Source organism: Ictidomys tridecemlineatus, chromosome 6 (assembly GCF_052094955.1).
Source record: "Ictidomys tridecemlineatus isolate mIctTri1 chromosome 6, mIctTri1.hap1, whole genome shotgun sequence".
In the NCBI taxonomy this organism is placed as follows: domain Eukaryota; kingdom Metazoa; phylum Chordata; class Mammalia; order Rodentia; family Sciuridae; genus Ictidomys; species Ictidomys tridecemlineatus.
This window is the reverse complement of record NC_135482.1, coordinates 57,250,910-57,525,108: the sequence shown is the minus strand read 5'-3', so window position 1 is coordinate 57,525,108 and position 274,199 is coordinate 57,250,910. Positions and strand designations below refer to the sequence as shown.

General features: G+C 43.0%; 17 protein-coding genes, 1 long non-coding RNA gene, 3 other non-coding genes and 1 pseudogene across 66 annotated transcripts; 13 read left to right on the top strand and 9 right to left on the bottom strand.

Annotated features, from left to right (window-relative positions):
• The first annotated feature begins 4,211 nt into the window (after positions 1-4,211).
• Positions 4,212-8,674, top strand: Bloc1s1 (biogenesis of lysosomal organelles complex 1 subunit 1). Its single transcript, XM_005335592.5, has 4 exons — positions 4,212-4,384; positions 5,120-5,192; positions 7,146-7,278; positions 8,474-8,674. Exons 1-4 carry the CDS (start codon positions 4,324-4,326, stop codon positions 8,582-8,584), a joined length of 378 nt encoding a protein of 125 aa, XP_005335649.1. The 5' UTR covers positions 4,212-4,323; the 3' UTR covers positions 8,585-8,674.
• Positions 8,675-9,262: 588 nt separating this feature from the next.
• Rdh5 (retinol dehydrogenase 5) lies at positions 9,263-17,487 on the top strand. 3 transcript variants are annotated; one of them, XR_013440572.1, is made up of 6 exons: positions 9,263-9,421; positions 9,953-10,298; positions 10,506-10,764; positions 12,174-12,373; positions 12,646-13,507; positions 16,149-17,487. XR_013440572.1 is itself a non-coding variant. In XM_005335593.4 (5 exons), the coding sequence occupies exons 2-5, from the start codon at positions 9,989-9,991 to the stop codon at positions 12,867-12,869; spliced, it is 957 nt and encodes a 318-aa protein (XP_005335650.2). In that variant the 5' UTR covers positions 9,263-9,421; positions 9,953-9,988; the 3' UTR covers positions 12,870-17,487. The 3 variants fall into 3 exon arrangements, 2 of the variants coding, with proteins under 2 accessions (XP_005335650.2, XP_021589144.2); XM_005335593.4 differs by having other exon boundaries at positions 12,210-12,373; positions 12,646-17,487; XM_021733469.3 differs by having other exon boundaries at positions 12,646-17,487.
• Positions 13,808-16,934, bottom strand: Cd63 (CD63 molecule). The gene is made up of 8 exons (XM_005335594.4): positions 16,872-16,934; positions 16,221-16,297; positions 15,129-15,317; positions 14,870-14,944; positions 14,680-14,775; positions 14,430-14,570; positions 14,136-14,219; positions 13,808-13,962 (listed from the first exon to the last, which is right to left on the bottom strand). Exons 2-8 carry the CDS (start codon positions 16,284-16,286, stop codon positions 13,897-13,899), a joined length of 717 nt encoding a protein of 238 aa, XP_005335651.2. The 5' UTR covers positions 16,287-16,297; positions 16,872-16,934; the 3' UTR covers positions 13,808-13,896.
• Positions 17,488-32,235: 14,748 nt separating the features above from the next.
• LOC120888720 (U6 spliceosomal RNA) lies at positions 32,236-32,337 on the top strand. The gene has a single exon (XR_005732415.2). It is a non-coding gene; the product is annotated as a U6 spliceosomal RNA (small nuclear RNA).
• Positions 32,338-35,344: 3,007 nt separating this feature from the next.
• Positions 35,345-49,953, top strand: Gdf11 (growth differentiation factor 11). Of its 4 annotated transcripts, XR_013440571.1 has the most exons (5): positions 35,345-35,804; positions 40,866-41,263; positions 41,770-42,151; positions 47,550-47,672; positions 48,629-49,953. XR_013440571.1 is itself a non-coding variant. In XM_078053354.1 (4 exons), the coding sequence occupies exons 1-3, from the start codon at positions 35,360-35,362 to the stop codon at positions 42,148-42,150; spliced, it is 1,224 nt and encodes a 407-aa protein (XP_077909480.1). In that variant the 5' UTR covers positions 35,345-35,359; the 3' UTR covers position 42,151; positions 48,629-49,953. The 4 variants fall into 4 exon arrangements, 3 of the variants coding, with proteins under 3 accessions (XP_077909480.1, XP_013218489.2, XP_077909481.1); XM_078053354.1 differs by lacking the exon at positions 47,550-47,672; XM_013363035.4 differs by having other exon boundaries at positions 47,550-49,953.
• Sarnp (SAP domain containing ribonucleoprotein) lies at positions 43,457-98,366 on the bottom strand. Of its 2 annotated transcripts, XR_257943.5 has the most exons (12): positions 98,284-98,366; positions 86,853-86,952; positions 84,011-84,057; positions 83,717-83,784; positions 80,255-80,306; positions 79,234-79,307; positions 78,758-78,786; positions 75,561-75,586; positions 74,241-74,309; positions 52,401-52,490; positions 50,060-50,227; positions 43,457-45,083 (listed from the first exon to the last, which is right to left on the bottom strand). XR_257943.5 is itself a non-coding variant. In XM_005335596.4 (11 exons), the coding sequence occupies exons 1-11, from the start codon at positions 98,317-98,319 to the stop codon at positions 50,186-50,188; spliced, it is 633 nt and encodes a 210-aa protein (XP_005335653.1). In that variant the 5' UTR covers positions 98,320-98,366; the 3' UTR covers positions 49,946-50,185. The 2 variants fall into 2 exon arrangements, 1 of the variants encoding a protein (XP_005335653.1); XM_005335596.4 differs by lacking the exon at positions 43,457-45,083 and having other exon boundaries at positions 49,946-50,227.
• A 220-nt stretch (positions 98,367-98,586) lies between these two features.
• On the top strand, positions 98,587-101,297 carry Ormdl2 (ORMDL sphingolipid biosynthesis regulator 2). 2 transcript variants are annotated; one of them, XM_005335598.5, is made up of 4 exons: positions 98,587-98,729; positions 99,735-99,909; positions 100,066-100,217; positions 100,809-101,297. In XM_005335598.5, the coding sequence occupies exons 2-4, from the start codon at positions 99,736-99,738 to the stop codon at positions 100,942-100,944; spliced, it is 462 nt and encodes a 153-aa protein (XP_005335655.3). In that variant the 5' UTR covers positions 98,587-98,729; position 99,735; the 3' UTR covers positions 100,945-101,297. The 2 variants fall into 2 exon arrangements, with proteins under 2 accessions (XP_005335655.3, XP_005335654.1); XM_005335597.5 differs by having other exon boundaries at positions 98,634-98,729; positions 99,654-99,909.
• A 215-nt stretch (positions 101,298-101,512) lies between these two features.
• On the bottom strand, positions 101,513-110,153 carry Dnajc14 (DnaJ heat shock protein family (Hsp40) member C14). Of its 3 annotated transcripts, none has more exons than XM_040280504.2 (8): positions 110,017-110,153; positions 109,177-109,324; positions 107,249-108,693; positions 103,679-103,785; positions 103,358-103,477; positions 102,866-103,026; positions 102,673-102,775; positions 101,513-102,491 (listed from the first exon to the last, which is right to left on the bottom strand). In XM_040280504.2, the coding sequence occupies exons 3-8, from the start codon at positions 108,635-108,637 to the stop codon at positions 102,281-102,283; spliced, it is 2,091 nt and encodes a 696-aa protein (XP_040136438.2). In that variant the 5' UTR covers positions 108,638-108,693; positions 109,177-109,324; positions 110,017-110,153; the 3' UTR covers positions 101,513-102,280. The 3 variants fall into 3 exon arrangements, with proteins under 3 accessions (XP_040136438.2, XP_040136440.2, XP_005335656.2); XM_040280506.2 differs by lacking the exon at positions 110,017-110,153 and having other exon boundaries at positions 107,249-108,177; positions 108,310-108,693; positions 109,177-109,954; XM_005335599.5 differs by lacking the exon at positions 110,017-110,153 and having other exon boundaries at positions 109,177-109,954.
• A 40-nt stretch (positions 110,154-110,193) lies between these two features.
• LOC101976087 (transmembrane protein 198) lies at positions 110,194-115,185 on the top strand. 3 transcript variants are annotated; one of them, XM_005335600.5, is made up of 5 exons: positions 110,194-110,718; positions 111,724-111,982; positions 112,552-113,133; positions 113,557-113,717; positions 113,844-115,185. In XM_005335600.5, exons 2-5 carry the CDS (start codon positions 111,787-111,789, stop codon positions 113,979-113,981), a joined length of 1,077 nt encoding a protein of 358 aa, XP_005335657.1. In that variant the 5' UTR covers positions 110,194-110,718; positions 111,724-111,786; the 3' UTR covers positions 113,982-115,185. The 3 variants fall into 3 exon arrangements, with proteins under 3 accessions (XP_005335657.1, XP_021589146.1, XP_077909483.1); XM_021733471.3 differs by having other exon boundaries at positions 113,554-113,717; XM_078053357.1 differs by lacking the exon at positions 110,194-110,718 and having other exon boundaries at positions 110,725-111,982; positions 113,554-113,717.
• A 1,483-nt stretch (positions 115,186-116,668) lies between these two features.
• Positions 116,669-122,642, bottom strand: Mmp19 (matrix metallopeptidase 19). 2 transcript variants are annotated; one of them, XM_013363043.4, is made up of 9 exons: positions 122,387-122,642; positions 122,003-122,088; positions 120,606-120,736; positions 120,155-120,370; positions 119,436-119,681; positions 118,881-119,000; positions 117,761-117,925; positions 117,478-117,605; positions 116,669-117,316 (listed from the first exon to the last, which is right to left on the bottom strand). In XM_013363043.4, the coding sequence occupies exons 1-9, from the start codon at positions 122,471-122,473 to the stop codon at positions 116,876-116,878; spliced, it is 1,620 nt and encodes a 539-aa protein (XP_013218497.2). In that variant the 5' UTR covers positions 122,474-122,642; the 3' UTR covers positions 116,669-116,875. The 2 variants fall into 2 exon arrangements, with proteins under 2 accessions (XP_013218497.2, XP_040136442.2); XM_040280508.2 differs by having other exon boundaries at positions 122,569-122,638.
• Positions 122,643-136,382: 13,740 nt separating this feature from the next.
• On the bottom strand, positions 136,383-157,721 carry Pym1 (PYM1 exon junction complex associated factor). 5 transcript variants are annotated; one of them, XM_005335601.5, is made up of 4 exons: positions 157,703-157,721; positions 156,954-157,084; positions 137,762-137,855; positions 136,383-137,354 (listed from the first exon to the last, which is right to left on the bottom strand). In XM_005335601.5, the coding sequence occupies exons 2-4, from the start codon at positions 156,985-156,987 to the stop codon at positions 136,871-136,873; spliced, it is 612 nt and encodes a 203-aa protein (XP_005335658.2). In that variant the 5' UTR covers positions 156,988-157,084; positions 157,703-157,721; the 3' UTR covers positions 136,383-136,870. The 5 variants fall into 5 exon arrangements, with proteins under 5 accessions (XP_005335658.2, XP_077909478.1, XP_077909477.1 ...); XM_078053352.1 differs by lacking the exon at positions 157,703-157,721 and adding an exon at positions 157,587-157,702; XM_078053351.1 differs by lacking the exon at positions 157,703-157,721 and adding an exon at positions 157,471-157,582.
• Positions 147,397-147,470, bottom strand: Trnav-cac (transfer RNA valine (anticodon CAC)). The gene has a single exon. It is a non-coding gene; the product is annotated as a tRNA-Val (tRNA).
• On the top strand, positions 148,723-148,786 carry LOC120888756 (U7 small nuclear RNA). Its single transcript, XR_005732444.1, has one exon. It is a non-coding gene; the product is annotated as a U7 small nuclear RNA (small nuclear RNA).
• Positions 157,722-161,794: 4,073 nt separating the features above from the next.
• On the top strand, positions 161,795-184,119 carry Dgka (diacylglycerol kinase alpha). Of its 11 annotated transcripts, none has more exons than XM_078053334.1 (24): positions 161,795-161,946; positions 167,442-167,586; positions 168,010-168,023; positions 168,394-168,526; positions 168,764-168,841; positions 169,306-169,355; positions 169,808-169,882; positions 170,069-170,188; positions 170,283-170,397; positions 171,628-171,716; positions 171,852-171,971; positions 172,165-172,263; positions 172,389-172,472; positions 172,728-172,801; positions 173,078-173,152; positions 174,384-174,469; positions 174,561-174,650; positions 181,577-181,737; positions 182,027-182,091; positions 182,336-182,426; positions 182,873-183,071; positions 183,181-183,301; positions 183,474-183,534; positions 183,810-184,119. In XM_078053334.1, the coding sequence occupies exons 2-24, from the start codon at positions 167,523-167,525 to the stop codon at positions 183,900-183,902; spliced, it is 2,157 nt and encodes a 718-aa protein (XP_077909460.1). In that variant the 5' UTR covers positions 161,795-161,946; positions 167,442-167,522; the 3' UTR covers positions 183,903-184,119. The 11 variants fall into 11 exon arrangements, with proteins under 11 accessions (XP_077909460.1, XP_077909459.1, XP_077909461.1 ...); XM_078053333.1 differs by having other exon boundaries at positions 168,010-168,083; XM_078053335.1 differs by lacking the exon at positions 171,852-171,971 and having other exon boundaries at positions 168,010-168,083.
• An 86-nt stretch (positions 184,120-184,205) lies between these two features.
• Pmel (premelanosome protein) lies at positions 184,206-195,225 on the bottom strand. The gene is made up of 11 exons (XM_005335604.4): positions 195,079-195,225; positions 190,929-191,039; positions 190,628-190,774; positions 189,198-189,332; positions 188,562-188,723; positions 187,596-188,306; positions 185,828-185,944; positions 185,517-185,601; positions 185,208-185,413; positions 185,020-185,107; positions 184,206-184,456 (listed from the first exon to the last, which is right to left on the bottom strand). The coding sequence occupies exons 1-11, from the start codon at positions 195,152-195,154 to the stop codon at positions 184,315-184,317; spliced, it is 1,980 nt and encodes a 659-aa protein (XP_005335661.1). The 5' UTR covers positions 195,155-195,225; the 3' UTR covers positions 184,206-184,314.
• Positions 193,531-195,055, bottom strand: LOC101977212 (large ribosomal subunit protein eL21 pseudogene; annotated as a pseudogene).
• A 717-nt stretch (positions 195,226-195,942) lies between the features above and the next one.
• On the top strand, positions 195,943-201,882 carry Cdk2 (cyclin dependent kinase 2). 2 transcript variants are annotated; one of them, XM_005335606.5, is made up of 8 exons: positions 195,943-196,288; positions 197,034-197,111; positions 197,221-197,341; positions 198,176-198,346; positions 198,810-198,911; positions 199,726-199,869; positions 200,169-200,372; positions 200,636-201,882. In XM_005335606.5, exons 1-8 carry the CDS (start codon positions 196,173-196,175, stop codon positions 200,738-200,740), a joined length of 1,041 nt encoding a protein of 346 aa, XP_005335663.2. In that variant the 5' UTR covers positions 195,943-196,172; the 3' UTR covers positions 200,741-201,882. The 2 variants fall into 2 exon arrangements, with proteins under 2 accessions (XP_005335663.2, XP_005335664.2); XM_005335607.5 differs by lacking the exon at positions 199,726-199,869 and having other exon boundaries at positions 195,944-196,288.
• A 1,074-nt stretch (positions 201,883-202,956) lies between these two features.
• On the top strand, positions 202,957-224,292 carry Rab5b (RAB5B, member RAS oncogene family). 5 transcript variants are annotated; one of them, XM_013363075.4, is made up of 7 exons: positions 203,175-203,277; positions 204,357-204,442; positions 216,954-217,216; positions 219,769-219,920; positions 220,191-220,313; positions 221,194-221,287; positions 221,723-224,292. In XM_013363075.4, the coding sequence occupies exons 3-7, from the start codon at positions 217,054-217,056 to the stop codon at positions 221,836-221,838; spliced, it is 648 nt and encodes a 215-aa protein (XP_013218529.1). In that variant the 5' UTR covers positions 203,175-203,277; positions 204,357-204,442; positions 216,954-217,053; the 3' UTR covers positions 221,839-224,292. The 5 variants fall into 5 exon arrangements, with proteins under 5 accessions (XP_005335667.1, XP_005335668.1, XP_013218529.1 ...); XM_005335610.5 differs by lacking the exons at positions 203,175-203,277; positions 204,357-204,442 and adding an exon at positions 202,957-203,137; XM_005335611.5 differs by lacking the exon at positions 204,357-204,442 and having other exon boundaries at positions 203,146-203,277.
• LOC120888294 (uncharacterized) lies at positions 209,012-249,576 on the bottom strand. Of its 3 annotated transcripts, none has more exons than XR_013440570.1 (5): positions 249,465-249,576; positions 227,081-227,974; positions 225,637-225,684; positions 215,930-215,996; positions 209,012-210,469 (listed from the first exon to the last, which is right to left on the bottom strand). It is a non-coding gene; the product is annotated as an uncharacterized LOC120888294 (long non-coding RNA). The 3 variants fall into 3 exon arrangements; XR_013440569.1 differs by lacking the exon at positions 209,012-210,469 and adding an exon at positions 214,838-215,094; XR_005731806.2 differs by lacking the exon at positions 209,012-210,469 and having other exon boundaries at positions 214,838-215,996.
• Positions 227,513-231,722, top strand: Suox (sulfite oxidase). Of its 3 annotated transcripts, none has more exons than XM_013363100.4 (4): positions 227,513-227,623; positions 229,002-229,123; positions 229,372-229,564; positions 229,801-231,722. In XM_013363100.4, the coding sequence occupies exons 2-4, from the start codon at positions 229,074-229,076 to the stop codon at positions 231,208-231,210; spliced, it is 1,653 nt and encodes a 550-aa protein (XP_013218554.2). In that variant the 5' UTR covers positions 227,513-227,623; positions 229,002-229,073; the 3' UTR covers positions 231,211-231,722. The 3 variants fall into 3 exon arrangements, with proteins under 3 accessions (XP_013218554.2, XP_005335670.2, XP_077909474.1); XM_005335613.5 differs by having other exon boundaries at positions 227,517-227,623; positions 229,387-229,564; XM_078053348.1 differs by having other exon boundaries at positions 227,549-227,623; positions 229,064-229,123; positions 229,387-229,564.
• Ikzf4 (IKAROS family zinc finger 4) lies at positions 232,451-264,133 on the top strand. 11 transcript variants are annotated; one of them, XM_040280499.2, is made up of 10 exons: positions 232,451-232,683; positions 233,537-233,654; positions 236,451-236,529; positions 245,825-245,875; positions 253,002-253,106; positions 254,526-254,786; positions 255,629-255,796; positions 258,841-258,990; positions 259,456-259,587; positions 260,322-264,133. In XM_040280499.2, exons 4-10 carry the CDS (start codon positions 245,833-245,835, stop codon positions 261,080-261,082), a joined length of 1,620 nt encoding a protein of 539 aa, XP_040136433.1. In that variant the 5' UTR covers positions 232,451-232,683; positions 233,537-233,654; positions 236,451-236,529; positions 245,825-245,832; the 3' UTR covers positions 261,083-264,133. The 11 variants fall into 11 exon arrangements, with proteins under 11 accessions (XP_040136433.1, XP_077909471.1, XP_077909469.1 ...); XM_040280496.2 differs by having other exon boundaries at positions 232,452-232,683; positions 253,006-253,106; XM_078053344.1 differs by adding an exon at positions 247,109-247,161 and having other exon boundaries at positions 232,452-232,683; positions 233,537-236,529.
• Positions 264,134-267,417: 3,284 nt separating this feature from the next.
• On the top strand, positions 267,418-269,827 carry Rps26 (ribosomal protein S26). Its single transcript, XM_005335618.4, has 4 exons — positions 267,418-267,570; positions 267,815-267,992; positions 269,014-269,144; positions 269,723-269,827. The coding sequence occupies exons 1-4, from the start codon at positions 267,493-267,495 to the stop codon at positions 269,756-269,758; spliced, it is 423 nt and encodes a 140-aa protein (XP_005335675.1). The 5' UTR covers positions 267,418-267,492; the 3' UTR covers positions 269,759-269,827.
• The last annotated feature ends 4,372 nt before the right edge of the window (positions 269,828-274,199 follow it).

Genomic DNA, 274,199 nt, shown 5'->3' with positions numbered 1-274,199 from the left:
TGTCCGCCGAGAACTAAAAAATAAATATTAAAAAAAAAATCTCTCTCTCTCTCTCTCTCTCTCTCTCTCTCTCTCTCTCTCTCTCTCTCTCTCTCCTCTCACTCTCTCTTAAAAAAAAGAAAACTGCATAGTGCCACATACACACAAATAAATGCATGTGTGAATGGTGAAAATTGAATAAGGCTGTGGGCTACTTAACAATTCTGTACCAATGTCAAATTCCTGGTTTTAATATTGCACTACCAGTTATATATGATGTCACCATTGGGGGAAACTGAATAAAGGGACCTCATGCACTATTTTTTGCAACTTCCTCTGAGTTTAAAATTATTTCAAAATAATTTCAAAATTCTTTAAAAATTGAGAAATGTCCAGACCCAGCAAAGACTTTGGCCTTTGTCTGAGTGAGGAAAATAAAGCTTTCTCCATTCCCTCCCCCCTTCCTTGTTCCCCTCCATCTGGGATCCCTATATTTCAGCTCCCCAGACCACAATTTTCCAGTTTGTCTCTAGCTTACAAACAAACCAGAACACACACTAACACACACTCCAGAGTTAACTTCTCCCTCCTTCTCATTTGGCAACAAAGACTTGAAGCATAGGTCCCAGGGTCAGGCTTTCCCTCCTCAAAATACACAGCATGAAGACTTTCTCACCCCACCCACCTCTCCAGCACTGGAATCTTCCTGCCTGCCTCTAAATGCTGGCTGTAGCCAAAGCTTGAACTCTGGGAGTGGCTGTGAAAGAAAGAACATAAATGTGATTGAGGGGAGTCTATGGGGAAATGGCTTGACCGTTCTGGTCTTTGAGGGTCTAAGAAATACTCTTGCATCTTGGGTAGAGGACTGGAAGGTCACTTCCCACAGGGAGCCATTTAGACTATCTTGAGGGCCCCTTTTCTTTGAGCCCTGGCTTCAAGCCAACATTTGGAACTTGGCCACACCACCAACAGCCCCCTCACTTGAAGCCCAGCCAAATTTCCCAGTATGCAAAGCCTTCTCCACTTCCTCCAGGGCCTCTCTCAGTCCTCACCTAACCCCTAACAACTCAGCAACTTCCAGCCCTAGTGCTTTCCCAGTCAATCAGTTTGGAGCTTGCTAATTAAAACTAATTCTAAGCCGGATGCAGTGGAAAACACCTGTAATTCCAGCAGCACCAGAGACTGAGGCAGGAGGCTCGAAAGTTCAAAGCCAGCCTCTGCAACTTAGTGAGGCCCTAAGCAACTCAGTGAGACCCTATGTCTAAATAAATTACAAAAAGGGGTGGCAATGTGGCTCAGTGGTTGAGTGCTCCTGAGTTTAATTCTTGGTACAAAAAAAAACAAAAAACAAAAAACAAAAAAAAACCTAATTCTAAGAGTTATCTCCAAGGAATAGGGAAATTAGTGGAAACATGACCATGGAGTTGCATTCATTCCATCTAAGGGAAAAGAATCTGGGTACGAGATTGTAGGGAGAGGTAGGCAGAAAGGAGACTTCAAGTTTCAAGACTCAGTCTCTGGATATACATGCAACTTGTTTTCATCTCTACCACAGGAAGATGGATTAGAGCTTCACCCACAACAGAAACTGATGTTAGACAGTGAACAACAAGGACCTGGGAAAAGAAAAGATGGAGGATTACCCTGGAGAGATCAGACGGGGTCCAACTCTAGGGCAAAGGAACAGCCAGTGTACCATAGGAGAGGTAGCCAGGGCTAATGACTGCAGAATCTATGCTGTCTCTACCCTAATTGTGAAAATGTTGGGAGGTATGCCAAGAGGGGTGAGGGTAAGAGAAGATGAGCCTGACACTCTCCCTGAGTCAGCCTAATCTTTTCACAGACTTATCCCTGAAACCCCCAACACTAACCCACTTCACCCTGTGTTTCCCTTGTAGCACGTCACCATCTCTGGTACCCCTGCCAACCCATGTCCTTCCCTCCCAAGTCCCCCAACTTGGAATGAAACACCAGGCACCTTCCAACCTGCCTCTATTTTGCTTGCTCACTGCAGTTGGAAGCAGGAGCCAGAGAGGGGGGAGGAGTGGGCCATGCTGCCCTGTGATGCTCTCACTCTTCCCGCTTCTATTGATCAGCCCTTCTCTGGAGAAGAGCCTCTTCCCAAAAGCTCCACCCTTGCCAGGATTCCCTCCAGCTCATGCCCAGCAAGCTAAAGGGGCATGATGACCAGACGGGGAGCTTCCTTGAGAAGTGCATCTGGGCCTCTCCTCCTGGGATCTCTCCCATTAATATGCTGTATACAGCAGTCACACTCAGGCTGTGGAGTCAGAGCCTGAAGGGTATCCTAGCCCTATACTGATGAGTTTCATTACTTAGACACTCCATACCTCAGATTTTCCCTTCACAAACTACAGATGATAATGATACTTCACAGGTTTGTTCCAAGGATTAAATAAATTAAAACATGTAAAGTGTTTAATCTCTTGTATATACTCAGGAAATGTTGGGGAAATGTTCCTAGTATATAGATGAGCACACAGACACTTACATACAAAGTATCCAACACTTTTACTTAGATCTTTTTTGACTGGGGTGGGCAGTAGTGCTGGAGATGGAACCCAGGGCCTCCCACATTCCAGGCAAACTCTACCATTGAGCTACACCCCAACTGCTATGTAAAATTTGTATTTTGGCACTTAATGTTCTGCGTTATGTGGCCACTTAACCATTTCATATGCTTCTCCTCACTTATAATTTGATGGTTGCACATCTTTCAGGATTTAAGGTATTATTCTGGATATAGCTGAATTGACCAAACAATCAGTAATTTTTAACTCTTATTCAGAAAATTCATGTTTTATTCTAACTCAACCAGTATCATTTATCCTCCCCTGATAGCAGATATAATGAAATAAGTTTAATTATGCCACTGAATCATAAAATGTGTTCATGCCAAAGTTGGAAAGTCTAAGATGTGGTTTAGCCCAGTGATTCTAAACACTGAGTGCACATTAGAATCACACATCCTTATATAAAATACTAATGTCTGGGCTTCACCTCTTGAGAATCTATTTAATAAACTTGAGATCAAAGAATTTTTTAAAGCTCCTACATGGACCTCCATAGTAGTACACATCTATAACCCCATTTACTCTTGAAGGCTGGGACAGAAGAATCACCAAGTTTGAGGCGAGCCTTAGCAATTTAGCGAGACCCTTTTTTTTTCTTTTCTTTCTTTCTTTCTTTTTCTTTTCTTTTCTTTTTTTTTTTTTTTCTTAAGAAGCTGGGATGTGGTGGAGAGTCCCTGGGTTCAATACCCAGTATCCAAAAATAAATAATTGAAACCTCTCCCATGTGATTCTAGTATTTAGTCAGGGTTGAGAATCACTGATTTAATACAATCCCCCTATTTTACTAAAAAGAAAACTAAAATTCAGAGTGGGTAAGCAAACTGCCCAAAGTCACTCAGCATGTTAAGATGCACCAAGAGCTGGATGCCAGTACTTAGGAGACTGAGGCAGTAGAATGGCGAATTCGAGACTAGCCTGGGCAACAAAGCGAGACCCCCTCATCTCTAAACAAAGTTTCTTTTTTTATTAAAGAAAGGGAAAAAAAGAAGAAGATATATCAATAGTCATTGTAGCAACAGCAATATACTGATGATGTTTATAATTTTTCTTGTTGGCGTTAATCCTGGAAACATTCTTCTACAGTTCAGAGAAGCGTTGTATAATTTACCTTTTACTTTGGCCACAGCACTTCGCATTCCCTGACCACAAAAGGACAGAGATGGAATTGCACATTCACCACACAGAGTCCGCCAAGTTAGCAAACCTCCTTAGAAGGCCTCTTGAAGGGCATAAAATGCTTCTCTATAATATAGACAATTGAGGGACCTCGGCAGCGTGGTGAGAAGAGAAAGGGCTGGAAGAGACGAAAGTGTTCTCTTCTAGAGTTGGGAATCAACTCTGTTCAGTACTGCCAGGAGGTAGGGCGAGGGAACGAAAAGAATTTCAATGAGCCCAGGGAGCCTCGGCCACCCCAACAACCGAACCGTGATGGACAGCCTGGCAACGCCTGAGGGCCAAGGGAGATGTTAAAAACTGGCTCTGCAATAAGGGCACTAAAGAAAACTCCTTCCAACGCTCACCAGAGTGAGCGCCCAATAAAGAAAAGGGCTCACCGGCCGTGCCAATCCTCTAGGGTTGGAATCGTTAAGGTCCTCTTTCCTAACCAACCATCCCACATCTCTAAAAGAGGGCGGTTCCCGACCTCACGTGACGTTGCGGTCACGTGACCCCCGCCCCGCGGGAACCGAGGTGCATTCCAGCTCCGGCAGCAGGAGGGGGGCCGGCGTGCCCAACCCCCAGCCCCGTCAAGACCATGCTGTCCCGCCTGCTCAAAGAACACCAGGCCAAGCAGAATGAGCGCAAGGAGCTGCAGGGTGAGCCGAATCTCCTGTCGGCCTTTTCCTCCCCGGCCGCGGCCTAGCTTCTACCGGAGGCCTAGACCTCAAGTAACAGCCCAGATCCAGGGAAGGGCTAGGGCTGACGGGCAGCGGGAGTGGAGGAGAGAGAATAGGGGGCGGGTTTTTTGGAATTTCGTTCCGGGACCCACAGTCTCCGGTCCTTTTGGCAACTCTCCAGTGCCCTCGGCAACGCCCCCAATCCCGCCTTGGCGTCATCCTAACCCCGCCCCTTGCTCAGGAGCGCCTTGCCATTGGTCCGGGGGGAGGGGGGGCCTCTCATACTGGAAGTGGGAAGGGACAGTCCTGGAGAAAGGAGTGTGTCGGGGACTTTCCAGAGACTGGATTCTAGGAGGCCCGAAACCACCCAGAAGGAGATGAGGCACTGCTTTTCCTGAATCTAGGCTGAGAATCCCGGAGTTACAGATCCTTTAGCCAAGTCAATGGAGAAAGAAAGCCTGGGAGTCAGGAGTCCTGGGCGCTGGAACTGACTGGTTGGCATCCCTGAGCGCTTCCGTTCCCCTCTCAGGGTATCATTTTCTCATCTCTAAAATTAAATGAGATTGCTTTATGTTTTGCAAGATCCTTTTCGGCTAGGGCATTCCCAGATTAGTTGGATGTTTGGGGAACTAGCAGAATAGTAATGGGTGGGTGAGGAACTCTTGGCACCACCCTCAAAAACCATGTCTCCAATCCCTTTTCCCCCACACCCAGAGAAGAGGAGGCGCGAGGCTATCACTGCAGCGACCTGCCTGACAGAAGCTTTGGTGGATCACCTCAATGTGGGGTATGAACCTCTTCCTATGAACACCGGCTCCCTCCCCCACCCTCCCCCAAGTCAGACACTAACAAAGTGTCTGAACCTTAGGCTGTTTTAAAGGGTTGGGATGTCCTATTTGTTCCCCTATCCTACCCTGACCTTCCAGTTCAACTTTGTGGAGAGAGGTTGGAGTCAGCTCTGACCACTAACACAGTGTAAGGGAGGAACAGCTGCCGTGGTTGGAGAAGCAGCCAGATTTCCCTCTCCTCACATTAACTTGCCTGGCACTTAACAACGTGATGCCATCTGCCCACATCCCTTTGCCCTTCCAAGTCCAGCTGTCACTTCTGTGGGAGAGAGAACACCCTCCTTCACCACAGCTTACCACCCTCTCCTTCTTCACCTCCCACCCTCTGGCAAGCCTGAGCAACAGCTGGCAGGAAAGGGATGGCACAGCTGGTGGGGGTGAAGGTGGAACCTATGCCAGGAGCTAGGGCAGAGCCTGGCTGTCTTAGCCTCCTTCTGAGTCTCCAGAGATGACCCCTACCCCAGCCTTAAATGAGAATGCCAATAATCGCCAAAGACTTGGGAAGGAACAAAGAACATTGTCTCCTGACCCTGAGTGACCCAGAAGAGTTCAGAGGTTTTGATTTGATCCTCTGTTGGAAGAAAGGAGGCAGTGTGGTGCCTTCCACCCTAGGGCAAGTGAAAGAACTTGGTTGTGAATCCAGAGACTGAGTCATCCTAGGGAGTCATGCAGGGGCTGGGGTCATCCTCATTACTCATCTGGGGGGAGATGAGGGAAAAGGAAGCCTGTGGCTGTGGTTGGGATCTCTAATTTCCCTTCCCTCCAGGCAGCTCTCTTCACTCAGTGCTGTTTCTCAAAGAGGAGGGGCAGGTTTTTGTCTCTTCTCCCTCCCACATTGGCGCCTCCTGGGCTATACTGTGCCACCATTTGTGCAGTTGGCCCAGGCTTTTCTCTTTTCTAGAAGCTACCCCACTTTCAGCTTGGAGGGCAGCTAAGCCAAAGCCAGATTAGAAAGGGTTTTGTGTTGCTGCCCACGGCTCCTCTTATTCCCCAGAAAGAAAAACAAAGACTCAGTCTATCTCAGCCCTTGTCAGGTGTCCTGCCCACTCTCGTGACCACCCCCCAAACCTTGTCTCCTTCAGCCCCCACACATTCCTGTGGGTGGGGGCACCGGATGTGGATTCTCCTGGCTGACCTAGAGCTTTGGGGTAGGGGGGTGAAAGATTAATTGGCCAATAAGGAAGGGCGAATAATCATTGCAGGGGAAGGGGAAGCAAAAAACATTGTTAGAGGATTGGGGACACCAACCCAGTAATAGCAATGGTAACTGCTGCCAGTTAACCTTGGTTGAGGAGAAGAGAAAATGATTGCCTGGAGAAGAAGAGAGGCAGTATGTGTGTTTTCTTTCATCTGTGTGGGCGAAAGAAGAGTTAGAGGAGAGATCCAAGAAGAAACCCCTTGATATTCTCTCCTGACCCAGGGTTTCTGGGGAGAGGGGGTTGCTCTCCCACCCTCCCCCAGATTCAGAGAGGGGCCTAATTCTCTTCCCAACTTCTTGCACAGATCCCTGGACTTCCAGTCATTGCCAGATGTGTCCCTGCTGCAAGATTTTCCCAGCATCACCATAGCCTCGTTTCCCTCAGGGATGTCCCTCCAGGTTAACCCTCTCTTTCCCCCGACCCAGCTGCAGGAAATCCTTTGGGGAATAGGAGATGGTATGTTTCTAGTCAGCTCTCAACTTGACTCTCCTGGGAATCCTGGGAGTGGAGTAAAGAGCTGGCTTCATTTGCATGTACTGGTAGTCATTTATATCACATATATGAAGAGCCAAAATCTTAAGATTTTCCCAGCCCTAACTCCTAACTGGCCTCCCAATTACAGTGGAATATTAGTTCTGGAGACCACCCCCCACAAGTTGGATGAACTAATCTCCTCCCTCCTCCAACCCTTAGTGTGGCCCAGGCCTATATGAACCAAAGAAAGCTGGACCATGAGGTGAAGACCCTTCAGGTCCAGGCTGCCCAATTTGCCAAGCAGACAGGCCAGTGGATCGGGATGGTGGAGAACTTCAACCAAGCACTAAAGGTGGGCCACACTCCCCATGTCACAACCCTATCAGAACCCACAATAGCTGCCTCCAGTCTGATTACCTCAGACCTTGGATTAAGGATGAAGTGGGTATTGTCCCAGGTACTTTGTCTATGGTTACAGTGTCAGAGAAGCTAGAGAAAAATAAAAGCAGGGACTGGGTGGTAGAAGTAGCTCATTAGTAGAGGGCCAATCCCTAAACTAACAAAAAAAAAGAAAGAAAGAAAGAAAGAAAAAGTGCTCAGCGGGGCACAGTGGCACATGCCTATAATCCCAGCAGCTCTGAGGCAGGAGGATGGAGAGTTCAAAGACAATTTCAGCAACTTAGTGAGGCCCTAAGCAACTCAGCAAGACCTTGTCTCTAACTAATATATAAAAATGGGGTTCAAACCTTGGTACCAAAAAGAAAAAGTACTCAGAACATCCCCAGTTCTGTGAAGTACACCTATAGTCCCAGCTACTCAAAGGGTTGAGGCAGGAAGACCTTTTGGGTTATCAGAGGGTGGGAAAGCCAATCTGGACAAAAAAGAAAGAAAAGAGGGGCTAGGGATGTGGCTCAAGCGGTAGCACACTCACCTGGCATGCATGTGGCCCAGGTTTGATCCTCAGCACCACATACAAACAAAGATGTTGTGTCTGCCGAAAACTAAAAAATAAATATTATTTAAAAAAAAAGAAAAAAAGAAAGAAAAGAGCTAGGTGCAGTGACAGACTCCTGTAATCCCAGCAACATGGGAGGCTGAGGCAAAAGGATCATAAGTTCTAGGCTAGCCTCAACAACTTAAGTGAGACCCTGTCTCAAGAATTAAAGTTCTTTTAAAAGGGCTGGGGGGGCTGGGGATGTGGCTCAAGCGGTGCTCGCCTGGCATGTGTGCAGCCCGGATTCGATCCTTAGCACCACATACAAACAAAGATGTTGTGTCCACCGAATACTAAAAAATAAATATTAAAAAATATTTAAAATAAATAAATAATAAAAATAAAAGGGCTGGGGATATAGCTCAGTGGTAGAGAGTCCCTGGGTTCAATCTACTACCAAAAAAAGAAAAAAGAAATACAATCCATTAGTCCATTAGTAGATCCCAGTAAAGACCTTTCCAGATGAATGAAAAATGTTCCCACACTGGGAAACACTCTACCCACCCTACTCATCCTGATTCCTGGATTCCATCCTTCCTGTCATCCTTCCCAGGAAATAGGGGATGTGGAGAACTGGGCTCGGAGCATCGAACTGGATATGCGCACAATTGCCACTGCACTGGAATATGTCTACAAAGGACAGCTACAGTCTGCCCCCTCCTAGCCCCTCTATCCGACCCCTCATGCCTCCCCCACAGAGGCAGGAGGGAGACTGACAGGTAACCGATGAATAAAACTGAAGTGTCCATTTCTATGTGGTGTGTGTCAAGAAACTTCTATCAGAGGTTTCCCTGAGGGAGAGGGGCCTTTCTGATAGAGGGTGGAACTAGCTTCATCTTTACAATCCCATACAAGTACCTTTTGGGTTAGCAGAGGGTGGGAAGTTTTCCACACCTCTGGAGAGAAGGTCCTGGTGATTCCTGCCCTATGCTTCCTAGTTCCAAACTTCAGTTTCCTGCAGAGGAGAAATAAGACAAGGAGCAGGCCTATTTCCCAGCTCTGGCTTTCTGCCTTTCCACGTGCTCGTGGCCTCTCCCAGGCTGGCACTAAGCAGTATCATGAGTCTAGACCAGGTGAGAGATTAATTCTTGGGGGCACTTCAGGACAGAGAAGGGAGAGGAATGACAGTTTCAGGGCCACCAACAGAGAGGAGAAGCTGCCATCCTTGACAGCTTCCTTTTCCTGGGAGACCATGGCATAAATGATCAGGAACCCAGGCTGAGAAAGACAGCCCAGGAGGTGGCTTGGGCAAATCTGGCTTCTGCCAAACCCTAGCTTCAGTCAGATAGGCTCCAGCCTCCCTAGCTCCTCCTCCTCAGCCCTCCCCTTTCTCATCACATTTACACTTAACACTCCTGACGCCCAAGTCCACCCACTCTGGACTTTGGGCTTAGCTGCTGCTAGTGTGGGAGACTGGGAAGACGGAAAGCAAAGTCTCTTAAACAGAAACAAAGGGAGCAGCTTCATACGTTGTAATATCTACCAGCTTTCCCCAGAGTAGGTAAGTGAGACAGTGGGAGTTGTGGGTGCTACAGGAAGACTGGATATGCTTCTTCATACATTATCTCTGATCCTCCACAATTCTGAATGGGCCTGGTGGGTGGTAACCCAGCTTGCTAGATGAGAAAATAGGTTCAGAGATGCAGAAAGATACCTACCATTACACAGCAAGTTTGGGGCCATCATGACTGAAATGCAGGGCTCTTAGCCCTATATGTGGTTCTATAAATAAGGCTCAGGTTACACTTAGAGGTTTCCAGTGCCCCTGGTTTAGTAGGAGAAAAGGTGTGAGAACAAACAAGATACCTCTGTTCCCATGGGGTAGGTCTGCACACAGAACCTAGCTCATCTTTTTAGTTAGCCACAAATATAGGGTCTGCCCACATCTTTGTTTTGCACAATAAGCCATACTTGGCCAATTATCTGCCAATCAGATAATTTCTCAATCTGTTCAGACCAGACACTTTAGCTAAGGAGGATGTTAGAGGCCCAGGCTTTGGGGCCAAAATAAAGAACAAGCCTTCCTGCCCAGCTTGGGCTGCCACCTGCAGGTCATTTGGGTCCAGCCATGTGGCTACTTCTGTTGCTGGGTGCCTTGTTCTGGGCAGTGCTGTGGTTTCTGAGGGACCGGCAAAGCATGCCTGCCAGCGATGCCTTCATCTTCATCACCGGCTGTGACTCAGGCTTCGGGCGCCTTCTGGCACTACGACTGGACCAGAGGGGCTTCCGAGTCTTGGCCAGCTGCCTGACCCCCTCTGGGGCAGAGAACCTACAGCAGATGGCCTCCTCCCGCCTCCACACCACCCTGCTGGATGTCACTGATCCCCAAAGTGTCCAGCGCGTAGCCAAATGGGTGGAGACACATGTTAGGGAAGCAGGTGAGTATGGTAGAGCCACCAGGAACATGGTATGGGGTGTTCCTGGTTCCCACAATAACCCCCAGAGTCCCTTGCAAGAGCTGTGGGAAGCTAGAGGGACCAGTGGGGAGGAGCAGTGTTCAGATCCTCCCATGAAGGAGAGGACATGGAAGTGTCTTATTCCCCCCCCCAACACACACACAAAAAACCCATCTCGTTTCCCCACAGGGCTTTTTGGTCTGGTGAATAATGCTGGTGTGGCTGGTATCATCGGACCCACACCATGGCTGCCATGGGATGATTTCCATCGGGTGCTGAATGTGAACACTCTGGGTCCTATCGGGGTCACCCTTGCCCTATTGCCGCTGCTACAGCGGGCCCGAGGCCGGGTGGTCAACATCACCAGCGTCCTGGGTCGCCTGGCAGCCAACGGTGGGGGCTACTGTGTCTCCAAGTTTGGCCTGGAGGCCTTCTCTGACAGCCTGAGGTGAGGGGTGCAGAGCTCTGGGCTCCAAGCCAAGGGGCAGCCCACTCAACATTCATGTTAGTGCCTGTTTGGCATTGATCCACAGAGATGATTAGGACAACACCATGGAAGGTTGACAAGGAGACAGGTTAGGGCTGGACTTCATAGGTTCATAACCCAGCTTGTTTGTAAGCTTTATGACCTTAGGTAGGTTACTATCTTTATCCAGTCTTTCCTCACCTGTTAAATCAGGGTAAGACCTGCCTCATGGATATTGGGAATGAAATGAGGTACATGGAAGAACCCAACATAGTAAATGTTCAAAAAAATAAACCTGCTATCATCAGGAGTAAAGAAGGAAAACTACTAACAGCTATTTGAGTGAGCAAGTAGCTTTACATTACATTTTCTCATTTAATCCTCCCAACAAGCCTATAAAGGTAGATATTAATACAAAGCTCATTAGTGGAAGTTCTGGGATCTCCATCCCCAGGTCTGCTTGCCTCTGGAACTTGGTCATTATATTCTTCAGCCCTTCAACTTTAAACAATAATGTTCAAAAGCTCCATGGAAGCACAAAGGAGTCTTGATAAGGATAGCAGGGCCTGAATTTAAAGCAGAAGCCCAAGTTGTACAAGCTGAGCCCACCTTTTAAGAAAGCTTGCCCTTACCACCATCACTCAGCAGATCATTTTTGTCCTTGTCCCTTAGTCTTTAATTTTTAAAAAAAAAAATAATTTTTAGTTATACATGGACACAATATCTTTATTTTGTTTATTTATTTTTATGTGGTGCTGAGGATCAAACCCAGTACTTCACATATGCAAGGCAAGCGCTCTTGGTCTTTAATTTTGTAATTGGCATCATGTAACACATACTTTTTACTTAGATCTGTACATCTGGGCAAGGGCAGTGGGATATATCACCACGCTCCCCATTAGATTACATGTCCATGTAATCCCATATTTTGGGAGCTAGGGAATGGGGTTTCTTTAGATCAAGATTGGCAAGCAGCCTTTCTCAGGCCAAATCTTGCCAATAATGGTTTTTGCATTTTTAAAGAGTTACTTTGTAAATGGTTACATAACTACCTAGTAATATCTTTAACTTTGTTTCTTGGCCTGCAGCACCCAAAATATTTGCTATCAGGCCTTTTAATAAAGTTTTCTGGCCCTTGCTCTAAATTATAGATAGGAAAAAATACCTCCCTCTGGGTAGAGGCATAACTCGGTGATAACACACTGGACTAGCACACACAATCTCCTGGGTTTGACTTCCATCGTACACAATACCTCCCTTCCATTACCCCACTTGCCCCTTGTCCCAGAACAGCAGGGTTCTCTCTTTTTACCAGGACTCATATCCCTAGCCTGTGATAACTGTCCATCTTAGATTCCCCACCTATGTTCCTGAAAATACCCTCCCTATAGAGCAAGAACCCAGAAACCTCTCTACCCACACTCCAGGAGGGATGTGGCTTCCTTTGGGGTCCGAGTCTCCATCGTGGAGCCTGGCTTCTTCCGAACCCCTGTGACCAGCCTGGAGAATTTGGAGAACACCCTGCAGGCCTGCTGGGCGCGACTGCCTCCAGCCACACAGGCTCACTATGGGGAGGCCTTCCTTACCAAGTGTGAGTAGCTGGGCACATACAGTGGTACATGAAGAGAAATGAGAGGGCCAGTAAGGCCAGACCCTCATCAGCTGGGAGGAGGTGGGCAAGCTTATAAATGGAAGGCCCCAGGAAAGTGTCCAGGCCAGTTAGAACCTGCCCACTCCCCAAAATGGAGAAGGAACTTAAGAGTCATCTCTACTGGGCAACAAGCCCAAGGATCTAGAAAATGGGACCTAAGATGGGATGGAGTCAGGAAAGGATGCTAACTGCAACCATTCATGGGGCTGCAGACCTGAAAGTGCAGCGGCGCATCATGAACCTGATCTGTGACCCGGACCTAACCAAGGTGAGCAGATGTGTGGAGCATGCCCTGACTGCTTGTCACCCCCGAACCCGCTACAGCCCAGGCTGGGACGCCAAGCTGCTCTGGCTGCCTGCTTCCTACCTGCCAGCCAGCCTGGTGGATGCTGTGCTTGCTTGGGTCCTTCCCAAGCCCTCCCAGTCAGTCTATTGAATCTACCCTTCCAGGAACAGATTGTTTTTCAAGGGCAAGGACTTGTATTTCGGTCCTCCCCCCCTACCCCCCCTCCCCCGGCACTTTCTGGTGCCTGGTACAAAATAGACAATAAATGTATATTGTTTAAAAAATTTAAAAAAAAAAACAGTAGATGGGCAAAATGAATGTGTCCAGTGGGAGACTGACCCCATTTAAGGGCTAATTATCCTAAGCTGTTTTACTGCCCAAAGTCTCTAGCCTGTTCAGTGCCTGCAAAACAGCTAGCACCCACTGGGGGAAATAAGGGAATTGCCTTGCAACTGTAAGTGATATTTGAAACTGCAGGGGGAAGGGTGACCACTAGAAGGCGTTTTTCTATATAAGAGTATTATCTATTTTTCCTCAGGGGAAGAGAAGGTGATGAAGAGGGTTCAGGGCCAGCTTGGGTGTTTTTCATGTAAGGCAGTACTCACTTAAATTCACCTACTGAGTGAAGAATGAGGGACACTGGCCATACAGGTCTCAAGCATCTTATCACCACTCTGAAAGGGGCAAACTCCCCTTGAGGACTAGAGGGGGAAGGAGTTTGCTGGCTCTCAGAGGTGTACAGAAGACCAGAAAGATGTACATAGTGGATCTGGACTGGGCTCTACCAGGTAGGACCTTTGTGGAAAATCCCTTTGGCTTATACAAGAGATAGCTTCATGTATGTTCCAGTGCTAAGCCTGGGAGCACAAAAAAGGAAAGGCACTTGGCCACAACCTCCTCTAGATCCTCACTTCTCTCACCCCCAGTCCTACCCACACCTTTAGCAAAATTCTCCTTTCCCAAACACCCGCCAAATCAGGCCTGCCTTTTCCAGAGCTGCACACAGAGAAAGTTTCCAGAGGACAGGGAATATGGAAAATGAGAGAAAATGGATCAAGGATCACTCTACGACAAACTGAAACCATCTCTTTTTGGTCTGAAAAAATAATCCGTTTAATTGGAAAACCTGAAAGATTCTATTCCACTCCCCTAGAGGGGCTAAAGAAACCAGACCCGCCTACATTACTTCATATCCACTTCGGATACTCTTCACAAGGCAACAGGCAAAGACAATTCCTAGGACCTAGAAAGAAAGATGGAGAAGAGGGTAGAGAAGATTCAGAATGTCAAGCTATCCAGGACACACCCACAGGATCCCAAACACAACCAAAGTTCCCTACCTCTTGTTTAGCACCCTCCTCCCTATTTCCCCTGTCCCCACCCAAGAGGTCCCAGCCCCTGCCCAGGACACCTCACCTCTACAAAAGCAATCCCCAGAGCTACTGCAGCCACCAGCAGCACATTCTTCCTCAGCCACATGCCAATCTTCTCCACACAGCCCTGCAGGGAGGCAGGCACACAAGGCAAAAGACCATCAGAAACTTCATACACATTTTCATCAGCCCCTCTTGTCTCTTCTCGACCCCTCTGTCCTTTTCCCCACCCTTTGCATTCTCACAGCCCTCCCCATCCCTGACTATGTAAACTGTCCTACCTCCTAAATATTTCCCAGATTTCCCAAGTCCCATACTATCTCAATCTTCCCCCAACCTGGGTATTGATTGCATGCAGGTCAAAATCAGTTCCACAGTGTGCAGTGACATTGATGCAGCAGGAGTCAGGGACTCGGTCCTTCCCCATACCGGGTATGTTCTCCCAATCTGTGTAGTTAGTAGCCCCACAGCAGTTAAACTGGAAGTGGAGAAATATGGGAGGAAATATGCTAAGTGAATCACCATCTTCGGTACAGAGACAAGAATCCCCTTCCCACATTACTTCTGTTCCCAGCAGCCCCACTCACCTCTTTCTGCATCTTGTCCAGCAATGAAGCTGTACCATTGTTTTTCGGGTAATTCTGCATCTGCTGCTGGAAGTTCTTATTAAACTCTGTTTTGACCTTAGAATAGGAAATAGAGTTGTTGAGAGCAGAATTCAGGCCACTGAGTCCCAGAGCAGCACAAAGCAGGGGTCTCCCCTTATGGCCTGCTTACCTCGTCTTTAAACACGTAGCCAGCAATGGCCACGACCACCTCCACTAGCATGATAAGAGTGAGGAAGATGGCAAACTGCAAGAGCAAAGGAAGGGAGTCAAGTATGGAGTCTTGATGAGAAAGACCTGCTCTGGTCCAGCCAGTCCCTGGAAAACTTACAGAGGTCCCCAACTTACCCACCCTAGTTAGTCCTAACCATAGAAATTTTTTTGCCTTCTGGCACTCCCAGGCACCCATGCTGGTCCCACATCCCACTCACCGTCATCATAAGACAGTAGTTCTCCTTGCAGGCCCCACAGCAGCCCACAAAGGCCACCAGGAAGAGGAAGGCACCCACTACAATGATGACCACAGGCAACAGAGTACCAGGAGTAGCCCCGTGGGTTATGGTTTGATTCAGGACAAGCTGGACTGTTACACCCACAACGATCAATCCCACTGCACAGGCCTGAAGGGGAAGGCAAATGAGGGTTAGGCCAGAACCACAATACAGCAGCACAGGGACACAGACCAATCCAGGAGAGAGATTCTCACACCACCAGGGAACTTTGGATTGGGAACAGGGAGATACCCCACTCTTGACCCTGGGGATCTGTTCAAAGCACTCGGAGAAGGGGGAAGCCAGGCCTTCCTTTAGACAGCTCTTCAGCCAGGGGGTGACCAGAAGCAAAAAAGAGAAGTACATAGAAAGCCTTGACCCCAGGGCACACACATTCCTGACCTAAAAGTAGCACATTTTATGGGCCCCCAGGGCTCCTGGCCAGATTCTCTCTCAGATCTGCACCCTCACTACCCTCCAATAACTAAGGTCTTCAAGACAGGGAGGAGAAAGCAGGAAAAGGGGGCAAGGGTGGTGTGCCCCTCCCTGAACAAACAGTAGCCTCTCAGGCCAGGATCCCAGGGAGGAGTCCGGGGCAAGAACCAATTAGGGTGGGCAGAGCTCTTCCTCATCCCCAACCAACTGATAGGGGAAAAGTGGGAAAAGGGAATGGAGAAGGATGAGCAGGGTGGGGAGTGGAGGAAAGCCTCGTGGAGATAGCATCAGGCCGTTGGCGGTTGCCCCACTGCCCCATATCACAAGTGGTTGGGTCACCAGACAGGAAGGGCCAGGAGAAGTGGGGGTGGGGGTGCTGCACATCCAGTTTGGCCATTCTCGGTCCAAACTAGCCTCAGGAGTCCCTGAAAGCTGGAGGAGGGAGTATCCGCTCCTCCTTCGGCCCTTTCCCAGGGCTTTCTTTCCACATCTGGTCTCCAGCTGCTTTCATTCTTGGTCCCTCAGCCCTCACCACTCCTGTGCCTGGGCTCCCTGCACCCCGCCAGCGCGCCCCCATCGCTCCCCTTCCCGACTCACGCAAAAGACCAGCAGAAGAACGTAGAGCAAGAACTTGACACATTTCATTCCTCCTTCCATCGCCATGGCTGCTGGGCCTGGGGCCGAGGGAGGGCGGGTGGAGAGGAATTAGAACAGGCCGAGGGGGGCCAGGGCTTCCGGGCTCCCCGCCTGCCCTCAAGGCCTTCCCAGCCCGACCTCCATTCCCCGCCCCTCCCTCCCGGAAACCCGCGGTCAGATCCACGTCTCCCAGACCCCTCTGCTCAGGGGCCAGAGAGGTGTGAGGGCGACAGCCCGGACCTCCCCCGCCGCCACCGGAGCCCGGGACAGACGCGAGGGCACCCACAGAGGCTCGAGCCTGACGCCGACCCTCTGCCCGCAGGAGTCAAACACCCACTGCCCGTCCAAACAGCTCCGCAGGACAGTCCTCGGCCCAACCCCGGCCCCAACCTCTTTCCGCCAGGTGCGGTCCTCCCCGCGAAAAAGTGCGGTCGGTGTCCCCACCCCACCCTGCCCAGGCTTCTCGAACTTTGAAGCAAAGTTATTCGAGGGCCTCGGGAGAGTCGTGGAGCTTGGGGCGGGTATTCGGAGGCTGAGGCCAGCCCCTGGAAGGGGACTGGGTTGGGTCTCCCCAACCCAGGCCCACGTCCGCCGTGGGTCCCGTGGCCTCACCTGGGCTCCGAGAGGTTGTGCGCTCCTCTCCCGCCGCGACTCAGGGGCTCTCTAACTGCGCCCCCCAGCTCTGCCCCGCCTGCCGCGCGGCCCCGCCCCGGCTCCAGCCACAGCCCCCTCCCCCGCCGCCTCCCCGCCCGGTGGCCGCCAGCCTCCTCATGTGACGCGGGAACAGCTGCGGCCTGAGTCACCACGGTCAGCCAGGGGAGGGCCGAGCCCCCTGCCCGGCCAGGGCCACGTGGCCACTAACCCAGAAGACAGTACCCACCCCCGCAAGGGGAAGGCACTCAGGGCAGCACTTGACCGCGCCCGGGGCCCTGGTGGAAGCAGGACGGAGCGCCGCCGGGTTCTCTTTGATTCTTGGAAGCAGAGGAGGCGGGTAAGAGCCAAAGGAAGGATGGTCGACCCAGAGTTGCCCTCTAAGCGCCCAGACGCCAGAGCTGAGGCAAAGTGAAAAGGTGGTCTGCGAGAGGCGTCCTCATCCTTCATCGCCCAGAGCCCACCCGGATCCTCCTCGCGCTTTCTGTTTTAAGCTCCCGCCCCCATTCTCGGGTCTGCAGAAAGCTACGGGCTGCCTGGGATCGGGTGGGGCCAGAATAAACACTTCCAGAAAGTCCCTGGCCTCTGGTCCTGGGAGTCTCCCAACATTTCTAGCCTACGTGGAGGAGCGGCGGGGAGGTTCATGTCCCCTTCTGTGAGCACAGTTTCTTCGTTTTCCAGGGCTCTTGAACTAAGAAATGGGGAGGAGGCCTTTATCCAGGACCATCCTACTCAATTAATATATGTCAAATATCGGGTCCCTCCCTGGGGGGGGGGGGAGATTGAGAACCTGTACTCCCCTGCTCCGGATCATACCGTTATATGAGGATGTGGGGGAAGATACTAGACAAGGGAGGTTTGTATCTTCTGAATTTCCCCATCTCATTCTAGCAGACAGCCCTTCTCATCCCAGAAGGCAAAGCTAGGTGTGACTGTAAGGCGGGGGTGGGTTCCAGCTGCCTCCCTGCCTGTGTGCCACTAGTGGTCCCTAGAAAGCGCTGATATGAACAGGCTAAAGGATATAAAGGACCAGACAGACTTCACACTCCCAGTCTGGGCCCCACACACACACACTTAGGTTCTTAAGGTTCTGCCTCAAGAGCCACTTCCCTTAGTTTGGGGGGATGGGGTGCACAAAGAAGGAAACCATAAGAGCAAAGGGAAGGCATCCACCCTTGGCTGAGTACTAGTTACCAGGATCACACCCTTCCAGCAGATTATACCAATCCCATTGTGGACCTTGCTTCCCTTATCATGGCAGGCAGGCTGTGGAGGAGGAGTCAAGATGCCAAAGAAAGGAGTATTTATCAGGTTTTTTGTTTGAGGATTTTTTGTTTGGTTGATTGGTTTGGTTTGGTTTGTTTGTTTTTTGACCTGCCACTAGATGCCAGGCATGTGCTAGGCATGGGGCAAAAAGGAGAGAAAGACAGCAGACCTGCCCTGTGCTTGGAGGCAGAATCAAGTTCTGTCCATCATGAAGAAAGGTAGAAGCCCCTGGTGCAGCTGGATGAGCTCAGAGGGACAGACAGGGAGTAGGAGAGGGAATTTCACAGAGATGGATGAAATAAAGAATAAATGGCAAGCTTTGAGTTCCAGAGACAAGGAGAGGGTCAACTGTAAAAAATATTTTTTTGTGTGGGGGCGGGGTGAACCCAGGGGTGCTTACTTTATCATTGAGCTATATCCCCAGTGCTTTTCTTTTTATTTTGAGGCAGGTTCTCTCTAAGTTGCCCAGGGTGACCTGGAAGTTTAGATCCTCCTGCCTCAGCTTCCCAAGTCTCTAGAATTAAAGGTGTGTGCCACCACAGATGGAGAAAGGGATAAATTTTAAAAGTATATGGCAGGGGATGAATAAATAAATGAGTTGCAATCTTTAAAAAAGTTATATGACAGGTTGGGTTGGAGTTGGCTGGCTCCAAGGGCTCACAAAGGATGCGGGAAAGATGGATGGGAAGATGGTCTGAAAATCAAGGTTGACTGACCTGAGGTACATGGTACATAATAAGCAAGTACAGTGCTTGGTCCTTTATTGAATCTTTTTTTTTTTTAACATATTTTTTAGTTCTAGATGAACACAATATCTTTATTTATTTATTTTTATGTGGTGCTGAGGATTGAACCCAGTACCTCACACATACAAGGCAAGTGCTCTACCACTGAGCCACAACCCCAGCCCCCTTTATTGAATCTTTGTCCAAACAATCAGCTGCAAAACACACTTTAGAACAGTTCAGGGAACATGAATATGGTATGAGAATTAAACATGACAAAATTATTTTGTTAGGCTAGGGGTGTAGCCCACTTGTAAAGAACTTGCCTATTGTGCACAAGGTCATAGGTTCAATCCCCAGCACTGAAAAAATGTTTTTTTGTTTTGTTTTGTTTTGTTTTTAATTTTGTTAGCTCTGATAGTGATAGTTAGGGAAATTATTCTTTCTTTAAAGATGCACACTAAAGGGGCTGGGGTTGTGGCTCAATTGTAGTGTGTTCACCTAGCATGTATGTATGTATGTATACATATAGCATGTAAGTATGTATATATATATATATATATATATATATATATATATATAAAGATGCACACTAAAATATAAATGGTGAAATGTCTCATCTGTAATTTGCTTTGGAATACTTCACAAAACAATAGATAAAGCAGAAAGATGGTGTTCTAGGTAATTTGGACTACTGGGGTATTGAAGGCTATGTTGGGTATGTTCTTTGAACATTTTTTTTTTAAACTATGGTACTGGGGACTGAACCCATGGCATTAAATTATGTTGGGTATGTTCTAAAGGCAATGGGCAAGGTAAAAGCTTTTGAGAAGGTGGCACCATCCTGGCATTGATCCCAATGTGGGACCAGGCCCACATTGAAATGAGAAGAAATGAATGTCATATGGCCTGAAAAACAACTGAGACATGACAGCACAGTCCACAGGAGAGAGGATGAGACCCATTACAAGAAAGGAAGAGGTAGCCACCCAAGGCAGGAAGCACACAAAGGGCATCCAAGTAGAGACATCCTGCCAGGACTCGGGGATGTGAAAATCAGGAGAGGGGTCAGAATTAATATTAAAGTTAGATATTAACCAGGCAGGGTGGCACAAGATTGTAATCCCAGTGGCTCAGGAGGCTAAGGCAGGAGGATCACAAGTTCAAGGCCAGCCTCAACAGTTTACCTAAATCAACTTAGTGAGACCCTGCCTCAAAAAAACAAACAAACAAACATTAAGACTAGGGATGTAACTCAGTGGTAAAGTACCTCTGGGTTCAATCACTTGCATAAAAGAAAAAGGGCTAAGGAGGTAGCTCAGTAGTAAAGTGCCCATGGGTACTAAAAAAAAAAAAAAAAAAAGTGATATCTAAAGCCATGGATGGAAGCCAGGTGCAGTGACACACATGTAGTCCCAGCTACCTGAAAGGTTGAGGTAGGATTGCTTAAATTCAGACATTCAGGGACAGCCTGGACAACATAGCAAAACCCTATTAATTAATTATGTTAATTAATTATGGGCAGGGGTTATAGCAGTGGTAGAGCGCTTGCCTCACATGTGAGGTACAGGGTTTGATCCTCAGCACCACAAAAAAATAAATAAATAAAGATATTGTATCCATCTACAACTTAAAAAAAATGTTAATTAGTTAACTAACCCATGATGATGAGGCCCAAAGCAAGGGAAAAAAAAGAAAAAACCTCAGGGAGCCTTTATGTTTAAGAAAGGGGGGAGGGGGCTGGGGTTGTGGCTCAGCGGTAAAGCGCTCACCTAGCACGTGCGAGGCCCTGGGCTCAATCCTCAACACCAAATAAAAATAAATAAATAAAATAAAGGTATTGTGCCTAGTGTGGTGGCACACTCCTGAAATCCCAGCAGCTCAGGAGGCAGAGACAGGAGGATCTCGAGTTCACAAAGCCAGTCTCAGCAAAAGCAAGGCGCAAAGCAACTCAGTGAGATACAAAATAGGGCTGGGGTTGTGGCTCAGTGGCCAAGTACCCCTGGATTCAATCCCTGGTACCATCCCCCCAAAAATAAAATAAAGATATTGTGTCCAACTACAACTATATATATTATACTTTTTTTTTTTAAAGAAAGAAACAGGTGTGGTGGCCTATACCTGTAATTCCAGTACCTAGGGAGGCTGAGGAAGGAGAATTGCAAGTCAAAGGCCAGCCTGAGCAATTTAGTGAGACTGTGTCTCAAAATAAAAAATTTAAAGGGCTGGGAATGGAGCTAAGTAATAGAGCACCCCTGGTTCAATCCTCAGTACCAAAAAGAAAAGAAAAAGTTACATGAGGATGGGGTAAAGGGATTGAAAGGGAAAGAGCCTTGTAGAGCTGGACCTCTGAACTATGCCAGACACTGTGCTGAACTCCAACATCTGTTCACCCAGGGTTTAATCCTCACAACAACCCTGGAAGAACAGTATTATTTTTCCTAGGTTGTTTTGGTTTGTTTTGGTACCAGAGATTGAATTCAGGGGCATTTAACCACAGCCCTTCTATTTTTTATTTTGAGGCAAGTTCTCACTGAGTTACTTAGGGCCTTGCTAAGTTGCTAAGGCTGGCTTTGAACTTGAGATCCTCCTGCCTCAGCCTCCCAAATTGCTGGGATTAACAGGTATACACCACCACACCCAGCTGTTTTTTTTTGTTTGTTTGTTTGTTTTTAGAAATAAAGAAACTGAGGCTTGGAAACATGGTATAACATACCCATAATCCAAGGTAGTGAAAGTCAGTTTTAGGATTTCAACCCAGATCTCTGCAGTTCCCAAAGCCTATACTTTTTTCTCTTTCTCCAGGAGGCCAAGAGAAAAGAAAACAAGACAGGAAGTGGAAAACAGGGCCTGAAGTACTGAATAGTGTAGGGAGGTCAACTTGGGTGATAAGCAAGAGAAGGTCATTTAGTGGGATGGTCTCCAGAGCAATGTCAAGAGCACGTGCTGGGGCCAGGAGTAAAAGGAGGAAGTGGAGACATCCAGGTGAGTAAGGGAAGAGTAAGGTGAAGGTCAAGAGCCCTCCTAGACAACACCTGGGGAGGGATAGAGGCAAACTATGGCAAATGCACAGTGGTGGCAGCAACTTGGTAAAGCAGTGACAGGCCAGGGAGACCCCCAGAGAACAAGCCTATGTGGGATTAGAAGGGGAAGGTAAGAATAGCCCATTCTAGGCTAGGGGTGTATCTCAGGGTAGAGCGCTGGCCTAGCACGTGTGAGCCTTGCCTAGTCCAGGGTTCAATCCTCAGCACCACTGAGGTATATATATATTTAAAAAAAAAATATATATATATATATATATATATATATATATTTAAAAATAGCCCATTCTGAGACAGAGAGTAGAATGGTGGTAGCCATGTGCAGGGGTGAGGGGCATGGAGAGTTAGTGTTTAATAGGTTCAGAGTTTCAGTTAGGGAAGGTGAAAAGGTTCTGAAGATGCATAGTGGTGATGACTGTACAACAGTATGAATGTACTCTAAAAAATAGTTAAAATGATAATTTTCATGTTATATGTATTTTACCATGATAATAATAATAATAAAAGAACAATCCACTCCTACATCCTGGAAAGTCAACATAGAGCCCTGTGTATCTGCTGGGCTGCAGGGCAGAGAGGCCTCTGAGTGGAAAAGGGGCTGACCTCAAACCTGGCCCTTCACATATCCTTCAGAGCCTCCCGTACCTACTCCAGGTGTGCGTCCAGATACACCACCAAATCACTCTGGTTGACCTGGACTGCTGCCCCTTGGGTGCCTGGCACTGGCTGGTGGTAGGTAAGTTGGGGCAGGAACCTTCATCCCTCCCCACCAAGCAAATCCAATCTACCCTACAACTTCACCAATGCCTCTACCCAGGGCTAGTTGGAAATAGTCAAGAGTTTGGGTCTGAATTAGGGGCCTGAGATTTAAGGCAAGAGGTCCGAGCTTTGGATAAGGAGGGAGGCATTGGTGCGAAATGACAATTTCCAGATTCCAAGCTTAGATCAAAACAAGGTACAGATCTGCAGGTCCTACTAGTAGAAAGACCCAGAGTCTGACAGATACCGTTGCAGCCTGGAGGGGAAGATACCCTGGGATGGCTCTCCAGTGACATCACCACCAAGGTACTGGTTGCTAGAGTCTGGGGAATAGCGGGGAGTCTCTAATCACTGTGGGTGGTCAGTTCTGACTGTTCCCCTACTGTCTAGGGAGGCCATATGCTTCATGATGGCAGGACTAGATTACTATCCTACCCAGGAAAACACACTGCCAAAGTCCCTTTATGTTCTCACTGCAAGGAAAGTGAGGCTCTGAGAGAAACCACTCCTCAGCAGCAACTTGCAGATAAGGACCAGGATCTTGACATACCTTCTCCAATACTAGGTCCATTACACCTACACAGAACACTCCTGAGGTAGAAACATTGGTATGAGACCTGATTCTGCCAACTCATGGAGGGGGGTGGTGACCTTGGGTAAACTCTTGCATTCTTCCCCCCCACACCCCCATTGAATAGGAAGAAAACAGTCCTTCCCCATCTCATAAGGTAGTTCTGAGGATCACAGAAAAAAAAAATGAATATTGATTTTATTACCTGAAAAAATGATAAAGCAAGCCAGTGCGGTAGCACATACCTGTAATACCAGCTACTCAGGAGGCTAAGGCAGGAGAATTGCAAGCGTGAGGTCAGCCTAAGCAACACAGTGTGACCCTGTCTCAACTCAAAAATAAAACAGGACTGGGCACAATGGTGCATGCCTGTAATCCCAGCTACTTGGGAGACTCAGGCAGGAGGATCACAAGTTCAGGGTCAGCCTGGACAATTTAGTAAGACCCTAATCAAAAATAAAAGGGGCTGTGGAGATGGCTAAGCGGTAGAGCCCCCAAGTTCAATCCCCAGTACCACAAAACAAATTTTAAAAAATAACAAAATAGTCTGGGGGTGTAGCTCAGTGGTAGAGCACTTGCCCTGCATATGCAAGGACCTAGGTTTGATTCCAGCACTGGGGGGAAAAAAAGGCAAAGGTTGGAGATACAGCCCAGTGGCAGAACACTTGCCTAGCATTTGTGAAGCCCTAGGTTCTTCTATCCCCAACACCAAGAAAAAATAAAGAATGACCCAGGAGTAGTGGTGCATACCTGTAATCCCAATGACTCAGGGGGCTGAGGCAGGAGGATGGCAAATTCAAAGCCACCTTCAGCAAGTTAGCAATACTGTGAGCAACTTAATGAGACCCTGTCTCAAAATAAAAACAGGCTGGGGATACGACTCAGTTGTTAAGCACTCCTGGATTCAATTTGGTACCCCAAAATAAAGAAATAAGGAATGAAAAGAGTAGCTCTGGGGAAATAGCTCAATGATTAGAGCGATTACCTTACATACATGAGGTACTAGATTAGATCCACAGTACCAAGCTTAGATCAAAACAAGGTACAGATCTGCAGGTCCTACTGGTAGAAAGACCCAGAGTCTGACAGATACCGTTGCAGCCTGGAGGGGAAGATACCCTGGGATGGCTCTCCAGTGACATCACCACCAAGGTACTGGTTGCTAGAGTCTGGGGAAAAAAAGTGATCAGGGTTCATCATACCCTGTTGTATGCATTACTGGGGACTGAATTCAAGGGCACTTTACCACTGAGCTACATCCCCATGCCTTTTCACTTTTTTAAAAAATATTTTTTTAGTTATAGATGGACATATACCTTTATTTTGTTTAGTTTTTTTTATGTAGTGGGGGGAACGGAACCCAGTGCCTCATGTGTACTAGGCAAGCACTCTACCGCTGACCCAAAGTACCAGCCCTCACTTTTTATTTTGAGATAGGGTCTGGCTAAATTGTCCAGACTGGCCTTGAATTTGCAATCCTCCTGCCTCAATCTCCTGAGACACTGAGATTACAGGTGTATGCCACCATGACCAGTCTCATAGCCTGTTTTAATTTTTATATTTTTTAATTTATTTTTTAGGTGGACACAATATATTTATTTTATTTTTATATGGTGCTGAGGATCAAACCTAGGGCCTCATGCATGCTAGGCAAACACTGTACCACTAAACCACAACCCCAGCCCATCATAGCCTGTTTTTAGACTCATGGAAATTAAAATAATTTTGTTTTGAGAAGTATCTTGACACCCCACCTCAATTGAGGTAATAATATAGAGGTTGGAAGAAAAACACAGCCTCCTTCTGCCCCTCCTAAGCACTCTGGCCTTTGTCCAGTTTTTCAATACAAGCCCCAAGGCCTAACTCCTATTCCAAATCCACCCCACCCCCACCCTATCCAACCCTTTGCAAGACTGTCCTCAGGGACTTGCCTTTATTCCTTTCCCTACTTCCTGGACCTTCAGACTCTGACCTCTGCCTGGTTCTCCCCATCTTCCCTGGCTCCTGTTCCAGCTTCCTCCCGGACAATGTCACCTTTAGTGATGGGTTAGCCAGGTATGATGGCACATACCCGTAATCCCAGCTACTCCAGAGGACAAGGCAGGAAGATTGCAAGTTTGAGAACAGCCTGGACAATTTAATGAGACTTTGTCTCAAAAAATAAGCCAGGTATGGTGGTGCACTCCTGTAATCCCAGTAAGGCTGAGGAAGGGGGCTGGGGATGTGGCTCAAGTGGTAGCGCGCTCACCTGGCATGCATGCGGCCCGGGTTCGATCCTCAGCATCACATACAAACAAAGAAGTGTCCACCGAAAGCTAAAATAATAAATATTAAAATTCTCTCTCTCTCTCTCTCTCTCTCTCTCTCTCTCTCTCTTAAAAAAAAAGAAAAAAAAAAGCCTGAGGCAGGAGGATTGTGAGTTCAAGCAAGCCTCAAACCTGTAAAACCCTATACAAAGCCCTAAGCAACTTGGCGAGATCCTTTCTTAAAATAAAAAATAAAAAGGACTGGGGATGTGGTTAAGTGCCTTGGGTTAGATCCCTTTCTCAAAATAAAAAATAAAAAGAGCCAAGGATGTAGCTCAATGGTAGGGTACCTGTGGTTTCAATTACCAGTTCAAGGGGAGGGGCGGGGCAGTGGGATTTGACCCAGATGCTCAGCTGGAGACTAGACAGAGTCCAGAGACTTCAGCACAGGAGCCTTGTTCAACTTCATGGCTTCCCTGTGCACTCTCTCAGCCATTTGCCTATGGTTCTGGTCCAGGATGTGGTGCAAAAGCACAGCAGTATCCACCTGAGAACCACAGCCTCACAACTAACATTTCTCCTGAAATGAACATGGGAAAAATAGGAAATAGGCAATGCTGGGGGCTGGGTGCCTACCTCAGACCTGTTCCTTGGGCTTGAAAGGTCAAAATGTCTAGGCAAGGCCTGAAGGCCTTGGGGGAAAACCACTCACCCAGGCTATTCTCAAACCAGTTGTATTCCTCCACAAGAATGTGGTCTTACAGCTCAGAAAACTAGAAGTGAGAAGAGGAAGGGTTGGAATGGGGTGTGGGTGTACTGGCATCCCTAGGTAGAGCCCAGAGCCATTTGTCCTGCCTTTACATCTCTTTACATTTCTGGTTCCCCCTCTTAGCCACACCCTCTGATTGTCCTCATACCCTCACCAATGCTATTTCTCTCTCTCTCTCTCCTCTGTGTGTGTGTGTGTGTGTGTGTGTGTGTCTCACACATATGCAAGTGCACATACATGAACATGAAGATGCATAAACATACCACCTCTCATCTGGGAACAACTTTGATCTGCATTGCCCTATTTTCTCTCCTTACTTTTCCACTAGAGAATGGATTTCTTCCTAACACTTCAGTCTTCAGTTGCCCTCTGCTTCTCTCCAGCTTCCCCCACCTGGCAATCCAGGTCATGCTTTGTAACCTCCTGGATGAGCCCAGCTGCTGGCGTTTTGATATCGCTGGAGAAGCAGAAATTGCTCTGAGATCCCACCTTTTCTTTGACCAGGAGCTGGAATGTGGCACCTCCTGCTGGCGAGGCTAGGCAATGCAGCCTGCTTTTGCCACCTTCTCCACCAGGGCCTTTAGTAAAGACTTCACCATTGACCTGAAGAGGGAGCAAGTGAGAAAAACAGGGAAGAGGTGGGGAGACACGGGAATAGCAAGACTTAAGATCTAGAGGTGGGCTGGGGATGTGGCTCAAGCGGTAGCGCGCTCGCCTGGCATGCGTGCCGCTCAGCACCACATACCAACAAAGATGTTGTGTCCGCTGAGAACAAAAAAATAAATAAATAAATTCTCTCTCTCTCTCTCTCCCTCCCTCCTCTCTCACTTTAAAAAAAAAAAAAAGATCTAGAGGTAGGCTGAGGCAGGAGGATTGCAAGGTCAGAGCCAGCCTCAGCAATTTAGCAAGGCCCTGAGCAACTTAGCTAGACCCTGTCTTAAAATTAAAAAAAAAAATTAAAAAGGACTGGAGATGTAGCTCAGTGGTTAAGCACCCCTGGGTTCAATCCCCAGTAGAAAGGGAGGGCGGAGAGAGTGAAGAGAGGAAGGGGTTTGCCTCCAGTTGAGTTAGGAAGGCTGGCCCATTCCTTAAGACTGAAATCATGACCCTCAATGATTCTTTGGAGTTCTCCAGTTGTATCAAATCTACACTACCATCACCACAGCCTCAAATGCAAACTCTTTGGAGCAAAAGAGGTTAACAGCACTGCCAAGCAGCTCAGGCAAGATAATTATAGGGTTTAGAGCCCAGTGTGGGAGAGAATGAGAGGACACTAATTACATAGAGGTCTGGGAAGGGTCCAACAACTCTATACAACCCCTAGCCCAGAAGAACCTCCCCATATCCCCAGAGGCACAAGCTGTGGTGTTGAGGGGGAAATAAGCCTTTAGGAAGGCCTCTCCACCAGAGCTACAGCTCAACCACCCAACGCCTCCCCTCTTGAGAAAGTCCCTACACCAAGGAATGAGCACACTAAACCCAAAAATAGGACCTTTAGGAACATAAAAAGGGACAGGCAATTTAGACTGGGAATCCTCCCTGAGGAGGAAAGGAAATTTTCTACTCCTACCTGATACAGTGGCACATGAAATGGAATTCCAGTGACTTGGGAGGCTGAGGCAGGAGATCACAAGTTCGGGGCCAGCCTTAGCAACTTAGTGAGACCTGTCTCAAAATAAATTTTAAAAGGGGTTGGGGGTGTAGCTCAGTGGTAGAGTGTCCCTAGGTTCAGTCCCCAGTACCAAGGGGAAAAAAAGAAAGAGAAGTCTAGTGCCCAGCTCAGTCCATCAGACAAGGTGGACGTGGCCTGCACCATAGGGATGCAGGATAACAGAAGTCTCTCCTCCTTAAATCAGTTCCCCTATTATGGCAACAGCACCTGTAGTGGCTCAGGCATCTCTGACCTTGAACTCTGGCAACTGGCTCTCAGGAGCTTCATCAATTTTTCCTAAGAATGTTAATGGATCCTCTAACAGGAGGAGGACACACCAGCACCAGCACATTTTTCCCTCTGCTAAGTCCTGAAACTTCATTCGCTCCTCCAGCCATACCATCTCCTCTGGTGACAACTCACAACCTTCAAATCTAAATGCCTCCCCTAGGCCCCATCCCACATTTGCTGTGAACCAGTCAGGACCTTAAAGGAGGCGGGCCTGAAGGTTATCTGAGTAATGCAGGGAGTTACATCCTTAGCAAGCTGACAGTTGCCTGGGAGACCAGGACAGTGGGCAGGACTCCAAGTCATGGTTACCACATACCGGGATAAGCAAAAATGTTAAAGTGTACTGTCTTCCAACTCTTTTTTTGTAAAATCACCAAGGGCCCTTCTTCAGGACTGGGTCTGGGACAGCTGGAGTTCTGAAGCTCCTAAAAGAAACCTCCTAGGGATTAACTAACTCCTTCAACTCAGAGGTACCCAACAGGACCAAACCTGATGGAACTCAAAAGGCAAGATCTATGAGGGTTTATAGAAAAGACAAGATGTAGCTCAGTTCAATAGAGAGAGTGCCTAACATGTGTGAGACTCTGGGCTCGATTCCCAGGGACAGGAGAGACATTTCTCCAACTAGAAATCTAAAATGAAAATCCTCCAAGTACTAGTAAGAAAAAACAGGATGATTTTAGTTCCACCTCCAAGGAACTGGCATCCTAAATTCTACCACCAGATGGCAGTCTTGTCAATTTATTGGATTACCTGTAGTCAGTGAGCAGAAAGCCAGGAGATGGAAATCCTTTCTGTCTCACAAACTGTTTCTGACTGTAAGTCCCCGATATTTGGCAGACAACAGAAACCCCTCATGGATACAAATATACAGTTTTCTCTCCTCATCCAACTCTGACCACTTCCACTTACCAAAATTCATTCATTGTTGTATTCAAAGCATCTGAGAAAAACTTTGGTGAAAAAGTTAATGCTCTCAAGTTCCAGTGTAATGGTTATAAATTGGGGGAAGAGTATTTATCCTATTAGAATGGTGTTTTACCAGATATTTAATCCTAATAATTCTATGAAATAGGTATAATATTTGTATCTTCATCTTACAAATAAGATGTATCTCATCAAATAAGATGTATCTCATCTTCTTTAAAGACTTTTAAGAACTTTCAAAGCTGGGCACACCACACACATGCCTGTTCATTCCAACTACTTGGGAAGCCGAAGCAGGAGGATCACAAGTTCAAGGCCAGCCTGGGCAAATTAGTGCAACCCTGTCTCAATAATAAACACATAAAAAGGGCTGGGGATGTAGCTCCGGTAGAGTGCCCCTTAGTGGTAGAATAGTAAAAATCACACAGCCACAAAAGGGAGGCTACTGGAACTGGAGCCCAGGCAGCCTTGTTGCAGTCAAGAAGCTAGAGTCAGCATAGGACTTTTGGATGTCATGCCTAAATCTCATCTATACTGAGAGCTAAGGAAAGAGATTGTGGGAGGCAGGGGGAATTGGGTGCTGGGTATCTAACCCTGGGACTCAAACATACTAAGCATATACTGTATCAACCCCCAGCCAAGGAGTTGTTCTGTGAAGAAGAAAAACTTATGCAGATTCAAGAGTATAAGAAGAATGGAATAATACTTCCAGGTATCTAGCTTAGGTGGTTGCCATTCACTAAATGAAAAACTGCAAGTGGGGGATGAGGTTGTGGCTCAATGGTAGAGCACTCGCCTGGCATATGTGGGGCACTAGGTTCCATCCTCAGAACTACATAAAAATAAATAAATAAATACAGTATTAAGAAAGAAAGAAAGAAACCCTGCAGGTGAGCCAGGTGCAGTGATGTAATGCCAATGGCTCAGAAGGCTGAGGCAGAAGGATCACAAGTTCAAAACCAGCCTCAGCAACGTAAGGAGACCCTATCTCAAAATAAAAAATAAAAATGGCTAGGGCTGTAGTTCACTGGTTAAGCTCTCCTGACTTCCATGTTTGGTACCAAAAAAAAAAAAAAAAACTTAGGTGGGTCATATTTTAGGGAAAAGAAGGAATTCTCTACTTGAGCTGTGATGTTTGAGTGCCTCGGGTTATCCAGATGGACATGTTCAGGAGGCATCTCTCTGTCCTGGAGTTTGGGCTAATACTGTTTATTTATTGTCTTGTTTGGACTATCCATTCCCTGAGTCTTATCTTTGCATATCATTTCTCTGTACCTGCCATTATATTCATGTTTGGTGAGAAAGTAAAGATTGGGCTGCCTTCATATTCATTTATTCATTTTTAAAGTACTGATACTTAAATTTCAGGGCTCACACATGCTGGGCAAGCACTCTACCACCGAGCTACACCCTTATCCCATGTGCTGCCTTCTTTACAGGAGCAGAAGGAGATGACACCACCTCTTCTCTCAAGGTGTTTACAAATTTGTTGAGGAAGTGACATTACAGAAACATTTTAGATGATGGGACAAACCACAATAATGTGGTAAAGCCTCTGGGAGATCAAAAAGGAAAAAAAAATCATTAAGAAGAAGAAAAAGGGGCTGGGACTGGGGCTCAGCGGTAGAGCGTTCTCCTAGCACATTCGAGGCCCCGGGTTCAAACCTTAATAAATAAATAAAATTTATTGTGTCCAGCTACAACTTAAAAATAAATATATATATTTTTTAAAAGATGGAGAAAAAGTATGCTGGGGATATAGCTTAGTTGGTAGAGTGCTTGCCTCCCTTGCACAAAACTCTGGGTTCAATCCCTAGCACCACAAAAAAAAAAAAAAAAAAGGAGGGAAAAAAAATCAGGTACAATGGCACCCACCTATAATCCCAGCTACTCTACTCAAGAGGCAGAAGCAGGAGGATTACAAGTTTGAGGCCAGTCTGGGTAACACAGCAAGACCCTGTCTCAAAATATAAATATTTTAGACACCTTGGTGGCACATGCCTGTAATCCAAGTGACTCAGGAGGCTTAGGCAGAAATATCAGAAGTTCAAGGCCAACCTCAGCAATTTAGCAAGACCCTCAGCAATTCAGTGAGACCTCATCTAAAAATAAAAAGGACTGGGGATGTATCTCAGTAGTAAAGCATCCCTGGGTACAATCACCAGTTTATTTATATATATATATATATATATAAACACACACACACATATACATACATATACATGTATATATGTATATATATATACATATATATGTGTATATATATATATATACACATACAAACAGAAATATAATTTTGTAAATGAATAAGGATATAGCTCCATGGTACAGCATTTGCCTAGTGTGTGGGAGGCCATGGATTCAATGTTCCATACTACACACACACACACACACACACACACACAGAAAAGTTTACGAACACCTCTATCGAGTGATCACTAGGTAATTCTCACAACCAGTTGAGGGTAGGCATTGTGATCTCCATGTTATAGATAAAAAGAATTTAAAAAATAAAAAAAAATAAACTTGATGAAATTCTGAGATACCCATATCTTGGTCCAAGGCAAAGGAAGGAACGAGCTAAGTTTTTTGTTCATTCCATTGTTATCTCAGTTCCTGTTCGCCATGGAAACGGATCATCTATTAAAAGCTCCATGGGTTGTTTTTCCTAGCCCCTCTCCTCACACCTGAACCCTCAGTTTCTTCCTTATTCCACTCCAGTTCTCCAACCCAACTTTGCTCTTATGTTTATGTCAAGTCAACTTTATGATATTTTATTGGGCCCAAATTCCAAAGAGTAAACCCCTGGGCTTGGTCTGAGCAGCTCAATAATGAAATTCATCCATTTATTTAACAAACATTTAAAGTGCCCAGGTGGTGGTACATGCCTATAATCCCAGCATCTCAGGAGGCTCAGGCAAGAGGATTTCAAGTTCAAAAGCCAGCCTCAGCAATTTAGCGAGGCACTAAGCAATTTAGCAAGACCCTATCTCAAAATGAAAAATAAAAAAGGATGTGGCTTAGTAATTAAGCACCCCTGGGTTCAGTTCCTTGGGGGGGGGGATTGAAAGTTCCAGGAGTGCTGATTTTGGCAGCATATATACTAAATTTGGACTAATACAGAGAAGATTAGCATGGCCCCTAGAATGATACACAAATTCCCGAAGCATTCCATAAGTTTGTTTTCTCTAATAAGTGGATGCTGATCCATAGTTGTGGGGCGGGAAGGAAAAAAAATGAAGAAACTTTGGATTGTGCAGAGGGGAGAGAGTGGAGAGGTGGCACGGTAGGGATGGGAAGGATAGTAGAATGAGATAGACATTATTACCCTATATTCATGTATGATTACACTACTGGTGTGACTCAGCACCATGTACAGCCAGAGGAATGAGAAGTTATTCTCCATTTGTGTACAATGTGTCAAAATGCATTCTACTGGACAGGCACCTTGACCCATGCCTGTAATCCCTACGGCTTGGGAGCTGAGGCAGGAGGATCTCAAGTTCAAAGCCAGCCTCAGTAACTGTAAGGTACTAAGAAACTCAGTGAGACCCTGTCTCTAAATAAAATACAAAATAGGGCTGGGGATGTGACTCAAGGGTTGAATGCCCCTGAGTTCAATCCCAGATACCAAAAAAAAAAAAAAAAATGCATTCTACTGTCATGTATAACTAATTAGAATCAAAAAAGAAAATGTCAGGAAATGAGTAAAACATGATCCCTCAAACATCTTCAATTTTCCTAGTGATCTTCTGGAACTTGGGATTAAGAAATAAACCTGGGCCAGGGATGGTAGCCCATGCCTGTAATGCTGGTGGCTTGGGAGGCTAAGGCAAGAGGATCACAAGTTAGAGGCCAGCCTCAGCAATTTAGTGAGGCTGTGAACAACTTAGTAAGACCCTGTATCAAAATAAAAAATCAAAAGGATTGGGGATATAGCTCAAAGGTAAAGTATCCTTAAGTTCAGGTCCTAGTATCAAAAAAAGAAGAAAGAAAAGAAATAAGGCTGGAGCTGGATGTTGTGGTGACACATGCCTGTAACCCCAGATACTCAAGAGGCAGTGGCAGAAAGATGACAACTTAGAAGCCAGCCTGGTAAAGCTTGGAGAAACTGATGTCTGGGAAGAGGTATCCAGCATCAGATGTTAAGCACCTTCAAATAATTTTGTCACTTAGCACTCTTTCACTCACTCTGCCTTCTGGCTTTGTCCACGGTCATACTTGAAGATGACCACCTCTGGATTTCTCCTCTTGTAACTTGCTGCCTTCAACTAAGACATCTGAAAACAGACCTCTCCCCATCCTCACCCATGCAACTTTGAGCCCCTTCTCAGGCATCTAAGATCCTGCAGGTCCAAAGGCATAGGTAGATATTCATAGCTCCAGATTCCTCTCTAAAACATAGTGGCCTCCATGGTTTTTGTTGTTGTTTTGGGTGGAATGAGGGATACTGGAAATACTGGGTATTGAACCCAGGGCCTACATGGTAGGCATATCCTCTACCAAAGAGCTACACCCCCATTCTCTTAAAAAACAAACAGGAGCTGGGGTTGTGGCTCAGCAGTAGAGCACTTGCCTAGCACGTGTGAGGCCCTGGGTTCAATCCTCAGCACCACATAAAAATAAATAAATAAAATAAAGGTATTGTGTCCAACTACAACTAAAAATAATAAATATTTTAAAATTTAAAAAAACAAACAAACCTTATTTTGAGGGCTGGGATTATGGCTCAGTGATAGAGCACTTGCCCAGCACATGTGAGGCACTGGGTTCGACCCTCAGCACTGCATAAAAATAAATCAACAAAATAAAAGCATTGTGTCCATCTACAACAACAACAAAAAAAAATTAATAAAATTTAAAAAAAAATAAACACTTTATTTTGAGATAGGATCTTGTTAAATTGTCCAGGTTTCTCAAATTTGCATCTTTCTGCTTTAACCTTGGGATGACACCAGGATGAAAGGTGTGCCACCCTGCCTGCTACTGTGCTGGGGCTCCCTCATTATTTTGTTCTTCATTTTATGTTAATTAATTTATTGGTTTATTAATTATTTTGGGAGGTACTGGGGATCGAACCCAGAGCACTCTACCACTGAGCTACATCCCTAGCCCATTAAATTTTTTGTTTTGAGACAGCGTCTTGCTAAATTGCCAGGCTGGCCTCAAACTTGCAATTCTCCTCTCTCAGCGTCATTAGTGGCCAGGATTGCAGGTGTGTACCACTAAGTCTGGATCCTCATGTCTTCTTCTTTAGCTACCTCTGGCAGATGGGGCTCTTTTGGACTCAGGTTCTTCATCTTCTCCCTTTTGGGCTCTCTGTGCTCCCACCAAGGTTGACTCTTGTGGCTGTCACCCCTTCCCTCAGGAGTCTGCTTTTGCCCTGATCCTTTGGTCTGCCTTCTCAGGGGCTCCCTTGGCATCTCACAGTCTGTGGCCCTCTCCCTTTGTCTTTCCAGGGTACTGGTCTCTGTCCTATCGGTTCCTCTGCCCCTGTTCCCATCTCTATGTCCCCTCGTCTTTCTGGTCTGCTCTGTAGACCTCAGTCTTCCCTTGTTTAGCCGCACCTCTCTGGACATTCCTTATCTCTGTCTCCGATTCTCTCCACCCTAACTCTACCCATTCTCTTATTCTAACTAAGTCTCTCACCTCTGTCTAGTCCCATCCGACTCTTCTTTTCCCTCCTTTGTCTGTCTCTCTGTCTCTCTTACCTCTCTTCCTGTCTCTCTGGATTTGTCTCTTCTTCCCTTATCCCTCCAGTCTCTCCTAGGTCTCTCTGACTCTGACTTTCCCTCTATACCTACCCCCTCCCCCTCTCCTGTCTCTTCACCTTTCTCTGGGCCCTTGCTCCCTCGCTCCCTCCCTCTCTCTTTTCCTCCGCTCTCTCCGGCTCCCTCTCTCGCCTCGGATGACAGCGCTACCTCTTTTGTTGGCTCCGCAGCCAATCGCGGCCGCTGACGACACGGGGGCCGGGGCTATAAAGGGCCTGGCCCGGGCTCGGGCCCCCCCAGCCGCCCGCCCCGGCCGCTCGCCCGCCCCGCCCGCGCGCCCGCCGCCCCCGGCCCCCCCGGCCCCCCCTCGGCCGGGCAGCCCCCAATCCCGCGCCGCCCGGACCCCCTCCTCCTCCCTCCCTCTTCCCTCCGCCCCCTCCCTGCGGGACTCCGGCGTCCCCGCCCCCCAGTCCTCCTCCCCTCCCCTCCAGCATGGTGCTCGCGGCCCCGCTGCTGCTGGGCTTCCTGCTCCTCGCCCTGGAGCTGCGGCCCCGGGGGGAGGCGGCCGAGGGCCCCGCGGCGGCGGCGGCGGCGGCGGCGGCGGCGGCGGCGGCCGGGGCCGGGGGGGAGCGTTCCAGTCGGCCGGCCCCGTCCGTGGCGCCCGAGCCGGACGGCTGCCCCGTGTGCGTGTGGCGGCAGCATAGCCGCGAGCTGCGCCTGGAGAGCATCAAGTCGCAGATCCTAAGCAAACTGCGGCTCAAGGAGGCGCCCAACATCAGCCGAGAGGTGGTGAAGCAGCTGCTGCCCAAGGCGCCGCCGCTGCAGCAAATCCTGGACCTGCATGACTTCCAGGGCGACGCGCTGCAGCCCGAGGACTTCCTGGAGGAAGACGAGTACCACGCCACCACCGAGACCGTCATTAGCATGGCCCAGGAGAGTAAGTGGGCTTCGGGGCTCAAGCGGTGCGTTGCTGGCTCGGCTCTGGGAAGGGCGCCTCTGGCTTCCAAGCCGGGCGCTCCCGGCTGCTTCGGCCCGGAAGCGTTTTCTGCGAAAACTTGATGGATTAGGGACCTGGGGCTATTCCACAGAACTTTTTTCCAGCGGTGAAGCTGGGCAACGGAGTTGTATGCAGGCCCTGTTCCTGGAGGTGGGAGGGGGCAAACGCGACGGGTTGCAAGATACTGCCTCCCAACCCCGGTGTGCGAGAAAGACCCCCGTTAAAGGAGTCGGGGGCGGGGGGGAAGCTGAGGCCCGCAGCTTTGGGGACTAGGCAGACACTCTGTCCTGAAGGGCCACGGGTGGGGATGACTAGAGAACAGAATTGGGAGGCTCCCAGCTGGGCCGCAGTACTCTTGTGTCTTCCCATCGTCCTGGCACCAACTCCCCGCCCGATGCTCCGCAACGCGCCCACCCGGCTCCAAAGAACCGAGTGCCCCTCTCTGTCCCAGGAATAGGATCCCAGAACCCAGTGTTCCTCCTGGCAGCCCAGCTGGCACCCTTTTCTTCCTGAGCCGTGTCTCACACTGGGTATCCCAAGGGGCCAGGAAAACTGTCTTCTTGGTACCGACCGATCTCAAGATAACTCCATTGCGCTGGGGGCTTAAGGATAATCATTTGGTTACTTAAACCTCAGTGTTCCGTCCCTTATTCACCGGGCCCGATGGCAACTGGACTTGAGAGAGAGGAAGACCAAAGGGAGAATGAGAAAGAACTGGACAGGTTTTGGGGGAGACCCAGGCATCCGAGTCCCTGGCTTAAGGAAGCTGAATACTGAACACGTTAATAGACATGAGCTGCTTTGAAATTTTATGGCCTGGAAAATCCAGGCCAATACCACTACCCCCAACTCTATCTCTCCCTAAGGTCAGGTGACTCCCTCTTCCCCTCCCCCACTGAGTCTCCCCTGACTCTTCAACTCCAGGGAATCAAGCCCTCTCTTATTCCCTGGTGGTTTGGCAAGGTCCCCCACCCCCCAGTTTGGTTTATGGCTCTGAACAGAAGAGGGGGGAAACTGGTTTATTGGCAGATGGGTAATAAAAAGCTGGGGGCTGAGGGTCCTAGTGGCCCACATCCATAGGAGAGTCACAGGAACCCAGGTGTGCATCTGGGAGGTTTAGTACCTGGTAATGCCAAATGTGTTTCTGTAGAACTCAACAGTACTTAATCAGGACTGTAAAGAAAACTAACCAGGAAAACTAACTGGATTTGTGTGTGTATGTGTTTGTATGTGTATTTGTGTGCACGCTCACACAGGCGAGCTATGCACCCCGCACCAAGGGCTGGAGATCTAATCCTCGTTTCCTCAGTCTCCCTTCTGCTCCTTTTAAGACTTCTGCTTGTGGAAGCTGGGGTCAGTCTGAGATTGACCTAGGGCAGGGGTGGGGGTGGGGATTCTAGGAAACAGTAGTAGAAGAATTCTGATCAAGAGTTTGCTGGAAGAAGATGAAGGATACAGAGGGAAAAGATGCTCTGGTCTGTGTGGTATAGTGTGTGAGAATTCCCAGGATGGGTGACAGGGCCTTGGACTTCCCCTTGCTCCTCACTATGCCTAGCATTCCTTAGCTATAGGTCTGAGCTCAGAATTAGCTCTATAGTGGGGATGTGGGAAGTGAAGGGATCCTGCATGCATGGATGGGGCAATGAAGGTTAAGACTGAAGGAGGCACCAGCAGTTGGGGTCTCACCCCAACTTCCACTCTTGTGCCACCAACGCAGCACTTGGGTAACTAGGGAACTGGGTCTCCAGCCAGGTATTGTACGTCCCCTTTAAGAGCCTAGCTGAGCTCTTAAGAGAGGGAGGGGGAGTGGAGGGAGGGGGGAGGGAGAGAGGGGAAAAGGAAAAAGAGACTTTTATAGTCTAATCCCCAGGGACCCGCTTTAATAAGAGACTTGTGCTCTGCTAATCGGGGGAGGTGTTTGTCAGCAGAGATGGCCTCTGCTCCCCTCCCCCTGTCTCCCCTCCCCCAGCCTTCAACCCTAGACCCCAGCCCCCACCTCGCCTAGACTGCTTTGCTTGTCCTAGTTCCCTCTACCCTCTCAGGCTCTCCCACCCCAGCCTTCATCCTGGGAACCCAGCCCCCTGCCCTTCTGGGAGCCGAGCCCAGCCCCTCAGTTTCTCTCTCCTCCCCATACTGAGAGGCCCCTGCCCTCTCAGCCCAACCTCCTGCCCCTAGGCCTTCTAGCCTGGATTGGAAAAGGGTGTGTAGTTGGGGGTGGAAAGGGGAGGCCCTAAGTAAGGAGGGGGTTGGGCTTTTGCTGAAAATAGTGCAATGACCTCTCTCCCCTAGCAGCACCGCCTACTAAACCTGACCTGCTGCCTGCCACCAACCAGATCAATCCAACACATATGTGGCCCCCCTCCCTTTCCCATCAGAGCTGTTAAGGATTCTCTCAAGCCCCTTTCCCTCTATAGCTCTACCTGCTTATTCTTTGTTTCTCTCTCTCTACCTTTTGTGTCCTCTTATCTTTACCCCATCAGGTTTAGCTCCCTCCCACCTCTAACTTTTTAACTCCCACCCACTCCTTTCTACTCAACCCTGGTGTTCTCCAACTCCCAAACTTATTTCTTCTCACACCACAATCTTTCTACAACCTCCGTTTCTCTGCCTGTCTCTACTAACCTGATTTCATTCCTGGATCTTCTTGATTCTTACTTCCCTCACCTTCTCCAGTCTTTCCTGACTCTTCACCTTTCTCTTTACTTTCTCCCTATGTCCTGTCCCCTAGTAGTACTGACTAGTCTCCCATCCAGTGTAGAAGTGTATGAGGATTCCCTGGGATGGGCAATCCTTTATCTGAAGGAACCAAAGGATCAAGTGCCCAATCCCTCACCTTCAAATCTTAGGTCAGCTAAAGGTAGTAGGGTATGTTTAGAGTTTAGAAAACCAAACATTTATTGAGAAACTACTACTATTTTCACATTCTTTAATGCTTAGCACCTAAATCAAGAATCATTACTATCATACCAAGAAGTCTATGGGAAAGGTCAGATGAGGAGTCAAACAGTGGTTAAACCCACTTTAATGTAGCCAAGGACAGTTTAGGAAGAACTCTCAAGCACTTGCCTGTGTAACTGAAAATTGGGAGTTCATTCAGCATGTATTTATTGAATACTTCTTGGTATTATGGGAAGCACTAAAGCTACAGTGGTGAGTAAAATATATAGTGTCCACCCTCAAAATGAGTATCTTAATAGCAAGAAATAGACATTTCCTATGCCTAAATTTGGCATAATATGCTATTTGCATTGTTGCTTGTCATTCCAGAGCTCACCAGTAGCTTCCTTGCTCCAGCTACTCTCCTAATCTCTGAATTTCCATTCCCCAAGCCCCACTCTATTACATCATTACTGAAGCTCCAGCCAGTAGGATAAATGGGAGGACTAACAGAACATTGCACCTCAGAGAAACAAGGAAGACGATGATGCAGAGGACTTTGTGTATTATGACCTAAAATATGAAGATTACAAAGAACTTTCTTCCTATCCTATTCAGAAGGTCCTCCTCTCCTGGAGTGAAGTGGGAGAGTGTTCATGGATGTTAAGTCCTCCATGACTACACAGAATGTTACGTGGGTATAATACCTAAGGGCCTACCTGGACTTCTGCATCATAACTATAAGGGACTGGAAAAGCTCATTCCAGATTCTTCTTATCTAGAATGAGAATGGTCATTCTTGAGAAACATGATTCAGGGCATTCCCAAACTATCAAAGAGATTAGGAAATGGAACTGGAAGAAGCTGGGAGCACAGGGATATATTGAGCATCATCTTTAATCCCCAAGGTTTAATTTATGGTCCAGAACAAGGGGAAAAAGGTCAAGATGTGAAGTTGGGATACTGAACCTCTGTAGACTTGCTGGTGGTCCTGGACCAAAAAAAACACAAAAGGAATATCAGGGGAGAAAAAGCTACTGAATTTTGTTTGTCGTGCAAGGGATTGAACCCAGGACTTCATACATGCCAGGCACTTCCTCCACCACTGAGCTACATACATCCCAATCCCTTTTTTCCCCTAAGTTTTGAGACAGGGTCTTGCTAAGTTGCTAAGGCTGATCTTAGACTTGCCATCCTCCTGCCTTAGCCTTCTTGAGTAGCTGGTATTACAAGTGTGCACCAACTGTACCCTGCTGATTATAGATGATATGGTATGTTGAATTGTTTTGTTTTTGTGGTGTTGGGGATTGAACCCAGGGCCTTGTGAATGAAGGTAAGCATTCTACCAACTGAGCTATATCCCCAGCCCGAATTATTATTTCTGATGCTTTGGGAAAGTAGGAAGAAACACAATTTTTCCCTCCCTCAAAATCTGAAGCACTAATGGTGGTGATGATGAGAAAGCAGCTAAGGAAACTTCTTTTTAGGAGAAAAGGAATGAGGAGTCAGATGCATAGGATATGCTTGGGTGGTTTCATTCTGGTGCTACTGGGATGACACAAGCCTAGTTTTCAATTCTGGTTTAGTTTATAAGATAAATTTAGCCTACATTCCTTCTGGACCCTGAGTTATATTCTCTGAGGCCACCTTTTTTTTTTTTTTTGCCGGGGGGATGCCAGGTTCCACCTGCCCATCAGACAAATCAGCAGAAATGGGGCAAGGTAACAGCAGGTGTGGTAAGAGGTATGGCTTCTATGAAGAGCTTAAAGATTCAGAAAAAGTTGGAGCCTTACATTCTGGGAATAGTTGGGGAAAGGGAAGGGAGAATTCCCTGATAATTACCTTTACAGGTTAAAATGTAGAGGGGAACCTGTGTATTAGAATAAGTAAATGGACTAGGGAATTGGTACAGATTAGTAAAGACTGATAGAGCCCTCATCCAAAGTGAGGAGGCAGTTTTCAGTACCTGAAACCCCATAGGGATAATCCATAAGATAGTCACAGGAGAAGGGCAAAAGCTGAAACACTCAGGCTGAGGAGTCCAAACTGCCAATGCCATCCAGGGCTGCTGATCCTTTCTACAAATACCCTTTGCTGATGTTGTGCTCCCTTCTCTCTTATCAGCGGATCCTGCAGTGCAGACAGATGGCAGTCCTCTCTGTTGCCATTTCCACTTCAGCCCCAAGGTGATGTTCACAAAGGTACTGAAGGCACAGCTGTGGGTGTACCTTCGGCCTGTGCCCCGCCCAGCCACAGTCTACCTGCAGATCTTGCGACTGAAACCCCTAACTGGGGAAGGGACCGCAGGGGGAGGGGGTGGAGGCCGCCGTCACATCCGTATCCGTTCACTCAAGATTGAGCTGCACTCGCGCTCCGGCCACTGGCAGAGCATCGACTTCAAGCAAGTGCTACACAGCTGGTTCCGCCAGCCACAGAGCAACTGGGGCATCGAGATCAACGCCTTTGATCCCAGTGGCACAGACCTGGCTGTCACATCCCTGGGGCCAGGAGCTGAGGGGCTGGTGAGCAGGGGGCCTGAAGTGGTGGTGGATATGTGTATCCTGGCCCTGAGGAGGTGGGGATGTTAGAAAAAGTAGACCAGGAACATAAAGGGAGGTGGGGACCAGTATTACTTCTCAGGCCAGGAGCTGATTCTAGATGAGTTTGAGGATGGGGTGGCAACTGTCACTTTTCAGGGAACCAAGCCAGGCAGCAGCTGAAAACTGGATTTGGGGTAAAGGTGTCAGATAATGGAACCCAAAAACTGGACATTGATGAGGCCCTGAGCCAAGGGGCTGATGAAGGTCAGGTTGCCAGGACAAAGAACTAGGGAAGGCTGAGTTGAGAGATGTAGATGGCAAGAAAAGTGAGTTGAAGATAAGGTGGGGTGGGTGGGGCAATGGAAAAGCCAAGAAGTCAATGGTTTCTGTTCTGAAGCCACTATTGAGAGGCAGATTGGGGGGGTGGGGGACAGGGAAGAACTTTTCAGGGCTATGTCACATCTCTTTCCCCTCTCCCTGACCTTCAGCATCCTTTCATGGAGCTTCGAGTCCTAGAGAACACAAAACGGTCCCGGCGGAACCTAGGCCTGGATTGTGATGAGCATTCAAGCGAGTCCCGCTGCTGCCGATATCCCCTCACAGTGGACTTTGAGGCTTTTGGTTGGGACTGGATCATCGCACCTAAGCGCTACAAGGCCAACTACTGCTCCGGCCAATGCGAGTACATGTTCATGCAAAAGTATCCGCATACCCACTTGGTGCAACAGGCCAATCCGAGAGGCTCTGCTGGGCCCTGCTGCACCCCTACCAAGATGTCCCCAATCAACATGCTCTACTTCAATGACAAGCAGCAGATTATCTACGGCAAGATCCCTGGCATGGTGGTGGATCGTTGTGGCTGCTCCTAAGGTGGGGGACAGTGGATGCCTTCCCCACAGACCCTACCCTGAGACCCCAGCCCTGGCCCCCATCTCCCCAAGCCCTAGAGCTCCCTCCACCTCTTCCCACGAACATCACACCTTGTTCCCTGACCAAGCAGTGTGCAATACAACAGAGGGAGGCAGGTGGGGGTTGAGGGACAAGGGGTTGGGGAAACAGGAAAGGAGGGACAGACATAGTTAGGGTGGAGTGTTTGATGTTTGCAGGTAAGAAGGTTTGGCAAGAAGACAGAGAGATGTAGAGACAGAAGTACAGAGGGATAGAGACAGGAACAAACAGCAACATTGAGAAGGCAAAGGAATAGAGAAGAGACAAGAGACTAGGCAGAGACAAACAATGAGAAAGAGACAGAAATGGAGTAATAAATGAAAGCCCCACACCAAGCCTCCTTTCTTCCACTGGCAAGGTGAGGGGCTTGGTATAGTTTGGGGAGATCCCCTGACTATCCAGTAGGAGAGGAAATAAAAAATCCATTCTTAGCATCTTCCCTCTCCCCCTACAACAATAACCAGGGGAAGGGAAGCAAGGGCAGGGGCAAAAGTAAGGATTTGGGAATTTTATTTATTTATTTATTGTGACTTTTCTTTGTTTTTTCTTTTTATTTTTGGGTACTTGGCTTTACTGGAATAGGAGGGCCCCTGCCCACTATGCCCCATTTGTCCCTTATGCCCCAAACCCTGCTCTTCCCCAATACCCACCCACTTAAGCACTTGTATAAAGCCTCCAGGGTTGGGAATGGGAGTAAAGGGCAAGAGGGCTGATATATGTGTTTCTAACCCATAAGCAACCTAACTAACCAAATGGGTTGAACTAAGTGGCCATGGAAATAGTACAAGATTGGCGTTTAAGAGCTGAGGGAGGGGAAGTCCTCAACATCCAGGATCTATGAGAGCGCCACTAAACTAACCCTCAGACCCACCTTCTCCAAGGTATTGATTTAGCCAGAGGGTATAGCCTGTTTATGCCCAAATTACCCTCAGCCGAGAGAGACCAAAGAGCCTGTGGAATGCCCCTGTTCCCAGCCTCTATCTTCAGGTCAATAAAAGAGTAGAGACCCCAAAGTTCCCCAGGTCTGGGTAAGATTATAAAGGGTCAAGAAAGGAATAATAAGGAGGCTGAAGGTTACAGGGCATTTGAATCCAAATCACTGCTCTGGGCTAGGGAATAGAATCTGTAGACCAAGGTGGAAGGGATTCTGGAAGGGGGACATTTTAGTCCCCCACCCCCCAAAGCTCAGGGTGGAAGGAGGGAGAAAAAGGGAGCAGAGTGTCTATATAATTTTTAATCTTTTATTTTTGGAGTATAGAAGTACCTGGAAGCAGGGAGGGGATAGTACAGTGGGGAAAGGCATCTGACAAGGCCAGTTGACAGCAAAGAATGGGAAGGAAGGAGATTCCCTGGTTTGAAAGGCTAGGAAGCAGGCAGAAAGTAGTTGCCACTTCATCTCACTAGCTGGGCCAATTCATTCCTCCCATAATCCTGACTCACTCTCCTCTGGACTCACTGTGCCTCAGTTTCTTCCCCTCGATGGAATGAGAAATAGCAGCACCCGCCACAGCCAAGAGATGAATTCTGAGCACTTACCACGGGCACTTTATGGACATAAAATACCTCTCGCTGTGGGACAAGATAACCAGGGCACCAGAGTAGTGGTGAAGATATGTGAGGCTTAGAGGAGTCACAGGCTTCAGAGAGTACAAGTTCCCCTGCCTCCCAGATGGACAGTGCCTGAAGCCAAGGAGTTGAGAATCTCCACACCCTATCCATACCTCACCAGCAGATCTCTTGGCTCCAGGCAAGAGCCTAAGGATGTCAGGAAAGCAGGGGGTGGGCTGGGGGGGGATGTGGAGACCTACAGCAAAATGGTACTCTTAAGTAGAGCCAGCAGTTATGGTCTGGTAGAAACAGTACTGAACTGAAGTAAAGCCTGAGGTGGAGAGCAGACCTGGAAGGCTTATTCTTCCTGAGCACATGTCTCTCCTGCTTGGACCAGACCACTGAAGGGGCAAATGTATGGTGACCATGCTTGGGAAGGTGATGCTGGTGAAATTTAGTATCTTACTTCTATTCTCATAGTGAGAAAATGAGATAAGGTATTTCAGTAGAGGAATGAACAGGGACTGTCAAGCTTTTCAACTCACCTTCCATATTGCAGCTATTTTAACCCCAAGTCTTTCCTCTCTGGCCCTATTCTTCACCCTTCTGCCCCAGTCTTGGAGAACAAGACACACCTGACCATTCACATTTCTTTGGTGGAAGGAGAGGAGCAGAAAAGTGAAGAATAGCACATGCTTCCCTGCAAGGTCAAATACCTCTTGATCTTGGACAGGGTGGGGACTGGGCAATAAACATTAGGTAACTTCCCTCTACAAAATCTAAACAGCTAGGGCATTAAACTTGGGGGACACTTAAAAAATTGCCCTTTAATACCACCAAATAAAGACCTTTGCAGAGTCAGGAAAGCAGTCATTTCTCCTAGGAATATAAATCTGAGTTGAAATTGCAGTCCCCTGTTCCTCCCTATCCCCAAAGAGGCATGGGATAGAAAAGCTTGGAGACAACCCAGCAACCCAGTGGGGGCTGGCACCCTTCCCCCACCTTATGTGTGTGGACCTGGCCAGTGCCCCTCGGAACATATCATTACTGGTGTAATTATTTACTTTGTGTATTTGTTACATCGTGTGTGATTGCCTTTGTTTGTTAAGGGTGTCTGAGGAGTATGGGGCTGACTGGGGCACTGGAATGCCAGGAAAGGACTTCTTCACTGAGATCAAGGCTTCCTTGAGGGAACCACTGCAAAAAGGCCATCAGGTAGTTTTCAAGTTATGTGACAGAGGGCAAAGATGGCCATAGGGTGCTCTGAGTTTTGGGATGGTCACATGACACAATCCAGCACTTGAACCTGAAAAAAGAAAAATAAAAGCAGTCAAAGAGTTTAGAAATCAGTGCCAAGCTCTTCTCCCTAATCAAGCGCGACATTTATACTTGGGAGACCAGGAATTGAAGAGGATCTAAGAGAGGAAACCTTTTGCTCTAGGACTAAGAAGATGGGGTCCTTGGAGCAAGAGGAAAACCACTACGGATCTGGGTGTGTGGTGTACACTTGTAACCCCAGCAACTCAAGAGGCAGAGGCTGAAAGATCGCAAGTTTGCAGCCAGCCTCATCAATTTAACAAGACCCTGCTTCAAAATTTAAAAAAAAAAAAAAAAAGGACTGGGGATGTATGTGGCTCAGTGGTAGAACACCCCTGGGTTCAATCCATGGTAATGCAAACAACAATAAAACACAAAAGTGCTTGTGGGATGAGGGTTGGGATATGTAGTCCAAGACAGATGGACAGAGGATGAGAAAGGAAGGGGAGTTCCTTTCTCTGGAGAGCTTGATTCAAAACAGTCCCCCAGATTATAAAACTCTCCCAGCCTTCATAGAATAGGAAATCTGAAGTTTTCTTAAGATAATCCAGCTAATGTCTGCTATTTACAGTCCCTACTCCTAGGTTTCCTCAACAGTTTCACCAAAATTCATGAAACAAACTGACAGTTGTTTGCTTTGTCTGCAAAAAAAGTGATTAAGCATTTCAAACAATCTTTGAGCCCACTATACCTAGAGGGCAATTTCCAGGATGTTACAAGTTGGGGGTGGCAAAACAACCTTGCCTGACAAATAATAACATAAGGAAAGCTCCTGTGACACCAGCAAGATCCAGAACAGGCAGCAAAGATACTAAGGGTTCAGTGTGCCATCATGCTTTCCCTGCCTTGTTCATTCTACTACCAGACTAACCCCAACCTATACCAACTACAAAACAAGTTGAGACTGGGCAAGTAACTACAGTGTTGTACACTGTATCATCCCTTAGGGAACTGCTTTATCTACAGTTCTATCCCTAGCTTTTGGCCGGAGTCAAAATGGTTTTCCCCTCACTACTCAAAGGAATACAGAAGAAATTGTAAGATGAGTTTTAAGTCTTTTCTCCTTTTCCCCAAACACCCTCCAAGAAGTGCATCAGGAGCTATCCTATCATTAGTCTTTGCCAAGTTTTCGTATGTGAGGGGCATGCCCCAAGCTAATAAACAGCAAGCAGTGTAACATTTAGTCTCTGGTGGATAGTGGGGCAGAAGTAGGAAAGTCAATGCTCCAGGTGACAATGTTAACTTTCCTACCCATAAGCTGAGGATTAAGAGAAGAACTGGAACTCTTCCCCCATCTTTCTAGTCTCCAAACTCCCAAATACAATTGCATAAGCATACACAGGCCCAAACTCACCCCCCATTCTTTATCTAGAATCTGTTCAAGTGGGGAAAAAAAGTGTTCTTATCCTACTTTTATTTTACCCTTATAAAATTAAGAGCTAATATTTTTTCAATGATTATTAAGCATAAACTATGCTAAGCAAATTATGCCAAGTTCATAATATGAAAGTATTAATTTTCACAGCAACCTTCATAATACTGATAGAGTCTGGAGAGAGTCACAGAATTAAGTAATTTGCCCAGGGTCATAGAGCTAGTGTGACAGAATAAGAGATTAAACCTAAATAGTTACACATACATTATACTCTATTAATAGTGATATAAGAGAAAACAAAATACAGGGACAATAGAGAGGAAAGAGATGACAAAGGGTCTGCAAAGGAATGCAACCTTTTATTTTCAGTCCTCTTGGAGGAAAAAACAAGAAGAATCTGGAAACAGCAAGAGAAAGGGAGATCAGAATGTGTGTATGTGTGGGGGGACTTTAATAATCAGAAGTGGCAATGCCTGTCAGAGGCCTCATGTAAGAGAACAGGGAAGCAAAGTACAATGATACACACCTGTAATCCCAGCTACTCAGGAAACTTGAGTCTGAAGGATCCAAATTCGAGGCCTGGGCAACTTAGTGAGACCCTATCTCAAAATTTAAAAAGGCTAGGGATGTAGCTTGGTGGTAAAGTGCCCTTGGGTTCAATCCTCAATACTGGAGGGGGGCGGGGAGCAGAGAAAGGTATTCTCTCCTAAGTTCCTCGCTACCCCATCTGTTTCTCTTGTTAGACACAGCAAGAGGACTCAGCTCTACACTAAGAAGAGGTCTGGCACAGTGGGGTATATTCATAGTCCCAGCTACTCAGTAGGCTACAGCAGGAGAGTCTGAGGCCAGCATGGGCAACACAGGCAACATAGAGTAATACTGTCTCAAAATACAAAAACAACAAAACACCAAGAAGATCTGCCCTTATTCACCCCTTCCTTCCTATAGCCTTTGCCCACACTGAAAGTTTTAGTCTTCTGGGGGGAAGGGCAGCTTAGGGTGATGGTGGTGAAGACAATGATCCTAGAGAACCATAAAAAGGTACAGATTTACAGCTAAGGAAGCTTGTTCTCTCTACAGCTTTTATAGACTCCCTCATTAAGAGCCTCCAGGTATGCGGAGAATGCCACAGCTTTACAGCAAGGAAAAGACTGGAGTCAGCTAACTACAGGAGTGAGACTCAGGGATAAGAAGGAAGGAAAGGTATTTGGATCCCAGATAAGAATTATAAGCCTAGGTGTCTATTCTGTTAGGCAAACAAAAAAGACTTTTTTTTTTTTTGGTGCTGGGAATTGAACCCAGGGCCTCAGCATTCTACCGACTGTGCTATATCCCCAGCCTTGGACTTACTGTTTTAAATTCGGGGGGGGGGGGGGATCCTAATTTTGAGCATTCTATACTATTCATGCTCAAAAAGTTATGTGTGAAATGACTGCACTGAGACAGAAAGAGAACATGGTGGTCAGCCTTGGAGGTTATAGTCTTTTGACTGACATAGGAAAACATGGCATCAAAGATCTGAGGAAGTTGGGCATGGTGGTACATGCCAGTAATCACAGCAACTCAGGAAGAAGGATCACAAATTCAAGGCCAGTCTTGGCAATTTAGAGAATCCCATCTCAAAAACTAAAAAGGGTTGGGGATGCAGTTCCGTGGCAGAATGCTCTTGGGTTCAAACCCCAGTACCACTAAATAATAAATAAGTGGGGAGTGAAGAATTGAGCTAAGTAAAGAGAATGATGAAGTGTAAAGAGTAAAGAATCTAGCGAATAAGGCTGAATACATTTCTTTCTGTAAGGTTGTAAAGACTAAACAGAAAAAGTGAAGAAAATTTCTGAGGGACCCAATGCTCTGTTCCATTATTAGCATCTACCCTATTCCTCCTTTTTAAAAAACCATCCTAGAGTAAGAAATCCTTATTGAATCTATAATCTTATATTACAAAACTGAATAATTCTCTTGGTTGTTTTCAGATGAAGGCATAGGAGAGACAGAGAAAAAAAAAAAGCTAGTTCTGAGATTAGAGCCTGAAGTCAAGAAAGGGAGGCAAACAGAACAGACTAACAGGAAGGGAGGGAAAGTCACTCCATGTATAAGGTTTATTTGGTTGAGGATATGACAAAAATTTAACCAACTTTCCTTCTTGTTCATTTCTCCAGAATCTCAAATGGGGCAAAATTCACAAAAAAATGGGCAACCTTTGGATCTGTCCTCCAAGGTACAGTTTTCTTAAAATATCCAACTTTGGTCCCTTGTCACTAACTATAGACTTGACAGAAATAAAAGAGATTCTTAATGTTACAAAGTTTTGAAAAAATTATAACCTTTCTACTGATCACAAAAACAAGCAGGTTTTCACAGAATTAAAAAAGACAAAGATTACAAAACAACAGCAATGTAAGAGTTAATAATGGGAGAAAATCTTTAAGTAAGATACCAGGCTTGTAAATTTTATAATCCTACCTCACCAAAAAAACAAACAAACAAACAAAAACTTCTATAGATGTCCAAATATAATGCTTAAGAGGAGACACCCTACATCAACACATCTGAAAAGACTACCAAGTCTCAGATTTATAGGAAGCTTCAAATGCAAACAAGCAACCTGCTTGGGGAGAGTCAAACCTTTTCTAAGTAGGAAGCTCAGCAAGGAAAATGAATTTTAGTAATATCCAAGAAACATTACCACCAAAACTGCAATAGCATCCTTCTGCAACAGAAGAAGATAAACTAGCACAGGGCTTAACAAAAATCTAAGTAGAGTTGGGATATAGCTCAGTGGTATTGTGCTGGCCTTCCAGGTGCAAGATCCTAGGTTTAATCCCTGTCACTGAGCGGGGGGGAAAAAAGGTAGCATCCCATCCCATTGCTTATGTTCTCAATTATCTAATAATGTTTAATGTTTAACATTTTTTATATTCTTTCATACTTTGAATCCCTACATTTTCTTCTATCTCTGAGGAGCATCCAGCCCATCAATCTTCCTGAACTGCAAAACTAACAAGGTCCTACGCAGTGATTTGTTCTGGAACCAATTATCATGCCAGGCCACATGGAAAATAGGGTCCATCTTACTGTAAGAACTCTGGGCTCCATTTTATCCAACAACAGGACTTTGTTACTAGCTTATAGTAGGGAATTATAAATCATTAGTCCTTGTATTTATATTGTTTCTATCTCCTAAAACCTTCTATGCTCCCTCTATTTTATCTCTATGGGTCACTCCAACCTGCTAAAGCAAAGATTCAGGGAGTAACTTGACCTCTTTACAGAAGTTAATGAAGTAAAAGGATGCCTGTGAGTACAAGCAAAGGTAATAAATGGGCTTAAAGGGTAGACTCATACTCAACCTTGTCTTCTTTTCTAAGGGATAAAGACATTATGGCTAATTCCCCATAATATTTGCTCCCAAAACTCCCCTTATCTTACCTAATCTGGCTCCAAGAACTCATATGAGGAGCACCTAATAAAACACATTGTTCTCTTTTCTGTTTTTTTATTAACAAGCAAAATAATTAAAAACAAAACCACAACAACCTTAAAGTTGGAACAACAGTAAGTTAAACTGCTGCTGGAGTTCACTGATGTACCTGAGGTACATGCTCCCTCACTGCGAGGCAGGACGTAGGCACATGACTGTGCATTTAGGTATACATGTGACCAAGAAGAATCAGAAATGGAAACCACGGGAGAATGGAAAGCATCAAGAACTTTCATCACGCAATCCCAAAACGCTCTGCTCTTTTCCTCTTCTTTGCCTGTAAGGAAAAAGCAAGAAGAAAAAAATAGTAAGACAACAGTAGCTTAGGTTCCTGGCTGCTTTAATCCAAACTCACATGAACTGTCACAAGGTCCAAGAAGAAGGGATGACCCTGACTTTAAGCTTTGTAGCCAGAGAGTTCATTCCTGAATCTCTTCAGTTATTTAGCTGTGGAGGTTTAGTGAGAATGAAAAGAAAAGATTACAGGAGGTGGAAGGGGAGGCGAGCAAAGGAGAATAGTAGTAGAAAATGGAGAGGTTTTCTAGGGAGACAGGGCCTTCAGCCTAAAACAAGAGAGCCTACAAATAATGGGTCCTGAATAGGTTGGGGAAAGTATCGGGGAGGGTATTGGGAAGGGAGATGAAAATTTCAGGGAACAAAGGATGGTGAGGATGCCCCTTTGAGCAGTCAGGCCCAATAGTAGCTATTCCTTAGGCCTCTAATCCACAGAAAAGAATATAAATCTTCAATGCCAAAAGAATAAATTTAAAAAGAGGAGGGTGTTTACAGATGACTCCTAAGAGAGGCAACACTGGAGAGGGGCCACAAAACAGCCTAAATCCTTCATTCTCACAACCACTGCTCCAGCAAAGGAACCCTTTTCAGCCCATTCATGCCAAAGGTCTAACCTATATTATTTAAAAAACAAAAAAAATACGCACTAGCCCACTGCATCTCACCTGGACTACTAAGACAGTTCTCTGAACTCAAAAATCTTCTTGTGAACTTCATTAGCCACAGAAGTTATGACTCCTCTACATATCTGATTCTTCCAATAAAAACCACTGCTCCCGGCCACCCAATCCACAACCTCCTTACCTTGCAAGAGGCCAAGTGTACCTACTTAGCAAGCATGCCTGGTTTAACAATAATTTCTTTGGCAAGAAGGAAACAATTTCAACAGGAATTAAAACAAACCTAAGTTTACTTCAAGCTCATTCTGGTAAATCAGACAGTAAATGAATAGATATAAGAGGTGACATTTTATTCTCAGAAGCACAAAGAATACAAACTTCTTTAGTTTGTTCCAAGTAGAAAGTGCAAACTGATCTGACTATAATTTTTATGCTTACTTACAAGATCATCTCTGATATTTATTCATAAAGAAGCTTAACAAGAGTTTGAGTGTATAAGGAAACAAAATTTAGAGGCTGTCTCCAGAAGCAGACGAAGGGAAGAAATCCTGGATTAAATGGAAGTTTTAAAGAACATTCCAAATTCTTTGCTCTTCAAGAAACTTCCTGTAACACTACAAATACTCATTACTTCAATTGCACTTTATGTACACCCCAGGTGACAGATATCTGGTCTCAATTACAGATATTCTCAAATCAGCAAAGCAACATTGTCTGTCAATGCTGAATCTCAATGAATATGAGTTACTCCAGTGGAAACTGAGGCATGGATGAATATGAACCTTAAAAAAAAAAAAGATACTCTTTCCTTTTGTAAATAAAGTGATAACAATAAGGGGATGGGGCTAGGACTAAGACTCAGTCCTTAGAGTCCTTGCCTAGCATGCATGAGGCCAAAAACTCTCATTTGTGATTTGTGTCCACTGTCCTATTCCAGAGAAAGTTGGGCACAATTACACTTGTATCTAGGTTGGAGGTAGCTTTATTAAATAATCAAAGGAAAAATGCCCAGTAACAAAAACACTATTATTTATTCAATACTTAAAATACAACAGGCATTAACCTGAGTGTCTTACATATAGCATCAATTCAGTCTTAAAGTACTATTCTGAGGTGAGTATATTATACTCTCCTGACAATGAAACAAAAGCTCAGGAAAAGTGGTGGAGCCAATTTTCAAATCCAAACCTACAAGATTTCATCACAAGATGACACCCCTCCCGCCCCCCCAAGCAAAAGACAAATGACTTGTCCTGTGGGAACTGAAGAAGTAGGCTCTCGGGGCTGGGGTTGTGGCTCAGCGGTAGAGCACTCGTCTAGCATGTGCAAGGCCCTGGGTTCAATCCTCAGCACCACATAAAAATAAATAAATTAATATAAAGGCATTGTGTCCAACTACAACTAAAAAAATTTAAAAAAGAAAAAAAGTAGTAGTAGTAGTAGTAGTTTTGGGGAAACAGAGGTGTTTTGCTCATTCAACGTATTCACCATAATTTCCCCTTAAGAGCTCTATGAAGCATTCAAAGAATATTTTACCTCTGTATCCTCTGTGGTTCCAGTTCCAGCTGAACTTGTGACAATTCCAAATCGCTCCTTCCTCTTTTTCAGCTTTTCATCATCTTCAGACTGTTCAGGACAAGAAAAATGGTTGAATAAAGGTAGTCTCTATTCACAAAGTAAATAAAAAAGAAATCATAATTTATTGATTATAATATGCAAGCCAAACTTGTACTGAGATAAGGATCACACACAAAACCAGAAAAGACAGATAAGAAAATGAATAAGCTAGTAGTATAGTTTGGAGATGTTGTGAGATGGGTGGGATTTTTCTTTCTTTTTTTTTTTTGGCAGTATTAGGGATTGAACCCAGCAGTACTTCATCATTGAGCTACATCCCCAGTCCCTTTTTATTTTCTATTTTGAAGTCAGGGTCTCAATAAGTTGTTAAGGGTGGCCTCGAACTTCTGATCCTCCTGTCACTGTGATCATAGGCTTGTGCCATCACACCTGGCCAAGCCTGACCTTTGAATTATGTTCTGTTTTCCCATCTGGAAATATGATCTTTTCCTCACACATGTACTCCTGCCATGGTATCATTTGGTACATGTGTATGGATCCTCACTGCTATGTGTAGACTTTCAGCCTCCAAAACTGTGAGCTAATTAAGTTATCCAGCCTCCATTTTTTTTTCAGGGCCAAACTTATATTTATTAAGAACAGTAAGCCCTCACTACATTGTCATTGTTGCAGACCACAGAGCACCTTCAGAACTTGATACAAAGAATTCCTGTCCAGGAAGATAGTTACAGAAGAGTTCTCAGTTATTTCTTTATAGCAACAAAAAACGGTAATAGTAGCATATTATACCTAGAATGACTAAAAAACTTATTTTAGGTAGGGCTTCAATACTCTTTAAACTAGAGTAGAGAAACAGCAAGAAATATCCATAAAACAAACTTCTTGCTCAAGAAATTTGGTAGCTCAAATATATGGAAAACTAAGGTTTGATGGAGTAACTCCTGCAGAGAACAGTTTGGTTGAAGGTATCTAAGCTGCCTGTTGAACACACCAACAAGTACCATTTACTTACCAGGGAACAGAAGGGAAAGGGAGCCAGAGTGGTGTTTCTGGAACTTAGAAAGAAAATCAAGTGTTTGAAACACCCAGAAAAGTCACAGAAAGTTCTAAATAGTTTGAAATGATTTCGAGAAAAGGTATCCAAGTGACAGCTGCAGTCATTTAAGAGATATGCTCTAGATATTTTTCAAGCATCAATGACCATTCATGATGCCTGCCTAGTAACTGGGGAGAATATTTCATCTTACTATGAATCAGACCTGGTCACTCCCCCTACTCCACCCGGTGGTACTGGGCTTGAACCCAGGGGTGTCTACCAGTTAGCTACATCTCCATTCCTCAGCTCTTTTTTATTTTTTAAATAGCAAGACAGAGTCTTGCTATTGCCAAGGCTGACCTTGAACTTGCAATTTTCCTGTCATAGCCTCTCAAATTGCTGGGATTACAAGTGTGTGACACTGTGCCCAGCTACTTATAGCTATTTTCAAGACTGAGCTACTGATCTGGGTGCATACATGAGTGGTAAAGCACTTAACTAGCATGCACAAGGTCCTGGGTTCAAGACCCAGCTCCACAAAAAAATAAAAAGAGATAAGAAAAACTGACCTACTGTTTACTTCCAACATTATTCAATATAACAGTCCTGGATATATTCAAATAAGGACCTAAACATTACTGGTTTGTTTTTTTTTTTTTTTTGTGTGTGTGTGTGTGTGTGTGTGTGGTATTGAGGATTGAACCCAGGACCTTACACATGCGAGGCAAGCACTATATCAACTGAGCTACATTCCCAGCCAAACATTACTGTTTTATTTATCTCATTTTAAGTTATTTTTACCTTCATCTTCCCTTCACACCTAGTCACCAGTTATCAAAAGCTCAGCCTTAGGATTTGTAAATACCACGTGGGCTCCCCAAGTGTTCTTCCCCGAGAAAGATTTTCTAAAACTTGGCACATCTATTCAAAGATCCCATCTTCTCATAATCTCAACATCCCCTCTACTCCATATAGACATACCCACCATCACCATAGGGCAAGACAGTTTATTTTAAATGAGCTTTTCTCTATGTGGAAATTACATTACACAAGGAATTTATATTTCTACCATCTACAGGTAGGCTGTGTCTTTGGTGTCCCAAAACCACAGAGTCAAAAAGCAAAAATAATCAAAAGACCTACCAAAAAAAAGGAATTTTTCAATACCTCTGCTCTCAATCCCAACCAAGGAATTGCCTTTGTCCCCATGACCATAGCAGCCATCTCTACAATAAAAGGCAGGGCAGCTATCCAGCATTCTATGCTCAATTTATTTAATTAATCCAGCTCCTTGAACAAAGCATCAAGAATACTATCTCAGTCTTTGATTCTTTCAGTTTATTTTCTCCCTTTTGCTGTACCTTCTTTCTAGTGAATAGGAAGGGAGCCAAAAAGCTGGAGAGCCATGAAGGAGTAAAGAATCCTACACAGGAGTTATTTTTAAAAAGTATATTATTACAATAAACTGTTGCCTACACAGTTTTTCCACCTTTTTTATTGTAACTATCAATCTATGCTGGGTGCCCAATTACTATAATCTAAACTACCTTTTTTTTTTTTTTTTTTGGGTGTGTGTGTGTGTGTGTGTGTGTGTGTGTGTGTGTGGTGCTGGAGATGGAACTCAGGGCTTTGTGCATGTGAGGCAAGCACTTCACTAACTGAGCTATATCCCCAGCCCTAATCTAAACTACTTTAAAACACTAAGCCAGGTTCCAAGAAAAAGAGAGATACTCTTGTCCTTTGTCATATAAAAAAATAATAACAACATTATAGTCACTAACATTTGAGTGCTTCCTATGTGTCAGGTACTGTGTGGAGTTCTTTACATGCAGTAATACATTTAATTTGTTTAACAATCCTATAAAGTAAGCATTATGATTAAATTCATCCTGTAGATATGAAAACTGGAGCTTGGGGTGATTAAATAACTTGCCAAAGTCTCACAAATAATGGCATAGTCAGGATCAGAACCAGAAAATTTTACTCAAGAACCCACTCCTAATTTTACCATCTCTTCTGCTATCACACATAAGTATTTCTTTGGAAGAACTGTAACAAAACAGAAGAGATGCTTAATTCTCAAAGGAAAAGGATAATCAAGACCCTAAGTAGTTAGAAATTGCTTTAACCATTTCCATATCACTCATATAACTGGGTCAACACTAAGATTCCATCACTTTTCTAGTGTATCACTTATCTCCATTTTATAAATTACATCTAGAGAAAAGACTCCACTTAGTAAGTTTCTTTTCACCTCAATTTGTTTCTAATTTTGGCTAACTGGCCCTGCTAAGAAGCATTTCCAGTAAACACAAAGCCCCACCATATTTTCACTATTAAGGAGGAAAGTTTCCTTGATTTTGTCTATTACCTCTAAGATAAAAGCAAGTAAGAGATACAAATGGAAATTTCATAATGAGAACCAGTTTCAGAGGGTTTCAAAGGAGCATCCCTTCTTGGGGAAAGATACAAATAGAACATCATTATGCTGAAGTACCACTTTGAGCTTGCTTTCTTTTTCATTCAATTCAGTGCTAGAAGTACTTCAGCAAGTTCCAGTCAGAGAAGGACACACTACTGATGAAACCTAGCCTTTATTTGGAGTGCTTGCCTCACACGCACAAAGCCCTGGGTTCCATCTCCAGCACCACACACACACAAAAGTAGTTTATAGTAATTGGGCACCCAGCATAGATTGATAGTTACAATAAAAGTACAGACCCTGAGGTCACTCCCTTCACAAATCTCACCACAAAGCTACATCCGCTTGGCAAGTGGGGAGGCAGTCTTTTTCCTTGTTCTTTACTTTGCTATATCCTAAACTGGGTAGTTTGAATTCTAAATTAAATCTCCTGTATTTTCTTTTGAGCTCAAAAGTGAGGAAAGGACAAGCAACAGAAAAAGGAGGTGAGGATACACTTCCCTAGTCACTAAGACTAGTATCAGAGATTTTCCCAGGAGCTTTCCCTTTTTAATCAGATTTTGGGGGCCTCTCCTAGAGATCCAGGCAGAGCATCTGCTCCAAATTCATCAGGGGCTGGGGTAGGGGAGGGCTAACACTGCTTTCCCCACCTACCGCAAACAGCCTGCCTTTCCCTCCCCAACTAAGCACCCCTCTTACAGCCTCTTTCCTCCTTGCCCTGCAGGGAAAGTGCACAAGAGGCCCAGTAAATCAACACAGTTCTAATGATCTTTCTCACTTGACCCTTCTAGCGAGACGGAGTCACATGGAAACAAACGTACAATAAACTTCACTCCATCTTTAGCTCCTTCCTGACAGGTTTTGATTCATGGGATGGTGAGACCCATCTGAGGGAAATTACCTCAATCAAAACGCATCTCTCTCTGCATTCATCAGGCCAATGTTCCCCCAGGCCATGCTCAAGTGCACAAATGGGGTTATACATCTGCAGACAGTACTGACCTCTCTAATTCGGTGTCATATACATTTGCAAACCTTTTCCCTTCATCACTTTCTCAATTCCCTTCTCCAAATCCTCAACTACTAAAAATCTCTTTTTTCTTCCTGTGTATGACCTTGGGCAGGAGGAAAAGTGCTTGAATCCAAAGTGCTTTATTTCCTATCAAGTGCACACTCCTTAAAACATACAACTTGCATCTAAAATCAGAGGAGAAACCTGTTCTCACTGACCAAACACAGGCACTGGATGTTCAGATTAATCTATATACTTCACTCCCTGCTCCACTCTCTCCCTCCTCAAGAGTTAAAACACCAAGGCAACTGACAGATAATAATTTCAGCACACACAAGCCTCATGGCATCCAACAACTGCCTTATTTGCTTTTCCTTTTTAAAATCTCACTTATAAAATGAGGAAGAATTCTGCAAAAAAAAAAAAAGAGGGAGCACCCATAAGAACAGAAGGCATGATCTATATTTAATAAAACCAAATACTCCCATGAAACACTATTACTAAAAAAGAAACAAAAAAGAAACATTATTACTGTATGCATGTATTTATTTATTTATTTGAGTGGTGGGGATTGAACCCAGGGAGGTTCTACCACTGAGCTACATCCCCAGGCCTATTTATATAATCTATCTATCTATCTATCTATTGGTACTATGGATTTAACCCAGGGCACTTTACTACAGAGCAACATCCTCAGCTTCCCCCTCCTCTTTTTTACTTTTTATTTTGAAATAGGGGCTTGCTAAGTTGCTGAGGCTGGCCTCAAAACTTGCAATGCTGCTGCCTCAGTCTCCCAAATAGCTGGGATTATAAATGTGCACCATGTGTCTGGCTCCTTTTTACTTTTTGAGACCCTCACTAAATTGCCAAGGCTGGAGTTGAACTTGTGATTCTCCTGCTTCAGCCTGGGATTATAAGCATGTACCACTGCACCTGGCTACCATCTTCTCTTTCTAGGACTAGGTTGCCAGGCTTTGTTATTTCATCTAAGTATCAATGTCTACAAAAAGAGATATGCTAACATTTTTGAAAAGAGTAGGGATCCAGCCTCTACACAGACCCAATCTCAGGTACTCCAAAGACCTCTAAAGAATTGCTCTTGTTGATCTATGTGACATCAATTATTTATGATCTTTTTTAGGTACTGGGGATTGAACCCAGGGCTCTTTACCATTGAGCTATATCCCAGACCCTTTTGTTTTTTCAGTCAGGATCTTGCTAAATTGCTTAAAGTCTCCCTAAATTGCTGAGGTTAGTCTCCAACATGCAGTTCTCTTTGCTTTGCCTCCTGAGTCACTGGGATTAAAGGCACATTACTACGCCTGTCTGTGGCATCAATTTAAATCAACATTTTCAATAGTGCTACAACCATAAAATCAATTAATCCATTCACTAGTCATTTAAATTAGATTCATCTGAGTGTCTACTTTGGGTCAAGCACTGTTTTGGCCCTGTAATATAGAAATGAAGAAGATAAAGATCCTCAGGCTCATGAGGCTTAGAAATACACCACCAAGTTACTATAAAAATGGGTACACTGGGGCTGGGGTTGTGGCTCAGCAGTAGAGTGCTCGCCTAGCACACTCGAGGTCCTGGGTTTGATTCTCAGCATCACTTAAAAATAAATAAAATAAAGGTATTGTGTTCAATAAAACTAAAAATAAATACTTAAAAATGTATACATTGTTCCTTATATTACTGAATTATGAGGACCCACAGGAATTTTTTCTTTCTGATCCCCAGATCCAAAATACTGCAGCTTTTTATGAGCAACCTGTTAGTTTTTACCTTGTGAATTCTGTGAACCACTATCAATAGTGCACTGTGCTTTCCTCTTTCTGCTGGCTGACTATAAAGTTTGGAGCTAAATGTGTGGTTTGTCTTTGTAGAAGTGATTTGAAAATTTTTCTATTATAAGAGAGGCCAGACAGCTGGGCTCAGTGGTGCACATCTGTAATCCCAGCAATTTATACATTGAGGCAGGAGGATCACAAGTTCAAAACCAGCCTCAGCAACTTAGGGATGATGACCTAAGTAACTTAGTAAAACCCTATCTCAAAATAAAGAATAAAAAAGGGTTGTAACTCAGTGGTTAATGCCCCTGGGTTAAATGCCTAGGAGGGAGGGAGGGAGGGAAGGAAGGAAGGGAGGGAGTGAGTCCTGAAGTACTGACATGAGAGAAAAATAAGATCTAGAAAGAAAAACCCAAATATCAGAACCAGAGGTAGGAGCTTAAAAAGCAAGATGAAGTGCAGTCAGTTACAAGGTTGCTGGTGGTCCCTTTAGAATTTTCCTCCTCATTAAATATAATGGAATTTATTTAAAAATAGTTCAATGACCTGAGAAGGAAAAAGAGAGGAAAAGAAGATACCAGGTGAAAACTAGAAATTTTAAATTAAGGACTCTTGACAATGGTTTCCATGGCACATGTGCTGTAGCCAAGAATTAAGTCCCAAGTGGAAAATCAGCTTCAACAATTGGCAGTTAAATACCAAAGATGGTTTTTTTTTTTTTTTGAGAGAGAGAATTTTAATATTTATTTTTAGTTATCAGCGGACACAACATCTTTGTTTGTATGTGGTGCTGAGGATAGAACCTGGGCCGCACGCATGCCAGGCGAGCATGCTACCTCTTGAGCCATATCCCCAGCCCAAAGATGTTTTCTTTCTTTCCTTTCATCTTCTTTGCCCTCCCTCCCTCCCTCTTTCTCTCTCTTTCTCTCTTTCTAATACTGGGTATAGAACCCAGGGCCTCACAGATGCTAGGCAAGCACTCCACCCAGGAGCTACAGTCCCAGCCCCCACCCCAGAGGTGTTTTCTAAAGTAACTGCCCTTTTTTTCTAACAGAATACCACTATTAATAACTCTACCCAAAGTGGAGTTATAACTTGGTGAGTTTCCCAACACAACTTGTGTCTTTAAGATTCAAATTCAAGAGGACATTTTTCAAAACTTAAGAATTTTATCCTGACTACAATAAAGAATAGTGCTGGCCTGTGTACTAGGGTTATTTGTTCTGCCAAAAGGAGTCCAATTTGATGTAATTAGCACCCCATGGCCATGTGTTCAAAGCATTCACCTTCTTCAACCTTATTACCACTGCCACTCTGGATCATAAAAAGAAAACTAGGAGAAACAAAACCATGACCTAAAGAGTAACCCAGGCATATTTAGGACATTCAAACTCAGTAATTCCCAAGAACACAAAAGAAAGTATTCACTGGACTCAAATTAGACATATCTTCATATTCTCAAGGATACCAAAATAATTTTAACCAAGCCAAACATTGTTCTTGGTTGGTGAACAAACTCACCCTCCATCCTTTTCATACCATGTTTAAGGAACACAAATTCCAATCTAAAGAATTCAGTCAAAGAAAGGGAGAAACTCTGGTACTGCAATGAATATTTCCCTCAGAAGTCTTTTATCTGCAGTCATGGAAGAGAGCCTTATAGTAATCTAAGATGGTCATATTAAAAAAAAAAATCAACTCCCCCCTTTTGAAATGAATTGCACATTAAGATGTTAACAGTTCTCAGGCCAATCTAATTTTCCAAGGGAATGTAAGGTAGTGAGACAAAAAGAGAGCTTTATGGTCACTTTTCTGAATTTCATTGCCACATGACTGATGGCAGGATGAAAAGCAGAGCCTGGGGGCTTGCAGGGGATGATAGATTAATGACAACACGGCCTTGACTTCCCAGATGTAAAGGTTATGAAACACTCCAGGGTGAACTTTCAATTTCATACTCACAGGGTGAATGACAACAACTGATGGTTTTTCTCTCAGAAAACACTTCAATGCTTAAACACGCAGCTGTCACTTCCCTGCCCCTATTTCTGAAATCCATCTGAACTTTTTTTATTCTTGAGCCTCTCTGCCAGCCAGATCACAGAACAGGAGGTGATCCCCCAAAAAACAATATGTAGACTAAAAGACGAAGGACTAAACTAGTAGAGTATGCCACCTCAGCAGGTAACATGGTAAAGAGATACTCCAACATATAATACACACATATGCGTAACACCTCTTCAATATAATCACCTGTTCTCGGCAATCTCCAACTGTAAAATCAAAATCAACTTTGCAGGGCTAGTAGGGGGCTAGGAACTTTAAAGCTATATCAGAATTAGAAGCACTAAAAACAGTCACCTCCTCCTATCTTCAAAGAATCTGAAACCAAAATCACAGTCTGGGGGCTGGGGATGTGGCTCAAGCGGTAGCGCGCTTGCCTGGCGTGTGTGCAGCCAGGGTTCAATCCTCAGCACCACATACCAACAAAGATGTTGTGTCCGCCGAGAACTAAAAAATAAATATTAAAAATTCTCTCTCTCTCTCCCCTCTCTCACTCTCTCTTAAAAAAAAAAAACCAATAAACTGCTCTTTCATCACATTAAAAAAAAAAATAAATAACAGTCTGCTCAGAACCCAAACACTCTTTTAAAGATTCACTAGCTCCTATCACTTTTTCTTTCTCTCATCCAAATCAGGTTCTTTCCCCAACCCCCCTTCTCTTTAGCCCCAGAGGAGGTCGTCTCGGTTTTGCTCTAGCTGATTGTAGGACAAAGCAAAGCAGGTGGAGGAAATGAAGGTTTCACACTTGAGACCCCCGGAAACTGAGTTTCTATTAAAAGTCTCCACCTCCCTCCCTTAAAAGCCAGGAAGCTGCTGCTTTTAAGGATAAGCGATGCAGAGCTTGGCAGAAATGTCAAGAAGTCAGTAGAGGGAAGCTAAAACTTTAGAAGGGAGGTTAATGCTGTCTTAACTAAAACATAAAGAGAATGAAGAGGCAAAAAAAGATAGTTACCTGAGCATTCAGAAATTTAGAATGAGTAATCGGAAAACAGTGGCTTTTTGCCTGGAGTATTTAAAAATGCAGATTCCAAGAGCTGAGATGCAGTGGTAAGGCATTTGCAAACAAAGTCCTGGGTTCGAACCCCATTACAGCAGGCAGATTTCTGGCTTCACCCCAACCATAAATCAGAATCTCAAAAAGAGCAGGCATACAGAGCTGAAAGGGTTCCCCTAGTAATCCTTTTGGGCAGCCATATTTGGGAACAATTGCAAATAGCTTTGACAAAATATACACAAGCCCCACCTCACAAATATATTTATTTGGTAGCAGTGGGATGAACCCATGAGAGCTCTACCACTGATCTACAATCCTCAGTCCATTTTGATTTTGAGACAAGGTCTTGCTAAATTGTCAAACTGGCTTCAAACTTGTGATCCTCGGGCCTCAGCCTCCCCTATGTGATGATAGGTATACACCACCATGCTCAAAAAGTTTAAAATAATTTCTCTTATAGTTTAAATAAGTGGCCATCCAGCTCCAATCTCCCCCCACTAACAGCAGGGGTCTTCCAAAAGTTTATGCTTCCTACAAATAGGATATCTCAGCTGTAGGGATATGAAGGTAAAAAAACTGTGAAAGAATCACACAGGGCTCTGAGTAGTGTCATCTTACTGCCTTCCTAGAATTCAAACAGAGAAGCAAAGAGAATTTTTCACCAGAATAGTTCAATACAAGGAAAACATGCCAAAGGTCACCAAGGAATTGGGAGGCCAGCCTGAACAACACAGCCAGACCTCATTTCTTAGAAAAACATGCCCAAACAAAATGAGAGCACACTTCAGGTGCACAGGAGCAAAAGATAGGCAACAAGGTCCAAGCATGAAAAGGATTTTGTTTTTTCCCTACAGAATTGATACAAAGAAAAAGGAGGAATATCAATAAGTGGGAGAAGACGATTTCTCCTAAGGCTCACATATTCTGTTTATTCATTTAGAGCATAAAGAGGTCCATCCTATATGGCCTCTCAATCGTTGTAAAGCTCTGTTCATTTCCAAATGCTCCTTTTTTTCAATCATCACATACTTAAGCAGAGGCATGGTAGTAAGAATTTTGTAACTGCCTCTGCTTTATACCCTAATAAACTCCACCAATAAATACTTTCTAAAAGTCCAGACCAAGCATTTCAAACATAATCCCCTTCTCAACAGCATATCCATTGCTAGAGATTTAAAGATTCAATATTTGATCTTTAATAAAGCATCAAGTCAGAATAGCAGCTTAATTTGAACTCACAGTACTTATTTCATTTTGAAAATATTTTGGCCTAAGATTTGTATTTTTATTTGATTTTTTTTTTTTTTTTTTTAGTTGGTGCTGGGGATTGAACCCAGGACCTTGTGCATGTGAGGCAGGCACTCTACCACCTGAGCTACATAACCAGCCCTATTTGATATCTTTTGACCTGGGAAGGTGGAGAGAGAGTTTTATATCTATTATATCTAGTTTCTTGAATCTTATTTAACTGTTAAATACAATGTCCCGTTAATGTGTCTAAAGAACTGTGGTTTCTTAAATAAAACTCCTAGTATTGTCTACATACTGCTCATAAGACTTTGAGTTTCTTTAAAGCTTCTACTAGGATGGAGGTTACTTGTGTGCTCCCTTTTATTTGTTTAATGGTGGCCTAACTTTTCAGCAAGACCTTAATGAAGAATGCTTTTTCTTAAGTTTTACATATATGCTTGCATTTAAAAAAAAAAAATTATGCTTTGCCCAGTTTTGGTGAAAATGTTCTGCTAGGATGAAATAATATATAAAACTATTCGTTTTATATAAAGTAGCTTATATTTGCTCATCTTTTTTGTGTGTATGTAAAATCAGAAATTGAGCATAATTTATTTCCTTTGGATGGAAGGCATGGTTAGGTTTAAAGGAGCTTAAACATCATAGCTTACTGTTCCAGATGTATAGGTGCAGAAGTGCTTTGTCAAGCTTCTTGATCCATTTATATCATAAAGGAGGGTTTTTCAGAGTGATAAAGTTCTTTGTATGTCAGTGTTCTTTGTGACAATGCATGGTTGCATTTTTGCTTGTTCTATTTTCTTAAGAAAACTTCTTTCTTTAAATTTCCTTAAAAAAAGACGTTTCAGTTGGTTAATAGAATATCTCTTTTTTTTTTTTTAATGAAGAGCTGAGAGGCTATGGGAATAGGTAAGAGCTAAGCATAATTTTAATTTAAGCTCTGAAAAAGTATATTATTCTAGACATGTTCGGTATGCCAATAGAGGTCTTTAAAAATGGGTTTGTATGTTAATGACTTGTTTTTCTAATGTGCACTGAATATTTTACACCAAGACTGTACTGTTTTACATTAATACTGCATATTTTTCTAAGTGAATTAAATAAAGGATATCATAAGCCACTGGTTAAAAAAAAAAGGAGAAAACAAAGATTCAATATTTAACATTAAATCCAAATGTAATATACTCTGCAAATACATTTCTACTTTTGTCCTAAGAATCTGCTCTGGTAATGAAAAGGTAAGAATTTGGTACTGATTTTTTTAATTATGAGAAAACAGTAAAGAAAAAGGGAAAGGAGGAAAAGAATTAACACCTTCTAGATTTTAACAAGGGATCTTAGATTATATAAAAACAGAGGCCGGGCTGGGGTTGTGGCTTAGCAGTAGAGCGTGCTCACCTAGCAAGTGTAAGGCCCTGGATTCGAGCCTCAGCACCACATAAAAATAAATAAAATATTGTGTCCAACTACAACTAAAAAATAAATATAAACAACAACAACAACACCCTGGCTGGTGCAGTGGCACACACCTGTAATCCCAGCGACTCGTGATGCAGGAGGATCCTGAGTTCAAAGGTAGCCTCAGCAAAGGCAAAGCACTAAGCAACTCAGTGAGGCCCTGTCTTAAAATAAAATATAAAATAGGGCTAGGGATGTGCTAAGTGGTTAAGTGCCCCTGAGTTCAATCCCCAGTACCACAAACACACAAACAAACAAAAACACAAAATCAGAGCCTTCAGGCATGAAGAACAATTTTACTATTTTGGTGATACATAAACCAGAGCCTTTAGTAGTACCATCACCCTCAGGCATGAAGAACAATTTTACTATTTTGGTGATACGTAAGAAAAAGAACTATCTGTAATTATTAAATTTTATTTTAATTGAGCCTGTATGAATAAAATGTGACCCCTCCTTATAAACACTAGCTCAAAGAACAGTATTACTCAGGTTTTCACCTCTTAAGTACTTAAGTACATCCTAAATATTACTAAACTTCTATAGTTCTCACTGAGGTACCTTTTAACATTAAAATATCCTATCATACCCCCCCAAAAAAACTTCTAGTAACACATATACCAAAAAACAAACAACTACTAAATAAAACCCATCCTTTACCCCACCTCCTTTTTTTCCTCCCATACAGATTTTTAAGGATAGTTGTACTTGGATTCAGTTATCTCACATTTCACCACATCTAGGAAACATCTGGGAATGGATAGACATTTCACCTACAAAAGCCAGGTCAGTCACTGATCACCCTAATGTTATACCTGCAACCAGATAAACAACCAGACATAATGTGATTTAAAAATAATTTACCTTATATACTAAGAATAGCATTTTCTTTTTAAACTGTCATTCATGGAATAATCCTATTTTAAGAAGTTGACTGGCAAAAACAACTGAAGGTATTTAAAAATAAAAAAGACAACAGAATCCAGCATTCCCCACTTTTTCCATGCTATGTTTATTGTTGGGGCAAGGGGAACCAAAGAGAGGCATAAAACTTGTTGTCAATGTTGATGATTTTTATCAAGGTAATTAGTCCTGACATGTCAGAAGGATTTCCAACAGTGGCAGCAGTGGATTTTGGGTGTTTTTTTTTTGTTTCTTTGTTTTTCAGGGGATTGAACTCAGGGGATGCTCAGCCACTGAGCCACATCCCTAGCCATTTTCTGTATTTTCTTTTGAAAACAGTTTCACTATCACTAAGGTGTTTGTGGGGGACTCATTAAGTTACCAAGGCTGGTTTTGAACCTGTGATCCTCATACCTCAGCCTCCCAAGCCACTGGGATTACAGGCATGTGCCAGTAGAAGTGAGGTATTAAGCAGAGGAAATTTTCTTACTTTGACTCTTTGGGTTCAAACTCAGTGAATGAAATCAGAATATAATATCAAAAGGAACAACACCTTAGTGGTCTCAACACTAACTGAAATTTACCAGATTTTCCCAAAATATCCAGTATAGTAAACAAATACCAGTGATGTAGGTTGACCTAGCATCAAAATTTTCACCTTACTCCTCTAAATTTTAAAAAACATTCCTCTTAAGAGTGTTCATTTTATATCCCCCACATTTCTTGTCCACTCTACCCCAACGTACTGTGCGCCCATGCCCATGCAGGACTAGGTGAAAAGTGTCCTGTAAAAAGTGTGGGTCTGATGATTCAGATATAAAAGGAAAGGAGAAAGAGAAGCTAAGCAAAGAAAGACTCTAGTTAAAATCAGAATACATTTTTAAGAGCCCTGGGCCGAAGAGACAAAAAATTCCATTTTGTCCCTTTGCTCTTCCAAATTCCTATAGCCAAGTGGTTCAACAGCAGTTGAATAGCACACATAATGACATCATTGATTGCAACGATAATAGAAGAGTGAGTGAAGGGGGGCAGGGGGAAGGGAGGGAGGTGAAGATGTATTTGTGCTACATACAAAAGACAAGTTCTGTTCCTCAGCAGGGACAAATGAAGAATCAGATGACAGGATAAACTGAGGTCAGAGAGTTTCCCCTATTGTTTCTTCTTTAAACTGTTCCTTTCCCACTCCCTCAAGGTTTGTTCCATAAAACAGGTGGAGGGAGAACTGTGCACATTTTTATCTCAAAGGGGAGGAGGAAGAAAAGAAAACGAGAGAGAGGATTATACATTCTGTCAGTGGCCTTGAAAAAGTCAAATACTTATTTTCAAAGTATTATGAATTAGCAAAAAATTTAAAGAAGAGGTTAGATTTTTGTTGAGCTTTAAAATGTCCTAAGAAATGTTACCTATAAAATACTGAAAACCATTTGAGGTCAGGTCTTAGATCTTCCTGAATTCATCTTCTATGATATCAATTACTATTTCGATCCACCATATACAGATGCTCCTCTACTTAAGATAATATCCCAAAAAACCCATTATAAGCTGAAAATATCTTAAGTCAAAAATGCTTTTAAGGGAGCTGGGGTGGTGGCTCAGTGATAGAGTGCTTGCCTAGCATGTGTGAGGCACTGGATTCAAATCTCAGCACTGCATATAAATAAATAAATGTCCAGTGACAATTACACACACACACACACACACACACACACACACACACACTTCTACCTAGCCTACTAAACATCGGAGCTTAGCAATCATAGCACTGCAAATATGGTTGTTTACCCTGGTGATCTCATGGATGACTGGGGAGCTGTAACTTGTGCTGATGGCAAGAGTATCCTACCATATACTGCTAGCTCAGGAAAAGATCAGAAATCAAAATGAGCCATAATTACACCAATTCAGGAGGCTGAGGCAGGATGATCATCAAATTCAGCAACTTAGTGAGACCCAGGCTCAAAATGAAAAACATTTTTAAAAAATGGCTGGGGAGGGCTGGGGATATAGCTCAGTTGGTAGAGTGCTCGCCTTGCATGCACAAAGCCCTGAATTCAACCCCAGCACACAAACAAACAAACAAAAAATGACTGGGCATATAGGTCATGGTAGATAGAGCACACTTGATTCAAACCCCAGGGCATTAAAAAAAAAAAATTGAAATTGAATTTCTACTGAATGTGAGTTTCTTGTAAATGTGTATTGCTTTCACACTATCAGCAAAGTAAAAATCGTTAAGTTGAACTAATGCAGATTGAGAACAACTGTACATGATTTATATCCTCTTACTATTTAATCAAATTAAAATGAAATTTTTCAAAGGGAAGAAAGATGTTTTTAAAACTGATGAAGAAGAGGGGAAAATTCTGTCAAACATCCTATCAATGAGATATGACGACCGGTAGGACTGACACTGTCCCCCCGTACAATTCTAATATTTGCCTTTTTTTTTTTTTTTTTGGTCACATGAGAAAGGAGAATGGAGAATTAATTTTGGGGGGTACTGGGGATTGAACTTATAGGCACTCGAACACTAAGCCACAACCCCAGCCCTATTTTATATTTCTATTTAGAGACAGGGTCTCATTGAGTTGCTTAGTGCCTCGCTTTTGCTGTGGCTAGCTTTGAACTCTTGATCCTCCTGTCTCAGCCTCCTGAGCCAGTGGGATTATAGGCGTTCGCCACCAGGTCTGGTGAGAATTAATTCTGAACTTGGACTAGGCACTGCTGCTTAAATATATCTGGAAAGAACCCAAACCTATTCAGCCAGCTACTTCTCCAATTTATCCTGGGATTTAATTTTTCTACCACGACTCTCTTTTGAAAATATTCCACCTGAGGGCTGGGGCTGAGCTCTTGCCTAGCATGTGTAAGGCACTGGGTTCGATCCTAAGCACCACATACAAATAAATAAATTAATTAAAAATATTGTGTCTATCTACAACTTAAAAAAAAATTTAATTTAAAAATTCCACCAAACTCCTCACCATAGCTTAGGGTTCTACAGGTGCTTAAAAGCTCCATGTTGGCAATGCCCTATGTATGGCCCCATAGTTCTTCCTTTGGAAAAAGGTTTATACATTCATACCTAAACCAATAAATCCTAATTATGGACCCTCTGAGAACTGGTAACTAACTTCTAAATCCATATTATAAACTTCTTCATTTTGTCCACATCCAATGGCTAACTTCTATACGAAAATTTAGCACTAAAGGGGAGGAACAAACACCAAATATTTTTTCATTTATTTTAGATGATGGAAGGGAATCAATATAGAATTAAATAGGCCTTCCTGAAGAGTATGAATTGAACCTAGCCTGCCCTCAGTTAGAAAAAATGAAACTTGTATGCTAGAAGACCCTAGGGCTTTCCTATGGCTTGGAACTAACTATTCTAGTTTCTTCTTAGGTATCTCAACACATTTCAGTAATAAGTTCCTCAAAAAAGGAAAAAAAAAAAAAAAACAAGGAAAAAAAAAGAAAGGCATGTGTAATATCTCTCTCACTTTGAAGCAGTTCATCTCCAAATGATACTAAGTAAAGATACAATACAAAAGGCTCATAAATAATCAATGCAGCTACTTAGGAATATCCCAGCTACTATCCTCAACAAGAAGTTGGCCAGTAAAAGGTATTTGGTTTGCTTTCAACCCTTTTATAGTTTAACATTTCTACATAGACCACAACCATTAGGGAAGAAAACTGGCAAAAATCACAAATCAGATAAAAGTGGTTTTCAGGGCTTATGGGCCTTAAGATAACTTATTAAGACAGTTATCTATATGAAAAGCCACAAGTTCAGGCAAACCCTAATCATACTCTAATAGAGGAAAAAGAAAGATAGTAAGGTCACTAGGGTACAAGATCTCTATACTTTCTACTACTAATCAAGAGACAGCTGGGACTGGTGGCACATGCCTATGATTTGAGCTACTGAGGAAGCTGAAGCAAAAAGATCACAAGTTCAAGGCCAGCTTAGGTAACTCAGTGAGACCCTGTCTCAAAATAAAAAATAAAAAGGACTGGAGATGTAACTCAGAGGTAGAGTGCCTTTGGGTTCAATCACAAGTACCACACACACAAACACACCAAAAGGGAAAAGAGGGAGTTGATCAACCACACACTACTATACAAGCCCAGACTTGTTTTTTTTGGTTTGTTTTGTTTTCTGTATCAGGGATTGAACCCAGGGGCATTTAATCACTGAGCCATATCTCCAGCCCCCTTTTTAATATTTTATTTAAAGAAAGGGTCTCTTGCTTAGGCCTACGTTGCTGAGGCTAGCTTTTGAAGTCATGATCTTCCTGCCTCAGACTCCAAGCTGGTATTATAGGTGTGCGTCACTGCACCCGGCTTCAGACTTATTTTTTTAAATAACACCCACCTAAATGAATTTCCTATAAATTCCTAAACTATTAAGTTTCACCTTCCCAAATATGCCAATATTTTTTTAAAAATGGTAATCCATTCAAATTAGCTACCTCAGTTAACACTACAGCTCTAAGCCTAGGTTAAGTTTTACCAAAACTAATGTCCTTTGACCATGATGTATTAACTGAGCTAACTTACATCCTCATTTTGTCTATACAACTCTCAGTCCTTTCAAAGATGAGTTTCCTATGTGCCAGGAAAAGTCCTATCCTTCACGAATAGGACTGACTCAAACACTAGTTCTCTTGACAGGCATGGAAAATGGGGTGGGGGGACCACAGTCCAGCACTAGACTGAAAATGAAGCTAGTGATCAATCAGAACCAAAAGGCAGATCTTATTTATCTGGGTTTTGCTTTGTTTAAGGGGGTGGGAGGTTTCTTAGCCCATAGTCATCATACGGCTTATATAAAAAGAAAACTTGCCATTCTATCCTCCAATAATCCAAAGAGTTGGAAGGGACAATTTACAGCCTCTTGTGTAAAAAATGTCTATAAATGCCAAATGCCATTCTTTGCCCTGTCACTTTCCATTATCCTAAACCAACAGGATCCTATTCACTGAAAGCTAGGCTAAAAACATGAACGGACAGACTTTTATTGGGCAGGGAGAAAGGGAGATGATGATTTTGGAGGGTGGGTGAGTGTGGGAAGTCAAGATTTCTTAGAGACTCTGTGTAGCGCCTAATGTGTATAGTATATTAGTTGAGAACTCGACTCATGTAAAAGTCAGCCTAGGAAGAATAGCAGAGATTTAGTGTCCTCAAATTTATAATACACTTAAGCTGTAAATCCAAAATATGAAAAAGAAATGATCAGATTATGACTTTTTAAAACAATCAGTCATAAATATTACTTGATCCCTTGCTCATTTGCTCCCATATACTTCCTTCCTTTCTTCATATATACTGCTCTGGAGCCAAGTCTACTGAAGAGAAAGCAAACAAGCAGGGCCTTTAATGGGATCAAGGAAACAGAAACTCTGCAATGGAGAAGACAGGGGAAAGGTTTCTCACTGTCCCACTTGGAATACTAGGACAGAGAAGAGGCACTAGATACTACCTCCACTACTGTCCCTCTGCTAACTAAAGGAAACCTAATGAACTTAAAACTTAAAGTGGCCAAACTACACAGGCTATCCTGGAATCCAAAACCTCAAGAAAGATGGACAGAAGTATGCTAATATAGCTGTTCCATAAACATAAAATGAATATATTCATGTCAAGAATTTTGGCTAACCAAATTAACACAAGGTAGTAACTCCTTTCCAGTGACAGACAAGTTAAGCTCAAGTTTTAGAACCAGGCAATTCTCACTAGAGAATTCAGCCAGTTGCAATTTCAGAAAAATTTACTTGGATCATAGTGCATTCTACTGTCATGTGTAACTAATTAGAACAAATAAAAAATTAAAAAGTTACTTAGAAAAAAAAAACTTTCCTTTTCCTATCTTTTACTTCCTTTCTTCCAACTTTTTTCCTTCTAGATTCACTCTGAAACTGTTTATATTTTCTACAAGTATTTAAAAAATTATGGGGGCTGGGAATGTGGCTCAAGCCTGGCATGCACGGGGCGCTGGGTTCGATCCTCACCACCACATTAAAAAAAAAAAAAAAATTCTCTCTCTCTCTTAAAAAAGAAAAAAAATTCTGAGGGCTGGGGGTTGTAGTTCAGTGGTAGAGCGCTCACCTCACATGTATGAGGCCCTGGGTTTGATCCTCAGCACCACATAAGAATAAATCAACAAAAAATAAAGATATTGTGCCCATCTACAACTAAAAAAATATTTTTAAAAAATTCTGGGCTATAGGGATGGGGGTATAACTCAGTGACAGAACATTTACCTAGTATATGTGTGTGTGTATGTGTGTATACTGCTCTGGAGCCAGTATGTTTGATCTAGCATGGCAAAAAAATTAACTGATTTTTAAAAAGTTTTTTTCTTTTTAGTTGTAGATGGACACAATACCTTTATTTTATTTATTTTTATGTGGTGCTGAAGATCAAACCCAGTGCCTCAAGTATGCTAGGCAAGCACTCTACCACTGAGCCGTAATCCCCGCCACAAACTGATTTTTATTAAATAAATAAAGCCAGTTTACCAACAGAACTAAGAAAAAAAGAGTTGGGGGCAGGAGGATGACAAGTTTGAGGCCACCCTCTGCAACTAAGCAATATCCTGTCTCATAATAAAAAATTAAAAGGGCTGTGGACATAGCTCAGTGATAAAGCACCCCTGGGTTCAATCCTCAGTACCCACCCTCTCAAAAAAAAAAAGGCTAAAAGAAAAAGAAAACTAATATTTATTGAGGGTCAAACTGTTAGTAGGTTACAATTAATAATTAAATACACAATTATTTACTTTCCTCAACTAGGATACTGGAGATTACTCCAAACTTTACCAATGAAAATCAAAAAGTTTAGTCATTTTCTCAAGGTCACAAAAGTAATATATACATATATGTATATATATGTGTATATACACACATATACATATATGTGTATACACACACATATACATATGTGTGTGCAAATATATGTGTATATTCAGCCTCCTATGGACTAAAAATGAATAGGTCAAATATGAAGAAAAGATTCTAGGGAAGGGAAGAAGGAAGAGAAGGGCTAATATCCTTATAATGAAACACATCACATAAGAACAACTCAGGTGGGGACTAGGGTTGTAGCTCAGTGGTAGAGCATTTGCCTAGCATGTGTGAGGCACTGGGTTTGATCCTCAGCACCACATAAAAATAAATAAATAAAAAATAAAGTCATTGTTTCCATCTACAACTAGAGAAAAATATTTAAAAGAAAAAAAAAGAAACCTCAGATAGACAATATAGTACGGTGGGATTTTTCTTAGGAATGTGATCATATGACCCAAGTAGTATGACATATGATGTTCAGTTTTTTAAATTCTGAAGATACAAACACACACAGTTCTCCTAGAAGTTGGGGTGAAATTACTGCTGAGGTTTTTAAACACCTAACCCTCATATTCAAAAGAAGGAGCTAAGCCAAGTGTAGTAGCGCATACCTGTAATCCTAGTGGTCAGGAGGCTGAGGCAGGAGTATTACAAGTTCAAGGCAGCCTAAGCAACTCAGCGAGGCCCTCCTAAGCAACTCAGCAAGACCCTGTCTCAAAGTAAAATATAGAAAGAGCTAGGAAGCCGGACATGGTGGCACATGCCTGTAATCCTCATGGCTCAGGAGGCTGAGGCAAGAGGATCAAGAGTTCAAAGGCAGCCACAGCAAAAGCGAGATGCTAAGCAACTCTGTGAGACCCTGTCTCTAAATAGAAATACAAAATAGGGCTGGGGAAGTGGCCAATGATTGAGTGCCCCCGAGTTCAATCCCCAGTATCACCCAAAAAAGAGTTTAGAAAGTGCTAGCAATGTGGCTCAGTGGGTAAGCACCCCTGGGTTCAATCTCTGGTACCAATAAATAAATAAGGCTGAGGATATAGCTTGTGATACAGTGTCCTGGGATTAATCGTCAGTACCAAAAAACAAAACAAGAAAAGGAGCTACATGAGAATCAGAACCACAGATCCAAGAGATGCCTCTCCTTGGCCATCTACCACAACATAAACAACTTTGGCTTTATATTAAGTCTTCCCAATTAAGCTGCAGGTAGTTTAAGAATCAAATAATCTGCCTGTCTCCCAACTCCTTTTTTTCTTTCTTATTTCACATAACTGGCAAGTATTTTTATTGGAACACCTCAGCATCATACTAGGCCCATGGACCTGATGTTATACGCCTAGTAAAACATTACAAATGTAACCTAGGTTCAGGGATATAGCTCAGTGACAGAGTGCTTGCCTAAAGTATGTGAGACCCTGGGTTCCATCTGCAGCACTGAAAAAAAACCTAAAGGAAAGAAAGATGGAGCACAGCTATGTACAAGGTCCATAGTGACAAGTGATTGCTTTCAGTGCTTAGTTTTTTTGTTTTTTGGTTTTTCTTTCCTCAAAGAGGAAACAGCTTTCTAGAGTTAAATGCTTCTATACTAAAGTCAGAAATAATGAATTGTTTTTTAATGATAATTTTTGGGGATTTGAGACCTTTAAATTTTGTTTCTGGTACCTTCAACCTAAAAGACAAAACTGTTTTCTCCTAATTATTTAATTTCCATTATGCCTATATCAGAAGTTAAAACAGATGTAACAGGTTTTAACATTACTGTATTCAACATCTTGACCAAGAAAAATATAGACCATACTTTAAAAGCATGGGTGAAAGCTATGAAAACAATCTGTAGAACAAAAAATTTAGCTTGTGAAATAGCTCCTGTAATGTACCAAGTCAGTGACGGGCGATATTCAAAGGACTGGATGAAATATAACCAGCTACATTCAATAGTGTCATTTCCAATTTATGTAAGCTTCCCAAGATGTTCTCATATTGCAAAACAGCACTCTTATCCAATCTACATTACCTTTCTAGAGATTGAAGAGACATTCAAACCAAATCTTTGTGCTCTTTCCTTTAGCTTATCCAGGTTAACCTATAAAAACACAGGGATATTTTAAAAAATCAAAATAGAAAATAGAGAAGGTAGAAACTATGGTCCAAAATTAAAAGTTCAAATAATCCTATAACATCAAAGACACCCCATGTGCCAAACATGGAAACTAAGCATCACCCATCCATCCTACTGATTATTAAAAGGCCTCTTCTGGAATGCAGTCAATGATTCAATCCTGCCTTCTTCATTCATCAAAGATGGCAAGAGTCTAAGAAAAGTTTATGGCCAAAGTAGACCAAACACTACTTGAAAAAGCAAACATATATACAAATCTTTACCTCCAAAAAAAGTCCATCATTCACAGTCCAAAATTATTCATTCCTTCATAGTCTCTGCAAATAGTTCTTTATCTTCAAACCAAAAACAAACTGACAACCATCTTCAAAAGACAAGTGTACCTCCACCACCCAACTGAACTCTCTTCCCTCACTTTTCTTGGAAGCCTTGGCATATGAGAGTTGTAATCATAAGGCTGTTTAGGACATTTTTATTAACAACAACAATAATAAAACATTTCAGAATAACTTACAATACTGAACTGTAACCCCAAGGGCAAGATTTCTTAAAGCTGAACATATTTTACCACAGTATGTTTCCACTTTCTAAACATAGACTAGTTATAATGGCCTAAGCCATTCTTATTCTAACATTCTTTACTCTCTTGACTTTATATTTAATAGGTAATATCTAGGAAAAAAATTCTACAAACAGACCTCATAAATTGCTTCCATAGATCCTCTTGTGGTAATTAAGAATCAAACATTATCTAAAGCCACAGGACAAAGCCTAAAATTCCAATACCATAAAACAAAGGGAATGTCTCCAGCTAACAAAATCTATTCATCTTTTCAAAAAGAGGAATACTAGGAAGGAAGATATCTACAGTAACATCACGATGTGTCAACTTTCCATACTTCAAGCAGTGTGTGTGCATGTGTGGGGGTGTGTGTGTGTATTTCCCCCGCCCCTTGAGACAAGAGTCTTGCTAAGCTGCCCAGGCTGGCCTTAAACTTGGAATCCTCCTGCCTGAATAGTCAGGATTCCAAGTATATGCCACCATGCCCAGCAAAGAATTTTCTTTTATTATTCATAACACACAACATCATACTGAAAACAGTTACCAAACTCATGAGTTCCCTGTGATCTGGGGAGAGGAGGGGTCTCTAACTTTAAAACTAACTGTATGGAGTTAAGATCTGGCTCTTCAAGGGATAAAAAAAGATTTCATACCATAGGCTTGGTGTCAGATGACAGACCTAATGAAGCAAATAAAAAAGTTTTATTTAATATTTTTCAAAGTCAGAAAGGAAGATAACAGTCTTCAAATAAAATTAGAATGCATAAAAACAGCACAGAGAACAAATGTCCTTTATCCTATGATGAGAAAGGCGGCAGAAAATGCATCCAGAGACATATCTGCATTCTCTGCTGGTGGTATAACTATTTTTGAAAACAGTTTGGTAATTTTGCAAAAATTTAAGCATATTGTTACCATATCATCTAGCAACTCTACTCCATGATATATGCCTAAGAGAAATGAAAATGTCCACAGAAGCATTATTCATATTAGATAAAATGAGAAAACAACCCAAACATCCATCAACTGACAACTGGGTAAATAAAATGTCACATATCCATACCATGGAATATTATAAGCAATAAAAATGAATGGAACAGTGATACATACTATATATCAACCTCGAAAACATAAGTGAAAGAAACCATTTATAAAAGATCACATAATGTATGACTTCAATGATATGAAGTCAAGTTTATACATAGAGAAATAAAACAGTGGTTGCCTAGGACTGGGGTAGAAGAAGGAATGGGGGGATAGATGCTAACAGGTGTTGGGGTATTGTATTCTAAAATTAGATTGATGACGGCTGCATAATCCTCCGAATAAATTAAAAACACAAAGAATTATATACTTAAACGGATGAGTTGTATGGTATACAGATTATATTTCAGTAAAACTATTTAAAAGAGATTATAGCTGGACAAATTAGCAGAACTACTACCGTGACCTGAAATTATGGCTGCTTAAAGCTAATATTCTGTCTTGAAATTATCACCCAGAAGCAAGCAATAAACTGGCCTGATGATCCAACTCTAACCTAGTTACTAATTATTTATTTCAATCTTTTTGGAATTTTATTTTAATCAATCTCAATCTTGCAAGGAATTCCCTAACTTTCCATTGTGAACATTCAGGAATAGATTCAAGTTTTTCATTTTTGCAGTACTGGGAATTGAACCCAGGGCCTTGCATGTGCTAGGCAAGCACTCTATATCTGATCAAACTTTAATATTCAGATTTAATCTTGCTAAATAGCCCAGGATAATCTCCAACCCGTGGTCCTCGTGCTTCAGCCTCTTGAGTACCTAGTTATAGGCATGCACCATCATGCCCAGTTGAATTCAACTTCAATACAATCCATGGGCTAGGAACTGATACGTATTCTATGTTCTCATAAAAAAAAAAAAAAAAAAAAAAAAAAACCCTTCCTCTTAAATGTTCCCAAATTCTACTCTTTTTAAAAAAGTTATTCTATAGTTCTACATGTCAGGATTATATAAAAACACTGCAAATGTTATGTATACATTATTTTATTGAACAGGTTTCCTTTTTATATGATTTACTTTAGCTTTTATTGTTCTCCAAAAATCGTCTTTAGTTGTTTCTGATGCATCTTTACCAACTCTCTCTCTCAATATAACTAAGAGCCAAAAAATAAGTTGTTTCTAAAATACTTAAGAGGTAGTGGCCAGAATTTGATCTTTTTAATTTTTTTTTAATATTTATTTTTTTTAGTTCTCAGGGGACACAACATCTTTGTTGGTATGTGGTGCTGAGGATCAAACCCGGGCCACACGCATGCCAGGCGAGCACGCTACCGCTTGAGCCACATCCCCAGCCCAATTTGATCTTTTTAAAATCACAGCAAATTACTTCAAAAAGGATGTTTTATCAACCCACTTAAAATTATTAAAAGGTAATCAGGACTAGGGTTCGGAGACTACATTTTCAATTTTTAAAAAAGGGACTATGTTTTTTGTGTTTTTTTTTTTTAATCATTGTATAGATTTTAAAAAGACAAGAGAAGTCAGGCACAGTGGCACATGCATGTAATCCCAGCAGCTTCCTGAGGCAGGAAAATTGCAAGTTTGGGCCAACCTGGGCAATTTAGTAATATCCTGTCTCAAAATAAAAAATAAAAAGGGTTGAGGATGTAACTCTGTGGTAAAGTGCCCCTGGGTTCGACCTCCAGTACTCGGGAGAGGAGTATATATATACTATGGATATATAGCCATATATATGTAAATTAAAAAGTAAAAACACAGATAAGTCATTCAAAATTCCACCAAATGCTAACAATTTAGTATACGTCCTTCTAATACTTTTTTCCTATCCATACAGGCAAGTTTTTATGACTAAAATAAGAACATAATTATAATTTTTAACTTGACTTTTTCACTTAACATTGAACATTTTTTAAAATATCTTTTTGTGTTGGGAGTGACACTGGAGATTAACTAAGGGTTCTCCATCACTGAGCAACATTCCCAGCCCTTTTTATTTTAAGAGAGTCTAACTAAGTTACTGAGGCTAGCCTTAAACTTTTGATCCTCTTGCCTTAGCCTCCCAAATTGCAGGGATTATAGGCCATGCGTCAGCAGCATGCCCAGCTTAATCACCTTTAATATAGTGTATTCTACTATACTGTGGCACACATTTATTTATACAATTCTCTACTGTATATTTAGTTGTTTCCAGTTATTTATCGCTATAATAATTTTGTTGATAGTCCTCATGGCTAAATCTTTATGCACATCCAAGATTATTTCCTTAAATTTCTAGAAGTAGAATGCTTAAGGTAAAAGATATTCCTTTTTACCACTTATACTAACCCACAACACTAATAGATACACAATATAATTTTTTATGCTATAAGGCACTAGAATAAGTAAGCAAAGTAGTAGAAACTTTTTGTTTGTTTGTTTCTTTGGTGCAAGGGAATGAACCCAGGGACACTTAACCACTAAGCCACATCACCAGCCCCCTGCCTTTTTAATATATATTTTATTAGAGATTGGGTCTTGCTAAGTTGCTTAGAGACTTGCTAAATCGCTGAAGCTGGCTTGAACTTGAAATCCTCCTGCCTCAGCCTCCAAAGCCACTGACGATGTCTAAGGAAAGGAAATGAATGTTGGTACCTCCTCCTATTTTCTTCTAATTTCAGAACTTCTCTTAATTGCTCAGGAATTGATTAAGTATAATTTTACCTAAAGCAAAGAAGCAAATGCTATAACCTCATAAGGGTTTCTAGAGCTAACAAGTTTAGCTTAATTTGGAGAAAAAAATGTTATGACAGAAAAGAAACAAAATAAATAAAACTTTCTCAGAATAACCTCTATATCCTTACCTTTTGTTGGAACTGAAGAAATTCCAAACCTGTAGGAAGAAAAACAAACTAAATTTTAGGAAGCTGTTCACACTCCTGGTTGTCTGTCTCCGCACCAATCGTCACATGACTGACACTTCTTGCTTGTGATCTCAAACTTTGCAATCATTAGCTAATTCTAACAACCCCATGAAAGAGGTTCCCTCTCTCACCAAAAGTCCAAAGAGTAAGCTACAAGGAAGCCTTATCAAAACTAGAAGTAGCACATTCCTTTTACCTATTTTTAAAAACTCTATTCACTAATAAAGCATGATCTATAGCCTACTACATCCAAATCAGCAGAGATATTCTGAATAGGGCCAAATTATATACTCCATTTCCTTTCAACAGGGTCACTATTCTACTTAAAATCAATAATTATGTCTAAAACCTAAGGCACATCCCCACATGTTCACCCTGACATTCATTTTCAGGTTCAAAAGGATGGAGACACTCACCTAGCTGCCCGGGCAGCTTTCTTACTCTCCAAGCTCACAGGTACATTGAATCGTTCAGCCCTCTTCTGCATTCTCTAAGTGACAACAGATGAAAGAGAAGAGAAAAAATAAATTTCTAGTTAAAAAAATGTTAGTTAGAGGCAGTGGCTCACACCCAGCTTCTAGAGAGGCTAAGGCTAAGGCACGAAACTTCCAAGTTTGCTTGATCAACTCAACAAAATCTTGTCTCAAAAAATAAAAAGGGCTGGAGATGTAGCTCAGTATTAGAGTGCTTGTTTAGCATGCAGAAGGCCCTTGGGTTCAATCCTTATTACATACACACACACACATTCTAGAGGACTTCAGGTTGTACCCATCCTAGGACTTAATATAAGTTCCAGAAAGGAAATACAAAAAGACCATTATTATATTCATGTCTTTGAAAACAAAAGGGAGGAATAAAATAAAATCCACATTTTGCATGACACCAAGAACACAAAAGCTATATTTGGTTGACCTTTGAAAAAGGATCAAAGGAATAGATTGGTTCCAATACTAGTGGTAATATTTTAGTTAGAAATGCGGCATAGCATTGTCTCATAGCATCCTAAAAGAGTTTAGTAATTCTCTACTTTAAAGGTATAAAACTGAACACAAAATTTCAATGGGAACCTGGTTTCAGAAACCTTGGAAAAAATCCAAAGAAAATTTAATCTCACCTACTGGCAAGTAGCAATTCAAGAGGGATACTTACCATTGTTACCTCTTCAAGGTATAATCCTCCCAAACTAATCCAAGGTTTGTAAACACCTTAGAGACTCACCATTAAGCCAGAGAATTATATGTAACGTAGCTTCAAAGGTGACTACCCACTATGACAATCCAAATATTTTTCTAAGAGTAGTTGGTAGAAAAATCAACATCAAAATCTGTCAATACTGATTTTGTGCCTATGAATATATTTTTTTTAATAATTATATAGACAGAATAAAGGGTAAGAAACAGAAATGTAAATGGTTCTACCATGGAACAAAATATTTACCTCAGTCTGTGGCATTTCAGAAGTAATTTTTACCACCTTCTTCTCTGCTGCCCTGGAAAAGGAAGATTTTTTTAAAAATCAGAAAATTGATATTCTAAACCAAGACCTTCAAAACATAAGAATTCACGTGAGTCATGTCCTCTGCCCATATCTCTCTGCTACCCCTTAATCCAAAGAAATATGAAGTCCATTAAAACTCTGATTCCTTGAACTGTCATCTACTATAAAGAAAAAGTTCAAATAATATTAAGCTACTTTAACTAAGGGATAAGGAAATAATCAAGAAAAAAGTCTGGTTAGATATTATGGGAAACAAAGAACACCAGAAACTATTTCATTTGTTTTTAGGCACTTTAAATTTACTTTTAGACTAATTACTATCCCTCTAACCTTCATTTAAATATCAGGTTTCAATTTTCATCACAACAATAATTAAATGAGTGCTCTACAAACTCCTATTTCCTTCTTTTAGAAATCTTTATTTCTCCCATGGGAAATATAGCTGCAGCTAAAACAACTCAAACTGGAACAAATAAAAATGCCAAAGGGAGCAAGAAGAAAAAAGACTAAGTGAGGTTTGAATTAGGAAAACATGTAAGTTACTGGTCAAAAGGTTTAAGAGAAAACAAAAGAGGGGGACCATAGGGGCGGGAGACAAAGTTCGGAAGTACCTAGGATAAATAGAAGGACATTAACCCTCCACCAAACAACTCCCATAAAACTGTGGGTCATAACCAGTCTCATTAAGGTCCCTCATTTAGAGATATGGGCAGCTTTTGTTCCAATATCCCGGACACTTTTCCCATTTGATGCCCTGAAAGGTAGTAATGGTTTAATGACATTTTCAGAGGAAGTAATTCTGGAACAGGAACTTACTTACTTTCTCCTCCATCCTTTTGTTGGAGGTCTCAAGACTACAGACAAGCAATGGGTGCCCCCTGCTGACCACAACTAAATCCTACAATATTTAACTGCTTTGGCTAAAACAATAAATAAAAATAAATAAAACCACAAACAAAAGTATATTTATGGAGAACCTCAGATCAAAGATGAAGCAAGGGAATTTCCTTTTGAATACCTGAGGAACAATTTAGATCTGAATATCCTTATTTTTTTTTTTTAAGGAAGTTTCGACATAATTCCATCTCCTGACCTCCTTCCCCAGGACTTTCTGATGTTCAGGCAAAAAAGGCCACAGAAGATTAATGTTTTACTTGAAGTCCAATGTCATTAGGGAACACTCCTCTCCATCAATCCCAGGCTAATGACTTCCTCCACTATTCTCATCTTGAAACACAATCTCTGCAGTAGACCTCAAGGCAAAAAGGTTATCCAGGTTTCTGCTCTATTCCAATTCTCTTAAGCACAAAATTAAACTTAAGTAATAAATATATATCACATTCTGGGATTCACAGGAAATTTTCATTTGTCATTGACAAATTTTTCTCCTACCCACAGACACATACAAAGCACTCCAAAAACTACATGGGGGCTGGGGTTGTGGTTCAGTGGCACAGCGCTTGCCTCACACATGTGAGGCACTGGGTTCAATCCTCAGCACCACATAAAAATAAACAAAATAAAGATATTGTGTCCATGTATAACTAAAAAATATTTTTTAAAAAACTACAGGGACCTTAATTCCCCTTTCTGTACATAATTAATCTAACCATAACTATCCTCTAAAAAACCAAAAATTACCACCACCCCACACACACTTTCAATTTCCTTGTTTCAAAATTCATCAATAGAATTAAAGCCCCCGAATACAAGAATTAACACATTTTACATATGTTAAGGATAATGAATTTCTACAAATTTTCCAACCTCGTTATATTTTTAACCCAAGCAAGCCAATTATTGTATTCATTTGGTCTTCCTTCTTGTCCTAGGAGTCCCCAAACATCTATTTTAAAGCTATCCCATTAATTCATTTTCTTAAGTCACTATATTGAATTATAAACCTATGTGTGGCTCATTGGTAGAGTGCAATGCTTAGTATATTTGAGGCTCAGTGTTCAATTTCAGCAATAAAAAAATATTTTAACAAAAACCAACAAGAACAAGAACCTGTGATAAGACAGCTAATGGCTTTATGAAGAAATAGCTGACAAAATCTACCACAATGTTAAATGCACATTCTCTATGATACAGCAAATCTCTTCCTAGAAATTTATCTGATGGACATATATACGTATAAAAAATAGTTGAATAAGGACAGATAGCACTGCCTTTTTTCTGCTTTATGAATAATCTAAATGTCTATCAAACAAGTCACAGGTGAAATAAATTATTATTCCTAAATAGAGTGAAATACTACTGTCTACAAAAAAGAATAAGGTTCTAACATTAATAACCACTATATTTCGGTGATGGGTATATGAGAGTCTACCAAACTATTTTCATAACCTCTGTATACACTTGTAATTTCCCTAATGAACTTAAAAAAAAAAGACTGCCACTTAATAGGACAATTAACCCTACTCAATAAGATGATGTAACGACTGAATGAGAATACATGTAAAACACTTAGAACCATATCTAGTATATAACATTACCATAAATAAATATAAAGATATCCAAATGTGAACAAAAAAAAATGGAAAAACTGTGCATAGCATGTGTATATATTTGTTTATGCATACATATACTTAGGCGCATACACATACATAGGTACATACACACAAACTAAAAACCTTTGGAAAGTGTGATGAGATGGATACAATAAGTATTCGATTTTCCATTTATATAACCCTCTGTGTATTGCTTGAATTTTTACTTGTACATACATTGCCTTGTATAATTAAATGCATTTAACAGAGCTATAAGGAACAAAAATGTTAAGAGGGACTCAACTGTTCTTAATGTGCTGTAGTACAAAATGCCCAGACATTTGTGGAAAGAAACCCAAATAAAAGATGATCAACCTTGTGGGCTAGTTTAAACAAATCGAGATCCACTTTCTCTAGTACTTTGTCCTCCCCTCCTCCACTGTAAATCAAAAAGCAAGAGAGAATACAGCATTACTTGAGAGACATAACCTCTACCCAACACCCTCCTTCCTTATTAAATTCCTTATAAACAGTTTTACATTTTTCTGTAAAAGTGTAAAACTCTGCAAAGTGTAAGAGTTTACAAAATTTTACAACATATAAAGAATCATACAGATTCTAACAGTATAAGCTATTATGGTGATCCTACAAAAGAACAAAGGCTAGGAGAACTAAATTATGTCTGTGCTTGAAGTCATCTGGTTCTAATTACGTATTATACAACTTGAAAACAAACTGCTTCCTTCCCTGGGACCATGGACTTGAAGTAGTCCCTTCTGAAAATGTCTGATCTAATCAGAAGTGAAAAAAGTCAATGACAATCTTTAAAAGGTAAAGAGAGTGAAATTTTACACTCAATAAAAACAGAACTTTCTGCTCTGTATTCAGATTATAAAAAAGAGATAATTACACATCAACAGTTTTTTCAGGGGGTTCTTCCTCTTTGACCGGCAGTTCTATGGGCTTTGGTTCTTCTTCCTAAAACCAAACAACACAACACAGTTAACATAAATCAAGAGTTAATACACATCAAAAGAGGGATATCAGAACGCCAAAATGAGTCAGTTTTCAGAATCTTCATTCCCTCCTTAGGCTCCCCTAATAAATTAGTATCTAAGCACTCTAATGATTGATAATAAGCAATGTGGCCCAGGCAGTGGCATATCACCAGACCAGTGACTAACCTTAACTCTTTCCAACTCACCTCTGTTTCATCTCCCAGTACATCTTCTTCATTCGCCTCCTCTTCAGCTAAAGAATATTAAAATAATCAGGTCAAGCCCTGCTATAAAACCATCTTGATCACTGTGCTGAGGCTAATATCACAAACACTTTGCTTTCCCAAAATAAAAATCAACAATGAAAGTAAAACTCATGCTCAGAAAATCTGCTACATTTGGAGAAAATAAAACCATATCTCTACTTAACATTAGTACAAAGTTGAACTCCATCTTGACTGAAAAATTAAATTAAAATTAATTTTTAATTAATTTATGACCTCACGGAGGTCATAACAGAATTAATTTAAAAATAAGGCAGGATCTCTTTGAAATTTAGTGGTAGGGAAGGATTTGTTTAAAAAAAATAAATGTTTGCCTAGCCCGAGCAAGACCCCCAGTTCGATACCCCACACTACAAAAAGAAACAAACCCAAAGGCAACAGCATGAGGTAAAAAAGGAAGATTTTTCAAAACTAAGGACATCTATTTAGGGAAGAAAACCAAGGAAAATTTTTGGACAAATAACAAAGATATTTGTGCCTAAAGGCAAAAAGGAAACAGTTGCTAGAATATAAAAGAAATGTCTGCAATCAACAACTGAATGATGGGAACGCTAATAGAAAAAGGGCAAAGAAGGAACCCAAAGAATCATGAACAAAGTAAATTTAAGTTGTTGTTTTTTTTTAATAGAACAAAGTAAATTAAACCATCCAACAAATGTAGCAAAAATTAGGGCTGGGGATATAGCTCAGCTGGTAGAGTGACTGCCTCACATGCACAAGGCCCTGGGTTCAATCGCCAGGCACCACAAAAAAAAAGAGGAGCAAAAATTAGGCTATTTGAATAGATAATGCCAAATTTAGTTTTGTGAAGATACAAAGACCCTGATGTACTGGTTATGCAAGTATAGACTAACAGGACAATTCTGGGAAATAATTTGGCAGTGCTCAGTTATTTTCAGTTTGTATATGTTTTTATGAATATATAATAATTAACAATCCCATTATGAGTATACACACCAGAAAGACTCTCACAAGAACATGAGCAAACAAAAGTAGTTCATAATATAATATTATGTATGGTACATATATTATTATATACACTATACATAATACTACTATATATAACAAACTGTAGAATATATTATATACTAGTATAACACATAGTATCCTATGTACTACTATATGTATTACTAATGCATACAGAATTACTGTAAATAGTAGTACTATTTATAGTAGCTGGGGCTTGAAGGCAATAAGTATCTGCTACAGGATGACCTGCAAAATGTGATGGCTATTCATCATAAAAAGATACACATGATTTAGAACGAATAATCTGGATGATCACATAGCCTCAATCAACAAGATACAACTTAAAAAAAAAAAACACTTAGAAATAAAGTAAGGCTTCACAGACTCATTAATAATTACATAAATGATCCTGCCTGAGGCTCCCAAGATGCTAGGAACAGGCATATGCCCCCAAACCTCACTCATTCTTATTTCATTTTTTAAATTTTATTGATTTATTTATTTTTGGTACCAAGGATTGAACTCAGTGGCATTCGACCACTAAGCCACATCCTTAGCCCTATTTTGTATTTCATTTAGAGACAGGGTCTCACTTAGTTGCTTTACAGCCTCGCTTTTTTTTTTTTTTTTAAAGAGAGAGTGAGAGAGAGAGAGGGAGAGAGAGAGAATTTTTAATATTTATTTTTTAGTTCTCGGCAGACACAACATCTTTGTTTGTATGTGGTGCTGAGGATCGAACCCGGGCCGCACGCATGCCAGGCAAGCGCGCTACCGCTTGAGCCACATCCCCAGCCCTACAGCCTCGCTTTTGCTGAGGCTTTGAACTCACTATCCTCCTGCCTCAGCCTCCAGAGGTACTGGGATTACAGGCATGCTCCATCACACCCGGCCTGTTTTTGTTTTAAAAAAACTGCAGAATCGAAAACTTGGTAGGGATCAGAAATTACCTAGTTTACAGATTTCAAGGGTCTAGACATTTGTCTCATGTCACAGATCAGGAATAGACACTAGCCCTGTAAACAATAACTATCCAAAGTTACCTAGTAAATTTTTGGCATAAAACTAAAACACAAGCCTTCTATTGCATGCCTGCAATTCCACTGACTTAAGAGGCTGAGGCAGGAGGATAGAGAGTTCAAAGCCTCAGCTATAGCGATGTACTAAGCAACTCGGTGAGACCCCGTCTCTAAATAAAATATTTTAAAAAGAGCTGGGGATGTGACTCAATGGTTAAGTGTCCCTGGGTTACATTCCCGGTACAAAAAAAAAAAAACAAGCCTTCCATTTCTCAATCTAATGATACTTATATTACCATGCCAACTTTATTTCTTTTTTCAATGATTTTTTAAATTTGTTCTTTTTAGATACGCATGGCAATAGAGTGCACTTTGAAATATTAAACATACAACCATACTAACTTTTAAATAACATGCTCAGATATTAAGAGGCCAACCTGGGCAACATAGCAAGATGCTATCTCTTCAAAAAAAAGGGGGGAGGGTGCTGATATAAAATTATGTCTTTAAAAAAGGGAATAGTTCTTTGCACTATAACCATTGTTTTATATGACCAAGAGTTTTCTTTTTTTTTCCTTTCTTTTTTTGCAGTGTTGGGGATCAAACCCAGGTCCTTATGCACACTACTTCTGAGCTATACACCAGCCCATAAAAGTTTTCTTGATGCAGTTAATTAAGAGCTTACATCACCAATGACGTAAAAAAGGAAGAAATATAAGTGATAGAGCCTAAAAATTATTCCCCTCATTCATATCACCTTGTTTGCATAAAGTACTCACCATGCTCTTCAAGATATGCCTGGAGCCTGTTAATGAGATCTTGTTTTATTCCCTTGGTCTCCAAACCACGAGCAAGACATTCTTGCTTTAGTTCAGCAAGCTGAGAGAAAAAAAAAAAAAATTAAACATTTCCTTAGTTACCAGGATGAATCCCAATGAATGAAAAGAAGTAGTTTTCACAAGGGAAAAAAGAAAGGAAAAAAAGAAAAGAAAAGAAAGTTCAATCCCACACCATTGCCCTTAATCCTACTGAGACTCTGGGTCCATAGAGATTGACTCATCCTCATCTAACTGGGGACAAGGATGTAACTCAGTGGTAGAATACTTGTCTAGCATGTATGAGGTCCTGAGTTTAATCCCCAGTACCAAAAAGAAAAAAAAAATCAGTAATTTGACTAAAATTACAAGGTATACTTATCAATTTTGCAGGAATGAAGAATTGTTGGATTACTGACAGAACATGAAAAAACAAAACTTTAAAAAAAAATAAATAAAAGAACCCTTTTCAGGGAAAACAAAGAAATGAAGACTTCATTTAAAAGGAGGGCTGGGGTTGTAGCTCAGTGGTAGAGCGCTATCTAGCACCTGTGAGGCACTGGGTTCAATCCTCACACCACATTAAAAAAACAAATAAAATAAAGATTGTATCCACCTACAGCTTAAAGAGAGAGAGAGAGAGAGAGAGAGAGAGAGAGAGAGAGAGAGAGAGAGAGAGAAAGGGTCTGAAAGTATAGCTCAAGAGCAGAGTGCTTGCCTAGCCATGCATGAGGCCCTGGGTTTGATCCCTAGCACTGAAGGGGAGAGTGAAAGAATGATGAAATGAATGATTTTATACCTAAGATCCAAACCTTCAATTATACAAAATCTGGATGAGGCAGATCTGACTCACCAATAACTCAAAAGCAGAGGGTTAACAGTATGAATCACTAAAAAAGTAATTCTAGGTTATAGGTGACTGAAATATAGAATCTATAATAAATGGTCTTATGAGACTTACTGTGTATACATGTGTCAATGCTGGGGAATCAAATCCAGGGCCTTGCACATGGTAGGCAAGCACTCTACCACTGAGTTATATTCCCAGTCCTACACACTTTTTTAAAATTTGTTCTTATTATTATATATGATTGTTATATATGATAGTAGAATGTATTTTGACATATTATACATATATGGAATACAACTTCTCATTATTCTGGTTGTACATGATATAGAATTAACATTGGTTGTGTAATCATATATGTACATAGGATAGTAATATCTGATTCATTCTACTAACTTTCCTATTCCCATTCCCCCTCCCTTCCCTTCATCTAAGCCAAAGTACTTCTATTTTCCCGTACCCCCCTTATTATGAGTTAGCATCCTCATATCAAAGAAAACATTCCAGCCCTATATACTCTTATTTTATGAAGTATAAGTCAATCCAAGGAGATAAAGCAGGAAAAGGAAGAACTTCACAAATTATATATGCAGATCATCACAGATACGTTTAGCCTGAAAGATGACCTTTCTGGTTTTGAAGTATAGATCTAAGATGAACCAGTAGAAGTGAGAAAGTATAGTTCCATAGAAAAAAGCATTTCACCACTATGAAGTATGTTCTTCATCTCTACAAAGTTTTCAGCCTGGAGTGCATTTAAAAATGGAGAGTAGAATTTTGTTGTTTTTAATATTACAATGATTGATTAAGGAGGCAAAGTATTTAGTGAGTGAAGCAGGCCGGCAGGCAGGCAGGGAAGAGAACTATACAGAGAACTAATAGTCCTACCCAGTAAGCCATCAGCATTCTATATTGAGAATTATGACAGGTAATGAACCATTAAAAATTATTTTAAAAAGACTTCTGCATATAAAAAATTATTGCAGAGTGACTGCACAGTAGTTTAAGAACATTGCTTCTAAAGTCAGACTACTTAGATTCAAATTGTAACTTTACCACTTATAGCTATATAATCTTAGGGGAGTAACTTAAACTCTCTTTGCCTCAGATTCCTTACCTGTGAAATGGACATAACAACAGTACCTACCCCCACAGGGCCATTATGAAGATTTAAACCAGCAAATATTTGCAAAACATTCAGAATAGTGCCTGATAGCTAGTAACAACTTTATAAGTGTTAGACAATGGGTGAGGGATTAGACAAAACCCTCTGAATTTCACTGATCAATTTTTTAAAATAGGTAGATTGGTGCAGTTGTTTTTCAGAACATTCCACCTAAGTCATGAACCAAACTTTGTAAAAATAAATATTGATTACCAGAAAAACAAACACATACTTGCATGTTTCAGTGATGTTAAACCACTATAAGAGTTTCTAGAAGCTTTCTCTCAATTTTTGTACTTATCTCTTCATTAACTAGTAACAGCTACTTCATAGACCAGTACTGGTTGGTCTATGGATCAGACTCTTAATAATATTAATCTAGAATCTATACTCTAAGTGATCTTTATTTTATTCCTTTCTCTCCAACCCTCCCACTCCCCCGCCCCCGCAATGGAGATAGAACCTAGGAGCACTCTATCACTGAGTTACATCTCCAGCCCTTTTATTTTTATTTATTTATTTATTTATTTATTTTGGCAGAGTGGGTGTAACCAGAGATTGAACTCAGGGACACTCAACCCCAGAACCACATCTCCAGCCCTATTTTTGTATTTTATTTAGAGTCATGGTCTCACTGAGTTGCTTAGCATCTCACTTTTTTTGCTGAGGCTGACTCTGAACTCACAATCCCCCTGCCTCAGCCTCCCAAGCCAATGGGACTACAGGTGTGTGCCACCGCACCTGGCTTAATTTTTTGAGACAGGGTTTCACTCAATTGCTAAGGCTGGCCTGACACTTGCAACCCTCCTGCCTCAGCCTCCCAAGTTGCTAGGATATAGGAATACCTCACTACACCCAGTTCTCTAAGTGATCTTTAAAGTCCTTTACTTAAAATTCTTAATCTTTCTCACATTGGTACTTTATTCCTTTATTTTCTTTCAAATTCTCCAAGAAGGAGTGTTTTTTTTAATATTATTTTAAAGATGGACACAATATCTTTATTTCTTATATTTATTTATTTATTATGTGGTGCTGACAATCGAACTTACAAGTGCGAGGCAATACAGCACTGAGCTATAGCCCAGGCCCAAAAAGGAGTGTTTTGATTTCAGTTACATTTTTAAATTTTTTATTGGTTTATTACAAAGTATTATGAATACTTAGTTGAGAAATGCTAAAAAGCAGAGGAAAATAAAAGCCATCTACAGATCACTTAATATTTTTAATATTATCATTTGTAGGGAGTTAGGGTATAGCTCAGTAGTAGAGTGCCTCAATGTGTGGCTTCAATCTCCAACAACAAAATTAAATATCACCTGTAGTATATGTGTGTAATGACCTTGCCACTGTCTCTCATTGAGACTTCAGTCTCCAGTGATCTCATTCAACAGACCTCTCAACACCACTATGTTCCCTTCTCTGGTCAAATGGGAATGTTACAAGCTTTTTACATAATGTTGTATTATGTCCTTTATTCTATTAAGGGTTTTTCTCATATACACTTGAACTTTTTTAGCAGGGGGAGTACAGGGAATTGAACCATGGGTGCTTTACTACTGACCTACATCCCAGCCCTTTTTATTTTTTATTTTGAGACAGAGTCTCCTTAAGTTGAACATGCTGGCCTCAAACTTGCAATTCTCCAGCCTCAGGCTATCAAGTCGATAGTATTACAGGTATACACCACCAGGCCAGGCTAGATATTTTTTTTTTAATATTTTTTAGTTTTAGGTGGACACAATATCTTTATTTTACATTTATGTGGTGCTGAAGATCGAACCCAGTGCCTCATGCATGCTAGGTGAGCGCTCTACCACTGAGCCACAACCCCAGCCCTAGACATTTTTCATATTTGAAGTGAAATAGATGAGTAAAAACATAAAATAGGGACTGGGATTGTAGCTAAGTGGCACAGTGCTTGCTTCTCATGTACGGGTTCGATCCTCAGCACCACATAAAAACAAATAAATAAATGTGTTCATCTACAACCAAAAAAATATTTAAAAAAACATAAAATAGCTGAAAATAATTTCTTCTTCCACAATATTTTGGCACAATGACATTAGGAGGACTAAAACCTTTAAAATCTTCAAATAAAACTAACATCAATCCAGCAGTTTGGGAGGCTGAGACAAAGAAGATACCGAGTTCAAAATCAGCCTCCAAAATTCAGTGAGGCCCTAAGCAACTTTTCAAGGACAACCCCATCCCACCCCACACTCCCACCCCCACCCCATCTCAAAATAAAAAATAAAAAGGGCTGGGGATATGGCTCTATGGTTAAGTGTCCCTGGGTTCAATCTCTCGTATCAGAAAAAAATAATAATAACAAACAACATCAAATATTACCCCATTTTTACATGTTATAAAAGAATGTATTTTTAAACTAAGGTATATTGAATAAAATATTACCATGTGTGAATTATATCTCAGTAAGGCTGTTTAAGAAAATAATGGGATGCTAACTATATTCAGGATACTCACAATAATGTCAAAAGCACATAAACACATATCACTGTATGATATACATACAAAAGATACCTGGACAAGAAACAGGTAAGCTAACAATAGTTGAACCCAGGAAAAGGAAGCTAGTTGAGGACAGGCACAGGAGGTAAACATTTCACCATATACCCTTTTGTACCTTTAGAAATATGAACTTGTGTATGAAATTACATATTCAAAAATTGTTAAAATCTTATTTTTCAGTATCAATCAAGCATTCTTGTTTTACCTATCCAACCAATAAAGAAAGGACAGATCACTGACTATAATACATTTGACATTAATCATTCATTGCTCTGTGATTTCCTGTTTACTAATCCCCTTCCCCTTACTGGGAGTTAAACCCAAGGCCCAGAACATGCTGGGCAAGTGCTCTACAACTGAGCTACATCCCCAGCCCTTTCATTTAATCATTTATTTTTACTTTGAGACAGAGCAACTAAGTTACTCAGGCTGGTGTCCAGCCTGTCTATTTTCCCATCTTTAGTTTCCTGAGTAACTGGGACTAGGAGCATATGCCACTATGCTTCTTTGTTTTTGGTTCTGAGGATTGAACCCAGGGGCTCAACCGCTAAGCCACATCAACATCCCCCCTTTTTTTTAATATTTTGTTTTAGTTGGATACAATACCTTTATTTATTTATTTTTTTATGTGGTGCTCGCCAGCACTCCACACGCACAGGCGAGCGCTCTTCCACTGAGCCTCAACCCCAGCTCCCCCAGCCCATTTTGGTATTTATTTAGAGACAGGGCCTCCCTAAGTTGCTGAGGCTGGCTTTGAACTCAAGATCCTCCTGCCTCAGTCTCCCAAGGTGCTGGGATTACAGGCATGCAACACCACACCTAGCTGTTACTAATTTTTTTTTTTTTTTTTTTTGGTTACAGAGATTGAACCCAGGGGCACTTCATCACTAAGCCCAAATTCCCAGTCCTTTTTATATTTTATTTAGAGATAGGGTCTTGCCAAGTTGCTTAGGGCCTCAATAAATTGCTGAGGCTGGCTTTGAACTCACAATCTTCCTGCCTCAGCCTCCTGAGCCGCTAGGATTACAGGCATGTGCCACTCCATGCAGTCTCAAATTTTGATTAAAATATTTTATTATAAAGATATTTTTCATGGGGGCTGGGGTTGTGGATCAGCAGTAGAACACTTGCCTCGCACTTGTGAGGCACTGGGTTCAATCCTCAGCAACACATAAAAAATAAACAAAATGAAGGTATTAAAAAAAGATATTTTTCATATATTCTCCCCATATAATTTGTAAACTCATTGATGGCAGATATCTCTCTTCCTCAATCTTCTTACTAGTTATTCCACCCAACCCTATAAATATTCACTAAGATTTCTTCTTTGGCCCTCTTCTTACTCCACTTCTATCAAGACAGATTTCCCTCCCTGAATCCAATCACAGGCAAATCCTGTTAGCTCCACCTTCAAAATATGTCCACAGTCTAATCCCTTTGCACCACTGCAAACACTACTGCTCTGAGTTGCTTAGCATCTCACTTTTTTTGTTTCTCTCATACAGATTACTATATTGCCACATAGTTAGCTCCTGCCTCACTATAGTTCTCAACAAAGTAGACCACTCTTTTGAAATTTAAGAGTACATATCAGATTTAACTTCTACTAAAAAATAATTCATCAGGCATGGTGGTGCACTCCTGTCATCACAGTGGCTTGGGAGGTTGAGGCAGGAGGACTGAGAGTTCAAAGGCAGAATCAGCAGTTTAGCAAGGCCCTAAGCAACTCAGTGAGACCCTGTCTCTAGATAAGATACAAAAAAAGGGCTGGGAATGTGGCTCAGTGTTTAAGTGTCCCTGGGTCAATCCCTGGTACCAAAAGTAAATAAATTAAAAAAAATCATCCACTGGGGACTGGGATGTAACCCAGTGGTAGAGTACCTGCCTAGCATGCCTGATGCCTGGTATTTGATCCCTAGCACCACAAAAAAAAAAAAAAAAAAAAAGAATGAAATAAAAATTAATCCACTGGCTTCCTATCTCATTAAGGTTAAGTAACTGTTTCAAGTATTGTTTACAAGGCCACCCACAATCTGCTCTCCCTCTCCTCTACTATCACCTCTTATTCACTTGAACTTTTTACTTTGATAAAAAACAAACTACCCTCCTGCTATATTCCTCTAAAACTTTGCACACATGGCTAACTGGTTCACTTTCTTCAAGTCTTTTCTTTTAGAGAGAGAGAATTTTAATATTTATTTTTAGTTATTGGCGGATACATCTTTGTTTGTATGTGGTGCTGAGGATCGAACCTGGGCCCCACGCATGCCAGGCCGAGCGTGCTACTGCTTGAGCCACATTCCCAGCCCAAGTCTTTTCTTTTTGTACCAGGGATTGAACCCAGGGGTGCTTAACCAATGAGCCACATCCCCAGACCTTTTTTTTATTTTTTATTTTGAGACAGGGTCTTGCTAAGTTGTTTTAGAGCCTTGCTAAATTGCTGAGGCTTGCCCTAAACTCCTGACCCTCCTGCTTCAGCCTCCCTAACTGCTGGGATTATAGGCATGCACCTCAAACCTAGCTTTAAATCTTTTAAAACATCTCTTTCACAATAAGATCTTCAGTCATTCTATCTAAAACTACAATATTCTTCCCAATATACTCTCTTATACCTCTTATTAGGTTTCTCTATAGACCTTATCATCATCTGACATACTATAAACTTCACTGTTTCTTTTAGTGCTAGGGATTGAAACAAGGGTCTCATATATGCACAGGCTGCATGCTCTACCACTGAGCTATACCTCCACCCTAAATTTTACTTTTTTATTGTGCCTTCTCCTAGTAAAATGTAAACTCCATGAAAGGAAGGATTTCCTGTGCTTTGTTCAACATTGTAACCCCAGAACCCCTGGTAATTATTACATAGCAGGCACTCCATCTTTTGTAAAATAAATCCCAAATCCTCTTTCATTTCCCCCACGTCTGATCTACAAATACTACGATTTTACATCTCAAATTTCTTTCAAATTTGTTCTCATTCTAATAGTTACTCTCTTCTTTCAGGTCTTAATATGTTTATTCACTTGACAAACAGTTACTGAGCACCTACAATGTGTCAAGTTTTATCTTAGATACAGGGAAATAATCATGAACAAAACAGAAAGAGTTCTTACACACACACACACACACACACACACACACACACACACACACACACACCCAGCTTACAATCTAGCAGGGAAACAAAACAACCAGTGATCAAGTAAATACTGTTTAATTTTTTAACAAAAGTATTAAGCCTAGAGAATCATATGAAAAGTTGCCTAAATATATGTGTGAATAGAACCAGGAAGGACTCCTTGTTTGACTGCTATTTGAAGGGTAACTAGTAGTTAGAAGAGTTGGAAAAAACAGTGGCAGGAGCACTGCAGCCAAAAGTAAACTACAAGTAAGGTTCAGGGTTCCAAAGGAAAGGCACTGCATAGAGATTAAGAATATGAATTTTTAAAAAATATTTTTAGTTGTAGATGGTAACAATACATTTTGTTTGTTTATTTTTATGTAGTGCTGAGGATGGAACCCAGTGCCTCACTTGTGCTAGGCAAGCTCTCCACCACTGAGCCACAACCCTAGCCCAAGAATATGAATTTTGAAGACAGTTTGGATATGACACCCCATTTATTAGCTGTGTGACCTAGGTCAGATTACTATCTCTGGGCTTTGATTTTTACTTTTAAATGAAGATATAGAGGTATTTCTTTAATAGGCTTATTATGAGAATCAGATCAGTTAATGTACACAAATGGCTTCAACCAGTACTTGCCACATAGTAAATGATTTGTGTTAGCAATCAATGACACACCCATTTTGAAGAAATGAAATAAAGTAAGATCACTGTAGTAACCATGTGAGAAATTAAGCTGGATAGATCAGTAGCCATATAATTAAAAGATTTTAAGCCAGAGAAAATACTATAATAAACATCTAACTGATGAAATCCTTCCCTCTCCAGATTCCATCTTCCACACTGCCAAAAGAACACAAACTAATCATATTAGGTTCCTCCATTCAGATTTCCAAAGGCTCCCAGCTCTGCTTATGACTATATGACAAGAATCAGAACTCCTTATACAATTTAGAAGGCCCTTGTCAGTATCACTCCAATTTACCTTTTTAATCACAAAATTTATCAACTTTCTAAACTACCTTCAGTCAGCAATGTAAGGCATTTCACATTTCAATCATACAAATGTCTAACAGTTCTCACTCAACACTCTGATACTACTATACTTTTCTTTCTCCTTTACAACAGTTCCTTTCCTCCTGTTGAACTGGAAGTCTGGTATTGTTACAGTTCAAGCATTTTCAACCACAGTTCAGTCTCTCTTTCCAACTGTGTTAGAATGACTGCATTGCTAAAAAATTTTCAGAAGTTTGTAGTTGATGTGGACTTACCTATCAATTCACAAAATATTTTTTCTTCCTACTTCAAAGTTTGTTTCTTTCTTCTAAAGTCCCATACTAAAGCCCCAAATTCTCTTCATAAAATTGAAAAGATATTTTTCGAAAGGCAATAAAACCCTAAAGCAACCCAAAAGTCAGGATTAGTCTATCAAGATCACCAGTGGATGGGCTGGGGATGTGGCTCAAGTGGTAGCGCTTTCGCCTGGCGTGCGTGCGGCCCGGGTTCGATCCTCAGCACCACATACCAACAAAGATGTTGTGTCCGCCGAAAACTAGAAAATAAATATTAAAAATTCTCTCTCTCCTCTCTCTTAAAAAAAAAAAAAAAAAAAGATCACCAGTGGAACCAAGCATTAACTATCCAGAATAAAGATTAAAGGCATGGGTTCTTAACCAGAGGTCCATGGACTCCTCAGGTCAACAAGGTATTTTTATGAAGCCCCTCAAATCACATGCAAAGTATGTGTACATGCCTTTTTCTGGGAAAAGGGTCCATACCTTTCATCAGAGTTTCAAAGATATCTGTGACCTCCAAAAGGTTAAGAAGCACTCTAGAGAAAAAGCAAAGACAAGCAAATATGATTAAAGAATGAGCCCAGTTTAGGCCCTCAGGAGTGCCACATGTTCTCTTAGACTGTTAATACTTAAAACCAAGTCAGAGAACATTATGTAAAAGTGACTTATCCAAGTAAATGCAAATTTAATATGGGGCTGATAAATACTGATTTTTATGGAAAAAGGAACTCCATAAAACTCCATAAAAAGTCATGGGGCAGGGCTGGGGATGTGGCTCAAGTGGTAGCGCGCTCACCTGGCATGTGTGAGGCCTGGGTCCAATCCTCAGCACCACATACAAACAAAGTTGTTGTGTCCGCCAATAACTAAAAAATAAATATTAAAAAAATTCTCTCTCTCTCTCTCTCTCTCCTCTCTCTCTCTTTAAAAAAAAAAGTCATGGGGGCAGCTAATGACTTAATCTAGGATTTCAAGAATGGAACAAATAGAAGAAAATATTTGCTCTTCTATTAATATTAATTCTCATTCATCTAAAATTTATCTTCAGTGTCTTATACAAACAGTACAGAAGTACATAAATTATACAAATTGTGTATATATATACACACACACACACACACACACACACACACACACCACACATATATATACACATATAAATGGAAGTTGTTGCTCAGTTTTTCTTTCTTGTTAAATATCAGGAGACTACTGATATCATTTACACATTCCAGCACCATCAAGCTAACAGTAACTCTAAAAACACTAGTACAATTTAGAATGTAATAGTTAAGAAATATGTAGACTTTCACAGAAAGGCTTATGATTAAGGATAGGACCTTTTCCTACATTTACTCCATATTTTTCTTTTCTTTTTTTTAATTCATCAGGCATTAAAATTTAAAAGATCAGTTTTCAGTTTTCTCTCAATCAGCCTGGTTTGTCCAAGGTTCCCAGAATGACAGGATGGAAACACCTAACGGAAACTACTTGTGAAATCAAAAGTATACACAAATAATCAAGACATTTAACTCTTCCTAAAAGATAGTACTCTCTCCTTCCAGGAGAGTATAAGAAAACTACCAAGAGTTCCAAAAGATACAACTTAAAACTCTGATTCAGAGTGTCACCCAGTGGAGACAGCAAAGAGATGCAGGGTCCATCAAAGATCAAACAGGGCAGAGATAATCTAACCTTGCAACTGTTTTTCAAAAATACTGCGGCTGAGAGTTTCTCTCTGGAGGTTGGGGGTGACCAGAGCGAAGGCTGGCAGTCAGAGGTAAATTGTGAGAAAACTGGAAAAACTTTTAAGCTGAGGAGTTTTATTTTTACAAATTCTTCCGGCTGCCTCATTCCCAGGTCTTTATTATAGGGAGGTCTATATTCTGCGGCCTCACGCAGGTTTCAAAATTTGCCCAGGGGGCGTAAGCCCACCTATAAAAAGGGATTGGAAGCATTTTCTGGATCATGTTTAGTGACATGTTCCAATAGAAACAAGGAAAAAAAGGGTATCATCTGCTAACAGGAGTATCTCAGCTTTAGACAACAGACAGGAAAGTATCAATTCTGGGGAGAAAAACGGGTCCCGGGTCCGGCACAGGGACCGGAGGAGGGACTACTGACGTAATGCGGTTCTGATGAGAAACGAGGAGTTCAGCATAACAGATAGAAGGCATTTGCACGGCCCAGTGGGCAAGGGTGACGGGAAATACAACAATAGGAAGGAAGACGAAATAACAAGTAAAGATACCAATAAAACTGTGAGAAGAAATGGGAAATTAGGGGAGGCCTGGGAAGGGAGACAAAAGAACTACGGCGGGAAATGAAGTGGAAAAGCCTGAAAGAAGAACATTTAGGAAAAGAAGAAGCAGGCCACTCTCCAGAATTCAGTTCCCAGAAGAGCCCACCTAACCCCTTCCCTCACTTCGCGGTACCTTCAACTTATGGAGCTCCACCGTCTCCGCCGCCATCTTGTTACCCCTCCACTTCACCAAACCCCACCCCCCCGCGCCTCCGCCTCCGGGAGCTCCCGCCTAGGCGTGAAGATTGAAGGCCGACCAATCGTTGCCACTCTTACTCAAACCCCGTACTATAGGCTCTTCCCATTAGTCAAAGGCTGGCGTCGCTCTCTTGCCCCTCAGCAACTTTCCCAGCTCTCTGAAAGGTGGGACCCAGAAAAAGGCGGGTTCTGAATTCTCTTAATGACAGAAAGGGCGGCCAATTGTCCGTCTTCATTACAGTCTGCCAACCAATTGGTGGTGACATCGCTGGTTCTGTTCCACCAATACGGACCCCGCAGGTGTGGAGGCTACTTCCTGGAGACCACAGGTATAGGAGCTAGCGCCGTGACCCTATACGGACGTGCTCCTGAAGCTGGCAGGTATGGGCTCCGCTATGGATAGACTGGAAAGGGTTGCGGAGTGAAAATGAAGGGAGGAAGGAAAGGGCGGCGGGAGGCGGCACGTGAAATACCGAGAAAGGAGTGCTGAAGAGAGCCCTAGAAAATCACCAACGAGCGAAGAGGGAAGCTAGGAGTTGTATGGGGTGTGCTCAGTACTAGGATTCAGGGAATTTTAGGGAGGGCAAGAGCTGCTTCGTAACTACCTATCCTCTGTGTTAGACCTAGTACTATTTATTTATGATACTGGGATTGAACCCGGGGGGCACTGTGCCACTGAGCTACATCCCCAGCCTTGTTTTTTTGAGAAGGGGTCTCGCTAAATCACCGAGATTTGCAGTCCTCCTGCCTCAGCCTCCCGAGTGTTAGCACGATTTTAGTAGCCACGTTCAGACTAGAACTGCCCCTAGCAAAACTGGGGCACCACTCTCAAGGCGCTAAGCTCAGGTCCCTTTCTGGCCCAAATTAGAAACTGGGCAAGTTCTTGTAGCCTCCACGCTTGAGGGAAGGAATGAGGTTACTAGCCGCTGACATGCCTAGGACAGGTCGGACAAGCCCCAGCGAAAAAGGTGGGGACTCAGATAGCTTTACTCTAATCCCTTGTATTGGTCCCGATTGATTTCACGACTCTTCTGGAACTTTGGGTATATGTGGCCTCTTCATCATTCCTTATTAAGAAAAGTGAGATACTCCCATTTTCCCCTGCTCCTAGAAGTGGACACCCCAAGCCCAGGCTTACTGCCTTGTTGAAGTGTAAGGATCTGAATAAAAATCACCACGTCTCTACAAGAAGGATGGACTATTCTTGGCCTTTCAAGTTTTCCCCCTAGCCTTCAGTTTTTCCTTTCTGCATGATAGGGAAGTTCTTTGATTCCCAATAGAATTCAGAGAATTTTGGCTCTTTAGGAGATAACTATCGGAAACAAACTCAAACAGGGGTTGAAAGGAAATTGAGTTGGACTCCCACCTGATCCCTCACTGTGGTAGGATGAATGTGGGGGTGGCACACAGTGAAGTAAACCCCAACACCCGAGTCATGAATAGTCGGGGCATCTGGCTGGCCTACATCATCTTGGTAGGACTGCTGCATGTGGTTCTACTCAGCATCCCCTTCTTCAGCATTCCTGTTGTCTGGACCCTGACCAACGTCATCCATAACTTGGTGAGCACTAAAACATGGCCCTTGTACCAACCCCAGGTCTTTCCCAATCAGAAACAAAATTAAATTGGGGACTTTTATCTTCCTTTTGGGGTCTCAGCATAATTCTTGGGTAGGACTACTTTCTATCCCTAATACCATCCTTTTCCCTCTTCCCAGGCAATGTATATCTTCTTACACACAGTAAAAGGAACACCCTTTGAAACCCCTGACCAAGGAAAGGCTCGGCTACTGACGCACTGGGAGCAGATGGACTATGGGCTCCAGTTTACTTCTTCTCGCAAATTCCTTAGCATCTCTCCTATCATACTGTGAGTCTCTGGGGATTAGGGGAGACGCTGGATTAGAAACAGCTCCAAAAACCAGGTGGAATGGCTCATAGAGAAGCTTTTAAAAAGCAGACCACTCATCTAAGACCCTTTGAAGATACTATGATACACTAGTCCTGAGCCTATAGAGAACAGTTAAAAGTAAAATTCAGTAATCAAGCATTCCTCACTGCCTCCTTGGACACAGGGGAATAGAGAAAGAACTGAAGAAATATAAGACACCAACTAATTTTACACTTCTAAAAGCAAATAGATTAAGGCAGAAGTGATATTAATCTTCAAAAACTGGGCAGTAGAAGCAAAAAGGACTCTTAAATAAGAGTCATACAGGCTGAAGCAATTTCAACTATCATTGCCATTTGTCATTAACAACAGACTGACTTGTAATTGCTAGTTAAAGCTACTGTGTGTTTACTCCTTTGTCCCAAAGTAAATACTATTGATATAGCTGGAATATTTTCAGATATCCAAAGATTTCATGCAATAAAACTGGACATTTAAAATAAGTCACTTGAAAAAAGCAAGAACAGGGATGTGGAAGGCCAACCTCACTTCTATTTTTTTTTCTCCCAGCTATCTCCTGGCCAGCTTCTACACCAAATATGATGCTGCTCACTTCCTCATCAACACTACCTCACTGCTCAGTGTACTGCTGCCTAAGTTACCTCAATTCCATGGGGTTCGTCTCTTTGGCATTAACAAATACTGAGGGATGGGGCTAAGAGCAGTTCCACGGGCATGGAGAAGGTGCTGGAACAAAAGGCTGTAACATCTTCCCCTTCTCCATACTATTTTGTGTGTCTTGAAAGTCCGAGAAGTATACAACCTCTCCCCAAACTCTCAGAAAGGGGAGATTGGGAAATGGGGCTCCTGGGCCCAGCCCTGCTATGTGCAAGATTCTTTGAATCAGGAAAAGCAGATGGGGTTAAGAGCCAAATCAACAGGAAGGTTTCCAAGTTTGGGCAGCTTGTTGGTGGTTACATTTTTCCATATCTTCCACCCCCTACCACCTTCTAGCTTCTGCTTTGTCTTTTCCTTATAATAAAGTAACTTTTTCAGTGATGGCTACAATTCAATGAGCAAGAGATGTAAGGAGATGTCTTCATAATGCTGGGGAGGAAAGATGCAATACTAACTCTTTATATAAAACTAAGCAATTTTTTATCCCTTCTCCCTTGGTCCAATAGGAGATCCTCTTCACTCACATAAAAGTAGGGAAAGGATTCTCAAATGAGAAAAAAGGGCTGCAGCTATATAGGCAAAGAAGAAAGGGAAGATACAGGTTGCCAGTTATATATTTATAGAAAGATAATCCCCTGGCTTTAAATAGATATGTACATACAAATATGAACAAACTTAAAAAAATACAAACCCTTGGATCACAAGAGGGCTTCTAGGAACCCCTTATCCTTTTCCCTCACCCAAGGGCACAGGGCATGAGTCTGCTTCTTAAAAATTATTAATTTTGGCCATCCTTGCAGCAATAAGCCTGAAGTGGGATGATTTTCCCACAAGGTAAAGTCAGAGGAAAAGTTCAGTTTACACTCTTTGAACTCTATGCATCTTCAAAATTAGGGCTACATGCTTTCTTGTTCTGTCTTTTAACTAGTATATCAGAGTAAAGGAGGGGGCCTCCCCCTGAAATGGGTCAAGAAATAAGATAGACTCAGTTTTAAAAGCAGGGGTGGGGTAATATCATCTGCTATAAAAGCAAATGATAAGACAAAGGCATACAGGCCCCAGGGAAATACCCAATTCCCATACCTCAAAGGGATACATTGTCCAGCCTAGGTCCAGGCCTTAGGTTCTTTGCTCTAGCCACCCCCTATTTCTTTGGTATTGTCAGAAGACAAGATTCAGTTCCTGGGTGCTGGGGGAGGAAGGCGAGTGGTTCAGGGGCTTCCTACAAGTACTGAGTGAACAATTTAAGCTTAACATTTTCCCTTTTTAAAATATTTAAAAATAATCAAATCAAACTCCATCCTGTGCTGTACACAGCCCTTTTGACTCCCTGACAATGATTTGAGGAAAAAAGAGAAGGGGCGTCAACGTTGGAAGGGCCTCCTGACTTTCTTCCGCCGCTTCGGTTTGGCTTCTCCCTTGGGTACTGTGCTGTTGGGTTTGGAGGCTGCAGTGGCCCCAGGGCCAGGCTGAGGAGCTGCAAAGAAGTTCCCATTGGACATCTGGCCTGGGGGTACTTGAAAGATCCGACTCAAGAAATCCTGAAGGTCAGCAGGAGGGGCATCTGGGGTGGCTCTGAGGAGGAAAAAAAACAATATGACAAGAAATGTTAAGAGTCATGCTTACTTAAGGTACAGATACATTGAGTTAGTTCCCAAACTTCCTAGAGAGGTACCTAGGTGTTCTAAACAGCAGATCATCTGAAACCACATTCAAAACCGGAATGGTGAATAGGTAATTGAGGAATACCACCTACCTCTGGCGACCACTGGTACCTGGGATCCGAGAACCAAATGAGATGTGATAGGGAACTCTGTGGGTATCTGGGGAGATTCCAACGCGCTGGCATCCAGCCCACTCTGCAAACAGAAGAAATAATTAGCCAAAACATCATAGATTAAACCATATGCAATGAAGCAAGCCCATATTTCTAGAGGATAGATGTATACCTGTGATGTCATAGACCTTTCCATCCATCAGTGCAAAGTAGGTAATCTTGAGGCCCAACATGCTTGATTCTGCCCAAAAGTCTCCTTCCTCAGCAGGGTGCAGCCTATTACACTCAGCACAGTATCTGGCACTTTTAGGTTCCCGGTCCATTTCAAACCTCCTGAAATGCAAAACAAAATGATAGTTCCTTGATAGTTACCCAAGCCTACATACAGCAATGCTAGTAATCTCATCATCGTTGTCAAACATAGCTAAAAGATTTAAAATTATCTCCACTAGGTTGTTACATATGCCTGTTTACACTATGCCCTCAATTTTCTATCTTAGCTATTTTTTTTGTCTTACTGCTAATCTGAATCAACCTCTTGATAGTACGGCTAAGGTACAAACCTCACCATCTATATCCTAAAATTATCAAAAATACTCAAGAAGAAAGTCTTTGTTACCAAGTTCCTGAGCTGTGGCTGTCCCATCCCTGTCCTATATCATACCTATGCTTTCCTTGGCATCGGCTACACATCATGGTATTCATTGCTTCCTTCAGGTCATCTTGTAGCTTGGACAGAAACTCGTTCACAGACCGGCTCAACTCATTTTCTGCCATTCGTTTCCTAAAAGAAAGCCTTTGTAAGTCAGAGAATACTGAGGGAGGGACAACAAGAGGGGCATCTATTCACCCCTTGAGCTACCTGGCTCATCAGAGGATGAGCCAGTTCTCTTTGCCTGAGAGCCTCCATCCACAAGTTCAGGGGCCTCTCCCATTGAGGAATTTTCATTTTATCTCACCTAACAATTTCCCATCTCCAACTTACATCTCATATTCCTTCCGCCTTTCAGGGTTGCTGACAATGTCCCAAGCTGCCCGCAAAACCTTGAAAGCCTCTTCAGCCCGGGGATGTTGATTTTTATCTGGATGAACCTACCAAAACAAAGAGATTTAATCACAAATCCATTTCAACCCTCTCCCCATCTTGGGTCTATTCCCATATAACAGAGTTCTCTTTCATCACCCTTTTGAAGACTCAGTATACCTTTTATTTTCTTAAGTTGTAGATGAACATAGTACTATTATTTATTTAATTTTATGTGGTACTGAGGATAGAACCCGGTGCCTCACACATGCTAGGCAAGCATTCTACTACTGAGCTACAACCCCAACCCTTCAATATGATTAATTATGCTGGCTTTGCCCCTGGATCTGGGTTCAAATCCCAGCTGTCATTTATTAGCTCTATGACCTTGAATATATCTATCATGAATTTTTTTAGTTGTAGTTGGACACAATACCTTTATTTTATTTACTTATTTTTATGTGGTGCTGAAGATCGAACCCAGGGCCTCACACATGCAAGGTGAGCATTCTACCGCTGAGCCACAATCCCAGCCCCTATCATGAATTCTTAGGAGGATTAAATAAGAATACATGTGCCAGGCATAGTGGCATATACCTATAATTGTAGCTACTCAAGAGGCTGATGCCTCAATTTTGAGTCCAGCCTCAGTAATCTAGCAACAACCTTTCTCAAAATAAAAAGGGCTGGGGATATATCTCTGTAGTAAAGCACCCTTGTGTTCAATCCCCAATACAACAACAAAAAAGTCTATGGCTAGTGGTAGGGGGAGTTATTGCACTGAATCTGGCACTAGGGAGACTCACCATCCCAGTTTGCCTGAGACTACCCCAATTTAGCACTGAAAGTTCCACATGTCAGGAAACCCCACAACCTCAAATAGGCAAATAGGGATGGTTGGTCCCTTTACCTGGCACACATATACTAAGCCCTTGCACTTCAGTTTTATAATCAGCCATAAAGAGTTCCAAAGATGCCGGGCTTGGTTGCACACACCTGTAATCCCAGCAAGTTGGGAGGCTGAGACAGGAAGACTGCAGTTCAAGGCCAGCCTCAGCAACTTAATGAGGCCCTAAGCAACTTAGCAAGACTTTGCCTCAAAAAATAAAAAGGGCTGGGGATGGGGTTGTGGCTCAGTGTTTAGTAAAGCGCTTGCCTAGCACATGTGAGACACTGGGTTTAACCTTCAACATCACATAAAAATAAAATAAAGGTATTGTGCCCTATTACAACTAAAAATATTTTTTAAAAAAATAGGGGGGTAGGGCTGGGGCTCAGTAGTAGTGCACTTGCATAACGTGTGAGGCCCTGGGTTTGATTCACAGCACTGCATATGAATAAATTTTTTAAAAAAATAAAGGTTTATCAACAGCTGAAAAAATATTTTTAAAAAAGAGTTGGGATAGCTGGGCATGTAGCTCAGTGGTAAAGAGTCCCAAAGATGTTACATGTTCACATTTGTCCTTTCTCTAACTAGAATATTTTCATATCCAAAACTTTTACTATAATCTGCTTTTTTGTCTCCAAAATGAAATAGCATATGAAGATATCAGAGACTAGTGTGTGCCTATAATCCCAGTGGCTAGGGAGACTGACGCAGGAGGAAAGCGAGTTCAAAGCCAACCTCAGAAATTTGGCAAGGCCCTAAGCAACTCAGTGAGACCCTGTCTCTAAATAAAATACAAAAAAAGGGATTGTGGTGTGGCTCTGTGGTTGAATGTCCCCGAGTTCAATCCTTGGTATCAAAAAAAAAAAAAAAAGTCAGAGGCTTATAATAATTCAGTATTTCTTCCATGACAAATAATAACCTCTCTTTCTACAGCTTCCTGATTGTTACTATCCCTGTTCCCAAAAATACAGAGATATAGTGAGTCTCCTCACTGATGCCCACCCCTCCCCCAACAAAGAATGCTATTAAATTCCTACCTTCTCAAACTAATATAACAGCCTTTTAGACACGTTTACACAGGGGCCTAATAAGGTCAGTGATAAACTCTATAAAAAAAAGCTAACAAACTCTTGCCCAAAACAAGAGAGAACTTCAGAGTGGAGGACGCCCACACAAGAACTTTGGGTGTGTAAAGGGAACTTAACCATATTTTCACTCCAAGAGAAGTTGAAAATGAGAATTTTTGTAAGAATTATATCTTCCAGGAGATAACTGCTAAAACACAAAGGTACGAAAAAGAACTCTACTAGTAGTAACAATCTGAGGGTAAGCAGTTGCTTCTACACTAAGAATATCTTAGGCTAATCCACTAAGGGGTATGCATTTTCCAGTTCTTTGGTAAGTTACAGGCCTGGTTGTACCATTAATCATTAAGGGAAACTTTGGTTGCCCATTTCTCTTTGGTGTCATGTAGTCTTTGAAGTAATTTGCATACTATGATGTTTTACCAGTCCAGCTCCATAAAGAATGGAAGTAGGTCTCCATTGCAATTTACACACTTTACTTACATTCATAACAGTTTTAGTTGTAAAGAATATCAATAACAATCATGTATCTAAAAAATAGCAACTTGGGCTGGGGATGTGGCTCAAGCGATAGCAGGCTAGCCTGGCATGCGTGCGGCCCAGGCTCGATCCTCAGCACCACATACAAAGATGTTGTGTCCACAAAAAAAATAAATATTAAAATTCTCTCCCTCTCTCTAAAAATTAAAAAATAAAAAATAGCAACTTAATACCTACTTCTAATAGCAATTTGACTGCATGCTAGCATTAAACCATTTCCTTCAAGCATATGGAATATCACAACTCCTACCTATACACTCCTTTATCACTAAAAGCAACCATACTTTCAGGTACAAATATATATGCATATACTTCTCTGTGATTTATGTTTCATTTTCCTACCCTTTCATATTCTGGGTTGCTGATCTAGAAATACTATGTTTTTTCTACCTGGTCCTGGAATAAACATTCAGGTGCACTCCCTGAATCTTCCCAGACTAGATCCACACTTGCCTGTCTAGGAGAGACAGCAGGATTGCCCCATGTTTAAAAATCCTCCTTTATTCAGGGGAGAGCATCTAAGGTACTCTGTGACTAGTAGGCCTCTTCCCCACCCTAAAGGGATTTCATCTAGCTATTCCAGGATGAGTGAGTTCAACAATGCTTGCTATAACAAGTTCCAAAGGAGGACAGGGGCAAAAATCATGACAAAAAATACTTTAAATGGAAGGAAGGTAGATCCCATAGTACAGAGAATAAGTCTTTATGAGCCTGCCACTGGGGCACACACCTATAATCCCAGCTACTCAGGAGACTAGGCAAGAGGATCATAAGTTTGAGGTCAGCCTGGGCAACTTACTGAGACCCTGTCTCAATATATAAGACGCAAAGGGCTGGGGCTGTAGTTCAGTAGTAAAGCTCCCCTGGGTTCAATCCCCAGTACCAAAAATGTCCTAAGAATTTTATTCGTCAGCTTCAATTGATTTTCTGAGTTTCCTTTATTGTCTCCCTAAAACTGAAACAGAAAATAAAATATGGAAACAAAGAGGAATAGGAAATACAGGGAAGAGTACTCACCATCACTGCCAGCTGCCTATAGGCCTTCTTCAGTTCAATATCTGATGCTGTGGTTTCAACCCCAAGCACATGGAAAGGGTTTAATTCATCCTCAGGAACCCCAACCATGCTTAAGAGTCGAGCCACTTCCTCTTCAGGATGGCAGTAGCGTCCACTAGCTATAGGTGTATTCCCCTGCCTATTAGTCCTCTGCTTGACCCACGGCAACTCCAGCCAACCCCACTGAACTATTCTTACCAGCTGCTGCCATGGCCTGCTATCTCTCAGCACAGTCAAGCAATGCTGCAAGGCTGGAGAATCCAGCCAAGAGAAGAGCCAGGTGGCCTTATCCCTCCATCCTAAACGGTCACCCAGTCCCACCAGAAACCGCCAGCCCAACTGTAGACAGCCCAAAAAGAGGGCCAGTGCCAGGAGCAGCAAAGCACCCAGTAACCTAAAAAAACGGGTGAACAATCCTACCCCATAGTAAAATCCTTGGCAGAGAAACTGGAACATCATCTGGGCCCAGCCCCCCATCCTCCCTGCCCAGATTCCCACCCAAACTCGAAAAAGGTCCAGATCACTGCCTTTTAGCTGCCTGCATGCATAGATGAGATGGCCACAAGTTTCCACATATTCTCCCACCAATACCAGCAGTTCAATCAGCCACCAAAAGCCTGCCTGTCCAAGCTGACATAGTTCCTCTGCTCCCCACAATCCCAGACCTCTGCGCTTATCTGCCTGACTTCGTTTTCTGCCCAACCGATGTCGACCAGGAGATCTGGGATCTCTACGTCCACCCTCCCGAGTATCCTCCTTGGTTGGAAAGCGATGTCGCTGTCTCCGAGATGGGGGTTTCTTTCCGCTGGACACACGTGAAAAATCAGTGGGGAATTTAAGAGGTTCCTCATCATCATATTCCTCTTCCAACTCTTCATCTTCCCCCAAGGCTGGAGAGGTACAATGGTGACAAAAGTTGCTAGAAGAACCATCTCCTCCCTCAGAATATGGCCCTTCAGGGATTCCAGAGGTTCCCTGGCAGTTACAAGCAGATGGAATGGAAAGAAAAGAAGGGTTCCCACCCTCTCTTGAGTGTTCCTGGTCCACTCCCGACTCTTCTGAAGATGCCTCACTCTGATCAGGGTCCTCTCCTTCCCTAGGTGGTCCTGGACCCCTTGGGGGGCCATGGCTTGGATCCGACCAGTGGGATGGGTTTGGGGGCCGTGTGTACTTAGGACCAGAGTGCTCTGTGAGGCAGCGGGTACCATTAGGAGCAGTCCCTGCTGAGTCCCTGAGTCCTGAGAATGAAAGTATTTCAGGGTCCGCGGAGGATCCTAAAGTCCTGAGGGAGGCACCACCACTTTGGTGGGCTCCACACAACCCTCTTTCTCCAGGGGGCTTCTGGGCCATGACCCCAGGGCTTCCTGAGGGTTTTAGGTCACAGCCATCATTATAAGTTCAGATGCCTGGAACAAAGGTATCAAGATGGGGATGGTCAAGGTGGGAACCAAGAGAAGAGTTAAGCAATCTTAAAGTAGGGACATATTCAGTGTAGGCATCCCCCTCATTATCCCAAGTTTTCCTAGGGCATTCATTAGCCCTAACAATAAGCCAGAACCAGATTAACTGCATCCTTGCTTGAACATACACATACATATACACACACACACACACACACACACACACACACACACACACACCACCGATCTCCGATCTCCGTAGTCTTTCTTCATTCCCCAGGAAGCTATAATCTTCAATCAGGAAGAGAGGGAAGGACGGCAAAGGGTGTGGTCCGGGGGGTAACTCTTAAGAAAAAGAAAAGGGGGCGCCGCAGACTGTCAGAAAAGGGTGGGGACTGTGCGGCCCTCAAGGAAAAGCTGGGGGCGGAGCTCAGGGTTGCCCCAGGGAACCCTCCGACCCGCTGGATAGAAGAGGTGAAAGTAACGTACCGAAGAGCGGCGGTAACTCCTCCCCCTTGAGCAGCTGGGCCTGGGGCCAGGGGGAGCTACGAGTGCAGCTCCCCCGGCTCCGCCTCCCGTTCACCCTCTGCTTCCGCCTTCCATCCCCGCCGCGGCCACCGACCTGAGCCTACTTCCACTTCCGGGGTCACCAGGGAAGAGACGGGAAGAAAAAGAAAAAAACGGTTGGCAGAGATGCGAGCCAGTCTAGCTAGCGCCGAATCGAATTGGAGGCGGCCCGGTGGAGCACTGGCCCCACCCCTTAAAGGGCCCTCCGCGTGCTGCAATGGCTGTCCCCGCAGGTTGAGCCTCTGCAAACGAAGCAAGTTCTGCAGCAATGCCTGCGGGCTGGGAACAGACTCTCAGAATTGCTCTGGCTGTATTCCTGGGCTCTGCCCAGATTGGGAGATGGAGAACAGCTACCAGGCCGCGCATAGTCTGTTTCCCTTGCAGACAAAACGGGGAGCCATAAGAAGCCACCGTCTTGATATCTTCCTTGACGGCTGTAGCCAAGACAGAGGCCCCTTTGTATCCTGTAGAGATGGAGCGAAGGAGTGGGTGCCCCGGCCAGCCCCAGCCCTGGCTCTGAAGCGCTGCCCCTCCTTTTCCAGCAGCCCTCAGCCTCCTCCGCTCCTGACCCAGCTGGCGAATTGCCCCTAATAACTACAGCTCCCACGCCCCAGAACCGCCCCCTCTGGACGCGGTTCCCACACCGTGTCACAGAGAGAGGCCAGGGGACTGTGAGCGTAGCTCTGCAGGACTCAGAATCACAACCAAGTGCAGCAGAAAACTGCACTAATCTGCGTGCTATTTTGCATCTCATTTGCATACCGATCCTCTCGGTAGACGTCTACCTTCGCCCCGGTCCCCACGCAGACCCTGCAGAGTCCTCTCAGCGTACATGTCTAGTCTTACAATTCTGTTAGTGCCCCGTCTTGCTCCGCAAGTTTTTCCCCCCCAGGAGTCCCCGCCAGCTCCCCCAGATCAGTAAAAGCCCCTTCGCGGTTCCCCGATCCAGACTACCCGGTTCTCCAAAAGACAATACTCCAATTCTCTGGGAAGTGGAAGAAACCAAGCTAGAGCTAGGGGGGTGCTGGGAGCCCACTTGGGACTTTGAGAGCTTCAAGTTGTGAAATCTTCTCCTAAGTATTCATACTTTGCCCCTACTTCTTGCTATGATCTCCAAGACCCTTTCCTGCTATCTTTGGGAGTCTTGATCCTGGATTAGAATAGTTGGCAACTGGATCCTCCCACACGCAGGGGAAAGGATTGGAGGGGCCCGCCACGTGATGTCACTCCCCCCTCAAACACACACCCGGTCCCCTTCCTCCACCACCACCACCCCCCAGCTAGTTGCGTTTAGCTCACAGGGTTTGGGCTACGACTTGCAAGAGTTTAGGAAGCAAAGAACAGTGGCCCTGGGGGTGCCTACGCCTGACACCCATCCCAACTTCTGAACCTCCGGGCTAGGATGCTGCTGGGGGTATAGGAAAGCATTTCCACCCCGCTCCTTTCCTGAGCCCTGACAGGGTGGTGAGTAGCTAACCTTCCCTCCCCAACCTCTTCTTGTTTAGGGTCCCAGACTTATAAACGGATTGAGGAAAAGGAATTTCCCAAGCCAACTCTCAGCCTGTTAGGACCTTGATGTCCAAAAGACAGCTGAAGGAAAGTGCCTGCATCCATGCCATCCCAAGATACCCCAAATGACAACTCCTCCTTGGTGATCTCCCTTCAGGATCTGTATTCAAATGCCATTGGCAGCCCTGACATCCCTGGGGAAAGGGAAGGGTGTGAAAAATGTCTTCAGTGTTCTTAGGGAGGAGCAAGGGGCTACCAGGATGTGAGATGTCTGTGGGCAAGGTGCCTGCTTATTCTATATAGGGCCATGGGATTTTAACTGTGGCTGCACACACCCTTCCCCCCAACAACTCCACCTCAGCATGAAGCCAAGGCTTTAAAACCCTGACAAACTGAGGGTGACTGTCTCTGCTTAATTCCTTATCCCAAACTCTTTTGGTATCTTTTGTTTGGGGAGATTATTTTTTCCCTCTTTCTTCCCTAGGATTGGAGCAGCTGTCCAGATACCCTACCATGACTCATTCTCTCCTCTTCCTCCTCCTTTCCACCCCCCCCATCCCCCGCCGTTAACCCCACCCTTCCCAATCCAGTGTGGTAGTATTGAGTCCCAGCTGCAGAGGCAAGTTTTCTTTTTAGCTGCTTTAGCCCCCAGTCCCATTAGGGCTTTCAACAGACTCAGGGCTTCCTAATTCTCCTACACTGACCCTGAAAAACTGGGCAGGGAGTGCGGGGCAGGGCAAAAGCTCATTATAAAATTTTCATTTAAGTTTTATTTAGTGTCCTTTTTCCAGAGGGTAGGAAACAAACATCCTGCTCCTCTCAACACAATCCTGTAGATTTCTTCAGTTACCCCAAGAAGGCCATTCTTTCTTCTGATTGGCAATTTTTCAACAGAAAAAAAGAGGTACAGAGTCCTCAAGATACATGGGTGCCTGAGTTCCTACCCCTGTCCCCTTGTAGGTTTCCCAACCCTTTAAGACATGCATGGATAGATGAGAGGAGCCAACACCAACCTTCCATTCTATGACCACGTTCTCTTCAATCATGGAGAAAGCCTTGCTGCCCTTAACTGTGACATCTGACCCCAGGCCCTTTAATCAACAACTCCCAGAGCCTCCAGACCCAAGATGTGTCTTGAAACCCCAGGACAATCCTGAATTAGCACCTGCCCTGGTGTGTGCCCTTTGCTGCTGCTTTGGAATCATCTACTGCTGCTTCGGTGAGGGCAGGGCCAAGGTCGGTGGGGGACAGCTGCCCAAGACTATTACCCTCAAGGATGATGCAAATTTTATTCTTTGCTTCTGGGCCACCTCACCTCCTCTATCAAGGAACACCTACCTTCAAAGAGGCTCATGCTGCCCTTGCCAGCTTGTTATCCTTCCTCCTTGCCCATGTCATTCAGCTCTGATCTCTGGTGTCTATCATTTTCTCTCCTCTTGCTTCCTACCTCAAAATTCCATTCCCAAATTACCTTCCATGCTTCAGACTTTACCAGAAACCTGAACCAGCCTGTGGGCAATTTCTTTTTATATGCCATCCCTGGAAAGACTAGACCTTCCTATTCTTTCCTCAACACATCTATCGTATCTCCTGATCCCCCCCACCACTGTCTCCTCACAGTTCCTGAATGCTTCTCCTCCCCAAATTTATTCCTTCCCCCCCTTTCTTTGAGGTCCCCTTGGTGCTCCTGTCTTCCTCCTCTGGTTAATCATTCCTCTTACAATTCACCACAGGCATCCCTGTAGAACCTCCTTTCTGCTTCTCAGTACTTCCTGCCTCCATTCCCAGGCTACCGCTGTTTTAAGGCAGTGATGTTTCTCTCGGGCCTGCTGTCTGGAGCTCTGGTCATCTTCCTGCTGTGCCACAAGGAACAGGTGCTGGAGACACAGCTAAGCCTGGAGGTGAGCGCAGGCATCGCACTGGGCATCGGACTCCTCTGCGGCCTGGTCACCATGCTAGTTCGCAGTGTTGGGCTCTTCCTGACTGGTCTCCTATTAGGTCTGACCCTGGGTGCTGGGGCTCTGCTGAGCACTGAGCCCATCTACCAGCCCCCATCAGCCTGGGTGCCAGCCGGGGGGCTGGTGGGGCTGGCATTATTGGGAGCCCTGCTCACGCTTCGGTGGCCACGTCCATTCACAGTTCTGGGCACATCCTTGCTGGGTGCTGCAGTGCTGGTGGCCTGTGCTGACTACTTCCTGGAGGGGCTGTCACTGGGCAGTCGGTTGGGCCAACGCCTGCAGGCACTTCCAGCCTTGTCTCCTCTCTGCTGGTATAGCTGGGTCTTACTGGGGACCTGGCCAGCTTTGGGGGCTCTTGGGGCCCTGGCCCAGTGGAAGCTCATGGCTGAGGAACATGGAGGCCACGCCAACGGTGAGTTAGTATTGCGGTATACAAACAGCCAGCCTGTGCTTACTCATGTCCCCAGTTCTCAGACTTGAGAAGGGGAAGGGGAGAAAAACACTTGAGGGACAAGGATCGGGGAGGATATCCAAAGTAAATGGGGCAGAGCATAAAGGAAAGTTAGGGTACAAGTAGCCAAAGAAGCTCAGGGTAAAAATCAGAAGCAAAATTGGCAGGGGATGCAACAAAGAGTTATTTGGGACAGGTATGAGAGGAAAGGAGAGGATCCCAGGGAAGTCCAGGAGGGAAAAATAGGAGAATCCCAACAACTGAAGGGAAGCTGAGCCTTGAGAGAACCCTAAGAAGAAATGGGCTTCTGTAGAGTGACTCTATTTGGGGGTGGGATTCAGGGCCTAAAAAGGATTAGAGTCCTTATTACTCCCTCCCAAGCAGTGGTCTTGAGCCACCAGCGAAGGCGTCTCCAACTTCTTCGGATCCATCATCAGCAAGAGGCCAAGTGGCACCGAACTCCATCTGGGGTAGGACCATGTGAGGGCAGCTATCGGCGCCAGCTGCCTGCCAATACCCGGAGCCCTGCTGACAGTCTGGCTCCAGTGAGTGGGAAGAATGGGACAGCCTGGGGGGCCACTGTGGCAGAGGGCATATGGAGGTGGTCAGGGTGGGAGTAGTGTTCTGATCCAGGTTCCTCCTCTTGCCCTCTCTGCCCTCTACCCCTTCAGAGTTATCTCCAGAGTCTTCAAGAGCGCCAACTGGGACCAAGCATCCAGATGTCAGCCCCCTACACCATCCTGAACCTGGATTCTGACTGTGGTTCCACTCTACCCCTCACCACACCCTCTGCTCCCATCCAAACCTAACCCTCTGCTGATGCCCCTGCCCCTAGTATGGGCCCATAGAACCTACACACAAACTTCCCCACCTCTTGGACTTGGGATGGGATTTGTGCTCCAGACCAGACTTGTAGGGATGTATTTCAGGGACAGACACAGAGGAATCTCATGGGGAGGGGAGACGAATGGAAGTAGAGTACCTACCTCTTGCCACAGTCCGGCTGGGCCAAATAACCGGGAGGTGACAAGCAACTTGAAGGTTGAAGCGGGAACTGCTTTATTGTGGGGAAACTCAGCGGGAACTGAGCAGGAACTCAAGGTAGCGGGAGCCGCTTTATTGAAAACCAGCAGAGGTATATATACCTAACTGATTACACACAGCTTGACTCAATTAGCATCATCTAGATACAGCAGTCAGCCAATAAGGAATCCCCATCATCTTAATGCCTCACAAACCACTCCTCCTAGCAAACTGCCAGGCGCCATCTTGATTTGCGGTCCCCAACAACCTCTGACCAATAATACAGGTACTGTGGTCCCTAGAAATACTGACTCCCCAATTCCCTCCAAACTAAGGAGAGCCATCACCCAAATAACCTTTTAAATACTGATTCAGTGTACCCCACAATGTTAAAATAAGGGGCTTTGTTTTTGTAGGACCTGTAGAAAATCAGGGAGCCTCCTAAGGCATGTGATAGCTTTTTAATGGAGAGCATGACACAAAAGAGCTCCTCCTTAAGGGGTAGTTGGGTTTCTAGTAGGGTTTGCCCCCTGGCTCCCATAGATTGAGCCCCCTTCTCCTACCTCAGTGGGGAGCACCATCCCCCTTTTTCTCAACCTAGGAAGACCACAGCAACTGCCTCAGCACCAGACTCTCCAAAAGCTGGCTTCTTGCTCCAAGAAGAGAGCATTGTCCTCATACGAGAGTCCTGCCCTTTTGCCCAAAAGAGCCTGGTCTTCAGGGCTGCATGGGAGACAAGTGCCTTCCCCGCCTCTCACTGTGGATGATACTCATTTTCTTCTCTTTAACCAGAATTTTGTACCAGCCACTAACCCTTTCTAACTCTCCCTACTCTCACTCTCCTTCCCAAGTTCATGTCATGTTTTCAGTCTCTCAAATCCCTGTTTTCCTAGATAGCATGAAGACACAGCCCTCCCCTAGGCAGCAAGGCTATGATGGGAGGGAGAAAGAACATGGGAACATGTAAATAAAATGGCATTGAAAACTAAACCTATGGTAACTGGCCTTTACTGTTGCTGCTCTTTTCTTACTCTGTACCCCCAAAATAAAGAGATAGCCATATTAAAAATTTTTCTGTTCCCTAAATATCTGACCAGAGGTACCCTTGATGGATAGATCACTGTAGGTGCTACACACCCAGATAGCTAGAGGAAGAACTACCCATCCTGATCCTCCTGCCTCAGCCTTCCAAGTAGCTAGGATTACAGGCATGTGTCACTACACCCAGTATAGTTAGCCTTTATTAAACAGAAATGTGCAAGACACTGGTGCCAAGCACTCTATATGGAATATTGTCATTTAACACAACAACCCTACAGGATTGGGAATCCAAGATTCAATGAGGTTAATTAGCTGCCCAAAGTCACAAACAAATTAATGTGATTCTCAAGAATTCCAAAGTCCTTGTTCATTTTACTGACTATGCTGTTTTCTTGTACTTTATCTAAGGAGAATAGGACCCAGGTATCCAGCTTCCCCAGCTGTTGCCACCTGTCAGGAAAAGAACTTACTGAGGCCTCCTTCCACCATTGTCTTCCTCATAACACAGCTGGAACTGCTATCTAAGAGAAAGATAAAATGGATGGAGCTGGGGCTGAATCAGAGTTAAGGGGAAAGTTCCCAGAAGAGCAGAGAAGAAAGAGCAAAGAAGCAGATGAAACTTTTAGGGACCTGAGGTCCATGGTTCATGCTCCTTCTGTAGTATCTGTATGGTGAAGGTGTTCCACCTCCCACTGTCTTGACAAGGTCAAAGTGAGGAGGGCAAGTATTTGGCAAGGCTGCACTTGTGGGAAACCAAACTCTTTTTTATGTAATTGGGACTTTTTTATACTCAGCCTTACAGAAGGCATGAGTATATTTTAAATTCTAGATGGCCAAGAATATAACAGATGGTTCATGACTTAAAGGCTGTTTTACTATCTCTCAGGACATTGAGAACAAAACAGAAAAATATCAACAGTCATTCTGGGAAATGTTATAGGAACTCTAGGCACCATGATTGATTATATCAACCAAGAATCCAAGTTCATATTTTCAGTCTCTCAAGCCTAAGTAGATAGTTATCATGCCTATTGCACAAAGCCCACCATATATAGCCTACTTAATTAAGGATAGGATATGGTATTCATCCAGGGGAGAAAAGGATAGTAAAAATATATCTTCTTTCTAATAGACCCTCCTTTACTTTACATACGGATTTAAGATAAGCATAGTTAATGTTAGCGGCAGGGGGATTGACATGCAAAGCCTGCCCTTTAGGAAACTCTGAGAAAGCAGCTCAACCAGTTTTATGAGAACAAATGTAGGCATTTTTAGATGCTTTTAGAATATAAGATTGTTATTAAGGGGACTTTTAGATGGGATCTCAAGTACAGGTGTGCTTTAAACGTAAAGGTTAATGACAGGTTAGGAGACATAGAGTCTGGTTACATAGTTTGGCATCTGTTAAATAAGAGAATGTCAAATCTGGAGATTGTAAATTGATGACGCATTTTATTAATGATTCTGTATCCAAAATGATGAGAAAAAAATAAAATAAAAGGAGACAGAAAGCAGCTGAAAGTTCTCTCTCTGGAGATTGTGTCAAAGAAAGGACTCCATCCCTTGCACCAACGCCACTCATCCTTCAGGACCCCCAGGACCCCTCTGAGGCCTGTGTAGTTCCAGTGAGCAGACTTGATTAGATCTTAGGCCTCTGGAAGGGGACATTAGCAGGAAGTGAAAGGGTGGTGGAGTTTATAGCTGAGGTCATAATATCCAAGATTGTGTCTGTGGGTGAGTGGTCAAGGTTCAAGGTGGTCTCCATAGTGGAGGAAGTGGTATTCAAGGTTATGCCTGTGGCTGAAGAAGTGTTGTCCCCAGTTGAGCGGGTAGTGCCTAGAGTCTGGGGATGACAATGCATCCAGTTGTGGGCAGTATTTCTGGGATAGCCTTTCTCTACCAGAAGCTGCTGGTTGAGACGCCAGTATTTTTTCCCCTTGAAGAAATAGACTTGACCATCTCGCCAACTCATAGCTGCCGAGGGCTGGTCTGGCACTCCAGAAAACAATTCCTTGATTGGTTTGGGGTAGCGGCTGAAGTCATTTCGGACCAGCTCGTCCCACTGCCAGTACCCGGAGCCCTGGGTGTCAAGTAGACAGGGAGAAGAGAAGGATGAGGAGAGAGCACCAGAGGTTTATCCTCCACCCACCGCAACAGCAGCAGGTCTCCCTTAAGATCAAGTCTTTTAAGTATAAGCCCACACCTGCTAAGAAAGGATTGCTCTTGCTTCGAACTTTATACCTTAAAGAGGAAAATCTTTTGGTTGAAAGGCCAATAGAAAGCTGCATCCAGGTTAGGTTCTACTCTATTCAGTTTCTTGGGGAAGCCAGGAGACATCTTAAAATTAATGTAGCGCCACACCTTGTCTCCTGAGAGTATATAAGGAAAGAACAAGTTACTTCTGTCGTCAGGTGATAGCTTTTGGTCCCTCTATTCCACCCTTTCAGAAATTCTCAACTCCCCCTCCCTTTATGGCTTCCTTATAATTAGTCGTCAAGTAAGACACTGCAACTAGCCCCCTTACCCTTAAAGAAGTGAATCCATTGTGTTCGAGGAGAGTAGACAGCAGCATCCAGGTTCCCTGGGAGTCCCTCCCAAAGGGCAGACACTTGGAACATGGGCCCCCGTCCTGAATCTGTCACAGTCCACACATAGTTCCCCCTGAAAGCATAAGTCTTCCCACGGGGCCCTGAGAACAAAAGTGTCATCAGCAAGGCAAAAGACACCGTCAAAAAGACAAAGACTTGGACTGGGGTTGTGGTTCAGTGGTAGAGTCCTCGCCTAGCATGTGTGAGGCCCTGGGTTCGATCCTCAGCACCACATACAAAAATAAAATAAAATAAAGATTAAAAAAAAAAAAAGACAAAGACTTGTAGGTGTCTCAGGTAGACTGCTAATCTGCCCTACTGCCCACAGGTAAATTCTTCAAAAATCCATTCAACTTTAATTCAAGTAAAAAAATTAAAGACAGGGCTGGGGATGTGGCTCAAGCGGTAGCGCGCTCGCCTGGCATGCGTGCAGCCCGGGTTCGATCCTCAGCAGCACCACATACCAACAAAGATGTTGTGTCCGCCGAGAACTAAGAAAAAATAAATAAATGTTAAAATTCTCTCTCTGTGTCCCTCTCTCTCTCTCACTCTCTCTTTAAAAAAAAAAAAAAAAAAACTCTTTAAAAAAAAAAAAAAAATTAAAGACAGAGAAAGAGGACCCAGTGCTCAGCCTCTCCTTTATTGTTTAGAGTATTTTATCTCTGGTCCAATCAACAAAAACAAAAGCTCTGCAGATAGCCATTCTTCTTGGGAGTCTCATGCCCTACCCCAAAGTGGGCTCCTAATTGTCTTCAACCAGGTATAAAGCCCTCTTTAATAGACATTCTAGTTAATTCTATCTTGCTGCATTTCCAGAAGTGTTCTAATGGCCCTTAGAGTATGCCAACCTCAATAAATACCTGCTTGGTCCCCTTTTAACTTGGCTCTGAACCCTCCCTTTTTATATGCATATCTTCTTCCTTGGTCACCAATACCTGCCTGGGGTCTAACCTCCATTGCTCATGCTGTAGTCTCATGTCATTACCATCTATCTATGCCTCAAGATCAGTGAGCTGCCTCCACTGTCTGCCTACATCTTGAGGGGAAGGGTCTCACCCATCATCATGGCATCCAGTTCACCACTGCAGGGGTTTGGCATGGGACCAGGTTCTGTGGGCACTGGGGGTACAGTGGGCACCTCCATATCTTCTTCCTCATCTCTTGGCCTCTTCTTACCTACAAAGTAAAATAATATTTGCTTGGGAGAGACATACAGCACCTGACCTCTCCACCTGTCCATTGTAAGTTCTGCTCAGTGGCCCCACAGAGAGGGGGAGAAAGAATACTAGGGACTTTTCCTTGGTGATGTGCAATATCCTTGCAAGAGACATTTTAGTTTTGAGAGGCACCAGAAATGGTGATGGACATTTACTAGAATATGTATTCTCTGTCTCTAAGAACAGGTGTGAGAGGAGAGAGACCTGGGAGGAAGGTTAGACATGCAAGAGTCAGAGAGAAACTATTCCTGAAAATGAAGAAGTCTGAAAAACTGGGCTGTAGGAAGAGAAAGAAATCAAGCCATTTCCCTCCATAGAAGCCAGACCTGTCTCTTCAAATCTAGAGAGATGCTAATCCAACTGACCCTCATGCTCACTAGGAAGAGAGACTGACCATAGAGAGCCTGGATCCCTGCCACATCATCAGGATGCAGCTTGAAGTAGGGCCGGTAGCCAGCATAGACAGGGGCCATGAGTGCTTGGGTGTATCGGGAATGCCCAAGTCCCAGGGCATGGCCCAGTTCATGGGCTGCAATGATACGCAGGTTCACGCCCCAGTAGGTCCCCTCACTCCAGAGTTCATCTTCATCAAAGTGTACACTGCCCAGCTCTGGAATATCAGCATGGGCCAGGACCTTTCCTGGATAAAGGCAAAGGAGGACAGGAAGGAAGTCAGAGCCCAGAACACAGCAGCATCCCTGCCTGCATAAATTCTAATCACTCCATTCCCTTAAAATTCCTCCAGTTTTAGTTACTTTCTCTTGAACACTTCTTTCAGATTCCTGTCATTATCCAAATCTCTCAGGGATGTCCATCACAGTCCCTTTTCCTCTCCAGCCACTCTCTCTCTCTCTGACCCATTTCTCTCTCAGGTGTGCCTTGATAGGGGAAATTAAGACAGGGAAGGAGGTATAACCTTCAAAGAAAAGCCTTGGTAAGATCCCAGGTAGGTGACCAATTGTACCCTGGGGAATGTTAGAAGGGGATCAGAGAACATAAGGTACAGGCAGGCATAAGGGGCATCCTGAACATTAAGGTTCTAGAGGCACTGACTCAAGGAGACACAGGTAATCTCAGAGTTCTGTGAGATGAGAGCTGAGAACTGGTGCCTACCAGGCCCATCAAAGGTATTGGAGCAGTATGTGCTCTGGCGGCCATGGAAGGAGAGGCGGATGTCAGCCCAGCCAGCCTTCACTTCCCGGAAGGTCAAGGGGACCACATTGCTCCAATACTTGAAGGCTTGAAGCAAAGATGCCCGGGCTGTGTGGGGTGGGAGGGTGGAGGGCAGGTTCAAGATGCGGAAGGTCAGGTGCTTCTTTCTCCAGCGGCCTGTTTAACAGACCAGAAAACAGATTGGAAACGCAGATCTTTCACTAAATTAGAAACACGATCCTTCTGCCAAGTTCAGGGAGCACCCCTGTGTAATGGACACTCACGATCCCTCTAGCATAAGATAGCAAGGTAATTACCAGGTGATAATACATTCAGGCTGACCCAATGCCATCCATGTACCAGAGCCACACCATTTTCTCCTCTCCCTCCCTTTCCCAGGTTCATCCCTCACCCAGCAGCAGGTATTTTAGGGTCTTCTGGTTGAAGGGATCTTCCAGACCACAACGAGGCTGCCTCATTCGAGCCCTTGTGGCATCATCCAGCTGACCTGAAATTGGCAGCTCAGTTGCTTCCTGAAAAGCTCTAGAAAGAGGGAGAAAAATGGGTCCCCCAAGGCAGGCGAATCTGGAATGACTAGGAATGCCCAATGTGGTGATCAAGAATGGCACAGAATCTCCAAAGCAAATGGGGTCATTCTAGCTTCCAATTCTCATAACTGGGACTTTCTCTTCTGTAAAATGACAACCCTATAATTTCATATGTCCATTTTTAATATATTTTTTGAGAAAGATAGCCTTCCTTTCTCCTGTAATTTCTTTTTTTTAATTATTTTATTTGTTCTTTTTAGATATACATGTCAGTAGAATATATTTTGACATATTATACATACATGGAGTATAACTTCCCATTCTTATGGTTGTACATGATGTGGAGTTACACTGGTCATGTATTCATATATAAACATAGGAAAGTTATGTTTGATTCACTCTTCTGTCTTTCCTATTCCCATTCTCCTCCCTTTCCTTCATTCATCTATCTAATCCAATGAACTTCTATTCTTCCCTCCCCAACTCCTGTACTTTTCTAACTTCTCCTGCTGTAGGGGAAGTGACCAGCCCCACTGCTCTAGAAAATTTTCTACCCCTGCTCTCCAGATTCTGCACCAGGTCCGGTCCTTTTCAGCCTTGCTGGACCTGCCGCCCAGCCCATCCTGCTTTGGGACAATTTCATCTACCTATGAACTATCATAGGATCTACAGGCTTTTCAAGGGACCTAAACACAAAGAAAAATAATTCATTAGCAAAATATAAAAGAAAATAACAAAATAGAAATAAATGCTGAATTAAAAGTCCTCAAAGGCAGCCCAGTCATATCAACAACTCAATTCATAGTTTTACATGTAAATTATACTTCATGTGGGCTGTACCTAAATATTAGTATTTTGAATGTGATGTTGGCTGAAGTTTCCAAAGGAGCACTCTGGGCCTAGGAAGATCCAATAAGTGTACTCATCTTGAATTCACACCTCATCCCATGCTCTACTGGTCTATCAATGCTAGCACCCATCTGCTAGATCCTTATCATGGATTTGTATCAGGCAGAGGTGGGCCTGGAAAGAGGGAAAGAATGAGAAGAGGAAGAAGAACTTGCAATCTCAACTTAGAAATCATGTGCCTTGAACTCACACCTCATCCCATGCTCTACTGGTCTATCAATGCTAGCACCCATCTGCTAGATCCTTATCATGGCTTTGTATCAGGCAGAGGTGGGCCTGGAAAGAGGGAAAGAATGAGAAGAGGAAGAAGAACTTGCAATCTCAATTTAGAAATCATGTGCCTTGAACTCACCTCAGAGCCTCAGTAATATCTTCTGGCCTGAAGTGATGAGGTCCTTCTAGAGGCTTCTGTAAGTACCCATACTGTAACAGGTAATCCTATGGTGGGGTGGAGGTAAGCAGGGTAAAAAGAAGGTTAGACTCAGGATAAATCTTCCAAGTGACCTAACGGGCCCATCAGGACAAGGGGAGAAATATACAGAAGGCCTAAAGGAAAGGTGCCTTAGAAAAGGGGTTCAGAAGGAATGAGAAAAAGGAACAGCGAGTGATAGGCAGGGTAGATCATGGAACAGAGGAACGAAGGAAAAGACAGACAGGCTGAAGGGCAGAAAGAGGCCTGGATGGGACTACGGAGTGGTAACCACTGGCCTATGTCCCTCTTTCCCAAGGGACTCACCATAGCTGCCTCCTCTGTAGGTCCCAGGGCCCGCCCTGAGACTGTCATGGGGAATAGGAAGCCCAGCCACAGCTGCTGCCAGTTCATGGTGCCACCAGACAAAAGCTCCAGAGGCTGTCGGTGCCCTCTGACCTGAGATTTCTAGAAGCCTGGAAGAGCAGGGCTAAACAAGGGGTTCTTACCTTCAGTTCTCTTCACTTGCCAGCCCCGGTCCTCTTTATAAAACTTCAACTGAGGGGAATGGGGGATGGCAGTGGGAGGTGACTCAGCCCAGAGATATGTTGCAATTCACCATTAACCCCTGCCCTTCCAGAAAGCAGAAGCCCAAAACAGCCCCTAACACCCCCTTCCTCTTGGAGACTTTTCATACTGCCCTGGGGAGGGCCTCCTGGCAGGATGAGAGCAAAATTTCAGGAGAGACTAGGAATAAAATCAGACTGTCACCTCAAGTGAGACATTCCTGTGCTCCAGGGACCCTGGTCAGCAATCCCTTGGCTTCAACCTTTCAGTCTTCCAGCTCTTTTTTCTGGGAAGGAGGGGTTGAACTTAGGGGGCACTGGACCTCTGAGCCACATCCCCAGCCCTATTTTGTATTTTATTTCAAGACAGGGTCTCACTGAGTTGCTTAGCACCTTGCTTTTTGCTGAGACTGGTTTTGAACTTGTGATCCACCTGCCTCAGCCTCCTTAGCCGCTGCGATTACAAGCATGCACTGTTACACCCAGTAGGTCTTCCAGCTTTTGGATAAGAAAAATAAATAAACAGAAACAAAAAGGTAGGGAACAACTGAGATAGTTTGGGTTTCAGGTGAAGGAATCAAGGTTGAAGTCTCAGTTTCTTTTTACCCAAGAACAAGTTGGGAATGTAATCGCTCTTGAACCCATGTATGTCTGCTTTATAAAAAGTCGTTATTTTAAGTATGTAATGAGCCCTGAATATTGGAGTGGGATGGGATTTAGCAAGGGCACGAAGAAGGAGAGCTTACAGATAGGGTAAGGCAGAGGGGAACCTAGAACTGGAAAGGCAGTCTTTGAGCCGAGCTTTGAAGGCTAACTAAGAATCAGCTGGAGTAATAGCAGGGACCGTGCCAGTCAAGTGGCAGTAAAGAGCTGAAAGGCTGCTGTGCTAAGTCCAAAGAGTCAGGGCTGCTTCATTCACTACTGAATCACTAGTGTCTACTAGTGTCTACTAGTGGTTAGCTGTGTGCTTTAGAGAGACAGTGCCCAATAGACTTTTATTAAGTTAATAGGGGAGGAGGGGCACGTAGCTGCAACCCAGAGTTGAGAGAGAACCTTGAATGCTATGAAAGGAAAAGAAGAAAAACTTACATTTAAGCATATCTACTATCATGTTAGATGTTTTATACGGTGTCTCATTTAATTCTCACAACTGTCCTGTAAGGGTAGGGTTATTATGACCTTTTCTTTTTTTTTTCTTTCTTTTTTTTTTTCTTTTAATAGACAAGACTTTAGCCTGGTGCAGTGGTGCATGCCTGTAATCCCAGTGGCTCTGGAGGCTGACACAGGAGGATCACAAGTTCAAAGCCAGCCTCAGCAACCTCGAAGCCCTAAGCAACTGAGTGAGACCCTGTCTCTAAATAAAATTCAAAATAGGGCTGGGGATGTGGCTCAGTGGTCAAATGCCCCTGAGTTCAATCTCCAGTATCAAAAAAAAAAAAAGACAAGATCTTGCCATGTTGTTCAGCTGATCCTGAATTCTTTTTTTCCCCCCGCTACAAAACTTTATTTTTTTTAATTTTTTTTTTAAAGAGAGAGTGAGAGGAGAGAGAGAGAGAGAGAGAGAGAATTTTTAATATTTATTTTTTAGTTCTCGGCGGACACAACATCTTTGTTGGTATGTGGTGCTGAGGATCGATCCCGGGCCGCACGCATACCAGGCGAGCGCGCTACCGCTTGAGCCACATCCCCAGCCCCAAAACTTTATTTTTGATTAGAATAGAGTACCATCTCAAATCTCTTCTACAAAAACAAACAAACAACAACAACAAAACAAAACAAAAGAAATCACAACCACTTCACTTACTTCAAGACCTATATACATGTAAGTTGTTCTCTGTGGTTTTTTTTCCTCTTTCCTTTTTTTTTTTTTTTTTTTTTGACTTTTTTTAAATTTTTACTATTTTTTAAAAAAATAAACACAGTGTTCACATTTCTATAAAGAATTAACCCAGTTTCAGGTTAATTCTGGCTGGTGCAGGGAGCAGCGCTATCCCTGCCTGCCTCTAGGGTGACTACCCACCCTGATGCTTCAAGGTGCCCGGAAAAGCAGCCACCTGTAGAAGAGAAAGTCTAGGCCCGGCCGTGATCCTGATTTCTTAAGCTCCAGCTGTAGCTGGGACTATAAGCATGAGCCACCACTCTTGCCTTTTGGGGTGTGAGGGGGCCTCACACTTGCTGGTTAAGCATTCTACCACTGAGTTAGATCCCAAGCCCTTTTTCTTTTTAATTTTATATTGAGACAGGGTCTCAGTCTACCCAAGTAGCTGGAGTTACAGGGGTGTGCCACCTTACCCAGCATGGCTGTTTTTATAAGAGGAAATGAAGATCTAGAGAAGGAAATTTGAACAAGGACATGGAACTCCAACTGGCCTAGCCTATATTCAAATTCCTCTGCTGACCCCATAAAATCTGAGCTTTATCCAGATACCACACTGACACTTAGAGCTTTGTTCTTTAGTGAAATTTCCAATAGCATTTATGCCTCACACAACATTTGCATATTACTCAAATGCACAGTGCAATAGGCAGAGGAATAGAGGCAAGGGTGACTGAATTCATGTTTTCAGTAAAACCTCACTCCTGGCCACTTCTCTACACTCCAGAATTAAAGTGGAGAATACTCCTGAATCATATTGCTGCCCTCAGTGATCCTTGTCTCCTGACCTACCCATACCCAACTGAATAACATGGGTGACTAAGTCCCAAATGACAGGTAAAGGACAAGGAAGGACAAAGAATCTCTGAGCAATGAGTGACAGAGGCCATCAAGGCTGGTGCACCAAGGAAATGATGTAGTTTGGGGACTAGTTCTTGCTTGGCCCCCTGCAGGGCTCTTTCTCATCCCTTTTCTCCCTCTTTCTACCACCCACTCCATCACTCACTGTGGCCTGGGACGGCCCAAACACATCCTAGAAACTAGAGAGCCAGGACAGGGCAGAGTAAAATGCGGAAAAACTGCCAAATACTTTATTTAAATCTCTGTAACAACCCTGTGTAATGATACTATCAACTTTTTACAGAAAAAAGGAGTGTCTCTCAAATGGGTTGCTTTAGCTCACACATCTAGGAAGCGGCCATCATGGACTCTAAAGCTGTGATCTTTGCAGAACACTTTTCAGCCTCCAGGGAATTCCCACAGACACCCAAACAAAATTCCCTAGAGCTGGTAGCTGCAGTCTGGACATATATGCAAGAACTGCATGACTAATTCTACTTCCACCATGTGTCATGATCACCCCTGCTGCCAGACCCCTCCCCCTAAAACAGGCTGACCCAGCTCATTTTCCCCTCTGAATTTGTCATCTCTCTCTGGGGGAGATGCAGGATGTGTGCAAAGGGATAGGTCATGTGGCCCGGCTCTCCCCAAAAAGAATTTGACTGGAGAGGGGAAAGTACTGGGTTCTTTTGGCTTGCTTACTCCCTTCCCACACACTGGTTTGCCTCTCTGCCCACAATCATGGCAGAAGAGTTCATATAGAAATATTTGTGAGTTGAGTATGATAGCACATGCCTGTAATCCCAGCTACTCTAGAGGCTGAGATTGGAGGATCTCAAGTTTGAGGCCAACCTGGGCAATTTAGTGAGACACTGTCTCAAAATAACAACAATAAAAATTTTAAAAAGGACTGGGAACGCCTGTAATCCCAGCAGCTCGGGAAGCTGAGGCAGGGGGATCACGAGTTTAAAGCCAGCATCAGCAATGGCGGGGCACTAAACAACTCAGTGTGACACTGTCTCTAAATAAAATACAAAATAGGGCTGGGGATGTGGCTCAGTGGTCAAGTGCCCCTGAGTTAAATTCTCAGTACCAAAACAAACAAACAAAGGAAAAAAAAAAAAGGCTGAGGATATTGATCAGTTGTAGAATGCTTGCCTAGCATGTATAAGGTCCTGATTTCAATCACCAGTACTCAAGGGGGCAGGGTGCGGGGGAGTATTTTAAATTAAACCTTATCGAGGTGGGTGTGACTTTGGGAGTTGAGGCAAGGCTGGCAACTTAGTGAGACCCTGTCTCAAAATAAAAAATTAAAAGGGCTTGGGATATGAGCCAGTGGTAAAGTTCTTCTGGGTTCAATCCCTAGTACCAAATAAAATAAAATAAATCATAACAGAGATGAGTAGAGAGATTTCTGAGGGTATTTTCTAATGACCATGGGGCTATGAGTGGAGGGAGAGTCAAAGTGTGTAGAGGTTTCTGGGCTTAGGAGAAGCCAAACTCTTAACTCTCATCTACTCTCCCTCAAACAGCCACTTTTACTTTCTGGAGGCTGGCAGATGTTGGACATTCCAATATATAAAAGGAAAGTCCAGGACCTGAAACTGAGAACTGAAGGGAAGAAAAAGTTGAGTGTGAAGGCTGACCCAGACCCAGCCTTAGCATCTGGCCTATTGTCCCCTGAAAGCCCTGAGGGAATTCAAGAGAAGAGAGAGCTTTCCCTGGCCAGTGGAAGGCTGTTACCCTGGAAACCTCTGTTTTTAAGAGTGCCCCCCCACACACACACACACTCCTTTAATTAGTCATAAGTAGTCATATGGGAAGTGATGTCCAGAACTGTGCACAGCTGGAACTGGTTAGTGATCAGGGAAGTGGGAGGGGCGTGGAGATGACTCAGGGACTGGGCTACATATTGTCTTCCCATGATCCCCCAAACTTCCTCAGCATCCCACCCCACCTTGTGCACATTTCCTGGCATTCAGACTATACACTGCAGTTCACATACATACCCACCCCAGCACTGGCCTGAATCAGGTCAGTTGAGAAAACATCAGACCCAAATCCTGAAGTTCTTCGGTTTCTGCCAAAGTATAAGGGAAACCAAGATCTACTTCCCTTCTTTGATTCACATAAAAGGGTGCCATTTCACAGGACACCCCTGGAAATTGCTGGAGGCCTCTGCTGGTGGCCTCTGCAGCACAGTGCCTGTTTCATGAAGGGGAAAATTCTTGCTTTTGGAAAAAGAAGAAGAGATGACAAATAAAGAGTTTCAGTGTTCTCTTGGCTTCTGGGATGACAGTAAAATGATTATAGCATAAGGGGGTTTGTCCTTCTGGGAATGGGAGTTATTTCTTTAATGAAAACCAATCTGATCTTTATTGTTATGACAAAGAAAGGTGGGATGTGGAACAGCATTTTGATCTCTTGGTCTTTTTCTGTGACCCTAAGAAACAGATTTGTCTTGATGTTTGGGGACCACCATGGGCCTGGAAAATCTGTTTGCCCCCCACCTTTTTTGTTGTTGTTGTTAGGAAAGGGCTTGACAGAGAGTTGGCAAGGGAATTAGGCCAGCACTGACTTTTCTATTTGAAGAGAGTATTAACTAGATGGGGGAGGGAGACCTAAGGGAGCTCTGTTTTAGCCAGACCAGCAATTGAAGAGATGGTTGTTGGGTTGCTAAGATTGTTGGGGACTGCCTTTAATGGGGAAGCATGTAGGGAGAAGCTCTTCTTGGATCTGTGTTGCCCCTAACTTACTTAAGAAGGGAGAGCCGGGTGTGATAATGCACACCTGTAATCCTAGTGATTACTGTTCGAGAGAGGGAGGAGGAGGCTGAGGCAGGAGGATTGCAAGTTCAGGCCAGCCTCAGCAACTTAGTGAGGCCCTAAGCAACTCAAAATCTCAAAATAAAAAATAAAAAAGTCTGGGATGTAGCTCAGTGGTTAAGGGCTTCTGAGTTCAATCCCTGTAACAACAATAAAATGTGTGTGTGTGTGTGTGTGTGTGTGTGTGTGTATGAAGAAGGTAGAGGGCTTTGGGCATTCACCAATGTTTTAAAAACTGAGTTCATTAATTTGACAATGGGGAAGGGCTGAGGCTCTGTACAAATGTATCCTACGCATAGTGAGAAAAAAAGAGCTACAGTATTTTAAGTGCTAAAGGGCACAATTCCAGTTTGAGTTTGAGCAGCTTTGGCATAATGAGCAATGCCTCTCAGCTGTGAAATAAGTTCAAGTTTTGTTTGTTTGTTTGTTTTTGTAGTGTGGATTGAACCCAATGGTGCTTTACCACTAAGCCACATCCCCCAGTCCTTTTAATTGTTTATTTCGAGAATAAGTCTTGCTAAATTGCTTTAGTGCCTCACTAAATTGCTGAGACTGGCCTTGAACTTGAAATACTCCTGCCTCAGCTTCCCAAGCTGCTGGAATTACAGGTGTGTGTTACCATACCTGGCTGCTTCTGATTCCTTAAAAACTGCTTATCCTGTGTGTGTATAAATGTAAATGATACATAACTGTCTGCCTACCTTCAAAAAGAAAGCCCTGGGCTGGGGTAGTACAACAGAAGAGTACTTCCTTAGCATACATGAGGTCCTGGGTTCAAGAAATAGAAAGGAGGGGCTGGGGATGTGGCTCAATTGGTAGCACACTCTCCTGGCATGTATGCAGCCCGGGTTCGATCCTCAGCACCACATGCAAGCAAAGATGTTGTGTCTGCCAAAAAATAAATTAAAAAAAATTCTCTAAAAAAAAAAAGAAAGAAAGAAGAAGAAGAAACAGAAAGGAATGAAGAAAAAAATGTTTTGATTTTTTTTTTTTTTGGTACAGGTTTGAACTCAGAGGCACTTAACCACTGAACCACATCCCCAGCCCCTTTTTTGTATTTTATTTAGAAACAGGGTCTCACTGAGTTGCTTAGTGCCTCACTAAGTTGCTGAGGCTGGCTTTGAACTCACAATCCTCCTGCCTCAGCCTCTCAAGTTACTGGGTTTATAGGTGTGCACCACAATGCCTGGCAAGAAACTGTTTTAAAACGTCAAAAAGGAATCCATATATCAGGAGGATAGGAGCACACTGGTAGGAAAGATTTCACTTTGGAAAATAAGAGTTGGAACATATAGAAAAAATATCCTTTTGATCATTAGCCACAAAGCATAACTGGCTACTGAGCAGAGTAGCCATGGTGACCAATAATATCAGGAAGAAATGATCTGCAAGCCAACAGTGGTGGCCAGTGGGGGATGGGGGGGAGTAAAAGAGAAGCAAGTGAGAAGCTAGACAAGGCAAATCATGCCTGTAGTAGTCCCAGCAACTTGGGAGGATAAGGCAAGGAGAATCTCAAGTTCAAGAACAGCCTGGGCAACCTAGTACAACTCATCTTTGAGAGAGAGAGAGAGAGAGAGAGAGAGAGAGAGAGAGAGAGAGAGAGAGAGGGGGAGGGAGGGAGAGAGAGGAGCAAGTGAAAAGGGCAGTCAGGTTGGGTGAACTGAAGGAGCATGGGAAACCAAATTTAGCTTGGATTAAGATCATGTACTGAAGGCAAAATTAGAATTGTTCTTCTGACTAGATGGGGTATAACCTTACAAATATAAGGAAGAAGATTTTTTTTATTGTTTCCTTTTTTGTTGTTTGTTTTGGTACTGAGGATTGTACTCTTGAACTTGAAATTCTCCTGTCTCAGCCTCATGAGCCACTGGAATTGTAGGTGTGTGCCCCATTTCCAGCAGAAATGAGCTTTCACAAATTTTAATTTAAAAAATTGTATTCATCCATTGTTCATTGCTTCCTATAGTCATTCATTAAACATTTATCAAATCTATCAATGCTTCTCAAACACTGAGGTAGAAAAGCATAAACTATGGGGGCTGGGAGGTGGCTCAGCATTAGTGTACTTGCCTAGCACATGAGAGGACCTGAATTCGATCCTCAGCACCACATAAAAATAAATAAAATAAAGACATTGTGTCCACCTAAAACTAAAAATAAATATTAAAAAAATAGAAAATGCATGCCTATAATCTCAGCTACTCAGTAGTCTGAAGCTGGAGAATCATAAATCCAATGCCAGCCTGAGCAACCTAGCAAGGCCCTGTCTCAAAACAAAAAGGGTTGGGGATGTAGCTCAGAGGCAGAATGCTCCCAGATTTGGTCCCCAGTACAGAGCGGGGGGGTAGGGGAAAGGCATTCATGGGAATAATGAAATATAAAGTTAAAAGAGCATTTGAGGACCAGAATATTACATGCCTGATTATTTAACGAAGGAGCCTGGTCTCCATTGACTAGAAACAAAAGGGACTACTAAAGATTGTTGTTCAACAACATGATACCACAATGGGCTTTAAGGAGGTAAACCATGTGGAAAATCAGTGTTTAAGATATTTTGATATTTTGGGGCGCAGGGGATATAGCTCAGTTGGTAGAGTGTTTGCCTTGCATGCACAAGGCCCTGTGTTCAATCCCTAGCACCACACACACACACACATACACACACACACACACACACACACAAAAGATATTTTGGAAGCTGAGTACCGTGGTGCATGTCTATAATCCCAGCTACCTGGGAGTCTGGATTGCAAATTTGAGGCAAGGCTCAGCAATTTAGCTAGGCCCACAGCAACTTAGTGAGACCCTATCTCAAAATAAAACATTAAAAAGGGTTGGGATGTAGCAAAGTGCTTAAGCACTTCTGGGTTCAATCTGTGATACGGTGGGGGGGGGGAATCCTGGGAAATTGTGTGTGTGGTAGGAAGAGATAGGAGTTTGAGGCCAGTTTTTTTTTTGCAGTAATCCATATAAGAAGTAACTAATAGCTCTGGGCATGGTGTTGGACGCTTGTAATCCCAGCGTCTCCGGATGCTGAGGCAGGAGGATTGAGAGTTCAAAGCCAGCCTCAGCAAAAGCAAGGAACTAAGCAACTCAGCGAGATCCTGTCTCTAAATAAAATATGAAAAAGAACTGCGATATGGCTCAGTGGCTGAGTGCCCCTGAGTTCATTCCCCAGTATCCAAAAAAAAAAAGTAAATAATATATCTAGGTAATGAAAATAGGAATAAAAATTATATAATTACCATAAAACCCCATGCCCTCAGGCTTCTTTCAGTGTTTGGTTTTTGACAATTTTAATTTGAAGTACCACCACGCAAATAAGACCTTGAATTTCTCTTTCTTGGTTGGTCCTCTCCACTCTACCTTAGAGAGTGCTACTCTTACCTCCATTTTCAATAAAGTCTGTAATATGCCTGTTGAGAGAGAGAGAGAGACGGGGGGGGGGGGAGAGAGGGAAAATGAGAGAGAGAGAGAGAGAGAAATCTGATGAGTGGGTTTAGAGAGCTGACTGGGGTAGAAAAAGATTGGGAGTTATTAACACAAAGGTAACTATTGAAATCCCAGGAGTAAATAAAATTGCCAAGACTTCAGCAAAGCATAACTTGGGGGGTGGGGGTTTAGGATGTTCGAGATCTCCTATTCATCTTTCCAGACTCAGTTTTAGCCTACAGCATCTCATCTCCTCTGGGAAGCCTGCCCTGATCTCTCTCCACTTCCTTATCCCCAATTTTATACATGATTTAGTGATACCTGTTCTCCTTCAGAGCATCCTGTATATGCCCCTAATAGAATATCAAGTTGGGTGTTTACATCTGTTTTCTTTGAGCTTCTAGAAAAGGGGTACCAAAACTTAGGCAACATTGTATTCTCCTGGCCTAAGGAAGGCTCCTGAAAAAATGTCTTCCAGGGCTGGGTTTGTAGCTCAGTGGTAGAGCATGTGTTAGTCAGCTTTCTCTTACTATAACAAATACCTGAGATAAATCATCTTATAAAGCAGGTTTATTTTGGCTCACAGCTTCAGAGGTCCCACCTCATGTTTGCCTGGTCCTTTTGCTTTTGGGACAGTGGTGGCATTTTGTAACATGAAGGAAATTTGTGGCAGAGGAGCTCCTTACCTCATGGCAGCCAAGAAACAGAGAGAAAGAAGAAAGGTGGGGATTCTCAATATTTCCTTCCTTCCATTAGGCTCCAGCTCTTAAGGTTTCTACTACCTCCCAATAGTGCTATGGACTGGGGACCAAGCCTTCAATACATGGGTCCTTGAGACGCAGGGATTCAATATCCAAACTATTGCAGAGCACTTGCCCAGCATGCACAAGTACCTACGTTCCATCACTAGTACTTCAAAAACAAAAGCAAACAAATGGAAAAAAAATGCTGAATTACTCAATCTTCATGACATGTTGCTTTTCTAATAATCAGTCTATTTTGTTTTATTCTAAGAGAATATAAAAAACTGGGTATTTTAAAAAGAAATTTATTTCTTACAGTTCTGGAGGCTGGGAAGTCCAAGATGGAGGGCTGTCATGCTGTCTCATGAGGAAAGGTGGAAGAGCAAGAGAGCACATGAAAGGTGGAAGTCCAATCCCCTTTTTATTAGAAACCAAATCCCTCATTAACTAAACCACTGTTGTAATAATAGCTTTAATTTATTCGTGAGGGCCTCTTGACCTAATCACCTCTTAAAGGGTCTACTTCTAAACACTATTGCATTGGGGACTGAGTTTCCAACACGAGAACTTTGGGGACATATTCAAACCAGAGAACCAAGAAAGAGATCCCTTAATTTTGCCTCTTTCACCTCTCTCAGCCATTTCTATTACCCTGACATAGCTAGTTATTCATTTTGGAGTATAACTTCTATCCCTTTCACTTCAATTTAGTATCTTTAAATTCCAGGGGAAAATTGAAAGCATTTTTGATCATTGACAGGTGGCAGAATTGACATCCCCCCCAAAAAAATGTATTTTTTTTTTTCAAATCAGTTCTGAGATCAAACTCAGGGCCTCATACATTCCAGGCAAGTACTATATCACTGAGCTACTTACCTAATCCCAAAAATGTACTCTTGATCCCATATTCTCAATCCTCAATTTGCTTATTTAGGTTATATTTAGGGAGGGGAACAAAATCTAGACATTCTCTCCTGAAATGCTTGGGAGCATAAAGAGAAAAGATAATTTAGCAGAATAAATCTGCTACTTTGAAAACAAGTACAATCTACGGATAGGATAATTTGTAAACATCGGACCTTCCTAGTACCACCTAGTGGACAATAAGAAAACAGCACATGGGCTCTGAGCATAAGAGGGGAAATGGCTAGTCCAAATATAAGTCACCTCCAGATCTCTAGAATCTTTGCTATTTCCATATAAAGAGGGAATCATATGCAAGAAGAGAAATTTCAAATACACAATACAGCCTTGGAATAGAAAATAAAGGGAGGGGGCTCATTTTCTTCACTATCATTTACAGTTGGGGAAATAATTACACCAATATTCTTTTGTCTCACCCATCCCAAATACAGGGACAAGAAGGACAATGTGTGATACTTTAGCCCCTCATTATTGATTAGATTAGTGGTTTTCAAATGTATTATATTTATTATATTAATATGCATAACATTTTCAGGAAAATAATTATCATGGAACATACTATGAATTTATGTTAAATCCCTAATCCTTAATGTGATTGTATTCAGAGAGGAGGTCTTAAGAAGGGAATTAGGTTTAGATAAAGTTACAAAAGTAAGATCTTCATGAAAGGATTAGTACCCTTATAAAAAGGGACTTTGTCCAGGATCAAACAAAAAAAGGGCATATGAAAGCATATAGCAAGAAGGTAGAGGCCCTCATTAGGAATCAAGTCTGTTGGCACCTTGGTTTGGAACTTTCTAGACTCTGGAACTATGAGAAATAAATGTCTATTGTTTAAGCCTCCCAGTCTGTTTTATTTTATTATGGCAGCACAAGCTAACTAAAGACATATTTACATCTATTAAGCATCAGGCTCTGCTATTTTCTATTCAGTTGAAGAAACAATACTGGTTAGAATTTTCTAAATTGATATTTTTAAATATTTTAAAAATATCTTTATTTTATTAATATGTGTGCTGAGGATTGAACCCAGGGCTTCACACATGGTAGGCGAGCGCTCTACTCTGAGCCACAACCACAGCCCTCTAAATTGATTTTTTAGAGGAGATAAAATTTCTTCTCTACCCTTTTGAGCTATGTATGGCCCAGCCTAAAATTTAAACTGACATAAGATAGAACAAGAAGTTTCCCTTTCCGAATAACTTTTTGTTTTGTTTTGTTATGTGTGTGATTGTGGGGATCAAACTGAGGGCCTTGAATACACTAGTCAAGTGCTCTAGCCCTGAGGTACATACCCAGCTCACACTGGTAAGCACTGGGGATCCAATAATGATAAACAGTCCCAGGGCTCAAAGAGCTCCTTGTGGAGGTATGACAAATCAACAAGCGTGACAATATAGCATTATAAATGCCATTATGAAAATAAGTACTGAGGAAAAAGGAAGCAAATAAGAAGGGCACCTAAATTAATATTTGAGGGTAAAGAAAGGCTTCCCAAAGAGGATAACATTTAAGATATCCAAAGGCTAAGAGAAATCTGACCAGGAAGACTATCAGGAGAAGTGATCAGTAGCAGGATCAGCAGAAGCAAAGGACTGAGGCACAAAAAGAATATGGTTCATTTGATCGACTGAAAGCAGTTAATTTTATTTGTAGTTTGACCAGAGTTGGAAAATGAAAGAAAATAAAGCTAAAGTTAAGTAGTACTGGATTATGTAGGACCCTCTGAGTCAAGCTAAGAATTCTGAATTCCTGAGATTGTTAACTTCAGCTGAGTTTCTCCTCCCTTCACCTCTACAGTAAAGAATGACTGTGATTAACTGAGGGGTGGGTATCACAAGTATTACAAAATTGAATAACAGGTACTTTTGGTTATAAATTCCTCTATCCATATCATCAGTTTACTCCATAATGCCATCTTAGTGTGGTATCTGGGAAGAACTGTCCTAGGTATAGCTGTGAAGTAAGTCAAGAAACAATAAATGTACAAAAGTTCCATTGATATTATGGCACAATAAGAACAACACATAAATTAGCAAGTTAAATTAAATTTGCTCTTGCTGGGCTGGGGCTGTGGCTCAGCAATAGCGCACTTGCCTGGCATGTGTGAGACACTGGGTTTGATTCTCAGCACTGCATATTAATAAATAAAGGTCCATCAACAAATAAAAAATATTTGCTCTTGCCTAGCATGAGTTCAATCCCCAGCACAACAGAAAAATCTGTTCCACATGAATGGATAAAGAAAATGTGATATACACACTATGGAATATTACCCAGCCATAAAAAAAAAATGACGTTATGACTTTTGCTGGTAACTGGATGGATCTGGAGACAATCATGCTAAGTGAAATAATGCAATCCCCAAAAAACCAAAAGTTGGATGTTCTCTCTGATATGCGGATGCCAACACACAACAAGTGGGGGAGGGGAAGAACAGTTTAGTGGATTAGACAAAGGGAAATGAAAGGAAGGGAGCAGGTATAGGAATAGGAAAGATAGTAGAATGGACTTAACTTTCCTATGTTCATATATGAATATACCACAGTTAATCTCCACGTCATGTACAACTACGAGAATGTGATCCTAATTAGAATGTTACATTCCATGTATGTATAATGTCAAAATATACTCTACTGGGCTGGGGTTGTAGCTCAGCGGTAGAGCGCTCACCTAGCATGCGCGAGACCCTGAGTTCGATCCTCAACACCACATAAAAATAAATAAATAAACAAAATAAATAAATAAAATAATAAATAAACAAAATAAACACACACACACTCTGATGTATATCTAAAAATAACAACAAAAAATCTGTTCCAAGTTTCATTAGATTCTAAGACTAATTTCTATTTACTGATATCTGAGTAGACATGTACAGAAATCAGTATTGCTAATTTGGTAATACACTCATAATTTTTTAAAATTAAAAGAAATATTACTCCCAACATGTGTATTTTTGGGCCAAATTTATGGGCTAAAACAAAGAAAGAGATAAAACCTAGGGCTGGGGATACAGCTCAGTTAGTAGAGTACTTTCCTTCTATGCACAAGGCCTGGGTTCAATCCCCAGCACCACAAAAAAAAAAAAAAGAAAGAAAGAAAGAGACAAAGCCAGACATGTCTACTTGAGTTTATTCTTGTTCTTTAAAAAAAGAAAAACAGAGAGAGAAAGAGACAAAGTGGGGTGGGGGAAGAGAGAGATATTAGGATAGACAGGGAAATAACTCAAACACTGTGAACAGGAACCAAGACTCCAAGATTTGGGCGTACTCCCTCTACCCTCCACCTCAGTTCTCCAAGAGAGTCCCACCCACCCGATTTTCTTTTAAACAAGACACCCAAATCAGCAGCAAAGGTACCTGGGGTAGACACTGAGATTTTTGAACACTGGGAATGAGAGGGAGAAAGTCCCAAAATTAGGAGTTGGAAGAAAAGGGAAGGAATGAGGGAGAGGCTAGGCTCTGGAGGGCAGAGTTGGGCAGCGAGAGGTGGAAGTGAGTCAGTATGAGGGGTTCCCCTCCTGACCGCTGCTGCCCACACTTCCCTGGACCCCAGAGAGCCCCACGGTTTGTTCTGCAGTCCATTCCCTATTCTCAAAGGCCTCACAGGCCTAACTCCAAGTCCTCTAGCTCCTCCTCCAGCGCCCTCCTCCTTGCTAGCTTCTCCAGCTGCTCTTTGCTGGGCTGACTGACTTCTCCAGCCTGGATTCGCTGTTGCAGCTCTTCCACCTGCCGAAGCTTTTTCTTTAGGTTCTTTATCTTCTTGGCTTTCTCAGTGGTGGCAGCTGAATCAGGTGGGTCAGAAGCAGCTGTTGAGGCTGAGTGGGAGCCTTGTGGAGCACTGGGGACTTGGGCTGTCTCTCCCAGGGACACCTTGTCAAGAGTCCGGCTCAAGGCCTCTGCCTCTCCTTTCTCTTGCTGTTGCCGCCTCTTCTCCTTTCGCTTCAGGTTGCGTTTGGCTGTCTTGGAGAGGCCTGGTTCACCACCTTCAGGTCTAGATGGGGTAATAGGAGTGGTGGCCTCAGGGCTCAGCCCTGGAGGCAGCTCTGGTTTACTCTTGAAAAACTTCACATACTTATTTTCATACCTGCAGAAAACAAAAGAAGTCAACAAATTTCTAAGAATCACTGACTTTTTGATTCTTAACCTTCCAAGTCACTTCATTCTCATAACATTCCCAATTCCCTCTTCTCTTTAGGTGCCTCCTCCACTTTGCCTAGCTCTGTAGGAGAGGCTGTTGGAGGGTGCCTAGGATCTGAAATTGTGACTGGAATTTGGAGGTTCTGATTATCAGAGGTCATAGAATCAAGACTAGTCACATGTAATCCTCAGTCATCTGAGAACCCCACCCAGCATCTTGCTCTCCTTTCTCCAGTGCCCCTTCTTTCCATTTCCTTGGGGTACTGGAGAGTCATCCCTGAATTTATGAGCACACATAATTTATACTTCTGGAAGGACCCCATTAACTAGCCCTTCTCAAGCCTAACCACGCACACTGGGACCTCCTCCTGGGGCACATAGCCTTCTTTCACCCTCCGCTGCTTGCGCCAGGTCCCGTCAGGTCGCTGTGTTGAGGCGATGTACTTGCCTGAAATGAGAGAGATTAAGGTGGAGAATTATTCTTTCTTATTTTCTAAGATGAAAGAATGTGTAAATGTGCATTTCCCTTAGCACCTATCTTGTCTACCAAATGCAAACTGCTAAGTTATCTTTTCTTCTATCAACCCCAATCCCTGTCATCATTATTTACTGAGTAACTATGCACTATACAACATACCACCCTTGCCCTCAAGGAGCTTTTGTTTTTATAACTTAGTTGGCAAGAGAGGATAGGCATAGACCCAATTATTCACCAGTCTGGGCAACATAGTGAGACTCCATCAAAAACTGAGTGCAGTAGCACATGCCTATACTCTCAGCAACTCTGGTCAGACTCTGCAATTTAGCAAGACCCTGTCTCAAAATTTAAAAAAATGAAAAGGGCTGCTGGGAATATGGTTCAGTGGTAAAGCATCCCTGGTTTCAATCTTCAGCTTTAAAAAAAAAAAAAAAAGAGAAAGAAACACAAAACAATTGTAAGAGGACATCAAAGAAAAGCACCAAGTACACAAGAGTATACACAAAGGATACTTGTTGATAATTATTGAAATTAACAAAAAGCTGAAAGTAACTTAAGTGGTGATCAACAGATGAATGATTAAATAGATTTGGTTCATCCACACAACAGAACACCATACTGTTGTTAAAAAGAATGTTAAGTATAGCTGCCAAGTGCTATAGCATCCCCTCAGCAGTACAAAAAAAAAGGGGGGATGTTAAATATAAATGTACTACCATTGAATAGTGTGTATGGTATACTAAGTGAAAAAGTGAGTTGCAGGACAATGTGTAGAGGTCCTCAAACCTTTTTACTTTAGGACCCCTTTACCCAGCGCCTCATATAAGCTAGCAAGTATTCCACCACTGAGCTAGCTGCATCCCCAACCCTTGGTACTGGGCATTGAACCCAGAGGCATTATACTACTGACCTACATCTCCAGCCATTTTTTTATTTTTTGAGATACGGTCTTGATAAATTGCCAAGGCTGGCCTCAAACTTGCAATGGTCCTGTGTAAATGTGCATTTCCCTTAGCACCTATCTTGTCTACCAAATGCAAACTCCTCTTGAGGAGCTGGGATTACAGGCTGGCATCACTATGCCCAGCTCTCTTTATAGTCTTATTTTACAATGTTATATATTTATTTATGTTACAATTTTTAAAAATGCACTAATTTCCTCAGAAAAGTCTGTAAGCACTAGGAAGTTGTAAATGTCACAGTGGCCGAAGTTTCCCAAACTTCTAATTTTCACTGGAGGGTTTGAATTTTATCATTGATAATACATATTGTCAGTTGTTTTCCTAGAAATGACAGGCTTGTCTACGGCCATAGCCCGATCTCATCTGAAATGACAGGTTTGCTTCCTTCCTTCATTTTCAAAAGAATGACTGTCAAATATATCTGACAGGTTTTTGTTTTGTTTATTTTGTAAGACAGGGGCTGCTAAATGGCTGAGGCTGGCCTTGAATTTGGGATACTCCTGCTTCAGCCTCCTCAGCTGCTGGGATTATAGGCAAGCACCACCACACCCAGCTGTGGAAAATGTTTTTGCTTACAGAATTCCTAAAAGGGGTTTTAAGGCCCCTGTACCACCCCCATCTCCAAGAGTCATGGAGAACAATTTCAGAATCTCTAGTAGAAAGTATGGGTCCCATTTTTGGTGAAGCATGAGGCAGGACTTAAAGGTCTATGAACACAGGTCATGCCTGTAATCCCAATATTCAGGAGGCTGAAGCAAGAAGATAGCTTGAGCCCAGGCGTCTGAGACTAACCTGGGCAACACAGCAAGACCCTGTCTAAAAAAAGGACGGGAGGTGTAGCTTAGTAGTAGAGCGCTTCTTAGCATGGATGTAGCTCTGGGTTTGATTCCCAGCACCAAAACAGAAATTCTGTGTTGTCTGTGTATGAGGACAAAGAGAAAAGTGTGGAAGGACACATACCAAGCCTTTAATGTTGTTTACTTTAATAGGGATAACCTGGAAAAAGAGAAATGGCAAAACCATTTTTTTAATTATATATATAATTACTCGTTTAAAAAAAAAAAAAAACTGTAGTACTTTTTTTGGGGGGTACCAGGGATTGAACTCAGGGGCACTCAATCACTGAGTCACATCCCTAGCCCTATTCTGTATTCTTTAAATTAGAGACAGGGTCTCACTGAGTTTCTTAGCACCTCAATAAATTGCTGAGCTGGTGAACTCACTGCCTCCACCTCCCAAACTGCTGGGATTACAGGCAGAAAAATCAAATCTAGGACCTTCTATGAGGATTATGTATTTTTCCACTAATTGATTTTTTTTTCAAAATGCAAATATCAGCTAAATGTAGTGGTATACACCTGTAATCCCAGTGACTTGGGAGGTTGAGGCAGGAGGATTCCAAATTCAAGGCCAGCTTCAGTAATTAGGGAGGCCCTAAGCAATTTAGACCCTATCTCAAAATAAGAAGAAAAAAAAAAAGGATTGGGAATGTAATTTAGTGCTCAGTGGTAAAGCATCCCTGGATTCAACCCCAAGTACCCCCCAAAAAGAAAAAAGCAGCAGTCAGGCTGGGAATGAAAAATCGGGCCAGGCCAGACCAGACCAGACCAGACACAGTGGTACATGCCTGTAATCCAGGCAACTCAGGAGGCTGACACAGGAAGATTACAAGTTCAAGACTAGCCTCAGCAATTTAGCTAGCTAAGCAACTTAGTGAGACCCTGGCTCAAAATAAAAATTAAAAAGGGCTGAGGACATGATTCAGTTGGTTAAGCACTCTGGATTCAATCCCCAGTAGCAAGAAGATCTTAGAAGGTCTTAGAAACAAGGTCAAGGAATTTGGACTTTATCAGATGAGTAAAAGAAATACAGAGGATATGTTTTGGCCAGGAGTGATAATATAGACACAAGAATAAAAACAAAAGAATGAAAAAAAAAAAAAAACCCTGAAAAGCTCCATGAAAGGACTAAGACTAGTGTGGGCTCTGAAGAAAGGATCAAACTAAAGGAAATGAGAAAGCAGAAAGAATGGATAGGAAACAGAAGTCCATTCTAAAACAAAAACTCAGATGTGAGAACACAGATGGCATTTTCAGGAGATGGCATTTTCAGGAGATGGCATTTTCAGGAGATGGCAAGTAGAGGAGTCTGGCTGAGCCAAAGAAAGGACTGGTATAGTGAAAGGCCAATGTTCAGATCTTGAATGCCAGTTAAGGAGTTTAATATGTGGCACATGGCATGCATTCAATAAACACTTGTCAAATGAATGAATCCTTTATCCAAAGCATTTTTGTAAAGCCTTGGATATGAATAAATCCTTTATTCAAAACAGTGTTTTAGACCAGTTAATCCGGCATGATGAGAAGGTAAATTGGAAAAGAAAAACACTGGAGTCTAAGGAAACCAGTTAGAAAAAAGACTGCAATAATCTTTTTCTCCTCCCCCATTCCCACCCTGGTTATTTGGGATTGACCTTCGGGGCACTCTACCCATGAGCTATAGATGCAGCCCTTAGTATTTTTTGAGACAGGGTCTCACTAAATTACTCAGGCTGGACTTAAATCTGCAATCCTCCTGCCTCAGCCTCCTAAGACTGTAGTAATCTTGGCATGAAGAGGCAGAATTGGCAAAAAAGACATTATCAAAGGATCAACCATACTTGGTGATTCACTGACTAGGGGAGAGGTAAGCAAGTTAGAAATCAAAAATAACTCAATACATTTCTAGTAATCCTATTGTTAAGAATTAACATAAAGGTATAGTTCCAAGAGGAAAAAATACAAAGAAAGAGGAAAATATAATTATGTAAAACTTATGGCATTATCTATGAATAAAAATTAAAAACAAAATTTACATCCAATTTTATAAGAATGGCTAAATATACATAGTATATATGTTTAAATGATGACAGAAGCCAGGCACCATGGCACACACCTATAATCCCAGGTACTCAAGGAAGCTGGGGCAGGAGGATCACAAATTCAAGGCCAACCTCAGCAATTTAGCAAGACCTGTCTCAAAAAGTAAAAAAAAAAAAAATTAAAAATAAAAGAAAGAGCTGGGAATGTAGCTCAGTGGTAAAGCACCCCTGCCATCAAATTCAGATACCTACCCACCCCCACACACACAATGATAAAAGTTTTCAAAAAAATCTTATGATGTGATCTAATAGAAAATATAAGAAAATTATACATATACCATGATTTTTTTTTTTTTTTGTACCAGGGGTTGAACCCATGGGCACTTAACCACTGAACCACATCCCCAGTCCTTTTTTTATATTTTATTTAGAGTCAAGGTTGCTTAGGGCCTCGCTGAATCACTGAAGCTAGCTTTGAACTTGTGGTCCTCCAGAGCCACTGGGATTACAGGCATGCACCACGGAGCCTGGCCACCCATGATTTCAACAATTAAATGATATGAATATTTGTAAATTTAGAAAAGGATATGCAATAATGAAAATGTTACGTTAGGGTAATAAAATTATAAATACTTCGTTTTGCTGAGCATGGTGGAGCACGTCTATAATCCCACAAAATGGGAGGATGAGGTAGGAGGATTGCAAATTTGGGCCAGTCTCAGCAATGTAAAGAGACCCTGTCTTGGCTGGGGCTATGGTTCAGTGGGTAGAGTGCTTGCCTTGCATGCACAGGGCCCTGGGTTCAATCCTCAGCAACACATACACACACACACACACACACACACACACACACACACACACACACACACGAGATCCTGTCTCAAAATAAAAAAATTTTAAAGGCCCAGGGATATAGCTCAGTGCTAAAATGCCCCTGGAGTCAATATCCAGGACAAAAGAAAAATTTTTTTTCTTTTAAAATATTCCCTTTAATGTTGCTGACATATTGTGGATTTCTTAAATATGTAATTTTAGGTGGCTTAGAGAATTATAGGTACACTAAGGATAGCAAAATTATCTTGACCAAATAATTCATAAAGATTAGAGATACAGCACCTATTGTGATCCTTGGAAGATAAGCAGGATTTAGACAAGTGAAGGTGAAAGCAGAGTTGAGGAAAAAAGAGAAAGGTAAAGGGACAAGAGCAAAGAGGCAAAAAATATTTGAACCTTTACTTAAAATTCTTCCTGGATTCCTATTTCCCTCTGGGTACTTACATGGAGTCACACACAGAAGGTCCTCTTGACCTAGCTCCTGCTAGTCTCCAGCCTCCTAACACACAGGCAGCCACTCGCTTTCTACTCTAGCCACAGAAATAGTCACAAATCTCACCCAGAACTGTGCCTCTACTCTCTATGTCTTTTTGCTTTATTTCCCTTTTCCTTATTTCTTATGTTAGCTAATTCTTACTGGTCTTTAAGTGAAGTTCACTCCACTGCAGCCTTCCCTGAGCTTCCCAACACAAGACAAGTTAGAAGCTGCCCTTCATGCACACATTACACCTATTTCAGCCTTTATCATGATCTAATGTTTAATGTAATTGTTTGCTTGTCTGAATGCAAGGACTTTGTCTTTTAACTTTGTATCGAAGAGCTTGGCTCACAGAAGACAGTAAATATTGGTTGAATTAATAAATGTGAAAGTTTAAGTATATCATGAAATAGCAAGAATCCAGCATATTTTGGACAAAAAGGTATATATAATGAGAAAAGAAACTAGAATAAACTAGTGAGTATATGAAAGATCTCCAATCTCTACTGCATTTGGAATTTAAGCCTTAGATTGCAGGAGAACACCAAAGACCTTTAATGGAGTACAGGTGATCTGCTTAAAGCTATGCTTTTAAGTCTAACCTGAGTTGGGCACAGTGCTGTAATCCCAGCCCACCTTTAATCCCAGTGACTTGGGAGGCTGAAGTAGGAGAACTGCAAACTCAAGACCAGCCTCAGCAACTTACTGAGGCCCTAAGCAACTTAGACAGACCCTGTCTCAAAATAAAAAATTAAAAAGCCTGCGGATATGGCTGAATGGTAAAATTCTTCTGGGCTCAATCCCCAGTACCAAAAAAAAAAGAATTTGAAAATATAGTGCAGTCATCCCTCAGCATCTGTCGGGGAATGTTTCCAGGACACCTCAGGACACCAAATCCTCAGGTGCTCAAGTCTCTTATACAAAATGGCATAATGTTTGCATATAACCTTTTCAAATCCTCCCCTATACTGGAATCATCTCTGGATTATTTATAATACCTAATACAATGTAATGATATATAAATTCTTGTAAACTACATTGTTCAGGGAATAATTATAAGAAAATCAAGAGTAGTGACGTACGTGTTCAGTAGAGACACACACACACACCAAAAAAAAAAAAAAAACTTTTTTTTTTTTTTTTTTTTAGAAGAGATGGATCTTGCTCTGTTGCCCATGCTGGTCCCAAATTCCTGGGCTCAAGCAATCCTCCTGTCTCAGCATCCCTAGTAGCTGGGATTACAAGTATATGCCACACCCAGCCATGAATATTTTCAATCTGAGGTTGGTTGAATCTGTAGTTGCAGAACCCATGAATGTGAAGGGGTGACTATACAATAAACTTAAAGTGGAGAAAATGAAAACAATAGCTGGGATAGTCTTTGTGGCATTAAAAGGAAAATGAAAAGAAAAATCCATTATGAAGGATAAATGAACAAGATGCAAAGACTGCTAAGATTTGAATTGGAGAGGAAATAATAAAAATAGTGTTACAATGAATTTAATTTGATGTCTTTCATATATATGATCTTGTTTTTCACCCCATATTTTTGGGTAAATAGGGCATATGGTAATAACACTTATTCACACATGGATTTTAAATGTTTATTGAGCACTTACTGTTGTGCCAGGCACTGTAACAGAAGCTAGAGATACAATAATGAATAAAGGAAGCAAGATTCTTGCCTGCTTATAGCATACATTCCTGTGAGGAAGATAATAAATGAGGACACAAACTAATTACAATATCACTCTTGAATGTGGAAAGTGGGAAGAATAAAAACTACTGACATATACAAAGTCCAGAAAGGAAAACTTTGTGAAAATAACTAATTCAATTCTAGACAATCAATGTTTTACATGGAATCAGGGAGAAAGGGATAATAGTAGTAATATTGAATACTAGAAATATTGAAGTCAAATGCATAGAGTTTATAGCAGGCCCCTTTTATCAGAGGGGGATATATTTCAAGACCCACACTGGATGCTTGAAACTGCAGATAATACCAAACCCTATACACAGGTTGAGCATCCCTAATCCAAAAATCCAAACTCTGAAATGCTCTAAATCTGAAACTTTTTGATTGCTGACATGATGCCTCAAGCAGAAAATTCCACACCTGATCACATGTGATAGATCACAGTCAAAATGCAATTACGCTTAAAATATTATATTAAATTTCCTTCAGGCTGTGTATGTAGGGTATATCTGAAATATAAATAAATGCTGTGTTTAGACTTGGATTCTATCCCAAGATATTTCAGTATGTATATGCAAATATTCCAAAATCTAAAAACATCCAAAATCCAAAACACTTCTGGTCCCAAGCATTTTGGATAAGGGATACTCACCCTGTATACTGTTTTATCCTAATTATACATATTTATGCCAAAGCTTAATTTATAAATTAGGCACAGCAAGAAATTAACAATAACTAATAAAATATAACTATAACAATATACCATAATAAAAGTTATTTAAATGTGGTCTCTATCACTCTCTCAAAATATCTTATTGCACTATACTGTATTTTTGCACTTGAATTGATCACAGTTAACTGAAACCATAGAAAACAAAACTTCTGACAAAGGGGCACTATTGCATAGTTGAAGAATTAAGAGAAGTAAAGATAGATTGTGAGGAAAGCAGGGCAGAGCTTCTTGAATGGCCATCCTGTGTGGAAGCCCTCTGAGATACAAATAGCTCATTATCACATAGGAGCACCTATATTATGTTATCTTGGTTCCATCCTCTGGCCTTGATGGTATCCAAGGGTGAAGTCAAAAAGAAGGGAGAGGTTTGGCGATTCCCACCCCTAGAAATAAAAACCAAGGGCAGAATATCAGGACTTTCAGATAACATTTTTGAGAGAATCAGAAAGTACAGATTAGGGACTGCTACTCTGTTTTTTAAACTTTGTCATTTCCCACATCTATTGTTTTATAATTTTCAACCTGTTTTCCTTAAACCTATTAGTAATAAAAACTCTTAATCTAAAAAGGGCCTTGTTTGAGGGGACGCAGGAAGACAGTAAAGAGACACAACATTGCAAGGCTTGGGAGAACTCCAAGGGACTAGAGAAAGTGACTGGTAAAGATGTATTGATGAGCCTGAGGATGATCTCCAGCCAATGATAAGACCTAGCTAGAGGTGGTTTCCAAAAAAGAGATCAGAGTTGGAGGAATGACCCTGGAAAATGATCATGATTATTTCTCTCAAGGAAGTAAAGGTACTAAAATCATGAAGTGATTCATAGAAAAGGACAGAATAATGCCATGGAGACCAAAAGAGTTTTATGTAACAGTAGTTGATTAACAGTGTTAAAAGTACCATTTTAAGGGAGTAAGTGATTAACACTATTAAATACTGCAGTGAGATCTAGGACAAGGAGAACTGAGTAAAAATCAACTGTTTCTGGCAATTTGGAAATCCCTGGTTATCTCCAAGAATAGAGCTTTGGAAAAGCATGGTGGTCAGAAGCTAGACTACAAATTAATTAAATATGATAAACAGGCACAGTGGCTCACAGTTGTAATCCCAGGGACTCAGGAGGCTGAGGCAGGAGGATTCTGAGTTCAAAGCCAGCCTCAGCAATTTAGCAAAGCCCTAAGCAACTTAGTGAGATCCTGTCTCAAAATAACTAAATAAAAATAAAAAGTGCTCAGTTTGTGGCTCAGTGGTTAAGCACCATAGGATTAATCCCTGATACAAAAAAAAAAAAAAAAGGACAAACATTTATTGAAAGCTTCCTATGAGAAATGTACTGTAATAAGTGCCATTAGGATTAACAATATGAGCAAGCAAAATGGTGCTTAGTTTCAAAAAATGTACATTCTAAGTAAGGGGAGCTGGGCAAGCAAAAAAATAAGACAAACTTATAAACGACAAAAGTAACCTAACAGATGCAGATAAGGAATAAATAACCATACTCCATTTGATGAGGGAAGGTAACAAGAAACTAGGAAAACCTTAAGAAATTGACATTAAAGATTAGGTAATAGTAATAATAATAACAACAAATAAACAGCCAATATTTTACAGGCAGAAAAGAAGAGAAACAAATAGGAACAACAAGAAGCAAAATCATAGCAGTAGAAAACTCACAGTATGTTATGAATGATTACAAATAAGCATTTATTAATGAGTAGCTATATTACACCAGGAACTTAATATAGTTTATCTTGTTGAGTTTAGACAGTGGGTAAATATTATTTACAAGTTGAGGAAATAGTCTTACAGAGATTGAGTAGTATGTTGTAGCACACACCTATAATCCCAGCTCTTTGGGACTGTGAGGCAGGAGGATTACAAATTTAAGGCCATCTTATGCAATTTAGGAGACCCTGTTTCTTTTCTTACTTCTTTTTTTTTTTTTTTTTTTGGTGCTGGGGATTGAACCCAGGGCCTTGTGCATGTGAGGCAAGCACTCTACCAACTGAGCTACATCCCCAGCCCTAGGAGACCCTGTTTCAAAAGATGTAGGCGTGCTAAGGATATAGCTCAGTGGTAAAGTGCTTGCTTAGAATGCCTAAGGTCCTGTGATCAATCTCTAGTATTAATAAGAAAGACCAGTCCAAGATCTTATAAAGGTAGCATGTAGCTAGCTGTAGTTACATTCTGAACTCAGGTCTGATGCCAAAACTTACTATCACACTGATATTCTACTTTCTTATAAAGCCCAGTTTCACCAGAGGGTTCAGGCAAACATACAATATGTGACAAATACTAGAATGAAAACTAGTCGTGCTCATACTAGAGAGTCATGTCTTAACATAAGCAGGTAGCATGAAGAGTCCATGTATCAATCTGAAAGTTAACTCCCAAAAGTTAACTCCCAAATAATAACATTAGCAATCTTTTATTGAGTACTTGCCAAATACTTTATTCAATATTTATAAATATTATCTTATTTCATTTTCACAACTCCAAAGTATTATTCTAGTTTTATAGAAAATGAGAAATTTAATAACTTGCCCAAAGTTAATTAGTAAACTGCATCAAAAATAGAACTCAGAGTAAGGGCTCCCCAGGCTACAGTCTTTCTTTTACACTGGTACTAGGGATTGAATCAGGGCTGCTCTACCACTGCTACCTTCTCAGCCCTTTTAATTAATGTATGTATTTATATATTTTTATTTTTTGGTACTGAATATTGAACTCAGTGTCGCTAAACCACCAAGCCATATCCCTAGAGCAATTTTCTAGTGTTTTATACTGAGTCAGGGTCTCACCAAATCCTTAGGGCCTCACCAAGTTGCTGAAACTGGCTTTAAATTTGCAATCCTTCTACCTTAGCCTTCTGAGTTGCTGGAATTACAGGCATGTACCATAACCTCCAAAAGAGCTGGAGATGTAGTTCAATAATAAAGAGCCCTTGGGTTAAATCCCCAGTACCAAAAAAAAAAAAAAAAAAAGTACTAAGGATATTAAAAGGATATGTTAAATGTGTAAAATAAATAAATATGAATTAATTTCACAATTAAAAAAATAAATCAAAATATATCCTTCTGGGCAATCTATCCTAAGATAATAACCCTAAACGAGGGGCTGGGAGTACAGCTCAGTTGTAGAGTGCTTGCCAAGCAGGCACTAAGCCCTAGGTTCAATTCCCAAACCACATCACAAAACAAAACAATAACCCTAAATATAGGCAAAGATTTATGTGCAAAAATATTCACGAAGTTCTTATAAAAAAATTTTTTAGAGTGTTACAGCTCTTTTAGAATCTGCCTAGAAGATTTGCTAGTTTTTGCCAGAAACAACCCCACCCCCATAGCATTCAAAAAAAAGTTCTGGAAATAATCTAAAAATCCAATGGCAGAAGAAAGGTAAGGGCTAAAGGTGTGGCTCAGTGGAAAAGCAATTCTGACTTCAGTTTCCAGCATTAAAAAAAGAAAGAGAGAATTAATGTCATAAGGTTAAGTGAAAGGCAAGATATTAAAAACATATAGAGCTAGGCATGGGGATGCATGCCTGTAATCCCAGTGATTTAGGAGACTGAAACAGGAGGATCACAAGTTCAAACGAAGACTTAGCACTTAGTGAGCCCCAGAGCAACTGAGAAAGCCCCTGTTTCTAATAAAATATAAAAAAGAGCTGGGGATGTGGCCCCTGGATTCAATCTCTGGTATCAAAAAAAGCAGTAACCTTATAGTATGTCAGATGAGATGGAACAGAAAGAGACTAGAGATTAGACAAGTTATTTAAAAGGTCACAGCAATATTTGTAGAATAATAGAAACTAAAATTTTAGCAGGCACTTAGAATAGCTCAACTACTATGCTTGACACTTGGCATATAATCTCTGCTAATCCATACACCAACCCTTACATAACAGTAATAATTACAAAAGAGTGCTTTGGACACATGTGTCAGATATGTACATTGCTTTATTTAAACTTTTTAAAATATTTTTAATATCTATTTATTTTTATGTGGTGCTGAGGCTTGAACCAATGCCTCACATGTGCGAGGCAAGCACTCTGCCACTGAGCCACAACCCCAGCCCACTTTATTTAAATTTTAATTCTCATAATATTTCATTAATGAGAAGAATTCCCAAGGTCATAGAGCTAAGTATTGAAGAAGGAATAAGTGTAATGCCACTAGAAATAAAAGAATATTTCAACAAGCTGGTGTCATGGCATATGCATATAATTCCAGCTACTCAAAGGGCAGCAAATTCAAGGCCAGCCTTGGCAACTTTATGAGTCCCTATCTCAAAATAAAAAATAGAGGCTGAGGCAGTAGCTCAGTGGTAAAGTGCTTGCATTGTATGTGTGAGGCACTGGGTTCAATCCTCAGCACCACATAAAAACAAATAAAGATACTGTTAGTTCATCTACAACTTAATAAATATTAAAATAAAAAATAAAAAATAAAGGGGCTGGGAAGTGGTAGAGTGCTCCAGGTTCAAACCCAAAAACTGGAAAAAAGTAAATAAACAAATAAGAACTAGAAAAAAAAATTAGCCAGGCACAGTGCCACATGCCTATAATCCCTTGATTTGAAAGACTGAGGCAGGAGGTCCCAAATTCAGGGCATCCATAACTTCTTTCTCTGTATGTGACCTTTTTTTGCAGTGCTGGGGATTGAACCCAGGGCCTCAAACATGCTAGGCAAGTGCTCTATCGCTGAGCTGTGCTCCAGCCCACCTTTTTATCTCAAAGAGAATATATCTAATATTTTCCTATTAAGTATAATGCTAACTTTGTGAGACAAAAACCTTCATCAAGCAAAGAAAATTTCCTTCTATCTTTGATTAATAAAAATCATTATTAGCATTATTTGAAGTGTTAGGGATTGAACTGAGGGCCTTGCGCATGCTAGGTAAGCTATTTCCCACTAAGCTACATCGCCAGTCTCCTCAATCCCCTTTTTAACACCAGGAATTATTTCCATCACGTTTTTACATGATGGTGCTTTTTACCAGATAACAGTTTGGTTTCTACCATGTCACTTTCCTTACTTTAGGACCTTTTTGCAGTTGTAGCGTCTACATTGTTTATCTCAATATTTTTCCAACTGTGTTCCTGGAAACCCTGGGAGTGTTTCCAGGGGTTATGTGGGACAGGATGGAATGAAAGGAAGGGAATAAGCACCTCTGTAGTTATATAGAGAAAAATAAACTGTTTCTTCTACTTTATGCTCAAAACATAGATCACTTCTGTGATCTCCAAATGTGTGGGGATTTCTTCCTACCAACAAGCAAGCACCCAGTTCTGCAGCAGATACCATCTGGACTTCCTCTAATTCAATTTAATTCAGACACTCTGTACCTGAAAGTAGCACAGTTTGAGGGCTCAGTCTCATCAGATTATTCCTCACTTCAAATCCAGTTGCATGTTTAGGCTTTTGAGTCTTCTGACCTACTGGCTACCAGTTGGAGTTCCTATAACCTCCTCCTGCGGTTCAATTAAATTGCTAGAACAGCTTAGAGATCCAGTAATGCATATTTGTAATTTCAGCTACACAGGAGGCTAAGGTAGGAGGATCACAAATTCGAGGCCTGTCTGGGCAATTTAGCAAGACCCTGTCTTAAAATAAAAAATACAAAGGACTGGGGAAATAACTCAGTAGTAGAACACTTCTGGGTGTAATCCCTAATACCAAAAAAAGAAAGAATATTTAAAGCTGAGCATAGTGGCACATACCTGTAATCCCTGCAACTCATGAGGCTGAGGTAGAAGGATCACAAGTCCAGGCCAGCCTGGAAAACTTTGTGAGAGTCTGTCTCAAAATAAAAAAGGGCTAGGGCTGTAGCTCAGTAGTAGAGTGAGATAAAACTTTAACTTTGTGAGATAAAACCTTCATCAAGCAAAGAAAATTTCCTTCTATCTTTGATTAATAAAAATCATTATTAGTATTATTTGAAGTGCTGGGGATTGAACTGAGGGCCTTGTGCATGCTATCTCCATATCTCCCACTAAGCTAACATCCCCAGTCTCCTCAATCCCCTTTTTAACACCAGGAATTATTTCCTGGTGTTCAATCCCCAATTGGGTTTAATCCCCAATAAAACAAAAAAAGAAAAAAAATCATATTTTGACAACTGATGTAAAAGGGAGGAGGTGGTGGATGGTATGAGAAAAGTAAAAAGCCAAGTCTGGTGACTCATGCATGTAATCCTAGCAATTTGGGAGGCTGAGACAGGAGGATCACCAGTTCAAAGCCAGCCTCAGCAAAAGCAAAGTGCCAAGCAATTCAGTGAGACTCTGTTTCTAAATAAAATACAAAATAGGGCTGAGGATGTGGCTCAGTGTTCAAGTGCCTCTGAGTTCAATCTCCAGTACCAAAATAATAATAACAATAAATAAAAAGGGCTGGATGGGCTGGGGATGTGGCTCAAGCGGTAGCGCACTCGCCTGGCATGCGTGCCGCCCGGGTTTGATCCTCAGCACCACATACAAAAAAAGATGTTGTGTCCGCCGAAAACTAAAAAATAAATATTAAAAAATTCTCTCTCTCTCTCTCTCTCTCCCCCCTCTCTCACTCTCTCTTAAAAAAAAAAAAAAAAAAAAAAAAGGGCTGGAGCACAGCTCCGTGGTAGAACACCTGGGGTTCAATCTCTATCTCTAGTACTACTTAAAAAAAAAGGAAAAGATGATTCAAAATACAAGGGCAATGAAAATACCTAGTGCTCTGATCTTGGTTTCTACTTTCTAACATCATTCTTCAGTAAAATGAACAAAGGGCATGCCTGTAATCCCAGTGGCTCAGGAGATTGAGGCAGGAGGATAGCGAGTTCAAAGCCAGCCTCAGCAAAAGCAAGGTGCTAAACAACTCAGCGAGAGAGATCCTGTCTCTAAATAGAATACAAAATTGGGCTGGGGATGTAGCTCGGTGGTTGAGTCTCTCTGAATTCAATCCCCAGTACCGCCCCCCCCCCCAAAAATGAACAAAAATTCCTTGGAGAAATGGCTGATTCTAGAACTGAAGCAGGAAATATATACATGATGAGCCTGGAACATCTTCAAAAGGAGAGCTTACTTTGTATATCAAAGAGGCAAGGGGCCAGCTAAAAAACTAAGAGTTCCCAATATCTAAAAGGTTGAGGGTTAGGGATGTAGCTCAGCAGTAAAGTGCTTGCCTAGCACACACAAGGCCTTGGACTCAATCCCCCGCATCAATAAATAAAGGCTGGAACAGTCAAGCAGTAAAATAAATATAGTATTGGATTAAAAACCTAATTATAAAATAAAAAATCAATGTCAATATTGATATAAATAAATGTTTGAAAAAATAAACAGAAAGGAGAGAAATTTCCTGTGCAGACCAATTCCAAATGATCTCTATCCTTAAGGAAAAAAACCTAATATCCTACTCTTGATGTTTGGGCTGCATAAGTGATTTCCCTCCAAAGAATATAATGGAAAGGAGGAGGGTAGAGAGAAACTCTACAGTAGAGAAGCCTTACAACCACTACCTTACCAGATGACCAATATCAATATTAAAAAAATCACTGTAATCCTACAGCATTATCACTCTGCCTCTATTGTCTTATCCCCAAAATACATAACCCCATCTAATCATGAGAAAAATGTCAGATGAATTCCAATGGACAGCAGGCATTGTGACTAGTACACACCTATAATCTCAGTGACTCCCAAGACTGAGGCAGGAAGATAAAAAGTTCAAGGCCAGCCTAGGCAATTCTGCAAGGTCCTGTCTCCAATGAAAAAGCCAGGAGTAGTGGTCCAATCCTGTAATCCTAGCATCTTGGGAGGCTGCAACAAGAGAATCACTAGATCAAAGCCAGCCTCAGCAACACTGAGGCATGAAGCAACTCAGTGAGACCCTGTCTCTAAATAAAATACAAAATAGGGCTCGGGATGTGGCTCAGTGGTCGAGTACCTGAGTTCAATCCCCATTACCAAAAATAAAATAAAATGAAGAGAAGCCAGGTGTGGTGATGCATGCCTGTAATCCCACCAGTTCAGAAGGATGAAGCAAGAGGATCCCAAGTTCAAATTGGTCCTGGCAACTTAGCGAAGCCCTAAGCAACTTAGTGAGATCTTGTATCAAAATAAAAAATAAAAAGGGCTGGGGACATGGCTCAGTGGTTAAGCACCCCTGGGTTCAATCCTCAATAACAAAATAAATAAATAAATATTTAGAAATTTAAAATATATAAGTAAAATGAAAAGGGCTAGGGATGTAGCTCAGTGTTAAGAGTATCCCTGGGTCTAGCCCTTGCTACCATAAAAAGGCATAGGCAACTCAGGAGACAGCACCCTTGATGTCCCTTGATTATGCTAAGAATAATAACTGTAGTTAAGGAACAAACTAAGCAGTGAGGAAATGGAAATAGGTTTAGACCTGATATTCAATAAATCTGCCTGTGAATAGGAAAGAAACAGAAATGACATGCCTTGATTTTTCAATGAAACATAGTGAGCTTATCTGTCATAAAAGGAAAAATTAAAAGGGAAGGGCACAGAGAGTAGAAAAGATTAGAGAGATGGTCATAGGAAATTTAATGACACCTGGAAAAAAGTATTGTAGAGAAGCTGTGATCTGACAGAAGTTAACATTATATGGAATCTGCTAGTTTCTATGCTTTTTCTCTAGCAACATGCAACAGTCTAGAAACAGAAGCCAAGAAACTAGTTGATAGGTATGATTCAATATAACAGAAGCCCTTGCCTTAGTATAGAAGATCAACATTACTAAGAAAATGAAAAGGATAGTATCAAATTGGTTGGCCATACAGGTCTAACTAAGCAGCAGCAAAGGTAATCATAAGGTACTGGTAGACTCAACAAAATGGGAAGGATCAAGAACCAGAAAAATGGGAATGAAGCTCTAATAGTACAGCTCTTGCCTAGCATGCTCAAGGTCTTGAGTGTGATCTTCAACACTGCACACTCCCACAAAAGAAGAATCAGAGCACCTAAAAAAGACAAATAGCTGCCTCTGTAGATCTGAGGTAGTCAAAAAGGGGAAAGAGGGCTGGGGTTATGACTCAATGGTAGAAGGCTTGCCTAGGATGTGTGAGGCACTGGGTCTGATTTTCAGCACTGTGTATAACTAAATGAATAAAATAAAAGTCCATTAACATCTAAAAAATAAATAAATACAGTTTAAAAAAAAAAAAGTAAAGGAGCTGGGTATAGTGGTATAAACCTGTAATCCCAGTACATAGGAAGCTGAGAAAGGAGGATCACATGTTCAAGGCCAACCTGAGCAACTTAGTGAGACCCTGTCCTAAAATAAAATAAAAAAGGATGGAGATGTAGCTTAGTGGATGTCCGCTTGCCTAGCATGCATAAAACCTTGGGTTTAATCCCAGTATCACAAAAAAGAAGAAAAAAAGAAGAAGAAGGTGGTAACTGGTAAGGAGGCTAAAGTAAGTACTTGGAGGGTACCTGAAGGGAAGGTACTGGTAGTGTTGTCAGGTTGGTGGCAGTGACTTAGAACAAAGCAGCCTGTGTGGGAAAGAAACATCAACCAGGCCCCCACGGAAACACCTGCCAATTAGCAGGATCTCCTGACTACCACCTGTCAATCAGCAGGACCCCTTGGACAATCCTGGAGTTCAGCCAGCTTTCCACCAACTCCAGCGGGACAAGGGACTCTAAAAACACATTTTCCTGTCCCAAGCCCTTCCCTTCCTGCCTAAGCCCCATAAAATTCCAGTCCAGTGAAGCTCCCACGAGGTTTCTCCTCAGACCCTTCTCCTGTCCACTCTGTTGGTGTGATCGAGTTCCGCCCAGGAGATATCTCAAATAAAGCCTCATTCGGAGGCCTTTTAAAATATTCATCCTTTGGTCACTGCCCGCCTTGCCTGGTCTTATAAGTGTCACTGATGAGGTCCAGGTTGTAGTGATTCTAACATATATCTGGTTTGAAAATAGAAAGGTAAGTCAATGGTCTCATGCTGAGGAACCAGGAGATCAGAGAATTTCAAAAGTGCTAGAGACACTGAGAATAATAGCAAGAAACAGTGTAGAGAAAAACAATATAGTTTTATGGGTCTGGGTCCTTATGGACAGTAAATTATAGCGCTGAAGTTTTAAAGAAACTACTATAATTGCATGGCAATACCTTCTACAAAGATTGCAGTGACAATGGTAGGCCAATAATCAGAAAGCAGTATAGGAGTGGAAAAGAACAGTTTATTCCTCCCTCTTTTCCACACAGGCAAAGGGAACAGAAAATGTCTCTTTATGGCAGGGTAAGGGAGATGTGATATCTGGATTTTTATTAAGTCAGGATTAAGGGGGAAAAAAAGGACTGGATGATAAGTTGTATTTTCAGAACATATATTAGAAGTTGAACACATTAAAGAAAGACTGAACAGTCAGCACAAGCAAAGATGGTGTATCACTTTGAAGAGGAGAGACCTGGGTTGTCATTAGGTACCATAAGATAGAGGGCTGAGATATAAGAAACATATAAAGCAGCAGAACAAGCGGCATGAATGGCACATTTTAAAACACACTGTGCATACCACTGCACATGCTTGGTGTCACCTACACAGAAGACTCACATATACCATACAGGCTACAAAAACATAATCACCTCACACATATAGCATTTTACAAACTACTTTCATATACATTACCCTATTTCACCTTCACTGGGTCGATATTACTACCATGCACATTTTTCTAAAGACAAGATTATTAGGATAAGACAAAACTATGAATAAAGCCTTCATTTTTCAATTTCTCACATACACAGCAGACATTATTTGGCATCTCAAATAATCGGGATAAAATTCTTCTCAAGCCAGAAGGAATAGTAGGTTCTATCAACCAAAGACCTTGGGAGAAGTCACTAGATACCTTCCTGTTTGCCTTCCCTCACCTTAGATTCTGCAATCCCTATCATCATCACCGGGGGAGGTAGAGATAGGTGGCTCCATCAAGGAAAAAACTCAAGTTGAAAGTTTATATTAAGTTCTTCCTCCCTTCATACATCTAGACCTCAGTGACCCAACAAATCAAGATGAGAGGGAGAGTGGGGAAGGAACTAGGTAGCAATGGATTGGTCTTCAGTAGATATAGCTTCGAGAAAAAGAATGAAAACAGGGATGGGAAAACAGAACAGGAAACAGGTATAACTAAGACATGGGGGGGGCAGGGGGCTGGAATTGGACGGAAATAAGAGTGTAGGAGTCCATAAGGCTGGAGAACCAAACAGAGATATGGGATCTCCAATCGCTGCAGAAAAACTGAGGGCCCGTGAGGGTCCTGGAGCAGGGAGCATTGAAAGACCCAGGGTTTGGGTGACCGGAAGCAGAGACCCCCCAAACACGAGACCAGAAGGGGGCGCAGGTGACACCCCGGACTAGAGAATGAATGGGGAAGGCGGTCCGGGGGGCGGGGCAAAGGAGGGGCCCCGGGATGGGCGGGGCACAGACCCCTTTGCAAGTACGAACCCCTACCCCGAGAGCCCAGGGAGAAGCGAGTCCGCGACTCCCGCACTCACCGCCGGTCTCGTCAGTTACATAGGGAGTCGCCATCTTGAAAACGCAAACCACTTCCGGCGTGCTCGGACTGGGGTCCCGCCCCCTCCCTACCGGAAGTGGAGTCTTGTTCGTAGCAAGCCACCATTTTAGTCTTAAAGGAAGAGTGCACCATTTCGTGGGCGAGGGAAAGGAAGAGGGGACTAAAAGCTGAGATAGTTGATAAAATAAAGCCTTGGATTCTTATTGCCACTCATATCACCCTTAAGCGCCTGGTGCGTGTAAATCAGCTGGGAGCGGGAGAGGTTCCGACACACAATTTCTCTTATCCCAGAACTGTACATCTAGGACATGCGAGGGGAAAGGGGCGCAAGGCCCAATTGCACCCGAAAGAGGGGGCTGATACAGAAGTAAAGGAAGACTATTCATGCTCTGACCTGACCCAGGTACCAAGGAGACTTGGTGACACGGGGCCGGCAAACTCCAGCAACGTACTAGAGTACGAATATTGCTGGAGACATGTGGAAGACCCCAACTAACCCTTAGAAGGTGGGGAGGTCGAACTGGCATGCCGTTTGCCCTCGCTGCCCAGCTTAACTCTAGATCGAAACCTAAGAAAGAGGCCTGCAAGTCGGTGGCCGCTGCGGCTTGGTCACCTGTCCCCACACCCTCAGGGTTGCGGCTGGCTTTCATGGCCGAGTTGGGGCGGGCGGGCAGCACCGGGCAGTCTGAGCACTCGGTGGCGAAGTGACTTCCTGCCCTGGCCACCTACCGGAGGAGTCTCCTCCGGGTGAGCCCTAGGGTCAAGGCAGAGTGAAGGCATCTGGGCGGACCCAGTATTCTGTTCGTGCAAGTCTCTGGGAGCTGAGGATCTAAAGCGGGATAGCTAGCCCATAATCCCAGCGGCCCACACGGTCACTCCCTTGGCAGGTCTGCCCTGCCTCCAGCCTCAATTGTTCTTCAAAGAACCCCAAAGTTCTCCCTCCCTCACTCCTCTGTAGCTGTAATTCCTCAGGGCTAAATCCTGTTAAACTAGTTTCTCTTTCGGCCTGGGAGGGGCGAGTCGCAGCTTCCTCTCCTCGGGTATCCGGACTCTGTGCTCCTCCATCCCCTTATTTATTTTTCTTCAGCAACCCCTTTACCTTCCTCTGTAACCCTTATTTTAATGTCCACAGTATCTCTGTGAATATTAGTGACCACCTCTAACACTAGGCAGCATGCCTTAGTTAAAAAAACAAAACAAAAATAAAAACAGCAATTGGCTGACTAGGACCTTAGTCAAGCAAATTAAACCTCAGAAGTTTTTTCAGGGCCACAACTGTGCTTCTTTCCGTTCTCCCATCTCCTTGACTTCTACGTGGGACCCAACTCACCAGGTCTCAAAAAGATTTATTTAAAAACTATTTACATCTTTGGGCTGGAGTTGTGGCTCAGTGTTAGAGCACTTGTCCAGCACGTGAGAGGCACTGGGTTCATTCCTCAGCACCACATAAAAATAAATAAATAAATAAAGGTATTGTGTCCACCTACAACTATTAAAAAAAAAAAAAAAAAAAAGCATCTCTGAGCCTGCTCAGTACACAACATAAACCAAGCTCACCCTCTCGGCTGAAAAAATTTATGGACAAGAAGTTATCATTGAAATTAAATGGTGCCAGACATGTCCAAGGAATATTATGGGGAATCTGACCCCTTTAAGAATCTTGTGATAATGAATGTGTGGATATCGCAACTAATGGGCAACAGAACAATAGTGGAATGGTGGTAATACAAGGAAATAGTATCATCATGTTAGAAGTTTTGGAACAGGAACAAATAATGACTATTCAGCAGAGAAATCCATCACCTCTCTCCAAAAGGACTAACTATGACCTAAAAAATCAGGTCATGTACATTTTCATATTAAATTTTTTGTTAAATAAACTTTTTAATAGTTAAAAAAAAAAAAAACAAACTATAAACCATGCGTGTGGTGATGCATGCCTGTAATCCCAGTGGCAAGTCTGAGGCAGGAGGATCACAAGTTCAAAAACAGCCTCAGCAACTTAGCAAGGCCCTAGGCAACTCGGAGACCCCATCTCTAAATAAAATATTTTATAAAAAGGGGGCTGGGTGGACTGGGATTGCGGCTCAGAGGTAGAATGCACACCTAGCATGTGTGAGGCACTGGGTTCGATCCTCAGCACCACATAAAGTAAAATAAAGACATCGTGTCCACCTATCCCTAAAAATAAATAAATAAATAAATATAATTTAAAAGGGGGAGTTGGTGCTGGGGATGTTGCTAAGTGGTTAAATGCCCTGGGTTCAATCCTCAGAACAAAAAAAATAAACCTATTTACATACAGATGGGAAGGGCAACACACACTTAGTCCCAGCTACTAGGGAGGCTAAAGCAAGAGTCCAAGACAGACTCCGTTGTGCTTCAGCCCTGCCCCATCCATCATCCTGTCCTTAGCCTTGTAACTAATAAGAGGTGAGTATGATAGGAAGCCTTTAAAAATTAGTGGGCTACATCAGTATCTAAGGAATGGTCTTTGTGGCTTCTGATGGGCCTGTTCTGCAAGGGGAATCCTAAAGTGGGCACTACTCATTACCTAATCCTAATCCCCCACTGTGCCCCAAAACCTCCTGCCCCAGTTCTGGGTGACAGGAAGTGAAACTCAACTGACTGCTTAGTAGACCAGCCTAGTACCCAGCCCTGGGCCCCGGATGTGACCCCCCACCCTGAGGAGGAAGGGGGTAAAAAGAGGCTGGGGAGAACAGGCTGTTGTTTTTTCCTTTCCCTTTGTTCATTGCGGTTTCTTTCTTTCTGACTTTTATGATGTGGTTGACTACAGAAATGAGCACCTGGAACTGTAGGCATTAGATGCCTCCTCTTTAGATGTTTCTTTGTCTTTCTTCCCCCCTTCAATTACTAACTTGGGGTATGATGGAGCACAGATCCAAACAAGATACAAAGAAGGCTAGAGTAAGATTGATTTCATCTTATTCCTTACTAAACAAATAACACCCATTGAAGTTAAAAAAAAAAAAAAAAGTCTTCAAAGGCGTGTCTTTAACTTTAGGTAAAGACCGGAAGAGGGGTTATGGACCTATTCTTACTTGTATACTCAGAGCAGAGAAGCTTTATAATATTTACACTCTTTTCTACAGTCCCTAAACTGAGCTGTTTTTGTCTATCCTGCAGAACTAAGTACAGAACCTGATATATAGTTGGCCTTCAAAAGTATTTGTTGGCCATGACTAAGGAGGTCACAAAAATGAAGCTTTGCTGGGGCTCTGGCTGTGGCTCAGTGGTAGCACACTTGCTTGGCATGTGTGAGGTACTGGATTCAATTCTCAAACTGCATATAAATAGATAAAATAAAAGTCTATCAACTACTAAAAAAAAATTTAAAAAAAAAAGAACCTTTGTTAACAATGAAGCAAATACTTTTCCAAGTGAAAGATGAGCACATGCCTGTAATCTCAGTGATTCTAGAGACTGAGGCAGGAGGATAGCAAGTTTGAGGCCAGCCTCAGCAACTTAGTGAGGCTCTGTCTCAAAAAAGGCTGGGGATATGGCTTGTGGTTAAGTGCTCCTCAATTTCTGGTACCAAAAAAAAAAAAAAGACTGAGGATAAAACCTGGAGAGGACACAGTTGCAGAGACAGCCCCTCCTCCAATCTCTGCTGGAGATCTCCAGTTTAGATATAATAATGTTCTCAAACCTTACTACTCAGCAGCCATATTTCTGGAAAAAGTGGAGCAGTTTCTTCAACTAGCTTGTCTTGAGACAATTGGGAATTATTTGCCTCCCTCTGTTTCCACTAGAGGGCCTCATGCATTCATTCATTTCTTTTCCTCTGTGACCCCTACCAAGCATAAGTATATATTTTGTGTATGTGATATATGTGTGCACACACACATACACATACACACTCCCAGTCAGAGGTCTCTCCTCCCCCTCCTTCCACCTCAAAGGTAAGAGGGACTATTCCAGGAACTCAAGGCTTTGTCATTCTGCCCTACTTCAAAGGAAGGGTAGGAGGGAGTTAGGGGTTGGGGCGGGGCTAGGGAGCAGGATGCCTGGGTCCCCAGGTCTTAACTGTAAGCCTAGGGGCTGTGTCTCTCTCCTTTGCTCTACCAGCCTGAGGACCATCCATGCTGCCCCAAGAGCCTTGACAGCCCCTGAACAGATTCCAGGCAAGAGAAACTGAAAGGATCTCCTTTTAGCCCCTACTTTTGACTAGGGCTTTCTGCATCACTTGCTGAGGTCAGTAGGTAAAATGGGAGGGTTAGGGCATAGAGGAATTGTGCACACAGACCAGAGAGCTCTTTGCACCCTAGAATTAGGGAGAGGATATGAGTTTTGCATGGAGATGTCCATAGACTGGAGGAATAAGTCTGAAAGGCTGACAGATTGTCTCAAGAAGTGTCAAGCAAGCCATGCAAGAAGGGAGGCGACTGGATCTCAGGAAGTGGAGTGTGGGATCTCCTGGGTGAGAAGTCATAGTGAATGGAAAGGAGTTGAACAGGGAAGCCCTGGGTGGCAGCAATTAGGATAGGGGAACTGATGGGTGGTTGGACAGCTGTGAAGCTGTTCTTCTCATCTGCCTGCCTCTGCTCTTAACTTCCCAGATTTGGGATGAGGGGAGAGGCCGTGATTAGAAAGAAGGGGATATGGAATCAGAGCTACCCCAGGCACTAGAAGACTAGATGGAGCGCAGAAAATGAGAAACTGGTACAGAACAGAGCCCTGGAGACATTCGGGGGACAGGGAGCAGTTTATGTTGAACTGGAAATCTGGAAACAGGCCTCTCTGGTCTCGAAGTTCCCGGTATTGGGGGCGCGGGAGCGGCAGATGAGCAGGCTGGGGGGGGGGGCGGGCAGCTGTGTCGTCAGGAGTTGGGGCGGCCCCGAGGCCGCTGCGTCTGCCTGGCCCGTCCCCTCCAGCCCAGCTCCAGCTCCAGCTCCTCCAGCGCCAGCGCCAGCCAGCGCTTCAGCTCCGACCGCTCGCCCTCCTCGGGCAAGGTAGAGACCCCGCCCTTCCACGCTCTCCCACCGGAGTAGGAGGCCGGCCTCCAAAGGGGTCGCCTCCCGGGCTGGGTTGGGGCTGCGAGGCAGCGAAGGAGGGAGCGTAACAGCTGGAGTGGGTGGCTAGAAGGGTTTGAGCTGGGACGCCGCGGGCAGGGGCAGGGGGAGGGTTGGGCCAGAAGCGCGTAGGCAGCCTCTCCACAGACATTTTCTTCCATCCTTCCTGGTCACTCGGAAGGATGATGAAGCTCTGCTTCTTGGGAACCCGACTCCCAAGGAAGTCCCTTTTGGAATCTCCACAGTGCCGCACAGGTGGAGAAGGGTTCTTATTTGTCCTCCTGGTCCCCAACTTCCTATCCTCATCCTTTCCACATCTGTCACCAGCTAGTTTCTAAAAATCCCTGATTCTGAATCTCACTTTTCAGCTTCAAGTAAAAGAAATGAGATTTCTCACGGAAGAAATGCAAATAGTGTTAGACATCTCTTCAGCCTCAGAACATACATGGCCACATCCCCACAACCATGCCAATATCGTAACTTCCTCCAGTACTACGCAATGATACTCTTCACATGTACCACCCCCTTAACCAGACAACACTATCGTCTGCGATGTTTGTGGAGGTTTAATGAATTTTGAGGCTTCAGGCCAAATAATTCTCTCTCGGGACCACTGACTTACAGAAGCAGGAATGGACAGGGAATAATAGACCTTTTATCAGTCTTGGGAGAGGAAGAGGATACAGTCCCTGATAGAGTTAAAGGATTCCGAGGCCAGGTAATCAGGCCCTGAGCCCTCAAACTAGGAGTGCCTGCCCCTTGGGGATTCTTGCTGGGACAGCCTGAATGTCCTGGGGACATAGCTAATTCTTGAGTAATGATCAGCTTCTGACCTGGAATGTGAAACTTTAAATGTTAGCACTGGCTTTAGCAATAATATTTATCTCTTGGTTAACACCAATTTTAGTGTTTGATGTTTAAAATTAGATCTAGGGAATGAGAGATACTAAGATTTAGTGGGATGGAGTAAGGACAGCACATCTAGAGTCTAAGACTCTGACAGTCATTTTCTCTAAGTCTTACTTTCCTCCATTCTCTTTGTTTGATTGTTTGTTTGTTGGAGATGGGGTGGAGGGTGTTTCAGTATGTTGCCCAGGTTGGGCTTGAATTCTGGATCCTCCTGGCCAGCCTCCTGATAACCTGGATATAAAGGCATGTGCCACTGAGCCCTGTTATTCAGTTTCCTCCTTTGTAAAATATGAGAATTGGCAACTCCCAGCTGAGGATGTTGTAGCATTGTCTTCACCTTTAAATCAACATATTCCTTTTGCTCCAAGTTGGAAGAGGTGAGTAGGGAAACCAGAAGAGAGAAGGGTAGAGTGAGTCACAAATAGCTGGCAGGCAGGCAGCAGACCCCACCCTTCTAGCCCTGGCATTCGCCTGGACTAGCCCAGGTTATAGCCTCAGGGTTGGGATGGAGCTAGAGGACAAAATTGAACTTGTTCCAGATCTTTAAGGGCCCAGGATCCTGCAGCTTGCTGTCCTTCACCCCCAGAGGCATCCAAACTTTCAACAAAAGAAGTCAAAAAGAAGATTGAACAGATCCAGGAGTCCTTATGTCCAAGAGCTCAACCCAGGGATGTCCTTAGACTCTTAACAGTCTAGTTTCTAAAAATTCCAGAACAAAGTATAGGATTCTGACATTACTATACGTCTGTACCTGATATATAAAAAGGGGTGGAAGGTATACACCCGAGCTTCACTGCTGCTTGAAGTCCCTAGAACTTGTGCCTTTCTGGTTCAGTGGTATAATTTCTCATTATGCCACATATCCTTCTCTACGTAGAATAATAGCTAATGTTTATTGAATTCTTTGTGACACACAGTTTGTTATATACATTGCTTGTACAATCTTATTTAATCTCCACTCTGTGACAGATTTCTCTAAGTACCCATTTTACTGATGAAAACTCAGGTTGGGCTGGAGGCATAGCTCAGTGGCAGTATGCTTACTCAGCATTCATGAGGCACTTATGCATACATATACAACACTGAGATTCAAGGAAATGAAATGACTCATCCACAAGCTAGAATTTTAACCTATGCCTAATTTGAAAGTCCATCCCTGCCCCCTTAGTGGTAGGAGGGATTGAATTCAGACCCTTGCTATGTTAGGCAAGTGTGCTACCACTGAGCTACATTCCCAGCCCTTTTTAAATTTTTGAGACAGGTTTCACTAACTTGCCCAGGCTGGCCTCAAACTTGGGATTCTTCTGCCTTGGTTTCCCAAAGTGCTGGGATTACAGGCTTATACCACAAACCTGTCCCAAAGTCCATTTTCTTAGTTAACTAGTAACTATTGGTTACTAATATATAGTAATTACTACTACTACTTCTCCAGGTTTAAGGCCTGGAGAGCTAGGAAGAGGCAACAACAAGTTGAGTCATTGTGAAAAGAGAGACAAGGAAAAGGGTCTTACCCTCTCTTTTATTTACCCTTGCGCTATCATTTTCTCCCTCAGATTCTATTTTTCCAGAACTTTGGAGTAATGTAAGAATCCCCAAGGGGTTAATCAGAAGGGCTAATTAAGCAATGCAGGCCCTATTGATACTAAGACTATTATATATTCATTAGATCTGTTGGCAGCAGAAGTTGAATTATAGTAATTGGTAAAGGCCAAATGGGTAGTCTTTTCTCCAGGATGCCAGTGTCCCAGGACCCTCTTCCAAGTGTTCCCAGAAAGCCCTGGAACAGGAATGTTGTACTGCATAGAGGTGGACAGCAGAGATGTCCCAAGGGCAGAAGTTGCAGAGAAGGTTCTTGCGCCATCAGAAAGGAAGGGGGCTGAACTATTGTAGGCCCTAAAGGCCTCCCTGCTTTGCCTGACCTCATAAGCCCCAAAGGAGTAAATGGAGGTCAAAATGTTTGATGAAGTAACTCAATAAATGCTTTATAGAATCATTTACTCTTTTACCAACTATTGATTTACCACCTACTGTATGTGTTCCAAATTATCTCATCCTTTCCTTACTGTTAAGTAGACACTCTGCTATCCATTTAATCATACTGATTAACAGTTCCAAAATAAGACTCCCCTCCTTTATACAATCATTCGTATAACCTATATTGAGCACTCACTATATGCTGGGCGTTCTTTTAGGTACTTGGACTATATTGGCAAACAAGACTGACAAGTTCCTGCCCTTATGGAACTCACATTTTTAAAAATAATTATTTTATTACATTTATTTGTATGTGATGCTAAGGATTGAACCCAGTGCCTAACACATGCTAGGCAAGCACTCTACCACTGAGCTCCAGACTCAGCCATGGAACTCACATTTGATAGGTGAGAACAGTAAATAAAAAGCAAATTTCCAGTTACTTTGGATGCCAAGGTAGGAGGATCACAAGTTTGAGGCCAGCCTGGGCAATTTAGTGAAGCCCTGTCTCAAAATAAAATAAAAATAAGGACTGGGGATGTGGCTTAGTGGTGAGGTGCTTGCCTAGCATGCACCACAATCCTCATCACCACAAAAAATAAAATAAAATAAAAATAAGGGTTGTAGATGTAACTCAGAAGCAGAATTATCCTGGATTCAATCCCAGTAACTCCCCTTCCCCCACTGCCTGGGACACATGCACAAAGAAACAAATAAATAGGGAAGATAATTTCTACTTGTGATAAATTCTATGAAGGAAACAAAGAAGAAATACCATTTTAAGATGGAACAGTCAAGGAAGCTCTCTTGGAGGAGCTGATATTCAGTTGAGGCAAGAAGTTGGCTTTGCAAGGTGTGGGGAGGAGGATGCAGTGCTGCACAACTATAATCCCAGTGACTCTGGAGGATGAGACAGGAGGATTGCAAGTTTGAGATCAGCCTCAGCAACTTAAGTGAGGTCTTAAGCAACTTAATGAGAACCTGTCTCAAAATAAAAAGTAAAAAGGGCTGAAGACATGGCTCAGAGGTAAAGTGCCTCAAGGTCCAATCCCCAATATCCAAAATTAATAATAAAAACTTAACTTTTAATATAATAACTACCATTTTAATAGGTTTCCTGTATGCAAGGCATTATACTAGGCATTTTTCATATATTATATTATTTAATATAATTGTGAAAGCTAGGTATCATTCTCCCCACTTTACAGATTTAACTTGCCCAAGACACACAGAACTATCAGAGCTAAGAATTGGAACCAAATAGAACTGACTTTTAGTTCTGTTTTACTCTAAAATCATGCTGTACTCTTTACTATTGTAACATGTAATTCGTAATTTTTGTTTTCTTCTTGGTTCTGGGGCTTGAACTCTGGGGCGCTTAACAACTGAGCCATATCCCCAGACTTTTTTTTTTTTTTTTTTTTTGAGATAGCATCTCGATAAGTTGCTTAGGGCCGCGCTAAATTGCTGAGGCTGACTTTGAACTCCTGACCCTCCTGCTTCAGCGATCCTCCAGCCTTAAACCGCCCCCACCCCCAAGTCTCTGGGATTACAGGCGTGCACCACTATTCAGCTGTAACATGTAATTATTGTTATTGCTGTTATTGAACCATCAAGGCAAGTCGCCTTCTGCAACTTGGTCCCTGTTTGGGGGGATGGGATGTGAGAATCAGCAAAATCCACGTGAGAGCTCCTCCTTGTTTCCTGGGTCCAATAGCAGAAAGTTGGGGTTCCCTAAACCTAGAGTTCCTCCTAGGTTCCTTAAACCTAGGAGGGTGGAAGGAAGACCCTGGCATCCAAGACTCCAGCACGCAGCTCCATGGTGCGGCGCCTGGGAAATGAGACTGGTGCACAGAGCATTCTACCACTACCTCCTCCCAGCCCAGCGCGACTGGGTTCCCACCCTTTCCCAGTGGAGCTCCACAGCGAGGCGGGGCCAGAGCTAGGGACCCAGCCACAGCCTGCGCTGGTTCTGTGTCGCGCGTCAGAAGCGCTAGAGGTCGTTGCGGGGCGTGGGTGGCTCGTGGAAGTGGGTAGCTGAGCGCCCTGGGGACCCCGGGTAGAGACGGAGCAAGATGGGGTCCTGGCCTGGGAGGCGTGCTAGCTTAGTAAGAACCACTCGGAGGGCTGCTGGGGACTGCAGACCTGAGATGGAAGAGAAGTCGGGCTATGAAGAGACTGCAGAGACTGGGGGTGGCGTGAGACGCAGAAACAGGCCAAAGATATATTCATATAAACATATATAGACTTGGAAAGGAGGGGTGGAAGGTGGGGAGGTGATGAGGGTCAGGTGAATTATGATGGATTTGGGGAGAAGTCAGAGTGGGAGAAAGATCCAGAAATGAAGGAGAGAAAGTTAAGAAATGAGTCAGAGAAACAGAGATAGAAGACAGGCTCTGTAAGGGAAAATAGAGAGGGGGAGGTTTAGGGAGGGACACAGAGAAGGAAAGAACAGAAATCACATTGGGAGTAAAGCCTGAATGGATCAGACAGAAGCAAAGAAATCCAGACATCTGGCTCTTCTCCATGTAGCTCTTGTCATCTTCCTTCAGGCCTACCCTTTGAAGAGGACAAACCGCAAGAAGTACTACTACGAAGCTATCTTTCTGGCCATCATTCAGAAAAACAGAAAGATGGCCAAGGAAAGGGGACTATTAAGCCCTGAAGACTTTGCCCAGCTGCAAAAATACATGGAATGTGAGCCTTCCTCCCAGCTCTTCAGTTCTGGAGACTACCCAAAGAATCCCTCTTTCTTCCTATTATATTTTCCCCATCAAGCCCCAGTTTCCCCAGTGGCTTTAAGCCAGTCTGTCAGATGGACCCATGACTGTGTAAGGGAGAAAAACAGATAGGGAGCCTGGGGTCTCAGCTCTCTACCTACCTTCTGTATACTTTGACTGCTTTCTGTAAGCCCCAGAAGAGAAAAGAGTGGTACCATGTTAGAAGATCTGAAATGTTTTTCCCTTTGTATTTCTGTGTTTCTCCTTGGAATTCTTCCTTTATCTCATTCAAATCTTTTTTTTTTCCCATTGGATGTCTGAGTGGGACTCTGGCAGAAGGCCAGAAGAGCCAAGATGCCAAGATGGACTAATATTCTTTTCTTACTCTCTTCACACCTAGACTCCAACCAAAAGGTCAGTGATGTCCTAAAACTCTTTGAGAATGAGAAGATGGCCAAATATCTCCAAGGAGATGTGAGTGGCAGCTGGAAATTCTGCTTCTTAATCAACATTTTTTTTTTTTTTTTTTTTTGCCACTCCATTGGAATCCCCACTTCAGGGATTATTCTTGTCAGCTCGCCTCTAAATGCCCCATTTTCCATTGTCATTGCAGCTTTTGCTTTAAGACAAAATAATAAGAGATCCTTTGGGTTTGGCTTGCCAAGAAGCATATTACTGTTTCAAATGCTTCTTAGCTTTGCACTTACTATATCTGGGCCCACTATTCTTCAATCCCCAACTCCTACCCTGCAGACTCCCAGAGTAATGCTCACTTCCATCACAGGCCATTGGCTATGAGGGATTTGAGCAATTCCTGAAAATCTATTTGGAAGTGGATAATGTTCCCCATCACCTAAGCCTGGCACTGTTTCATTCCTTCCACACTGATCACTGCTTAAAAGAGAATGTAAGGAAAGGTATGTTTCATGGTAGGACTGGGCTGGGCCTGTGGAAGAAAAGTAAAATTAGTGTGTTTGAGGATGAGGTTGAATTGAGTCACATGTTGAGTGGGTCAGGAGAGAGCGGTGGAGGGTAGTAAGGCTGGACTAGGAGTTAGCTGGAGGAAAGTTCAAGGGGGAAAGTTGTAATAAACAAAGGAGAAGAGAACCAAAGTGGAGGGGCCCTGACCTCAGTTCTGCTGTACTTTTTTGTAGCAAATGTGGTATGTCTCAGTGATGTCTCCTGTTACTTTTCCCTTCTGGAGGGTGGCCGGCCAGAAGATAAGCTAGAATGTGAGTTGCCATTCTGGACTGGGAGAGGGGAGGAAAGGTGAGGGAAAAGGGAGATATTCATTCCCTAGCCTCCCTTCCCTCATTCTTTCAGGATTCCTAAAGGCTGACAGGGCCAGACAAAGGTGGGGCCAGAGATTGGGCCCATTTCCTCTGTTCTTCCAGACTACTTATACCTAATGCCATCCCTCATAGTCACTCGAATTCCCACATCTTGTACATTCTTATGTAGGCAGTCTGGGATGTTCTCGGGATATGGGAATGTGTGTTATCTCCCCCATCTGATTCACTGAGGGTGGCATCTATGCCTGCTTTCCGCCCCTTTTTGTCTCCTTTTTCAGTTCCACCCTAAGTCCTAGGCTCTTCACCCAAAAGTTTTTTCCCTATCTCTGTTTCCCCTGTATTCTGGTGTGATTATTTAGTTATCTCTCACAAACTGACCCCAGCCTCCCTAAAACACCCCACAGTCACCTTCAAGCTGTATGATACGGACGGAAATGGGATCCTGGACAGCTCAGTGAGTTGTGGGACCTGTATGTTGGGCAAGGGAGGTGCTTCCACTTGTCTGTGCTTTCCTGCCCCAGGGTAAAAAGCAGAGAAGGGGCTGAGAATGTAGCTCAGTGGTAGAGTACTTGCCTAGTACATTCTAGGTCCTGGGTTCAATCCTCAGCACTAAAGAAAAAAAAAAAAAGAAAAAAAAAAAAAGAGAGAAGGCTAGAAGACATTGAATCCTCTAGGGACTAAATTTGGGAGTAGGTCCTAAGCTCTTGACCCCTGAAAGAGAAGCCTGGAGACATGAACTGGAAGCTGACTTGCAAATATACAAATACATTTATTTACTTGGCAGAAGCACCTAAGAATGAAAGAGAGGTCTGGGAATGGAGCTCAGAAACCCTGGTTTCTGGAGAAGAGTTTAGTGTGGCAGTAGCAATGGGGGTATGGCTGTGGCTCTTTTCCTTTTTGCCCCAGGAAGTGGAAAGAATCATACTCCAGATGACACGAGTGGCTGAATATCTGGATTGGGATGTGTCAGAGCTGAGGCCGGTAAGGCAGTTCTTCCTCCCTGTTCTTTATTATGCCTTCTTCTTTGGTGATCCTAAGTCTGCCTTACCCTGTCTCTGATAGGCCACCTTGTTCCCTCAGCTAGGAGGGTTGTGCTGGGTACCCCAGGAGACAGTGGAGAGGTCTCTGAGGGGCATATCTACCCAAGTCCCTTCCCACTCTGTTCAGATTTTTCAGGAGATGATGAAAGAGATTGACTATGATGGCAGTGGCTCTGTCTCCCTAGCTGAGTGGGTCCGAGCTGGGGCCACTACGGTGCCGCTGCTAGTACTGCTGGGGCTGGAGATGGTGAGTAGAAGAAGCTTGTTAGGGTGGCTTCTATTGTCAGAGATTAGCCTGCTAAGGGCTTAGACACTCCTTAGCATCCTCTGTGCCCTCCCAGACTCTGAAGGATGATGGGCAGCACATGTGGAGACCCAAGAGATTTCCCAGACCAGTCTACTGCAACCTGTGCGAGTTGAGCATTGGTCTTGGCAAACAGGGGCTGAGCTGTAACCGTAAGTAATGGGACCTGGGAGTGTGGGAGAAGATGGGGGCCCAATTATCTGCAGGAGCATGACACTCTGAACTAAGACATGGGTTTGAATACTAGGTTGTGCTACTAATTAGTTATGTGATCTTGGGAAAGCCACATAACTTGTTGTTTTGTAGTGCTGGGGATCAAACCCACTGTCTCATGCATCTTTTTTAAGCGTTAGTTTCCTCTACTGAAAATGAAGTAATTGTGAGCATTAAATAGTTTGATACCAAAAAAAGAAAAATGTGCTTCACAGCCAAGCATGGTGGTGTACATCTGTAATCCCAGTTATTCAATAGGCTGAAGCAAGAGGATCACAATTTCAAGGGCAGCTTCAGCAATTTAGCAAGACCCTATCTTAAAATAAAAAATAAAAAGGGCTGGGATGTAGCTCAGTGGTAGAGTACTCCTGAGTTCAATCCCCAGTACTGCAAAAAAAGAAAAAAAAAAAGAAAGAAAAAGAAAAGTGCTTCACACATTGTAATCACATACTATAAAATGCAATAAAAAGTAGTTAGCCAGGCACAGTGGTGAATGCCTGTAATTCCAATGGCTCAGAAGGCTGAAGCAGGAGGATAACATGTTCAAAGCCAGCCTCGGCAATTTAGTGAGACTAAGCAACTTAGCAAGAACAAGTTTTGGATGTGGCTCAGTGATTAAGCCCCTTTGTGTTCAATCCATGGCACCCTCCCCCACTACACATACAAAAAGTAGTTATTTGCTGGGTTTAGTACACATGCCTGTAATCCCAGCAACCAGGAATGCTGAGGCAGTAGAATTGCAAATTCAAGGCCATCCAAGCAATTTAGTGAGATCCTGTCTCAAAACAAAATTTAAAAAGGGTTTGGGGATGTAGGTAGGTATAGACCTCCCCTGGGCTTAATCCATAATACCAATAAATAAATAAATATTAGTTATTATTGATAATGTTATTTCTGGGCCTCCCTTAGATCATCCAGCCTAATTCCAGCTGGCCCATGGATGGTGTGGAGACAGGCTTAGGGTGGGAGTTGCTTTTTTAGGAGGAGGAATGAGAAGAAGTCACAGTTTTTGGAGGTGAATCCCCCCCCAAAAAAATTCATTATCTGCTACACCCTTGAAAGCAAGGAATTTGATGTCTTGTTCCAGAGGGTGATCCTTTCTCCCAAGTAAGGAACAGATGTGGGAAAAGACTGCAACTCAGGCTCTGACCTTTTTCCCTTTCCCCCAGTCTGTAAATACACTGTTCACGACCAGTGTGCCATGAAGGCCCTGCCTTGTGAAGTCAGCACCTATGCCAAGTCTCGGAAAGACATTGGTGTGAGTGATCCCTCGAAGCTTCTCCCACTCCCCATATTGCCACCCCCATCTTGGCCCTGGTCCTTAGTTTGTTGCTCCCCCTCAGCCTCTCCCTCCCCCAGTCTCTGCAGACTAGGAACTGTCTTTCTCCCTAAGGTTCAATCACACGTGTGGGTGCGAGGAGGCTGTGAGTCCGGGCGCTGTGACCGCTGTCAGAAAAAGATCCGGACCTACCACAGTCTAACCGGGCTGCATTGCGTATGGTGCCACCTAGAGGTGTGAGAGCTCTCCCTCCAGCCTATGCCTTCTAGTCTCTCCTCAAGGGGCCCTCTCTCCACAGGCCTCCTCAGTCCCACCTCCTTTACAGCTGTAGTTGTCCTCGCTCCCAAGGGCTCTCTTTCCAATCCAGACCCAAGTTGAAAGGTGGTAGGGTCCCTTGCATGATCCTGTATGCCCATCTTGCTTTCAGATTCATGATGACTGCCTGCAAGCCATGGGCTCTGAGTGTGACTGTGGGCTGCTCCGGGATCACATCCTGCCTCCATCTTCCATCTATCCCAGTGTCCTGGTGAGACACATAGAATGCCATTTAGAACAGGAGACCCTATACTTCTAGGATTCAAATCAGGCCCATCTGTTTAGGGATTTATACACAATCCAGCTCTCCTTCCCTCTGCTTTGCTCCCCTCCCAGGCATCTGAACAGGAACGCAAACACAGCAAAACAAGCCAAAAGACCACGGATGACTCAAATTTGTGCATCTCTGAAGCTCTACGGGTACAGGGCTGAGGTCTTGGGCTTCATGGTGGGGTCAGTTTTTGGCTGGAGCTGACATGGGAGGGACTGACATGGGAAATCCTTGGGAAGTGCTGCCTGATTTCTAGAGGCTCCATCTGGTAGGAGAGGAGAGGAGAACATGAAGGAGGGGGAAAGCATTTGGGAAATGCCAGTCCTCTGCCCCTGTCTCCAGGACCCACTTTAACACTGACAAAATCCTGCTTTCTTTATTCTTATTTTCTTCCCCAACTGCAGATCAACCCTGTTTCTAACACCCACCCACTTCTAGTCTTTGTCAATCCCAAGAGTGGTGGAAAGCAGGGACTGAGGTGAGGAAAAAGAAATTAGGGGGGCTGGGGTTGTGGCTCAGTGATAGAGGGCTCGCCTAGCATGCATGAGGCACTGGTTCAATCCTCAGCACCACATAAATATAAATAAAGGTATTGTGTCCACTTAAAACTAAAAAATAAGTATTAAAAAAAAAACATTGGATCTTTCTAGATGTAGAGGGAGGGCCAGAGCTTGGAGGGAGAAAAGGAATATGTGTATCTAGTTGGATCACCTTGAGGAAAACATGAAGCTTGCCTTTTTTTTAACTCACACAGGGTCCTTTGGAAGTTCCAATATATACTAAACCCTCGGCAGGTGATCAACCTCCTAAAGGATGGTCCTGAACAAGGGTGAGTATAGGCCAGGGGCCATATCACAGTGTTTTCTTGTGTCTATACATGTTGAGAGAAAACAGTAAACAGTGCATATTGAGAGAGGAGGCCTAGGGGAACCCAAGACACCAGAATTTCGAATGCTTCTTTCCCTAAGGTATCTCTTCCTCTCAGCTCTCTTTCCATCTTTGTCCTGTTTTCTTTCTTTCTTTCTTTCTTTCTTTCTTCCTTTCTTTTTTTTTTTTTTTTTTTTTTTTTGGTGCTGGGGATTAAACCCAGGGCCTTGTGCATGCAAGTCAAGCACTCTACTAACTGAGCTATATCCCCAGCCCTTTGTCCTGTTTTCAAGGGATGAAGATACCATTTTTTCCCCCTAACCACTAAGGAGTAGTTATAATTTTCTCCATTGTCCTTTTCTCTTTTTAGAAATTCAAGTCTTCTTTATTTTAAAAATTATTGTCAAGAGCTGTAGTGCACATCTGTAATCTCAGTGACTAGGGAGGCTGAAGCAGAAGGATCACGAGTTCAAAGCCAACCTCAGCAAAAGCGAGGTGCTAAAAAATTTAGAGAAGACCCTGTCTCTAAACAAAATACAAATATGGCTGGGTATGTGGCTCAGTGATCTAGTGCTCCTGAGTTCAATCCCCGGTACCGGGGGGCGGGGAATATATAATTAATAATTTATATATATATAATTTATGGCCAGGTGTGGTGGCACATAGCTGTAGTTCCAGCAACCTGGGAGGCTGAGACAAGAGGATCTTGAGTTCAAAGCCAACCAACCTCAGTACCTTAGCAAGGCCCCAAGCAACACTTAAGGGACACTTTCTCTAAATAAAACACAAAAAATGGCTGAGGATGTGACTCAGTGGTTTAGCAACCCAGGTTCAATTCCTGGTACCAACAAAAAAAGCAAATTAAAAAAAATTTTAATCATTTTTTAAGGTGCTTGGGACAAAACCCAGGGCATGTTAGGGAAATACTTTACCACTGAGCTACACCCCCAGCCCAAAACTCAAGTCTTTTGAAAAAGGGGAAAAAGGTAATATAAATGAGATACAAGAAATAATCTGCTGGGCCCTGGGTTCGATCCTTAGCACCACACAAAAATAAATAAACTAAAGGTATTGTGTCCATCTACAACTAAAAAAAAAAAAACATTAAAAAAAAAAGAGGTAATCTGCTGTCCAGGAATTAGATAACCTCAGTCTATTTTTCTTCATCTTTTCTCTCTCCCCTTTTGTCTCAGGCTCAGATTCTTCAAAGATGTTCCTGACAGCCGTATTTTGGTGTGTGGTGGAGATGGCACAGTAGGCTGGATTCTAGAAGCCATTGGTCAGTGCAAGGAGAAGCTCTAGGTGGAATATGGGGGCAGTGGTCTTCCAGAACCAACTCTCCCCATATATCTCTTCACCTGCCTCCCCAGACAAAATCAACTTGCCTGTTGTACCTCCTGTTGCTGTGTTGCCCCTGGGCACTGGAAATGATCTGGCTCGTTGCCTAAGGTGGGGAGGAGGTAAGTGGTTGGAAATTGCTAGGGGTTGCAGGGAGTTGGTTAAGAAGGGAAAGTCATTGGGAGTAATGTAGGCATCTGGTATAGAAAGAGCTTTGGGGAAAAAGAGGCACAGATGAGTGAGTACCAAAGTGGCAGAACTAAAAGAAGGTTTTGGAAGAAATAGGGAACATATTCTGAGCCTAGAAAGGCCAAGGGTGACTGTCTTCTTTCCTATAAACCTAAAAATAAATGTGTGTCTCTCCTAAACAACTCTTAGGGCTCAGAGGACCAAGGAACATAGCAGGGGTAGATGGAATCATGTGGGAATGAGGAAGGTTATATAAGAGCTAAGCCAGATGAAGAGTAATGAAGCTAGAAGGGAGCTTGTCTGTGATTCATTCATTCATTCAAGTGATGAAAAGGTGGTCATTCATTCATTCAGTCAGTCACTATCATTTCTTTCTGAGTCTATTGCAGTAGTCTACTAACTGTACTCCCATTTCTAATCTTATTCCTTTCAAAGAAAAGAGTTTTAGATCAGCATAGGGCAGATTGTGTTTGAAGTGTCTTGGTATTGAAGCTGTTATGTTCAGAGTTCAGCTTCAAAATCTCACTGGAGATTAGGTAATAAAGGTCTGCTAAGGAGAGTGAAAGAATTCTAGGTGGGGAAAGTGGTAAAGGCCAGAGGAGACAACAAACAACATGGTGGTGTCTGTGATTGGAACCTAGGCTGCAAGGTGGGAGATGGACAAAGGGAGGACCCAGTTGAGCAGGTACAGATTATGGAAGCTATTGGAAGCTATTAATGCTGTGCTGAAGAGTTTTTATCCACACTCTGCCAAAGTTGGCAAGCTGAAAGTCTACAGAAATGATTTTGTATTATTTTGTAGTTTGCTTTTCATGTTTTCAATTTCTTTGAACTTAATTATTTCTTCTTTCTTTCTCTCTTTCTTTTTCTTTCTTTTTTTTTGGTATGGGAATTGAACCAGGGGCACTTTACCACTGAGGTACATCCCCAGTTCATTTTATTTTTTTATTTTGAGACAGAGTCTGGCTAAATTGCTGAGAGTCTTGCTAAGTAGATGAGGTTGACCTTGAACTTTATGATCCTCCTGCCTCAGCCTTCAGCCTCTTTTTTTTTAATATCTATTTTTTAGTTGTAGGTGGACATAATATCTTTATTTCATTTTTATGTGGTGCTAAGGATTGAACCCAGGGCCTCACATGTGATAGGCAAGCACTCTACCATTGAGCCACAACCCCAGCCCACCCTTAGCCTTTTGAATTTCTGGAATTAATCTTTTTTTTTTTTTTAATTTTTATTTTTGGTGGTACTGGAGGTTGAACCCAGTGACATTCTACCACTGAGCTCCATACTCCCAACTTTTTATTTTTTATTTTGAGACAGGGTTTCACAAAATTGCTGAGGTTGGACTCAAACTTACCATTTTCCTGCCTCAGCCTTTTCAGTCAATGGGATTACAGGAGTATGCCACAGTGGGCAGTTGAACTTGATTATTTCTGAACTGGGGCATATATTCTTCAATTCTCCACAATCCTCTTGTTCTCTGCTAGTCACTCATTTGTTTTATCTTTCAAGCCACTGAGCCATTGAGGTATGTAGATATACAACATTTTTGAGTGTGTGTGTGTGTGTGTGTGTGTGTGTGTGTGTGTGTTACTAGGAATTGAGCCCAGGGCTTCTTGTATGCTAAGCAAGTACACTGCTACTGAGCTACATTCCCAACCCTTTTCTTATTTTATGTTGAGACAGGATCTTCCTGAGGCTGACCTCAAACTTGCAATCCTCCTGCCTCAGCCTCCTGAGTAGGTACAATTACAGGCATGCCCCACTGTGCCTAGCCATTTGACCAATTTTTTTTAAACCAGTTTTTGAGTCCACAACAATTAAATTTTTCATTTGGTATGAGTCACTTTGATATTAGATATGTTGAGTCTTCACTGTGTGTTCTCTGAATGAGACTCTGAAAGCAGTTTTCTGCTGACTTGACCTGAATAATGACTATAAGAATATAAATGAAAATTATATGTCAGCATTTAAAAAAAAACCCATAAGGTTTGAACAGAAGGAAGTGAAAGGAGTGTCACTGTGGGAGCTCTGGGGAGCATGGATAAGAGGTGAAGAAAGAGATAGGATAGGAAATTACCTTTATTGCAATGGTTCAGATAAGAGATGATAAACATAAAGGCCAAGAACAGCAGTGGAGTTAATGAGATAGAAGCAACAGCATTTGATATCTGCTGGATTACTGGGGAGGAGGTAGAGATAAGCATAGAACACTTTCTAGGTTTAGAGACTGAGCTGAGCAGATGGGAGTGCCATTTGTTATGATGGGGACTATGTAAGCAAGACCATTTTAAGAAAGATACATTTAGTTTTGGACATGTTGAGCTGAGGTGTCATTGGAGCAACCAGATGGAGATGATGTGGTAGGAAGATAGAAATCGATGTCTATTTCTAATAGGAATTTAGAAGAAAAGTCAGGGATAGAGATACACCTTGGAGAGTCATCTATTCCCAGTGGTGATAGTTGATAGCCTAACAGGAGATGAGATTACCCAAGGAGATAAGGACAGCAAGATCCTAGTAAACACCACATTTAATGGCTGAGCCGAAAAAGAGGAATTATTAAATAGTCTTTATTAGTTTCCCATTTCTCGCTGTTACAAATTACCATAAATGCTGGCCTAAAGCAACACATATTTATTGTCTTACAGTTCTGGAAAGTCATATGTCCACAATAGGACTCATTGGGCTAAAATCAAGGAAGTGGCAGAACTGTTTTTCTCTTGAGAGCCTAGGGAAGAATCATTTACCTTTCCTTTTCCAGTTTCTAATGTCTGCCTACATCCCTTGGCTGTGGTCTCACTTCCAACCAGCAATGTTATCATTCTGATCTCTGCTTCTGTTGTCACCTCTTCTATGATACTTCTCTCCTGCCTTCCTCTTTCACTTTTAAGGACCCCTGTGATTACACTGGGACCATCCAGATAATCCAGGATATTCTCTCATTCAAGATCCTTAATTTAATCACATCTGCAGTCTCTTTTGCCATGTAAGGTTCTTTTATTTTTAAATTTTATTTATTTGAGATGGGTCTCCCTAAATTACCTAGGCTGTCCTAAAACTCCTGGGTCCAAGTGATCCTCCTGCCTCAGCCTTCATGTAGCTGGGATTACACAGGAGTGTGCCACCATGTCCAACATAATTTTTGTGTTTTTATATGTCCACACGTATGTGTACTCACACATATGACGTTTTAACAAATAAATGGAATCACACTAGGCAGATTGTTCTAGTACTTCCTTTTCATCGAATATATCTTGGAAATCTTTCCATGCTAGTACATATAGATAGATTTCACTCTATATCCAATATCTGCACAGTATTTCATGAATTTGCCATAATTTATATGGCCTTCCTTACTGGTGGACATTTAGATTGTTTTCAGTATGTCAGAGAGCACATCAACAAAACAATTTATATATATATATATATATATATTTTTTTTTTTTCCTTTGGTGTGCACATGGTTCTGGGATTGAATCCCATACTGAGCTATACCTACAGCCCTGTTTATTTTTGGTTTTGAGACTGGATCTCGCTAAGTGGTCCAGGCTGGTCAAGCTTAAGATCTTCCTGCCTCAGCCTCCTGAGTAGCTGGAATTATAAAGTGCTACCATGCCTAGCTGTTTTGATCAAATTTGAAATGGCTTTGATTAAAAATTGCCAAATTGCCTTCCAAAGATGAGGTGTTTTTGTTTTTTATTTTCCTACACTTCTGGGGATTGAACCCAAGGATACTCCACCACTGAGCTATATTATTTTATTTATTAGTTACTGAAGATTGAACTCAGGGATGCTTTACCACTGACTACAGCCCCAATCTTTTTTATTTTTTATTTTGAGACAGGGTTTCACTAAGTTGCTGAGGCTAGACAAGGCTGGCCTCAAACTTGTGATCATCCTGCCTTAGCCTCCCGAGTAGCTGTGCCACTGTGCCTGGCTATGAGTTATTATTTCATGCTCCAACTAACAACAAATGAGAATGACAGTTTACTCATAAACTCATAAACAGTTTTCTTAATTTCTTATAAATTGTTAATTTGATTAACAAAAAGTTAACTAATCATTTTATATTTCTTTGAATTATTTGTAATATTGATTATCTTTCTTGTGCATATTGGTCATTTGTATTTCTTCTGTGATAGGCTTATTTGCATTACTTCCCATTTTTCTATTGACTTTAATATAGTGATTTGTGATTTTTTTTTTTTTTTTGGTGTGGGTGGTTCTGGGAAACAAATCCAGGGCCTCAGGCATGCTAGGCAAGTGCTCTACCACTGAGCTACACTCCTAGTTCTATAAGCATTTTTTTTTTTTTTTTTTTTTTTTTTTTTTTTTTTTTTTTTTTTTTTTTTTTAGAGAGAGTGAGAGAGAGGGGGGTACAGAGAGAGAGAGAGAGAGAGAATTTTAACATTTATTTATTTTTTCTTAATTCTCGGCGGACACAACATCATTGTTGGTATGTGGTGCTGCTGGGGATCGAACCCGGGCCGCACGCATGCTAGGCGAGCGCGCTACCGCTTGAGCCACATCCCCAGCCCCTATAAGCATTTTTTTGAATGTTGGGAAAGTTGATCCAATTATGTATGTGTCTTTTAGCCTTGTTTTTATATTTTTTTAGGTGTGTGTTTATTTAACCATACAAAAATTTAATTTTTTTTAATACCAGGAATTAAATCCAGGAACACTTAACTAACACTGAGCCACATCCCTAGCCCTTTATAATTTTTTTTTTTTAATTTTGAGAAAGGGTCTTGCTAAGTTGCTTAGGACTTCATCAAGTTGCTGAGGCTTACCTTGAATTTGTAATCCTCCAGCCTCAGCCTCCTGAGCCGCTGGGATTACAGGCATGCAGCACCTGGCCAAAAGTTTTAAGTTTTAATATAATTACATTTATCCATCTTCTTTGGCACCTAGGTTTGTATTATGCTTAAAAAAAGATTTATTTTTTTAATTGTAGGTGGACACAATACCTTTATTTTATTTTTATATGGTGCTGAGGATCTAACCTAGTGGCTCACGCATGCTAGGTAAGCACTCTACCTCTGAGCCACAACCCCAGCCCTATTATGCTTTATAAAGACCTTTTCACCCAAGGATTATAAAAGAAATTCACTCATTTTTCATCTTCTTCAATATAAGCAAAAACAAATAAGCAAACAAAAAACAAATCCTGTTTTTGTTTGCTTATTTGTTTTTGCTTATATTGTTTACTGGGGATTGAACCCAGGCACTTGCACATGCTAGACAAGTACTCTACCATGAAGCTGTATCCCCAACCCTACTGCTTTAGTTTTTCATACTTGCTTTTTTTGCTTCAGATTCGTTTAAAAAGTGACTTCTATCCAGGCACAGTGGTGCATACCTATAATCCCAGCAGTTTGGGAGGCTGTAGCAGGAGGATGACAAGTTCAAAACCAGCTTCAGCAATTTAGTGAGGCTCTAAACAACTCAGTGAGATTCTGCCTCTAAATAAAATACAAAAAAAAAAAAAAAAAAAAGGCGAGGAGCTGGGAATGTTACTCAGTGGTTAAGTGCCCCTGGGTTCAATCTCTGGTGCCAAAAAAAAAAAAAAAAAAAAAAAGACTTCTTCATCTAGTACCATGTACTGAATAATTTATTTTTCTCCATTTATTTGAAATGTTATAGTATGCTAAATTCCCAAATATGTTGAAATCTATTTTGAAAACTGTTTTTTTTTTTAAGTTCTAAGAATAGGGCCTCTTACATGCTAGGTAACTACTCTTACCAATGGGCTATATCCTCAGCCCTTTTAAAAATTTTTTATTTTATTTTGGGGGAGTTACTGAGGATTGAATACCCGGGCACTGAGCTAAATCCTCCTCAGTTATTTTTTATTTTATTTTATCTTTATTATTTAATTTAATTTTTATTTATTTATTTGTTTATTTATTTTTGTGATGCTAGAGATGGAATCCAGGGCCCTGCACATGTTGGGCAAGCTACATTCCCAGCTTATTTTTTATTTTGAGATAGGGTCTCAATAAGTTGCTGAGGCTGGGCTCCAACTTGCAATCTTCCTGCCTTGACCTCCTACATGGGATTACAGTTGTGCATCACCATTCCAAGCTCTATTCTTTACCATTAAATTGCTTATTCTAGTCACTGTGCCAGTATCATACTGTTTAGATACTTCCTTTATTCTGTGTTCTTCCTGCTGGAATGAAGCAAGAAAGCATGAGGGAGTGAGGGAGACTGTCCCCATTTTTTACTCATCTTTTTCAGCATTTTCCTAGCTGTTCTCTCCAATTCTCCAGATGAATTTTGTAGCTGTTTTTGTTTGTTTTATACCGGAGATTGAACCCAGGGGTGCTTAAACACTGAGCCACATCCCTAGCCCTTTTAATTTTAAAGTTTTAGGGTCTCACTAAGTTGCTTAGGGCATCACCATATTACTGAGGCTGGCTTTGAACTTGAGATTCTCCTGCCTCAGCCTCCCAAGCCACTGTGATTACAAGTGAGGTGTGCCCCACCATTCCCAGCAAGGCTGACCCCTCTTAACCTTGGTCCACAGAGGCTGCACATCCTACCCTTTCACTGTTGTTGTTTTTTTTTTTTTAAAGAGAGAGAGAGATTAATATTTATTTTTTAGTTTTCCGTGGACACAACATCTTTGTTTGTATGTGGTGCTGAGGATCGAACCTGGGCCGCACACATGCCAGGCGAGCGCGCTACCGCTTGAGCCACATCCCCAGCCCCCTACCCTTTCACTGTTGATGGCTAGGAGATTCTGCAGAACCAGAGCAGAGGGTTCTTGGAGATTTGCAAATCTAGGGATAAGAGGAGGGCTCTGGAAGACTCAGGGCTCAGTGCTAATCTGTTTCTCTTCCACCTTTAGGGTATGAAGGAGAGAATTTGGCAAAGATTCTCAGGGAATTAGAGATGAGTACGGTGGTATATATAGATCGATGGTCCCTGGAAGTGATACCCCAACAAACTGAAGAAAAGACTGATCCAGTCCCCTTTCAAATCATCAATAACTACTTCTCCATTGGTGTGGTCAGTAGACTGGGGCACAGGGGGAAGGGTGGAAGTGGGGGTTAAGCAGGCAGAGGCTGGAGGAGGACAGAAAGGGAAGGGAGAGGTTAAAGAAGCAGTGATATGGGGGAAATTAGAAATGGGGTATAGTGGTGTGAGTTGCAAATAAAGAATGTGGAACATGCTGCACCTAGACTGGAGAGGCAGGAGAGGGGGAGGGAGGGAGGGAGAGAGAGAGAGAGAGAACACGAACATGAATATGCTCTGAGATTAGGCCAGTTTCTGATATCATATGCCCTTAACTCTCCAGGATGCTTCTATTGCTCACCGATTTCACATCATGCGAGAGAAATATCCTGAGAAGTTCAATAGCAGGTGAAGGAAAAGGGGGAGGAGCATGGGTATACATGGTGTCAGGGACTGGCTTTGTGACCAAGTTTGACTCAGAATGTTTAGATGAGCAGTGATACCTCTAGGAAACCCCGCACCTCTGCAAAATAAAGCTACCCTTGTCTCCTTGGAGTTGGGAGATTGATGCTCTTCCCTGTTATTTACCACCTCTACCACCACTGTATAACCTGTTCCCTCCCTACTGGGCCTTGTGCTGGGGCTGTTACAGAATGAAGAACAAGCTATGGTACTTCGAATTTGCCACATCTGAATCCATCTTCTCAACATGCAAAAAGTTGGAGGAGTCTTTGACAGTTGAGGTATGTATGATGAGACCCTACTCTACGTCCTTTCGCTTCTTATAGCCAAGCGTTTCCCTGCACAGGCACCCCAAGGAACTTCCCATATTCTTCTTCTTCTTTTTTAAAATGCCTTTATTTTATTTTTTAAATTTTTTATGTGATGCTAAGGATCAAACCCAGTGCCTCACATATGCTAGGCAAGTCCTCTGCCACTGACCTACAACCCTAGCCCCTACTTCCCATATTCTTGAACTTATACTTCTTTGACCTCCCAGCTCTCCAACCTTGACTTCCTAAGTCCTCAAGATGCACTAGTTCCTTTTTTTCCTTTTATCTCTTGCAAACCTCCAAATCCTGGCCTTCCTAGTTTGTTACATAGTCAAGGGAACAGTTACATCCATGATTATACCATGAGGTGAGGATCTGTGCTCTTCCCAACTGGGGTTGTGCCCCACTCCCCTCAGATCTGTGGGAAACCGCTGGATCTGAGTAACATGTCCCTAGAAGGCATCGCAGTGCTGAACATACCTAGCATGCACGGTGGCTCCAACCTCTGGGGTGATATCAAGAGACCCCATGGGGATAGCTGTGAGATCAACCAGGCCTTGGGCACAACAGCTAAAGTCATCACTGACCCTGATATCTTGAAAACTTGTGTACAAGGTGAGAGGAGTACCCTTGGGAGTTGAGTGGGCAGGACTAAGGGGAAAGTGTGACTCCCTTTGGGAAAACACTGCCTCTATAAAACTTATCTCCCTATTTCTCACTGCAGACCCAAGTGACAAACGACTGGAAGTAGTGGGGCTGGAGGGTGCAATTGAAATGGGCCAGATCTATACCAAGCTCAAGAGTGCTGGACGTCGGCTGGCCAAGTGCTCTGAGATCACCATCCAGTAAGGAAGATTCTAGTCAGTAGTCTGAGGGAAGAAGGGAAGAGGGCATGGGAATAGTGGGAAGGGCTAGAGATCATCCTCAGTGACAAAGGGTCTCAGGGTCAAGGGGAACCAGAGTCTTGATATTTGATCAGTAAAGAAATCTATACCAATCTTCCTTGATCTCCCACAGCACCATAAAAACCCTCCCCATGCAAATTGATGGGGAACCCTGGATACAAACACCCTGTACAGTAAGTATTGCCTATGCCTGCCAAAAACAGAATCCTCAGGCTCCATGGATCCTCAATTTCCATCCCACAACCTTCTTGACTTCCTCCCAATACCCAAAGTTCCCCTTGATACCCTTCCTCTAAAACTCTTGATTTCTCAGACTGGCTCCCTACCATGATCTCCCCAGAACCCCAGAAACCCACCAACAGTGCCACATCTTTCCCCCAATCCTTTTGCTCCATCTCCAAGGTATCAGATTCAGCCTCTGAACATGCTCCCTTCCCTTCCCTTCTAGATCAAGATCACGCACAAGAACCAGATGCCCATGCTCATGGGCCCACCACCCCGCTCCTCCAATTTCTTTGGCTTCTTTTCTTGTCCCACTTAACCTCCAACCCAGCCTTGAATCCACCTCCCTGTCCCTGAATTCCACCCCCAGGCTCTGTACATTGCTGCCACATCCTCCTGCTAGTTCAGGGGAGTATTCCTTTGCCCCCACAGTATTTATTATCCTGATTCACCTGTCCCCCACCCACATACATATATGCACATATACCACACATATGTTAAAAGTGCCTCTTCTAAATAAAGTGACTTTTATTTTACTGGGTTATCTGTTAAGTGATACACCTCCTTCTTTTCCACTTTCATGCCTTAAAAGACTGACCTCAAGAAAGCAAGAAAAACAGCACCAAGTTCCAAGTATTTATTTCAGGTAATGGTGGTCTCCAAGGAAAGTCTACAGAAAAGACAGGCATTCCTGTCAACCCCAGGAGAATCATATCATCATATGAGAGTACTCAGACCTGCTGCCCACTGAGAAGTGGACTGTTCTCACCAGTGGGGCAAGCACGGAGGACCCTGGGCAGACGTAGCCAGTGAGTGCTACTGTGTGGCAGCTGGGAAATGGAGAGAGCTGAGCCCTGCTTCATAAATCTGCGCCTGATATTGAGAGAAGGGGGGGGGGAATGGTTAGCAATGGACAAAGGCCAATTATCTGTGCTTCTCCAAAGAAGGGACACACCCATATCCCATGCTTGGCCTTAATTCTAGCTCCTTTCCCTTCTCCCCAACTCCAGGATTCATTGTCTCTTATTTCTATGGTAACCTCTCTCCTTTACCTATAAACTTCCCTGCTTTGAAGACCTTGGCCTGGGGATCTGCCCCTCTCAGAAGTGCTACACATAGAATATTAACAACAGTTATCAATGTCCTCAATTGGTGCACTCTTGCCAGGTGGTTTACTCACATTGTTTCTAATCCTGACAACAGTCCCACAGGGAAGGTATTGTTTTTCTTACATCTCAGAGGCTTAGAAATTTTAAGCTATTTCCCCAGTATCCCACAAGAAAGACTGCAGCCTAGGTCTTTCTAACTTATATGCCTGGACTCTTTCCTAGACACCATGCTTCCTCAAGGGGAATGGTAGTTCATTTTCCCCTTAAGGAAGAGGAAGAGGTAGTAATAAAGGATTTCGGGTCTGGGCTAGATGGTGGGGTTCTCACCTATATATCAGAGATGCAAGGACCACAGCCATCAACACTAGCAAGATACCCACAAGCAGGGGAACCTGCCCAAGGCCTGCTTCTTGACCTGTGAACAGAATCCCAGGCACTGCTTCATACAGTGTCTTCTCCCTCCCTTCTGGCCTCTGCCCATTCCCCTTCATCCTATCTTATATCTAAATACGTACCAGGCATGATAAGCTGGGTGCTGGCCACTGCCAGGCTGTTGGCATCAGCCAAGGACACATTGAGGCAGTAGGTCCCTGAGCCGCCCTTTAGTACCTGGTGCAGAACCACCTGGCAGGCTGGACTTGGTGGCACGGGCTGGCACAGACGTTGGGCTGGAGGCTGGCACCCTGGTGATGAAATATCCAAACAAGCTTCCTTGGGCAGCCTAGAATAAGGATCATCTTGCATCAGGGGATCTTGGAAGGAACATGACTCCAAAGATCAATGGTCAACTCAAGAATCATCAGAGCAATCAGCAGGATACTCACCCGCCTTGACAGGACACAGTCAACTCAAATGCATCCCCTTCACTGGATGGCACGGCCTGCAGGATCTCAGCATTCTCAATGCCCTCTGTAGAATTGCAAGGTTATAAGTTGGGATTCCTTCTGCAGGTCCATAGAGAGGAAAGCTGTAGGGCTACTCTCCCAATCCCATCCCTTTGTCTTCAAAGGAGGACCCTGTCATTGGGGCATTCTTTCTGTCTGGGTAAATAATTCCTCTCAAGGTATGCTCCCACTTGATGGTCCTGGGCAGCATACACCTTTCTTCATCAACCCCCAGGGTAGGCAAGACTTACGGACAATATCCAGAGTGAGAGAATAGGAACCATATCGATATAGAACACAATCCAAGGGGACTTGTCTCTTCACCAGCATTAAGGTATCTGTGCCATCCAGCGGAGGGCTCAGGGACCCTGGCAGGAGAGGATTTAGGAGGCAAGGTTAAGAGACAGATAAGAAGATTCACTTGGAGGAAGAGGCCAAGCAGACATTTTCCCAAGTAGAGCTACTGGATCCCGAAATTACTGGCTTTAAGTCAAGATCTTGGAAATATCTTTTTTGGGGGGTACTTGGGATTGAATTTAGGGGCACTCAAACACTGAGTTACATCCCCAGCCCTATATTGTATTTTATTTAGAATCAGGGTCTCACTGAGTTGCTTAGCATCTCGCTGTTGCTGAGGCTGGCTTTGAACTTGCAATCCGCCTGCCTCAGCCTCCTGAGCCGCTGGGATTATAGGCTTGCACCACTGCACCCAGAAGAAATAACATTTTATAGATAAATAAACTGAAGCCCAGAAGAAGAAAATTACTGCTTTAGAGTCACAAGGTTAGAGGCAAGAGTTGGAATTTTCAAAAAGTCTCCCAAATATTTATCATACCCCACATTATGCTAGGTCCTAGACTAGATACTTGATGTAGCTCATTTAAACCTCACTAACTCATCCCTTCTGTTTTCACTTTGGGACAAGAATCTAGGAGTGGAAAATGGTAGAATCAGAGTCTTGGAATCTGAGAAAGATTTCTGTGCATTTATGCTTGAACAGAAAATGTGATATAAATATGTAAATGATCACAGTCTGTTCCCTGGCCTTCCCAGCTGTTCTCAGGGGTAGAAAAGCAACAAGCTCTCTCCTCATATACTGGGGAAGACCCCAAATAACTGAACTCCAAATCTCTTGCATGTCAAGAGACACTTGAGGGCTTTAGAGCTAGTAAGAACTCTGAGGAGATCACAGTGTTAAACAGGATTAGATAACATCTGGGTAAGACTTTCAGAGTAGAGAAGTAACAAATATCCCTTCTCAATGAACCTCATGCACACTGGTGTGTGTGTGTGTGTGTGTCTCCTCTCTCTCTCTCCCTCCCCCCTTCTATCTATCTATCTATCTATCTAGATATCTATCTATCTATCTGGTTGTAGACGGACACAATACTCTTTTTAAAAAATTTTTTAATATTTATTTTTTAGTTCTAGGCGGACATAACATCTTTGTTTGTATGTGGTGCTGAGGGTTGAACCCGGGCCGCACGCATGCCAGGCGAGTGCGCTACCGCTTGAGCCACATCCCCAGCCCAATACCCTTTTTTTTTTTAAGAATTTTTTTTTGTTGTAGATGGACACATGCTTTTATTTTATTTATTTATTTTTTATGTGGTGCTGAGGATCGAACTCAGTGTATCACACGTGCTAGGCAAGCGCCCTACCACCCCAGCACCACCACCCCTCCTTTTTTTTTTTTTTTGGTACTGAGGATTGAACTCAGGGGCACTTGACCACTGAGGCACATTTCCAGCCCCATTTTGAATTTTATTTAGAGATAGGATCTCACTGAATTGCTTAGCGCTCTTACTGAGTCTGGCTTTGAACTTGAGATCCTCCTGCCTCAGCCTCCTGAGTCACTGGGATTACAGGTGTGCACCACTATGCCCGGCCCCAGCCTCCTTTTATTTTTATTTATTTATCTTTTTATGTGGTGCTGAGGATTGAACCCAGGGCCTCACATGTGCTAAGCACGTACTCTACCACTGGGTCACAACCCCAACCCTACACTGGTCCTCTTACCTGTAATACCTTCTGTAGACATGAATGGGCTAGCATCTGGACCCTCAGGCTCAGGAGTCGGTATCTTTTCAGCTGTGGTCTCCACCAGCTCTATAGTTGTCACCTCTGTAGAGGGCTCTGCAGTTGGCATCTTTACAGGTGTAGTATCTATAACCTCTGTAGTTGACACCTCTGCAAATGTGGTATCTATGACCTCTGAGGTTGGTAGCTGCTGCAGTGTAGTACTTGTTCCCTCTGCAGTTGGCATTTGTACAGATGTGATATTTATGACTTCTGTGGTTTGCACATGCACAGCTGTGGTTCCAGATGGCTCTGTAGTTGGTACCTGATTGGGTGTAGTACCTATAACTTCTGCAGTAGGCACTTGCCCAACTGTGGTGCTAGGAACCTCTGCAGTTGACATATTCCCATCTGTTGTGGCTGGAAGTGGGGAAGAGCCACAGGAGGTAAGAGGAATGGCAGCCTGCAGCACCACCTGAGCAGTGACGGGGCCAGACTCCAGGTATGTATGAGTGACCACAAGTGCCCGAGAGATCAGAGTCCCAGTACCATCTCCAAAGTTCCATGTATAAGAGAGGTCAGCCCCCTTCAAATAGCCACTGGGGTCATGGAGCTGAAGAGAAAAGGTCAGAGGTTGCTTCCTCAGGAAGTGTTTGTTCCCTCCATCCAAGGCTTGTAGTTGGGACACGCTCACAGAGAAAGGTACCTGGTCTGGGATTGGAGCCAGAAAAGGTGAGAACCAAACCTGGGCCAGAGCTTCTCCTTTCACAGCCATACCCTCTAACCCAGAAGCTGGTAGTCACCTGGCAATTCACTGGTTCTAAACCCCACATTCCTCTGCTAAGGTCTTCCTGGCCCTGCCCCTTGAAGGTAGCACACCATTTCCTCTCTCCCCCCCAGTCCACCCAAGCCTCTCCATATTCTTCTGCTCCATATTGTTGGCTTTGACAATTCCTAGACCCTTACCAGTAATGGTGAAGGCTGAGCTGGAGCGAGCAAGGGGCACGTAGCTCTGGGATCCACGGTGATGGTAGACAGTCACTTCCATGGTGTGTGTGCCCAGCATTGCCTGTTCTGTCCCAATACTCAGCCTGGACACTGGACCCCCCAAGACTTGCCAGTATTGGCCTGAGGTTTTTGAAAAGAAAATCAGAAAGGGAGATGCTACTGGTCAGAGGGAACTGGAGCAGGATATGAAAAAGAACAGAGAAAGAACATCAGGAGATATATTAAGGATGATTACTTCAAAGGGTGTTGGGAAGGCTGTGACATAACGGGGCAGAGAAAGGGTTCTATTGTGTGTGAGAGGGCATTTCATAGAGTGGGACTATAATTGAGAAAGGGTTGCCTGCATTGGCTGGGGCTATAGATCAATAGTGTGTGGTGTATACAAGGCCCTGGGTTTGATCCCCAGCACCCCCCAACTCCAAGAAAAAGAATTGAAAGGGAGTTAGGTGCTATGAATGAAGAAATAGCCATGGGGGGAAATGAGGATTAGGGGAAATCACAAAAGTTAAGAGCTGAGGCCAAAAAGAAAGGTGAACATGTAAGAAGAAGAAAATATAAGTATGTAGAGACAGGTCAGAGAAGGGAAACTCTCACCCCAGGTCTTCCAGACATAAACAAATCTTCTTCTTTGAGACCAAGGGCCAGATGGGCAGGGTCCACCATCAGGGAAGATGCAAGCATTGTCAGGTTCCTGGGGATACACTGGTTCTCCTCCCCACACCTGACTCCCTGAAATATAAATAGAGTCACCCTCAACCCTAGCATTCTTTTTTTTTCCCCCCAGTACTGGGGATTGGACCCAGGGGCACTTTACCACTGAGTTACATCCACAGCCCTTTTTAGTTTTAATTTTAAGGCTGGCCTTGATGATGCAAGCCTCCTACCTTGGCTTCTGGAGTCCCCAGGATTTCAGGCATGCGCCACTGGCCCTAGCATTCTGCTGTATACATCAAAACCCCTATAATAGCTCCTAGGGCATCAGAGAGGGGCTCTAGTAATAATAGCTAGAAAGTACAATCTCTATGGTATAACCCATTTGGGCCTGTAGTTGGGGCTGGGGGCATGTGGACACTACAATTTAAAATTCACTTATATACACACATTCACACACATACATAAGAAAGAGACTGGGCTGGGCATGGTGGCACATGTCTATAATCCCAGCAGCTCAGGAGACTGAGACAGGAGGATCACAAGTTCAAAGCCAGTCTCAACAATTTAGCGAGGCCCTAAGAACTCAGTGAGACCTTGTCTCTAAATAAAATACAAAATAGGGCTAGGGATATAGCTCAGTGGTTAAGTACCCCTAGGTTCAATCCCTGGTATGGAAAAAAAAAAAAAGACTGAAAAGCCATACATCAAAATGTTTATGGTGATTTTCTCTAATCAGTGAAATAAAAAAAAAAAAAAACAGTATTGGCTAACATTTTTTGAGCCTTTCCTGTAGGCAAGAGAAACATAATACTGAGTTCTTTATATAATATCACATTTTTATTCTTACAACACCTTTCAGGAAAGGTACCACCCCCATTATATGGATAAGGATATGGAAGCACAAAACAGTTAAGTTACTAGTCTAGAACACAAACTAGTGACAAATTGAAAACTAGGTCTGCCCAACTTCTGGTTTCTGCTGTCCCTCAGTTTGGGAATTATAATTTTCTTTACTTTTTGCTTTATCCATGTTTTCTAATACTACTACAATGAATTTGTATCACATATGTAATTTGTTTAAAAAATAAAAGGAGGCTGAGTTCAGTATTACAAATCTATAATTTCAGAGACTTGGGAGAAGCAAGAGGATCACAAGTTCAAGGCCAGGCTGGGCAATTTAGCAAGACTTTGTCATAAAATAAAATGGCTGAGGATATAGCTCAGAGATGCTCCTGGCTCAATTCCCAGAACCACTCTGAATAAACAAACAAATAAATATTAGAGCAGGAATGGGACATTCTTGAGGCTAACTGGAGACACCAGGGAATTTGAGCCCTAGGAATAAGGGTCTGAAGTAGGATTGTACTTACCATTGATGATGGTGTTGTTGGCCCAGATAACCTGCCCATCTGGCAGTACCTTTTGGCTTTCAGGGAAGTGCAGGGCAATAGAGAAGGAGGTATTTGCACCAATCAGTGTAGGCCCATCATTACTGAGCTCCAGGGACACCTGGCCACCTGGGAAGCGAAGTTGCATTAGTGAGGACTCTGTGGCTTCCTTTCCCCATTTATCTTTCCCCTTCCTGTCTTCCCAAGGTGCATTCACCCAAGTTCTTCCATTCCTCCCCATCCTATTCTCACCATATTCTCCCCAGAACTTTCAATTTCCCACCTTTCCAGCAGTCAGGCCTCTGAACTTCTGTCCACTCTGGATACAGCTGTCTGTTCCAGGCATTTGTTCTGAGCTGCCTCAAGACTCCAAGCCAGTCCTGGTTTCTGGGTCCTAAAAGGAATGTGCCATGAGGGCTCTAGGATCCTCAATCAGTTCCATTTCAAGGCTAACACTCCATTCATGTCACTCCACTCATTCTCACATTCAAAGGCATTTTAATTTACTGAATACCCATGACGTATTAGGCACTATTTGAGGCACAAAAGACTTAAGAATAATAAGATAAGGCTCTGAAAGGGATTCAAAGTTGAGTATAAGAAATGAGCATATACACACATTATTATAATTCAAGGCACTGTTTAATGCGTACCATAACAGACATACCATATAGTGTAACAAAATGAGAAACTAAACAGGCTAATTCCACAAGAGTACATTGGGGAAGTACTCTTGTGGAATTAAATGAGTACATTAAATGAGGAGCTGCCCCAGGACTAGCACATGGAGGCATGGAAGCACTTGGCATGCTAGAGGACTACTAGCGTTGTGTTGTTGCACACTATGGCTGAGAAGATGGGGTGGGGACTTTGAGTATCACACTAGGGGGTTTGGCCTTTATCCTGTAGGCAAGCCACCTTTGAAGCTATTTTTTTAAAATTGAGATTTAATCATGTACCATAAAATTTACCCTTCAAAAGCTTTTACTTTTTATTATTTTTTAGTTTTATTTTGAGACAGGCTGTCTCTAAGTTGCTTAGGGCCTCAATAAATTACTGAAGCTGGCCATGAACTTGTGATCCTCCTTCCTTAGCTTCCTGAATTGCTTGGATTATAGGCATGTGCTGCTGTGTCCAACAACCCTTTGAAAGCTTTTTTTTAAATAACAAAGAAGTTCTTACAGTTACTTAAAATATTGTACTACATGATAAATCTGATTTTAAATATATTCCATTTTTTAATACAAAACTGCAGTTGTGGTTCAACTTTTGGGTTATTCACTAAAAAGAAAATCAAGTTTTGAATCATCAGTTAACTCAAGAAAGGAAGTAACTCTTCCAAGTCAACTTCATTGGAGACAGAGTATCAGAACTGGACCTGGGATCAAAATTGAAAAACTATAATTTTCATATGAGGCTTTGAAACCTTTTAAAACACAATTGTATTAGTATTTTAGAAAGATCACTATAGCAAGCAGGGGATGGTTAAGAAGTAGGGTAGGGACAGAGCAGCAAAATTATTGTAACTGACCAAGAGAGAGATCTGAGAGGAAAAAAAAATATGTTGGGCCTTCATATACCCTTACCTAGATCCAACAGCTATCAACATTTTGCTGTATTTGCTTTATCCTTATTGATTTTTTTTTTTTTTTTTTAGGTATTGGGGGATTGAACTCAGAGGCACTTAACCACTGAGCCACACCTCCAGCCCTTTTTAATATTTTATTTAGAGAAAAGTTCTTGCTGAGTTGCTTATGACCTTGCTAGGTTTCTGAGGCTGGCTTTGAACTTTCAAGCCTCCTTCCTCAGCCTCCAGAGATGCTAGGATTACATGTATGGGCCACTGCGCTCAGCTTGATTGTTATTTTTGTTTTTGGCTAAAATATTTAAAAGTGACTCTGAGGATTATGTTAACCCTGTGGATTTTTTTTTAATATTTATTTTTTAGTTGTAGTTGGTTGGACACAATACCTTTATTTTAGTTATTTTTATGGGGTGCTGAGGATTAAACCCAGAGACTCGCACATGCTAGGTCAGCACTCTATTGCTGAGCCCCAACCCCAGCCCCAACCCTATGGACTTAAAAAAAAAAAAAAAAACAACATTTTCCTGCATAAGCACAATGTCTTTTCACACTAGGAAAAAACTATAAGATAAATAGCAATCCATATAAAATTTCATGAATATCTAGAAAAATGTTTGCTTTTTTTTTTTTTTTTTTTTGGTTGTGGTGGGAGATGGGAATGAACCCAGAGCCTCTCACCTGTTAATCACAGTTCTGATGCTGAGCTCCATCCTCAGCCTATTCTTATGATTTAAAAAAAATCAGAATTCAATATGTAAGCATGATCTTTTAAGAGTCTTAGGTGAATGGACGTGAACAGAATGTTTTCAGAAAACATTAAGAAATACAGTGAACAAAAAAGACTTGAAAGTGCAGCACAGGGCTGGGGATGTGGCTCAAGCTGTAGCGCCTGAGCATGCATGCAGTCTGGGGGTTCGATCCTCAGCACCACATACAAACAAAGATGTTGTGTCCAGCGAAAACTGAAAAATAAATATTGAAATTCTCTCTCTCTCTCTCTCTCTCTCTCTCTCTTTAAAAAAAGAAAAAAAAGTGCAGCACAAATGAGGAAAGCCAATCAAGGAAAACTTCCTAGAAATCTGTGAAATTGGGATCTAGACAGAGAAAGACAGGTTGGGATATGATGTATACATTTCAGCATAGCAGAAACTACCCTCACCTCAGTTCTTTTCCTCCTTTTTTTTCCCCTCCTTTTCTGGAACCCAGGGCTTTACCATTGATCTATATCTCCCAATCTTTTTATTTCTTTTTTTCCCAATTAAGAAAATCCATGGGTCTTTATTCATTTATTTTACATTTATTATGCCATGAATTCTTAGGTAATAGGTTCCAGCAGCTCAGGATTCTTTCCATTTGTTCTGACAAAATATATTTCTCTGGGTGGAGCAGGCTGGCACTTCAGCTGAACCCAGGTACCTTTCTCTTTGGCTTCCTTCTTTTTCTGATAATTTTCTTTTACATGTTTCAGGAAGGTGTCTCGGCTCTTAGAGTGCTTAATATGCTCAATATGCACATTAATTCTCTAGGCAAGAATCTTGCTCTTAACTTGCTTATTCACAATGTCAACGGCATGCTGGGTAATATTGTAAACTCTCCCAGTTTTGCCATGCTAACATTTGTGGGACATTCCTTTTTGAACAGTACCCATTCCCTAATGTCTATATTATCATCCTTCTTGTAGATTCGCATATATGTGGCCACAGAAACAATTCCATCTTTTCTAAAAGGTCTAGAGAACAGACATCAGGTTCCTCTCCTCTTTCCCTTTGTGTTCATCATTTTGGCAAATTACTGGAAGATGGCAGTTCAGGCCAAAAGGAAGGGCTTTATTTTATTTTGAAATAGAGTTCCACCAAGTTGTTGAGGCTGGCCTCAAACTTGCTATCCTCCTGCTTCAGCCTCTCAAGTAGCTGGGATTATAGCATGCACCACCACACCTGGTTTATCCTCACTCCATTTCTTTCCTTTTTGGTACTAAGGTTTGAACCACTGAGTCATATCGCTAGTCCTTTTTATTTTTATTTGAAACAGGGATTCCCTAAGTTGCGTAGGGCCTCATTAAATTACTGAGACTGGCTTTGAACTTACAAACTTCTGCCTCAGCCTCCTGAGTTCCTGGAATTATAGGCATGTACCACCATGCCTGGCTCCTCACCCCATTTCTAATGCACACTGAAAACCTTGATGATTCTTCTGGGGGATGATCTGGAATCATTTCACTGAGCTTCTCACCAGTAGAGCAAGAGAAGTCATGAGATGCGCCATTCTTTCTCCAGTTCCAACCCTCCCTCCTCAGAGCAGCACGGGACATTCCAGACCCTCTCACCACCACCACCATCACCACCCCTTGCTCCTGTCACGAGGATCCAATCCCCCAGAGCCTATTCATGTGATGCTCAGCTGAGACCCCCCCTCTGCCTGTCTCTCCCAGCCCCAGAACAAAAGATCTAGGCTGTGTTCACCCATCATTGTACCTCTTTAGCCTTCTTATCCAACACCATATTCTGTCACTCCCCACTTTAAATCCTCTACCCCCAAGTACCTGAGACATTACCTGAAAGATCTTTTCACCCTTGTGGAGTCCCAGCTCCAGCTCATTGCCTTCGGGTCCTTAGATTTAGCATCACAAAGACCCACTATTCTTTTGCCCCTCCAAGCAGACAGGATTATTTTCATGTTCAATCCCAATTTTCCAAGTAGGGCGGGAGCCAGTGCCCATATTCTCACTAAATCAAACAGGTGGGAGAAGCCTGAAATATTACTGGTATCTCACATTAAGAGCGAGAAAACCAGAACAGGTGTTCAATCCCTAATCAACACCTGCTCCTGTCCATACACCCACACTCACCTTCTGTGGCCCCCACAGCCAGCAGAGCACTTAGCACACACAAATGGAGAAAGCACCTTCTCAGCACCACATCCATCCTGTTCTTCCCTTCAGCAACCAAAGGCGCTGGGGGACTGGAAAATAACCCTATATAAGAAAAGAGTGCTCATTTACATAGCCCTTCCTCCTCTCCCTCTAGGAGTGGTGTGGGAGGAGCGAAAAGACTGGAGAGAGGCAGAACTGATGAGGGATCCGGGTCCCTGGACATTCCTTTCCCATCAGGCTACTCAATAACAGTTTCTGGTTTTCCTGTGTCACTCTCACCTTGTCAACACTCCATCACCCGAGAAAGAGGGAACCGATAGATAACTATATAACACACACCCGTCACACACAATTCAGAGAGTGAATCAATAAGTTGCGTCAAACCAAGAACTTTTCAAAAACACTGAAATAGAACCTTTGCATCCAAAAGCAGAGAGACAGTATCAGGGTAGGCTGAGAGGCGGAGGCAACAACACCTCTGAGGCTCATGAACCCCTTAAGATTCCCGGCTTTCTGCTTTTCAAAGTAGGCTCCCTGGGCCGAGAGAAATTTAATTTCAGTTTGATACCCATTTTCCCAAAGGGCAGTGAAAGTACTGATTTAGAGATCAGGGAATTCCTACAGACTAAAGACACAGGACACTCGAGTCCTAAGCAAGAACTTGGGAAAAGACGTTCAGCCGCCTCAAAGAGGAGGAAACTTAGTCTGGCCTCTCAGAATCAAACTTGCAGCGGGCGGTGTCTTTCACCGCGAGGAGAGCTGGGCTCGCCGGGCTCGCCGGGTCCCCTCTGACGTCCACCAATTGGAAGGGCAGGGGGCGGAGCCAGGGAAACGCGGGAAGGAGGGGAGGGGCCTCTGGTGGCGGTCGGGAACTGGTGGGGGAGGCGGCAACATTGTTTCAAGTTGGACAAATTGACAAGAGCCAGACGTAGACTGCGTTCCATCCCGACCTGGGGCTACGGTGCTGAGCTCTGTTTCCCCCTCCTCCGCCTCCGAGAGTCAGGGCCCGCTTTCTGCAGGGTTCCCAGGCCCCCGCTCCAGGGCCGGGCGACCCTACTCTCTAGCGCTTCATGGAGAACTTCCAAAAGGTGGAAAAAATCGGAGAGGGCACGTACGGAGTTGTGTACAAAGCCAAAAACAAGTTAACGGGAGAAGTGGTGGCGCTTAAGAAAATCCGCCTGGACACGTGAGTGGCCTCTGTAACCGGGACTCCTAACTAGGGAACTCCTTGACTGTCCCCCCCCACCCCCACCCCCACCCCCAACAGGCGAGTAGCCGTCCAGGGACCGGAAGGTAGCAGGGAGGGACTTCTTTTGAAGTGAAGGGGTGGGTTGCGGGTAGTAGAGGGTTCCTCTGGACAGAGTGTAGGGTTGTGTAGAATCCATGGAAAACTTCCTTCCCTTACTGAGCCCGCCGAAGTCTCCAAAAGTGCAGTAAGAGAGACTCGAAAAGAAAGGAGGCCTCTGGGATTGAGTCAAGGATTTTCCATGGATTTGGGTTATGTGGCAACCAATAAAGAACACTTCACTGAATGAGCAGCTGGCCTCACGGCCCCAACCCCACCCTCATCTTAGAATTCTCTCTCTCTTTCAAAAGAATGGCAGTTGAACCTCGCTGGCCCCTCTGGGGAGACTGGGTGTTACTCTTTTTATTTATTTATTTATTTATTTTTAAATTTCCTTTTCTTTGCTTCACCTTCACCAGGAGGCTTTACTTACTTACCCCTGGAAAAAAGGAAATAATGACCCTAATGTGTCTGTCTGAAAGCCACACCCTGACTACCCAAGAATTACCTCCTTACAGCACCCTTCCTCTTTGACTTTCCAAGGGGATACTGGGGTGGTGTCTCCTTGGGGGAAAGGAATGACTAGATTGGGAAGAAGGAATATTTGTAACCATATTCCCATCTCTGCTTTTCCAACCTCTCCAAGTGAGACTGAGGGTGTACCTAGTACTGCCATCCGTGAGATCTCTCTGCTCAAGGAACTTAACCACCCTAATATTGTCAAGTAAGTATGTTCTGAGAGGTGATCTAACAAGGAAGGAGAATGAATTCTCTCTGGATAGCCTGGGCATTTCTCTCCTGCACCTCCATTTTCCAGACCTTCTCTTCCACAGGCTGCTTGATGTCATCCACACAGAAAATAAACTCTACCTGGTTTTTGAATTTTTGCACCAAGATCTTAAGAAATTCATGGATGCCTCTGCCCTCACTGGCATTCCTCTTCCCCTCATCAAGGTAATGCTCATCATCTATTGAGCACATGTTTTAGGGGTTTAGAGCTAGGCAATTCTGACTGGATGATAATTTGTTATCTTGGCCTCCTTCTTCCCAGTCTACCCCCAACCCCCTTTCTTTTGTGTCTCTCTCCCTGCTCATTATATTCATTAACCCTAGGGTTGGGCTGAAGAATCAAAGTTGAAACTCTAGTGAGGCAACTCAGACGCTCAGGTGAGAGGTCAGATGAAACTGAGATAAATGGGAGTTGGTAGATTCCTCCAAAAAGCCCTTTCACCTATTAGTGGAAAAAATAGCTAGTGAATCTCTGTTGTCTGTTTAAGCGTGGGTTCTTCACTTCTGGAACTACTTTCTTTCAATCTAACAACAGACATTTATTCAACACACATTTATTAAATACCTTAAATGTGTTAGGGTATGGAAAGGGATCCATAACTGAATAAGACCTTGTCTTCTTTTTTTTTTTTTTTTTTTTGAGTGCTGGGGATTGAACCCATGGCTGCTTTAACATTAAGCTACATTTCAAGCCCTTTTTAATTTTTATTTTGAAACAGGATTTCACTAACTTACTTAGGGTTTTACTAAAGTGCTGAGGTTGGCCTTGAACTTGCCATCCTCCTGCCTTAGCTTCCAGAGTCATTGATATTATGGGCATGCGCCACAGCACCTGGCATAAGATCTGGTCTTTATCTTCACAATACAATGGAAGAAATAGCTTTTAAGTGTGTAGTTATGATCTAACATAGTTTTAAGTAGAGTTTTGGGGGCAAAGAGCAAACCCTGATCTGCTCATTGTGATGGAAAAAACATAGTCCTTCATGTCTCTTTTTTCAGAGCTATCTATTTCAGCTGCTTCAGGGCCTAGCTTTCTGCCATTCTCATCGGGTCCTGCACCGAGACCTTAAACCTCAGAATCTGCTTATCAATGCAGAGGGGGCCATCAAACTAGCAGACTTTGGATTAGCCAGAGCCTTTGGAGTCCCTGTTCGTACATATACCCATGAGGTAAGTCCCTCTACACATTTCCTCTCTGATCATCCTGGGAAGTATTAACAAGGGCATTCACAAAGTTACTAAAAATATGTGGCAAATAATTTCTCTCTTGGTAGATGGAAAGAATCTCTGACACCTTAAGTAGACCTTGGTATATACAGAAGTCATAATTTAGGCAAATTGGGCTTAGATTTTAAGCCAAGACGGCTAGATGGCATACTGTTAAAATTATGACCATTTGTCTCGAGTTTTTCAGGAAGGTCTCAAATAGGGGTTCAGAAAATGTGGTTCCTAGAGTAATGGACTAAGCTAACTCTGGGCTAAGAACTTGTGTGTAGTTGTTTCTATTAGAAGAAATCAAAAGGAGAGAAAGAAGCTACTTAGAGGCTGAGAGCAGAGTTTTGTTGAAGAGTTGAGTTGTGGGAATCTCCATGTCCCATAAACCATCCCTCTCCTTCCTATTCTTGTCCCCTAGGTGGTAACACTATGGTATCGGGCACCAGAAATCCTTCTGGGATGCAAATACTACTCCACAGCAGTGGACATCTGGAGCCTGGGCTGTATCTTTGCAGAGATGGTATGGAAGCTTGCCCAAGTTTCACCCCACCTACTCCTCCTCACATGCAATAACAACAGAATTATTTTTTGGCTCAGCACTATGGCCTTTTGTCACAGAGTTCACCAGATCAGCACCAGGGGCAGGATTTGGGGAGATAGGACTATTGCCCTTGATATCAAATACAAAGTTAGAATGTCCTCAGACAGACTTAGTATCTAGTATACATCTCTTATCACTGAAGTGAGCTAAATCATTTATGTGGTTGTTAAGCTGTTTTAGCTTTAGTCTGCATATATTTGGAAGAATGAGTTCCATTTAGTGCTTCCTTCTTTTGGCTTATATACCTTGTTGCTGAGGCTGGCTTCAAATTTGTGATCCTCCTGCCACAGCCTCCTGAGTGGCTGGGATTACAGGCATGTGCCACCACACCTGCCCTGTATACTTTCTTGTAGGGTGCCAAGAAGGTAGTGAAGCCAACTGTATTTATCTAAACCCTTCATTTAATTACAGACTTCAATCATGTCCCCCCTCAACCTCTGGCTTTTCAGATTGAAGGATCCTTGAGGCCCAGCCTTACATGGGCTCTTCCATTCTCTTTAATACAACAGTGGAGTAAGCTGAGTCTTCAAATCAGCAAAGACATTTTGTGGTCCTTTATCTGGGTTATAACTGGTGGCTTAGAGACCATTAGTCTATAAATAAATAAATATTATATATACACACACACACACACACATATATATAAACATACATAATGTGCATTTATCCCCCAGTGCATTACCTTACAATTGCCCATATTCCTCTCTCAATTCATCAACAAATATTTGTTAAGCACCTAGTGTGTACCCAGCACCATGCTAAGTGCTGTGGGGAACACAGAAGAAATGGAAGACACAGTCTCTGCCCGCTGTGCTCCTATCTAGAAGTGGCTGCATCACAAGGAGGGGGGATGACCGCAGTGTCTACCCCACACCCCGTGAGTGGCTTGGGATCCCTTTGCTACACGTCAGTGGCACCCCAGACATTCACCCCCTCCCAGCCCCACCCAGCCTTGGGGATCTGCAAAGCCATGGTTGGGGGAAGGAAGGAGGGGGAAAGGAGACAGATGAAGGGACTTCATTGTCTCAGGCTCTGTGTGACCGACCCCATGAAAGGCCCTGGGGAGGGAGTCATGGGGCCCTGCTGACCTTCTACTGCCTGTGGGAACCTCCTTTGACGGGATAGTTTGACTGACACCATTGTGGGTCTTGGCTTTTCCTCTTTTCCCATTTTCAGGTGACCCGCAGGGCCCTATTCCCTGGAGATTCTGAGATTGACCAGCTTTTCCGGATTTTTCGGACTCTGGGGACTCCAGATGAGGTGATTTGGCCAGGAGTTACTTCTATGCCTGATTATAAGCCTAGTTTCCCCAAATGGGCCCGGCAAGATTTTAGCAAAGTTGTACCTCCCCTGGATGAAGATGGACGAAGCTTGTTATCGGTAAGAATGGGGAGTGGGCACCACATTCATTCCCCAAGGGAAGGGCTTTTCTAGGGTGAAAGAAGGCTGACACTCTGACTGCTGGGCCTCAGCTTTTCCCTAGTCCTTTGCGTCCCTGTGTCAGCATGCTGGTTCATATATATGGGAGGAGGGAAATGAGAACCTGTGTAAAAGTAGTCTGGTTTCCTGATTTCTAAGAATGTGTTGCTGCCCACTTAGTCTAGTGTCACATCACTGAAGTCAGCATACATCTTTCCCTCTAGCAAATGCTGCACTACGACCCCAACAAGAGGATTTCAGCAAAAGCAGCTCTGGCTCACCCATTCTTCCAAGATGTGACCAAGCCAGTACCCCACCTTCGACTCTGATGTTCTTCCCCAAGCCCTCACCCCCAGTCTCACTCTGTCCTCCAGTGTGGGTTTGACCTGGCTTGACTCTGGGCTATTTGGACTCAGGTGGGCCCTCTCATCTTTTCTGGGTGCCTTAACACTTGCCTTCCCCTCTCATCCAACCAGCTCTGGGCATCCAGAGGTAGAGAGGAGGAATAAGTGAAAATGTAAAGAAGTTTCAGTATTAGATGCACTTAACTCAGCTTCTGCCACCCTTTCTCTCTTTTTTTAGTCATTGCTGAGGAGGGCTGGTTTTCAAAACAAAACAAAACTGACTGTTCTCTCCCCACATGGGGTTTGCCATCCCAATTTCCTGCGTTTGGGATGACCAGTTACCCCAGGCCTCCTGCTGCCACTGTTTTTGTAAGGACCAGAGGATAGCAGGAGGCAGAGTTGGAACGTTTGAGAACCAAGCAAAACAAAACCATGGGGAGGGATCTATTTTAAAGAATTAGGTTAAAAAATAGATCCAATCAGTTTATACCCTAGTTTTAGTGTTTCATCTTGCCTAACAGGCTGGGAAACTCAAGACAGAGCCCCATTGGGGAAGCAGAAGAAATGATTACCTATAGACCCCTTGTCTGCCCCTCCTAGGGGCCAAGAGGAGTCTGGGAGGCCCAGGGGACAGGGATTGTGCTGCACTCTGACCTGTTGCTTCACCATGGCCTTATGAGGCAGGTGAGATATTTGAATTTCTCTTTTCCTTTTATGATTTTAGTTCTTGCCAGGGATCTCTGCTCCCATCTTCTTTGGAAGTTGTCTCTTACCCCATAAGAGTGAAGTTAGGGTCTGGATTTCATTTGGAGAATGCTGGTACTTTTTCAAGGTTGTGCCTGAGTGGGGGCATTGGGAAAAAATTATTTCTTTAAAAGAAGGATGAACAATTATATTTATATATCAGGTTATAGTTGTGTTTTTTGTTTTGTTTTGTTTTTGTCTTTTGTCAGAGTGACTGGATTTGTTGCCGTGTGCACCTTGGGGTTTTGTAATTTTAATGTTTAAAAAAAGTACTTTTTCTTTTTATGATTTTGTCTCTCATCTCCCACCCTGTCCTTGAGTGCTCTTTCTCTATTAACATTATTTGTAATTTAGTTTGTAATTCATTAAAAGAAATGTTCCTAGTTTTATAGTTCATCTTCTTCCTCTTTAAGATTTATTATTTACTTAAAGAATGGTGTGGGAAAGAATCTGAATGTGTGATAACTGATTTCAGATCCCTTTTTTCCTAATCTGTGTTTATACAGGGCTACCTTCCCACCCATTTTACAGCTGGGGGAACTAAAGCCTCTGTGTTTTCTTTTTTCTAGTTGTATACAATATCTTTAATTTATGTATTTTTATGTAGTGCTGAGGATCGATATCAGTGCCTCACGCATAGTAGAGGAGCGCTCTACCCTGAGCCACAATCCCAGCCCTAAAGCCTCTTTATTTTCTAGTCAACTTTCCTCATGGACCAGCAGCTCCCCCTCCTCCAAATACACATCACTGTACAAAGACGCAAGAAGTGGCTGTTATAGAATTTCCAAGCTAGGAAGGGTTTAGGAGTAGCAATATGGGTTGGAAGTGGACTCCAGGGGAATTCGCCTTGACACTTCATTTTCCATTAAGCTCGCCACTTTTCCTTTTTGTTGCTTATCACAAACAGAAAAGCTCTTTACTAAAGATTCTTTTATTTACATTTACATGCGATTCAGAAAATATCAATTGTCTATATGAAAAATTATCAGGAAAGGGCTAAAATGTCTTCAAGCTACCACTTTATGTAGTTGCCATTGACTCCCTCCCACAAAAAACAATCTCAGACCGCGAGTCACCTCCAAAACTCCTGTCCTCTGAAGCCCCACTAAAAATTAGGAAGTTCTGACGTGAAGGTAACTTAAATTCCCAGGATCCAGCTCCCTAAGAAAAGCATTTCCCTTTACGCCGGCGAATTTGTCACAGAGGGCGGGGCAGTAGTCAGCCCCCCGCCAAATCCAGGGGGAGGGGCGAAGGTCAGTAGCGGCTTCCTAAGGCTTGTACGACCTCGCCTGGCCTGCCACTCAAGTCCCGAACTTTTGTAGTACTGGTTAAAGTTTCACTTTGACCCGCCTCCATCACTCACCTGATTAGATGTTTATGAGTCAAAAGGCGGGGTCATGGGGTGTCGAGATTTTATTGGTTGAGACATATGCCTGTCAGCGCAGTGCCGCCCCGTGTTTCCTGGAGCTCTCTTTAATGGCTCCTTACCTCGTTCATCTTCAAGGCTTCTCTTTTAGTACTGGTTTGGGGATCCGCCTTTCCAGTCCTTCATTCGAACTCGTTGGAGATAGAGCCCCTAAAGACCCGCCTTTCTCCAGAGGATTGGCGGATGAATGCACATATAGCCCATCCTCGACGGTAGGCGGGTAATCGTGCTATTGGCTGAAGCCCCTGCCCCGGGGCTAGGAGGAGGAGGAGGGGCAGGAGGGTTTGGTTGAGCTGCAGCTGTTTGTCTGTTCGACACAGGCTCGGGCCCGACGGGGGAGACGGAGCCCCAGGTACCGAGCTGATGGAGCCCACAAGGGCAGAGGCGGAGGCACCCGGGAGATCAGAGCTGCCTGGCCTGAGAGCGGAGGCGGGTGTGGGCCTAAGCGAGGCGTTAGAGTGGCCCACTAGAGAGGGGAGAAGGGGGCCGGCCCCAGCAGGCCTAATGGGGGCGCTGAGGAGGGGATAGGGCGGGCCGGGAGCCCGAAGTTGGGGAGGCTCCTGGGTGCTGGGGGTCGGGTGCGGGAGGCCCAGAACCTCTGTGAGGGCAGCCGCAGGCCTCATTACCCATTAAGCAGTGCTGAAGAGGGAGGAGCTGGGGAAAGGGACGGGGCTGCGGGTGAGGTAAGCCCATTTGCCGGGAGGTGAGGAGGGGTCAACCCTGACGCCCGTCTCGGAGGGTAACCGAGGCTGGGTCTCAGGAGATATGTGTAATTGGAAGGCCTGAGAAGGGTTGGTTCTTAGCTGGGTGAGAGGCATTATTTTCAGGGAAAGTGGCTATTGTAAAGAGAACTGAGGGTGCGCTAGTGTTGAGTCGAGAGGGATTTGGGCTCACTGAGGGAGAACTGAGGCATTACTGATCAAGAAAACCAACGTAGTTTGAGCAAATGGAAGGAGAGCCTGGTGTCAGTTTGGGGAGCTTCTGGGAATGTGTTCAAGGGTGGGCTGGAGACTCTGGGTCTTGGAAATACTGACTCTTTTTGTTCTTTAGTGCTCAGATGTGGTAATCTGAATTTTTTTTTTTTTTTTTGGTACTCCCAGGGTAGGAGTTAAGACAAATGTAAACTTTTTTTCCCCCCTGACTGTTGGGCTGCTCCACCAAATAGCCCTTACTTTTTAGCTGGTTTAGACTGTAGTCTGTTTCTTCTGTTTCATATCTTGTGAAAGAGCTAAGAAGTTGGATTTGGGGGATGTTTTTATCTGTTGCTTTCCCATTTAATATGGCCTATACTGAATAGTATATTTTTTACCTAGAAGTGGGGAATGATTCATTATCTGCATGGAAAGGGGCTTTGAGCCTCCCAGCCATCAAAAGATCTTTTGATCATAGTTGGTGAAACTTTTGAGAGACTTAGATTTGGGTATTTCCCAGGCAGGTAATGGAGTTAACCAGTCCGGGAACTGTGAGGTGATATCACTGAGGAAGAGATTTGGGGAAGAGAAATTCCATTCCAGAAGGTTGGCATCACCTCTTGTTCTTTGTCTACTTCTTCAGGAGCCCAGGAATGCAATTAAAAAGTTGGGTCAAATGGTGAAGTATTTTATGAAGATGGATTACTAAGGCAAAGAAGTAGAGTGTCACCTCCCAGCCCCCTGGCTTTTTTTCCTTTTCTTTTTGCTGTACTGGGGTTTAGCTCAGGGATACTCCACAGTTGGGCTACACCCCCAACTCTCTTTATATTTTATTTGGAGATAGGGTCTGGCTAAGTTGCTGAGGCTGGCCTGCAACTTGTGATCCTCCTGACTCTACCTCCCAAGTAGCTGGGAATTTAGGCACACAGTACTGCACCCAGTCCATATATTTTTAATGGTCTCCTATAGATTGGAGCCTATGGATTTTCCCTTTGGGTACTTCCCCATCTTTCCCTTCTATACCAGTATATCTTATCACTACATTTTTTTTTAACTACCAAAGTAATATATACATATCTTAAAATATTTAAGTGCTATAAAGTATCAAAAATGTAAATTCTCCCACACATATTTCATTTTGGAAGGCCAGAGATCAGAGACAGCAGATCAGACTAATCTTTGTTTTGGGGATTTACCACCTAAGCAATTCTGTTTTCATGTTCTCACTAAATTCTGCTCTCATTCTTTCTAGTTTTCCCTTCTTGGATGATACTTTTATTTATTGTGCTCCTTTCACAGTTCATTTTATCTTCTATCCAATTCAGATAAGCAGAGGGTTGTACTGCTTGTTTGCATCATTGGGTTATCATTTTTCCTTCTTCCATATAAATACACAGCCCAGTTGTGCATTGGGATCCATGCCCAAATAGATGGACAAAGTATTTTTCCTCTTTTTAGGGAAGGAAAGAAATCTGAAGGTTAATCTTTTTTTTCCCTGGGGTTATTATTGTCATCTCTGCTACAAAGTGAAGCATTTGAGATTTCTGTCCTCTGGTATTCTTTGTATGTGGGCAGTATTTAACTGTCCCTTATCTCAGAAGATGGTGATGATTGCCTAAGAGGCTTTGGTATTTGACTTTCTATAGTGACCTGAGAAGTTCCCAAGTTTCTCTGGATTTGAAATTGGTTTCCTTAGATTCAGTACAGCTGGGGTATTTCATGATACCACCTTAATAATTGAATTTGACCTTACTAGCTTTAGAAGGCTTCTAATATGTTCAACCTTTTTACACTACCCAGTGGAAACCTCAGTTATTCCCCTACCACCATCACAGAACTTTTCTCACCTGAAAAACCAGTCCTAGAGAAAACTAGGGGTATGTGTGTGTATTAATCCTCTGTAGTCCTTGTCACTTATTAAACTTTGGTGGTATCCTGTTCTGTATGTTTCCCTTCCTCCCACCATCTTCTTAATCAGAGATTACTTTTAAGAAAGGTTCTGGGGTAGGGGGATTGCTCTATGGTAGAGTGCTTGCTTAGCATTTGAGAAGCCTTGGGTTGAATCTCAGCACCCAAAAAGAAAGAAGAGGTATGGAATTGCTCAAATTTAAAATGTAAATAGCACATAATCCCTAAAAATATTCTCCCATTGGCTTGTTCATCTTAAGAAAGTTAATGAGTGGAATTATCAACATGGTCTTTCAAACAAAAATATGTTTGGAGAAGAGGGTTTTTCTCTTGCCCTTGATCATATCTCAGTCTTTTAATGTTTACTTTTCCTGAGAACAAGGATTACTCTTATATAGTTTGTTTGTGTGCATTAATATGAATTTGACTTCTGAGAAGAAGGCATGCAGTAGAAGCAAGCATACAGCCCACTCCCTAATCCTAAAGCATTTCTGATTGGAAAGTAACCAAAATATGAGACCTTGAACTTAAGATAAGGAAATGCACCAGTCCTTTGGGAGAAAGGGTACCATAAAACCCTACACATTATATTCTTACTTCTCAAGAGTGTTTTAGGAAAGATTTAGTCATTGACTGTGAACAGTAACTAAGCTGAATAAGGAGCCACCCAGCTAAGCAGATTTCTGGGCCAGGCTGTAGCTTCAGTTTAGGGGTAGTGGGTACCTTTTCAAAGTGTCTCCTGGCTCTGTGGTGGTATGAATTTCTTTATAAAACTTACTTATCAAGTCCAGGAATTAATAGAGGTAATGACTCAAGCTTTTTAACTACTTAACATCAATCTTTAAAACAGGGAATTTTGTTTTTAGGCACAGCCACTTCAGTGTTAGGGTGAGAGTGCCACATACTGGTTGTGATTAGGCCATCTGAGACATGGTAACAGGAAAAGCAGTTAACCCATGTGAGTTACAACAGTACCTTTGTGGGCTGGGTCCCAAGGGGGCCCCCCATTCAAGGGAGATCACAAAGAGTCCAGGGAGAGACCTTTCTGAGGCCTATTAAAAACATTCCCTAGCCAGGCATAGTGGTATACACCTATAATTTCAGTGAATCTGGAGTCTGAAGCAGAAGTACTGCAAATTTGAAGCCAGGCTTGGCAAGACCCTGTTGCAAAATAAAGTTTTTTTTAAAAGGTGGAGAGGGGATGGGGATGTATCTTGGGTAGAATGTGCCCAGGTTTAATCCCTAGTCCTGGGGGAAAAAAATCCCAACCAAAACCGAGTGAGGTCTATTTAGATGGCACAATAGGGGAATGAAGCAGGATTTCTTTGGTCCTTACAAGCAATTTAGGGAGCATTTTCAGCATCTTCGAGGGACCAGGCATTGTACTCTACTCTGAAGAGTCATGATATCAAAAAATACTCCTACTTTGTGAGCAGTTTATAGTTTACCAGATACACAATTAACTATAATGTAATAAAGGCTATGGTAGAAATAGTCTTAACACTGTGAGACCTTGTGTGAGATACTAGAGAAAGCAATGATGAATTCTGCTGTGGTAAGAAGATAATTATGCAGTTTCACAGAGAAGTGACATTTGTTTTGGCCTTATAAGATATATTAGGATTTTGCTAGGCAGAAAAAGTAGGGAAGGGCATTCCAGCCTTTCCTAGGTCAATAACAGAGTTTGTACCATCTGATAAGAGATAAGTATGTGTTTTGCCTCTTGGAGAACTATAAGGGAGAGGGTAGGGGAAGTAGAAGGACTTTCATTTAAGGCATGAGTCATTGGATAGCATTGGATCAACACAGTGAAAGGTGAGTTAAGTAGCATAGTTCAAGATTTTAAGTAGCATAAGTTCAAGGTTTGGGCGATTTGTATCTAAACAAAATTGGAAAAGAGAAAAAGGCATTTACTGGCTTCTTCTCTATAGTCCATGCTTAGTAAATCTCTCACATTAGTCTTAAGACCCACCAAATGATGTAAAAGTTACCAGTTCCTTCTCTATTTTCTCCCAATTGAAAATTGCTTCAATTCCAACTGTCCTGGCAGAGAATGGTTAAGACCATTTAGAGAGAGGAACTGTTAATTAATCATTCTGTCAGATGAATATGGGATGTGGGCTGGGTTTGTGGCTCAATGGTAGAGCGATTGCCTAGAACATGTGAGGCACTGGGTTCAATCCTCAGCACCACAGAAAAAAATTGATAAATGGGGGGAAAAAAAGGTATCTATCTACAACTAAATATATATATATATATATATATATTTTTTTTTTTTTAAGAAGAAGAAGAAGAATATGAGACTAAATCCTGGTTTCTAGGGAGGGCTTTTCTGCTTCCTTAAGAAATATATTGTTGAGCTGAGTGTGGTGGCGGGTACCTATAATCCCAGCAGTTTCTGTAATCCCAGCTGCTTTTGGAGGCAGAGGCAAGAGGATCACAAATTTGAAGCCAGCTTCAGCAATTTAGCAAGGCTCTAAGCAATCTAGTGAGAACCTCTCCCAAAATTAAAAACAACGAAGGGTTGAGGTTGTATCTCAGTGGTAGAGTGCTTGCCTAGCACATATAAAACACTGGGTTTGATCTTTAGCACCACATAGAGGTATCGTGTCCATCTGCAACTAAAAAAAAAAAAAAAAAAACTCAGTGGCTAAACTCCCCTGGGTTCAGTTCCTGGTACCAAAAAGAAATATATTGGTGCATGCCTATAATCCCAGCTATGAGGAAAGCTGAGGCAGAAGGATCATAAATTGGAGGTTGGGGAATATAGTTCAGTGATAGAGCACTCCTGGGTTCCATCCCCAGGACCTCAAGAAAAAATAAGTGATGCAGGATGCAACATTTATTTTGTAAGTGTAATCCCAACTACTTGGAGGCTAGGACAAGGGGATTATGTTTGAGACCAGCCTTGACAACTTAGATCCTGTCTCAAACTAAAAAATTATAAGAGCTGGAAATATAGTTCAGTGGCAGAGCACTTACTTAGCACATGGGAGACCCTGAGTTTAATCCCATTAATCTTCAGCATGAGGGTGGGATATAAAAAAGGAGAAATACTTAGTAGCTATTGATAGCTGGCTGTATTTAATACTTGGCAAATTGACTAATTTTATGTGCCTCATTTTCCTTACCTGTAAAATACAGAGTCTGGACTAGATCACCTGACCTGCAGATTGATGTGAGTGTGTGTGCGCGCTTGCTTAGCCACTGAGCCAAATCCCCAGTCCTTTTTTTTGTATTTTTATTTAGAGACAGGGTCTTGATGAGTTGCCTAGGGCCTTGCTAAATTGCTGAGGCTAGCTTTGACTTCTTGATCTTCCTGCCTCAGCCTCCTCACTTGCTGGGATTACTGGTTGTGGGCCACCACACCCATCTAGATTGACTTTTTTTTTTTTTTTTAAGATCGACTCTTACCTGGCTAATTGACCTTATAGGGCTGACTTTTGGGACTGGACTAGACTCTGATGACTATAGACTGGGAACTCTGTCTACTAATAGGTGATGAAATTCTTGAGGTTGTCTGTAGATTTGCCATAAGGATTTAAAGCTAACAGGTGGAAGGGGGCCTCAAGAAAAGTCTGGCTCTTGCTGGGCAGGCTAAGAAACCTTTCCTGTTATGCCTCTTTTCCAGCATTGCTTGGAGAACTGCCCACACTAAAGAACATCCTCCACCTCTACCCCACCTCAGTGGACTGACCTATGGTCAGGCCTCAAGTTTTCCTAGTTTTTGGGTTTTTAATAAGCCATTTTTGTGGAGCTGCATATCTAAGGAAAGTTAAATCTGATTTCTTGTCTTCTGAGATGAAAGGGTTGAAGGAGGAAAGTGTAACCTCCCTTTTTTTGGCCTCAGGTTTGAAGATAATAAACATCACACTGCTTGGACTAGTTTGCTTTGGTTTTCTTTTTTGCCTTTGAATGGATCATTTGCCCATTGTTAACTCAGAAAAAAAAAAAAAGAAGTCACCACCAGAATGAGGAAGAAATCAGTTGAATCTTTTTTTTTTTTTAAGTGAGAGTGAGAGAGGAGAGAGAGAATTTTTAATATTTATTTTTTAGTTCTCGGCAGACACAACATCTTTGTTGGTATGTGGTGCTGAGGATCGAACCCGGGCCACACGCATGCCAGGCGAGCGCGCTACCGCTTGAGCCACATCCCCAGCCCTCAATTGAATCTTTTATGTATTATTTCATTTCTATATTCCTGATGTTTCAAGAGTCTAGCTATTTACATTAAAAAATGATATCCTTATAAACATGATGAGATTCAAGCTCAAGGTTTACAGGTGGGTATTTGTATGAATAAATAAGGCAGGACAGATTTTTGAGGTTACATATTGGGGTGGGAGGTGGTCTTTTCTAATCCAGTTATTACTAACCTCTGATGATCCAAGGTTGTTTAGTAGCAAGAAAGTTTGCTGACTGATTCTGGGCTCTGGCTTGACTTCTGAGTGTTTGGGGGTTGGTGACAAAGACTTTGCAACCCAAGTGTACCTGTAACTTTCCTATTTTCACGCTCCTCCAACCCACTACTGTTTTCCCAGGCTTAGAATAATGGGTCTGGCCATGAGAATTTAATCCGTTTTAACTTCCATGTTATTATTGTGAATAGTAACATTGAGGCTTAATGTTTTGCCCCTTAGATTACATGCTTTGAAATAGATAAAAATGTGAGGGAATAAGCTGAAAAACTAGTAACTTTTCCTATGTTTCTTGAGAGTATGTCACCTGAAAAAAAAAAAAAACTTGTTAACTTATCATCTTTATCTTTTTTTTTTCTATTGTGTCAGTTGTTTTCTGTTTTTAAAGTTTCAACTTACAAGGGCCCATCTTATTTTCCTGAGACAGTGTATATGAAGTATCACATAAATGTATGTTTTTTGTTTTGTTTTGTTTTGTTTTGTTTTTTTAGATATAATTCATCTACATAGATGCTTTAAAGAAACCAAGTTTCTAGGGCTGGGAATATACCTCAGTTGATAGAGTGCTTGCCTCGCATGCACAAGGCCCTGGGTTTAATCCCCAGCAACACACACACACACACACACACACACACACACACACACACACACACGGAAAAAAAAAAAAGGAAAGCAAGTTTCTGCTTGCTTACCCATAAATAATTGCAGCAACTAAGGAGGCTGAGGCAGGAAGATCATAAATTTGAGGCCAGCCTCAGCAACTTTGCAAGACCCTGTCTCAAAAAATAAAAAGGACCAAGAATATAACTCAGTGGCAAAATGCCCCTGGGTTCAATCCCCAGTACAGGAAGAAGAAAAGTGAATTTCTTAAATGTACCCAGAACTTTTGGAGGGAATTCAAATTCTGCTATTTCATATTTTCACAAATCCCCTTCTTTCCCAAATATCCTTATATAAATAAGGAAGCTTAGATTCCAAAAGGCAAAGGGAGTAGCCTAAACTCACAGTAAGTTAAGTGGCAAAGCAGAGAGAAGAACTCAAGTTTGCCTGATTCCAAAGCCCTTACCAATACATGGGTTTGCTTCTGTCTAGGTTGGCTCTTCTCATTTTCGTGATTGCTCTATAACTTAAGTAGCAGGGTTCGGGAATCTTCTGATCCCTGGAGAGCTATATATTCAACCTTTATCCAAATGTTATCTAGAAGTGCTTTATAGTAACCATAACCATAAGCCGTTCAGAGTCGACTTCTTTCCATTCCTATTAACCCATCTTTCATTGTCAATCCTTCCCAAAGTTTTTAAAACTTGTTGATCATGATTCGCAGGTAAAAAAACAAAACTTGTCATCATTATATTGCTTGCCTGTAATCCCAGTGGTTTGGAAGGCTGAGACAAGAGGATTGCAGGTTAAAAGCTAGCCTCAGTAATTTAGCCAGGCTGTAAGTAACCTAGTGAGACCTTGTCTCAAAATAAAAAATAAAAAGGGATGAGGATATATCTCAGTGGTTAAGCACCTCTGGATTCAATCCTTGGTATTAAAAGTGAAAAAAGGAGTTTACATCCTGACTGTGTAAACTACACATACATATAAGTGAAACATTTTCACAAAATGATTCTTATGCTTATTGTTAGCATCCCCACCCCCCCACTGGGGATTGAACCCAGGGGTACTTAACCACTAAGCCACATTCCCAGTCCTTTTTGTATTTTATTTAGAGACAGGGTCTCACTGAGTTGTGTAGGGCCTTGCTAAATTGCTGAGGCTAACCTTGAACTTGATATCCTCCTGCTTTAGCCTCCCCATGTTGCTGGAATTACAGATGTGTGCCACTATGCTGACCTTGATATTTCTTGACCTATGTCCTTTTTTATTTTTATTCTTATTTTAAATAACATGGTATCATGGTATATGCCTGTAATCCCAACTACATGGGAGGCTGAGGCAGGAGGATCACAATTTTGAGGCCAGCCTGGCAATTTAGTGAAAGCCTGGCAATTTAGTGAAAACCAGTCTTAGAAAAAGGGCTAGAGAGAGAATGCTCTGGGTTCAGTCCCCAGTACTGCAAAAATTTTTTAAAAAAAACAAACTGATGGTAACCCATCAACTGATGTCAAGGTCACTTTTGTCTTACAGCCCACAGTTTGAGAAACACTGCCCTAAAGGTTTGAAGATGAAGAACAGCTAAAGAACTGTGTTTAGCAGGATTATAGGTGTTCACCACCATGCTGGGCTTGATATTTCTTGACCTGTATTTTTGTTTTGTTTTTAATAACATAATAACATGATAGTTCAGTACAGTGGTGTATGTCTGTAAACTCAGCTCTAGAGGCTGAGGCAGGAGGATCAAAAATTCAAGGTTAGCCTTAGCAATTTAGTAAATTAGCAACTCAGTGAAACCTGTCTCAAAAAAAGAAAGAGGATAGAGTTGTGGCTCAGTGGTACTGAGAGCTTGCCTGGCATGTGTGAGGCACTGGATTCAATCCTCAGCACCACCTAAAAATAAAAAAGTGTCCATTTTGTATATATATATACACACACACACAAACAGAGACACATTTTTTTTTTTCCTAAAAGAAAAAGGACTGGGGACATAGCTCACTAGTAAAGAATCTTTGGGTTCAATCCCTGGTACCAAAAAATGTTTTTTCTTTAGACAACTATTTTTAAAAATATGTTCCCTAGTTGGGCACTATGGTGCACTCTTGTTATTCCAGCAGCTCAGGAGACTGAGAAAGGGAGATCAAGAGTTCAGAGCCAACCTCAGCTATTTAGCGAGACCCCAGGCAACTCAGCAAGACCCTGTTTCTAAATAAAACATAAAAAAAAGGCTAGGGATATGACTCAGTGGTTAAGTGCCCCTGGGTTCAATCCCTAGTACAAAAAAATTTTTTTTAATTATGTGTGTGTGTGTTGTGTGTCCCTATTTTTTAAAAAATGGATTGTTTAGAGTAGAAAAAATTTAGAATCCGTAATATATTTCTCACCTTAACTTTTTTTGCTACGGGTGGGGTGGGAGACTGGGGAGTTAACCAAGGGCAATTTACCATTAAACTACATCCCCAGCTCTTTTTTTTTTTTTTTTTAATTTTGAGACAGGATCTCACTAAGTTGCTGAGGCTGGCCTTGAATTTTTTTTTTTTTAAGAGAGAGAGAGAGACAGAATTTTTTAATATTTATTTTTTAGTTTTCGGCGGACACACCATCTTTGTTTTTTTTTTTTTTTTTAAAAGAGAGAGTGGGGGGGGGGAGAGAGAGAGAGAATTTTTAATATTTATTTTTTAGTTCTCGGCAGACACAACATCTTTGTTGGTATGTGGTGCTGAGGATCGAACCCGGGCCACACGCATGCCAGGCGAGCGCGCTACCGCTTGAGCCACATCCCCAGCCCCGCTGAATTTGTAATCCTCCTGTTTCAGGCCTCCCAAGCTGCTGGGATTACAGGTGTGTGCCATCATGCCCTGCTTAATCCTACTCTTTTCAGAAGTGACTACTGTTAATAGGCAAGTGTGTGTCCTTCCATACCTTCTTTTTTTAATTTTTTAAGTTGTAGATGGACAAAATACCTTTATTTATTTATTTATTTTTATGTGGTGCTGGGGATCGAACCCAGTGCCTCATGCATACTAGGCAAGCACTCTACCCCAGCCCCTTCCATACCTTTTTTTTTTACACAGAAATAGGATCTAATCTTGTGTTTTATTTTTCCAGAGAAAACTTATAGAGAAACCAAGAATTAGGAATTTCATAAGAATATACAAACTTAATAAATTTAGCTTAATGAAAATTTTGCTATATCCTCTTTATTTTGATCATTTCATCATAAACCAATGAAAACTTCATGACAAAATGTGCATGTATATCTTGATTCTCAGAACTCCTTGGCCTAGGACACTACAGAATACCCAATAGGATCATAGTAATTTCTGATATTCCTCTAAATTAGTCTACTTTGGGACTTTGAATTCTTACCTCTGTCATAATCTTCTTTAACCTTTTTGTTTTTTTCTTTTTCTTTGTACCTTTTTCAGAGCCAACCTCAGCTATTTAGCGAGGCCCTAAGCAACTCAGCAAGACCCTGTCTCTAAATAAAACAAAAAAGGGTTAAGGGTGTGACTCAGTGGTTAAGTGGTTAATTTTGTACTGGGTTCAATCCCTAGTACAAAATTTTTTAAAAAAAAATTTGTGTGTGTTGTGTGTGGAATATTATTGATAACTAACATTGAACTATTCTATTAACTTAAAATCTTTTCTGGATGTAAAAAAAGCAGGGCCATTATTTGATAACAACTAGCTACTACATCTTTATGCTAAATACATCTTTCATTTAATCCCCATAGCCTATTCTATGATAGTATTTTTTTCTTTCATTTTCTAGTGGAGGAAAGTAAGGCTCAGAGATGTAAAGAAATTCTTCATGTCTTATTGATACTGATTAGTAGCTCAATATTTATTGAGCATGTAGTCTATATCAAATACTTATTTAAATGAGTTCCAAAGAACTCATTTAATAATGATACAAATATCATCTCATTTAATCTTTACAACCTTATGCAGTAGTTGCTTATAAAGCTGTTATCCCATTATACAGATGAGGAAACAAATGTACACATATATTTAGCAATTTGCTCAAAGTTTCATAGCCATTAAGTAGAATCGGAAAACAAACCCAGAAAACTGGACTTAAGAGCTTTTATTCCTCTGCATTGTCTCCTGTATGATTTTCTATCTTGGTGTCTTTAATAAATAGAATTGCTGAGATTTTTAACACTAATTTGACACGAAAGCTGCTCACTGTAGTGTTTTCCCACACATAAGAGTATGATGTTGGGCTGGGGATGTGGCTCAAGCAGTGGCATGCTCGCCTGGAATGCGTGCGGCCTGGGTTCGATCCTCAGCACCACATACCAACAAAGATGTTGTGTCCGCCGAGAACTAAAAAAAGAATATGATGTCTATGAAGTCACTAGGATCAAACTTGGAAAAGAGAAAGATTAATTTGAACAAGCAAAGTATAACTCAGGTAATACTTGTGTTTTGGAAAGAGGTTTTTGTGTGTTCTGCCCATGCTAACTCCTCTTGGAATTTCATAGCTCCCTTACATTCCCCTCAGAGTCAGTATGATGAGTTTTGTTTGTTTTTTGTAGAGGTAGATGGACAGCATGCCTTTATTTTATTTGTTTATTTTTATGTGGTGCTGAGGATGGAATCCGGCTGGCTGGGTTCGATTCTCAGCACCTCTCAAATGCAAGGCAAGCGCTCTGCCACTGAGCTAGCGCCCCAGCCCCCTATGATGAATTGGAATGGTTGGTTAGAATTTAAAAGCCCCAACTTTTCTCTCTACCTGCCCTCCCTGCCAACACCAACTTTCTTAGCCCCCTTGAAAGGTAGACAAGTTGATTCAAGAGTACTCTTTCTTTAAATATTGATTACTTAAAGACATCCTGTCTGTATCATCCCCTAGAGACTCCTACATATGTTTAAAAGGTATACTTTGCTTCTAGTTTGGAGAGCTACACCTTTTGGTGTGGAGGGTAATCTAATCCCTAGGCACCAGCAGACAGCTGCAAATTGTCAGTAGGTGAAGCTTACTGACTCGGATCTGATAGATTTTCAGATTCAGAGAGGTGGCAGAAACAGAGTTGATACCAAATGTGATCTGTTGGTTGTGTTTCTGTCCTTACCTATGACCAGAAATGAGAAAGGAAATTGCCTGGTAATAGGACGGACCCTGGGGCTGGGGATGTGGCTCAAGCGGTAGTGCACTCACCTGGCATGCATGCAGCCCGGGTTTGATCCTCAGCACCACATACAAACAAAGATGTGTCTGCTGAAAACTAAAAAATAAATATTAAAATTCTCTCTCAAAAAAAAATAGGACAGACCCTGGTTAGATCTCTCTCTCTCCCTGTTTTTTTTTTCGTACCAGAGATTAAACTCAGGGGTGGGGGGGGCCACTCATCGCTGAACCACATCCCCAGCACTATTTTGTATTTTATTGAAGCAGGGTCTCACTGACTTGCTTAGCACCTCATTTTTGCTAAGACTGGCTTTGAATTCTCCATTCTCCTGCCTCAGCCTCCCAAGCTGCTGGGGATATAGGCATGTGCCACTGTGCCTGACTTAGATCTTTTCTTTTTAAAATATTTTTAAGTTGTAGATGGACACAGTACCTTTATTTTATTTTTATGTGGTGCTGAGGATGGAACCCAGTGCCCCACACGTGCAAGGCATGCGCTGTACCACTGAGCCACAACCCCAGCCCCTGACTTAGATCTTAATAAATGACTTTGCAAAAAGACTGTTCATATGTGAAGGATACAGAACCAGAAACTACCTTTCTACCCTTAGGAGGGGTGACTCTTAACCCACTCCTAGAGTAGAATCTCTTATTTTGAGAGCTAGAATAAAGCACAACATCACAATACCAAGAAGCTGCTGGGAATCCTGTGAGTGAGTCTGGATATTGTTTTTAAAAAAACTTTGTGAAGACCTGGTGGAGAAATAATGGGGGATTAAAATCTCAGTTTTCAGTTCTTCCATTTCAGCTCCCTTGGCAGTTGGAGACTTTGTGGTTGAGCAAACTATTTCAAAAGCAGTTCTTATTTTACTGTTCTCCACTCTTAGCACTGAATTTCAGAGCTGCCTAGGTCCTTCTCAGAGGTATAGTCTTTTAGTAGTGGATGATTACAAGAACTAACCTCTCATAGGAGAAAGGAAAGATTCTGACTTTTCTCCAAAAAGTGATTGCAACTGCAATCTGCGTCTAATTTTACTCACTTTTTTTCTTGCAGGACTGTTGAAGCCTGGAAGTCCCCTCCCCTTTCCCCTCCCCCCTCTGCCGCTTTGTGGCATCCCCCTCCCTCTGCCCTTTCCCATTCTGATAATCTGGCCATGACTAGCAGAAGCACAGCCAGGCCCAATGGGCAGCCTCAAACCAGCAAAATATGCCAGTTCAAATTGGTCCTGCTGGGGGAATCTGCAGTGGGGAAATCTAGCCTGGTGTTACGTTTTGTCAAAGGACAGTTCCATGAGTACCAGGAGAGTACTATTGGAGGTAAGTACCTCAGGGAAAGAAGCTCAAAGCTTGGTAAGACTTTTGAATAGGAGATCTAGGACCTGATTGTGGAACTGTTCCTCTCATTCCCCCAGGAATGAAAACTAAGAAAAGCAGGCTGGGGGAATATAGCTCAGTGGTAAAATACTTGCCTAGCATGCATGAGGCTCTGGGTTTAATCCTCAGTATTGCTTTAAAAAAAAAAAATTGTCAAAATGCCAAAAATCAGGTATTTGTTCATCCTTTCACTTTCTAGGAGAACATCTCATTTTGTCTTATTTATTTTTTTATTTTGAGATGGGGTCTCACTAAGTTGCCAAGGCTGACCTCAGACTTTGACCCTCCTGGCACAGCCTCCCAAGTAGCTGGTATTACGAGCATATGCAACTACAACTGGCTCCTCAATATCATCTTAATCCCATGAAATTCAGCTGAGTGTCATCTTAAGCAAATAAAAGTTGGTTTGGGGCTGGGGATGTGGCTCAAGCAGTAGCGCGCTCATCTGGCATGCCTGCGGCCCGGGTTCGATCCTCAGCACCACATACAAACAAAGATGTTGTGTCCGCCGAAAACTAAAAAATGAATATTAAAATTCTCTCTCTCAAAAAAAAATTAAAAAAAAAAAGTTGGTTTGGAGCAGTGAGTCATAATTCAAGATGTATGTCATATGCCAGGCTTGGTGGCACATGCCTGTAATCCCAGTGGTTCTAGAGGCTGAGGTAGGAGGATCTCAAGTTCAAAGCCATCCTCAGCAAAAACTGAGACATTAAGCAACTCAGTGAGACCCTATCTCTAAATAAAATACAAAATAGCGCTGGGGATGTGGCTCAATGGTTGAGTGCCCCTGAGTTCAATCTGTTACCACTGCCCCCACCCCCAAAAAAAAGATGTGTATCAGTATTATGTAGGACTGGTGGCACACATCCGTAATACCAGCTATTCAGTATACTGAGACATGAGGATCACAAGTTCTAGGCCAGCCTGGACAAGTTAGAGACCCTGTCTCAAAAAATTAAAAGGACTGTTGGTGTATCTCAATAGTAGAGCACCCATGAGTTTAATCCCTAGTATGGGATAGTGGGTTGGGAGGACTAACCTGGGAGTATTTTTTACCTATGTGTGTTTAGGTATACCCTAAATCTACTGATTAATATTGGAGGTAGGGTGAAATTGGTTGTAGCAGCACAGGCAAGTGTTTGGAGAAGTTCTTTAGGTGATCTGATGTATATATCTGATCAGATAGAGGCTGGAATATAAAAGGGCATCTGCCTTTTCTACCTTTACTACTATCTCCCTGCTAATTAGCCAAAATAAGGTACTAATTCAATAAAGGATCTTTTATGAGAATTCCCATATTACTCTGTCCTCTTCTCACTAATCACCTTGGAAATGTGGTTTTCCTGGACATGTACCAGATTACATGAGAAAATAGCCAAATAATATTAATTATGATGGGATCTGCCATTAATTCTAATTCTTTTTTTTTTAATTATCTATAATAATAATTTGTCAGTGGACCTTTATTTATATGCGGTTCTAAGAATCTAACCCAATGCCTCACACATGCTAGGCAAGCGCTCTACCACTAAGCCACAATCACAATTCTAATTCTTTTTTGTTGTTGTTGTTTTGTAGTTGTAGATGAACAGAATGCCTTTATTTTATTTGTTGATTTTTTTTTTTTTAATATGGTGCTAAGGATTGAACCCAGTGCCTCACACATGTAAGTCAAGCACTCTGCCACTGAGATACAGTCCCAGCCCCAATTCTAATTAATTATTTTTCTTTTTTAAATTTTTTTTAATATTTATTTTTTAGTTGTAGTTGGACACAAAATCTTTATTTTATTTATTTGTTTTTCTGTGGTACGGAGGATCGAACCCAGGACCTTGCACATGCTAGGCAAAAGTGCTCTGCCACTGAGCCACAACCCCAGTCCTAATACTTTTTTTTTTTTTTTTAAAGTTTTAGGTAGATACAATATCTTATTTTACATTTATGTGGTGCTGAGGATTGAACCCAGTGCCTTGTGCATGCTAAGCGAGTGCTCTACCATATTTTTTAAAAAATATTTTTAGTATTAGATAATACCTTTATTTGTTTGTTTTTATGCAGTACTGAGGATTGAACCCAGTGCCTCATACAAGCTAGGCAAGCGCTCTACCACTGAGCCACAACCCCACCTCCTCTAATTAATTCATGATGTGACTTTTATCTGAAGCTTATTGTCTCTCCCATTATTTGTTATACACTTATTTTGGTTAGAAGAGGGTTGACTGGTATAATTGCAGTGATCCTTTCTCCCCTCCATAGTTTTCAATTTGCACCCACCAGCCAGAAAAACTTTTGGCAGAAAGGACTTGGCTAAAGGCAATCTTAATCCTGGCTCCAGGATTTATTTGAATGTGAACTCTAAACCTTTTCCTGTAGCTGAGTGACATGGGTAATGACTAGTCTTAGATGGAGAATGGAGAAATACTCTGAAGGTGGGTGGGATATTCCCTTTCATCCTCCCACTTACAACTTCTTCCCCTCTATTCTCTAATCCATAGCGGCCTTCCTCACCCAGTCCGTTTGTCTAGATGACACAACTGTCAAGTTTGAGATCTGGGACACAGCTGGGCAGGAGCGATACCACAGCTTAGCTCCCATGTACTACAGGGGTGCCCAAGCTGCAATTGTGGTTTATGATATTACTAATCAGGTAAGTGGGTTAAGAAGACAGTCCTTACTTTTGTTTATAGGAATTAAATTAGTTGGGGGAATGGAAATTGGTTCTTGAAATAGCAAAAATAAGAATACAATTATACTTCCAAGTGCTAAGAAGACTGAGGTCAAGAATTATCAGAGACCTATGGTTTCAGTGAGGGAAACACACCTAGAAGAGGTGAGTTGTGAGACCAGATTTTGAAGGTGATGGTTGTTGATCGGCAGCCATTGCAGCCCATACATTCTCTTCCTCATGTTTTCCTAGGAAACCTTTGCCCGGGCGAAGACTTGGGTAAAGGAGCTACAGCGACAGGCCAGTCCTAGCATCGTTATTGCCCTGGCAGGGAACAAAGCAGACCTGGCTAACAAGCGCATGGTGGAGTATGAAGTAAGAGGGCCCATAGAATCTCTCTCAAACACATTCCCTCTGTACCTGGGACCTCTTTTCCAAACTAACACTCTGAAAATCTCATCTGAAGACATTCATTGTCTCATTCCCTAGTTGAACACCAAGTTAATACAGCTGGGAAGTGAGTGGTTCAGTGGTAGAATGCTTGCCTAGCATGTACAAGGCCCTGGGTTTGATCCCCAGCATAAAGAAAACACAATAATAATAAAATCAATATTAGCATTTCCTCTCCCCCTACCCAAAATATAAAAAATAAAAATACACCAACATTGTGACCCTAATTACAGCCAAGTGATTTTTAGAGGATTCAGAAGGAAATATCAGAGGGATAGAGAAGTACCAGCTGTTGGGTATCAATGTGAAAACAGGAAGGAGGGAGCAATTAAATTTGAGGTAAGGGGATTATTCAAGTGTCAGAATCCAAAGCCCCCACCATCTTACTTGCTTCTCTATAATTAAGATCCTGACATCTGTTTGTTCAACTGAGTGGTCATGGGTTTATCTTAAGGGAGTCATCACTAAATTATGAGTCTAGGGCCACCTGGCAGAACGGGGCATTAATTAAGGGAGGGACACTGCCTAATTCTGGTGCTACATGTGAGTAAAAAAAGCAATACTTAGCAAGTGCAATGACCCACTCCTATAATCCCAGTGACTAGGGAAGCTGAGGCAGGAGGACCACAAATTCAAGGCCAGCTTAGACAACTTAGCAAGACCCTGTCTCAAAATAAAAAGGACTGAGGATATAGCTCAGTGATAGAACACCCCAGGTTAAATCCTCAGTACCCCCCACAAAAAAAGAAAAAAGCAATACTTATTTCCTCTCTGCATTCTGAACACCAATCACTCATCCTTCCAGGAGGCCCAAGCATATGCAGATGACAACAGCTTATTGTTTATGGAGACTTCAGCCAAGACAGCTATGAACGTGAATGATCTCTTCCTGGCAATAGGTAAAGTCAGACCACCCTGAGGTTTTCCTATCTTTCCTTTGTCTATAGGTAAAAATCATCACTGACCCAAATCAAGAATAGGTGGAAATGTCTGCTTTTGTAAAAACTTTAGGTATGGGACTGGAGGTGTAGCTTAGTGGTAAAGTGCTTGCCTAGGAGCACGAGGACCTGTTTGATCCCCAGCATCACAGAAGAATAAAATGAAAAAACTTAAAAAATACTTTAACTTTCTGTTGTAATCTCCATCTTTTGACTGCAGCTTTAGCTCCCTTGTGTTCAATGTACTTTGCAAATAGTGAACTCTCCCCTCTTCAGGACATTTCTTTTAATCTCTCTTTTCCCTCTATTTTTCCTGTACCCAATAGCCTGTGTTTGTTTGTATGTGTGAATGGGGTAAATAAAATCTACTTTGTTCCCTTCTCTTTTTTTCTTTAGCTAAGAAGTTGCCAAAGAGCGAACCCCAGAATCTGGGAGGTACAGCAGGCCGAAGTCGGGGTGTGGATCTCCATGAGCCTTCCCAGCAGAACAAGAGCCAGTGTTGTAGCAACTGAGGGGTGGCTAGCAGCAAACGAGTATGGAGCTAGCACGAGAGCTAAGAAATAACCTCCATCCCCACCCCTCAGCACACAGCCCCTACGGTAACAGCACACTGAGCCCTGGCTCCCAAGGGCTGCCTCCTGACAGCTCCGTCATGGCACTTTTTAACGCTTCAGCAACCAACACCAGGCAGCTGTTGCCACTGGCCTCCTACCCCCTACTCTGGGGTTTAGGGGTCAAATCTCCCCAGGACTTAACTTCCAAAACAAACTTTCTTCACTTTGTATTATAGGTGCAAGACAGTGATCTGATCTTTCCTCCTCCTCCCCCTTGTTCTTTCCCATATTTGCAGAAAACATTTTTGTCTCCTTCTCCCTTCCACTTTTGATCAGTCCCTGTTTTTCATCCTCTTTTCTTCCTCTCCCCAGGATGGAGAAGGTAGTGAATCCATGAACTGGAGGGAGATTTCTAGTTTAGTCATATTAATGGCCTTGGGGAAGAGTAAAAGCTCAGAGCAAGAGGGAGTAAGGAAACATTTCCTTTTTGCTTTTATGGTTGGAGTTTCTCGTGTTTGAAAACATATCAGCATACATTAGTTGGCCCTGTGGAGGGTGTTCCTAGATAGAGGTGAGAATAGAGAGGCAAGCTCTCAGGCACCATGTGGGAGTCATATTGTTAGCTAATTGGACAAAGTGGAGGTGATGTGGCTCTGGAACTCTTCCAAGGCCCAGTTTCCTCACACCCAGCCTATTAGGTAGCTTCTCCCCTAGAGTGGGGACTAGACCCTAGAGTCCTCCAAAGAATCTTCACTGGTTGCCTGCATCTTTGTCTCTGCTGTGATCTAATTGGAGGAGTTTCTGACACCTATCCTCTGATTTATACATATGCATTTTCCCCCATTCCTCTGGCCTTTAGATGGCCTCAGCCCTAGCCACCATATCCCCCTGCAGTTTGCACTTTAATTAATGGTAGTTCAGTCGGGATACTTGTTTTATGGGAGTTTTGATTGATTTACCTGCCCTCCCTCCTTTTTAAGTAAATGGAATCTGAAGTATATGAGGTTTGGGGAGGGGCTTTAGAGAACAGAACCAGTGGCAGCTACTCAAGCCCAGTCTCCACTGCTGGCTTCCTCCAACTCTTGATTCTTAACCTATATTCTTGCCAACCTAGTTCGTGAGTATAGGTTTGCCTTTCCTGGAGAATTAACTGAGCAGTTGGGGAGTGGCCTCAGAGTAGCATAGGCCAAAGTAGGGGAGTAAGAGAGGTCAGAAAAAAGGGAGTAGATTTATATCCTTTCCCAGGGTTCACATTCAATTTGCTATCCATTACCATGTCTTTTCTACTTCCTTGTAAATAGGTATAATCTTTATTCTCACTATACACGTCTGTTCTATCCCCTGCCTCCCATCAGGATCTATTCCTTTTCTCCTTTGTTAGTATCTTGAGTTTAGTTCCTCCATCCTTATCTCCATACCTACCCTCCCCAACCAATAGTTTAATCCACATACCACTAGGGGCTAGTACCACAGAGGCCTGGTTATGGTCCCTTCATGTCATACCACCTGTTCCTACGGACAGGAAGTGACTAGCACTGAATGTGCCTCACAGCTGTCTCACATCATCAGAGGACCTTGGTCTTTTCTAAACTCTAATGTCTCTTCACATCCCTCATCAGGTGTTTTAGATGTCTGTGGGAAGCCATCAAGGCAAGGGAGAACTCTAAGTTCTTTCTTGTTCTGGCCTAGAGTTTTGGAGAAATTTGGGGGAAAAAAACACAGGAAAAGCCACGAGTGTCCCAGGCCAGCTGAGAAACCAGGAAGCTGAGAATCTGTAGGACCCAGCTTAGATTCTTCCACTTAGGCCTCAATTCCCTTCCTTTTCCAGGGGCAGCCTTAGTTCCCAAGGCCCTGAAACAACATACATTTCCCTTTCCTTCTCAGAAACCAGTAGCCTCCCCACTCCCTACAAGTACCCAGTGCAAGTGGAAGAACTAGAATGGCTCCCCAAGTCTCTTAGAATGAAATTCTTTGTATGGTTTTCCTCATGGAATAGGAGTGAAGATGTTTCATTGCCTTGGGGCTGGGAAACCATTTCCCCAGGCTTCTCTCCTCCTTCACCCCCTTAGGAACAGTATTGGCCTTAGCTTCTGGGCCTGTCTGCCTTCTTCTACTCCTACCAGTTCTTCTGCCCTCCTTTGAGCTCTATTGGGCTTGGGCCTCTTAGTTTTTTATTTCCGAGCTCTTCATTTTCTTTCTTCTGATCAGTTTTTTTGTTTTGTTTTATTTTGTTCATTTTAGGGAGGAGGGGGGTCTCTCTCTTTCTTTTTTTTCCCCTCCTTCAAAGAAAGCATTTGTCTTTCTTTCCCTTTCTTCTTCTCCCAACATAACAATCGTGGTAACAGAATGCGACTGCTGATTTACCGATGTATTTAATGTAAGTAAAAAAGGAAAAAAAAAAAAAAAAGCGCATCGGAGTGTTGGATTGTTTTTTTCCTGTTTGTCTTCCTGATTCTAGAAATTTGGAAGAAAGGGCATACAACTGTTTTATTGAATCAGAACCATACATTCCATGGCTAAAGATGTAGCTCAGTGATTAAGTGTTTGCCTAGCATGCTTGAAGCTCTGGGTTTGATTCTCAGGTACTAGGAAAAAGAAAAACATACCTTCTTCTGTACCTTGGTACTTATTCCCTTTAATCTTTTCTTGAACAGTGAAGAATCCAATTTAGAAAATAGCTCTTTTATTACTGTTGAATCACCCCTATTCAAAGAGGGTGATAGATAGATAGCTTATCAAATCTGAACCTGTTTTATCTTTCAGGTACTCTTAACAGAATGTAGCCAGCTCAGTGGTGTATCCACAATCCCAGTAACTCTGGAGGCTGAGACAAGAGGAGCACAAGTTTGGGGCCAGCCTTAGTAATTTAGTGAGAACCCTGTCTCAAAGTAAAATTTAAAAATAGCTGGGAGGTAGCTTAGCTTACTATTGAAGTGTTCCTAAGTTAAATCCCCAGCACCACTGGGGGGGAAAAAAAAAAGGATGTATATATGTATGGAGATGTGGTCTATGAATCTCTTGATTCATTGATGTGATTGGAAGAATTCTCTATTTATAAATCCTTTGAAGTAATAGGCAGAAATGTATGTGCATTTTTCTAGGATGCATTACTACGTTAATTTATCAAAGAGGTCCGTGATCTACAGGTTTAAAAAAAACTAAGCATGCTAGCACATGCCTATAATCCCTACTACTCAAGAGGCTAAGGCCAGCCTGGGCACTATAGCAAAACTAAGTCTCAAAGAAGAAAATTTAAAAAAAGAAATTACTGAATTAGCTTTTCTTTTCGTTCTTTTTTTTTTTTTTTTTTTTTTTTTTTTTGTGGAACAAGAATTGAACCCAGGGGTGTTCTACCACTGAGCTATATCCCCAGGTCTTTTTTATATTTTGAGATGGGGTCTCACTAAGTTGCTACAACTGGCCTCAAATTTGGAATTCTTCTGCCTCAGCCTCACAAATTGCTGGGATTATAAGCATGCCTACCACACCTGGCCTGAATTAGCTTTTTTGATTGCTCATGTAGCTTCCACCCTAACAGGAAAATTTTTCCTGGATCTGCTTTTGACTCCTACTGTACTCCTGAAGCCCTTCAGTCTATCACAATTTAAAGGAGGTGGGGGCAGGGTGAGGAAGAATAAAACAGAAAAGATTAGATTGGTTGGTTGGTGTTTGCAGGAAGAGTTTTACATTCCAAAGAGTCTTAAGGAGTACTGGTGCCAAACAGACTTCATTCCAGTTCCATCTCTGCCAACTTACCAGCTGTGGCCTTGATCAAGTTACTTACTGCTCTCTTCCTCAGTTTATCTGTAAAAAGGAATAAAAGTGAAGTTAAAAAGTAATTTGTGGACAGGTGTGGTGGTACATGCCTCTAATCTCAGCTACTTGGGAGGCTGAGGCAGAAGGATCACAAATTCAAGGCCAGACTTTGAATTTGAATTTGCTTAGCAATTTATCGAGTCTCTTTCTCAAAAAAGAGTTGAGGAAGTGGCTCAACGCAGAGCACTTGCCTAACATGTGCAAGGCCCTGGGTTCAATCCCCAGTGTTGGGGTAGGGTAGGGGGGTGGATCATGTTGGGCTGGGGATATAGATTAATGGTACTGCACGTGTCTAGCATTGGAGAAGCGCTAAGCTCGATAGTAAAGAAGTATGTGTCACACAAGTAGGTATAGGAAGTGCATTTCCCTAAAATTGAACCTTTTTTATAATTTTTTATTAGTACATTATAGTCATACATAATAGTGGGGGTTTGTGTGACATTCATATGTGCACGTAACAGGGCTTTTTAAAAAAATATTTTTAGGGGCTGGGATTGTGGCTCAGTGGTAGAGCTGAGTGGTTTAGCATGTGCAAGGCTCTGGGTTCGATCCTCAGCACCACATAAAAATAAACAAAGGTATTGTGTCCAGCTACTTCTAAAAACTAAATATTTTTAAAATATATTTTTATAGTTGTAGGTGGATAATAAGACCTTTATTTATTTATTTTTATGTGCTGCTGAGGATCCAACTCAGTGCCTCACACATGCTAAATGAGAGCTCTACCACTGAGCTACAACGCTGGCCCACGCCCTTTTTTTTTTTTTCCTCCCGTTAAACAACTATTAGAATAGGTCTGACTTCAGGTCTCTCCAATGATATAATTATACACAGGTTGGAAATCTTTCCATTTCCAAAATCTTTATAAGAGTGTCTTCACTGTCATTTTCCCTTTCTGTTTGTTAATACAGCCTCCAACCACAAACCAGAGTCCATGATTCCTGGTAAAAAACTCTAGTGGAGAGCAGAAAGGGAAATGATCTTCCAAATTTAATCAAACCTTCACTTAAAACTGGTTAAGATTATAGCTCAACCCTCTGATCTCTAGAGGGCAGTGTTGGATACGTTTGTTCAAGGCTCAGGAACTAGGTTTGACAAAATTTCAATCCCGCGCAAATGTTAAAAGGGTATAACAAATTTATTCTACTAGTGTCCTTCACACTGAAGTAAGAGACTATAATATTCGTACTTTGGGGCCATTGTCTCGTTAAGGGGTGATGATTTTTTAAAACTACGCAAAATTTAAAAGATGGCTATTCCTTGTTGGCTCCATACATTTAACTAGAAAATTCAATTAGTCCAAGGAATCTCAACGTCTTGGAACCACTATTTTAGGCTTCATTTCTGCTGTCATTCTTGGATATAAGAGAATTAAGCGACTGACCTTGTTTTCCCTAAAAGACAAACAGGGCTGTCGTAGTTGCAATACGAACGCTTGTCAAAATTAGTAGAGACGGAACTCAGCGCCGGGAGACTAGCAGGATCCGGAGGCCTCCAGGGGAACTTCGGTCTCTGCCCAGACCTTCCAGCTGGAGAAGCGGGGCGTCTCAGTCTTCCCATCTTTCAGCTCAATCTTTGGATCCCTCATCCCCTTCCACTGGGTTCCGGACATCGGTGAGGGTCCCTTCCTTGCCCACCGGGGCTGTAATCTACTCAAGTCAACGGCTGTGCAGCAGAAGTGGAAACAACATCGCCAGCTCAGTCCCGAGCCCTCGTGGCGCGCCGCCTCCCTTGGCCGGCGTCCAGCAAGCGGACCTGGCGGCTGGGAGGCGGCCTGCGACCGGCCAATGACTGGGGTACCAGCTGAGGGGCGTGAGGGAGTCTGTATAAGCTTCTGTGCACGTCACACCGTGCCGGCCCCGCCCCTGCGCGAGCACTCTCCAGGCGCTGGGCTGGTAAAACTGCCGAGGTGTGGACACTGAGCAGGGTAAGCAGGCTGCGGCGGAGAGGGAAAGGAGGGAGGGCCGCAGAGGGGGCAGAGAGGGGTCGGCGGCAGCTGGAGCTTTGTCTCAAGGAGTCTTTGAACCTTAGGGATAACAAAGGTACCACTGCCTCCACTCCCAATGCCCGGATGCTCTTGGGGTGGCAGAGTATTGACACCAGACTTTTTGTGCCAGCTGCTAGTTAGGGGCTTCTGCTCTCCCCCGAATGTTAGACGTATCCTCTACCTAAAGTGCTCCTGGGGAATAAAGGTCCATCACCAAGGTGTAGCATTTCTGTAGTGCAGCAGAAAGCCACCTTCCCAAACCTGGAACTCCAGTCTGGTCCAAGAAGGCTGCTGGAATTAAGGATAGGTGGCAGAGTGAGCAAGGGTCTCATGACCCAAGGGTAAAGTATAGTCTCTGTTCCTATTCCCATTTCTCGGGAGGTTTCTTTGTCTCCCCACCCATGCCAATCTCTCACTGGTTGGGTTCCATCATTTCATTAGCAATTGGGACAGTTCTTTCCCCCCACTTAGACTCTCCTGGGTCTATATTCTGCTCAGAGGCACTGGATTGTGAAGAAGATGTGTTGCAGGACAGAGGAGAAAAATTAACTTCTTTCTCCAGCCCATCCCTTGACACCCTGGCCATTGACTCATCAACTTGCTGAGCTCACTAGAATGGCATAGAGAAGGTTAGGGTGGGGACATGGAATTAGGATCCAATTCCCAGCTGGGGTCAATTTGGAGAGCATGAGGTAGAGGGAGAGAAGGAGAAAGACCTTCAGAGACAATGTTATTGCTTGATCACTCTTTATATCAGTTCTCTAGGTAGATCTCATTTCAGAGATGAGGACAGAAGTTCAGAGAGGCTTGGTACCTTGCCCAGGGAACTGGTTAATGACAGGGCTGCTTTACAAACCCAAAGTAGTTTGTCTCTAGAATTTGGGTTTATTCATTTATTAGGCTGCCATTACTTTTTTCACCTTTTGTCCCTGTTTGTATCAGTCTTACCCTCAGTTATCCTCTGTTGACTTCAGAAATAATCTCCAGAAAACTGGAACTGTAGCTCATTGATAGGGTGCTTGCCTACCATTGGCAAGGCCCTTGGTTTGAGCCTCAGCAATCCAGAATAAATAAATAAACAAACTGCAAATTGGACAGTAGGCATTTGTTTTTTGCCCTTTAGGCCTTTGGCTTCAGGTATTGCTCTCTATAGTGGACAAAGTAGACACTGGAGGATGGAAAATAAGTGATTTTAAAAGCACCTGTCCCCCCATTTCCTTCCGTCCTCTTAGCACAATCTTTATCTCTAAAGTGCTCTATTTTCCCAGAGAGTTCCTTGCTGATTTTCTCTGTTTCATCCTCCCACCTATTTCCTCAGGCCTCCCTAATATCCCCTCTTAAGGGACTTCATGGTTTAATCCTGGAATCTTCCTCCTGCAGTTCTACCACAATGCTACTGCTGCACAGAGCTGTGGTCTCAGCACTTCGACAGGCCTGCAGGTAGGCCATCCCATCCCAGGACTTGCCCCCTTACTATATCTCCTAGATAACTATCTTATCTGTCAAGTGATTATCTTATCTGGCAGATAAAGATAGTTGAGTAGTAGCCAAGGAGGAAAAGGAAAGCCACATTCCACTTGTCCCACCCATTCCTAGAGAAACTAACTTCCAACAGTAATGACCAACCAGGGAGAGACAGAACTCAAACATTCACTGGCACTTTCACATGACCATATGTGCTTTCTAAGATCTCTCTCTTCCAGATTCAGGCCACCTCCCTCAAGGCTCTGCATCCAGGCCTGCTCTACAAATGAATCGTTTCAGCCCCAGCGCCCCAGCCTGAACTTCTCTGGTGATAATTCCAGCACTAGGGGATGGAGAATCATGGGGGCCCTGCTAGGCTTTGGCACAGCATTGGCCTATCATGATCATCGGTGTAGGGTAAGTGCAGAAGGGACTTCATTATTAAAATAAAGGGGTCCTCAGGTAACCTAGGCTGTGACTCATGTTCTTGTTATTACCACAGAGCCCATGCTGGCATTGTCTTCATGCACAGTATAGATGGCATCTTCCACTTTCATTTCCCAAAGGCTACTACTGTGGGTTGGTTTGGAGTGAACTAGAGTTATTTCTTAATATTCTGCTCTCTTTTTGCTTCATTCCTTCCCTTCCTGCAGGCTTCTCAGGAGTCACCACCCTTGTACACTAAGGAGGAAGTGTATTCCCACAGAAGCCCTGAAACTGGGATCTGGGTAACTCTGGGCTGTGAGGTCTTTGATGTCACAGAATTTGTAGAACTACATCCAGGGGGACCGTCTAAGTTGATGCTAGCAGCTGGGGGTCCCCTAGAACCCTTCTGGGCCCTCTATGCTATTCACAACCAGCCCCATGTGTATGAGTTACTGGCTCAGTACAAGATTGGGGAGCTGAAACCTGAAGACAGTGCACCACCCACCTTGGAAACATCTGACCCTTATGCTCATGATCCTATGCGACATCCAGCCCTAAAGGTCAACAGCCAACGTCCCTTTAATGCGGAGCCTCCTCCTGAGCTGCTGACAGAAAACTACATCACACCTAACCCTATCTTCTTCACCCGGAATCATCTGCCTGTACCTAATCTGGATCCAGACACCTATCGTTTGCATATAGTAGGGCCACCTGGAGGTCAGTCACTGTCTCTATCCTTGTGTGACTTGTACATGTTTCCCAAACATGAGGTCACAGTCACTTTGCAGTGTGCTGGCAACCGGCGCTCTGAAATGACTCAAGTCAAAGAAGTAAGAGGTCTAGAGTGGAGAACAGGGGCCATCAGCACTGCACGATGGGCTGGGGCACGGCTCTGTGATGTATTAGCCCAGGCTGGTCACCAACTTTCTGAAAAAGAGGCCCATGTCTGCTTTGAGGGACTGGATTCAGACCCCACTGGGACTGCCTATGGAGCCTCTATCCCTTTGGCTCGGGCCATGGATCCTGAAGCTGAGGTCTTGCTGGCATATGAGATGAATGGGCAGCCTTTACCTCGTGACCATGGCTTTCCTGTGCGGGTGGTGGTTCCTGGTGTGGTAGGTGCCCGCCACGTCAAATGGCTGGGCAGAGTGAGTGTAGAGCCAGAGGAAAGTTACAGCCACTGGCAACGGCGGGATTATAAAGGCTTCTCTCCATCTGTGGACTGGGATACTGTAGATTTTGACTCAGCTCCATCTATTCAAGAACTCCCTATCCAGTCAGCCATCACAGAGCCTCGGGATGGAGAGACTATAGAGTCAGGGGAGGTAATTGTCAAGGGCTATGCATGGAGTGGTGGTGGCAGGGCTGTGATCCGGGTGGATGTGTCCCTGGATGGGGGGCTAACCTGGCATGCAGCTGACCTTGATGCAGAAAAGCAGCCACCCAGGAAGGCCTGGGCCTGGCGTCTATGGCAGCTGCAAGCCTCTGTGCCAGCTGGACAAAAAGAATTGAACATTGTTTGTAAGGCTGTGGATGACAGTTACAATGTGCAGCCAGACACAGTAGCCCCAATCTGGAACCTTCGAGGTGTACTCAGCAATGCCTGGCACCGTGTCCATGTCCATGTCACATCATGAGAGCATGGAATGGAGTCAACTATCCTATAGAAAACACCTTGACCCCTTTCCCCACCCATCCTTTGGTCTTCTGCCACAGAAAAACCTTTTCCTCTTCACTTCTTGGATCAAAAACTTGTACTGTGCCTTCCTAAGTCATATCCAGGTATACATGCATTGCACATTCCCACCCAGGCATCCTCTCTCCTTTGACAGTGTTACATACCCCTCCTGGCCTCTAACCCCGTGCCAGAAGATAAGAGCTGTTGGAGAAAGGGTCTAGAGGCAAGAAAAATAATTCTGGAGCCAAGCACCATTTTCTCATCCTATGCCACCTCCACTTCTAAATGCTTGTTGCTGTCCAGGCTGTATTTTGTTTTTCTTGGACTCTTCAGAGAATGTGTATGGTGTGTATAAGAAAAACATATATATTACTTTCTACTGCTTCTCTGGGTTGTAATGGGCTTGTGGGGGCATTGAAAGGCATAATCCCTCTCCATTTATCTAAATACATCAATAAAGTGTCTATTTAAGATTGTGAGTCTGGGGCCTCTGGGGCCTGGGGAATTGTCATGTTGCAAGAGGGAAGTATTGGCACAGGTGAGATTATACCAAAGCCAACAAATGGTGGTGTTGGTAGGAGGTGGGAAGTGGAGGAAAGCAATCTCTGGGAAGTCAAGGAGTGGGGCTTCAGGGTTTTTTTGTTATTTTGAGGTCCGTCGTCATCTGCTGTGTTGCCTACGTGATTGACCCCGGGGGTACCCCCTAAGAGAAGAGATTATTTCAAAAACATTTGGTACCCTCAAACCGCTATCCCGCTAACTGTATGCGCTTGGCAGGAAAGGCAAAGAATATTAAGAGGTTGACATCAATAGTCTTAGGAAGGGCAGGGGCAAAACTCGGCACTAGCGGGGCTGAGAAGCACAGGGTTCGATTCTCAGCACCTCATATAAAGACCCAATGACAACTAGAAATTTTTTAAAAAACCTCGGTACTAGGGTCAGACGTGTCAGAACGTGTGTGGCACCCAAAGTAGACCTAGTTTGCAAATTAGATGCAGACGAAGGGGTAGTCTTTTCGAGTTACCCTCTAGGAGCGACAGAGCCATTTCGGACTTGAATCTTTCGGCGCTCGGCTACTCTCCCCTAGCCCTTCTCCTTTTTTCTCCCCAGCAGTCTCCCCGGCTTGGGGGCGCTCGGCTTTCGGCCCAGCTGCCTGTCGCCTGGCAGTGGGACCGGAAGTTGTTCGGGAGGGGGGAACGGCTCTAATGAGGGGGGAGTTGTGGGGGGGCCGGTCCCTCCTCAGGTGAAGCCGCTGATGGAGATGAAGCCGCCGCCGCCGCCGCTAAGTGCACAAGTCCTGGCTCCGGCCTGGCTGTCGCCGCCTCAGTGACCCCACTGCCCCCGCACTGGGCCACCCGGGCCAGAGTGGGGGACCCCCGCCCCCCTCTTCCCCACCCTAAACAGCCTGCGCGCGCGCGCGGAGACGCCTCAGGTGAGTGAGGGGCGGGGCTTCGACGAAGTGGGGGCGGGGCCTCAGCTACGGGGGCGGGGCCTTAGGGGCTTGGGCGTGAAGTGAGGGGAGATGTGGGCGGGCGAGGGGTGAGCTGAGGAGGGAGGGGCGTTAGCTTGCCTGGGGCACTTTGGCTTGAGGCCCCAGTATTGGGGCAGGGAGAGCAGGGATCTGAGGGTCCAAAGGCAGGAGGTGGGTCAAGCCAGAAGACTGAGAATAGGGAGCAACTGGCGTGCGTGAGGCTTCTCCGTGGGTATGGCTAGGGTGGAACAGAGGGACAGCCGGGAAAGGAGAGGGTATCAGAGGACGAGAAAGTGAGGGACTAGGGGTTCTGAGAAGACTGGAGGAAAAAACAGGCCTAGGTGAGAACATCTGGGAAGCAATGAGCAAAGTGGGAGAGATGTGTTAGAGAAGAAACTTGGAATGGAGTGCTATCTGCAGTACTAGTTGGGGTAAGAAGTGTAGGGAACTTGGGAAACAAGGCTGGGAAGGAAGGGATTCACTGTATAAGAGTCCTAAGAAAGAAATGCAATCTAGGAAACCCTAGGGAAGACACCCTGATGGAACTACAAACTTGGGGAGCACTCCCTGCTTCTTCAATACTAAAACAGCCCTCCATGTGCCTTTTTGTATAGACCCATCCCCAGTTATTTCCTTACCCCTTGTCTGCTAGAGTTGTAGATTTTCACTTTAAAATTTTTATTGGATTTCTGTTTTGTTTTCTTTTGTTTAAATTATGGCTAGTCCTGTCTTGGGAACAGTAGAATGTTAAGTGGAATATGGACCTTTAGATATGAGATGTTTGAGAACTAAGGTAACCCATTTACCCCTCCAGATCAAGAATTTACTTGACTCTGCTTCCAGGAAGATTTGATGCATTACCAACCACTGTGTGTCCAGCTTTGCATACCTTATTTGGCCTCTTTCTTCTCTCCATAAGCAAAATTATCTGTGTGAGTCTTATCTATTCTTACATGTTTAGTAACTTCTATTGTACCTGTCTTAATGGTCTAAGACCTCAAAGCATCCATGGTAACTTTGGTATCCTCCTGACCTGCTCACCTGTCAGCTTTAGGCCTTTCATCCCTATGGCCATCCAGAAGACCATTGGGACCTGGCTATCTCCCTTCACTGATGCTGCTTATTTTGCTTGTGTGAAAGTACACATATCCTTAAGAAGCATGAAAAACAGGTGTCTGACTTCCTTGAATATTTCTAGTTAAGTAGGATTTTGAGGAAAGGACCAGATAAAAGGCTAAGTAAGATAATTTTTGAAAGCATAGTGCCTTGATTAATAGGCATGTAAGAAATGCCTAGGAATGGGCTGGGGTTGTGGCTCAGTGGTGGAGTGCTTGCCTGGCATGTGTGAGGCACTGGGTTCAATCCTCAGTGCCACATAAAAATAAAGGTATTGTGTCCATCTACAACTAAATATATTTAAAATAATTTTTTTAAAATGCTGGCCAGTAAGTCAGTGAATCTTCCTTGGCGGTGTGCAAGGGACTTCAGGCTTCCCTACTAACAACCTAAAGTTGGAATCTAGGAGCCCCTTGGATCATGAGAACAGTCAGATGAGTGACTCCAGAGATAAAGTCTTAGAAGAAAATAATCCTACCACTGGGGAGTAGAGAGGTTTCACTGGAGCTTCTGGAGTGGGCCTCAGGGTAGTGGAAGCTACCCTCTTTTTGGCAGCCTCAGAATTGTATCTTGTCCTAGTCACTAGATATTGATGTGTCATGCACAAGATGTAATTAATGTCTTTATGGCCATTGAGTGCAGTTAGTTAGTTGTTTTTTGGCTTCTAGGCAGTCCTCTTCCTCTCAGTAGGTTAAAGGCAAGGCATATTTTAGGAGGTACTCAGAAATAAATCCTAACTTTTTTCCAATGAAAATGCAACTGAATGTTTCTTTTTTTATTTCCTCTTAGTTTCAAATCTGAAACTTGTACTTCCCAGCATGGGAGAAACTTATCCTTCCTTATACTCTACCCCAGTCCCCAACATCCACAAAGGAATTCTGTACTCTTAGATTGGTGCACTATCTCCCTCCCTCTCTGTACCCCCCAGGCCCCCACCACAGTAGCTAAGGAAATTAAAGTAAGATAAGTTGATATTGAGCAGATATTTTTAGCCTTATTTTAATCTGCAGGAACAATAAGAGTGTGGGACCCTGTTGGTATGGACAATGCCACAGGCAGAGGGACTCCCTTTCTTTACTGGTCTCTTGACTGATTGCTGGAGAAAACTTGGAATTCTAGGCTTTATGATTTGCCTTCTTTTCTTAGTAGAGTTATGGACTCTATTCTGGAAATAGACAGGGTCAAGGTTTATCAGACAAAAAATCTTAAAAAGTACACTGCTGATTATGAATGAGCTGGTCCCTGGATTTTGTATCCACCTTGTAGACTCTGATGGGACACACTTGCTGGAGTAATCCCTAAATCAAGGAATGTTGTTCTATTGTAACAAGACTTAGCATCAGACTTTGTTTGGTATTTTCCTCAGGCCTATAATTTCTGAAAAGAGACATGGCAGTAAGAGGATTAGTTCTTCTCTTATGCATAAGTCCCTGTTTCCAGTTCAAGGATTTAAGTCACCAAGATGCAGATCTAAAAATTGTTCACCTTATAATCTAAGAAAGAAGGCAAGTAAGGTGACCCAAACCTTCTAGTTGCAGCGAGATTAAACTTTCTACTCCAGAGAAGAGAACCACTGGAAGATTCTAATGGTGCTACTTCTGTTGTCAACCACATAAATGACTCTGGGCTTAGTTTCTTCTGTTAAAAATCATGGGACTATAGATCATCTCTCAACTCCATTCCAACACCTGTCCTAGGCCTTCCAAACAGAGAGGCTTATCAAACTTGTTTGTCAAAGCAAGATTCTTTGTTAGCAGAGAAAACTAAAAAATATTTCTCTCTCTCTCTCTCTCTCTCTCTCTCTCTCTCTCTCTCTCTCTCTCTCTCGCTCTCTCTCTCGCTCTCTCAATGGTGCTGGGGATCAAACTCAGGGCCTCACATATGCCAGGCAGGTACTCTACCACTGAGTCATATTCCCAGCCCCAGAATGAACTCTTTTGATTAGCGTGTAATAGGGACTTTGAGCCAAAATTGCTACCAAAGATAGTTATTCCCATCTCTCCCACATTTTTGTCATTTTTATCACCTACCCCAATCAGAATAGTTAATGGTAATTTCAAACACTTGAGAGAACTATTCCTGTTTTGAGCAACTTTGGCTTCAAAACTGATTATTAGCTGGACATGGTGGCATATGCCTATAATCCCAGTGGCTTGGGAAGCTAAGACAGGAGGATTCACATTTAAAGCCAGCCTCAGTAACTTAGCAAGGCCCTAAGCAACTTAGCAAGACCCTGTCTTAAAATAAAATATAAAAAGGGCTGGGAATGTTGCTCAGTGATTAAGTGCCCCTGGGCTCAATCCCCTGTAACAAAGGGGGGGGGGGGAAAGACTGATTATTATAAAACTCAAATTGAACTCCCCTGCTCTATTTTTCCCAGCTGCCCAAGCATACAACTGAACAGCAGTGACCTTGTGGGGCCTTTTCATAAATACTTGTGTACTCAGAGATGTATTCAAAAAACCCATATTCAAAGAAAGTATCTTGTGCATCACACCAGGCAATTTAAAGTGTTACATTGGCCCTTTTCCTTAGTTCTTTACATCCTGCAGTGAGACATGGGATTGTTTCTTCTCCCACCAATAAACCTCAGCCTTCTCTCTCTTCCACAGTCTGCATAAGGAAGACAGGGAATCACAAAGAACAAGAGAAAAGATGTGCTTCATCTGAGATCTGAAAGGAGACAATGAGGTGACATTATTTTCCTCCACCCAGATGTTATGTTTCTACCTTTTACCTTTCTTATTTTAGAGACTGGCCATTCCTAGGATAACTGGGAATTCATATCCTCTGCTCTGCTCTTCAAGCATTTGGATAATAAAGCTGAGCTGTCTTCATCTGTATTATACATACACAGAAAGCCACCATCTACAACCTGGTAAAATCTGGGGTCTTTCTTCTATAAAGACAGATACATGAAATAAAGTTTGCTGAGTTTCCTTCAAAAGCTTCTAGGTTCATCCTAAAGATTATTTCAGAGCTTCAACTTGCTCTTTATGTCTAGGTCTGTTTTTTGGAAAGGGGGATGCAGTTTGCAGACAATGCCTAATTCCATATCTTCCCAGCCCTTTCCCTATCCCTAATTCTGCAAAGCCCTGGTAGAGATATTAGAGCCAGCTATGTGACTCCAACATATTTTTGTTCATATCTTATTCAGTTCAGGAAGGCACAGACAGGAGAAGATGATGCTGTGGGTTTGGTCTACTTGGAGTACCTGAACTGCTCACACCCAAGGCACATAGGAAGTTCTTTCTTATTAAGAATCACTGGGCTGGTGGGGGGCGGCTGGGGTTGTGGCTCAATGGTAGAATGCTCGCTTACACCATTCAGGGACCTGGGCTCAATCCTCAGCACCACATAGAAAGTAAATAAATAAAATGAAGATATTGTGTCCAACTACAACTAAAAAATAAACATTAAAAAAAAAAAAACCCACTGGGCTCCACCACAGAACCCAGGTCCTAAAGGAAACCAGATAAAAATTTCCACTTCTCCTAGCTGCAGTTTGGGAATAATAACCAAAAGGATGACATGGAGCCTTGCCACTGTCTCCATCTTCATCCTTTTTCTGAACATTCTCCTTGCCACCTTTCTACCCATTAGGCCACAATGAGTATGTTTTATTTTTTATTTTTTTCAGTTTGGGGGATTAAACCCAGGACCTCACACATACTGGATGAATGCTTTACTACTGGGCTACAACCCCAGCCCCAATGAATGTGGTTGGTTGATTGGTAGGTTTATTTTGGTACTGGGGATTGAACCCAGGGGCACTTAACTACTAAGCTATATCCCCAGCTCTTTATGCTTTTTATTTGAGACAGGGTCTCTCTAAGTTGCTTAGGGCCTTGCTAAGGAAGCTGGCCATACACTTTTGATCCTCCTGTCTCAGCCTCTGGGGCTGCTGGGATTACAGGCATGTGCCACCTGGCCAGGCCCCAGAACTTTTATTTTTTATTTTGAAACAGTCTTATTAAATTGCTGAGGCTCGCCTTGCATTTGCAATCCACCTGCATTAGTGTCTCAAGTAGCTGAGATTATAGTCGAGCACCACCCTGCCTGGCTTATGATTGTGTTTTAAATTCCAATTTTTAGAGTATATAAGCAAAAATAACCAATATGGTTTTGACATTATAATGAAAGCACAAATAACTGGAACAGGAACAGATTTCATGGATCAGCAATGCCTTTTGTTCAGCAGCAGAGTCAGGCATCAGAGGGGCTCACTTTCTGGGTAGAAAATGGCCTCTGGTTACAAAGGGATCTGGGTTTTTATAGGTTCCACTGAGGGTTAACTTTATCACTTCAACAGAATGTATCAGTTTGGGCATTCAGGAAATAGGTTTAAAAATGTGAAACTTGATTTTACTGGGCAAGAATCGAAGGTCCAGAGCTCAGGCCCAGTGCTTGTCTTGTCCTCCAACGATCATTGTATTTTCACTGGGATAGGATTATGTGTGGCTTCATTATCACTGGGAAAGAATATATTGTAAAATTGTCAATATTTGTCCTCTTCTTATGGACTGCCATTTTAGGATTGATGTTCACCTCCTTCCCAGGGATTGTCTTATCACTGGGAGAGGATTTATTGGGAAATATTAGTTTTGCCTTCTTCCTCCCTCCTGCCTCCCAGGTCACACTCTCTTAGGGGGGTTGTCATTTTCCATATCTTTCAGAGTATCATTGAATCAAACCGGATCCTTTGGAGGATTTGAAGAGTTTTTATTACTAGTGATTATAATCTTATTTTAGTCTTTGAGAGCCACAAAACAAAGGAAACTTGATTTTCTCACATTTTTGTAGCCAATAGTTAAAGCTGTGGAAATGTTTTTGGGGATGGGAAGTCATACCCTGGACTGATCCTCAATTCTGCTTATCAGGGGTCTGCTGGGAAATTTTCTCTCTAGAAAGGATATCATTCTTGCCTATTCCTGCCCAAATATGATGTTATATTAATGGGAGAAAGCCAGAGCCATGGATGACTCTTATTATGAATCAAGTGGATTCAAAAGAATGTGGAGGAGTCTAGGGTTGTGGCTCATTGGTAGAGTACTTGCCTAACACATGTGAGGCACTAGGTGCCATCCTCAGCACCACATAAAAATAAATAAGATGGGCGCAGTGGCTGAGGTAGGATTTAGGAGTTTAGGGCCATCCTCAGCAATTTAGCAAGGCACTAAGCAACTCAGCAGACCCTGTCTGTAAATAAAATATAAAAAGGGCTGGGGGGTAGCTTAGTGGTAGAGTGCTTGCCTCGCATATGGGAGGCACTGGGTTCGATTCTCAGCACCACATTTAAATAAGTAAATATAAAGGGGAGCTGGGGATGTGGCTCAGGGGTTAAGTAACCCTGGGTTTAATCCTCAATACAAAAAAAAAAAAAGGTTGGAAAAATAAATAAATGTTGAGAGCCACAGTTTAGTTGGAATGATGCCTGGCATTTTGTTAGAGGGAATGGTTGAAAGGTGACCCTGCTCAGGGAATAGGGTGGCTCCAGGGATTAGGGCAGATCCTGCTGGGAATAGGGCGGCTCCGGGATTAGGGCAGATCCTGCTGCCTCGGGGCGCCTGCTACTTTGGAGTTCCAAAGTTGAGTTCTTGCAGGGGTTCTGGGAGAATTGGCGCGTGGAGCCCGGTGGAGGGAGTGTATTCCTGGGAAGTGTGGGTAGAGTGCCGGTGAGAGTTCGGGAATAAAGAGTTGCTGTTTGAACCTACAAGGCTTTGTGGCAGCTCGGTAATTTGTGCCCAGCCAGACTGCAGCATTTGATGGCCCGTACAGGGAATGCCTGAAGCTTGGAGGTAAGTGAATGAGATATCAAAAAAAGAGTCAAACCTAGGTGGTAACCAAGATGCTTTTTTTCAATATCTATTTTATTATTGCCTTTTCCCACATCATAAAGTTTTATTTTATTTTTTGAGCTCATACAGACCTAGGTTAATGTTTTTCTGATCAGTTCTATTTTTTGACTGGAGTTTTTAAACATTGCAATGGAGATTTCACCTGTGAAAAGCTACAAGGCCTTTACTATTATGTTATGTGTTGTTTTTTTTAAAGAGAGAGTGAGAGAGGAGAGAGAGAGAGAGAGAGAGAATTTTTAATATTTATTTTTTAGTTCTCGGCGGACACAACATCTTTGTTGGTATGTGGTGCTGAAGATCGAACCCGGGCCGCATGCATGCCAGGCGAGCACACTACCTCTTGAGCCACATCCCCAGCCCTTATGTTATGTGTTGTATGTATTGTGTTATGTGTGCACACTTCTGTTTTGTGTTATATGTCTGTATGTGTGTATGTCCATATATCATATATGAGGAACACTCATAAAAATATGGATCCAAATATTTTTTTTATTCATGTGATTTAAATGGTTTAATTTAAGTTGGGTAAACAGCTGTTGATGATTGTTTTAATATGTGAACAAAAAAGGAGGTTAACAGATCTGTTTGTTTACTTTTATCTTTCTTTCCTTTTCATTATATTTAATAATTCTGTTCAGGATAATGTAAATTGTTCAGAAAATTGCTTTCTTTTAGTGCCTACTGAAATTACATAATTTTTCTTAGCCATTATTGCCAGAATTCCTATATTCATCCCAGTGCCGGTGAAGACAAAGATAAAACCAAACTACAGCTTCTTCGATAGCTATCACAACAAGCTGTATAAACTGATGCATCAATAAATAATAACTCAGCAAGTGATGCTCAATCAAGGAGTCAATTTACTTTGGGAGGAAATGGACATATTAATAGATTCCTCTGCTTTGAACTGTTTGCAGAACTTGCCTGGACTATGTATCACTTGCATGCATTTTGAACTATCTGTTGGTGCAGCAAATTGTGGTAGTGCTGGGGTATCTTTGCTGATGGTGTCATCGGTGGTACAATTTTTCCAAAAAGAGCAGTCATTTGGCTTCGTGCCGTGGCATTTTGCATCCTCCTCCCTTCTGCTTGTGATGGTCTAAAATTTGGGGGCCAACAGAGGTGAGGCAAAGAATCTCACCCCCTCACTAGTGCAAAGGCCAAATTTGGGGGCCAATAGAGGTGAGGCAAAGAACCTCACCCCCCGCACTGGTACAAAGGCCTATCCACAAGTATGGCTGTATGCTGGACGGGTAGCCAATGACGGATAAGATCCAATTACAATGGTACCAACCTAAGACAGGAGGCTGATGCCTTGAGGTCAGCTCATCCGATAACGGGTAAGGACAATATGTAGTATTAGACAACCTAAGACAGGCATGGTCCCTAAGCCACATGCTTGTTGTTTAATTAAACAGAAGGGGGGAGATGTTGAGAGCCATAGTTTAGTTGGAATGATGCCTGGCATTTTGCTAGAGGGAATGGTTGAAAGGTGACCCTGCTCCGGGAATAGGGCGGCTCCGGGATTAGGGAGGATCCTGCTGGGAATAGGGCGGCTCCAAGAATAGGGCGCCCTCTACTTTGAAGTTCCAAAGTTGAGTTCTTGCAGGGGTTCTGGGAGAATTGGCGCGTGGAGCCCGGTGGAGGGAGTGTATCCCAGGAAGTGTGGGTAGAGTGCCGGTGAGAGTTCAGGAATAAAGAGTTGCTGTTTGAACCTACAAGGCTTTGTGGCGGCTCAGTTATTTGTGCCCAGCCAGACTGCGGCAAATAAATAAAAAATATTATGTTTATGTACAACTAAAAAAAAAAAGAAAAAATGAAGAATCTGAGAGGCTCAGTTGGGCACGCCTATAATCCCAGTGGCTCAGGAGGCTGAAGCAGGAGGGTGGAGAATTCAAAGTCAGCCTCAGTAAAAGCAAGACACTAAGCAATTCAGTGAGACCCTGTCTCTAAATAAAATACAAAATAGAGCTGGGGATATGGCTCAGTGATCAAGTGCCCCTGAGTTCAATCCCCAGTACCCCCACCCAAAAAAAAAAAAAAGAATCTGAATATTGTTCAGTGGTAGAGTGCTTGCCTAGCATGTGTGAGGCCCTCCACCACTGGGGTTGGGGGGAAGTGGAAAGATGAGCTGGGAGGATCTTTGTCTCCAAAGGTACAATGACCAATCTTTGCTCTCTGCTCACAGATTCTTCCATTTGAATTGGGAGGCTGGTTGTTTCTAGTTGGTTTGTATTCAGCTCACTGAGCTGAATTCACAGTACATGTGTGTCTGCCTCCATCACTGGATGATGTTTATGTTACTTTAAAGCACTCTTGTATAACCAATTTCTCTTAACCTTCTCCTCCTGTAATATTAGCACTAATTTGACTCAGTTCCTCAAAGAGACACTAATATCTGCCTGCATAGGCAGGTAGGGGAGGAGGGGTTTTGAGGGATAGAGAATGGGAATGATGGGAGGGATGTGCTGAGGGGAGATTTGAACAAAAGGACAAGTACATCTGCTGATTTGCTCCTAGCTTTCAGAAAACCAGGACTGAGGACAACAGAGTCTCAATACCTCTAACTTCCAGAATCACCAACTTGGCATTTAGAGCAGTTGAAAGCAGCTAAGTATTGATTTTGCCCAAGATGTGTCACAGCACACCTGTTAAGAGCAATTAAGAAGTGGGAGAGCCAGGTGCAGTGATGAATGCCCGTAATCCCAGTGAGTTGGGAGGCTGAGGCAAGAGGATCCCAAGTTGGAGACCAGATTCAGACACTGTATCAAAATTTAAAAAAATAATAAAAAGGACTGGGGATGTGTCTCAGTGGTTAAGCATCCCTGGGTTAAAGCCCCAGTACCCCTCCCCACCTCAAAATTTAGGAGAACCAGGCATAATGGTTCACTCATATAATTCCAGGTGCTGGGGAGACTGAGATAGGAAGATCCCTAGTTTGAGGCCAGCCTGGGCAACTTAATGACACCCTGTCTCAAAATGAAAAATAAAGAGGACTGGAAATGTAGCTTAGTGGTAGAGCACCTCTAGGTTCAATCCTCAATACCGACAAATAAATTAATAAAAACAAGTTGAGCTGGCTCTACAGAGAGAAATATGCTAATGCAATATTGTCTGTGTGTGTATGCCTGTGTGAACCAGGGTCTAGATAAGCACTAGGTGGGCAGAGCAGTTGAACCATAGTATTCAGCTAACACTGATTCAGAGAGTGCATTTCATTCTTGCATTCCTGATCAAATAGTCCCAAAACAATTTCCAGAAGGGTCTAAAGGATTGCTCTCTGAGTTGGACTTTCTTCCTTGTAGTAAACTGCACTCTGCTACTTTGTGTGTGGGGAGAGGAGTGGGGGTATTGTGGATTTAACTCAGGGGTACTGTACTACTGAGCTACACCCCTAGGCTGGCTTCAAACCTGTAATCCTGTCTGAGTCTCTGGAGTCACTGGGATTACATGAATGTGCCACTGTGCCTGGCTTGTTCTTCCTTTTTGAGTAACAGACCCCACTCCTACAGGGATCACACCAAGGAAAAGAGGCTTTAATTGCTGTTAGAATGAGCAGAAAGCAAGAAAATCCATGAAAGCCTTGAGTACCCTGGCTTTTGATAAAAAGCAATATGGTGGAATGGAAAGGGATCGCCATAGGGAGAGGCAGGAAACCAATGTTCTTGTTCCTTGTTCTAATCTCACTGTGAGTTAAGGGACAAACAGCTGCTCTGAGCTTCAGTTTCTCTGAGCAGAAAATGGAGGAAATCCAACTTGCTCTTGCCTCTTCTATATGGTGAAATGTATGAGAGAACTAATTCATGACACTTCAAACTTTGCAGGTATTTTGAAAAATTCCAAAGGGGACTTTTGAAACTATTGATTTGGAAATGAAAGAGACCCCTATCTGGGCATGGTGGCACATATCTGTAACCAAGCAACCCCAAAGGCTGAGGCAGGAAGATTGCAAATTAGAGGCCAGCCAGGGCAACTTATTGAAACACTTTCTAAAAAAAAAAAAAAAAAAATATATATATATATATATATATAAAATGCTGAGGCTATAGCTCAGTAAAAAAAGCACCCTTGGCTTCAATCCCCAGTACCAAAATGGTGGCACACGTCTGTAATCCCAGAAAATTCCAGAGCAGCTTCAGCAGTTTAGCAAGATTCTGTCTCAAAATAAAAACAATAAAAAGGACTGGGGATGTGGCTCAGTGGTAAAGCACCCCTGGGTTCAATCCCCAGTACTAAAGAGAGAGAGAGGGAGGGAGGGGGGGGGAGAGAGAGAGAGAGAGAGAGAGAGAGAGAAGAGAGAGAAATGAGAAAAGAAGGAAATAGGGGTCAAATATAAATGTAAAGAATTTTCCCCTCACACCTAGGATTGAGACTACAAATCTTTCTGATGAAATGTAAGGGAGAGTTACTTTTCAGAGTGAAGTTAAACCCATGATTCAGGGTTTCTCATGAGCCTTCCTCCAGATAAGAATGAGGAAGGGGCAGGAAAACAGATACTTCTCTCCTGTGTACCTTCCTGAACCCTCTTACTCTCCCTACATCTCTCAATGTAGTATTACAAACAAACCATATTTTCATCCGTCTGCCTCTGTGACAGCTTTCAAAGAGTTTAAGAATCCTAGTGGTAGCTCAGGCTGTTACCTTGCTCCATTTTGGCTCCACCAAATCTGCCTCTGGGGAATTTGTTTTTTATTAGATGAATGGTAAAAAGCAATTTTAAATATTTTTAAAATTTCACCAGCTAGATTTCCCCATCTTCTCAAAGGAGAAATCTTCTCCTGTGGAGATAATTCATTGCAACAAATTATCACTTTTAATTGTTCTCTAGTTTTTTTTGTTTTGCCATGCTGAGAATCACACCCAAGGCCTCCTGCATATTAGGCAAGTGCACTATCACTAAACTACATCCCCAGTCCTGTTCTCAAGTTATTTGTTTGTTTGGTGGTGCTGGAGATTGAATCCAGGGCCTTGTACATACAAGACAAACACTCTACCAACTGAGCTATATCCCCAGCCCTGTTATTAGTTTAATACTCTACTGCCAATTATTGCTCACCTTGCCTCAAATAGACCAACTGCTTTTTAATCTGCCCATCTGCTTTTTAAAAAAATAAGCATAACAAAGTAATTGACCAGAGGGTATAGAAAACCACTTAAAAGGTTTGTTTAAGCCAGGCACAGTGGGTCATGTCTTTAATCCCTGCTACTCAATAGGCTGAGGCAGGAGGATGGACCAGGGCAATATTTTGAGACCTTGTCTCAAAATAAAAAGGGCTGGGATGTAGCTCAGTGGTAGAGCCTGTATTTAGCACATATAGGGCTCTGGGTTCAATCTCTAGTGTCACCCCCTCCCACACACACATCAAATTTGTTTATACCTTCAGTAGAAAACTTATCACTGAGTCCTGAGGTGGGCTTCTTTCTATCATATTCCACCTTCCTGTTATCCCCACTCCTGCTGCACACCCCAAAAAAGAATCCCACAACCGGCGCGGTAGTGCATGCCTGTAATCCCAGAGGCTTGGGAGGCTGAGGCAGGAGGATCGCAAGTTCAAAGCCAGCCTCAGCAACAATGATGTGCTAAGCCACTCAGTAAGACCCTGTCTCCAAATAAAATACAAAATAGAGCTGGGAATGTGGCTCAGTGGTCAAGTGCCCCTGAGTTCAATCCCTGGTACCCAAAAAAAAAACAAAACAAAACAAAAGAATCCCATGAAAGACTGAATTGAATTGAACTTATATTTTTTCCTACCCCTTCTTAACTGAGGTCTGGCATCTCTACAGGGCTGTTTCTTCATATCTTGAGGGCTGAAGTATAAACTAGCTCCTATGGCATCAGCTCCATTACAGGGAGAAGGTATACTCTCAAAACCAAGACCATTCTAGACCAAGGTAGTATTTCTACCCCAGAGGCTGGGGAGGCCTGAAGAGGTTGTAGGTAGGAGGAAATCTTGGGGCTTGGAAGGCAGAGTACATTATTTTTCTCACCAGGACAAAGTACTTTAGGATAGTTTCAGACCATGCTTAAGTGGTCTTCTAGTTTTCTTGCTTACTCCAGAATGTTAAAAGAAAAACCTTATCCCTTCCTAGATCTGACTTCTAATAGCAGCTGTTTTCTCTTTAAACAGATCTCTTTATGATGGACATAGAAGACTGCAATGGCCGCTCCTATATATCTGGTATGCCTTCTATGTGTTCCATTTGGACAGGCTGGGAGCAGACACTGATCTGTGGGGCAGGGCAGAGAGCCTTTAACTCAAGCACCCCACCTCAACATAACTAAACATCAGTAATAGAGCTGACATTCACGTTTGGTGGTAGTTGATAGTGGCACACAATCATTTTGTGATTTTTATATTCCCTAAAATAGTAACTCTTTCCCAGACTTCTTGGGGAACAAGGAAGAGGAAAAGAAATAGGAGAGGACTATTAGTGGACACTATTAGAGGGATGATTTGAAGTAAGTATAAGATGTGGTTTCTTTTCCCATGCTCTGACATAACCAGCCAAAATAAAATTCTGTCCCATCCAAGTAGAAAGTGGAGCAGTGTTTCAAACCTCAGAAGCCCACAGGGCCTAGGAAGGTATATGAATGAAGTGGGCTAGGTCAGTTAGCAGAAGAGAATAGGAAGGACTGACATGAACTAGAGAACATACCTCAAGGAACAGCAGCTATTCAGAGTCCACTAGTGATTGCCATGTGGTAATTTGTGTCTTCCAACTTTTCATTAGATATCAGAAATATGAATTTTTATATGAAATAATTCTGTTTTACAATAATACTTTTTTTTCTGTACTGGAATAAACCCAAGGATATTCTACCATTAAACTACATCCCTAAAGTACTCAGACTGACCCCAAACTTGTAATCTTCCTGCCTCAGCCTCCTGAGTAGCTGGGATTGATTACAACTATATGCCACCATGCCTGGCTGTCAGTATTTTAGAAAATGTTCTATAACACAAGTCAAAACTATCTATGAGCTGAATTCAGCCCATGGACTACCAGTTTGCACCTTCAAAGGTAGGACTAGAGAGCCCAATTCACATTTCCCTCAATCCTTTTCCATAGTCTTTGCATGATATAGCTTTTCACACCTACCAAATATTCTTACTGAGGCAGAAGAAATCATTACATGTAGTATGAATTGCTTTTGGAGATATCAGAATAATCAGGTTTAACAATTTTAATGATGTAAAAAGAAATCAGAAACTTTATCCAGATCCTTTTCTGAGAGTATAGGAAAGAGTCTCTAAGATGGAAAGAATTATTTTGGGGAACATTAGAACATCAGGGCAAGAAATGATTATTAGAGGTAAGGGAAGTCAGAATTAGGTTTTGATGTGATGAGTTTCCCCATCAGAAATCCAAGAACCATTGTTGTAATGACCTGTAGTTTGTTTTTACTCTAGAGTGGGACCAATGAAGGAATTATTGGCATGTACTACGAGAGATAGCAAGACAGGTGGGTCACACTCTGTGCAAAACCCAGGTAATGTGCATAAGATGTTGACTCTGACCCATTTCTCATTTAAAAGAGAAGGAATTGGAATGGATAAAGACATTCAGTACCTGCCACATGCTGAACAGAATGACAGGGATCAGATGGGCTGATCCAATTGAAAGAGACTAATGGAACTAAGTCATGGTTCTAAGGAACCAGCCAGTCGTCCTACCTCCTGCTTAGTTAAGCCTATTCATTACTGAGCAAGAAATATGTTCAGGACCCTGCATTAGTGCCGGGGAGCACTCATATGGATAAAAACCAATCCCTCATGCAGAGTAGGTTAATGAGAAACTATGAAAGTGGCTGGGGGTCTATCCCATGGAGCTCTTTTCAGTAGTGTCTCTAGAAAATACTGGATACTAGCAGAAAACTTCTGAGGATGTTTGCTTCACTGTGTTGTGAAATCAAACTTCACCTGCTTAGAGAAAGTTGGCATTTTCTAGATAAGAAACAGGCTCTGCACTGATGGTTCTTGATTGGGAGTAGAGGCCTAAAACTCCTTATCTGTGCTTTGAGAATTCTAGATGTCAGCAGCTACCTTAGAGGGAAAAACAAGATAGGGCTAACACTGGCTCTGAACAATGCCCCCTGCAGGACTGGGCATTGCTGAGACAGTTCACCCAAGGGGCATCTGAGAGCCCATCACTGACCCACCTTCTCCTGGATTCATATGGAAGCAGAGGGGTGGGCTACAGTGTACAATCCTCCTAATAAACACCACAGCTCCTTCTCAGGTTGTCACTATTGTGTGCCTCCATGCCAGGTTGTATTCCCTCACCTGGCCACTGATGAAGGTAGTAGCTTTCCTGTTTTTTAAAGAGATTTTACCTCACAGAACTTGATTCAGAAAATCCTTTTTTTTGTGTGTGTGTGTGTGGTGTGGTGGTGCACACCTGCAAGTTCGAGACCAATCTCAAGCAACTTAGCAAGTCCTTAAGCAACTTAGTGAGACTCTTCTCAAAAAAGTAAAAACAGCTAGGGATATAGCTCAGTGGTAAAGTGCCCCTGGGCTGAATCCCCAGTACCCACTCTGCCAAAAGAACAAAAAGAAAAGTCCATTTTTTTCTCTCCCTTTCTCTTTCTAAAGGCACAGAACATTATTACCATGAGAGAGAAAAGGAGTCCATTAATTTACAGCACAGATTTCCATACTCCCTTCCCACACATACATGCCCCTATCTTGCAAAAGAAATGTAGTTGCTCAAACCTAGCTCATGCAATTAATTGACTGAGCAATGCTTGTCCAAAGTATTATAGGGCTGTAAAATGTTTAAGGGAACCTTAAGAGAAAAAGATCCAGGGGTAGGCAGCCTGAAGTTTCATGGCCCCTCCTATCCCCAAATTCTTGGAATTAGAAAATGTAGTCTTCCAAAGTAGGTCAGCTCCTCAGTGAACAGCTCCTCTGGAAGGGAAGGGAGCAAAGGCCTTGTCCTTTAAGAGGGTAGATTCATCCAGGGCTGTGGGCTGCTGGAGCCCCAGGTGCACAGGAAGGAGGAGAGGCAGGGAGTTTGTACCAACCTTTTTGCCTGGGTGGGATCTGAAAGGGCTCTGGGCCACAGAGCACCAGTATCCTGAGACCAGATTGTGCTGGGCCCTCTGATTGCTGGGAAAGGGGGCTGTCAGTCCCCAGACCTCCCTCCTGGAGGAGGAGGGGAAGAGGGAACACGGTGCCTGAGTTTGCTGGGGGAGGGGCTGTCTGCCAATTGGAAAGCCTTGAAGCTGCCCCGTGTCCTGGGCCCCATGACCTCTGGGGCCTTGGCTTCCCCAGCTGGCAGAGGATTGGGCCTTCCCTGGGGCCCCCCTTTTCTCCCTCCTGCCGGCAGGCCCATCCATCTCTCTCTCTCTCACTCTCTGTCTCTCTCTCTCTCTCTCTCTCTCTCTCACACACACACACACACACACACACACACACACACACACACTCTCTCTCTCTCTCTCTCTCTCTCTCTCTCTCTCTCTCTCTCTCTCTCTCTCTAGCATTTGTTGTGCAGTTCTTCTTTGTCTGCTGGGCAGGAGGGCAAAAGCACCCACCTCCCCTCCCTGTATACCCCCCCACCCCTTCACTGTCTTAGAAAAGGGATGCTGTAGCTTAGCATCCCCCCACCATACACATATATACATTTTCTCCAGCCCCCTCCCCAAGCACATCCAAGCGTGTTTTCTCCCTCTCTCTTTCTCTCTCATTCCACCCCCCGCCCGAACACACATACACTCTGGACTGAGCTGTTTCTTGCTGGCTGCAGCCGTGGGCCCCTGCTCACCGTGCCGCTGCCGCTGCCTGCGAAATGACGGCGGTTCCCCTCACTTCCAGGAATCCACGCTTCCTGGAAGGTGAGTGGCTGGGCTCACCCCTGCCTGCCACCGAGACGCAGACATGCACACACCACCCGCACTCCCTCGCCGTTTCCAAGGCGGCGGCCGTGTTCGCACCCCAGGGTCTCACCGGCAAGGGAAGGATAATGTAAGTTCAGGCAGAAGGCGGCTAGTGGAGGGGGGAAGGGGGGGTGCTGGGGCTAGGGAGCCAATTCAGTAACAACTCCCAAGCCTGAGAGGGAGAGGATGGGGGCTGTGTGTGTGTAGCGGGGGAGGGGGCGTTCCTCCTTACACTTGCGGAGGATGGGAAAGGGTGTTTGGTGTTGCTAAGCAAAGACCATTGACTTGGACAGTGGGAGCTTGTGGTGACATCTTGATTAGGCCTTGGGGACAGAGGTACTGCTGCCTGGGGTGAAATACCAAAGCAGACCTGGGTGGGAATGGGTGATAGAGAATTGAGGTAAGGAATAGGCGCCTTGACAGCAAATGCCTCAGCCTGGAACCAAGATCTAAGGGGCCTCAGCCTCCTCCCCACAATAGAGCTGACGATGGGCGTCTTTCTTTGCTCATGTACCCACTGTTCCCTGCTAGCAAGCTAGCATCCTGCCACCTGGAGCCCATGGTCAACAGAATAAGCAGTCAGGATGAGGTCCCTTGCAGAGAAGTGTGGAGGCTCGCTGAGCTCATGGCTGTTCTCTAGAGGTAGCCACTCTCTGAAGGGATCTAGAGAGGGCAGCGGGAGCAGAGGGCTTGTCTCCTTAAACATGTGAGACACATTTATCTTTTGCCCTGCTTCCCAGTTCCTTGCCTACTGTTTCTCTGCCCTTTACCTACCTCTCAGTTCCTCTGATGTGAACCTCATGATTTGGCTTTGCCCTCTGGGGGTTCAGCCAATCTATGATGACTTTGACCAAGAAAATTTCTCTAAGACATGAGAACAGCCTTAATTCTTGGCTTTGACAGTCTGGGGTTTCTTGGGAGTCCCAGGCATTTGAAATTCCCTCACTGAGGTTTCTGGGGCTGAGAGAGGAACTGCTGAATTTTCTAAATCTAACTCTAGTCCCCTTCACCCTCTGGCTAGAATTCAAAAATCCCTGGAGCCCCACAAATACTTCCTGACCCCCAAAACAAATTCAGTCTTATGTTTTAGTCCCATGAAAGTAGACTTAATCCTGTTTTCTCTCTTACCTTTATCCTAGGGAGGGCAATAGCATCAGTAAGCCTTTGGAATTACTGGTGGACTTGAGGCTCCTGGAGCTTTCTCACCTGTTTCCAGGCCTTAATTGGGAAAGCCACAGATGCTTTCTCCTCAGTGTCCTTAAATATTCCTTTAAGGATACCTTTCCCATATAGTAAGCCCCTGGCCCCATAAGGCAGCCTCAGCCCTGGTAAGCTGAGGCTAGCTATGGATTTCAGCAAGCTCATCTATCCTTTTAGGATCAATGTCTGAGCACCAGGCCCTGTTCTTTCCCTGTAACTAATATCAAGTGATTTAGAGCAAGTCACCACTAACATTTGAAAATGAATAAGAAGATGCCCTTTTCAGACCTTCTAACCTTGGTAATCCTACACTTAATCGAAAGGTCATATTTTAAAACTGGGTCTGAGTCCACAAGTCTTAACCCACAGTCCTGAGATGCTCGCTTCATGATATGTGTGTGGTTCTGATTTCAGGCAACTTTCCAAAGAAGCCATGGCTCACCTAAAGAGCCCCCGCTGGGAAAACTTAGATTCAAGCTATATATATGGCTTTTTCTATAGATAGTGAACAAATTTCCTCAGGTTTTGATGGGATAGCATGGGGGAAATGGGACTCTTAGGAGAGGATATGAATGGGAAATGGTCCCAAAGTCCTGAGTGGTTGTTTTCTTCCCACTGACCAAAGCTGGAGAGGGATCCCTCAGGAGGGTGTGTTCCGGATTTCTTGCCTCAGGCCCAAGACTCCAACCATTTTATAATGGAATCTTTATTTTGTGAAAGTAAGTATGTGCATAGCTGGGCAATTGGGTAAAGTACTAATAGGTGGACTTCAGGAATGAATTTTAGGGTTTGTCTCTCCTCTCTCTCTCCCTCTCCCTCTCTGTCTCTGTCTGTCTCTCTCTTCCCCCTCTCTCATCCATATTTAGGCCTGTGTGCACACAACAATGCATGTTCATGTTAGCAGATAATATAGAAGGCTATGGGTATGTTTATTTCAGTAGGTATGTTCTCTTTATTCTCTGTGTAGCTACATATTGCTTTGTGTCTGTATATGTGTTTATCTTCATGTGTTTTTATTTCACTGTTATATTTATGCAGAAGATTGTGGGGAGGAGGGATTTTTTAAAAGACACTCATATTTTCAGGTATGTTATCTGATTTTTGAAAACATTATGATACTCTCAAAAGCATTTTACAAAACAATTTATCAAGAAATTAAAATGAATATATTGAGGGTAAACTCATTATTTAATTCTCAAGGGAACATCAAATAGTAAATTTGTGACTGAAATCAGATCAGCTTTCTGAAGTACTCAAATTTTTTGCTGAATTTTGAAAGTGTAATGGACCCAACTCCCCCTGGGACAGTGATTCCCAGTTGGCTGTATAAGTGATGGTCAAGGAATGGGCACTTACTCTCTGTGACCTAATCCCAGCTCCACCACTACCAGCTATGTGACCTTAGATAAGTAATATAATCTCTCTTATGACTCCTTATCTGAAAAATTAACACAATATTATTTTGTAGAGTTGTTTTAAAGATCAAAGGAGATAATTCATTTATCTGGGTTCTATATAGAATAATGCCTGGCACATAGTAAGCACCAGAAACATTAGCTACTATTACTGTTGTTACTAATATTATTATTAGATTCAGGGACAATTCCAACTGCCCTTCCTACAGATCCTGAACCCGGTAGTGGGCCTCCAGAAAGGAACAGGAAGACTGAACATGGTGGTACTGTAATTCCAGTGACTCAGGAGGCTGAGACAAGAGGATCACAAGTTCAAAGCCAGTCTTAGCAACTTAGCAAGGCCCTAAGCAACTTAATAAGACCCTGTCTCAAAAATAAAAGGGGCTAGGGATGTGGCTCAGTGGAAAAGCACCCCTGGGTTCAATTCCTGATACCAAAAGAAAAGAAAGGAACAGTAGGAAAGAACATTGTTCTAATTCACCTCCTCTTCAGGCCCCTATTTTCCTCTCTACCCTGGCCCGCCCAGCCAGTCCTGCTTCCTGCAGACGTCAGGCAGTGATGCTCTTCCCCTCAGGCCTAGATAAAGGTAGAGTAGACAAGGCCCAGCACTGAGCTCACGGAAGTTGGCATTGGACACTAAGCTGGTAGGGGCACAAGGTATGGTGCCATGCATACAACACAGCTTTGTACATGGCTATGGGATTAGTGTTTGTGAAGTTTAACTGAATTTTTTTAAAAATTAGGCAATGGACAGTATATGGCTCTAGCCCCAGCCCCAGCTTTACCTGCCTTCTTGTTCTCTCCTCTAAGGTAGCGGGGACTCATCTCTGGAAAAGGAGTTCCTTGGGGCCCCAGTGGGGCCCTCGGTGAGCACCCCCAACAGCCAGCACTCTTCTCCCAGCCGCTCACTCAGTGGTAAGTCAAACTCCTACCCCTCCTGGCACTCGGCACCCCTATTTTTGTTTGGCCCTCAATTCACCTTCCATAGGCAACCATTTTCCCATCATCACCTCCTTCTGGTCTCCTGCTTAGAGTCTCTAAAACCATGAAAGAACTGGACCTGGTGGCCCACACCTCTAACCCCAGCAACCTGGGAGGCTGAGGCAGGAGGATCACAAGTTCTAGGGCAACCTCAGCAACTTGGGAGGCCCTAAGCAACTTAGCCCTAAGACCCTGTCTCAAAATAAAAAACAAAAAGACTGGGAATGTAATTCAGTGGTTAAGCACCACTGGGTTTAATCCCCAGTACCAAAATAAATAAATAAATGCATGAAGGAGTTTAGCATCTGGCTTCTGAAAAGAGTAGTCATTGCCAGACCAGGGTGGAACACATGGGTGGCATTAAGATGAAGTAGGTAAATTCTGGAACTGGAGAAGTCGGTAGATAGAAATGGTCATTAGAGATTGATAGGAAACAGAGTAAAAGGACCTCATCTCCCCATACCATGTACTCCTGCCCAGGCAGGATCTCCCTGACTGCCCCTCCCCAGTTGGCCCTAGATCTATGACATTCTCTAAATGGTTGAAATAGCCAGGAATGTAGGTCAGAGCTAGAGCCAAAGCCTTCTCCTCAATGGCTCCTCCCTCTTATACTACCCCCCTCTCAGATTTGTATGGAGGGAAGTGGGGGAGGTTCAGTCTTTTGGGGCAGGAGGATAATGGAAGCCATGCCTATCTTCCAGTTTTTCTCTTTAGTTTGCTGTCCCTCTTCAGTCTTCCTAGGACTGTTTTCCCGCCACTGTTACTTGTTGGCTTCCTGCCCAGACCCAAGCCAGACATCTTTCTTAATGACAAGAGAGTAGAGAATAAGCTGCCTCCTTTCCCCAGTGACAGAAGACATTCTATATACCCCAACTTTTTTCTCTTAAAGCCTGTTTTGAGTGGGGGAATACCAGGGATTGAACCCAGGCGCACCTAGCTACTGAGCCGCATCCCCAGCCACTTTTATGTTTTATTTTGAGACAGGTTCTTACTAAGTTGCTTAGGGCCTTGCTAAGTTGCTGAGGCTGGCTTTGAATTTGTAATCCTCCTGCCTCAGCCTCCTGAGTGTTGGGATTATAAGAGTGTGCTACCATACCTGGCTTCTTGAAGCCTGTGTGGTTTTTTGTTTATTTGTTTTGATTTTTTTTGGTGGGTGGGAGAAAAGGGGAATGTTGTTTCAGGTTGCAGAGGACTCTGCTATCACCACCCAGGATACTAGGGTATTGACTCCGTCTTAAGGCCTATAGGTCTCAGCACCTGGAGACACCCTGTTGGACTTCAGGAGTGTTGCTCTGGCCTGGGAACAGGTTCTCCTTTGCCTACATCTGTTCTAAACATCATCCCACCTTCCAGCCAACTCCATCAAGGTGGAGATGTACAGCGATGAGGAGTCAAGCAGACTGCTGGGGCCAGATGAGCGGCTCCTGGAAAAAGATGACAGTGTGATTGTGGAGGACTCATTGTCCGAGCCCCTGGGCTACTGTGATGGGAGTGGGCCAGAGCCTCACTCCCCTGGTGGCATCCGGCTGCCTAATGGCAAGCTCAAGTGTGATGTCTGCGGCATGGTCTGTATTGGACCCAACGTGCTCATGGTGCACAAGCGCAGCCACACTGGTGAGTAAGCCAGAGGCATTCAGGGAGGAGCTGGGTGGGGGGTGCTTAAGAGGTAGAGACAATGCTGGGGCAATGGCAATAAGAGGGTTGCAGGAGTCCATGCTGGAGTGGGGTAGTCTCAGAAAGGGAAGGGTCTCTCCCAGCACATTTTCTAGTTGACAAAAAAAAAAAAAAAGAGGGAATTTGAACTTCCCTTAACTCCTGTACCTTCCTGGCACTTTCCTCAGCTGTTGTTATAAAGGAAAGCTACTGTTTTTCTGAGGATGTGAGGGAAAAGGAGTTGTTGTAGCCTCAAGGAGGATTCTTACAGCTCAGTGGTAGAGTTGTGCTTAGCATGCAGTGAGGCACCACGTTCCGTCTCCAGCACCAAAAATAAAAAAAAAAAAAAAAAGAAGAAGAAGAAGAAAGAAGGAAAAAAAGAATAAAAAGGATCCCTTTGTCCAACAGGAATAGGACTCCTGAGTATCATTTGGGCCTTCCTAGCTCATAATTATTAAAAAACAAAAGGTAAGGGGCAGGAAACAAAGGCTTCCTCCTCTTAGCCTCTTCAGACTTTGAGCTCCACGGGGCCAATGGGCCCTGTGGAGCTCAGTTTTGGGTAACAGACTTGTGGTCTGGTGTTCCAGGCCCAGTACCCCTTTTCTGCCACACACCTCTAACTCACACCTTCCCAGGACAAGACCGTTCCCAGGTGATCTTGACAAAGCAGTATTAGCATGTGTGGCACACTCCTGCCCCTCAGCAATATGTTCAGTGAAACTTCCCTTGGCAGTGTTAGGGACTATCCTCAACCTTTGACATTTTTCATGCCGGCCCTCTGGAACCTGTTCTTTGACTTGCAGGTGAGAGGCCCTTCCACTGCAACCAGTGTGGTGCCTCCTTCACCCAGAAGGGGAACCTGCTGCGCCATATTAAGCTGCATTCTGGGGAAAAGCCCTTCAAATGTCCTTTCTGCAACTATGCCTGCCGCCGGCGTGATGCACTCACTGGTCACCTCCGCACACACTCAGGTCAGTGACCATCCAGCAGGAGAAGAGAGAGTGGGGCCCCGAGCATACCCAATAAATAGAGCTCCTAGACTTTTCTGTATTGGGGAGTTACATTGTCTATCACTGAGGAGGGGAGAGCACTCATACAGAGTACAAATAGGGCCTTGCCTCTTTAACTCTTCCTTTCTTCAGTGCCCATGAGAAATTTGCAGGACCCTTTGTTGAGGTATTTTACTGCCACACTGTGTGACATGAAACAAAAAGAGCATGGATGGTCTTGGCTCCACTCTGATTTTTGTTTTTTAGACAGTGATAATGCAAGTGCCATCTGTGCCCCACACCCACACTTTTGAGCCCATGGAAAACCCTCTTCCCATTCCCATTTACCCTGGGCCCCGCACTTATCACCATCTTAATCTGCCATCTATAACACCAGAAGTTTTGGGCAACCACTGTCTATCCTCTCCTCTACTTCCTACAAGATCCTCTAAATATCCATGGGCCTCCCAAACTGGAAAAAAAAAAAAAAAAAAGGAGCCTCAGACCTCCAATTAGGAAACAAGTATCCCATTTCTGTTCTATCCCAAAAGGCTGTCACTTTCCAAGAGTCAGGAGCAAGTCTAGAGAGTGTCTAGGAGTCAGTATTTAATAGTGCTGGGGAACTGGATCAGCAAGGTTTTCTAGATCAATCAAGACTATTTGAATCAGTATATCTCAGAATCAACTAGACAAATAGTACTTGTCAGAAATTTTACTAAGTTTGGGGCTTTTGGCTTGGATTTGGGAAGATGCCAGAAGCTTAGCTGGCAGGAAGGAGGGAACTCGAGACTGAAAAAATGCAGGAAAAGGGGAAGAGAGGAAAGAATTAGCAGGGTCTGTCCTCGAAAACTTTCCTTGCTGTTTTTCTCTTAAACTCTCCTGGGCCAGGACTTAAAGGGACAGAGCAATTATTTCTGCTTTCTCCATCTACTCACCTTCTTTCAAGTTCTCCCACTTTATAACTGGGACCTCTTTATCTCTATATACATGGAGGAACAGAGAGAAAAATCATCACTGATTCATGCTTTATTATCTACAGAGCATTTCATTTGTGTCTTCTCATATAATCCTCATAATAATTACAAGATAGATGTGATTATCCCCATTTTGTTGACAAAGAACTGAAGCCCCTGGGAGAAAAAAAAAAATAAGTTGCAGGCCACATGGTTTTTATGCAGCATGACTGGACCCCCCATCAAGAATCAGTGCCAGAGCTGAGTATGATGGCACACGCCTGTAATTCAGCTACTGTAATTCAGGAGATTGAGGCAGTAGGATCATGAGTTCAAGACCAATCTGAGCAATTTAGTGATACCCTATCTCAAAAATAAAATAAAAAGGGATGGGGGTATAACTCAGTGGTAGAGTATCTGCCTTAACATGCGCAAGGCCCTGAGTTTGATCCCCAATACTGAAGGGAAAAAGAAAAAAAGATCCAGTATCAGGTGCTCCTTTTTCTCAGGAAATGGGCTGCTCCCCCTGCTGTTATGAAACCAGAATGGCTTGGCCCCCAGAATTCTTCCCAACAAATTCAGCTGGGTAGATTTTAGATGTTGTTCTGAAGGAAGTTAAAGGGAAAAAAGGAGACAGGTAAACTGTCAGAGTCCATCTCTGTTAAGATGCTTCCTGTTACAGTTGACACATAAGAAAAAATAGGCTGGAGGATCATTCCTCTCCCAGATGTTAAGTCATTCCCCCAAGGGTGTTGGATAGATAGGAACTCTGGTGTTCATTTCATCCCAAAACACTAGGGTTTATGGAACCAGAGCAAAATAGCAAAATGTTGATTTAGTCAAGGCATAGCTTAGGCATTAGTAGGGGGTGAGTATCTCCTGAAGAGAGGAGATATTTTCTCCTGTCTCCCTGCTCAATAGAAGCAAAAAAAAAAAAAAAAAAAAAAAAAAACCATAAAATATACAATACCTTGTACTCTTCACTGTTTTTTTCTCTTTTCACAAATATAATCTCTCAAAAGTTGTCTTAAGCTGGCGTGGAGGCACACCGTATAATCCTAGCAAGTCTGGAGGCTGAGGCAGGAGGTTCACAAGTTCCAGGCCAGCCTCAGCAATTTAGCAAGGCCCTAAGCAATTTAGCAAGACTCTGTCTCAAAATAAAAAATAAAAAAGACTGGGGATATATCTCAGTGATTAAGATACCAGTGATTAACCCTTGGGTTCAATCCCTGGTACAAAAAAAAAAAAAAAAAAGTTGTCTTTATAACCCATTCTTTAAAAAAAAAAACCCAAGCCAGGTGCAGAGTCCCACCCCTATAATCCCAGTAGTTTGGGAGGCTGAGGCAGGAAAATCAAGAGTTCAAAACCAGCCTCAGCAACTTAGCAAAGCCCTTAGCAACTCAGTGAGACCCTGTCTCTAAATAAAATGCAAAAAAAGGCTAGGGATGTGGCTCTGTGGTTAAGCCCCTCAGTATAGAGAGACAGAAGAGAAAATAATCAGTTAAATCAGGCAAGAGGTGGAAGTAAAAATACAAGTAAAGGTCCATGAAAACTGCCTCTCCCCACAAGGGCAGATCTAAGGACTCTCATTTCTGTCACACCAGCCCACCAATTTCCCCCAAACCAGGGCACATAGTTCGTTAGCAAAAAAAAAAAAAAAAATCCCCTTGTCTGATAAACAGCACTTACACCTGCCTGCCACATGGAAAGGTTAAACCGCAGTCTGGGCCCCAGACTCTGAGATCCTGGGGTGGGGCTTGCTTGCCTGCCTGCTGTTCCCCTACAAAGGCCTTGGGTCCTCACTTCCCTTGAGCAGCAACTTGGTCATCAAAGCCCATTACCAGTCTGAGGCTGTATGTCTTGGGATTCCCTCACTCCCATAGCTGCACATTGTCTTTCTTCCCCAAATTTGTCCATCTGTCCATTGTTGCAGGTAAAATTGGAGAAGGGTAGACAAGCAGAAGAATTCAACTTAGCAACATCTTTTTCTCCTTATGCCAGTGTATATTTGCTCCTGGATAATTTTGAGAACAAGGGCATGGAAGTAACTCTGATGCTGTCTATCTTCCACAGTTTCCTCTCCCACAGTGGGCAAGCCCTATAAGTGCAACTACTGCGGCCGGAGCTACAAACAGCAGAGTACCCTGGAGGAACACAAGGAACGGTGCCACAACTACCTACAGAGTCTAAGCACTGAAGCCCAAGCTTTGGCTGGCCAACCAGGTGTGGCCCTGAGCAGTACTATGGGGGAGTTAAGAGAAAATCCAGAGGATTGCAGGTCAAGGGTGATTCCAGTTCCTCCTCCTACAGAAGGATGAGATATATAAAATGAGAAACAGTTATCCTCATTAAATCTACTATTAAATCTTCCAAACACCCCATTCTAAGTACCCTCGTCAGTGTAGAGTAAGGTCTTATGTTAGGTACTATAGGGAGATCCAGAGGTAGTGAAAGGTTGTCTCTGTATCTTTAGTCTAATGGAGGAGAGAACACAAGAAGTATAGAATCAAGGGTCAAATGTGTATACTTATCCTCAAATGGTCTGAAATATGGGGATGAGCTTTAGAAGGGTAAAGTAAATAGTTTCCCAGGCTTTAGGTCTGACCCTCCTTGGCTACTGACCTGCTGGTTTTCTTGAGGTAGTATTACTCCTACTCAGCTACTACTGCCCCCACTCCTTCCCACTAGGTGAGGAGATCCGTGATCTGGAGATGGTGCCAGACTCCATGCTGCACTCATCATCTGATCGGCCAACTTTCATCGATCGTCTAGCCAACAGCCTCACCAAACGCAAGCGTTCCACCCCCCAGAAGTTTGTAGGTAAGAGTCCAGTTAGAAAGGAGATGATAGCTTAAAGCCACAGCTCAAATAAATTTGAGCTCTGATTACCATTAGACCAGAGATTTTGATCTGGTGGTTGATCTAGGAAAGAAAACAACCTGATAATTCTAGTGTCAAAAATTATCCCTAGACCAGGAGAGAAGTAATGAGGAAGGATGTACCTCAAGAGGGTGGAAAGGAGTCAGTGTTGAGAACTTGTGGTAGCCTAAGGGGAGGTGTTTGGGGGTTCAAGCCCTCTGAGGTTTTGAGAAGGACTTCAGTCTGTGTAGGCTCTTGCAAGACTTGGAGGAGAAGTAAGCATGTACTTCCCCCACATGACTCTGGCATGAGGTCCCTAAGGATCTGGAGTTTTATGGAGAGTGATGAAAGAAGTATTCATGCTAGGTAGGATAATACTTGTCTAAAATTACAGCCTATAGTCAGGGAATGAGCCCACCACACTGCACTCATCATTCCATCTTGGGGGAAGGAAATGAGGTGTAACAAATAAGGTTACAAGCAGCTGGGAGTGTAGCTCAGTGGTGAAACACATGTTTAGCATGTGTGAAGACCTGGGTTCAATCTTCAGCACCACAAATAATAATTACAATTAAAACAATAATAATGATGATCATGTTATATCCAGCCCCATGGGTTAAAAGAAACAAACCAGCAATCCTGGGGAGCACTTAGGAATTATTCAAAGACAGCCTTGCTGAGATTTTTCTCCACAGGTGAAAAGCAGATGCGCTTCAGTCTCTCAGACCTCCCCTATGATGTGAATTCTGGTGGCTATGAAAAGGATGTGGAGTTGGTGGCACACCATGGCCTGGAACCTGGCTTTGGAAGTTCTCTGGCCTTTGTGGGTGCAGAACATCTGCGTCCCCTCCGCCTTCCACCCACCAACTGCATCTCAGAACTCACTCCTGTCATCAGCTCTGTCTACACCCAGATGCAACCCCTCCCTGGGCGCCTGGAGATTCCAGGGTCCCGAGAAGCAGGTGAGGGACCCGAGGATCTAGGTGATGGAGGTCCCCTCCTCTACCGGGCCCGAGGCTCCCTGACTGATCCTGGGGCATCCCCTAGCAATGGCTGCCAGGATTCCACGGACACAGAGAGCAACCATGAAGATCGAGTTGGGGGGGTGGTGTCTCTCCCTCAAGGTCCCCCACCCCAGCCACCTCCCACCATAGTGGTGGGCCGGCACAGTCCTGCCTATGCCAAAGAGGACCCCAAGCCACAGGAGGGGTTATTACGGGGCACCCCAGGCCCCTCCAAAGAAGTGCTTCGGGTGGTGGGGGAAAGTGGTGAGCCGGTGAAGGCCTTCAAGTGTGAACACTGCCGCATCCTCTTCCTGGACCACGTCATGTTCACCATCCACATGGGTTGTCATGGCTTCAGAGACCCTTTCGAGTGCAACATCTGTGGTTATCACAGCCAGGACCGGTACGAATTTTCTTCCCACATTGTTCGAGGGGAGCATAAGGTGGGCTAGTGACCTCTCCCCGTGCCCTTAGTCCACTACTCCACTGCCCCACTATAGGTGTCTAGCCTTGTCCCCACCACACCCCAAGGAGTTTTGCATTGTAGCCCCCACCACTGGCCACTTGACTTCACACCTAATCCTGACTCTCCTTGCCTATTCTTTTCTACCCTGACCTATTTAAGCATTGTGATGAAACAGATCTTTTGCTTATGTTTCTTCTTTTTCTCTTCTCCTCTCCTCTCAGCATATTCACTGAGTTATTTATTAATTAGTTGACTTTGCCTTTTTTATTTATGGCATTCCCTTGCCACTCCCTCACCCTCTGGCCCACAGCTCCCTTCTACTGTAGGCCTAATTTTTTTCTTGTGGATCTAGCATCCAATAGCCCCAGGGGTCAGAAGCTCCTCTTCACATTAAGAGACCTTGAGCTTCTTGCTTTAATCCTCACCCTTTATCTGATTTTTCAGTTTTTATGCTGATACCTCCCAATGGCCCTACCTTAGCTCTGTGGCATTATATCTCCTCTCTGGGACCCTTCAACCTGGTACTCCATACCTCTCGTGCCCTCTCACTTTAGGCAGCTTGCACTATTCTTGAATGAATGAAGAATTTCCTCATTTGGAAGTAGGAGGGGTTGAAGAAATTCTCCCCTGGCACTGTGAGACTGAGGATCCTCTTAACTGCCCCTGGGAATATGAGCTCCCCAAAGCCTACATTCAGGATCTCTCTCCAGGATGTGATATAGCTCGTCCCTGTCCCCAGCCCAATCCTCATCACCACCCTAGTCTCTTCAACCTGCCGCTCTGCTAAGTGGTGGCTTTTCTCTCTGTGGAGTAACCCCATTTTATATTCTCAGGGGCCAAGGCTAGGTCTGCAACCCTTTGTCTAAGGCACATTGGGAGCCACAGGTGCCTAATTAGGAACCAGGGCATGGGAAGGGTGTGGGTCAAAATATTTTCTCTCCTCCACCTCTCAGACTTCTTCACTCTAGTGACCTTCATGGGCTTACAGGGACTCTTTCAGTCCCCATCCTATGAGAAACTGGTGGGTAGCTGCCTGAAAACCAGGGGTCTCTCAACCCCTCTGTCATGCTGCCTTCTTCCTCTCCTTCCCAGCAGGATTCACTTTCTCATTCCTGCTCTCATGGGCTCTTTCTTGTTATTGGTGGCAGGGAGAAAAGGATGTCTCTTTTTTCTCTTCTAATTTTCAGTGTAACCAAAAATTATCCCAGGATGAGCAAGGATATGTGCCCCTCATCCATTCCATCCTTGTTCCATCAAGAATGGAGTAGGCACAACTCACCAGGGGTCATCCTTCACTGCCCTTCTATACTCAGCTCCCAGACATGCAGGAGGGGCATTCTTCTCCTGGCTGCTGCAGAGACCCCTGGCTATTTGGATAACCAAGGATTCATGAGAAGGGGCAGGAGGAGGTACAACTCCACTGCAAGTGAAGGTCTCTTTCTACAAAGAGCTCCCTGCCTGGGGCCACAGCCATCCCACTCTCTGCTTCCTTGAGATTCAAACCAAAGGCTGTTTTTCTATGTTTAAAGAAAAAAAAAAAAAAAAAGAAAAAAAAAGTGAAAAACCAAACACAACACCTCACAAGTTGTAACTCTTGGTCCTTCTCTCTCTCCTTTTCTTCCTTTCCTGTCCATCTTTCTTGCCACGTGTCCTTTCCTTATTGGCCTTTCACCTCTTCTTCTTTTCTCACTCCCTATCAGGGATATTTGTTTGGGGGGTTGGTAAAAGGTGGGCTAAGGATCAGATCCTGGGATTGGGGCTCTTAAGGGTCTGGGAAGAGTCTACCTTACCCTATCATGGGAAGTGAAAAAAAACTCTTTTCCCCCCTTTTCCTTCCCCATTATTGTGGTTTTCCCAAGAGAACCAGATTGGCAGGGAGAGGCCTTGTGGGATGATTGTTCCTCCTTGACAATGTAGCAATAAATAGGTGCTGCCAAGGGCAGAGGATGGGGGAATCAGCTCAGAGGAGAGTGGTCCCTAGAGAAAGTAAAGAGTCTTCTCAACAGCACCCTTAGGTACTTGCTCCTTGTTCAGGATGGCAGCAGAGCTGAGATTAACACCTGGGCTTCTCGAACTATTCTGGTTATTGAGCCACTTCCTGTTGGACCTACCCATCCCACATCTTCTATGTCTGCTGTGTATTTGATGATACCTCATAAGGACTTATCCCTTCTGGGGTATCAAAGCCTTAGGGTGCCCTCATCCCCTCCCCTAACCAGCCTTGGCACCTGTAACCTCCCGGATCATGAAGGACTATGCTCTGAGGCTATACTCTGTGCCCATGAGAGCAGAGACTGGAAGGGCAAGACCAGGTGCTAGGGAGGGGAGAGAGGGGCATCCTGTCTCTCTCCAGACCATCACTGCACTTTAACCAGGGTCTTAGGTACAAAATCCTACTTTTCAGAGCCTTCCAGCTCTGGAACCTCAAACATCCTCATGCTCTCTCTCCCAGCTCCTTTTACATAAAAAAATAAAAAGAAAGAACAAAAACCACACAGAGAAACCCACATGGAGTAAAGAGGTGTTTCCTTTTATATTGCTATTCAAAATCAACACCACAAAAAGAAATAAGAATTTCTAAATAGACACTTTTCCAGAACTTTGTTTTTTCCTGTCAATGTCCAAGCTGCGGGTGGGATTTTGTAATACTTCTGGCAGCTTCTTTCCTTGTGTACATAATATACATATATATATATTTTTAATCAGAAGTTATGAAGAACAAAAAAAAAAAAAACAGAAGCAAGTGCAATACCACCTCTCTTCTCCCTCTCTCCCAAGGTTTCCTTTGTAGCCTGTTTGGTGTTTCCTTTGACCCTTGCCCCTCCACTTCCTCCTCTCTTCCTCTGCCCCCCACCTTTTTTTAAGTTTTTCTCCTTTCTCTATGGGAGTTAAACTAGCTTTTGAGACTTATTGCAAAGCATTTTGTATATGTAATATATTGTAAGTAAATATTTGTGTAACGGAGATATACTACTGTAAGTTTTGTACTGTACTGGCTGAAGGTCTGTTATAAATAAACATGAGTAATTTAACACCCCTGGTTGTCTTTGCAGACTTCCTTTGCCTTACTTTCCTGCTAGGAGGGAGGAGGGATCTCCTTGCAGCAAGCTGTACTAAACAGTTTTGGAGGTGAAAAAGATTGAGAGTAAATCAGACCAGAGAGCTCAAGTTATTGCTGCAGAACAGGGAAAATTTCAGCCTACAATGAGAAGTGGAGGAAATTTTCCTATAAGTATCTTCAGGATATGAAAATCTGACTTGCCTATCTAGTCAAAGCAGAGATTCATCAAACCTTTGTAGAGTACCTACTATGTGCAAAACACATTACATGCCTAGGGAGATGTAAGTTACAATAACACGAATGATGATAATGATAGGATCCACCATTTCAGCATCTCATAATTCCCAAGCACTGTACAAAGTCGTCTTTCTTTTTCCCCCTGGTGCTGGGTATTGAACCCAGGGGCACTTTATCACTGAGCTACATCCCCAGCCCTTTTTATTTTTTATTTTGAGACACAGTCTCACCAAGTTGCTTAGGGCCTCACCAAGTTGCTTAGGGCCTCACTAAGTTGCTGAGGCTGATCTCAAATTTGTAATCCTTCTGTCTCAGCCTCTTGAGCTACTGGGATTACAGGCATGTGCCACAATACCCGGCCCAAGTCTTTATTTAACTGGAGAAATACCTGCATAAGAATAATCACAATTATTGGTGAAAAATAAAAGACCAAGAGAGATTAAATAATTTGTTCAAAGCTAATCAGCCAATAAGTAAAAGGCAGCATTTGAACCCAAGAATATGTAAGTCCAAAGCCTGACTATGCCTTTATGACAGTGAAACCTTCAGGCAACAAAAATCCAAAGAAAAACGAAGTAGAAAAATCAACTTCATTATGTCTTAAGTGTTAACTATTTTCTATACCTTTCATTCTAAACTTTTTACTCTGATCTATCTCACTGCTGATACTACAATGAAGTAAAAATTGGAGACACTCGATTTAGTAAAAATCGATTATTTACTATGTCTCATTGAAAATAACATATTCAAAGTTAAAAGACAAAATGTATATAGTTGCTTCCACCTAAAAACAAAAATTAGAAAATAGATTTTAGCCCCAATAAAGTGGGTTAAGGTTAAATGAAATGTTGTTGGAGAGAGAGTGAATCTGCTGTGTTTCAGAAGTTAGAATGACATATGAATAAATGTTTGGTTTCTATCTATTCCATCTTGGGCTCAAATGCTACCCAAGGAGGCTCACTTCCCACCAGTTCACAAATCATGCTCTAGAGCAGTTTTTCAAGTGGCCTGTATTCTAAGAGTATCCTTAACTTTAGAGCTACTAGGTGGTTGCAGGATAGCCTTTCCTGCTCAAGGCGCAAGCCTTCTGATGGCTCTTCAAAGGGAGCTGAAAATGTGTGAGGGAAGGAGGTGTGGATTTTTATTATTTATTTATTTATTTGTGGTAATGGAGATCCAACCCAGGGGCACTTTACCCCTGAAAACATCCCCAGCAGGTCCCCTTCTCTCTCTCTTTTTTTTTTTTTTTTTTTTTTTTTTGTACCAGGGATTGAACCCAGTGGCTCTCAACCACTGAGCCACATCCCCAGCCCTTTTTGTTTTTTATTTTAAAACAGGGTCTCTCCAAGTTGCTTAGGGCCTCCCTAAATTGCTGAGGCTGGCTTTGAACCTTGCAATCCTCCTCCTGCCTCAGCCTCCCAAGGTGCTGGAATTACAGGCATGCATAATACCTTTATTTTAAAAATTTATTTATATGAGGTGCTGAGGATGGAACCCAGCGCCTCACACATACCAGGCAGGCACTTTACCACTGAACTACAACCCCAGCTCCCCACCCCATTACCACATTTTTATTTTGAGACAGGGTCTCACTATATTGCCCAGGTTGATCTACAAGCTGTATCTTCCTGTTTCAGCCTTTTGTTTTTGTTGTTGCTATGCTGGGCATCCAACCGAGGGCCTCCAGAATGCTAGGCAAGCACTCTACCATTGAACTACACCAAGGAATGGCGAAATCACCTTTGTAGGTCTTGGTCAGCATTTATTAAAATAAAATAGAGAACAAAACATACTAGTGCACCTTATGTCATAAGGGTGTTATTTCATGAGGCTTGTATATATGTATATTTGGGTTTATGTTTGGGTACCAATGAGAAATGCACTTCTGTCATGTGTCCGGGTCAAAAATATGAAAAATCTCCGACCCACCCTTTACCTGCATTCATTTGTTTGCTAGTTGAGAGATAGCATAATACAGTGGCACCAATATACCTATTACTAGCTCTGTGTATTCTGAACAAGTTATCTAGTCATTTTGCACTTCAAATTTTCGAACTTTAAAGTGATGATAATAATAGTGCCTATCTTATAGACTTATTGAGGGTTAAATGGGTTAGTATTTACAAAGAGCTACTACAATTCATGGCACTGTGCTAAAAAGATCTAAGGATTAAAAGGGCGGATAAGAAACAGTTCTAGTTCGGGTGCAGCGAAGCACACCTATAATCCCTAGAGAGGCTGGGGCAGAAGAATCCTGAGTTCAAAGCCAGTTTTGGCAATTTAACGAGGCCCTAAACAACTCAGTTAGACATGTCTCAAAATAATAAAAAGGATTGGGGATGTGGCTCAGTGTCTAAATGCCTCTGGGTTCAATCCCAAGTATCAAAAAAGAAACAGTTTCAGCACACATGTTCTAGTTCATTGTCTCGCATTTCGGTCTTTTATTCACAAAATGTTGTTTCCTTCAAGGTCTCCCACTTCGTAATTTTATGTCTTGTGGCAGGACAGAGAAAAGAAATATGAGGGGCCGGGACTGGTGACACAAACCTGTAATCCCAGACAATCGGGAGGTTGAGGCAGGAGAATTCCAAGTGTGAAGCTAGCCTCAGCATTTTAGCGAGGCCCTAATCAACTTAGTAAGACCCTGTCTCAACATTTTAAAAAAGGGATGGTGAGGTAGCTCAGCAAAGCACCCCTGAAGAACAACAAGAAAAAAGAAACGCGTGCAGCGTCACTTTCGGCCTAAGAACGAGGGGCCGAGACCTCTCAGCTCTGTACTACAATCCCCAACACACATCTCTCTTCCTCTGCCCTCTAATTGGAAGAGCGTTTTAGGGCCTAGCACCGGGAGGAAGTTGATCTTAGCAACGCATGACGCAAATTTACAACATCCGGCCTACGGTGTCGCGATGTTTCTCGCGAAACCTATAACACTAATTTTCTTCCGCCAGTAGGCTAAGTAGTCCCAAAGTTAACTTGTTCCATGCATAAATAAACCCTAGGAACCTCTGTCTCCTCTGGGTTTCTTTGGAAACGCTAAGTAATCAAGAAATTTTTGGAAGTGGTTTTCCGTTCTTGATACTACGGGTTTTCCCCACATGAGCGTAGGGATCTTGCGCTATATAAGAGGTCCGGCCGGATGTCACCTCCTCTCTCGGGTCCTCGCTTCCAAGATGGTGAGTTGTGGCGCGTGGTGAGCGTGGGATTCCGGGTGGAGGCTGAAAGGAGCAGATTTGGGGTTTGTGGGAAATTGAGAGCCAGTGCCATGGTGGAGGAGAGACGTATGGTTTTGGATTTAGAAATTCGAGAAACCTGAGTGGCGCCTTTTTAGGCTGCCGGCACGAAATGGAACCCGTAGAGGGCTGACTCTGGTTGAGTTCCACCCTCTTAATTCCTAATGGGATCTCTTTCTTGATACAGACCAAAAAAAGAAGGAATAATGGTCGTGCGAAAAAGGGCCGCGGGCATGTGCAGCCTATTCGTTGCACGAACTGTGCCAGGTGCGTGCCCAAGGACAAGGCCATTAAGAAGTTCGTCATTCGAAACATCGTGGAGGCCGCAGCCGTCAGGGACATTTCCGAAGCAAGTGTGTTCGACGGTAAGTGAGCCACTGGCACTAATTGTGTAAGGATCTAGTACCTGAACTTATCTCGCGCTTTTGCAGAATCTGTTGGCGCATTTCTGGAGTATTCTAGGCAATTTCTTTAAGGTTGTTGGTAAAAGAGAATGGTATATTTGTTCTCGTTTTTGGCTTGAAGCATAGTGTACCTTTTTGTGATAGTGCCCTGGCTTTACTCCGAAGTTTACATCATGTGACTGCCTGTATTTCCAGAAACTCTTCTGTAGACAATCCTAGTGAATGTAACAATTCTTAAATTAGCGAAGAGCATTTAAATGCTTGTAGAAAAGTACAAATGAGTCAGTTTCACGAAGATTTATTTGAAGAATGGAAGCAGGCTAGGTGGGGTGTCCTGGCCTCCAAGCGACCCCGAGGACAGAGGCAAGAGGAGGCTAAGTTAATGACCAGTTTGGGTAATTTTCAGATTTTTTAAAAAGGCTGGGGATTTAGCTCATCGGTATAGGGGAGTAGGGAAGGGGATGAAAGAAGACTAGTTTTTATAGTGATGTAACTTTTTTCTCAAATTACTTTCTTAGGCAACGAGAAGGGGGCTAGCTTTACAGCTGATAAAGCTGTTGAAGGAACTGGACTCTGGGTTTATTACTTGTAAATAGGATGTGATTTTGGTTCCCATGGTGTCAAGATGGGTTTGGAGGGGATATTGTTATTCATTTGTGAAACTGACAGTTATGCTTTTAGGTTCCAGAGCTGAACAGTTTTGGCAGCAACAAAGTTTCATGGATGTGTCTGACATATGCTTTGATACTTGTTTTGCTTCTTTTAGTACTGTGGATTTAACCTGGGGTACTCCACCACAGAGCTAAATCTCCAGTGAACTTGTGATCCTCCTGCCTTAGGCTTCCAAGTTGCTGGGGTTACAGGTGTAGGCCACCATGCGTGGCTATAGGTTTAGTTTTGACTGATAGAATGAACAAGAAAGAATAATATAAGGTGGGTATATAATACCTAATGATGTTTTTCTCTTCTCCCCTATTGTCAGCTTATGTGCTTCCCAAGCTGTATGTGAAACTGCATTACTGTGTGAGTTGTGCCATTCACAGCAAGGTAGTCAGGAATCGATCTCGTGAAGCCCGGAAGGACCGGACACCCCCACCTCGTTTTAGACCTGCTGTGAGTATTTTAAAAGAAGGATGTGTACATTTGAGGAGTTATGGATAAAAATATAAGTGAGGGCCAGAGAAATATCAAATTAAGATCTTTTGTGGTAGGGCAGGTGGGACCCACACCTAAAACTCATAAAAGGGCATAGATACTTCTCAGGAATTTTTGGGGTTGAATAGTGTGTTCTCCTTCCATATCTACCAACTGTTTATGTGGGGGTTTTGGTTATTGTGTTTTTGATCTGGGGAAGGAGCTTGAGGCCTTGTACATGATAAGCAAGTGCTCAGCCACTGATATTCTAATCTCAGATCCTTCTTTTTTTTTTTTTTTTTTTTTTTTGGCGCAGTGGGAGCTGCCGGGGATTGAGCTCAGGGGCCCTTGGCCACTAAACCATATTCCCAGCCCCATTTTATATTTTATTTAAAGACAGGGTCTCACTGAGTTGCTTGGCACCTTGCCATTTGCTGAGGCTGGCTTTGAACTTGCAATCCTCCTGCCTCAGCCTCCCCAGCCACTGGGATTACAGGTGTGTGCCACCAGATTCGTGGTTTTTGATTGATTTTTTTTTTTTTTTTTTTTCCTTTCAGGGTGCTGCCCCACGACCTCCACCAAAGCCCATGTAAGGAACTGCATCCTTAATGAGTGAAGAAAATCTATCTTCTGGAAAAAAATAAAATGGAAATTATAATTCATATTGCATGTTGAGTGTATCTGTAGGCTTTGTGTATGTGTGTTTATGCTGTGTATTCAAGTACCACAGTTTTCACAGGGAACCTTAATTTTTAATTCTTTTTTATTGAGTACTTGGTCTTGCTAATTTTGCATAGCTGTGTGGAACATGGAGGTTTAAACCATGTTAGATTTCTAGATATATGTGTGTATTAGGTTAATTCAGCCTGTACAAGTTTAAGTTGGCACCCTGAAATTGAGGGAGCACCTGGGAGTTTAGCATGTATAAGGCCCTAGGTTTGGTTTGATTCTTTGGTAAAAGAATGTAGTTGTGATGCCTACCTAGAAGGCTGATTTCAGTAATTTAGTGAACCCTGTCTCAGAAAAAAAATCTGTGTGGAGCTTAGTACTAGAGTGTCCCTGGATTCAAATTCCCAGAACTGGGAAAAAGAAGGAATAGATGTTATAATCCCTAGTGGGGGGTACTATTTATTTGGAAACTTAGGACGACAAATAGCTTCAAAGAAACTTGTGAAAAATCACCAGGCATGGTTGTGATTGATTCAGTGATTAAATCACTGTTAATTCCAGTGATTTGGGAAGTTAACAATTTCAGGCCAACATGGCCTGTCTCAATTGGTTGGGGGTGCTTGCCTCACATGCACAAAGCCCTGGGTTCAGTCCCTAGCACCACACACACAAATTGGTTGGGGGTGTAGCACAATGGTAGCGATTTATAGGTTAAATCCTCAGTACTACATACAGATTTTTTTAAAGGGCTGAGGTTGTGGCTCAGTGGTAGAGACCCTGGATTCTCTACATATAAAACACATAAAAATAAGTAAACAACGATTGTGTCCTGCTGGGGATGTGGCTCAAGCAGTAGCGTGCTCACTTGGAATGCGTGGGGTGCTGAGTTCGATCCTCAAAGATTTTGTCCACCTAAAAACTAAAAAATTTTTAAAAAATATTATGTCCATGTATAACTAAAAAAAATTTTTTTAAAAACCCAGCTAAATTGCTGAGATTGGTTTAAATTAAAACTAGCCAGGGGGCTGGGGATGTGGCTCAATCGGTAGCACACCCATCTGGCATATGTGCGGCCCAGGTTGGATCCTCAGCACCACATACAAAGATGTTGTGTCTGCCAAAAACTAAGAAATAAAATATTAAAAAAATAAATAAAACTAGCCAGGAAAGTATGTATCTAATCCCAATGACTTGGGAGGCTAAGGCTAGAGGATGGCAAGTTTGAGTCTGGCTTCAGTAATTTAGCAAGACCTTGTCTCAAAAAATGAAATGATGGATTGTAGCTTAGTAACAACCAAAGGTATCCTGAAAATGTCCCTAGGAAACTGAGCTGTAAACTCATGAAGTCAGAGACAGTGTCTAGTTGATCAGTTACGTTGCTTGATGTACAGCCAGTGCTTACCATTTGTGGATGAATAAGTATCCTCAGCCTATAGAAAGAGATGAATGAAATAATCCATGAATGAGACTGACTTATACCATTTGAACAAAATGCAGAGTTCTAAAGCCATACCTCCCCAAAGAGTCCAGGAATCTGCATTTTTAACAGCAATCCAAGTGACTGCTGGAATTGGTCTATAAATTATACTTTGAGAAATATTTGGGTCTTTTGTTTGAGTTTTTTTGGGTTTGATTTGGCTTTTTGCTTTTTTTTTTTTTTTTTTTTTTTTTTTGGTGATACTGAGGATTGAACCTATGAGGGTTTTGCTGAATTGCCAAGTCTGGCTTTGAACAAATTTCCCACCTCGGCCTAGTGCTGAAGGTACAGGCACATACCACCACCATGTCTGGCTATTAACTTTGAAAAATATTAAGCAGTTATACTAGAGAAAAAGACTGCTGTGGTTTGTGAATAAAAACATGGTACTATTTCAGTCATGATTGATGGGTGGTTCAAGCGCAATTAAGGAAGATGCTGGAAAAGGGGGTTAGGGAACATTCAGTATGGGAGCACTTTCCTAATATGCTACGCCCTGTCTTCAATCTCCCCAAACAGGTGGGGGTGGGGACAAATAAGGGTGACAGGGTAACTCAGAAGGCACAAAATGCAAGAGATGTGAAGCTAGCTATAGTGAAAATAAGTCCCCAGCTACCTAGAAGGCAAATGTATAACTGCTTTCAGATATATTTAGCACACTTTCATCTTGCTTTCCTTTTTTTGGGGGGGAGATACAAGGGATTGAACCACTGAGCCACATCCCCAGCCCTATTTTGTATTTAAATAGAATCAGGGTCTTGCTGATGTTGCTTAGTACCTCGCTTTTGCTGAGGCTGGCTTTGAACTCTGCCAACCATCTGTCTCAGCCTCCTGAAACACTCGGATTACAGTTATGTACCACTATATCCAGCTTGCTTTCCTTATTTTGAAGAAGTTTTTGAAAGTATATAATGAAGCTGGCATGGTAATGATATCTGTAATCCCAACAACCTGGAAAGCTGAAGCAAGAGAATGGCAATTTAGAGGCCAGCCTCAGAAACCGTATGACCCTGTCAAAAACAACAAAAAAGCCAGGCGCTGGGGTTCTGACTCAGTGGTAGAGCACTTGCCTAGCATGTGTGAGGCACTGGGTTCGATCCTCAGAACCACATAAAAATATTGTGTGGATTTACAACTAAAAAACATTTTTCCACTATTGTCATGTATGTAAAAAATAAAATAAAAATATTTTTAAAAGGACAGGTGTGTGGGCTGGGGATGTGGCTCAAGCGGTAGCACACTTGCCTGGCATGCGTGCGGCCCAGGTTCGATCCTCAGCACCACATACAAACAAAGATGTTGTGTCCGCCGAAAACTAAAAAATAAATATTAAAAAAATTCTCTCTCCCTCTCTCACTTTCTCTTTAAAAAAAAAAAAAAAAGACAGGTGTGGGGGCTGGGGTTGTGGCTCAGCTCTAGAGCACTTGCCTCGCCCTGGGTTCGATCCTCAGCACCACATAAAAATAAATAAAATAAAGCTATTGTGTCCAACTACAACTAAAAAATAAAAGGGAGGCGTGGTGGAGCACATCTGTAATCCTAGCAGCTCTGGAGGCCAAGGCAAGATTGCAAATTAAAGACCAGCCTCAGCAACTCCAACCCTATCTCAAAAATTAAAAAAGGCTGAGAATGTAGCTCAGTGGTAAACACACCTGGGTTAAATCCCCAGTACCAAAAAGAAAATTGGATGGAATGTCTCCTTAAGATACATTATCCTAAATTGTGAGTGTAAGAGAGGGAGGAAAGAACTCTGGAGACATCTTTTTAAAAGAACTTAGCTGAAAAAGGAAGGAGGGAAATAGGGCCATGGCTGGGAGGATAAGTGGGATGAAGTAGCTGGGAGAAGAGGGATTTTATAAAATGGTAGAAATAGCATGTTTGCTGGAGATTGGAAAAATAAACTAGACAAGTATATAATATAGAAGACAAAAGCATGTCCTTAAATAGTCAAGAAAGATCGATGGAATCTTAGTACTCAGAAAGATTGGCTTTGTATACAGGTGTGGACAGTTTATCTGTAAAAGCAAGAGAGAAGATGGAATACATAGTCCAAATGTAGATGGGTTGTTTGCTACTTCTGTTTCTCAGTGAAGTAGGAGTTAAGGTTTATCAGCTGAGAATGAGGATACATGGTGGAGTTGGTGGTTTCAGGAGAGTAAGAACAGAAAAGCCATCTGGAGAGTACATAGGTAAGCGGCTCAGAAGCATGGTGAGCTACACACTCCTGGTGGGCCAAGGGGAATGGAGTGATACCCGACAAGCACTTGAAGTTAGAGGACAGGTATTTAAAGTGAGCCCAGTTGGCATAGTCGAGTACTTTTTACAGATACAAACCCAAAGTAGATGGAGAATTGGATTTAACCCAAACTGTGAGTTACAAAATGAGTAACTAACCCTAACCCTAATTCTAAAAAGAAATTGAAGGTAGTGTCAAGGGAGCAATTACAATGACTGACCATGAAAGTTAAAGTGCATGAAGAGGAAAAGATAGGATTAGGGGTGGGGGCAAGGTAAGGGAGGTATGATGCCCAATGAGAATGGTGGTATATGTTCAATAGGTTCAAGTTTTAGTTGGTATTAGGACTTTTGAGATGGTGAAAATAAAAGGCCAGGAGCTGGAGTTACAGCTCAGTCTATGATAGAGCACTTGCCTAACATGCAAGGCCCTGGATTCAACAAGCAGCAAAAAAAAAAAAAAAAAAAAAAAAGTTCAGAGATGGGATGTTTGCAAATGAAACTATGAAGGGCTGGGGATATAGCTCAGTTTTGTAGAGTGCTTGCCTTGCATGCATGGGGCCCTGGATTCGATCCCCAACACCAAAACCAAAACAAACAAAACTAAGAAGAAGTTGCAGCTGCTGCTCAGAGGTCCTTTGAGGAGAACCAGT

Excerpts from the sequence above, each read along its gene's own strand:
- Dnajc14 (XM_040280504.2), bottom strand. The coding sequence starts at position 108,637 with ATGGCCCAGAAGCCCCCTGGAGAAAGAGGGTTGTGTGGAGCCCACCAA. Across the intron at positions 103,786-107,248 it reads ATAGGCAGCTGGCAGTGATG|GTTCATCCAGATAAAAATCA; the intron begins GTGAGTACTCTT and ends TTGTTTTGGTAG. Across the intron at positions 102,776-102,865 it reads AAAGGTCTATGACATCACAG|AGTGGGCTGGATGCCAGCGC; the intron begins GTATACATCTAT and ends TTCTGTTTGCAG.
- Cd63 (XM_005335594.4), bottom strand. The coding sequence starts at position 16,286 with ATGGCGATGGAAGGAGGAATGAAATGTGTCAAGTTCTTGCTCTACGTT. Across the intron at positions 15,318-16,220 it reads TTCTTCTGCTGGTCTTTTGC|GCCTGTGCAGTGGGATTGAT; the intron begins GTGAGTCGGGAA and ends CTTCCCCTTCAG. Across the intron at positions 14,945-15,128 it reads ACTACTGTCTTATGATGACG|TTTGCCATCTTCCTCACTCT; the intron begins GTGAGTGGGATG and ends TTGCTCTTGCAG.
- LOC101976087 (XM_021733471.3), top strand. The coding sequence starts at position 111,787 with ATGACCACGTTCTCTTCAATCATGGAGAAAGCCTTGCTGCCCTTAACT. Across the intron at positions 111,983-112,551 it reads AATCATCTACTGCTGCTTCG|GCTACCGCTGTTTTAAGGCA; the intron begins GTGAGGGCAGGG and ends CTCCATTCCCAG. Across the intron at positions 113,134-113,553 it reads ACATGGAGGCCACGCCAACG|CAGTGGTCTTGAGCCACCAG; the intron begins GTGAGTTAGTAT and ends CTCCCTCCCAAG.
- Bloc1s1 (XM_005335592.5), top strand. The coding sequence starts at position 4,324 with ATGCTGTCCCGCCTGCTCAAAGAACACCAGGCCAAGCAGAATGAGCGC. Across the intron at positions 4,385-5,119 it reads TGAGCGCAAGGAGCTGCAGG|AGAAGAGGAGGCGCGAGGCT; the intron begins GTGAGCCGAATC and ends CCCCACACCCAG. Across the intron at positions 7,279-8,473 it reads ACTTCAACCAAGCACTAAAG|GAAATAGGGGATGTGGAGAA; the intron begins GTGGGCCACACT and ends CATCCTTCCCAG.
- Sarnp (XM_005335596.4), bottom strand. The coding sequence starts at position 98,319 with ATGGCGGCGGAGACGGTGGAGCTCCATAAGTTGAAG. Across the intron at positions 83,785-84,010 it reads TACTGGGAGATGAAACAGAG|GAAGAAGAACCAAAGCCCAT; the intron begins GTGAGTTGGAAA and ends GTTTGGTTTTAG. Across the intron at positions 75,587-78,757 it reads TTCTTCAGTTCCAACAAAAG|GTCTGTCATCTGACACCAAG; the intron begins GTAAGGATATAG and ends TTGCTTCATTAG.
- Suox (XM_013363100.4), top strand. The coding sequence starts at position 229,074 with ATGCTACTGCTGCACAGAGCTGTGGTCTCAGCACTTCGACAGGCCTGC. Across the intron at positions 229,124-229,371 it reads GCACTTCGACAGGCCTGCAG|ATCTCTCTCTTCCAGATTCA; the intron begins GTAGGCCATCCC and ends GTGCTTTCTAAG. Across the intron at positions 229,565-229,800 it reads ATCATGATCATCGGTGTAGG|GCTTCTCAGGAGTCACCACC; the intron begins GTAAGTGCAGAA and ends CCCTTCCTGCAG.
- Cdk2 (XM_005335606.5), top strand. The coding sequence starts at position 196,173 with ATGGAGAACTTCCAAAAGGTGGAAAAAATCGGAGAGGGCACGTACGGA. Across the intron at positions 197,342-198,175 it reads TTCCTCTTCCCCTCATCAAG|AGCTATCTATTTCAGCTGCT; the intron begins GTAATGCTCATC and ends CTCTTTTTTCAG. Across the intron at positions 198,347-198,809 it reads TTCGTACATATACCCATGAG|GTGGTAACACTATGGTATCG; the intron begins GTAAGTCCCTCT and ends CTTGTCCCCTAG.
- Ikzf4 (XM_005335615.4), top strand. The coding sequence starts at position 249,578 with ATGCACACACCACCCGCACTCCCTCGCCGTTTCCAAGGCGGCGGCCGT. Across the intron at positions 249,665-251,401 it reads ACCGGCAAGGGAAGGATAAT|CTGGAGAGGGATCCCTCAGG; the intron begins GTAAGTTCAGGC and ends CACTGACCAAAG. Across the intron at positions 255,797-258,840 it reads TCACCTCCGCACACACTCAG|TTTCCTCTCCCACAGTGGGC; the intron begins GTCAGTGACCAT and ends TATCTTCCACAG.
- Dgka (XM_078053333.1), top strand. The coding sequence starts at position 167,523 with ATGGCCAAGGAAAGGGGACTATTAAGCCCTGAAGACTTTGCCCAGCTG. Across the intron at positions 169,883-170,068 it reads ATGTGTCAGAGCTGAGGCCG|ATTTTTCAGGAGATGATGAA; the intron begins GTAAGGCAGTTC and ends CACTCTGTTCAG. Across the intron at positions 172,802-173,077 it reads GGTGGAAAGCAGGGACTGAG|GGTCCTTTGGAAGTTCCAAT; the intron begins GTGAGGAAAAAG and ends TAACTCACACAG.
- Ormdl2 (XM_005335598.5), top strand. The coding sequence starts at position 99,736 with ATGAATGTGGGGGTGGCACACAGTGAAGTAAACCCCAACACCCGAGTC. Across the intron at positions 99,910-100,065 it reads CCAACGTCATCCATAACTTG|GCAATGTATATCTTCTTACA; the intron begins GTGAGCACTAAA and ends CCCTCTTCCCAG. Across the intron at positions 100,218-100,808 it reads AGCATCTCTCCTATCATACT|CTATCTCCTGGCCAGCTTCT; the intron begins GTGAGTCTCTGG and ends TTTTTCTCCCAG.
- Rab5b (XM_005335610.5), top strand. The coding sequence starts at position 203,109 with ATGAATGCACATATAGCCCATCCTCGACG. Across the intron at positions 217,217-219,768 it reads CCAGGAGAGTACTATTGGAG|CGGCCTTCCTCACCCAGTCC; the intron begins GTAAGTACCTCA and ends TCTAATCCATAG. Across the intron at positions 219,921-220,190 it reads TTTATGATATTACTAATCAG|GAAACCTTTGCCCGGGCGAA; the intron begins GTAAGTGGGTTA and ends ATGTTTTCCTAG.
- Rps26 (XM_005335618.4), top strand. The coding sequence starts at position 267,493 with ATGAGCGTAGGGATCTTGCGCTATATAAGAGGTCCGGCCGGATGTCAC. Across the intron at positions 267,571-267,814 it reads GGGTCCTCGCTTCCAAGATG|ACCAAAAAAAGAAGGAATAA; the intron begins GTGAGTTGTGGC and ends TTCTTGATACAG. Across the intron at positions 267,993-269,013 it reads CGAAGCAAGTGTGTTCGACG|CTTATGTGCTTCCCAAGCTG; the intron begins GTAAGTGAGCCA and ends CCCTATTGTCAG.
- Rdh5 (XM_021733469.3), top strand. The coding sequence starts at position 9,989 with ATGTGGCTACTTCTGTTGCTGGGTGCCTTGTTCTGGGCAGTGCTGTGG. Across the intron at positions 10,299-10,505 it reads GACACATGTTAGGGAAGCAG|GGCTTTTTGGTCTGGTGAAT; the intron begins GTGAGTATGGTA and ends GTTTCCCCACAG. Across the intron at positions 10,765-12,173 it reads GCCTTCTCTGACAGCCTGAG|AGCAAGAACCCAGAAACCTC; the intron begins GTGAGGGGTGCA and ends CCCTCCCTATAG.
- Mmp19 (XM_013363043.4), bottom strand. The coding sequence starts at position 122,473 with ATGAACTGGCAGCAGCTGTGGCTGGGCTTCCTATTCCCCATGACAGTC. Across the intron at positions 122,089-122,386 it reads CTACAGAGGAGGCAGCTATG|GATTACCTGTTACAGTATGG; the intron begins GTGAGTCCCTTG and ends ACCCCACCATAG. Across the intron at positions 119,682-120,154 it reads CAATACCTTTGATGGGCCTG|GAAAGGTCCTGGCCCATGCT; the intron begins GTAGGCACCAGT and ends GCCTTTATCCAG.
- Pym1 (XM_078053350.1), bottom strand. The coding sequence starts at position 157,623 with ATGAAAGCCAGCCGCAACCCTGAGGGTGTGGGGACAG. Across the intron at positions 137,856-157,586 it reads CCCTGAGGGTGTGGGGACAG|GCAAGTACATCGCCTCAACA; the intron begins GTGACCAAGCCG and ends CTCTCATTTCAG. Across the intron at positions 137,355-137,761 it reads CCCCAGGAGGAGGTCCCAGT|GTATGAAAATAAGTATGTGA; the intron begins GTGCGTGGTTAG and ends TGTTTTCTGCAG.
- Gdf11 (XM_078053354.1), top strand. The coding sequence starts at position 35,360 with ATGGTGCTCGCGGCCCCGCTGCTGCTGGGCTTCCTGCTCCTCGCCCTG. Across the intron at positions 35,805-40,865 it reads CATTAGCATGGCCCAGGAGA|CGGATCCTGCAGTGCAGACA; the intron begins GTAAGTGGGCTT and ends CTCTCTTATCAG. Across the intron at positions 41,264-41,769 it reads GGCCAGGAGCTGAGGGGCTG|CATCCTTTCATGGAGCTTCG; the intron begins GTGAGCAGGGGG and ends CCTGACCTTCAG.
- Pmel (XM_005335604.4), bottom strand. The coding sequence starts at position 195,154 with ATGGATGTGGTGCTGAGAAGGTGCTTTCTCCATTTGTGTGTGCTAAGT. Across the intron at positions 190,775-190,928 it reads GAGGCCTGACTGCTGGAAAG|GTGGCCAGGTGTCCCTGGAG; the intron begins GTGGGAAATTGA and ends TTCGCTTCCCAG. Across the intron at positions 185,108-185,207 it reads CACCCAGCTTATCATGCCTG|GTCAAGAAGCAGGCCTTGGG; the intron begins GTACGTATTTAG and ends TTCTGTTCACAG.